The 251,043-nt window shown below is 45.4% G+C and overlaps 6 protein-coding genes, 1 long non-coding RNA gene and 1 pseudogene across 13 annotated transcripts; 5 read left to right on the forward strand and 3 right to left on the reverse strand.

The window, feature by feature from the left end:
• Positions 1-25,869: 25,869 nt before the first annotated feature.
• LOC139036454 (methionine aminopeptidase 2 pseudogene) lies at positions 25,870-27,477 on the forward strand (annotated as a pseudogene).
• Positions 27,478-36,308: 8,831 nt separating this feature from the next.
• On the forward strand, positions 36,309-45,135 carry BPIFA3 (BPI fold containing family A member 3). 4 transcript variants are annotated; one of them, XM_020902515.2, is made up of 7 exons: positions 36,309-36,613; positions 40,299-40,488; positions 41,499-41,606; positions 42,480-42,629; positions 43,831-43,915; positions 44,327-44,390; positions 44,910-45,135. In XM_020902515.2, the coding sequence occupies exons 1-7, from the start codon at positions 36,490-36,492 to the stop codon at positions 44,942-44,944; spliced, it is 756 nt and encodes a 251-aa protein (XP_020758174.2). In that variant the 5' UTR covers positions 36,309-36,489; the 3' UTR covers positions 44,945-45,135. The 4 variants fall into 4 exon arrangements, with proteins under 4 accessions (XP_020758174.2, XP_020758175.2, XP_070328643.1 ...); XM_020902516.2 differs by having other exon boundaries at positions 40,338-40,488; XM_070472542.1 differs by lacking the exon at positions 44,910-45,135 and adding an exon at positions 44,616-44,692.
• A 9,556-nt stretch (positions 45,136-54,691) lies between these two features.
• Positions 54,692-59,586, forward strand: BPIFA1 (BPI fold containing family A member 1). Its single transcript, XM_020902503.2, has 7 exons — positions 54,692-54,854; positions 55,004-55,163; positions 56,634-56,741; positions 57,071-57,220; positions 58,064-58,148; positions 58,756-58,819; positions 59,511-59,586. The coding sequence occupies exons 1-7, from the start codon at positions 54,695-54,697 to the stop codon at positions 59,549-59,551; spliced, it is 768 nt and encodes a 255-aa protein (XP_020758162.2). The 5' UTR covers positions 54,692-54,694; the 3' UTR covers positions 59,552-59,586.
• Positions 59,587-88,284: 28,698 nt separating this feature from the next.
• BPIFB1 (BPI fold containing family B member 1) lies at positions 88,285-110,126 on the forward strand. The gene is made up of 15 exons (XM_020902504.2): positions 88,285-88,432; positions 90,881-91,016; positions 91,702-91,809; positions 92,819-92,968; positions 93,730-93,811; positions 98,526-98,589; positions 100,426-100,511; positions 101,504-101,683; positions 102,628-102,681; positions 103,142-103,300; positions 105,876-105,943; positions 106,411-106,456; positions 107,339-107,402; positions 108,356-108,432; positions 109,959-110,126. Exons 1-15 carry the CDS (start codon positions 88,318-88,320, stop codon positions 109,989-109,991), a joined length of 1,422 nt encoding a protein of 473 aa, XP_020758163.2. The 5' UTR covers positions 88,285-88,317; the 3' UTR covers positions 109,992-110,126.
• A 5,795-nt stretch (positions 110,127-115,921) lies between these two features.
• LOC110143012 (BPI fold-containing family B member 3-like) lies at positions 115,922-134,912 on the forward strand. Its single transcript, XM_020902505.2, is given in 16 exon segments — positions 115,922-116,030; positions 117,058-117,274; positions 119,574-119,678; positions 120,920-121,051; positions 122,040-122,124; positions 122,232-122,295; positions 122,755-122,840; positions 123,623-123,645; positions 123,647-123,803; positions 126,231-126,284; positions 128,222-128,374; positions 129,444-129,511; positions 129,743-129,788; positions 130,279-130,342; positions 132,212-132,291; positions 134,755-134,912. Coding segments are annotated over 16 exon segments (1,476 nt in total). The 3' UTR covers positions 134,788-134,912.
• A 14,519-nt stretch (positions 134,913-149,431) lies between these two features.
• Positions 149,432-153,038, reverse strand: LOC139036751 (uncharacterized). The gene is made up of 2 exons (XR_011489605.1): positions 152,478-153,038; positions 149,432-152,084 (listed from the first exon to the last, which is right to left on the reverse strand). It is a non-coding gene; the product is annotated as an uncharacterized lncRNA (long non-coding RNA).
• Positions 153,039-153,945: 907 nt separating this feature from the next.
• On the reverse strand, positions 153,946-217,479 carry CDK5RAP1 (CDK5 regulatory subunit associated protein 1). 4 transcript variants are annotated; one of them, XR_011489604.1, is made up of 17 exons: positions 212,430-217,479; positions 212,088-212,208; positions 209,722-209,857; positions 208,961-209,291; positions 207,099-207,202; positions 206,554-206,588; positions 205,419-205,519; positions 203,063-203,273; positions 201,375-201,495; positions 199,616-199,846; positions 198,458-198,555; positions 197,746-197,801; positions 191,136-191,266; positions 188,134-188,283; positions 183,916-184,056; positions 159,091-159,199; positions 153,946-154,161 (listed from the first exon to the last, which is right to left on the reverse strand). XR_011489604.1 is itself a non-coding variant. In XM_020902518.2 (16 exons), the coding sequence occupies exons 4-16, from the start codon at positions 209,268-209,270 to the stop codon at positions 178,139-178,141; spliced, it is 1,770 nt and encodes a 589-aa protein (XP_020758177.2). In that variant the 5' UTR covers positions 209,271-209,291; positions 209,722-209,857; positions 212,088-212,208; positions 212,430-215,788; the 3' UTR covers positions 177,937-178,138. The 4 variants fall into 4 exon arrangements, 3 of the variants coding, with proteins under 3 accessions (XP_020758177.2, XP_020758180.2, XP_020758178.2); XM_020902518.2 differs by lacking the exons at positions 153,946-154,161; positions 159,091-159,199 and adding an exon at positions 177,937-178,219 and having other exon boundaries at positions 212,430-215,788; XM_020902521.2 differs by lacking the exons at positions 153,946-154,161; positions 159,091-159,199; positions 212,088-212,208 and adding an exon at positions 177,937-178,219 and having other exon boundaries at positions 212,430-215,788.
• Positions 217,480-217,580: 101 nt separating this feature from the next.
• SNTA1 (syntrophin alpha 1) lies at positions 217,581-243,586 on the reverse strand. The gene is made up of 8 exons (XM_020902524.2): positions 243,135-243,586; positions 240,078-240,263; positions 225,359-225,563; positions 221,729-221,936; positions 221,456-221,586; positions 219,147-219,343; positions 218,246-218,433; positions 217,581-218,161 (listed from the first exon to the last, which is right to left on the reverse strand). Exons 1-8 carry the CDS (start codon positions 243,442-243,444, stop codon positions 218,069-218,071), a joined length of 1,518 nt encoding a protein of 505 aa, XP_020758183.2. The 5' UTR covers positions 243,445-243,586; the 3' UTR covers positions 217,581-218,068.
• Between the last annotated feature and the right edge of the window lie 7,457 nt (positions 243,587-251,043).

The following is a 251,043-nucleotide window of genomic DNA, read 5'->3' on the forward strand; positions in this document are numbered from 1 at the left end:
TCAAATTTAGGTTTTAATTTATCATGCCTTCAAAAACTTGCATAAGAAAAAAAAAAGAAGCTTGCATAAGGTAATTCAACAAGGCTCTCTTTCTGAGTGCACAAGTTAAACCCAAAGCAAAATCACTAATTTTGTTTTATTAGCCCCTGAATATTAGTTGCCAGTTTTTACTTTATATTGTATGCCTCAGGTAATGCTATTGGTTTCCTTTAGTATATTTAATTAATATTTCCTGTGTGCCCTGTCTTATGCAGATGAAATATTTCCCAGTGAATCATGTCTATCCCACATAATTAAGCAAGAGAGATGTAACCATTTTATATAAAGTTCAGTTAAATACACCACTTTTTACAACATTTATCTCAATTCTATCAACCTTTATACCTTCAACTTTAGTTTTCATTAGGATCCAATCAACAAGTCTTGGGTTTACAAGTTCTAGGAGCTTTCCTTTCTTTTATTTCTTAACTGTTTTATCTATTTTGTATAAAAGGCTCTGGTGTCCTCCGAGAGGGGTTGAGCCAAGGGACTCAGGCACTTTTGTCAATCTTTTAATTTGATTAATTGGCCTAATCATTACCCCAAGTAATCATTGGTCAGATATCTCAGTGTAAATTTTTCTAGCCCTTTAAATATGTATGTGTATATATATATATATATATGCGTGTGTGTATATATATATACGTATATGTGCTATGCTTAGTCACTCAGTGGTGTCCAACTCTTTGCAACACCATAGACTGTAGCCCTCCAAGTTCCTCTGTCCATGGGCATTGGAATGGGTTGCCGTGCCCTCCTCCAGGGGATCTTCCCAACCCAGGGATCAAACCCAGGTCTCCTGCATTGCAGGTGGATTCCTTTCCATCTGAGCTATCAGGGAAGCCCATAGGGGTTCTTTAATGTTGGGGGACAGTAGGGGATCCCTTTGGCCAGTTCAACCTTAGGTAGTATAGTATCAAATAATTTTTTTTTAAAAAACCTTCTGTTTTAATCTCATAAATGTCCTTTAAATTTAACCCATTTAAAAATAACCATCCAAAGATTTCTTTATCCATTTAGATAAGTCCCCTTAAAATTCCTACCTTCTTGGGAAAAACTCTCTAGGCTTTCCCTTCATTTTTTTCTTATTTCCCTATTAACCAATTAATATTTTTATTATCATCTGTAAGACCACCAAGGGGAAGAGGAAACACAAGTCTTCCTAAACTGATTTTTGTTGTTTGTTTTAAACTGAGGAAGTTCTTCTTTTTTAATTTTTTTTATTTTTTTTTATTAGTTGGAGGCTAATTACCTTACAACATTGCAGTGGTTTTTGTCATACATTGAAATGAATTAGCCATGGATTTACATGTATTCCCCATCCCGGTCCCCTCTCCCACCTCCCTCTACACCCGATCCCTCTGGGTCTTCCCAGTGCACCAGGCCCGAGCACTTGTCTCATGCGTCCAACCTGGGCTGGTGATCTGTTTCACCCTAGATAATATACATGTTTTGATGCTGTTCTCTTGAAACATCCCACCCTCGCCTTCTCCCATAGAGTCCACAAGTCTGTTCTATACATCTGAGTCTCTTTTTCTGTTTTGCATATAGGGTTATCGTTTCCATCTTTCTAAATTTGAGGAAGTTCTTCAGTTAACAATTAGGTATATATTTTTTTTTCCTCTTAATTTGATAATTTCCTCATAGGTACCAATAAAGGAGTTGCTTATAATGAGAGCTGTCTAGAAATGTATCAATTTAGAGTTTTTCTAGTTTAAAGGATCCATCGTCTGGCCATTAGTGAGATATATTTTAATAGTGTAGAGATGGAATAGCTTTCCCCACAAGAAAGTGTGAATGAGGCTGCCTATACAAGATCTAGAAAATTTACTCCCCAAAATAGTCTAAGGAAGTAAAGACCATCATTGTACAGGCTGATGCAATGAAATTTAAGATGTCCAAAAGCCCCTGAGAGTTGGTACTGTCAGAAAAATCACTGTTCATAATCCCAGTGTATATGATTGACTGCCAAATGCACACTGTAAGTGTATCTTTTGGATGGCAAAGACCAAGTTTTCAACTCATACACTTTAGCTGAAGAAAATCAGAACATTTACATTTCAAAGGCACAGGCAGAGAAATGCAGGTTCCCGCAGAGGGCTTTTGTTTTTTGGGGTTTTTTTGAGATCAGATATTTGAAAGGGGGTTTATATCAAGATAGCTTTTCTAACAACTGCCTATGCAACAAGAGCCCCCTTATTCATGTTCAGGGCAAGATTTACTTTAATTTTCAATTAAGTGGGTACTTGCAAGTATGAAACTGATACGTATGATACCTCAATCTGGCTAGTGTGTTAGTTATAGGCTGGCTTTCTGATGCCACTCATTTTTCTCTTTGAAAGAATCTGTCTCCCATTTTAAACTTGGATTGGTCAGGGATAAAATTTTCTAGTGAAATTGTGTGGTGGGCCAGTATGCTGCTTGTGAGCTTAACTCCTCTAGGTTTTTACCCTGGAGTCATTTTAGCTCCTTCTATGTGTCTCAGGGTAGTATTTATGTCTCCCTTTGGTAGTATTCAATATAAGACCATGGCGGATGCTTGGATCACAGAGAAGCCAGTTCTTATTTGTGTCTCCAGCAGAAGTGAAAGTGAAAGTTGCTCAGTAGTGTCCAACTCTTTGCAACCCCATGGACTGTATAGTCCATGGAATTCTCCAGGTCAGAATAATGGAGTGGGTAGCCAGTCCCTTCTCCAGGGGATCTTTCCAACCCAGGGATCAAACCCAGGTCTCCTGCACTGCAGGCAGATTCGTTAACAGCTGAGGCACTAGGGAAGCCCAAATCTCCTGCAGAGCAAGTTGTTAATTAAAATGAGTGGGTTTCCCTATAGGGACAGCTGCACTTGCCTCTAGCACTCTTGCAAGTTTCTCAGTCACCTAAGAAAGCCCTTGCTGGCCAGGAGGAGAGTCCCTTTCTTCGGAGCTGACAACTCTTGTGTAATATCTTCACTTCTAGCTCTACAAATTCTTGTTAAGGTAGCCAATCTGAAGAAAGAAAACAGGTCAGTCTCCTCCCTAACCTCTCAGCTCTGACAGCTCAGTATCTTTGTAACTGAGCAAATCCCAGTATTTTCAACCAGACTTGACTAATAACTTTCAACTGTGGGAGTTTACCCTTTCCATAGTGTCTTTTGACTGGGTACCCTCAGCATCTTTTAACTAGGGGTGGTCCCTCCCAATATCTTTCCACTAGGGAACCAGGTTCCTGTCAGATATCACCAATTAAAAATCAGGATCATCAACCAACAAATGGGAGATCCAAGAACCAGGAGAAAGTTTCACTCAAATTCATCTGGACTCTTCAAGGAAGGCAAATAAGAGCAAAAAGGCTCTGCTGGTACCAAGCTCCAGTTCCTCATAGAGTTCAGGTGAAGGAGAGAAATCTGGTCTTAGTCCATTCGTAATTGGTCACCAAAACTTTCAACTGAAAAGAATGCACAACCTAAAAGTTAAGAATTATGTTTTATTTGGCTGACTTCCTGAGGACTTCAAGCACCGGGGGCAGTCTCTCAGATAGGTATGAGGGACTGCTCTGAAGACGTAAGGGAAGAGCCAGAATCTACAAGAGCTTTGCAAAAAAAGTCAGGTAGTTGAAACATCAACTTGAAATAATTGAAAGATTAAAAAAAAAAAAAAGATTACTGCCACCTAAAAAGAACCAGATATCTCAAGCTAAAGAAGTTAGTGCTTTTCTATATATGGGAAGATGCGGGGGTCTGGGCTCATTGATATGATTCCTTTGGTATGCACCTTAGGTATCCATGGCCAGTATCCTGTTCTTTCCTATGCTGAGTCCCCTCAGGAACGAGGGGCACCACTTGGGATGCTGTGGGCTTGGCTGTGGGCAGCCTGCTTGTCTCCATCCTGAGTTCCCTCAAGGCTCACCTTTGGTGGTGGCTGTAGTGGCTTGATTGTTGCAACATCCTGTTTACTGATAAGGCAGGCAACATTTTTCATTCACAGTATTAAACTCTCTCATTAGCCCTCCCTGGTCCTGACTGTGCCTTTGGAAGTTTCACAAATTAACAAAGTGTGAAGAGGGGGACCTTGAATGCTCGAAGTCTGCACTAAGTCCTTATAACAGCTCAGTCCTAAGAGAAGATATTGACATTAATGAGCAAGAAATGGGAACTTGGAGAGCAGAGAGCACTTAACTGTTTTTCTCTATTTCTTTACAGAATATTTTTCAAAAAATTGAAGTATAGTTTATTTGTGATGTTTCAAGTGTACAGCAAAGTGATTGAGTTTTACACACACACACACACACACACACACACACATAGTTGTTGCTATTGTTGTTTCATTGCTAAGTTATTTCCAACTCTTTGTGACCCCATGGACTGTAGCCCACCAGGCCCCTCTGTCCATGGAACTTCCAAGCAAGAATACTGGAGTGGATAGCCATTCCCTTCTCCAGGGAATCATCCTGACCCAGGGATTGAACCCAGGTCTTCTGCACTGCAGGCTGATTCTTTACCATCTGAGCCACCAAGGGAGCCCACAAAGGAGGGAAGAGTGTTAATCCCTGCCAAATGTAATTCACACCAAGTCAGGGAGTGTTAGAGGTTAGCTTCTGAAAAGCCCGTCTAGTTACAGATACTACAGATTAGTAACAGTTAAAACTCAGATAGATCAACTTTTTCAGGCCTGTTTATGTTGTTTCTCTGGACCAGTTTGCTGTTTCTCTAGAGCATTTTCCTTGTTATCAGGAGAGGAAAAGCCTCATTTCTGATTTTGTTGCTACATTCTCATAACTACAGCTTTATACAGCCTCTCACAGGGGCAGTCAGAGCTCCACTGGGGGAGGCTGTGTCCCTGCAGGAAGAGTTGTATGTCTAGATCTCTTGGGCATAAAATATGGGTTGTGAGGCCTTGGGCTGGACCTTCCATTTCTTGCTCGGTACTATGAGGAAAAGCATGTCTCCTCTCCGAGCCTCAGTGGCCCCAACTGTTAAATGGGGCCACTGAGTTCTGTGGTCATCCTGGACCCAAGCTCTGGGGAGATTCTCTCAGAGAACCCTCTCTGCCCTGCTTACCCACAGGTGCCCATTCCAAGATGCAGAAGGTCTCCAGCCTCTTCATTCTCCTCTGTGGGCTGCTTGCTATATCCTCTGCTCAAGAAGTCCTGTCTGAAGTTTCTTCCCAGATCAACGATGGTGAGACTGTCCAGCCTTGGGTCACGCCTGGTTGCATCAGGCCCACAGCCCTCTTCTAGAGATCCAGGTCATTAACTAATGTCAGTTAAGTTCTGATTAGCCTAGTGCTTGGGACATAGTTAACTCCAATGATTATTAACAGTCATTAACAGCTTTGATCATCACTGCATTACTCTATTTAACCCTCTTCCCCCAAGGTTTCTCCCTTTCCTATCTCCTTGCTTCATCTATTAAAACCTCTGTCCACCTCTCCTACTACCGCTTGCTCACTCCCTCCCTTCTGCCACAGTAGCCTCCTCAGCACATTAAGCACACCGCAGGACCTTTGCACATGCTATTCCTTCTGACTGGAACACTCCTCCCCTAACTATCAGCACAGTTCCCTCCCTTTCTTCAGGTCTCTGCTAAAATTTTGAATTTGCAGGAAGACCTTCCTCCATCTCTCTGCATATATTAGCATCCTCACCCAGGACTCTCAATTCCTCACTCTACCTTTTATTTTCCCTCATAGACAGAAATAGCATTCAGTGGAATTCAGTATATTGAAAAAATTTTCTATTCTCCCGGGGAAATAAATCCCTGTTCAGAAACTCCCAGCATCTTACTCATCACCCAAAACATCCCAGGTTCACCTGCCCAGAACTCCAGGCTCCTCACCAACCAAAAATCTGAAAAGTTAAGCACAGGCGCCCCAGGACCAGGCCTCAGCTACAGCTGATGTTCTTTCTGACCAGCCAGTGCCATGCCAAACTGGTTGCTAAATATTTTAAAATCAACCCCTTTACAGCATTTATTTGCCCCCGCCTCCTACGTGTCTCTTCATTCATGGCTCTGCCGTCTCTCCCTTCACTCTCACTGAAACTCCAGCTCCACCAGGGCAGAGAGTTCTGCCTGATCTCCCTGTGGCAGCCCCGTCCCTGACAGCTGTGGCTCCTATAAATGTTTACTGAGTGACGGTGTCTGGAACTTGGTCCAGCACTGAATGACCAGAAAGACTAGGTGAATGAAGAGGAAGCTCCTCATATGGGACTTACTCAGAGGTCAAGGTTGCATCTGAGACACTTTGACCTCTAAATGTCTAATTGGGTTGGGGGTGGGGTGGGGGGTATGTTTTTCAGTATTGACTCAAGAACTCCTCAGCATGGGCTTCCTCCCAAGCCTGCAGAAAATCAGCCTTCAAGAGTCACTGCAGAATGTCTTCCACCTTCCAGCAGACGTGCTGGGCATCAACAGTGACATCTATGTTGTGTGAGTGTGCTCCAGTTACCGCCCCCAGGCCCAGGCTCTCCTGGTTTGTCAGTTTGTTAGAGCTCACCCCACGTTCCCTGACTTCACAGAGGCCTTCCCTTCAGTTAGCAGCCCTTCCAGCACCTACGGCCTTAGATCCACTACGGTAAGTCCCCTAGATAAAAGGAGCTCCTTTCCAAGAGCATGTTCGTAAATCCAATGTGTCTGTAAGTCCAACAAATTTAGCCTTGGTAACTAACACCATTGGCTATATAGTACGGTACTAGAATAGGTTTATCATATTTTCACACAAATAATGCATTAAAAATACAGAAAAAATTAAGAAAACATTTTAAGTCTTATAGCTCAGTACCTTGAAAAGTACAGTCGTACAGTACAAGTGACACAATGGAGCTGGCACTGAGTGAACAGGGCAAGAAGAGCTGCTGACTGGATGAGGTGGGAGATGGCAGAGCTGAAGGATGGTCAGAGGAGACAGAGGGCAAGCTGCAGTTTCACTCACACCTTCTGTGACTGGACACGCAAACGCATGTTGCATCTTTGAAAGTTCACAACTTAAAGATTTGTACAATGGGGATGTACTATAGTTGGAAGAAATCCCCACAGTGGGGGTTGTCAAGGGGGCTTCAGGAGTTGAGGAGGTGCTGCGGACAGATTTCAATCTCCCCATCTGCCAGGAAGGCAACAGTTCTCTTCCCTTCTCTCTTCCTCTTCCCTTCCCTTCTCAAATCTTGTTCCCTGTTAAATAGGGGATAATAGCATTTATCCCCGGAGAACTGCTGTGAATATTACATGGACTAATACATGTAAAATGCTTGCACAGTTCCCCATCCTTAGTAAGACCCCAATTGGCAGTAACAATAACAACCTCTACAATAATGGATTTCCCTTGTTGCTCAGATAGTAAAGAATCTGCCTGCAACACAGGAGACCTCCGTTCAATCCCTGGGTCGGGAAGATACCCTGGAGAAAAGAAATGGCAACCCACTCCAGTATTCCTACCTGGAAAATCCCATAGACAAAGGAAACTGGCAGGCTACAGTGCATGGGGTCTCAAAGAGTCGCATACGACTGAGCGACTAACACCTTCTCTTTCACTTTTTCTACAATAATAATGTGGCAGCATGATAATCAATATTATCTGACCACCAGAGTGAAAAAGACCCAGCTCCTGTTCCTAATACATCCAACATAACTGCTGATTCCCACCCACCCTCATCCCACCCCACCTGGTCCTTCCCCGACCTAGCTCATCTTAGTTAATGACAACTCTACTCATGAAGTTTGCTCTGACCAAAGCTCCTAATGTAGTCCTAGCCTCCTCTCTTTCCCTCAGAGCCGCTTCCTGTCAGCAAATATGGGCCGCCCTACCTTCAAAACACATCCAGGCATATGCCCATTTTGCCCACCTCCTCTTATCTGAGAGACCCTCTTCTTCCACTTTCAGCCCCTCCCCTCCATTCTGTTCCACCGGTAACCAGAAAAATCTAAGGAGTAAGACAGACTCTGTAACTCCCTTACTGAGACCCTCCAACGCCTTCTCTTTGCTCTCAAAACCAAACCCAAAGTCCTTCTCACTGGCCCACAAGCCTCTATGATGCCTGGCCCTGACTCTCTCACTTCTCCTATAATTCTCCCCTCACCCACTGCCCACCAGCCACACTGAGTCTGTTGCTGTTCCTCAGATATGCCAGCCAAGTTTCAGCCTCAGGACCTTTGCACTTACTCTGTCTTCAGCCTAACTGTTTCTTCCCCTGGTTATCCTTGTGACTTGTTTATTCCCAGGCAAGAATACTGGAGGGGGTTGCCATGCCCTCCTCCAGGGGCTCTTCCCAACCCAGAGATCGAACCCATGTCTCTTTATGTCTCCTGCATTGGCAGGTGGGTTCTTTACCACTAGTGCCATCTGGGAAGCCCTCCAAACTGCTTAATGCTGACCAAAGGACTGGACTGGATCATCCTGAGATGCATTAGGACAAGAGTTTCTTCCTGCTCAGGGCTATATCCATGCAATGCTCATACCATGCAGTAGTTATGAAATTCCATGATTAATGAGTGAGCAACCATATTTGCATACCTCCAGCTTCTGCTCTGCAGGGGACCTGCCTTCACACAAAGTGAGGCCCACCCACAGCTGAAGTCTGCAACCTTCCCCTGTTGTGCTATTTCTTCACCCAGGGTAGAACTAGAAGACCCCCGCCTCCTTCAGGTCTTCCTCCAGGACTCCGTCAACAACAAGGAAGCAGAATTACTGGTAGCGTTGGCATTTTCTGGACATACAAAGTAAGTAACGGCTGCGTCTCAAGTGCAGCTCCATTCACTTTTGCGCACTGCGCAGCAGAGGGCAGGGGGAGGACGTCCAGCACAGTCTCAGAAAGGCTCGTTGTGTGGTTGGGATAAAACAGCCCCTCCCCGCCAGGCCTGGGTCACCCTATGTGTAGAATCAGGAGTCTGCAGAATACTTGAATGCTTCCATCCTGGGGCCCCTCTAAGGAAAGGAGGAAGGTTGAGTGAGTTTCTTTTTCCCTGCTTCATTCAAAGGCCCCCCCCCATTCATTGATTTGGACTTCATGAGCCAACTCAGTTCTGACTGAATAGGATTTAAGGTGAGAACTCAGGAATCTGCTCTAGACTCCTACACTCCTTGGCACTAACACGTACAGATGCCTAGGGATATGTTTTTTAGTCTGCATGGTATATTTTTAGAGAGGATGGGCATTCTTCAGCTCATCACAGCCTTCACTCATCTCCCTACAAAGACAAGCCCTGGTCTATTTCATTCATTTCCATTTCAAACCTGACCCCCGACACAGTAGATTTTGAGACCTCTTAAAGAGTATTTTCCAAGGTCACGGTTTCTTGGTTTGATAGGATGCCATACTCAGAATCAATTTTTTCCTTTCTAACTGTCCCCTGAGCCATAGTAGTATCATAGTAGTATCTGGATGCTGCTGGCTGGATATATGACTTCAAGAAAGCCATTCGTGTTCTCCAGTCCTGAGTCACATCTTTTGAAAAATGAAGAAAGGGTTGTAGTAGGGTGATTTTTAGGATCTTGTGCAAACATGGGGACCCTCATTCTAGAAATAAATGGAAATGTAGAAAGCTCTGAAATTCTCTCCCACCATCCTTAACTCTTCCTTCCCACAGGCTTCCAGGTCTTAATCCCCTCATATTTCAAGTGAGGACAAATATGAAAGTCCAGCTTCGTTTGGAGAAGGACGTAAATGGCATATACCGGCTCACCTTCGGGCATTGCAGGCTCATTCCTGAGAGTGTTCGGATCCAAGCTGGAAGTCTGTGAGTTTTTCATCTTTTTCCAGCCAGGTGTGATGAAGCCCACATGAGGCTTCAACTGAAAGATGTCACCAGCAACTGTACCCTCCAAAATCAGCCTTTTGTGTAAATCAGTTCAGTTCAGTCACTCAGTCGTGTCCGACTCTTTGTGACCCCATGGACTACATTTTATAAATAGAACTTCACAGTAATTTAGAATTGTGTAGTTTGTAAAATTAGTAATTTCATTTTCATGAAAATGGTTCCCTGAATAGTACTGAGGACAAAGAAAACAGAATCACTTGATCATTGGTTGGCATTTAGGTTATTTCTGAATTTTTTTACTGTCATAAATAATCCTGAGACTTTGGGGAAATTTTTTCCAAAAATAGAATATCAAATGGGATCATTTCCTTATTGTAGATAGCTAAAAATATTGAAAAAGTATAAACATTTTTATGACTTTAAAATCTGAAGGCATATAATAGTTTAAAGACATTCCAAATAACTTACCAAATACTTCACCATTAGAACTAAATTAAGTGATTTGTTTCTAGCCAGTGTTGGTCAGTTTCACTTCATATTCAAACAGCACCAATTATTCTATTTTCAGAACTTTTTTCTTCAGAAGCTAGAAAATATCACGGATGCAATTCTCTTCTTTTCTTTCTTTTTTTTTTCTTTCCTTTTTTTTTTTTTTTTTTTTGGAGACAGAGGGGGCCAGGCTACCAGTAGAGCCAGGATTTCATCAGTCTCTTATTAGTCTGTGACATTTCTTCTTCTGAGTAACCATCTTCAGAGGTTTGCTCTTTTATTAACTAGAGTTTTAGTGTTTTCCTATACATTTATAATCTCTTTTTTACAATCTTCTTTAGTAAGATTTTTTAAAACTTAGGCTGACATCCACAATTAACTGAATCCAATGATCATCCCCGATCTGTTTTATACCCTGTCTTTTTTCACTCCTGCGTTCTTTATTTTGATTCATCTCCCAGTTTTCTCACTGTTTCCAGAGAGAACTGAGTGTGGAATCCTTTCTGAGCCCATACAGATATGGTAATGTTCTCCGGTCGTGTTCAAACATAAGTGAGACCCAAGCTAAACACAGCCTCACTGGCTCTCAGTCACCTCCTCTTCACTTCAGTTCAGTTCAATCCCTCAGTTGTGTCCAGCTCTTTGCAATCTCATGGACTGCAGCATGCCAGGCCTCCCTGTCCATCACCAACTCCCAGAGCTTACTCAGACTCATGTCCATTGAGTTGGTGATGCCATCCGGCCATCTCATCTTCTGTCATCCCCTTTTCCTCCCACCTTCAATCTTTCCCAGCATCAGGATCTTTTCAAATGAGTCAGTTCTTCACATCAGGTGGCCAAAGTATTGGAGTTTCAGCTTCAAAATGAGTCCTTCCAAAGAATATTCAGGACTGATTTCCTTTAGAATGGACTGGTTGGATCTCCTTACAGTCCAAGGGACTCTAAAGAATCTTCTCCAACATCACAGTTCCAAAGCATCAATTCTTCAGTGCTCAGCTTTCTTTATAGTCCAACTCTCACATGCATACATGACTATTGGAAAAACCATAGCTTTGACTAGACAGACCTTTGTTGGCAAAGTAATGTCTCTGCTTTTCTCTGAAGATGACTCCCATGTCTTTTGATGTGTTGAAGAAAACAAGTCCCTTCTCTGTGGGAAATCTAAGATGTCAGGCTGGCAGGGGTAGATCAATTGATTTATATGCAAGGTTTTTATAGAATAAAGACACATGGAATTTATATTTACATGTAATTATATATGGGCTTCCCAGGTGGTTCAGTGGTAAAGAATCTGCCTGACAATGCAGGAGACACAGGAGACTTGGGTTCAATCCCTGGATCGGGAAGTTCCCCTGGAAAAGGAAATGGCAATCCACTCCAGTATACTTGCCTAGAAAAATCCCTGGGAGAGAGCAGCCTGGTGGGTTGCAGGCAATGGAGTTGAAAAGTCAGACTTGATTGAGCACGCAGGCATGCCATCTCCCCGTGATTATATATATTTACATATATATAAATTTGTATATAATCTATAAAATACAGGCACAAACCTGTTGCCTGAGAGTTAGGCAGATTTTCCCTCACCTGTAAGGATTAAAGACTGAGTCAGAAACACAAAGATACCTTGTCACTGTTATTTCCTGTTTCTTTCTCATCTCTCCCAACTGAAGACTATTAAAATATTCCTTTGGTGAATGCACAACTTTCTGGCCAAGGGCACATGTTCTACTGGGGTGTTAGATAATCAGAGAAACAGGAGTTTGCCAGAGCAAACTCAGAGTTGGCTGGAAAACTTCGGAAGGGCTTTCTGGAGGAAATTGTTGGACCTAAAAGGGTGACAGGAGTTGAAGAAAGCATCTCAGGAGAGAAAAATAGAATAGTCACAGATAGGGGGATGAAGGGCAGCAATGATGAGGTCAGGGTGATTAAATGGGAAGATTCATTTTGAGGATCCCTAAGAAGTAGGTCAAGGCAGAAGGACAAGGCTGAGTCATGAAATGCTCTGTGTGTGTGTGTTAGCCATTCAGTCATGTCCAACTATTTGTAACTCCATGGACTGTAGCCCGCCAGGCTCCTCTGTCCATGGAATTTTCCAGGCAAGGATACTGAAGTGGGTTGCCATTTCCTTCTCCAGGGGATCTTTCTGACCCAGGGATCAAACCCAGGTCTCCTGCCTTGCAGGCAGATGCTTTACCACCTGAGCTACTAGGGAAGCCCCATAAAGTGCTCTGGAAACAAGCAATAGACTTTAAGCAATTTGGGGTCCATTGAGCAAAGAAGTGTAGTGAAAAAGGGAGAGTTTGGGAGAAATTAATCCATTTTACCCACTTTTTTCATTCTTCATTTAGAACCAGTCGGATACCAAATTTTGTTTGGGAATATGTGGAGATAACTATAAAAAACCTGATCATCAATAATTTGGGAGCAAAAGTAAGTCTACAAAATCCAACTGCTTCAGTACAGCATGTAGGATCTTAGTTCTCTGACCAGAAATTAAACTTTGCCTGTATTGGAACTGCTTTCCAGGTGACGATAGTGACAAAGAACCTGCCTGCCAATGCAGGAGACATAAAAGACATAGGTTGGATCCCTGGGTTGGGAAGATCCCCTGAAGAAGAGCACAGTGACCCACTCCAGTATTCTTGCCTGGAGAATCCCATGGACAGAAGAGACTGGCAGGCTGCAGTCCATAGGGTCGCAAAGAGTCGGACACGACTGAAGCGACTTAGCATGCACACACATATTGGAAGTGCAGTCTTAACACTAGATCACCAGGGAAGTCCAGGATTAGCTATTCTTAAACTGGAAGGAAATCTCCCAGGAAGGAAAGTTAGAGAAAGAGGAAATGGGAGGAAAAAAGCTTCCATTCTGTATCCAGGCATGGAGAAAGTGCTTTACAGACATTTAATTCTTCAGATCAAAACTAGCATCTGTGTGATAGGAGGTGAATTGATAAGCCTCTCCAAGACTTAATTTCCTTATCAGTAAAATCAGTAGGAGGTAATTATAAAATTGAGAGCTAATGTTCATTAAACTCACAGAAACTGTTCTAAGTATCTTACGTGAATCCCATCCTTCAAACCATCTCATACTTTAGGCTACAATATTATTTCCATTTTCCAGATTAAAAAAAAAGTCCCAGAGAAGAATGACTCACCCAAGTCATAGAGCAGCCAAATGGCTCAGCTGACATATGATGATGCCAGGGCAGTCTCTCCCCCAAAGCCCTTAATCTGATTTTCCCCTCAGATGGGTTGGCTTAGAAGAACTTACCTTGATTACTCCCATTCAGGCTCCAGTCTGTAGCACCTTGCTCCTGACTCTTGCATATTTCCTTATCTTTCAGGTATGCCCCTTCATCAATTCATGGCTCTATAACCTGAACCCACAGGTGGCTAATGAGCTGATGAGTAAGTGATGGCATGGGAAGGGACAGGAATACTCCAGGAGAAAGCTCCAACCCTCCTTCACACTTCATCTCTGCCCTTACCTCACCTTACGCTTCTCTCAGATTGAAACTCCCTTCATCTTTTGAACCAGAATGGCCCCTAAAAATAACAATTCTAATGACCTCAACTGCCATTAATTGAGGGAGTCCTGTGCACACCAAGCCCAGGGATAATCACCCTGCGTGCCCTAGCCGTTAAGCCTCCACCACTAGCTAAGTCCTGCTGATTTCAATTCTATTCTGGTCCCAAAAGCCTAGAGAAGCTGAAGTATGAATGGAGGTTTCTGTGGGAGACAAAAGCTGTCCAATTCCTCCTAAATTTAGATGTTGCTTTATAAGCAGAAAATAGTTTCAGCCCAGGCAAAACCTGCCTCCTTCCAACAGTCACTATCTCTAACCCGCCGAAGTTCCCACATCTGCAAGAACTCAAAGCAACAAATCCAAGATTGAATCTCAGCCGCTGAGGCCCCAGTGGGAATCTGAAAACCAATGGACTTGCTGGGTTGAAAAGACTCTTCCTACCTTCACTGAATATTCACTAGTTCTACCAAGTACTAGATGCTGCAGTTTCTCTCCCAGTAAGCACTTTTCTGGCCTCTGCTCACATCCCTCCATTGACAGGGTACACCCAGATTATGCAATAGGAAGCTTAAGGCAGTTAAATCTGGTTGAGTTTTAAGGCAGAGGTCCCCAACCTCTATCAGTCCATAGCCTGTTAGGAATTGGCCCGCAAAGCAGTTTCATCTGCCACTCCCCATAGCTCCCCATCACTCCCATTACTGCCTGAACCATCTTCTCCCAATCCCCATGTATGGAAAAATTGTCTTCCACGAAACCAGTCCCTAGTGCCAAGAAAGTTGGGGACCACTGCTTTAAAGTTCCCAAAGTTTAGTCCCCAGCTTCCCAAAGTAAATGTGAGTGGAGGAGTTCAATCTCACCCTGATGATTCTGGGCCACCACAATGGGGAGATGGCCAGGCAAATGGAGACTCTGGCTGCTATAATGCCAGCTTCCTCTACTGTCTCACTCTTCAGTGATTTACTTGGGAAGGATAGTTGTTCCCAATATATAGATGAGGAAAAGAAGGCCCAGAACTGTCAGTGAAGTGGTCAAAGACAGCTAGTGACCGCTAGTGACAGCTCCAGCTTCCTGTCTTCAAGCCTTTGGCTCACTCCCCCACCCTGCCCACCCCCAGTTAAAGCAGAGGGAATTCCCTTTGGTCTCTCTGATCTGCCTTCACTCCCACTGTTCTGAGCCATCTGTTTTGCATTCTAGATTGGCTGCTGCAGCAGAATGGGTACCAAGCCACCATTGAAATAGCTTCAAAGTGAAGAAGCCATGTTTGTACCAGTCTGGTAAGACATCGGAGCATATTCCACTCCTTAGTGATGATGCTTGGCGTCTAGAGGCATTATGTCATTCATTCATGAAATTTCAAGTTAAGGATCTACTATGTGCTGGATGGGGCTTTCCTGGTAGCTCACATGGTAAAGCATCAATCCCTGGGTCAGGAAGATCCTCTGGAGAAGGAAATGGCAACCCACTCCAGTATTCTTGCCTGGAGAATTTCATAGACAGAGGAGCCTGGTGGGCTGCAGTTCATGGAGCTGCAGAGTTGGACACGACTGAGCGACTAACACACACACACATGTGCTGGATATGAGGGATACAGCCATGAACAACACAAGACTCTTCTCTCCTGACCTTGTATCCTAGTTGAGCGCACTAACAATGAACTAGGAAATAAATACACAGTCAACTAAATTCCAGAGAATGGTGAGTACGGTAAAAAAAACCAAATAGGAGGAAAGTGACTGGGATGGATGCAGGGAGGAACACATCAAATTAAGAGAACATAAGCAGGCAGAAGTCCCTTTGAGGGGATCTTTCAGCTGAGCCCTGAATTATAAAGCAGGAGCTGTACCAAACCCTGGGAAAGAACATCACTGGCAGGAGGATGAACATGAGCAAAAGTCCTGAAGCAGAAAGATTTCCTTTTTGAAGCAAAGAAAGAAGAGCAATGTGACTGCAGTCACATTGGAAAGGGCTCAGCTATTGGAAGCATCTTTACAAGGGTGATGTTTGATGGAGAAAAGAAGGAGGTTTCTGTAAAAGGAGATGCCATTATTCATGTGTCATATACTTTTTGCAATTATTCTGTGCTGATACACTCTGCTCAGTGTCACAATCTCAGGTCTCTCGAAAAGAGACATATTTCCCACTCTCTTCCTTACTTTACTTTCCATCATAACATTCTTTACTATCTGATTTCCTACCATACTACCTGTTTATTTTCTGTCTTCTCCACTAGAATGTAGACTTCATGAAGACAAAGAATTTATTTTTTTCCCTGTTTTATCCCAGGTGCCAGATTACAAAGACTCACACAGGGCTTATAACCTCAAGAGCCCCCAGCCTATTGAAGGATAAGACAAATAAATAGAAAATTTTATGTGCAGTAAAGTGTTCTGTGGAAGTATAGAAGCAAGATCAAGGGGGACTTCACAGAGGAGGCAGGATTTAAACTGGGTGATGAGGGATGATTAAGAGTTTTCTTGTGGTAAAAGACATTAAAAGCAAAGGATAGGGACTTACTTAGTAGTCCAGTGGTTAAGAATCCACCTGCCAGTGCAGGGGACACAGATTCAATCCCCGGTTTGGGAAGATCCCACATGCCATGGGGCAACTAAACCTGTGTGCCCCAACTACTAAAGCCTGAGCACTCTACAGCCCATGCTCTGCAACAAGAGAAGCCACCCCAATGAGAAGCCTGTGCACCACAGCTAGAGAGCAGCCCCCACTTGCTGCAACTAGAGCAAGCCCTTGCACAGCAATGAAGAGCCTGTGTGCTGAAGACCCAGCACAGCCAAAAATAAATAAATAAACAAATTAATAATAATAAAGCAAAGGATACACAGCATGTGCAAACACACAGGGATGGGAAAGCATCTGATGCTCTCTCCAATGGGGAGAACTTTAGGGTGCCTGGACATAGGACTCATGGGGGATGGAGGCATCCTCCTCCGAGGGGTAGTGATGTTTGTAATGAACTATACACATGCTTTCTGGAGACAAGGTGTATGTGATAAATTGAGCCACCAAGTAGTAGATGCCATCCATGACAGGAGACTTAAGAAACTGAATAGTCAACATCACAATTGGATCTATGTCCCTGGGTTGATTACCTTAGTTACAGAATAGTCTATTAATAAACCAGTGTGGTTCAACAGAAATGTAACACACAAAACACATGCATAATTTTAAGTGCCCCAGTAATGCCATTTTCTAAGGAAAAAGAAAGAGATTATATTTAGTAATAAATTTTATTTAGCCAATATATCTAAAATATTACCATGTCAACATATAATCAATATAAAATATTAATGGAATGTTTTACATTCTATATTTTGTACCAAATCCTTGATAACTATTGTGTATTTTATACTTACAGCACATTTCAATATTAAGTGCTTAATATGCACGTGTGGCTAGTGGCTGCCATATTAGACATGCAGCCCTAACTAAGCTAGTTTGCTGCCATTTGCAAACTTTTGAAAGGCCTATAGCATCTCATTTTATCCCCATCAATATATTTAGGCATCCCATTCTGTTTGGGATAGAAGTCCCAAACTTTGTCCCCTATATTTTATTTAGCCCACTGACATAGAAAGCATTAGGTTAGCCAAAAAGTTCATTCAGGCTTCTCTATAACACTTCAGAAAAACCCAAACCAATTTTTTAGCCAACCCATTGTTTTACAAATGTGAATGAGTTGCCAATATTAAACGTAAGAAATATGTCTTTTGATCAACCAAAGCATCTGGCAATACTTTACATCTTTCTGTCATGAAGTAGGCCAAAGTGAGGAGCAAGATTCACCTTAGTTGAAGAGAGTCCAGAAAACAGCAAGAATTTGTTATTCAGTGATAGGCAGAGCATGCGCGTCAGGATAGGAATATAGTTCAGCACCATGGATAGCGGACAGCTGTACCAATGTGAAGGAAGGTGGGGGAAGGGGAAAGACTCAGCACTGTCTTACAACCTCCTTAGAAAGGGTATGAAGTTAACTAATATCTTGATTATTTCATACAGAGTCAGGTTCTGGCTGGTCTCCCTGGAATGTCCTCCAAGCTCCAGGCCATCACCTATGTAGATGTTCATGTTGATTATTCAGCTGCTGCCTGGAATTTCATTACCTGCCCTGGACCCAAAGACTCACTACTCCTCTTGGTATAGAGACTATTTCCCTATAAATCTCACCAGAATCCATATATTGATTCACTATAATTTTCCCGCAATAAATTTTTTGCAGCTCTGACCTGTGGACTGTCCAGCTTCCATAGCACCGTGTGAGCAGGGACAACAATAACCAGAGATGGCAGTGGGTCTGGTTATGTCAACAAAAGTTCACAAGATGGAAGAAGATGCCTGGGTTGATTTAGCCTTTATCTCAGAAATGCCAGAACACATCGATACAGAGTTTCCCAAAAGCTAAGAACCAAGTCTTCCTGTCTGATCTGAATTGTTTTCTAAACTGATTCTGTGACCTTGGGTAGCTCGCTGCTCTGGGCCACGGTCTCCTCCCAGAGACCTCCCAGAGGATGAGAGTGTCGATCTCATCCTCTAAGTGCTCTCAAACTAGAACAGTCTACAAGTTTTGTGCTTTATGAAAGAAAAATTGTCTGTTTTAGTATCCCCACTTTTATTCCACCCATCACCAGACTCAAAAGACATACAGCTATTCACTACTTCTACTTCTTCACCTTCTTCCACTGTTCAGTTCTGGATAATCTGGTTTCCTCCCCTAACTCCTCAAAATATCTTGCCCTAGGCCATCTATGAACCTCTTTGTGTCCAGCACCAAAGAACCCTTATCCAGTGTTCATGTTTCTCAATCCATTAGCAGTTAGCACTTTGGATGACAACCTAACCTACCCCCTTCCTGCTCTGCCCCCTTTTTTTCTTCCTCATCACTACCTTGATTCATACCTGGCACTCTTCTGTGCATTTTACAATATTACATCACTTACTCTTCTAAATAAACCATGTCGGTTATTAAGATTTTGCCTCTTGCTTCCAAATCTATCATTATGTACTCTGCTTTGCCATGCTGCTCTGGGACACTGCAAGCCGCGTGTCTTCTTCGCTGGTTTGCTCCTTGTTAGGGTCTGCCAACAGAAGCTACTAGAGGGAGATTACAAAGCTGGAGGAGGAGAAAAGAAAATTCCTATCTCCTGTTTATTTCTATTCTTCTGAGCATCACCTGGCAAGGGTTCTTCACTCAGCTAGGGGAAGTCAGATTGAGTTTACAGGTTTTTATTTAATGTTCTTAAAACCAGCCTTATCAAAACCCTTTTCTGAATACTGCACCAGCCAATAGGAGTCCCTTCCTCAGAGCTTTGCTTCCAAGTTCATAGGGTTACTCCTCAACTCATCCTACCACTTCTACTGCCACTAGACCCACTACTAGGTTCAGATCTCAGCATGCTCTGGGGGGACAAAAATAAAAGATAAAACAACTTTTACACTTAATTTCAATTTTTGACAATTTATTTAAGCAGATATGGAGAATATTGTAGCAAGTGACTCTAAATACATTAGACCAAGGAAGATAGAATATAGCAATGGGTAGTACTCAATTAATTGATGGGTACATTTATGAAAAGTTCTGAATTTAGTGCTAGTTCCAGACAATTGAAAATGGCTTTAATAGTTTATTATGTTGGTTACTGGAAATTGAACTCAACAATGGCCTTCATCCAATGTGGTTGAGATGCTAGAACTTTCCAGGCTTTAAAGGTTTACTTAACGAAGTCTTAAAGTAAGTCTCCCAAAGGTTTGGGAGATAGGACTATTGGAGTGGATTTATCTTTTGCAAATACATGCACCTCCCCCAACACCATTATCTCCTGAGGGGGCCCAAAGAACATCTTTTCACTAGAAAATTGAGAAATAGTTTACATTAGAAGAAGAGCATCAGTATCCTTGAAGAGCTCTATGATGGCTTTCTGTTTCCTGGGAAATGTGACCATTGAGAAGGCCTCCCTAAAAAAATGGTTAATGGGACTTCCCTGGTGGTCCAGTGGTTAAGACTCCATGCTTCCACTGCAGGGGGCACAGACTTGATCCCTGGTTGGAGAATTAAAATCCCATATGCCATGTGGTGCTGCAAAAAGAGAGAGAGAGAAGGATTTCTTTATTTCAATTGGGATGATGAGATATAAGAAAAACAGAAAGCAAGAGCAGAGCTTAATTGGCAGAAACAAGATGGCAAGCTCATTTTAATGAATAGCAAGGATAAATTGGTCATTGGACTACTTGGCAGTTGCTAACTGATCAGTCTCCCAAAAAGGAACTAGTCCATCTACTAAATGTTAATTGATCAGGGGACTCTGCAAGTTTGGTATCCAGAAACCTGACTTGGGTTGCCAAAAGGGAGAATCAGAGCCTCTCATCCAGTTTCCAGTTATAAGTTAGTTCAGAATCAGGAAGACGCTGATGGAAAGGAAGGCAAAGGATCCTGCAATGTGGCCACAGTGTATACCGTAAATCTTCCTTCAAGTCTCTCCCAGATTGGCCCATTGACATTTATCACAATCATGGTGTACTATGGAAAAAAATATCCCAAACTTTTGGGAATGTGAGATACTGGCTGCAAATTTATGTAATTTTCTGGGAACCCAACTTTCCAGGTCCACTAGTTAAAATGGGCTTCTGTTTTTCAAGTGATAAATAGGATTTTGGTACAAGTTTGATTCAGAGTGGACCCGATAATTATGGGGACCCATTCTGTGATTATTTCCCCAGTTCATTCATGTATAATTGGAAGAGATATAATTAGCAACTGACAGAATCCCCAGATGGCTCTCTGATCTATAGAGTGAGAATTGTTTTAGGAGACAATGGCAAGCAGAAACTCCTGGAGTTTTCTCTTGTCACAGGATAATAAACCAAAAGCAGTTGGAGGAGTTGAAGAGACAAAGGTTATAATTTAGATTTGAGAGACAAAAGGATGCTGATACTTGTAACATGCAGGATCAATTTACAGAAGAGGGAGGAGAGAGAGAGTGCAAGCTCAAGCTCTTGAGAAATTGGCTTATGTAATTATGGAGGTTGGTTAAGCAAGACCAAAACCAGTAGGTAAAGCTGCCAGGAAGGGAAAAGCCAGAACTGAAGCTGCATCCCACAAGAAATCTTTCTTCTCTTTTTCCTTCTGTTCCTCCTTCTTGTTCTTCTTATTCTCTGTCTCCTTCTATCTCTCTCTCTCTCCCTCCCCCTCAGCATTGCTTTAAAGGTCTTCCAACTGATTGAATTTGTCCTACCTAAATCATCCAAGATAACCTCATTTACATAAAATCATCTCATTATGGACTTTAATTACATCTGGAAACTCCCTTCAAAGAAACAGTTAGATTTGTACCTGATTAAATAACTGGGGACTGTAGCCTAGCCAAACTGACACATTGAAAAAGAAAATCATATTATTATCTCATCCCCACCTAACACGACTGCTCACTGTCCACAGCCCCTGGCACCTGGGATCCACTATTGCCCTGGGAAACATTTTTTGACCCTATACCAAGCTGTAGGAACAATCAGAATCAGCTTGCTTTTACTTGTCAATGCTCTCAACACACCTTCACAGTTTTGCTTTGGGTCAGTGAGCATCTTGCTCTCTACCATAATATAGTTTGCTGGACTTCCCTGGTGGTCCAGTGGTTAAGAATCTGCCTGTCAATGGAGGGGACATGTGTTCAATCCCTGGTCCAGGAAGATTTCACACGCTGCAGGGCAACTAATCCCATGCACCACAAGTACTGAAGGCCACTCGCCCTAGAGCGTTTGCTTTGCAACAAGAGCAGCCAACACAATGAGAAGGTCATGCACCACAACTAAAGAGCAGCCCCCGACCAATGCAATTAGAGAAAGGCCACACACAGCAACAAAGACCCAGCACAGCCAAAAATAAGTAAATAATAGAAGTGTACAATTTTAAGATAATAATAATATGGCTTGCAAAAATATTGATTATCTTGACATCAAAGAACTTTACATACATCCAATACACTGTTAACATTACGCTTGTTAGATGTGGTGAGCAGAAATTAGCAAGAAATTTAAATGCATTATCAAACTACTCAAGAGCAAAAAGATGAGACAAAATTTCATGAAAACCCAGGACCCCACCACTGTGATGAAACTTGAAAGGACAATGGTTTGGAGCATGTCAGGGTGTCCCTCCAAGATAAATAAAAATTGTTGTGCCCTTGCAATGCCTATTCTTACAAAAAGACACAAAGCTTCATGATCTATTTTGATTTTTAAGACAATATATAATACAACTAAGGCTTCGCAGGTGGTGCCAGCGGTAAAGAACCTGCCAATGCAGGGGACACAAGAGACTAAGGTTCAATCCCTAGGTTGGGACGATCCTCTGGAGAATGAAATGGCAACCCACTTCAGTATTCCTGCCTGGAAAATCCTGTTGACAGAGGAGCCTCGTGGACTACTATCCATGGGTCACAAAGAATTGGACATGACTGAGCACCCACACACACACATACATATCACAGTTAAAAGTGCTTTTCTGATTGCATGTACTAACTCGTAAGGTACCAGATTTGAGTAGGAATCAGAGCAAGAAAAGTCTCTCCACCAAGCAGTTCAAGCTTCTCTACTACTTTGCCCTTATGACCAAGACAGAGCCAATTATCCTTTTACAGTATCTTTAGCAAACAAGGGTGTTGTATTGATGTTCTGGCAAACTGTAATAAGAGAAACACAGCACAGAATTTTGGAGAAAGCTCCAGCGTTTTGGAGGAAAGTACTATCCTATTGTGCAGATAACTGTTTTGATTTTGAAAAACAGCTCCTGTCTTGAAACTGAGTCCTGGTAGAGATGACCATCTAACTATGAGATATCAAATGACTGTGCAACCTGAGATGCCCTTCCTAGAGTACGTGTAGTCTGATCTATCAGGTTTTAATACTGGGCATGCACAGCAATAATCCTTGTCCAGCTGGAAATAGTCTATAAGAGACTGAGCCTGAGCAGGCCCTAAAGTCACAAGTAATTTATACATTTGACTGCTTGCAAAGAAAAAAACATGCTATTATTTTCATTTACATTATGCCCAATACTCTCTGAATATTAAACATTAATTCTGATAAACCCTTAATATACCACCATTCCAGGGGGAAGGAAGAACACCATCCAGCCAGGTTATGGCAGGTTGAGAAGAATCAGTCATTTCTACTCACTGTAATAAGCACATCTTCTTGATACAGGTTTGCCTTTCTGTCCCTAGTGATTCAGCCATCATCACTATCTGTGGTCTGACAGAATGCCTATTTACCCTTATGGTATCCCAAAACAAAGTTGGTTCTTTTTTTTTTTTTTTTTAATGTTACAGAAAAAGCTTTCCACATTGGTTAGGACTGAGAATTGAAAGACCGCTGTTTCAACAATAAAACAACAGTTACGTGAAATCCACACTTTTTCTTTAAGTCATTGAAATGAACTAAATTCAAAATGAACAAACCCTGCATAGATGATCAAAGAATAGTGGCCTCTATAATACCTGGGGTCAATTTGTCTAGTTTAGATAAATATTCGGGTGGAGTGAAACCCAAGTGTGCCCTAGGTGGAGATACGTTGCTAAGAAGAGAGACCAGCACTCAGTGGCTGAGGACAGAGGCTGTCTGGCATCTACCCTCTGAGTCATCTCAGCCAGTTGGTTGGTTTTGACTCTTCCGCAATGAATGCTGTCTGGTGGGCACTGGTGCAACACAAAGATTCACACCTTTTAGTAACCCTCCTACATTGTTGGTGGAACTATAAATTAGTGCAGCCACTATAGAAAATAGCATGGAGCTTCCTTTAAAAAAGAACTGCCATATGATCCAGCAATCCCACTCTTGGGCCTATATCCAGAGAAAACTCTAAATCAGAAAGATACAAGCACAGCAATGTTCATAGCAGCCCTATAAACAATAGCCAAGACATGGAAGCAATCTGTGTCCATCAACAGATGAACATCTAAAGAAGATGTGGTATATATATATACAATGGAATAGCAATCAGCCATATAAAGAAAAATGAAATAATGCCATTTGCAGTAACACGGGCAGAAGTGGAGATTATCATACTAAGTGAAGTAAGTCAAACAAAGACAAATATCATATGACATCACTTATATGTGGAATCTAAAATATACAAATGAATTTGTTTACAAAACAGAAACAGACTCACAACACAGAAAACAAATTTTTGTTTACCAAAGGGGAAAGGTGGTGGGGAGAAATAAATTAAGAGTTTGGGATTAGCATATACAAACTACTATATATAAAATAGACAAACAACACAGTCCTGCTATAGAGCACAGGGAACTATATTCAACATCCTGTAATAAACAATAATGGGAGAAATTTGAAGAGGAATATAAGACTTCCTCAGCAGTCAAGTGGTTAAGAGTCAGCCTGCAAATGCAGGGGACACAGGTTATATCTCTGGTCCTGGAAGGTTATGCATGCCACGGAGCAGCCAAGCCCGTGCTCCACAACGAGAGAAACCCATGCACAGCAACAAAGATCCAGCACAGCCAAAAATCATAAACAAATGTGTATTCAAAAGAAAAGATACGTGTGTAACAATCTGTATATATATATATATAACTGAATCATTTTGCTACATACCAGAAACTAGCACAACATTGTAAATCAACTCTACTTCAATGTTTAAAAATAATAAATAAGAAAATAATAATAATAATAAATAAAAGGGGAACTGATCACACACACAGACATACACACACATATTCACATTCTTTGTATTGTCTCAGTCTATTCAGGCTACTATAATAAGACACCTTAGCCTGAATGGCTTATAAATAACAGAAATTTATTTCTATACTTCTGCAGGCTGGGAAGTCAAAGATTAAAGAAATGACAGATTCTGTGTCTGGTGAGCCTTCACTTGCTGGTTCATAGATGGCCATTTTTTTGCTGTGCCTTTACATGTCAGAAGGGGCAAGGGAGCTCTTTGGCGCCTCTTTACAAGGACAGTAATCCTGAAAACTTCATTTTCTAATCATCTGCCAAAGGCCCCACCTCCAAATACCATCACATTGGGTGTTAGGTTTCAACATATGAATTTCAGGGGGACAAAAACTTCCATTTATAGTGATATTCACTCCCATTGTCCATTCATGCACCTCTTCCCCAGACCCATCCAATATCCTCGATCATCCAATATTGTTCCTTCCAGTCTTTTGACCAATGAGCTCTTCATCACAGCCTGCAAGTCCATGTCTAACCTTAGCTCAGGCCACTCTCTCTGCACAGAGCAGGTGACAGGTACACGGCCTAAAGCTCTGTCTGGAGAGATGGTCTGGGCTCCTTGTGAGAGGAGCTGTAGTGCTGAACAGATCTTTTTCATGTCATATCAGCATACCAGGATGATCCACTCATGAATCAAATTTCAAAAATTTTTCTCCTCTCTGAGTTGGTTGTAGAAAACTTCTATCAGGCCATAGATGTCGAGGAGAAGATGCCAATGCAAAAATGAGAGGTGACATTGGATCTGGGTCACCTGCTTATGTACCTTATTTGTACCCTCTGAACTGCTCAGGACTAATCCTGGATAGGACACTTCCAGTGTATGATGTATGATCCTGGGCCAACCTGACTTTTTGGCTTATTTGCTGGTTCGGGCTGTACCAAGGTCATGAGGAGTAGTTCTGGCCACACGGTTATTTGAGAGCCCACAGTCAGACACAGTTGTCTACCAGGGGCTGGTATCAAGCTAGGTGCTATTTTCTAAATGATATATAGTTCTGTGCAGCAGATGGTGTGGCCTTGTTCTAGAACTCCAAGGGGTATGCATTATGATTTTCTGTTGGCACTTAGCAAAGGCTCCACCTGGTATTATTTCCTATCACGAAAACTTCTTATACCTAACTTGCTCTTGCTTTGTTTCACAGTTATTTTAACTACTCTAACTCCTTAACATCTCCAAGTGAATTTTAAGAATAAATTTATCAATTTTACACAATCTTGCAAGGATTTTTAATGGAACTTCATTGAGTCTGAAATCAAACCGGAGAAGAAAACTTATTAACAATATTGAGTCTTCCAACAGAACACATCTCTCCATTTATTTAGATCTTTTAAAATGTCTCTCAGCAATGATGACGATGAAGATGCAGATGGTGATGGAGATGGAGCAGCTGGAAAGAAGAAGAAAAAGAAGAAGAAGAAGAGAGGACCAAAAGTTCAAACAGACCCTCCCTCAGTTCCAATATGTGACCTGTATCCTAATGGTGTATTTCCCAAAGGACAAGAATGCGAATACCCACCCACTCAAGATGGGCGAACAGCTGCTTGGAGAGCTACAAGTGAAGAAAAGAAAGCATTAGATCAAGCTAGTGAAGAGATTTGGAATGATTTTCGAGAAGCTGCAGAAGCACATCGACAAGTTAGAAAATATGTTATGAGCTGGATCAAGCCTGGGATGACAATGATAGAAATCTGTGAGAAGTTGGAAGACTGTTCACGAAAATTAATAAAAGAGAATGGATTAAATGCAGGCTTGGCATTTCCTACTGGGTGTTCTCTGAATAACTGTGCTGCCCATTATACTCCCAATGCTGGTGACACAACAGTATTACAGTATGATGACATCTGTAAGATAGACTTTGGAACACATGTAAGTGGTAGGATTATCGATTGTGCTTTTACTGTCACTTTTAATCCCAAATATGATACATTATTAAAAGCTGTAAAAGATGCCACTAACACTGGAATAAAGTGTGCCAGAATTGATGTTCGTCTCTGTGAAGTTGGTGAGGCTATCCAAGAAGTTATGGAATCCTATGAAGTTGAAATAGATGGGAAGACATATCAAGTGAAACCAATCCGTAATCTAAATGGACATTCAATCGGGCCATATAGAATACATGCTGGGAAAACAGTGCCCATTGTGAAAGGAGGAGAGGCAACAAGAATTGAGGAAGGAGAAGTATATGCCATCGAAACCTTTGGTAGCACAGGAAAAGGTGTGGTTCATGATGATATGGAATGTTCACATTACATGAAAAATTTTGATGTTGGACATGTGCCAATAAGGCTTCCAAGAACAAAACACTTGCTAAACGTCATCAATGAAAACTTTGGCACTCTTGCCTTCTGCCGCAGATGGCTGGATCGTTTGGGAGAAAGTAAATACTTGATGGCTCTGAAGAATCTGTGTGACTTGGGCATTGTAGACCCATATCCACCATTATGTGACATTAAAGGATCATACACAGCACAGTTTGAACATACCATACTTTTGCATCCAACATGTAAAGAAGTTGTCAGCCGAGGAGACGACTATTAAACTTAGTCCAAAGCCACCACAACACCTTTTATTTTCTAAGCTTTGTTGGAATACATTATACCAGATTTAATTTGCAACATGTCGTCTTAACAGTGGACCTATGTAATACTTTTATCCATGTTTAAAAAGAAAGGAATTTGATCAAAGGCAAACCATTTAATGTTATTAACCAAGGAAAAAGCTTCCAGGACTTTGAAATGTTAACCATTTTCTGTCTGTAAAGCTCCAAATAGTTAGAAATGACTTATACATTTTGTTTCAAACACCTAAGAGATGCTTTTCAGGTATTTATATTGCCATATTCTTAATTGAATGCTTTGAATGACTACATCCAGTTCTGCACCTCTATACCCTCTGGTATTGCTTTTTAACCTTCCTGGAATCCATTTTCTAAAAAATAAAGACATTTTCAGAAAAAAAAATAAAATAAAAAAATAAAAATAAAATAAAATAAAATGTCTCTCAGCGATATTTTATAGTTTTCAGTGTACAGATCTTACACACATTTTGCCATATTATTCCAAAGTATTTAACATTCTTAATGTTATCAGAATAGTACTGCTTTAATGTCAGTTTCCAATCGTTCATGGCTAGTATGTAGACATGTAATTGATTCTGTTTCTTGATCTTGTATTCTGTAACTCTGCTAAGCTCACGCATTAGTTCTAGTGACTTTTCTGTAGAGTCCATCAAACTTTGTGTTGATGCTCATATCATTTATGAATAAAGCTAGTTGATGTCTCTCTTTCTGATCCAGATGTTTAATTTCCTTTCCTGTCTAGGTAGAACATCCAGAACAACGTTGAACAGAAGTGGTGAGAGCAGACATCCTTGTCTGGTTCCTGAAATTACTGGGGAAGCATTTAATCTTTCACCATTAACTATAACGTTAGTTATAGGTTTTGTGTACAATATTAGTTGTAGGTTTTGTGTAGATGCTCTTTATCAGACTGAGGAAGTTCCCTTCAATTCTTAGCAAGATGAAAGTTTTTATCAAATCTAGATGTTGGAGATCTATGAAATGCTTTTTCAGTATCTACTGAGTTGTGTAATTTTTCTTTAGTTTGTTAATGTGGTGATTTTCAAATGCCAAACCAATATTTCATTCTTGAGATAAGCCCCTACATAGTCAAGATATGTTACCCTTTTTGTACACTGCCATATTCAAATCACTAAAATTTGGCAGGGGGGGGGTTGTCTCTGTGTTCACAATGGACATTGGTCTGTATTAGTCTGGTTTTGGTATTAGGGTAAGGCTGGCCTCATAGAAGAACTTGATAAGTCTTCCTTCCTCTTCAGTTTTCTGGAGTAGCTTGATAATAATGTCGTGTTTGGTGATGACATGATCTTAGCCTAGTGTTTCTGTGTGCTAAGACTTTTTCTACAAATTCAATGTCTGTAATAGATACAGAGCTTTTCAGGTCATCTATTTCTTCTAGAGAAGCTTTGGTAATTTGTGTCTTTCAAGGACTTTATTTTTGTCTAAGTTGTAGAATTCTTCATAATATTTCTTTAACCTTTTAATATCTGTGAAGTCTGTAATACTGCCACCCCTTTCATTTCCAATATTGGTCACTTGTGTCCTCTCTCTTTCCTAATCTCTCTGCCAAGATTTTTTTCAATTTTATTAATCTTCTAAGAGAAACAGCTTTTGATTTTATTGATTTTCTCTATTATTTTTCTGCATTTATTTCATTCGTTTCTACTTTGATTTTTATTACTTCCTTGCTTCTGCTCCCTTTGGGTTTAGCTGACTCTTTTTCTAACTTCTTACAATGGATGCTGGGGTCTGATGTGTGTAGTAAGGGCTCAGGCACATTCTCTCCTTCCCACTGGCCCAACATTGTGGCCCTGAATGGCTGGTGCTCCTGGATGACCCGCCTTCCACCGTCCTCCTGAGAACACCTCCTCTGTGCAGGCCCCTGGGCTGGATGGAGTCAGCTTCTGCCCCCTTGTGGTCCAGAGCGTGCACGGTTGTGGGAAGACCTGCAGTCTTCACTCCCCTGGTGCACCAGCAACTCCGACTCATTGAAAATCTTTGATATTCACCATGCAGGTCCCACGGACTCTTTAGGGTCTCTGTAGAATACGAGAGGAAATGCCACTGGACAAGGCAGGCTCACAGAGCCCAGAACGAAGGGTGAGGACTGTAAGTCAATTTATCCAGAGACAAACTAGCACCTACCATAATCAGACAGCTTCACACTTATGGGTGTGTGTCTGTGGGCAAGTGCCCCCATCTCTCTGTGTTTCAGGCTTTGCATCTGTGAAATGGGGCAACAACAAAGCAGGCCTCAAGGGTTATTGGGAGGAGTCATCAAATTAATCTGCAAAGAATGCTTAGAACAGAGCCTGGCACTGATTCGGAGTTCAATGCGTCTGCTCTTGTTACTCTTCCTGCCTCTCCTTGTGCTGCCTGTGGGGGCTATGGATGGTGTTGGGGGGCATAGAGGAGTGTAGGCTGGGGAGCTTGGTGGGAAATGAGTGACAGCTCCTCTGATCTCCCTCCTGTGGGTCTGGCTGCCTGGTTCCTGCCCCAGCCCCACCTCCCATAGCTGGGTGACTTTGGGAATCTTTCTTAACCTCTCTGTGCCTCTGCAAAGGGGGGCCAATAACAACAGTACCTACCTCAGAAGGTGGTGTGGGGGACTAACTAAGCAATTACAAGTAAAGCACTTAGATGGCCCCCCCATGCACAGTCAGCACTCAACAAATGTTGACTGATATCTTCACTCTTATTTCAGCTAAACGGGCCTCCTGCTCCCTGTAGAGCAGGATGGCCCAGAAGCTCGTTCCCAGGTCCCACCTGCAGAGAGACTCTGACTCCATAGCTCAGGGGTGGCCTAGAAATCTGCACTTTCACAAGGACCACCCATCCCTCCAAAAGTACTGCCATGCCCTGGAAACCCCAGCTCTTCTATCTTCTCTTCCCCTTCTCCAGGCCACGGTAGAACCCACTGTCACCATTTTTTGTTAAATTCCAATATTCCATTCAGAAAGGCCCCCACCTCCACTTTTAGGGAAATTTGTATGTGGGTTAAATTTCTAATCTTGTGTGATAAATAACATATCAATGAATAATGGATCCCATTCCTTGGACGAGTGATTCTCAATGAGTGGACCAAGCAGGCCTGTCCCAAACCCTGCTGACTGAGGCGCAGGAGGCTGCCTGTTACCCACTCTGCTGCTCCCTGAAGTTTGAAGACCTCTGCCCTGGGACCTTAAGCTGTCTTAGAGTGCAAGGAGATGGGGGAAGCCACTCCCAATGGCCACAGGAGGGCACTCGTACACAGCACTTGCGCAGCCATCATTCTGCCAGGGCCGCCTGTCCCCTTTCTCGGCTGGATGCCCCTCCCTGGAGCCATGGATGTGAGCCGGGGCCTCTTCTGGACACATGGCCGCTAACTGATGGTCCCAGCCACACCCAGTTCTTTTGTTCCTCTGACCTAGTGAGCCTCTTCCCACTGCAGGGCCTTTAGCCTTCCGTTCCACCTGCTGGCACCTCTTACATAAGTACCCAAGGCAAGTTCCATCTCCTTCTCCTGGATCCAGTTAAGAGGCTACTTTCTCCAGAGAACCTCCCTAACCCTGTCTAAAGTGACCTCCCTGCAATTCCCAGTCTCACCTCACTTTACCCCCTCAATACAATTTGTAATTATTTCATGTATTATTCATCTTTTGTCCTGATTCTCTCACCAGACTATAAGCTGCAAGAGAAGCAGAGATCCTGTTATTGCCCAAGCCAAGTACAGTATCTGGCACATAGTGGGCCCACAAGAAATAGTGGTTGAGTGAACAAATCAATGTTCCTCCAAGTCAAGCTCTTGGAAAGCCAACTGTTGTTGTTCAGTTGCTCAGTTGTGTCCGACTCTTTGCAACCCCATGGGCTGCAGCATGACAGTCTTCCCTGTCCATCACCATTTCCCTGAATTTGCTCAAACTCATGTCCATTGAGTCAGTGATGCCATCCAACCATCTCATTCTCTGTCGCCCCTTCTCCTCTTGCCCTCAATCTTTCCCAGCAACAGGGTCTTTTCCAATGAGTCAGCTCTTCACATCGGGTGGCCAAAGGATTGGAGTTTCAGCTTCAGCAGCAGTCCTTCCAATAAATATTCAGGATTGATTTCCTTTAGGATTGACTGGTTTGATCTCCCAGAATCAAAAGCCCACCATCTGATTGGACATCTGCAATCCAAGGGACTCTCAAGAGTCTTCTCCAACACCACAATTTGAAAGCCAATTACCTACATGCCTTAGGGGGACCACAGAAATTCTGCTACTGTGAGCAACATTTTTAAACCAAGTACATATATGTTTATCATCACAAACCCAAGATTTCATCACATTTCCAAATGTCTCCCCAAAACGTAAAGAAGCCTGTTCTAAGGAAAGTTATTTGAAATAGTATTGGGATTGCTAATGGGTGAAGTCTGGGGTGTCCAGCAGCTCCATCTTCCAAAGGGAAACAGCACCTCACTGCTCTGGGAAGGCAGGCTGCTGGGTTTCTCCGGGTCCCCGTTCCCTCATGTATGGCAGGCTTAGCACGGTGAATGAGGCCATCAGATAAATATCATCACCATCCTCGTAGGTAGCTGCTTACAGGGGAGCTGAGCATCCCTCCAGCACCTCCTTCTCTAGGAGCACCAGCAGGGCCAGAGGTGGGACAGCACTCAGCTAGCTGTAGTCTTTCCCTTAAATGTCAACTCTACCTTCTTGGGCAGGTCTTTTCTCTGATTACCCCCTCCCCACCAGCCAGGTCTCCCCTCACTGTGCCCTGGCTTAGCTCCTCCCACCGCCACTCCACAGCAGAGCCAAGCTTCATAAGCACGTGCTCACTGAAGACTGTCTGTCTCCCCGTGGGTATGTGAGCACCATGAGGATGAGGAACCTGCCTGGATGCTCAGAGCCATGGTGCCTGACACAGCATTCAACACTTCAGTGCTTTGCTTGTTGAATGAATGAGCACGAAGCCTACCATCTGATTGGACATCTGCAAACTCCCTCCAGGCACCGGAGGCACACAGCCCTGCCTTGTAATTCCTGGTAGAATTGCCCAAACAGCCATGCGCTCATTTGCAGATGCACCCAGGAGAGATGGCTCCCTAACATGCTGTGCATTTTCAGTGTCCTGGGCACCATCTCCAGGCTAATCGTACGTGGTGTCATTCACTCCGCCAGCTTCTCCAGTTTACAGGTGAGGAAGCTGAGACTCAGAGAGGCGAGGGTGAGAGTAACCGCAATCATAGCTACAAGGATTTTGAGCATCGCCCTGAGCATGATTCCCCTTAATCCTCACTATAGCCCTGAACGATGCTCCTCCTCCTTTTACAGATCTGGAAACCACGTCTGCCAGGAGGGAAAGCCACGATTTGCATCCTGGTCCGTGTGACTGAGAAGCCCATGCTCTTAACCACGTGTGATTATGCATTAAGCTGACTCCAAATCCAGGGCTCACCCCTGAGCAGTGCTTCCTGTTCCCAAATCACGCCCCAGACCTGGAAAGTCTACACCTTCCATGTCATCATTTATTTACACTCAGTGGCCCTGAGAACCACAGCCCGTGATGAGGTGGGACTGACAGCCCCTACCCTCACCCCCGGTTCACACCTCCAAAGAGCCAAGGACAACAGTGCCTTCTCTTCTCCAATTTTCTTAACAAAATAATAACAAAATCCCAGCTGGTTACACAAGACCAGGAAGACTAGAAAAGTACATTTAAAAGTAATTGATATTCCACAAACATCCTCAAGGGGATCATGAACCCTGAGAGAGAACCTCAAATCAGGAAAGCTATCACCCTGAACTGATGCTTTTGATTTACGAAACCAGAAATGAAGTGTCCAAGAATGGCCCAGGGATTCAGAGAAATTCACATAGGACCTGCATTTCCGCGTTGTTGGGGGAGCATGGGAAGGGGAAAGTGCCTTTGTCTCAGGGCTCATGGCAGCTGACTTGTGGGGCCCAGACCCCCAAGGTCTTTGCAGCTGCAGGGGAGTAGAGGAGAGGCAGAGTGGTAGGGGTTGCAATCAGAGAGGCCACAGGGACCCTGCAGGCTCTGGGAGGCTTTGCATAGAGTTTGGCTTTTTCTTTGGGAAACTTTGGAGGGTTTTAAAGCAGAGGAGTGCATGGTCTAATTTAGGTCTCAAAACGATTGCAGCTGTATGCAAAAGAGATTGTAAATGGGCCATGAAGGAAGCTGAGACACCAGGTAGGACACACCTGCAATAACTCAGGCCAAGATGATGGTGACTGAGGAAGAGCTGTTAAATGCAGTCAGATTTCGGGAGTGTTGACAGGACTTCTGGACAGATGGGTTGTGAGAGATGAGGAAAGAGAACTCAGGGGGGACTCCAAGGGCTGCAGCTGGAGCCACTGGATGGATTGGGATACCATTTCTTAAGAAGGGGAGGACAGGGGGTTTGAGCTGAATTCTCTACGACCCTCAAACCCAGAGCAACAAGGTAAACTTACACTTTGCAGTGCTTTGATTTCAAGGCTCTCTCTCCTCTCCCTGTAAATCTTAACCACAATCTGCCCTTCCAATGATTCAGTCATTCATTTGTGTCAATTAACAAACATTGCTAGTAACTGCCACATGGTAAACACGGGAAGCACTAGACACATGAGGATGGATTAAACTCACACCCTGTCCTCAGAAACATTTACTTTAGTGCGGGATTTAGAGACCAACCAAAAATGCAGCCAAAGATGGAGAAGCTCTATACAGTCAGGGAAAACAAGACTGGGAGCTGACTGTGGCTCAGATCATAAACTCCTTATTGCCAAATTCAGACTTAAATTAAAGAAAGTAGGGAAAACCACTAGACCATTCAGATATGATCTAAATCAAATCCCTTATGATTATACAACAGAAGTGACAAATAGATTCACAGGATTAGATGTGATAGACAGAGTGCCTGAAGAACTATGGATGGAGGTTCCTGACTTTGTACAGGAGGCAGTGATAAAGACCATCCCCAAGAAAAAGAAATGCAAAAAGGCAAAATGGTTGTCTTACAAATAACTGAGAAAAGAAGAGAAGCTAAAGGTAAAGGAGAAAAGGAAAGATACACCCATTTGAAAGCAGAGTTCCAAACACTAGCAAAGAGAGATAAGAAAGCCTTTCTCAGTGATCAATGCAAAGAAATAGAGGAAAACAACAGAATGGGAAAGACTAATAGAGATCTCTTCAAGAAAGTTAGAGATACCAAGGGAAAATTTCATGCAAAGATGGACTCAATAAAGGACAGAAATGGTATGGGCCATACAGAAGCAGAAGATATTAAGAAGTGGTGGCAAGAATACACAGAAAAACTGTACAAAAAAGATCATTATGACCCAGATAATCACGATGGTGTGATCACTCACATAGAGCCAGACATCCTGGAGTGTGAAGTCAAGTGGAACTTAGGAAGCATCACTACGAACAAAGCTAGTGGAGGTGATGGAATTCCAGTTGAGCTATTTCAAATTCTGAAAGATGATGCTGTGACAGTGCTGCACGCAATATGTCAACAAATTTGGAAAACTCAGCAAAGGCCACGGCACTGGAAAAGGTCAGTTTTCATTCCAATCCCAAAGAAAGGCAATGCCAAAGAATGTTCAAACTACCACAAAATTGCATTCATCTCACATGCTAGCAAAGTAATGCTCAAAATTCTCCAAGCCAGGCTTTAACAGTACATGAACTGTGAACTTCCAGATGTTCAAGCTGGATTTAGAAAAGGCAAAAGGACCAGAGATCAAATTGACATCTGTTGGATCATTGAAAAAGCAAGAGAGTTCCAGAAAAACATCTACTTCTTTATTGATTATGTCAAAGCCTTTGGCTGCATGGATCACAACAAACTCTGGAAAATTCTTCAAGAAATGGGAATACCAGACCATCTCACCTGCCTCCTGAGAAATCTGTATGCAGGTCAAGAAGCAACAGTTAGAACCAGACATGGAACAACAGACTGGTTCTAAACTGGGAAAGGAGTACATCAAGGCTACATATTGTCACCCTTCTTATTTAACTTATATGCAGAGTACATTATGCAAAATGCTGGACTGGATGAAGCACAAGCTGGAATCAAGATTGCTGGGAGAATTATCAATAACCTGAGATATGCAGATGACACCACCCTTATGGCAGAAAGTGAAGAAGAACTAAAGAGCCTCTTGATGAAAGTGAAAGAGGAGAGTGAAAAAGTTGGCTTAAAACTCAACATTCAGAAAACTAAGATCATGGCATCTGGTCCCATCACTTCATTGCAAATAAATGGGGAAACAATGGAAACAGTGAGAGACTTTATTTTGGGGGGCTCCAAAATCACTGCAGATGATGACTGCAGCCATGAAATTAAAAGACACTTACTCCTTGGAAGAAAAGCTATGACCAACCTAGACAGCATATTAAAAAGCAGAGACATTACTTTACCAACAAAGGTCCATCTAGTCAAAGCTGTGGTCTTTAGTCATGTATGGATGTGAGAGTTGGACTATAAAGAAAGCTGAGCACTGAAGAAGTGATGCTTTTGAACTGTGGTGTTGGAAAAGACTTTTGAGAGTCCCTTGGACTGCAAGGAGATCCAACCAGTCCATCCTAAAGGAAACCAGTCCTGAATACTCTTTGGGAGGATTGATGCTGAAGCTGAAATTCCAATACTTTGGCCACCTGATGCGAAGAACTGACTCATTGAAAAAGGCCCTGATGCTGGAAAAGATTGAAGGCAGAAGGAGAAGGGGACAACAGAGGATGAGATGGTTGGATGGCATCACCCTCTCAATGGACATGAGTTTGAGTAAGCTCCGGGAGTTGGTGATGAACAGGGAAGCTTGGGGTGCTGCAGTCCCTGGAGTCGCAAAGAGTTGTACACGACTGAGTGACTGGACTGAATTGAACTGAACAGAGACCACCATTCTCACTATTTCATGTATTCAGTCATTCAGTCATCAATAAACAATCACCAGCACTTAATTTCTAGCAAGCAAGCATGGTGGTAGACATTATAGAAGATCCTGCCCTTAGGAAAAATCCTAGTCCAATTGGGAAGCCTGAGATTAGCCATCCTCACCCATTCATTTATTCACTGAAGAGTCACCAACACCCAGCCCGTGCAGAGTCTGGGAGAGGACTCCTGCTGGATGACCCAACAGTGGGCTCTACTGGGTGTCTCCAAGCAACCAAGCTTCCCTCTGGATCCCTGGCCTCACCCCAGTGTTCCACCTGCTGCCCTCACCATGTGAGCAAGCCCCAGTGGCAGCTGCCAGAGCCCATCACAACACCTCCCCACAGCATGCCGGAGGCTAACTCTGGTGTCATCTTCCTACCAAAAACCATGAGTCCATTCATCCTGGTGGCCACCCTTGCAGCCACCCACCTGTGTATCAACTGATCTTTCTTGATACCCACAGGTCCCAGAACCCAGGATGCATTCTGTCTGGAGGCTCCTGGTCCTCCTCGGCTTGCTGGCCTTGCCCTCAGCCCTACACAAGCCACAGCAGCCTGGCCTGGCCAAGACCTACACAGACAGCAAGTCGGCTCTGGCAAGAAGTAAGCTAACCTCGTGCTCTGCCTGCTATCACAGGGAGGGTGGGAAAGCATTACCCAGCTAGATGAGCTGGGATCAGTCACTTACCCGCTTTTCTTCCTCTTTTTCATAGACCCGAAGTACAAAAAAATTGAGGTTGAGTTGATCATATGCCTATTCATAACACATCGTCATTATCAGGCACCATGGCAAGGCCCCTCTTGTGTTTTATTTTGTTATTTTCCCCTCAACCTCTTCTTATTCCCCTCTTCCTTGGCAGGCAATGTAGCATGTTTAATATATGTATTTTTAAATGCCCATATCCTTGTAAAACATAGGTTAGCCATAATGGTTTTTCTGGTTCTTCCATGACATCTTAATGATGTCAATAAATAAGTTGGTGCCAACCCAATAAATAAGATTTCATATACAAGACTTAATTTTTTTTTTACTGTTTTTTCTGGACATTGTGCTGTTGACATCTGTTGCTTCATATTAGTGCAGAAAAGTCCATGAAATTCATCCACTTCACCGCCACTTGTCCATTTCCCTAGGGATGATCACTTGAGTTGTCTCTAACTCCCCACTATTATAAACTGCACAGTAATGAACATTCTCACATGTGCTCCTTTTAGAAGCTGTGGGAGAATTTCTCTGGGATATATTCCTAAAGGGAGATGTCTGGGCTCTAAGGAAGATGCAAACTGAATTTAACTAAAGACTGCTAGGTTGCTCTCTAGAATGATTACACCCATTCCAGTAACAAACAAGCATACCTCTGTCCCCATGTTTCCCAACACTGGAGAGAACCCACCTGTATCAGTCTCCTTGGGCTGCCATAGCAAGATACTACAGACCGGGGTGCTTGAACAACAGACATTTATTGTCTCACATCTCTGGAGGCTGGAAGTTCAAGTTGCCAGGGTTGGTTTCTGGTGAAAATTCTCTTCCTGGCTTGCAGAGAGCCACCTTCTCATTGTGTCCTCACCAAGCCTTTCCTCTGAGTGCACACAGAGACTGAGTGAGTGAGTGAGTGTACTTTGGTGTCTCTTCTTCTTAAAAGGACACCAATCCCAGTGGATTAAGGCCCCACCCTTATGACCTGATTTAAGCTTAACTCCTCCCTCAAGGCTTAATCTCCAAATACAGTCAAATTGGAGTCTGAGGCTTCAATATGTTCATTCAGGGAGGGGTAGCGCAATTCAGCACATAATGTCATCTTTCTAAATGTCTGCTAGTCTGTTTTGTTGTGTTGTGTTGTGAGCAATATCTAATTTGTTTTAGCTTGACTATTTTATTAGTAGGAACTTTGAGCACCATATCTTTTCTTTTTAAATTTTATTTATTTATTTATGACTGCACTGGGTCTTCATTGCTGTGTGTGGGCTTTCTCTAGTTTCCACAAGTAGGGGCTACTCTTCACTGCAGTGCATGGGCTTCTCATTGCCTTGGCTTCTCTTGTTGCAGAGCACAGGCTCTAGGCATGCAGGCTTCAGTAGTTGCAGCATGTCAGCTCAATAGTTTCAGCTCATGGGCTCTAGAGCATGGACTTGGTAGTCGTGGTGCATGGGCTTAGTTGCCCTGCAGTATATGGGTCCTTAGCCAGTGAATTCTTTTTTCGTTTGTTTGTTTTGTTTTGTTTGTTTGTTTTTCTTAACCACTGGACCACCAGGGAGGTCCTGAGCATCACATCTTAATTTTTCTAGCCATTTTGACTTCTTTGAATTCTTACCTTTTGCCCATTTTTCTATTTGCTTTCCATTCTTTAAATTCTCTTTGATTTGAGGAGACATTAATTTATTTGACGTTAGTCCCTTGTCAGTCTAAGCACTGTTAACATTTCTCCAAACTGTCATCTGTTAACATTGTTGGTAGATGCTTCATTGAACAGGAATATTTTCAAACTTACATGTAAGATTTTAATCCATTTGGAGGCCATCTTTATGTATATTTATATACATAAGTTAGAGATTCACCTTCACTTCTCTCCATATGAGTCCATTTTCTCAACTCATCTACTAAATGATTAAGTTTCCAAACACGTGGATTCCCTTTTAAGTTCTGTGTTCTGTTTCTGTGTAACTGTTTCTGTACCAAGAACATAGTATTTTAAATACTATGCCATTTCATCTGATAGAACTTTCTTCTTCCAAATGAATTTTAGACTGGGTTTAGTTCATTGAAAAATAAAAAGTAATCTTCTGGAAATTTGATTAGGATTTCATTGATTTGTTAATGAATTTAATGATATTTTTGCAATATTACATTATCCAATTACAAATTTAGTATACCTTTTCATTTATTCAGATTTTATTTTATAACCCTTAATAGAATTTTAAAGTTCAGTAAATGTCTTGAGCATGCTTTGTAAAATTGATTCCTAGAGATTTTGTGAGTTTTGTTGCCTCAGGAAACATTGCCTGATTTTCTTTTATATTTTCTAGTTGGTATTGCTGGTACAGATGAGAGGAAAGTTGTTGATTTTTGAAAATTAGTCTGCTACCCCAAAGTCTTATGGTTTATTAGTTCTAGTAATTTTTCTTATTTATTTTGTTCAATTTTCTGCCTAGAGTATGACATCATCTGCAAATAGTGGCAGTCTTTTCTATTTTCTTCTAAACCTTATAGTTCTTGTGCCTTTTTCTTATTTTGCAGTATAGTCAAGGTCTCCTATAGGGATGGGAATATATCTAGAATTCTTCACTAAGTATATTTTCTGTAGGTTTTTGGAATATAGTTTTTATTTTGTTAAAGAATTCCCCTTATACTCCTAGTTTCCTAAATTTTTCTTAATCATAAATCCATATTAGCCTTTAACAAGTGCTTTTCTGCATCTAAAAATTACCATTTTTACATCTATTATGTTAATATGATAAATTATATTAACAGATTTTCTTATGTTAAACCCATCTTAGCATTTCTGAAATAAATATTATATTTTATAATGTACGATAATTATATCTTTACAAGCTACTATTTTATAATGTATTTTTGTAGTATACTATAATGTATCTATAATGTATCAAACTAAAATTTATATTTTGTAATGTCATGTGATATTTTTATAATGTACTATTAGATTTGTTAGCTAGTCATTTATTTAGGATCTTAGCAAGTTTTTTATATATAAAATTGATATATAACTTCCCTTGTACTTTTTTCTAATTTTTTATTTTTAATTGGAGGATAATTGCTTTGCAGTGTTGTGTTGGTTTCTTCTGTAAGACAACGTGAATCAGCTATGAGTATACGTGTGTTCCTTCCCTATCGAGCCCCCCTCACACCACTCCATCCCACCCCTCTAGGTCATCAGTCTTGTACTGTTCTTGAAGCAAGTTGTACTAGCCTCATAAAATGAATTTTGCATCTTCTTTTTCCATTTACTTTCATAATTACCTTTTTATAAAGTTGGGTAAGAGTCTTCCATGAAACCAGGGACTCTCTGCAACCCATGGACAGTAGCCCCCCAGACTCCTCTGTCCATGGAATTCTCCAGGCACGAGTACTGGATACTGGAATGGGTTGCATTTCCTACTCCAGAGGATCTTCCTCCAGGGATCAAACCTGGGTCTCCTGCATTGCAGGCAGATTTCTTTACCATCTGAGCCACCAGGGAAGCCCCCCAGTAGATCACTCGGCAAGAAGTGGGTGCTGCAGCCTGCAACCTGGGCCTCCTGGCTCCAACATCTGCCCCTCCACCTTTGCCAGGACATCATGCAATGTCACTGGTGCCATGTCCATTTCCAGTTATTGCCCAGGGCCTCATGAAGCACGATACAGAGGGCCGAATCCAGAACATTCACCTCCTGGACAGTCTGAATGCCTCTGGGCAGATGGCCCCGGGGATGGTGGGCTGGCTAATCGGCAGCACGAGCCTTCATCACCATCAAGAAGGCAGGTGAGATCCTGAACACCATCCCTGGCCTTGGGATTCCTTAAAAGGCTCTGGGTCAGAGGGCAGTGTTGAGGGCATGGAGGTACAAGCCCTGTGAAGAAGGAAAGAGGGAAGATGAGTTGGGGGGTCACTGGGGAAGGCAGCACAGCATAGTCATTAAAGGCACAGGTTTCGGGAGCAAAAGTGTCCTCATTTACATCCTGGCACTCCCACCAACTTTGGGGAAATTGCTGGACCACTCTGACCTCATCTATGACATAAGTACCCAGAGCATAGTCCAGATAACATCTGGGGTGCCATAGGAACCCAGGGCTAGAGTCAGACATTTGAACCCCACTTTATTGCTTAAAAGCCGTGTGACCCTGGGCAAGGCATTTGAGCTCCCCGAGCTTCAGTCTTGAGTCCCATCAGTGAAATGGGCATAATGACCCCTGCCTCCTGGGGTTGTTAGGGGCTTTCCCCACAGCACTCATAGCCACCACATAGCCACTAATTAAACAACGGCATAGCCTTTGGTATAATTAGTCTCACAGAACTGGGCCTGTCCTTCACTTCCACTTGCCCTCCTTCCTCTCAATGGATGCAGGTCTCAATGCTACTCAACTGTAACAGCTGCTGTGCCCTTGACCTGCCTTGTCTGTGATCTGAATCCCTCATTCTCTCCATTTTAATGAATGCCAGTGCTCATCACCTTGATGTATGAGGCCACAATCACTTCCCCTCATTCAGTCCTGTAAGAGTCATCCTCTGAGAGTATTAGGCTGGCTCTGAGAACAAGCCCAGTGGCTGGATCTGTGGTTGGCTGTGGATTTCACGAGACAACTGTATGGAGCTATTAGGGGCGCTTGGGGTCAGCTTGCAGCCCAGGACTCCTACTGGGAGCTCTTGCCTGCAGAACATCTGTAAAAGGATCTGACTCCAAACCCAACTGCCAGCCTTGTCTGTCAACCCAAGGTCTTGAGGTCTGAGGTCCTTCAGCACTGGTGGGGGCCTTTTTCTCCTTCCTTGTGCAGTGCCAACATTACCAACGTTCAGCTGGACTATGGTGGGATCTGGATGTCTTTCCATAAGGAGCGGTTCACAGCAAACATCTCACTTGGATTTGATATTGACTTGAGACTGTGAGTCATACAGAAGCAGGGTCTAAACGGCACTGCACCTCTTCATTGGGAACCCGGGAGTGGAGGCAGGCAGATTTTGGCCATTTGGGGAACCCAGGTCTTTCTGCCCCAACCTGGTTTCAAATCCTGGTTTCCAAACTCACTTGCTATGTAACCTCAGGCAAGTCACTTCACCTCTCTGAGCCTTGGTTTCTTCAGCTGAAATGTAGATGGCGATCACTGATAAGTGGAGACAGGTCGTTTGCTCATTTAAACTTATGTGAGTTCCCTACAACGATCTTTAAAAAGAGAAAACACTTCAATGATCTCAACACCCTTCCCTCTGCCTGTTTAAACTTTTGCTCCCATTTAACATTTGCTGCTCCCAAGGAAATGGAGGGCTCCACTAAATGGTAAAGATTTTTAGAATAAAATTAAATCTCTATTTTTTAATCTCCAGAGGCCCCCTCCCAGAAAGTGTTAGTCACTCAGTCATGTCTGACTCTTTGCCACCTCACAGGCTGTAACCTGTCAGGTTCCTCTGTCGATGGGATTTCCCAGGCAAGAATACTGGGTTGCCATTCCTTTCTCCAAGGGATCTTCCCAGCTCAGGAATTGAACCCGGGGCTCTTGGCTTGCGGGCAGATTATTTTACCATCTGAGCAACCAGGGAAGCCCAAAGGCCCCCGAATCTAGTCTATTTAAAGGATTTTTGGAAGCCACTCAGGCTAATAACATTTTTCTCCTTAATCACTGACAACAGAATTTAGCATCCAGGCACCATGGAGCCCCACTGGGCTGGTTTGGCAAAAAAGCCACTCTCCATGTTGGCTGCTTTCTCCTCCTCTGTCTCTGTCTCCTGCCCTTCCCCCTCCTCCTCTCTCTCATCCCCAGGCCCTTCAATAACCATATCATAAAGACACACGAACGCATGAACCTCTCTGTGGAGTTCTGGCTGGAGAAAGATGAGTTTGGCCGGAGGGATTTGGTGATAGGCAAATGCCACGTGGAGCCCAAGAGTGTCCACACGACCTTCCTCACTGAGTAAGTTCCCAGCCATCCCTTCCCAGGGCTGGGCGCCTTCCCAGCCGGCACTGGCTTTGGTCTCATGTCTCCACCACCTCCTGGAAAGCCCCTAGACTGATCTCACCCTTTCCCCCAGATCTCTTCCTCCTCTTGCATCCCCATCCCTGGGATGGCCCTGCCACCCTCCCAGAAGCCAGACTCTTCCTCCCCCTCCCCACAGGCCATCTTCACCAGGTCCCATCAGTGACCTCCTGGCATCCTTTAGCTGCCCCCTGTCTCTCCATCCCCACACCCACTGGCCGGGCTCATAGTCCACTTTCTGAACCTCCTCCGGCTTTCCCTGACTCAGACCTCACTGCCTTTACTTCATTCTTCCCCTGTAGCAGGGGGATTTTCTGGTCTTCATTCTTCCCCAGCCCAGAAATACAGTCTTGTTCTTCACCCCCACCTCTGCTTCAAACCCTCCAGTGGTTCTCCAACACCCTCTGGACAGAGAGCAAACTCCTGGATGTCCCCCAAGGCCCTCCTTGTCCCATCCCAGGCGGCACTCTGCAGCCCTTCGCCCTCGAGCCTCTCTGAGAACTCCCTCCAGCAGTATGATATATTTTCATGCCACTGTGCCTTTGTACATGCTGGTCCTTAGGCCTCCGCACCCCTCCCTTCTCCTTTAAAGCTCCTCCTCATCACTCAGCCAGTCGACAGATACTTGATGAGAACCTACTATGTGCTAGGTATGGTGCGCTTAATGCTAGGGATACAGCAGTGAACAACATAGAAAAAAACAGATCTAAATGAAGATCTGCAGGCTGGCTGACCAAGTGAGTGAATCCCAACAGACTAGTGAGTCCTTCAAGGGCAAGATCTGTGTCTGATTTCTCTCCATAATTCCAGATGGCTGAAAGCAACTAGGTCCTCAGAGTATATCTGTTCATTTATTCATCAGATATTCACTGAATGCCTAGATCATGCCAGACATCCATGAAGAGGACTGTGGGGTGTGGCTACTGACCTGGTTCTAATCTAATCAGCGCTGAACTAGCTGTGTGACCTTGGGCAAGGCACATCACTTCGCCCTTTAATCATTGCTTACAGTGACACCTCTCATGTAGAGCTGGCTGAGGAGTCAATGGTTGTGTGAGATGTTCTCCACACACAGCCCCTGACATTAGTGTTTCCTGTATTTATCTGTTCTGTGTGATACACCCACCTCTCTTTCTAGAGCTATCCCACCAAAGGTGAATCCTTTTCTCCGCAACTTCAGAGACAACCTGGAAAAAGTTATCCCACATCTGATAGAAAGTCAGGTAAGTTTGAGAAAAAGGGTTTTCACCTTGGGCATCCTTGAGTCTGTGGGTCAGGGCATATTTTTGGTATTTCATCGAAGAAATGGGTCTTTAGAACCTGGGAAATCTCCATTAAAATGTTGTTTTGCCATCTACTGGCTGTGTCCTTAGGCAAGTGACTTAGCCTCCCTGAACCTCAGTTTCCCCATGTGTAACATGAGAACCATCACACTTTCTATTTCACGGAAAGTCACAGAGATTCAGGGGGACAAAGCAGAGTAATGTGGTGCATGGCTCCTGGCAAATAGTTGGCACTCAGTACAGGGGAGCCACTCTTACCATGATTCAAATCCCATGGCTCCCAGCCACAGGCCCTCCAGTTTTCTTCTTCCAGTCCCTGGTCTGACCCTTCTTTCTGTCCTGGTGGCCCAGGTGTGTCCTCTGATTGATGAGATACTCAGGCAGCTGGATGTGAAACTGTTGAAAAGCCTCATGGGTAAGTGAGCACCTGTGTCCGTTTGGTGGGGAGGACTGAAGATGGGCAAATGGACAAGAGAGCTGCCCCTGCTTCAGCTCCCATGGAGGCCTTCTGCTGGGTGTCTGAATGTGCTCTGAGGACACTTGGAGGTGAATGTGTGACCATGACCATCACTGTCCCCAAGTGAGGTGGGACCGTGGAGGGCACCCTCACCTATCAGGCTGTACCCCATCAAACCTCCAGGTCACCAGAGCTGGCCCAAGATCTCCACTCAATCTTTAGGGAGCACTGACCCCCCTACCTGAGCCCACCTGAGCCCCAGTTGCAAATAAACAGATAAAATCCCTGCCTTCAGGGAACTTACTGTGAATGGAAGACACAAGAAGTGAATAATTAGATATCATTTGAAGAGCTTCAATGCAAATGTTCCCAGCACTGGGCCTTAGTCAGCATGGAAGGATGAGAGACCCCTTCAGTGTGGACCTGGGGAGTGGGGGGCAGACACTCGATGACTGATTCTGCCTCTTCTCCTTACAGAACAGGACATTGCTTATGAACTCAACCAACTTTGAGTCCAGCCAACCTTCCATGAACTAGACTTGAGTGCCCTCCAGCAGCCACTGATGATTAGAGGGAAATAACACACTTGGAGACCTTAAGTCTCCCTTACAGTGGGGCTTCTGATGCCCCAAAAACTTGTACCACAGGTTCTATGGATATCCTGTCCTCTTCCATAATAAATTCTAACTCTGAAGAGTGCAAAGGACCTCCTGCCTAGGTCCTGAGGTTTGGGTTCCAGAAGTCAGACCTGATGAAGATCCATCCCGAGACTGGATATACCTGGGTTTGCTCATCAGCCCAGAAATGACACAGAAAACATCATTTCTCATCCTGTAATTGGCAGCCACTAGCCCCCATCCATGAATCTGCTCATCAGTGCAGGGGGAGTCCTGCTGAGACTTCCCATCCTCTCATCCATTCAACCCATGTTTATTGAGCACCTGGCTTCCCTGGTGGCTCAGATGGTAAAGATTCTGCCTGCAATGCAGGAGACCTGGATTTGATCCCTGGGTTGGGAAGATCCCCTGGAGAAGGAAACATCAACCCACTCCAGTATTCTTGCCTGGAGAATTCCACTGACAGAGGAGCCTGGAGGGCTACAGTCCAGGGGGTTGCAGAGAGTTGGGACATGACACTTCCACTTTATTGAGCATCTAATATGTGCCAACCACTGTGCTGGATTCCAAGGGAGTGAAGAATGGTGACAGAGTGGTAAAGTAGAAACACTTGCACCAAACAGATCTGAGTTCAAGTTCTATTCAACCCAATAAGAAGTTCCATGATGAGCATATGGACATGTGCATCAGGGTAGCCAGTGACCACACACCCCCCCACACACACCCGCCCCCAGCATAGACCTGGCACATTTACTCATGATTAGATGATTGGTGAGTCCTGGTCTTAGGACTCCCTGGCTGTGTCAGGGACAAGGCACTTAACCTTTTGGTCTTCCTCCCCTGCAGAAAGGGGATAGAGATAGGACATGGAGCAACAGGAGCCAGCACACTGCTGGAGGGAGGTGAGTCATAACTCCACTTTATAAAACTAGGTGGCAGCATCTCCAGAAGGGCAACATATTCCTCCCTCTGACCCAAAATCCCGCCCCTAAGTACAGAAATATGTGTCTGTGGACACCACAAGACCTGTCCAAGATTGCTCGTGGCAGCCATAGTCCTAAGAGCCCCAAAGCGAAAACTCCTTAAGTGCACATCAAAAAAAAAGGATAAATACAGTGGATAGATAAATAGCTTGTGGGACGGTCAGCAGCAGAATGCTCTACAGTAAAGAGCATGATCTGCACTCACTCTACTGCATGGATGGATCTCACACACCTAATAAAGCCAGGCTCCAAAACACAGATCTCCCATCTATGTGAAGCTCAAATACAGCAAACCTAATCCATGCGGCCAGCAGTCAAGAAGGTGTTATGCTCGGGGAGATGCCTAGTGACTGGAACTAGAGGGAGGGGCTCTGCAGGGCTGACGCCATTCTGTTTCTTGATCTGGGTGCTGATTACAGGGAAGGTGTTCAGTTTGTAAAAGTTCATTGAGCTCTTCACTTAGGTGCGTTTTTCCCATTGGTGTTATACTTTAACCAAAAATTTTTATTTTGAAAATAAAAACTATTTACCCTGCAGGATATTTGCAGGAATGCACAAAAGCAGTTGCAGTATGATTAGCATGTGCTAGGTCCATGGGAAGTGCTTATTAAAAGTCCTTTAATTCGTTGTTAATAAGTTAATTAATGACTATTCTTTTTTTTTTTTAAGTTGCAGTGTGAGAACTCTTAGTTGCAGCATGTGGGACCTAGTTCCTTAATCAGGGCTCGAACATGGGTCCCCTGCATTGGGAGCTCAGAGTCTTAGCCACTGGGACCACCAGGGAAGTCCCTCAGTTCTTAAATATAGATTCCTGTCCTCCTCCACCCAAGCCAAGGAAGAGCATACTGAGAAATAAAGAGGAAATAACACACACACAATTAATAGCAGTAACACACACATTTAAAGACTCAGCATATGCCAAGCCTGGTGCTCAGAGCTTGCATCCAGCATCTCATTAAATCCTCAAAGAAACCGCATGAAGTTCAAAACTGCTATCCTATTCAAAACTGCTATCCTCACACAGCCAGGAAATGACCAAGCCAACTGCACTCAAGCAGCCAGACTCCAGAGCCCACAACTTTGACCACTGTGGACCCCCCACTTCAGTCTTCCCTCCCAACATCCCTGCACCCATCTACACACCCCCTACACTTAGGGGAAAATGATGAAATATTCATTCAGCTTGACTGACAAGCTCAAACAAGGAGGTGTCAACAGCTCAGAGATGAGAATGGGGCAAGCGATACTCATGTCTCCATCTTTCAACTCAGACTCCGTAATCCAAAATGCTTCACCGGGGATTTGCAACCCTAAACGCCCACATTCATACAAAAGATTCCCCTTGACAGCCTTGAGTTTACGGGATTTTCCTGCTCATGATCCAAAGAGCAAACACGGGAGGGCTGGACCTCAACCTCCGGCAAGGTCGCCTGGTCCCTCGGTGAAAGCAGCTTTTGTCCGCCCTTCTTCTGACCCCTGAGCCCTCCTCGGGTTTCTTGAATTCTGGTGGGTTTTTTTGTTTTGTTTTGTTTTGTTTTTTTCATTTTAAGGTTCACAGAGCTGTGGACTCATCATGTTTTCTCCTGGAGGAACTTGGTGCACAATGGATCTCTAATATGATATTGGGGCCTGGGGTAGTGGGTAATTGAAGCAGAAATTCAGCCCCAAATACACAGATGCTTGCTCCAGACCCTGCCCCTCTATACTTGTAACAACTTCCTCTCACTTCCATATAGAGTTCTGGCTCCCAGGGGACAAAGCTAGCATCCCACACCCAAGTTCTGGAGAGCAGACCTTGCACAATTGAAAAATAAAATGAACTCTGCCCTTTAAAAAGGAATCTCTTGATTCACAAAACAATGCCAGTAAAGACTCCCCAACACAATCACAATCTGATATGTAGGATGAAAAGGGCAAAACCTCCAGTTTGTGAGAAACACAATGAGGAGGCAGTGGCATCACCAACACGGAAAACACTGTCTTGAAATGTTAGCTGGGTGTCCGTCCACACTTCTTGATGCCTCATGACCCTTGTCCTGCTCGGGGCAGGGAAACCAGCCACACCGGTGCAGCCAGGAAGGACAACTTCAGCAGAAGCTGAGAGAAGGCTCTTGAGTCTCGGAAGCCTGGGTCTCTGACAAAGCATCAGTGACAAAGAACAGACGAGTGGTTGCCAGTTGCAGGGGTGGGAGGGAGTCAGGAGGAGGGGAGGAGTGACTCTGAAAGGGCGTCGTGAGTGTATTTGTGGGGTGATGGTAATGTTCTGTAGTAACCTGATTATTATTGTGGCTACATAAGACTATTCGTGTGTTAAAACTCATTGAATTAAACACCCCCCCAAAGTCAATTTTACTGTAGGTTGATTCTTTTTTAAGCCTGAGTTTTTCAATTTCAAAATGTGGGACATAGGAGAATAGCATGTATATGACTGTATTATAATATAGTCTATGCTATACATTAAGAATAGCATGTATATGGCTAATCGAAGGAAGATTTCCTGCCCCCCAGACTAGAAAATCTCCTCTGTTGGTGGAGTGTGTGAGTCCAAGAGAAACTGAAGAGAACATAGTTGTAGTGGGTTCGGAGAAGTATCTCCCACTTCTCCCCAGGCAAACCTTGGCGTGAGAGGAGGGCCAGCAGAAACCCCAGGTCGATGTGGGGGATTCCAGAATGGGTGGGGTCTGTGTCCATGTTCCCTTCCAGAGCCAGGAAAGATGGCAGGACCCCAAGGAAAGAAGGTCAACTGGAAGGTCATAGTCCAGACAGATGGGCTAAGGTAGCCCCCCCACGGTCCTGCCTAAGGCCCAAGGAATTGCGACACAGAACACTTTCGGGTGTCCAGGAAGAGAGTAAAAGGTAAAGGTTAAATTTGAAGGGATGGAACTTCCCTGATGTTCCAGTGGTTAAGAACCCACCTGCTAATGCAGGGAATGCAGGTTTAACCCCTAGTCAGGAAACTAAGATCCCACATACCATGGAACGACTAAGCCTGCCTGCAGCAGCGACTGAACCCATACCTGGCAATGAAAGAGCCCACAGGCTTCAACCAAGACCCAGTGCAGACAAATAAGAGGGAAGGAATAGGGTAGGGGTGGGAGGGAGGTTCAAGAGGGAGGGGACGTAAGTTTACAGTGGTTGATTCATGTTGTTTTATGGCAGAAACTAGCACAACACTATAAAGCGATTATCCTCTGATTAAAAATAACAGAGAAAATATAATTTAAAAAGTTAATTCGAAGGGGCTTTTAGGATGGAAGGGAAACACAGCATCTAAGCATCGAGGAACCAAATGGCATGTGGCTGTCTCTACATTTTCAGTCAAAACAAGGACAGGGCATCCTCCTTCAGATGCCCTGGCACAAATAAAGCCCCTGGAACAGAAATAAAATGCCAGGGGGGAGTGGGGACAGTTCTGTTATTCAGCAAAATGATACTTGAAATATTAAAATCTACATACATTAGGGGGAAAAAAACATGTAGCGAAGTTCCCTGGTTGCCTAGTGGTTAGGATTCAATGCTGCTATTATGGAGGCCTGAGTTCAATCCCTGGTCAGGGAACCATCCCACATCCCCAGTGGCAAGATGCAGTCAAAATACAATAAATAAATAAATAAAGGGATTATGTATTTAAAAAGAAAACCATGTAGGGACTTAATAATCCACCTTCCAATGCAGGAGACATGGGTTTGACCCCTGGTCTAGGAACCAAGATCCCACATGCCAAAGAGCAGCTAAGCTCGAGAGCCGCAACTACCGAGCCTGCACACTCTGGAGCCTGTGCGCGACAACTGGCGTCCATACACTGCAACCAAAGATCCCACCTGATGCAGCTAAGACTCGGCAAAGCCAAATAAATAAGTAAAACATTTTTTAATGTTTAATTAAAAAAAAAAAAAGAAAACCATGTAGACACATGAGCTTATGAACTGAACATAAACCCCCTCCTTAGACATTATCCCCCACAGCCCTGGGAGGTAGATACTTACTTCCCATTTTACAGATGAGGAAACTGAGGTTCAAAGGATTGGAGGGACTTTCCCAGGGTCACAGGATTTGAACCAGGGCGATATGTGTCCAAAGTCATCCCCTTTCTGCCATAACACAAATATAACTTCCCAGCTTGGCTGTTAGCTGTCCAATAACAAACTTGAATCATTTCTTGACTTATCTGCCTCTGTTTCCCCAAAAGATAGTAACAATGTGACCCAATCCAGAAAAGCTGTACCAAAATAACAAAAAAGGGGACCCCACTGAGGGTGACTGTCAACACACAGGCTGTGGGAACAGTCTAGTGTGTGCTTGAATGGATAACTGAGTCCAAAGCCACAGCCTCCTAGAGGCATCAGCCAGACTCACAGGAAGCAGAAGTAGCTCCTGTGACGGTCTGAAATGAGGGGAGGGCAGCGTGGCTCACTGATTACTGGGGCATCAGACATGGTGGGGGGGAATTCTGATTCCACCACTCACTCGCTGTGTGTTCCTTGGCAATAATCACCCTCTCTGAACCTTAGTCTCCTCTGACATTTGAGGTTCAACAATATCAACCAATCATGTCAAAGATGAAGTTCATGTACGGAAAGCATCTGGCACACAGTAGGTACTCAATAAATGTGCATTTCCTCCTTCACTCTCTGCATTTGCTTTTAAGATGTTTGGTTCCACAAGGCAAGAGCTGCTCTCACTGGTCTAAGAGCTGGAACTCCCTGAGCCTCATTTTTTTCATCTGTACAACAGACTCCAAAGACCCAAGGGGTGGGAACAAATTCCTCATGCCTTCATTTGGGGAAGGGGAAGGGTAGAGATCAGGATGCCACACGATCCCTCAGGCCTGGGAGACCAGGTAGCCTTTTTCAGGTTATACAAGTGGGAACATGATATTCACAGATGGAGGGATGCAAAATGGTCAGAGCACACCCAAGGCATCCTCGTCTCAGCCCAGTGATCAAGAGAAAGGACTGGAGCATGGATGCGTGGGCTCCATGCCCACAGTGAGACTCTGGACTTGTCGCCTCACACTCCAAGCCTCAGTTTTCCCCTTCATAAAATGGACGTATTCATTCCCACCCCACACAGGGCTGTGAGGATTCCTGAAGGGCTGGATGTGAAAAATAGCAATGCTGGGCCTGACATTTAGGCAGAGCTTGGCAAGCCTTAGCTGTTGACACTGTTTTTATTGTGATTATTAGCCAGTAGCTTGAGTCCTAATGACACTGACCAGGGTTCTTGGCCTCCCTTAGTCAATAGAAATTGACTAGAGGCCAGACAATAAATTCAGGCAAGGCTTTACTGGGGCACCTGCTAACAGCAGGGGCAAGTGAAAATAAGTAACAGGCTCCCTTGCTCCCTCCCCGAGGCGGGGCATGCTGGTTCCTTCTATGGGGTGAGGGTAGGGGGTGTGTCCAGGGGTTGGGCTGGAGGGGGGCTTAGGTGAGCTGCCCACCCTTTTGGTGGTGTGGGGTGCAGAGGGTATGTGCACTACCCTGCTTTTGCTTCAAACCCCAGGTTTTGGTTCTCAGCCTTTCAGAAGAAGCAGCTGGGTTTTTGGTCTTTTTGTATCTTGTTGTCCATAATTTGCCCCAACTGCAAATGCACACAGTTATTTTTAGTCCCTTATAGTTTCTTTGTATTTTGTTACTCAAAGAGACATTTGTCCAGGAGTAAGCACTGCAGCAGCTAACCCTGCCCTCATCTTCTCTGTGTCCTTGGGCACCTGTCCCCACTGGGCCTCAGTTTCCACCTCTGCAAAGAAGGAGCAGCAACCCCTCCCTCCGGCGTTCTGTGAAGATGTCTAGGTCCCAGCATGTGACTGTCATGCAATTGAGATTCAGAAGACCCCCACCCTGGAACCGAGGGGTGCCCCAGATGTAGGGAAATCAGAGACAACTTGATTCTTTTTCTACATTGGATATGAGACTTTGGCCACCTGATGCGAAGAGCCAACTCATTGGATAAGACCCTGAAGCTGGGAAAGACTGAAAGCAGGAGGAGGGGACAAGAGAGGATGAGATGGTCAGATGGCATCACCAACTCTATGGACATGAGTTTGAGCAAACTATGAGAGATGGTGAAGGACAGGGAAGCCGGGTGTGCTGCAGACCATGGAGTTGCAAAGAGTTGGACACGACTGAGCAACTGAAAAACAATGACAGTGAGACTGGTGGCACTAGTGGTTAAGAACCCACCTGCAAAAGAAGGAGAGGTAAGAAAGGTGGGTTCGATACCTGGGTCAGGAAGATTCCCCTGGAGAAGGAAATGGCAACCCACTCCAGTATTCTTGCCTGGAGAATCCCAGGGACAGAGGAGCCTGGCGGGCTACAGTCCATGGGGTCGCACAGAGTCAAACATGACTTAGCGAGTAAACAACAGCGAGACTGAGGTCCCTCCCAGAGTTCCAACAGCTGCCTCTCCCGGTGTTCCAAACATAATCTTCAGGCCACCTTGGAGCCAGGGTTCCCAGCCTCAGCCCCACTCACAAAACCATGAAATCTTGAGTAACATCCCCATCTCATTTTTCTGTTTAATTTGTCAATCAAACAGCTTAACAGCCCCACCTACTAATGTGACTGGCAATTATTTACTTTGGAGAGCCCTGAAAGACACCAACAGATTGCCGAATTCTGAATTATCTATAAATGAATCTCTCAATCACTCATTTCCTGATTTCCACACTATAAAAAAGGCTACCTGCTCAGCAAAGCAAGGAGACGACCACAGCTGCCAGGACCTCTGAGAAGCCAGGTGAGACTTGTGCATTCGACCCTCCCCCCCCACCACCACTACTGCCTCGGAGGGCAGAGGTGCTAGCCTCCACACTGTGGCATCACTGGCTGACTGCACTTCAGATCACTCTTTAGGGGTCTTCCAAGAGAACCAAGGCTTGCCATCTGGGGGGCAAGGTGATAAGCATCCACTCTGCCTCCCTAAGAGACCATTGGCATCAATGTAGAGACTTTGGGCAGCAGGCTATTTGATGGTGATAGGGAGCACGTGGCTGTAGGTGCGCTGCTCAAATTCCACGTGAGCTAGGGATCTCTCATGGGCGTACGCCTCCTGCCCTAAATCCCAGTCTCTACAGAGTTTTATCTTGAGTTTACCACTGTGCATTGCTCAGTGTCCACCTCACTCCATTGTGCATCCAGACCATCGTCCAGCAACCTCCTACAATCCACCCAATTTTGTACATTTTGGTGCATTTTCCTGGGACCAAGGGTCCTTAGCTTCCATTGGAGTCATAAAAGATCTGTTGCTGAAAAGAGATTCAGAGGCCCAAGCCAAGTTTACCTCCCAAGGAAGCCACAACTGGCTCTTTGGACCAAAAAGCCCTTTAGATTCCTGTGGCAGCAACAATGATGGCTCTTTGGCCAAATTGGCCAGTTGATGGGATTTTGCCTGAAGCAGCCAAGTGTCTCCAGAGTGTGGGAGCCAGCTCCAGCTCTCAACACCTTTACTGACTTCCAGAAAGGCCCTGGAGAAGGATGGTGGCATCTGGGAAGAGGACTGGTGCAAAAGGGAGGCAGGTGTCAAAGGTTGCCCAGGAAGTTCGTCCAGGTCATCTTGAGGGAAAAGAGAAAGACATGGACGAGATAGTTTGTTTATTGGTAGGGGTGGAGAGTTGGGGTGGGAGGGACACCTTCCTCCAACTGCAGTTCTGCCATTAGTTTGCTATTTGACCTTGGGAAAATCACTACCCCTCTCTGGTCCTCTTGTCCTTGTTGAATGAGGACTTTGGATGGTCCCCAGGATTTACCAGCACTGGTATGAATGAGATGGTAACTACAGCCCTGCCACCTTTGATAGTCTTGTGACTTGCAAGGGCTTCCACAAAGCATCACGGGCTACACGCAGAGCAGAGGACTTGAGGATGGTGACAAAGCAGAGGAGCTCCTCAGCCACTAGCACGTTTAAGCCTTTTAATTTGCTTTGTCTCATTCAATACATTGTAAGCAAGTGCAACTGGAAAGTAAATCTGATGGTCATTTAATTTAAACAGAGGCCCATCAGATTTACTTTCCAGTTGCACTTGCTTACAATGTATTGAATGAGACAAAGCAAATTAAAAGGCTTAAACGTGCTAGTGGCTGAGGAGCTCCTCTGCTTTGTCACCATCCTCAAGTCCTCTGGTCTGCGTGTAAATCTGATGGTCATTTAATTTAAACAGAGGCCCTGGTGCACTGGGAAGACCCAGAGGGATCGGGTGGAGAGGGAGGTGGGAGGGGGGACTGGGATGGGGAATACATGTAAATCCATGGCTAATTCATTTCAATGTATGACAAAAACTACTGTAATGATGTAAAGTAATTAGCCTCCAACTAATAAAAATAAATGGAAAAAATAAATAAATAAACAGAGGCCCCCAGGGCAGAGAGAGCTATCTTTAAATCCTATCCCCAGTATGTACTTGTGACCTTGGGGAAAGTTACCTAAACTCACTAGACCCCTGTTGCCTCACTGGTGCAATGCAGGTGCTGAGTATCCACATCTTAAGGGTAAAGATGAAATCAGACACCGAATGTGGAGCACTCAGCCTGACACCTGGCTCAGAGCAAATGCCTTAGCTGTCGCTATTCACTCCCTGGTGTGCTGGGGCGGGGGCAGGCAGTGGATGGGTTCCTCTCTAGTATCTGTGCCACAGTGGTCCTTTCCACAGATACTGAGTGAGAGGATGTTTCAAATCGGGAGCCTCGTTGTCCTCTGCGGGCTGCTGGCCCAGACCACGGCCCTGCTGGAAGCCCTGCCCGTGCCCTTGGACCAGACTCTGCCCTTGGCTTTGACTCCAGCCCTAGCCCCGAAACCCACAGATCTTGCTGGAAGCTTGACAGGTGGTAAGTGAGAGTCTGTGACAACTTCTTCCAGGTGTGTGTGTGCATGTGTGCACAATCATCTCATGGTTGGGAAGGGGGCTAAAAGGGGGCAAGGACTGAGGAGCCATAATTGTCAGATCTGACCCCAAGGACCCCACACCCCTTTCCAGCTCTCAGCAATGGCCTGCTCTCTGGGGGTCTGTTGGGCACTCTCGAAAACCTTCCGCTCTTGGACATCCTGAAGACTGGAGGGAACCCTTCCAGTGGCCTGCTGGGGGGCCTGCTTGGGAAAGTGACTTCACTCACGCCTCTCCTGAACGACATCATTGAGTGAGTAGCCCTGAAGCAGGGCCTTGGGCCCCACCAGAGATCTCCCGCTGGAGATCAGCCAGCCCCAGGTAGTGGCCCCGGAGGAGGGAGCGGGGTCATCAGAACATGAGGCCAGGACTCAGGCTGAGAACCCCTCACAGTCTGGCAGGGAGCAGCAGCCCTCCTGAACCAGCAATTGCTCCCAGTCCTGAAGCGCAGCTTGGATCTCCATCATCGTCTATCACCCTCACTGTAGTCCTCTGAGGTCAGTTTAATAATCCCTAGATTTACAGAAAAGTGGAGGCACAGAAAGGGGTGTGTGCCCACACCACCAGAGTGATGCAGAGTGCGGGTTCTAATTCTAACTGACTGAGGTCCAAAGCCAAGGCTTTTTTCCACTCTACCATGATAATTTTGTTCTCTTTATCGGTGAAATCCCTTCTTATGTTGCTCTCCTCACTAGTGAACACGGTGGCTTTTGATGTAAGCAAGAAAGTGTAAGCTATTCTCCTCAGTGACATCGTCATGTGATGTCGGTGGAACAATCCAATTAACAAAGAACAAGAGTGGAAAGTGAGCTGACAAGACTGGGTCCTTTACAGAACTGGATCAAATCCATTCCCAGGATTCCTACCCTCCCCACCGCCCCACCCTCCTGCCACCCAGATGCTTGCCTCTGACTTGAAGACAGACAGATAGCCTTGAGTCTGATTTCTGTATCCATCATGTACTTGCTGGGTGACCCAGGGCAAGGCACTCAGTCTCTCTGGGCTTGGTTTCTCCATCTGTAAAATGAAGATTATGGTACCCACAGAGAACTGTCAGGAGGACTGGAGAAGATGTAAATCATCTGACACAGAGGCTAGCTCAGAGAAAAGAAAAGGCCTCAGAGAAGAGGCTTACTTCTACCCTCTCTCAGATCTCCCCAGCTTCCTGCTCCTCTATCTTCATGGTAAACTTTATTGATTGACCTGCCATTGAAGGACTCAGCAAGATTCATGATCCCTGCTCTTAAATGTGAAGGACTTATTTCAGTTGCCCCGACATCATCCTCTCATCCACCTACCCACCCATACATCCACTTGACCATCTGCCCTTCGTCTAACCACTTTCTCTTCCATGCATCTACCCACATATTCATCCACCCACCTGCTCATCAGTCCACAAACTCAGCCAGCATAAAGTAACCCCTTTCTTTGTAAGTCTCTGAGCTGGCATACAGGATGCAAATATAACCCAGACACAGTTTCTTATCTTGGAAAACTTCATAGACCTGAGGTGAGCAGAGGGATCTGACCCAGTGCAGAGGATGGGAAAAACTGATGTGAGACTCAAAACTCATATGGCTATTGTTGCAAGACTCCCCTCATATCTCCTCCATCCCACCTCATGGGTCCACCTCTGAGATGTTCACGGTGGGATTAGATGTGGTTTCTAAGTTTAGGACTAGAGGAGTTAATGTTTCTCACTCCAGTGTTTCTCCCTGGGCAGTTTGAAGATCACTAACCCTCAGCTGCTGGAACTGGGCCTCGTGCAGAGCCCCGATGGCCATCGTCTCTATGTCACCATCCCTCTGGGCATGATCCTCAATGTGAAAACGTGAGTGGACTCCAAAGGGGGATGGGAGGATGGCTCACCAAAGGAGACCCTGATGATTTTGAGTGGTAAGAAAGAAAAAAGCTGTTGGAGTCTATCCAAAAGACCTGAGCCTCCAGCTTCAGCTCATTTGCTGCTATGCGGAGTGACCTTGAGTCACTTGGGAGACTCACTTGGCAGACTCACTTGGCCTCTTTGAGCCTACTGGGAATTGAGAGGAGTATATTTGTGGGCAAGATGGAATGAGGCAAGACTGGCATTTCTGTCCAGAAGAAAACCTCCTCTGCCTTTGGACATGGGAGGTCAGCTACAGCCGACTGTCTCCTGTGCAGGCCCTTGGTGGGGAGTCTGTTGAAGCTGGCTGTGAAGCTAAACATCACCGTGGAACTCTTAGCTGTGACAGATGAGCAGAAGCATGTCCACCTGGTTGTTGGCGACTGCACTCACTCCCCTGGCAGCCTGCAAATCTCCCTGCTTGATGGGTGAGGCCAGAGGGGTGGCTGCTCCTATTGAGACAATAGGATGGAATGATGGGTGAATGCTTGGAAAGATGGAACAATGGGAGAACGGGTGAGTGGGAGGGTGGAAGAGTGAGATGATGGATCGATAGATGGACAGATGGACGGATGAATAAGTAAATGGTCACTACCCCTTCTTAGGCCAGGTTGACCAATTTTATGCTGTATTAGGCAACAAGAAATCTGAGTTCAAGTCCCATCTAGCTGAGGGGTATGGCAGGAGATGGAGGGCTCCCTGTGTGAACTTGAATAGTTCTTCCCCTACTTGAGTCTCAGCTTGCTCAGATAATTGTAATATGGAGCTATATTGGCATTATTGAGAGAATCCTCAAAAATAATAAATGTGAACATGCTTTGTCCCAGTAAAGAGTAAAATAGCTATGGAGCCCACAAGGGTAATTATTTCAGTTACTCTTGAAAGGGAGAGGGAGACAAGTATAAAATACAGGAGCCACCCCCATCATGACTAACATTTATTGAACACACATATGTGTGTCCCATGTATCGTCTCACTGAATCCTCATGACAACTGCATACTAAGCACTCTTCATTCCTATATGGATTCTACAAAGCCTGATTGAATACCTACTGTGTGCTGGCACTATGTGTTTGTTCTACATGTACCTAGTGTGTGCACTGCTGTGCGGGGTGTCACTCCCTTTGGATGGGCACATTGTTATGGATGCACATGGGTGTGGAGGCACAAGGCCAGGTTCCCTTATCAGTACTGAGACTGCAGTGGGCACAAACCCAAGCTTCTCCATGCCAGCCCCAGGCCCCTGCACTCTCTGTGATTTTCTCTTTCAGATTGGGCCCCCTCCCCATTCAAAGCTTTGTTGACAACCTCACTGGCATCTTGAATAATGTCCTTCCTGGGCTGGTGCAGGAAAAGGTAAGTGGAGACAGAGTGCGGCCTCCTAGTCTTTGGATCTTAGAGCTTCTCAAGCTAAAAGAAGCCCTTGGGGGAGCTCTTCTGAGTCACTCAGTTTGATAAGTAAATTCCATCCATCAGTCTACCTGTCCATGGGTCCATCTGTCCATGTTTCTTCTTCCCATCCTTCAAAATGTACTGATTGGTTTCTGCTCTGGGCCAGGCACTCTATGTGTCCACACTACAGCTGAAACAGATCGGTTCCTGCCCCAAGAAGCTCCCAGTCCACCCCCACTATGGCTGCAGACAAGGTTCACCCAGCCTATGCTCAGGATCTCCTATGACCAGAAACCCACCCCTCCCAGAGCAGTCTGCCCTATTCAGAAACAGACGCCAGATCACAGAGTGAACAACCACTCGCTCTGTAATTGGACACCTCATCCCCGCCTTCAACATCTCTGTCTTCCCAGTGTGGACGTGGCAGGGTTCATCTGTGGGATTGCTTAGAATCAGATACTCTCAGACACAGACAAATAATAGAAGATCTCCCCAGAGAACCCATACTCGGGATGCGGTTGCTGCCAGTGTCTCCCAAGGTGCCTAATGCTCCTCTCTGCCCCTGGCTCAGGTGTGCCCCCTGGTCAATGCAGTTCTCAGCCGCTTGGACGTCACTCTGGTACATTCCATTGTCGGTAAGTACCCGCCCTGGGTCGGGAGAATCCCCTGGAGAAGGAAATGGCTACCCACTCTGGTATTCTTGTCTGGGAAATCCCATGGACAGAGGAGCCCAGTGGGCTACGATCCATGGGGTCACAAAAGAGTCAGACGTGACCTGCTTCCAAGTCCTCTCTCCCCTCTGCAGGAGCAGGGCTTTTCCCCAGGGAGCTCTGTCCCCACACACATGGGACAGCTAGGGCCCTCCAGTCTCATCTCTCCCCATTTTAGAGTTCTTTTTTGCCTTGAATTATCAGAATCATCTTAAGACATAGACCCTTCTCCCCACATCAGCCATAACTTAAGAATAGCTGGGTGGCATCACAGCTGTGGATTGAGCAGAACTTTTTATAAGGGCTGCCTTGAAGACGACAACTTTGGAGGAACTATGGTGACTGGCAGCAGAAAGAATCAGGACGTGTGAAAATCCTTAAAAATTTATTGACTTAAATAACTTTGCCTATGTTATGAATAAAAAGAAGACTTTGTGCAGAAAAAAAAAAAGAATAGCTGGGCTGGTGGGTGAAGGAGGCACAGTCCCCTTCAAGCCCTGCCTGAGCATGGTTGAATCTCAGAGTTCCCATTTCCCAGGCCGCTAAGGACCATGAAGATCCCTGGGCTCCTTCCTTCTGGTCTGTGGTTATTGGCTTTTTCCCCCCCATTTTCCAGACGCACTGATCCATGGGCTAGAATTTGTCATTAAGGTCTAAGACTTCCGGGAACGGACCTGGCCTCTGCCGAGCCGGTGAGTATTGTTCCGTACTCCACAGCATCTGGGGGGTAGTCAGCTGTTCTCCTCCTGGTGAGGGCAGCAGGGGGCTTGGGACAGTGCCATCCAAAGGGAAAGACAAACAGCCATATAGACATACACCAAGCTGCAGAGAGAAGTCCGCAGAAAGGCTGACAGTGGTGGAAAGACACAAGTGGCACCACAATACAGATACAAAGGGAAGCACACACAGTCATGGATACACACACACACACACACACACACACACACACACAAAGTGCCCAGACACACAACGGTTACTCAGGCAGACGTACAGATGCACACAATCTCACATAAGCACACATACACCTTTACACTCACATATGCAAACATGCCACACACAAATACACATAGACACACAGACACACACTCACTCAAGCGCATGCACAAGGAGCCCCCTAACTCTGGGTCTGGGCTCCCCTGGTGGCTGGAGACAAGACCCCAGCTCCAGGGTCTCAGCCTCCTCCCCACCCTCTGGAGGGCAGGTTTGATCGTGGGCCAATACCATCTAGACTGAGGGACCTTGAGTCTCCATTTTGTCTGGGGTCTTCTCCCAACAGAACCATTTCCTGAGGCAGGATTCACTGCCTGCCCGAGGACTCACAGAAGGCTGACCCATGTCCTGGACAATACAGAGCCTGGAGACCAGAGCAGCCTTCTAGCCAAGGAAACTTCCCCCTTTGCTTTCCCACCAAGCATGTGTCATTCCTTGTTCATCACCAAATAAAGCTGCCCTTTCTCTGCACAAGATATTGTCATTCTTCACCATCGCTGGAGGGCTCACAGGTGGGAAAGGGTCCTGGCCTGAGTGACTGGAGCTGTAGAACAGAGTTTGAACCTTACATTGAAGATCTTAATGGTCTTAGGACAGAAGGATGTTCAGATGAGCATGGATTTCAGGACGACTGCTCTGGGGTTCTTAGGATGTGCCACGGGAGCTGGATAAATGTAACTCTCCAGGCAAAAGTGATGATACACAAGACAACATTTCACAAGAAATGAAAATGACAGATTAGAGAGATGTTCAGAAAGTGGACCTAGAAGGGTGGAGGTGAGGGAGCAGGTGAGATTCCCGTCTGGGTCTCAGGTGGGGGATCCCAAAGGTAACCAGAAATATGGGGGGATGATTTGATTCCAGCAGGAAGATCACACCTTTAGCTGTGGCCACGCTGCATGAAAGTGCCTGGGAGACCCCAAGGAAGCCATCCAGGAAGCTGATGGATACAAGTCGTCTAGCACTGCTCTTTTGCCTATTTGCCTCCAGTCAATACTAGCCACTTCTCTGCTTTTTCAGCAAAAGGATGATAAAGATGATGGGAAAGAAGTGTAGGAGGAAGGACAAACTAGACAAAAATGTTCATTGCTGAAAGGCTTGGGAAAGTCAAGCACAAAGAAGGGTCAGAGGATGTTGCATATGAAAAGATTATTGATGCCCTGAGTGATAATCATATTTTAGAAGAATAAACCTGATTTTAAGGAACTGAGAAGAGAATGGGATATAAGGAAGTTGAGACTGTGAATCCAGGTAAGGTTTATGAAAAACTGGAAGCAAGAAGGAAGAAGAAGAGCTACCTAGGCTGAAGAACATTGTCCCCTCAAAACAAAAAATAAACATGTTCTCATTATTTGAGGTCTTTAGAGGACCAGCTCCACCTTTTCACTCCATAGAAGAGACCTTGGGTTGTTGTATATGAATGACTTGTACAAGGTCACAGAATGACAAAAAGGCAAATCAAGGACGGAAACATCACAGATATTGGGAGACCCCACAAACTTTGTAAGAATTAGAAGATGCAGGCTGGTGTTTCTCAACCCCTGCCAAACATCTGCCATCATGTCTGGACCCACCACTATCTCCACTCTCTGTTGCCACCAACCAATATGGCTCAGGGGAAGACAGTCCAACTGTTCAGAACTTTAAGAAGGTTTATTATAAGAAACCAATATATGTCTTCTGATGAGGATTTAAGAGGGGAAGCATTTTCCACACTCACAGAAGTATAAGATCTTTGAGCTCAGGATGGATAGTTAAATTCTGTGAGAAGCTGAATTGATTTTTATGACTATGAATGACTTGAAATACAGAAAGGACCTTCCGGATTGGAAACCATCAATCAGGGCCTGACTTGGAGAGAACCCAGGCATGTCTTTCCTGGTCAGAACTGAGAGTCCCCAGGGCTGAAGCCCCAAGAATAAAGGTGAATAAAGATGAGCGCATGCACACACACACAAACACACACACACACACCTGTGGGGGGCCATCAGCACTGGTCCAGCTGCCCTCTGACCTGGCACCAAACTGTATTCCTGCCTGGACACACATCCACTGCCCATCTCTGATTACTATTTTCTTCTCACTGCTCCCTGGACTTCTTCCTATAGCTCATTAGTGGGTATTTTCCCTCCCCTAACAATTTCAATTCCTAGTTAACCAGTCTGACATTCCCCAGGGTACAAGATAGTCTGCCAAATGACCTGGTTAACCAGAGTACATTTATGACTTTTAACAGTGACATTTCCACATTTTTAAAAGCTCTCCACAAAGATGTCAGTAGCAATGGCAATGGCAAGTTAAAGACTTCCAAAAATTCTCTCCTACCTAAAAGCAATTGGCAAACTGGCAAAAATTGTCAGAACCAACTTTTTCAGAATTCTTACAGCAATCTGGGTGGGGAGGAGGTGTTATATTCAATAAAGATTGCTGAATCTTTGTGACATTTTATCAAGCTTTGTGACATTTTATCTTACCCATCTCCCACTTTTCAGTTCCATAATAGACTTGAAAACTAAAATCCCATAATCTTGGTGAAAACCAGCAGCCTGGCAACCACTGGAGGTCAGCAGAAGGGGATGGATCGAACAATTTCAAAGCCTCATTCCCAGAGAACTGTCATTATTCAACCGGTCCATTAGTTCCCTGGTTGAGCCCATTCCCAAGGCTGTCTTGACATGACCTGACTCAGAGTTCAGCCAGTCATTGTGAACTGTCTTTTCCTTAAAGACATTTGTCAAAACAGTACACAGGCCTTAAGACTGGATCCCCAGGAGTCTTGTGGACTCTCAAGCTAGTCCACATTCAAGTTTTCAGGAAATGTCATAATTACCTTTTAAATGGTCCTACAAGTTACCAGCTCCAGCAGCCTCTGCTTCAGGTAAGCTGTTCTTGACTATAATTCTATGTATTCATCTGTCTCTCCAGATTTCGAGATGGCAGTTTGTCCTATGACCTCTGCCTGCCAATATAGGAGACATGAGTTCAATCCCTGGTCCAGGAAGAGTCTACATGCCACAGAACAACTAGTCCCACACACCACAACTATTGAGCCTTTGCTCTAGAGCCCAAGAGCCCAACTACTGAGCCTGTGCACCTCAACTACTGAAGCCCACACGCCCTAGAACCATGTTCTGCAACAAAGAGAAGCCACCACGGTGAGAAGCCCACCCACCCCAACTAGAGAGTAGACCCCATCTGCCACAACTAGAGGAAGGCCCTCGCAGCCCCAAAGACCCAACACAGCCAAAAATAAATGGATGAATATTCTTTCAAAAGATGCAAGGGTGCAGGGAGGGTTCCTACTCCTCTTAGGAACACAGTTGAGAGTCCAGGCAGTTGATAAGGCAGGGGAGCAAGAGCCAGAGACGGAATGCTGGTTGCATGTGACCCTGAATGTCACATGCATGGTCATGCGTGGTCACATGGTCACCCCTACTTGCTTGTGACCCTGAATGCAAAGTAGCCAAGACCAGTCACAATCCCACAGCCCTCTTGAGCTTTAGTTGCAATGCAGTGGAGCAGAACTCACTGCATGCATCCTCCTCTTTGGGAATCGGTCTTCTAAGCTATGAAATGGGAGACTTTCAGCATTTGAGTCCTGGTTTCAGAAGAAAACTCTCTCCTCAGGAAGGGTGCTGTTTTATTTATGCTACAGCTGAATACCTGGCTCCCTTAGTTTCCCTTTGTATTAGTTATCTATTGCTGCATAACAAATTATCCCAAAACATTTTGGCTTAAAACCATATACATTTATTCTATCACAGTTTCTGTGGGTCAGGAATATTAAACAGTTAGGTGGTTCTGGCTCAGAGTCTCCCATGAAGTTTCAATTAAAATGTTTTCCAAGAGTGCATCTTCCAAAGGCTTAACCAGGGCTGGAGAATCTACCCTCAGTACTTTGCCTCTCCGATCCCTCCATTGGTCTGCTTGAGTGTCCTCTCAACATGCCAGTTGGCTTCCCCCAGAGCAAGTGGTCTGAGAAAAACAAAGAGGGAAACTCCAGAATCTTTTATGACCTCATTCTTAAAGTCACACTTCATCACTATCTGCTATCTTCTCTTCATTAGAAGTATGTCACTAAATCCATTCCACTCCGAAAGGGAGAATTAGCCCCCTTTTTGAAGGGCACATCAAAGAATTTGTGGGCATGTTTTAAAACCACTGTCCCCCTCTACATTCCAGATGTTTCCCTGGGCATTGCATTCAATAGCCTAAGGCTCAGAAGCATGTTTTCCTAAGCAAATGAACCTTTTCTCCTTAGATAAAACCTTGAGCCTCCCAATAAGGTAGAAGTGACTGCAATCCAGTTTGGATTTAGAGTTATTGTTATTTTGACTGTTTGTCTAAAAGCAGTTTTTCCTTCCCACCACATTCAAATCAGATAAAAGTAGAAATACACTGACCAAAGTGGAGATAAAGGACACAGTTTCAACATTTCTGCCCTCGGTCAGTGTCTCCTCCAGCGCTGATGGTATTCTCTCTCTGTTTGTGAGATAACTTCAGACAGAGCATGAAATCCCAACGGGGAAACATTTTTGTTCTCTGTTTCTTCTTTTTCCCTTCTTGTGACCACAGCATGAAGAAAGTCTCACTTGGAAGCTAGTCTGTCTTTACTACTTTGGGTGAATTGGCTACAACCGAGAGAGAGAGAAAGCGAGATCTTCCAATTCTCAACACATTTTTCCATAAAATTTCACATTTTTCTGTTTCACTTATATCTACTTTGTGGTTACATTCTATTTCTGAAAGTTGATGACGCTGGGACTTTTAACTGAAAATTGTGAAGTTTCCTATTACAATAGATTTTCTTTAAAAATAGACAATTGAAAGGAGGAATACTGAGTAATAAGGTAATGGTGGCTGGTTTGGGGCAGAAATCCAGGAGGTAACATGTGAGTGATTGGAATCTGGGGATCAGATCCTCAGATCCTCTAATGGGAGACCAGTCTCTTGATGCCTGGAAAGCCTGGCTTCTGGATAGCCAGAAGCCAAGCAGACCTCCAGGGCCCTAGCCAGCACGTTCGTATTGCCCTGTGACCACTAGAGAGAGCTGTTGCATGGCAACCCAGCAGTCATCTTGAAAATGAACATTTATTTGGCAGCAATGGTGAGCCTGGCACCTTGCTAAACCCTTTAAAGGCAGAATCTTATTTAATCCTCACCCAGAGATGAGGACTCTATGTCCTAAGTCATCCAGACTGTGAGCAGAGGATTTCGGTTTCAGATTCCGGAAGTCAAACTCAAGAGCCCAAGCTCTTTGCCACTATCCTCCAGCCAAATCAGCACATTTTCGTTTTTACTGGTTATTCTATTGGGTACTGATTGCAAATGCATTCACTATCCCTCCACCTCCAGCATACCAAATTGTTTTATGCTATTAGATGTTTGACCCTAAAAGTGGGGTGCCTGATCTACCAATGAAAATACAGGATACATAGTAGAGCTTGAATTTCAGATAAACAATGAATATTTTGTGGGTATGCCCCCAATATTGCATAAAACATACTTAAACTACGAATTATTCAGCTGTGAGCTGAAGTCCAAATTTAACTGGGCTTTCTGTATTTTTTCCTGGAAAACTACCCTAGTGGCATTTGCATTTGTATCTCCTGCCCTGTACTCCATTCACCCAGAGAGGGGAATATTTACTGAGCATCTACTCTGTGCTAGTTTTGAGTTGAGCCCAGAGCAATCGAGGGCCTGCAGCAGCTTCAGGCTGCAGTTCAAGCAGCACTTGTTTCAGCCATGTGATGAGACAGAACCCATGGCACTAGAAGTATCTGTGATAGATAAAGATGCCATGTGGAGTGTTTGAAAAACCCCATGCCATCTTCAGCAGAGAACTATACATCATTAGAAAAAACAGCTCCTCACTGGGTCATCAGGTGACCGTGAGGCCAGAGCTTCCCGTCATGCACTAGGCACAGTTATCCAGCAAGTCGTAAGTTCAGGCAGGACCTATAGCCATCCAACATCAGGTAGAAGTAGTTCATCTAGCTTGAGCTTAAGGTCCAGGGGGCAGAAGTAAGCTGCAAGAATAAGTTGAGCATGAGGCCAGACATCCATCCCCCATGTCACATACGTCACCTACTAGAGTTGTTGCCCTTCTACTTCTCTCTTGGTTCACACGTATGGCTACATGACCAGTTGATGGAGGAGAAAAAAACCTGAGCATGGTCCTTTACGAGGTTGGTGTAAACTGAAAACAGATGCTGTTTCACTGTAGCTGTGCTCACTCAGGAGTGGCCCTGAAAGGTGAGAATGAGAAGGAATCCTGAAGTAGGCAAACTTCAGGTTGCACACGTGGTCATCCAATTGGGCAAAGAGAGAAATGGCCAGATAGTCACTGTTTTGTGGGCTGAGGAAAATGGCTTAATAATTTAATCATGGACCTGGAAGAATGAGATTTAGAGATTGGGGATGCCAAAGCAGCTTTAGTGACTGCCACCGAAGGTATGTATGACGTGCCACCAGCAAAGACCAGCACTGCGTGCCTGATGTGGAACCATCCATTCAGGCCACCAACCAGCCTCTTGGCCCAGCAGAAGGGCTGAGGATTAGGACAACTGAGAACAGACAGCATTGTGCGTATCGGCTGAGGCCTCACAATCCGCTGCAATACCATGGACTCCAGTTACTAACAGTTTGGAAACTTCCCATGAGTTATGACTGCATCAGTTTCGTAGGGCAGCCGTAACAAAATACTACAGAAATGTATTTTCTTACAGTTTGGAGGCTGGACATCCAAGATCAAGGTCCCGGCAGGGCTGGTTTCCTCTGAGGCTCTCTCCTTGGCTCGCAGGTGTCCTCCCTCCTGTTGCTTCTTCACGTGGTGGCCCTTCCATGCAACCTCGCCTCTGGTGTGATCTCCTCTTCTTATTAGGATACCAACCAACTGGAGTAGGGCCCATCCTAATGACTTCATTTTCACTTGATCACCTAGGTGAAGGCCCTGTCTCCAAATGTAATCACAGTTTGAAGCATTGAGGGGCTAGGGTTACAACATATGAATTTAGGGGGACACAGTTCAGTCCATATCACCTAGAATTCTGGAGTGGCTGAGCCTGCAGAGAGCAAACTTAATATGAATAGCAAGTCAGACCCAAGCAGTGAAACGAGTGGACTACAGATGCTGGCACTCTCCCCCGACCCCTCCTCAACTGGGCAGAGCCTCACAGCTCCCCCTTCTCTAGAGAACAGCTTTCAGCCAACAGGATGGGTCTCACCCCCTTGGGGGACAACCCACCACAGATGATGGACGAATACGAGGTTGGGGAAGGCCAGTCCCTGTGTCTGAGAGTGGAACAACTCTGTGCTGGGCTTTTCACTTCCTCTCATAGCAGATGGTCAGAGCTGTGGGAGGACGGGCTCAAGGTACCATCTGGCACTGAAAAGGGTGTGAATTCATGTGTGTGAGATGCTCACTACTGGAGACCAGGGGGAAAGTTTATGGTACGATACAGCCTGTGAAATGAAAGACTCAAACCATATGTGCTGGTGTGGGGAAAACCTCCAAGACACATTAATGATGGGTGAGGGAGGGAACCAGGTACAAAGCACTGCATAGGTTGATCCTTCTGTGATGGCTGCAAAAGGATAAGTCCTTTCTGGAAGGACAAACCAGGAAGTATCTACAATGAATAAAACTCCAAGGGAGTAGAGTAGTTGGAATGAGGAAATTGTGCACCTGGGCTTCACTCAACCTCCTTCTGTATTGGTGAAGTTTTTACCTTATACATGTATGACTTTCCCCCAACATTGTACTATAAACATATTTATACATACAGGAAACTGAAAATAATTACAGTAAACCCCCATATATCCACACCTAGATTCTATAATGAACAATCTTCCATGCCTGCCCTATCACATAAAGGTTTATCCATCCTTCCATCTTATTTTTTATGCATTTCAAAGTAAATTGCAGATAGCAGTTCACTATGTCTTTAAACACTCCAGGAGACATTTCACTGACTAGAGTTCAGTAGTTGTGCATGTTTTTTAACTTTAAGGTAAAGTGTATATCAAATGAAACGCACAAATCTTTGTGTATGTATGTATCATTTTAAAATTATTTTGTTAAACCTTTACCCTAGCATATACCTCTTTTTTCCTTTTTTATAAAGCCATTTTAAATTTAATTTTATTTTATTTAGTGAGTTGGTTTTAGTTTTTGTTTTTGTTTTTGGCCACACTGTGCAGCATGCAGGATCTTAGTTCCCCAGCCAGGGACTGAAACCACACACCCTGCATTGGAAACATGGAGTCAACCATTGCATCATCAGGGAAGTCCCCTCTGTGTATCATTTTTATACATGATTTTCTTAAAGACTTTTTAAAAAAAAAAAAAAAAGAGTGCAGGCACTGGCAACCACTGCTGCACTTTCAACCAGCATGTATTGAGACCCTACTCTGTGCCACATAGGGTGGCAACGTGCTGGGGGCGATTCAGTGGACAGGACCAAGTTGCAGTTCTCATAAGCTCCTCGTCCAGTGACGGGGGAGGAGAGCAAACAATAAGCACATAAAAGAATAAGTAAATAAGATCATTGTATATTGAGTGAAAGAAGCCAGGTGCAGCCGGGTACGTACAGCGCGTTCTGTTTATATGAAAACCAAGTACAGACAAAATCAATTTACCGTAGGAAAAAATGAGAACCCACTCCCCCTACAGGGACAGAGGGTGTGAAATTGACTGGAAAGAGGCATAAGGGAACTTTCTACGGGGATGGCGAAATTCTGTATTTTGATACGGGTTTGGGTTACACAGGTGTACATATTTGTCAAATCTCCACAAATGAACAGTTAAGATCTATACTTCTCATTGTGTACTGAAAGTTTTTCCACTGCAGCCCACTGACTGGACAGCCTCCAGGATCACTTCAATGGTTCCAGAGTTCTCTAGCTAAAGACCAGTGCGCATCTATCAGGCAATATTGACAGCCTTATCAAAAGTGATATTCCCAAGGTGCTTAATGTTTTTCTGCTCTTCTCTGTCCCTGCATGGTTCCTTGAGGGCTGTGATGTTTGAGCCTGTGTGTCCTGAACAGTCAGTTCCACTGTAAGCCTCAGACGCTTTCGGTCCCCAGTTGCCTTGGCAATGTCATCACCGAACTTTTTTGGAGAGAGACCCAGGGAGCCAATCTGGGAGGCCAGGGAAGACATGGCCCTCACTTTCTCATGGGCACACAACTTTGATCTCACTGGGGTGAACTTGAACATCATGGAGGAGGCAGCCTATGTTGGATTCCAGGTGCCAGACGACCAGAGACAGGTACACCTTGGCCTCCTTCAAGCCGAGAGCCCAGCTGCAAGCAAGGTTGAATTGCAAGTCACCACACATGTGCTGAGGACTTGGTGGGAAGGGTACTCACATCTGCAACTTAGTCTGAAATGCATCAAACAAATATGGATGGGCAGAATTTAGGCAGTAACATGTAGTGCTATCTGTAAAACTAACTGCTCTGTGTTTGAAACTTTCTTAAAAAAATACAGGTCTCTGGCTATGCTGCAGAGAAGAGATACGAGGGGGCCAGACCAGACTGACTGCAGTTGCCCCAGGGAAGAAATGATGAGGCCTGAGTTGAGGCCTGGCAGTGGCACGGAAAGGAAGGAGGCCAGAGACACCATTCAGGGGAGACTCCAGAGGCGACCAGGGAGGTGAGAAATGACTGAAAACCGGCCAGAAGTCAGAGCCCCATGAAAGCCCAGAATGACCTCTCCCAGGAGCCGCAGATGCTGAAAGTGCAGAGATGACAGGCAGGAGGGCATCCTGAATGACCCTTCCCAACACAAAGGGGAATATTGAAAAGAGGCCCTGTAATGCCCCCCCTCCCAGGTGAGTCTCCTGGGTCACCCACTAATTCCCTCTTTCTCCTCTCCTGGAGCACCGGGTGACTGAGTAAACACAGGAGCCTCCATGGAGTGACTTCGAGGGAGGTGCCAGATGGGTCCCTGTGCTCTCCTTCCAGCCTCCAGGAAGTCGAGATAAGCCCAGAGCAAGACAGTCACAGGCCAAGGAGGTACCAAGTTCAGAAAAGGTGCAAAGAGATTTGAGAACTCACTTGGTCTGGGTTTCAGAACCTCCGCTGGTGCCAGGGGATACAGCCGCCCACACGGTAAGAGATTTGTCCTCCAGGTCAATCACACTCAGATAGAGCTCCTCGCCTTTCTTGGTGCATGACAGAGAGCTTGGTGCAGGTTTTCCAGAAGCCGGGCTGCCTCCCACACCATTGCTGGGAGTGAGAAAGGGATTCCCCTTCTGCTCTTTCTCAGTCCTCCGCAGAATTTGGGTACATCTTGAACGCCTCTCCAACCACTGCCTGTTCTCCCCGCCAGGTGCCTTGAGCAGGCGACATTCCCAGCTACAGCTCCACAACTCATGTTGCGGATCACCGTGGCTTTAGAAAAAGTATGTCACCTCTCTAAAGAGGGATCATGCACAAAATGAGGATAAAATAGTGCCCAACTCCAGGCATTGGAGTGGGCTTAAATGGGTTAACTCAAACAAGGGTGCATAAGTGCTCACTAAGCTTAATTATAGACTTTATCTTATCTTAATAATAGCCATTATCTCATCACTATAATCCTGCTGTCATTTTTTTTTTCTGAGAAGGGATATTGTTCTTTTACTTTTGGTAATGTTATACAATTTTCTCTTAGAAGTGGAAAATCAAATGTATTTAAGTTTGAAACTGATTCCATTTACCAAAATGCGTGCTGAGTAAATAGTAATCTCAGGGGCGGGCAGATATTGCAAAATGTAAATGCAGTTGTGGCAGGCAAGGGAAGGTGGTACACAGAACACAGGAGATGATGGCTGAAAGGTTGAGAGCACAAGTTTCAGAGCCAGATGAACCGGAGTTCAAATCCTGCCATCTTGCCCCCGAAGATGTGTGAAGTTGAGCCAGTCTTCCCACGTTCGTGTACCTCCATTTCCTTATGTACAATGGGGAGAGCTTCCCTGGTGGCTCCATGGGAAAGACCCCACCTGCCAATGCGTAAGACTAGGGTTTGATCCCTGGGTTGGCAAGATCCCCTGGAAAAGGAAATGGCAACCCACTCCAGTATTCTTGCCTGGGAAACCCCATGAACAGAGGAGTCCAAGGGCTATGGTCCATGGGGTCACAAAGAGTCAGACACGATTTAGCTACTAAACAACAACAATGGGGGGAATAGCAATGAACTTGCAGGTGGAGGCCGTATCTGGCAGGTAGAAAGCCCTCAGAGATGGTAGGGCTGTTCCTAGACTATAAAAGTCAAACAAGGGGAGATTTATACAAGGAGTGTGTGTGTGGTGTGTGGATGGAGGGCATCCAGTTCCCAGGCTGGCTGAAACCATTAAAGCCTCGTGATGCTCTGATGGTACACTTCCAGCATCCCAAGTTTGTCTTTATTTTTGGTCTCTGTTCTCCAGAGACCCACAGAGTCCTGCTCAGTTTCAATTCAGGGAATTGGGTGACGACATCTCTGGCCACTTCTGCCAAAATGGGCATAGTCCTGCCTCAATTTCGAGAATAGGCACTGAATTGGACATATTTCTGAGTTCCAGGCCCTGGCTCTGAGTCTCATAGGATTAAAATTTCAATCCCTTGGTCCTCTGTTTTGGTGTAACAAACTCAGTTAGAAGTAGTTAGAGGAGAGGTGACAACTAGAACTTTTATCTAAGTAGATTTTAACTTCCAACGTGGTATTAATATATACATAATTTCAGCCATTGGCCACTATACGTCTCCTTTTTCTACTAATATCTGATCTAAAGCAATTTAATTTTCTAAAAATTTAATAGTTATAAGGGGATACCTTGAAACCATAATTACAGCTACCAACTGCCAGCAGACATTGTTTTGAGAGTGACTGGTGGCATCCCAAGTCTGACACAGCTCAGAAAACTCAAGTTCTTCCCAACTCAAGGACTTGTCTAAAGTTGGGTCTATAATGCCACCTAGTATTACCTTGGACGTCTGAACCACAGCTACTCCATTTTTACTTTCAACTGCATTTCTCTCCTTAATGGCCAAGCAGATGCCACACACAATTAATGATTTTGGTGCTTTTCTATATATGAGAAAATACAAGAGTTTGAGCTCTTAAAAATCTTTTTCTGAAAGTGCCTAACTATCTAGAGGCCTGTTCTGCCAGTTTTTCCCAGAGCACAAATTGCTTCATCCCTGATCTCCACCCTGAACTCCTTTCAAGGTATGTTGAAGGTCAGTGGCCATTGACCTAATTTCGTGCAGAGACTGACAGCAAGAGCCAGTTTTCAGTTGGCAGGCCCTTCAAGGTCATGAATTCAACCATGGTTTGAGGGGCAGTTCATGACCATTTCATCCCATGATGCTAGGAATGTTCATTCCCAGGTCTGGCAAAAGTTTCAGTAACAGGCCACTCAACGTGCTAGTGGAGAAGGAAATGGCAACCCACTCCAGTGTTCTTGCCTAGAGAATCCTGTGGACAGAGGAGCCTGGTGGGCTGCTGTCCATTGGGTCGCATAGAGTCAGACACGACTGAAGCGACTTAGCATGCATGCATGTACTGGAGAAGAAAATGGCAAGCCACTCCAGTATTCTTGCCTGGAGAGTCCCAGGGATGGAGGAGCCTGGTGGACTGCCATCTATGGGGTCACAAAGAGTCGGACACGACTGAAGCAACTTAGCAGCAGTAGCAGCAATGTGCTAGGTCTTATTCACAGTGGCCAAAAATCTGGACTAGGTCTTATTAACAGTAGCCAAAGGTCTCTGGACCATCTGTCTTACTAGTCTCTATGTCCAGGAAAATATTCCCCCAGTTGCCTCTTATTATATCTAGAGTTACACTATTACAATCATTGACCTCATACAGAACTATATCATCATTTTATCAGAGGTTTAGTCATACATTTGGTAATGAAAGAAACAATTTCATAAAACAGGCAATATAAAAAATAATATAGCAAGCAGTATTAGTAAGATCATAAGTAAGACTATAAGTCAAGAACTTCCATTAGGTGCAACCCAGTATATCACAGTTCTCTGACTTAGTCTGTTCTGTACCAGTCCTTACCTTTAAGGGAAATTATATATTGGCACTGTCCATAAGGCATCCAGCCCAGTTTTCTAGTTTACTAGACTGATTATCCTTAGTATGATTTAATTGTTCCCAATATAGAGAAGTCTTTAAACTTAAATTACCATACTGTACATAAACCCATCCCATAATTATGGGAGGTCTTATTCCTTTTATTCCAAGCTCAATTTTGCCTGTTGCTCTGATTGAGCTTGAGTACTAGAGGAAAATTCATGTTTATGGCCGGGATCAGAGCAGGCATTATTAATTTGCCAGGTGAGGGAATTCTACCTAGTAATATAAATAGTGGCTTGAACAGGACTATAACTTTTTCTTTTAAAATATATTTCCTAAAAGCCAACCAATTAGGGCCTTGGAGTGGAGAAATCCACCAAAGTAACCCAGAAGTGCTGTAATTGGCCACAAACTTAAAACTGGACTGATTTTTAAACATAGCATTGGATCGTGCCCATGGTAGAAAAACATTTGATTCATATGCAAAGTTCAAGAAGTCAAGAAAACATTATAAATAATGATATGAGTCAGGTCAAGGATCTTGAGCTAGCTATTTCTGATGTTGTCTTCTTCTTATGCTAGTAGGAGTGTAGTTTCTCCTCTGTTTGTGCATTGTTTTAAGGTGAGTCTTAGTAAACACAGACCTCCCTTAACAGAACTGGAATTTAATATCCACTGAAACATAATCTTTTTTATCTCTAAAATTAACCTCATTTTAACCAAAGTACCAGGCTTTCCTGGTGGCTCAGACGGTAAAGAATCTGCCTGCAATGCAGGAGACCCGGGTTCGATCCCTGGGTCAGGAAGACCCCCCGGAGAAGGAGCTGGTAGCCCACTCCAGTATTCTTGCCCGGGAAATCCCATGGACAGAGGAGCCTGGCAGGCTACAGCCCATGGGGTCACAAAGAGTCAGACAGGACTGAGCAACTAACAGTTTCAGTTTTCAATTTTTACCAAATATAGCCAAGTTAAGACTAATCTGTTTGCAAAATAAGCCTGGTCTCAATAAACTTGGCCTGATGATTTATATAAACTATAATTGATGATATAGGCCTTTTTTGCTTTGCTAAAACTTTTATAGAGTCTCAGACTGAACTTTTACAAGACTTCTCAGGGCTAGGAAAGTCATGCCAACAGCTTGTCACAGATATCACCTGACAGATCAAGGTGAATTTCTCCCTTTTCAAGGTCGCCAACATACCTTGAGATTTCTGTACCTGTTAGTGAGTTAACCTTCCTAATTTATCCTATAAAACTACTGGGAAGCTAAGAGTTTCCAATCTCTTTAGGGATCAGACAGAGAGAAAAGGTAAGTGTTTCAATTCTGTTTTCAAAGGTATAATTTGCCAAGTGACTTTAAGTCATAATGAGTTTGAAGGGAAGGTTTTCCTTACACCTGGAAAACACAGATCAAACTAATAATTTTTCAGATGGAAACCATAAAAATTATAACTATATTCACCAGTTCACTCAGTCCTGTGTAACTAGTCCTTTTTGTTAACAGTTTTATAGAGCCATCAGGTTTCCCATCAGGGCTTCCTAGGTGGCGCTAGCAGTAAAGAACCCATCTGCCAATGTAGGAGACATAAAAGACGCAGGTTCGATCCATGGGTCAGGAAGATCACCTGGAGGAGGGCATGGCAACCCACTCCAGTATTCTTGCCTGGAGAATCCCACGGGCAGAGGAGCCTGGCAGGCTGCAGTCCACACGGTTACAAAGAGTCAGACGTGATAGAATCAACTTAGCATGCATGCATACAAGTTTCCCATTAGAATTCTTCAATTTCTTACTCAGTTCAGCTTTATGGTGGGCTTCCCTTGTGGTTCAGCTGGTAAACAATCCACCTGCAATGCAGGAGACCCCAGTTCAATCCCTGGGTTGGGAATCCCCTGGAGAAGGGAAAAGCTACTCACTCCAGTATTCTGGCCTGAAGAGTTATATGGACTATAGTCCAGGGGTTGCAAAGAGCGGGACATAACTAAGCAACTTTCACTTTCTTTCTTTTTCTCAGCATTATGGTATGATAGTCAGAAACTTGTATTTATCCAAAAGTTCTTTCTACAAATCTTCTTGAGGAGGAAGCATTTTTGCAAAAGGTTTAGAGTGAAACTGTAAGTGTCTATGAATGACAAAAAGACTTAAAACCGACAGTAAAAAAGAAAAAAAAGATTACAATGCAATTGACAAATAAACTTGGTTACTGCTGTAACATACAACACTTGCAGATAATAATTAGAATCATAACTGATAATATTTTACCAGGACATATCAGAATTTTAGAAACTCAATATAATTTCTAGAATATCTATATTAATAACACTTACCGAACAATAAAACTTAAGATTTACTACTCATCAGACAATACTTTCCATGTAATTTAACACACCACATGAACCTAATCGTTTAATATCTCTCCTCGGGATGTTTCAGGAGCCCTTTGAAGAATCCCAAAGTTAGCTAGAGGTCAAAAGGACTTCATTAGAATTTTCTTTAGGAAGCTTTGTCAAGAAAATATAAAAATGAAACCCTTTAGATATTTTCCTTGACAAAACTCAGTCAGACAGGATCAAAAGTCACTGTGAAACAATAGTTATTCACTTAGCCAAAGAAACAATAAAAGATGTGAAAGACATACATACAGACCAGATGACTTAAACAGTCACAACACTGGAATTTCAAGTTACCAAAATCTAGAGAGACTATTTTTAGATAGGTATTCTTAAAACATAATTATTCCTATAGAGTTTACCTAAAATCTCTTAGCTTATTTGCATTTAATTCACTTATAAAAGTTCATCATACCAAATTATTTTTCTTGCTGACAAATTTGCAACAGATATAATAAAACCTTATTTAATTTTTATTAAACCTAGGTGCAATAATGGAGAAGGCAATGGCACCCCACTCCAGTCCTCTTGCCTAGAAAATCCTATGGACGGAGGAGCCTGATGGGCTGCAGTCCATGGGGTCGCTAAGAGTCAGACACGACTGAGCAACTTCACTTTCACTTTCATGCATTGGAGAAGGAAATGGCAACCAACTCCAGTGTTCTTGCCTGGAGAATGCTAGGGACCGGGGAGCTTGGTGGGCTGCCGTCTATGGGGTCGCACAGAGTTGGACACAACTGAAGCGACTTAGCAGCAGCAGCAGCAGGCACAATAAAGGTATCACACTTAATGCTGATGACTGTAAAAGCATGTCTATTTTCATAGATCAACAAGTTTATACATTAATTCCAGATATTAATTTAATACTAAATATTTCCCAGTTTACATGAATCTGAAGCAAATTCTGGCCAGTTACCTTCTGTACTTTGCAGAACTTATATAAGCACTTAATTTCTTTAAGCCAATTAAATAGAGCTCATTGACAAATTAGCTTTGATAATACCATCCAAAAGTAAAGTCAAAGATAATGCACCTATAAACATAAAGACAGACACAATGTGAGATCTCATAGCTTCATTTTCTAAACTTACTCAAGAATCAGAAATTATAAAACTCACTAGTTTATAAGTAACAGTTGGAATACATAAACTGATTAAAGGCTTCTTCCTTGTTACATTTTTTTCCCTCAGACTTAGGAATTAGAGATGGTCTAGATAAGATAAGTGTTCCTGAGAGCCCTGGTTTCAAGACCTCAGTCATGTCCGTCTCTGCAGCCCCATGGACTGTAGCCCACCAGGCTCCTCTGTCCATGGAATCTTCCAGGCAAGAATACTGCTGTGGGTTGCCATTTCCATCTCCAGGTCTCAAGGCACAGGGAGAGAAAATCAAGTTCTCCTAGTAGGACTTGTTCCAAGGTCAGAATTCTGAAAAGACATTTTTGTCAAGCTTGCCTTTTATAGGCAAAAAGAACTAGCTTTGGAATTTTCAAGAGTTTACCTAAATCAATTTTCTCTGGAATCTAAACAATATCATGGCCACATAATGTTGAATAAAATATCATCTCTTTCTTAGTCATAGGCTCATGGCTAAAATATTTCCAGTCAGACAGAATTCACTGAAGATGGCTTTGCTGTGGAACAGAACCAGAACTTCCCATTTCACAAGGCAAAATAGACATCACAAATCACAACACACAACACAAAGTATTAATATGAGACACAAATAGGCAAGACCATCCTCACCAGACACTCCCTTAAATACAAAATTAGAATTTCTCAGAAAACCTCCTAACAGAGATATAGAACTTCAGATCTGAGCACTGAGAGTAAATGGAAACAGCTCAGATCTTCAAAGATTTCAAAGAGAGGGAAGAAAGGTAGGTTGAAAGAAGTGTATAAGGAGAAGGGACAAGAGAGACGACCTTATAGAAGTCTCCTGCCACCTGCAGTCCTCAGATATTACAGGACTTTCCCTTGGGTTTCCAGGAAGGAAGTTCAGGAACTTGACCCTAGCAGAAATCAGAAACCAGATATGAGATCAGAATTTGAGTTCTCTGCCCACCAGAAGTGATCAGGCTCTGACCCTCAGATAAGGCTGAGACCCCTCAACCAGACTCCTGCACTCAGGATAAAGGCAGAAGAAAAAAAAGGTAGGATAGGAGGAGTTGAAAAGACGAAAGGGAAAGAGGTCAACAGAGTCTCTTGTTTCTTACCGGGTCAGGGTCAGGGCACTCTGACCAACCATCTGCATCAGGAGGAGACCAGGGACAAGGGATCCCAGGTAGTGACCACTGGGTCTGGTCCGTCGGCAGGCAAGCTTGTCCCCAAGTACCCCAAGTGATCGGGATGTCAGTCGTGGCAAAGAAGAGATCCTACCAGAGTCACCATTTATTGCAGGAAGAGGGACTCCTTTAGGGCCTGAGAGTGGGCTCTTATCTCATACTGAACAATGAACTGTCCAAGGAGATGCACATGCTGACAAAGCATGAGATTTTATTGGGAAGGGGTGCCTGAGCAGAGGGCAGGAGGGTAAGGGAACTCAGGACAACTGCTCTACCACATGGCTCACAGTCTCAGGCTTTATGGTAATGAGACAATTGAAGCCTTGTCTCTGGCCAGTCATTCTGATTCAGGGTCTTTCCTGGCCATGTGCATCATTCAGCTGAGATGGATTCCAGTGAGAAGGATGCTGAAATGTTGGTAGGACATATGGGCTGGCATCTCCTTTCTCCTTTTGACATTTCCCAAGTTCTTCTGGTTGGTGGTTGTTCATTCCATATTCCTTACCAGGACCTCCCGTTGTGTGATATGTGGTTAGTAATAGTAAAGTTATTACTATCGTGCCTGGCCAGGAGGTGGCGGGGGTGGGTAGCGGTTTTCGTCAGTGGTTCTCCCGACATTTTGAGAGTTAAGTGAGTTAATAGGGGCTTAGAACAGGCCTGGGAAGGGCTTGTATGTCTCCGAGGTTCCATTCCCACATCCACAGCTGAGCCAAAGTCAGCCGCTGCTGAGCGACCTGAGTGACGAGGGCAGGGCCCAAGCCCTTTCTGACAGCAGAGAGTCATCTGTGCTCCCCACAGGGTTCCCCTAGCTCCCTCTGGGGCCTCTAATGCGGCCCCCAAGAGATGGAAAGAGAGAGGCAGAAGGAGACAGGAAGAAAGAGGCAAAGATGGAGAGAAACCAGTCTGTTTATATAGAGAGGCCCTGGGAGAACTGAGGTCACAGTGTTCAGACAATCAGCATTCCACAGGCCTGGTTGAGGAGGTCAGACCACACTCTCCTTCTGCCTGAGGGAAGCTCCATTGCAGCCTGCAGCTTTCTGGGGTGAGCCAAGGGGCTACTAGGACTCCAGCCCTGCTAGTGTCAGCTCTCATCGTCTACCTCCAACCCTGGGTCTTGTTTCCAATGGAAATGGCCCAAGCCCACTCCCCTGCCATCCATTCTGTTCCATCGCAGAGTTCAGATATTACCCAAAATCTAGTTGCAACTCTTGGTGGGTGTTGAGCCAAAAGACACAACCTAGCCAAAGATGTGACGTAAGGACTTGTTACTTGCAGCCAGTAAGAACACTGGGCCTCTTTCCCAAAGCAGTGTCTCCCTGAACAGCAAAATTGGGGAAGTCTAAAGCTAAGGGTGCGTGTATATTCATGAAGGGCTTGAGTAAAGGAGAATTCAGCACTGACTTGGGGCCAAGGTCTTCAGAGTCCAAGCTTTAGTTGATTGAAGTCAGGAGGGCCAACATCATCATTCCATCCACGCCTGAGTGGGGGCCTGAGTTCCTGTAGAACTCAAAGACTGTATCAGATTATTAGGTATATCCCACAGGGAGGAAATTGGACTCTGTTTTGTCACTGAGCTATTGTTTCTTGACAGCTTTTCCTTTGTTCCTGCATTCCCTCACTTCCCTTGAAATCATTGATTACTGAGACCTGTTCAAGGGCAAGCACTGTGGTCAAGTTTAGATCATAAAATGGCTTAAGCCAAAGTGGCTCCTCTTATGTCAAGAAAGCCTTCCTTGTCCTCTTTCTCCAGAGGAAGAGACAGAAAAGCCCCCTTTAAAACCCACCTCCTTTCTTTGTCCTTCCACCTGGAAGGTGCTCTTCTCTTAACTCTCCATGTCAGCTCCTTATCACCAGCCCAGATGAAAAGCCACCTCTTCCACGAAGCCTTCTCAACTATTACTCTCCCCAGACAAGCAGGGCACCCTCTCCAGGCTGTTGGCTGTCTCCATACTCAAGACAGGTGTGGAACAAGCTACATGCTCTATCATCTGACACCGTTTGCCTGAGTCCCTCACTCTGGCCTTTGTATTGCTTGTCTGGCCCTGCTAACACCATCACAGCACTTCCAGGAGAGCAGGGGTTTATTGCAGTTTCAGCCCCGTAGCTCTGCCTGGATTTCCCTTTCTTAGAGCACTTGCTTACCAAGGCCAAGCTGACCACCACCTAATCACATGCTACCTCATTAATGACAAATCACAGTCTTTAGCTCTCCCCCGCTTTGACCCTCATGTGACCTGTCCTTTCTGTCCCTGTAAGACCCACACACACACACACCCTTGACTGTGAATCCTACAAGGGCAAGGCATATCTGACCTTCCTGAAATGTCCCTCTTAGATCTAGGAGTCTGGTTTAGCCAAGCTTTGTTTGCATTGAATCTTTATCTATTCCTGCCCCACAAAAGAGGGATTGTACCCATGATGTTCCAATACAGATTTCTTTTTTTCCTTTCTTGGTGGTTCCGGGACTAGAGAGAAGGGACTTTTGTTCCAGCTATCAACCTTGTCCCTGACAGTGCTTCCCAGGAATCCTGAGTTGGTGGGGGCTGTGGGCCAGCTCTGGGGAAAGAATGAGCTTTCCTCCACTTCCTTGTCCTCTACCCAATCTTTATTTACTCATTTTCAAGCCATTTCATGGGATTGTTTGTTGATCCAACATATGAATTCAGCGTAACCTTTGTTTAATTCTGAAAACAGAAAGACAATAGTAAAGGTCACTGATGATGACACAACCAAGAAATAAGTATTGTTACTGTTTGGGTGTATTTCCTTCCAGTATTTTCTTTAGATAGAAAAAAAATTTTTTTATACAAAACAGAAGAAACTATTTCCTTTTTCACCTGCTAAGAGTCTTTAATTAGTTTTTCCGTATTGCTTTGTGACTGCTGCCTGGTGGCCCGCAATTTATTTGACAAATCCCCTGTCGATAGACATTTAAACTGGTGCCACTCAATACATAATGTCGCAGTGTGGTTCTTCCACAAACTTCCACCAAAATGGAAAATAAACTGTTTCTAAAAATAATAATAATAATAATGTTGCAGTGTGCATCCAAACAGTTTATTTGTCAACATCATCAACCTCCTGGTTCCAACTGGTCCAGGGTCTACATGCTCGTGGGCAGCATATAGTTAACTTCCTCCACCTGGTAGGGGTTTCAGTATCTGTGACATAGGATCAAATGACATGGCTCAGGATATTATCTATGGCTCTAGAGGAGGAACTAAAGGAACTTGACTATATAATGGCTGCTGCTGCTGCTGCTAAGTCACTTCAGTCGTGTCCAACTCTGTGCGACCCCATAGACAGCAGCCCACCAGGCTCCGCCGTCCCTGGGATTCTCCAGGCAAGAACACTGGAGTTGGTTGCCATTTCCTTCTCCAATGCATGAAAGTGAAAAATGAAAGTGAAGTCGCTCCATCATGTCTGACTCTTACCGACTCATGGACTGCAGTCCACCAGGCTCCTCCGTCCATGGGATTTTCCAGGCAAGAGTACTGGAGTGGGGTGCCATTGCCTGCTCTGATATAATGGCTAAATTAATCTTATTTGGTCTTGCTTCACCATTTTCCTTTATTTCTGCATTTTCTTGCTATTGTGATTAATTTTTTTCTTAGGAACACAAAGAAGGAGGCTGAAATTTTTCTACAGAGAGGAGGCAGAGGTGGGAGAGGGGGAAGTTTGTCCCAGGAAGCCCCATAGGATGCTGCTCAGTTACAATAACGGTTCATTTTGCCCATATCACTGGGCAATTCCCTTGGACAGAACTTACGCACACCCTGGGTCATGAATATGAGCCTTCCTAAGAACAAATTTGCTCTGGAGAAAAGGTCATTCCACACTGCATATTTACCAAGCTCCCGCTGCTATAAGCAAAGGTTATCAGAGCCAGCCTGACCCACAGCATCAAAGAGTCCAACATCCTTATCTAACAGTTGGGAAACCTAAGGCCCAGAGATAAGAACTGATTTATCTGAAGGCCTTAGCAAACTCTATCTTTTCTAGAGATTTTCTCCCCACTCAGTTATCTCTCTGACATTTTGCAAGGGAGTGCAAAATCTTCAACAAGGATGCAGGTGGGATGGAGAAAGGATATAGCATCTATATTGCTCACGGCAGACAGTGCTAATCAATCATCATAATTTCTTCTAACACTTGAGGACATCTCCAACAGTCATTACTGTGCAACAGGACTTGGCACAAGAGGTGAAATGTTTCTGGGGGCATTTTTGGTGCCAACAAAGAGCCTTTTCAAATTGCAGACTCGAGCCCATTCAAGTGAGCTTCTCATGTGGCTTCCTTCTTGCCCTCTGAGACAGAAAAAGTCCACAAGTTCTCCTGATTTCCATCTGTCTAACCCTGCCATGTCCTCAGAGACCCTTCCTGGTTATCCACAGATTTCCAAGAAAAGGGTTCCCCTCATCCCACTTGGGGTGATGGGGTGGGCTGGGACAGAGAGGCAGAAAGGGCTGCCTGAGTCAGACAGAACTGAGTCCAGATCCTGGCTCCACAGTTACAGCTGTGAGACCATGAGCAAGTCACTGTCCTTCTCCAAGAACCTTCATCATCTGGGAAATAGGGGTGTTACTACTGCTATTCTCTCCCTCTGGCCCTTACTTTTGGTGATGTATAAAATAGAGATGGTCTTAAAAAAAAAAAAAATAGAGATGGTCTTTTCCACTCTGCCACTTTGCTGTGTTGGAGTGAACAGCTCTGGTTCAATAGCAAACCCTCTCCCATGCTTAACGCAGGTTTCTGTGTATTGGCTTGGCAGGGGAAAGGAGCTCTCTCTCTCTCTCTCTCTCTCTCTCTCTCTGTCTCTCTCTCTCTCTCTCACACACACACACAGACAGGAACACACACTCACCTTTTCTTCCTCTCTGGCTCCATCTGGATGGATCACAGGCAGGGAGAAGAGGGAAGGAAGCAGGAGAGAGTTACCTGCCTTGGTACTGTTGCAAGCTGGCTTCCTGGAGAGGCAGAGACTGTTTTGAGTTGAGTCTCATGGGCACTTTCATGGGGGTGTTTCACACCTTCGTGCTAGGCCTCTCAAGCTGCAGCGCCAGAGGAGGGCAGAGCTTCTCCAATCGCTGACCCCCCCCCACATGCCACCCCAGCTTCTGGTTCTCTGGCACCCCCTCCTCACTGCCCAGGGGATGATAATAATGGGAAGGACTGAAATCAGCCCCAAACCAGATCACTCTCCTGCGGGATCCACACCAGGCCTTTGGAAAAGCACACACGTGTGTGCGCGTGCGCACACACACACACACACACACACTTGGACCACATCCATAGCGAGCAGAGAACAGTAATTTTTCCCTCTCAAATGCCACTCTGCCCACCTGAGCTGATGGACGTCAGCTCCTCAGCCTGTTTCTCTCAGGAAAGAGAGAGGATCCTGCCCATCGCACGCCCCAGATCCAGGGTTGCACCCCTCTAGGCCTGGACCCGGGCACACACCCCTGCTTGCCTCACTGAGCCAGTGGGAGACGGAACCTCAGCTGTCTGCTGAGAAGCATCTTCACAGATCTGCCTCCTTTGCCCTCTTGACTCCTTTCACACCTCAGTCTGGGTCAGGAGCCCCCATAGGAGGAAGCCAAGAGCAGTGCCACGGCCTCCAGGCTGCCTGCTCGCGCTGCGGTCTGGCTCCTCCTCTTGCTTTATAGCTTCTGTGGAAGTGTGGCGCCTCCAGCGATACTTGATCTTGGGGACTTGAGGAAGCGCTGGGGAGGACACTCATCCATGGGCAGCAGTCAGGCAGCTTGAAGCAGATACTGCCTCTGAACTGGGCCTTGAAGGTCAGAGATGTTAATATTTCAATAATAATCATCACCTTTCCCCGGTGGCTCAGACAGCAAAGAATCTGCCTGCAATGCAGGAGATCTGGTTTGATCCCTGAGTCAGGAAGATCCCCTGGAGAAGGGAATAGCTACCCACTCTGGTATTCTTGCCTAGAGAATCCCATGGACAGAAGAGCCTGGCGGGATACAGGCCATGGGGTCGCAAAGTCGGACAAGACTGAGCGACTAACACTCACTTTCACTGATGTTCTAAGCACTTTACACTTTACACTTTACACTTTGTTATGTGACCCTCAAAACAGACCCATTTTATAGCTGAGGAAGTGGCAGTCCCCAGAGAGGAGCCCTTTTCCCCCAGCCACACAGCTGATGAGCCATCTAGGCCTCAACCAGTCATCTGGACGACTCCCCTGCCTGCAGCCCAGACAGGGCTAGATGGAGCTCTCAGGGGCTGGGCAAGGTGAAGGAAGGGATACAGCAGAAAGGCCTGAGAGAGGGAAAGAGGAAAGGCTGGGACAAAGAGCCCCAGAGCAGTCGGGGCTGGGGGGGGAGCTGAGTGGCATTGAGGGCAGGGCCGTGCTGCACTGTGGCTTCCAAGATGTGCCAGGACTTAGAGGCACCGTCACACCTGCTGACCCCAGCAAGTGTGTTTGGACCGAGAGGCAGGAAGCAGGAGCTGATTGAGGCCTAGGCCCTGTCACTGGGCTCAGGCCTCCCACAGAGGTGCATTGTCCATGGGCTGCAGCAGGGCCAGCAGGAGAGCCCAGAAGGAGGCCTCTACCCTCTGGAGATGTGCCCGGGGGAATGGCAGGCTCCCTCCAGGAAGTCTCTCTGGTTCCAGAAGCTTCTCACCGTTAGGTGTCTGGAGCCATGAGCCCATTTCAGACATGGCAGGAGGGCGAACACTCTTGCCTTCTTCTTCTCGACATCTCCAGGGAGTGCAGCCCCACCAGGGCCTGGCCATGTACTGTGCATCCCCACAGCCCTCACCGCCCCCCTCTTGTCCCCCTGCACAAGGACTCAGGATTCAGTACCAGTGCTCCCAACTCTGAACCACATCCCTGGCCTCTAGACTGAAGCCGGGCAGCAAGGATTCCCCAGGCCCTGTTTGAGTCCTACCTCCCGACACTAACCTGTACTCACCGGGGACGGATGGCATAGTGGTGAAGAGCGTGTGGTCTGCACAAAACAATACACTCAAGTCCCAGCTCTGGAAGCCCTGGGCATGGACCTGGAGCAAGTCACTCACTTCTCAGGGCCTCAGACTCCCTGGGTACACTCAGGGCAGCTGACACCCACCTCTAGGTGTCTGTGAAGGTCAAGCAAGCCAATCCCAGGTGGTGGGCGAGAGGGGTCCTACGGAGCAGTTCATTTGTCCCCTTGGTTCAAGACCAAGCCTCATTCATTCAGTCCACGAATATTCACTGAAATTCCTGAAGCCACAGGCAAGGCAAAGACAGTGCTCATTGCTGCAGAATACCTCAACCTGGGCTGAGTGCTGGGTGAGTGTGCACCTCAGTTCACACTCTCAGCAGCCTGGGCTACCATTATCCCCATTTTACAGATGAGGACACTGAGGCCCAGAGAGATGAAGTACCTTGCCCACAGTTATACAACAAAGTGGCAAAAATGAGATTCAAACCTGTTCTCGTGGGTGAATTAATTCATGGATACATGTATTCCTAGTCCTAAAATGTGTTTAGGAATAAGGGATGGGCAAGGCTCTTCCCTCCATCCTCCCAGTTAATATGATTGTAACCTCTCTGCAAAGGCTTATTCTACTGTAAGCAATAATATTAATACAAAAGCAAAAAGTACTCACATTTATTGAGCACTTGCTCTGTGCCAGGACGTATGACCCATGTGCTGCCATTATTCCCATTTCACAGATGAGAAACAGAGACTCAGAGAGGTTAGGGAATGTGCTCTGCATCACACAGCATGGAAATAGTGGAATCAGAGCCCTTACTCAGTCTCCCCCAGGGTCCCGTCTCCACCAGGACATCCCTAGATAGCTTTTGAAGTCAGAGTTCTGGTTTGAATGTGGCTCTGCCATTTATTGGCTGGTGAAGCTGGTGCCTTTGTGGCAAAGTCAGGATAGCCATGCTGACCCTGGTGGGAATGAGACTCCATTGATAGGGCTGATGTGAAGCCTGGGGTGGAAACTTCTGTGTTGCCGGTGCTTAATACATCATCCCTGCCCCTGGTCTCATCCCTGCCCCTGTTCCCATCCCTGCATCTGTTCTCATCACTGCTCCTGTTCACCAAAGTGGCTGCCCAGGAGGCAGGGAACCCTTTAACAGGCCACACTCTGTCTGGTCCAGCTCCCCTGACATATGCCCCAGTGCCCCACCCACATCCCTCACGTCAGCCGGATCCTTGTTTCTCCAAACCATGTCTGTGGTTTACCAGATGCCACAAATATTTACTTTGGAGACCTCAATCCAAATACAGAGGGTGTGCAGGATATAAGGCTGGGCTTCCAGACCCAGTGCCCAGGCAAGAAGAGCAGCAGGCCGAGGCATCCGTGTGTCCAGGTAAATCTGCAGGGAAGGGGTGAGGGGCCTACGTCACCAGGAAGGGTCTGATCTAGAGACACCTGTTGGGGTCAGGTCAGGAGCAGGAGAGAGGCCTGACCCCAGGGTAAGGCCCCTCTCAATCCACTAGGACCCTGTTAGTGTCAGGGCTGGGGGTAGAGAGGAGTCCAGCTTTATCACCCAGGAGACAAAACAGCAATGAGGAGGGAACTGAATGGGCCCCATCTCTCCCTGACCTCATCCCAGTGACATTAACTCACTCCATGCACACCAGCTGCTCTATGGCCAGCCCTGGGCTGGGGTGAATCTGAAGACAAAAGCTATCAGACTATCCTGGACTCCAAGATACTCCCAGGATGGACCAACATGCCATGCTCAAGGAGAACCCAGGAACATGGTGGTAGAGGACAGTCAGGGAAAGCTTCCTGAAAGAGGTGATATATTGCTGGAGAAGCTGAGTAGAAATTGGCGGGACAAAGGAAGAGAGAAGGTTATCTCATGCAAATGGGACAGCACAGTCAGACAGACAAAGCCAGGAGGTGAGATGCAATGTGGTGGGTGGGCATACGGTGCTTGGATTTGTAGAGAAGACAGTTTTCCACATGAGGGGAGGCTACCATCCACTTGCCCCCCTGAGAGCCTCTGATCAGAGAACAGAGCACTGTGAGTTAATAATGAAGGGAAAACAGGGTCAAGATACTTGAAACCAAAAGACTATGGAGTGGGGATGGGGGGCTTCCTGGGCAAAAGAGCAGGTGCAGGGAGGGCGTCCCCTCTGTCTTCTGGCTTTGACTGCAAGGTGGCTCCTTCTGACCCCAGTATTAGCGACAATAACTGTCATTATCAGAATAACAGCTAACCCTCATTGGGCACTTGTGGCATATGAGGCTACAAAGGGATGGTCCCATTGAATCCTCCCAACAACCCTGCGAGGTAAGTATCATTATTATTACCCCTTATTTTATAGATGTGGAAACAGACAGAGAGGACAAGCCACTTGCTTGAGAACACACAGCAAGTTGTAGAGGCAGCCTGCCCACTCGGGTCTGTCTGACTCCCAGGCCCACAACACTTCTCTTCCTCCTTCAGGCATCCAAGACTCAGGAACGAGGGTCCTGTGAATCGACAGCAGTTCCCATGGCCCAGACCTTCTCAGTTTCAGAAACTCATACTCCCCCATTCTTCCAGGGCTCCCAGGGCCAGTCATTCATTCAGCAGCCACTTATTAAAGCACTGTGTGCTATGCTGGGTCCTGAGGACTCAGAGGGGAGCAGGTAGACCCAATCTGTCCTCCTGGAGCTCACAGTCTGCTCAGGGGGACCCTGTGAATTAAGCAAACAGCTTTCCTACCACTTTGCCTCCTACCTGAATGCTCATCTTCCAACCTGCACTTCCTATCCTGGGAACACACTAGTCCCCAAGGCGACCTTTCTCCAAGTGTGGTCCAGGCTCTCAGGTTACAGGAGAAGGAAGTCTCTACAGAGAAAGGGACACATGAGGGGAGTTTTCAAGAATGAACAGTTCAGCAGGCAGAGAAGGAAGGGGGACAGCATTGCAGGAAGCAGGAAGAGCAGGGCGAAGACCAGATGGGAGAGAACAGGGTTTGTTCTGGGAACTTCAAGCAGCTTGGAATGACTGGAACTTGGTAGAGCAAGAGGGGAAACCCAGGGAGGGAAGTTGGCTGAGGTTGAGCGCTTTAAGTGCCACAGTGATGGGTGGGGAAAAAAACAGAAGCAGAAATGTTTTGTCCTGAGTACTGAATGTGGATGTCCTGTAAGAAAATAATTAATATTTACCAAGTGCTCACCTTGCAAAAGCATGCTTGCATGCTAAGTTTCTTCTGTCGTGTTCAGGTCTTTGTGACACTATGGACTGTAGCCCACCAGGCTCCTCTGTCCATGGGATTCTCCAGACAAGAATACTGCAACGGGTTGCCCTACTCTCCTCCAGGGTTTCTTTCCAACCCAGAGATCAAACCCAAATCTCTTACATCTCCTGCCCTGGCAGGCAGGTTCTTTACAACTAGCACCACCTGGGAATCCTGCCATGCAAAAGGCATGGTGCTAAATGCTTTCTAGATATTATCTCATTTAATCTTGACTCCATGAAGTAGCAGTCATGAGGCCTATTTTCCAGATGAGAAAACTGAGACACAGAGAGGTTAATTTGATTGCCAAAGGATACAGAGACCCAGTCAGGCTCCAGAGCCTACTCTCTTAACCATCTCACTAAACAGCCTCTCCTGGACTGTATGACCCCAAGTCACCAGGTGTGGCAGGCCTGGCCTGGGCCTTCTCTGCTCAGCTAACGGAGCCTTCTGTGCTCATCCCAGGTTCTGTCACGTGCCACCTGCCAACCCCAAAGAAGATGGCCTACCCATGGACCCTCACCTTCCTCTGTGGTTTGCTGGCAGCCAAGCTGGTAGGAGCCACCCTAAGCCCTCCTGTGGTTCTCAGTCTCAGCACAGAAGTCATCAAGCAGAGTAAGTCTTGGCCGCCCAGCCCTTATCACCGTAAGGCAAGGGGGCAGGTGGAGCAACCCTCCAAGGCTGGGGAGATGAGTTCCCCATCGCTAGGGGTATACAAGGCATAGTTGGATCCCAAGTCTTGAGTGAGATTTGACGGGGTGAGTTACAAAGGTTGGGAGGGTCTATGATCTCAAGTATTTATGATTCCAAGATCCCTTTGTTAAGTGCCATGATTCTAAAACCTACTACTCTGAGGTCCACAGCCCTCAAAGGAATATGCAGCCACCACATGCGATGATGCAAATGCCTCTCTGGCTGCTCTTGCCTACACCCCATTGCCAGAGCCCCTCCTCTGGGTTAGGCCTAGTACGAAACTAGTCTCCAAAGCAAGCACCTTCAGCTGGGAATCTGGCCGCCTGCACCCCAGGCTCAGCTTTATCAAGCTCCGGCTCTGTGGCCCTGGCAGCGCCCTAAGCTTTGGCTTCCTCCTCTGCAAGAGGGCCTCCCCGCTCCCCGGGTTGTCAGGATCATCCAATAAGACAGAAAGTGACAACCACTTAATGGTCTCTACAGCTGAACTCCTCAGCCTCAGCACTGCTGCCTTCGGGGACTGAATACCTCTTTGTTATAGGGGGAATGCTGTCCTGGGCCTTCTAGCTGTTTAGTAGCATCCTCGGCCCATCTGTGACACCAAAAACAGTCCAGCTGGCACACACAGAGACCAACCTTCTGTGTACAGTGGACCTGGGCTGTGGCCTGTGCGTGGGCCAGGTCCTGCACAGCTGAAAGGCACTATAGCCTGTGGATATAGGATAGATATATATCCACTAGAGAGGATGGATCCCCTAGGATGGAAGGGGAGCTGAAAACTCCAGGCACTCCTGGGGGAGGCACATATGCTCTGGGCCCACACTGAGTTGCAAGCACATAATTTCAGCCAGAAGGAGCTTGGAGAGGGGCAACCATTTAGGTTCCCCAGCAGCAGAGTCTGAGTCGAGGAGCTGTGTGCAAGGGGGTGGTTTTGGAGGTGATCCCAGGCGGCAGCTGCAGGAGAGCGGGAAGCAAGTCAGGCAAAGGCAAGCCAGTTATCACTGGGAACTGGGGCTCAGTCCCACTGGGCAACTGCGTTAGTCAGGGCCAGTCAGAAGGCAGAAACCACACAGTAAGCCCAACAGATGGGTTTGTATCAGATATTATTGGCAAGAACTGAAACACTGGGAAACCAGCTAAGAAGGAAAAAAGAGAGAATGCCAAAGAATCCCCTAGGGGTTGGGATGTAGCAGGGACCTCAAATCCAAGTACAGAAAAAACCTGGTGGGGAGAATCCTCCCCAAGAACTCATGGGGGGAGAAGGTTGAAGCCCCCCAGAATGGTGGGGAAATTCCCCGAACTGTCCCAGGTCAGAGTCGGTCCTTGGTTGACAGGCTGAGGCCAGATGGCAGAGAACTGCCTGCCAGGGAGCCAATGGAATTCTTTGCAGGAGGGACTACCACTGATTCACTGGGAAGCTGTCTCTGGCAACTACCTAGGAGGGAGCCGGGGGTCACTGGCTGCCCGAGGAAATCCACTCAACTCCCAGCCCGAAGTCCTGGGAGGTGACACGACTGGAGCCAGGCAGAGGAGCATGCCAGGGCCAAGCTTCTTATCCCTCCTCCATGTCCCTCCAGAACCTCGACAGCCAGTACTGAACAGTGCGCTGGCTGGCAAAGGAGGCTTATTTATGGGGGCCAGCTCCATCATCACAGTGCAGGCAAAAAGGCTGGCTTGGTCTCTGCAAGGCACTAATGCACAGGGATTCTGGGACACAGTGGGGGACACACACCCGTCATCCTGCCCTGGGATGGAGGGAGGGAGGCAGGGTCTTTATACACCAATTCCCACCAGTCATTCATTGGCTGAGGGCTGTTCTCCAATGCTGCTCTCAGCATCAGCTCTCCCACACTCTGACCTGCTCGTCACACAAGACAAATGGGCTCCAGTCGTCAGGGGAGACTTCCAGCAGGGACCAGAACCCAGGGCTCCTGGCTCTTCCTTTCTCTACATGGTACCTGGGGCTCTTCGGGCAACAGGCCCATGGGATTCCCCATGCCAGGGAATCATTAGCAAGTTTGTTTCAGCAGCAAAACAGCCCCAAACAAGGCCTTAGGAGCTCCCTGCCTCTTGGAGTGTTTGCCAGTGGATAGTGAGAGACATGTAGGTCTCTGTTCCAGGTGTCCTGACCAACACTCCTGACGGAGGCTGGCAATGTTCAAGGGTGGGAATGGTCCCACCCATGCCCACTCACAGTCTCCATGTGAAAATAATCCATCTGGACCATCATCCTCAGAATGAAGCCATCCCTACCCTCACCTTATGTCCCAGTCCAAGTAGCCCTGAGTGATGTCCCCTCCCAGCCTGGAGCCTCCACCAAGCCATTCTCCTTGCCCCTCCTGCTGGACCCTAATCCCCGGGATCTGTCTCCAGTGCTGACACAGAAACTGAAGAATCACGATGTTACCGACACCCTGCGGAAGCTGCCGCTTCTCAGTGCCCTGGAGAAGGAGTCGTCCGGGGGCATTTCCGGCAACCTGGTGAAATCCATCCTGAAGCAAATCCTCTGGTAAGTGGAGCAGAACCAAGCTGAGAGCTGGCTCTTTGCCCACTCCTCTGCCCAGGACACGCTTTGCATGCTCAAGGGATCAGTCAACAAGCATCAGCTGGTGTCAACTCTGTGCCTGACCGTGAAGGATGGATTAAAAAAAGCCTCTCCTTCAGAGGCTCCTAGAGGAGTTAACAAGAACCATAAGAGGGACCCAGGAACCCTAAGAGGGAAGACCCCAGAGGAAGATCGCCTGGGGTGGGAGGATGAAGAGAAAAGGCGATGCTTCTCAGTGGTGGGGAGAGGTTAGTCAATGACTCCATGCTCACCAGGAGACAAGAAGAAATGGCATTTGGTCAGAGAGGCTGGCCTGGGCAGAGGCAAAGGGTGGGGGAGAGTCAGAATGGCTGGTGCTCAGACCCCAAGGCCAAAGGGGAGAGGTTAAAGGGGCCAGGGCACAGAGGGTCTTACAGGTCAGACCCAGAAGCTCAGGTTCATCTCCTGAGTTAGGAGGGGAGCCATGGAAATGTTACATACTGTGGGGAGGGGGAGGGGAGCAAGACCGTGCCGAGGGGAGTCAGCGGACAGGGCTTGGGTCCAGCTGCCACCTGGACACTTTGGGAGACAGCTAAGATGGGGACCAGTCTGGGGATGATGCTCATTTGAATACGAAGAATAAAACTCAACCTTCCCGTGTCCTGTCCAGGCTGAAAGTCACCTCAGCCAGCATCCATCCGCTGCAGGTGCAGCCCCTGGCCGACAGCCAGCAGCTGATGATAAAGGCCCCCCTGGACATAGTGGCTGGATTCAACACGTGAGTGTCCCCTGGGTCGGGCACCGCGAGCCGGACAGTTTCTTCCACTCATTCTCCCCACCCCCATCCTCCATGCAGGAAGAGAGTTCCAAGCAGAGGGGAGAGTTAAGGGCAAAGGCCCTCAGGCAAGAGTGCATGACTGGTTCACAGAGTGGCCTAAGGAGGGAGGGGAGGAGACAGCAGGAGGAGACAGCCTCCTAAGGTGGGAGGTCAGGCCGGCAGGCCGCTGGGGCCAGATCGTAAAGGGCCTGTGGGCCAAGGCGAGGACTTGGTTCTACCAAGGAAGACAGGAGCCGTGCAGGGCTCTGAGCAGAGGAGGGACGTGACGTGATCCCACATTCTTCAAGAAGCCTCCTGGCTGCTGTGTGTGGGGGCAGGGCTGGAGGCAGGGAGGTTATCCAGAAGCCACTGTAATAATTCAGGAGGAGACAACAAGAGTGTGGACCAGGGTTTAGGAGCAGGAAGGTAGTGAGAAGAAGCTGGATTCCAAATATGTCTCGGAGGACACAAGAGGATTTGCTGACAGATACAATTAGGGCTCAGGGTAGGGCTAGGGTGGTGGGGAGGTTGAAGGATCAAGACAGTATGGAGTGGACAACAAACAAGGCAGGAAAGATCAAGAGAGGAGAAGAAGGATTGGGGAAGGATCCGTAGTTCAGTTTGTGTGTATTAGTTGCTCAGCTGTGTCCAACTCTTTGCGAGCCTATGGACTGTAGCCCGCCAGGCGCCTCTGTTCACATACATGTTAAATCTGAGATGCCGGTAAGACATTTGAGAAAGAAGAGGTTTGTTCAGAAGCTGGCATATGTAGAGGATTTAAACCAGAAAAGGAATCCAAACACTGAGCCTGGGACACAGTGAGGTATACACATGAGGGGATGAGGAGGACCCAGCATGGAGCCTGAGAAGGGAAGAACAAGCGGCAGGAGACAGAGGTGGACAGCAACTGCGGCTTGATCCAACCTCAGGCTGGGCTGGAGCTCACAGCATGGGGCTCCTCCACTCCCAGGCCCCTTTTCAAGACCATGGTGGAGCTGCACATGGAGGTGGAGGCCCAAGCCATCATCCATGTGGAGACTAGCGAGAAGGACCACGCCCACCTGGCCCTCAGCGAGTGCTCCAACACCAGCGGGGGCCTGCGCATCAGCCTGGTGCACAAGTGAGTGCCGCCACCTCTCACCGGGCCCCTTGCACACCTGGGAGGGAAGCCAGGTGGTGCCCTGGACCCATTTTACAGATGGAGAACACTGAGGCCCTCAGAAAGAAAGGGACTTTTCCCTCCTGATTCCTGGTCTGGGGCTCCTTTCAGGAAATCTGTGACACCAAAGAGAGCTCAAGGGTGAAGCAATAATGATGGGATTTCAGTCATCGTGCCAGAAATTGGAACAAACATTTGAGAGTGGAGAGGAGGCTCTTTTCTGGGCCCCAAACCACCACTGGCAGGCTTGGGTGCAGCCATGGGTCTCAACTATGGAGTCAGGCGAGCATAATGCAACTCTCGCATTTACTGTCCAGGCAACATTCTGGACAAGTCACCTCCCCGTGCCTCACCTCCATAGTGAGAGGATGAGATCGGGCAGTGTCCTCAAGTACCCAACTGAGTGCAGGGCACACAACAGCTGCTCAAAGACAAGATGCTTCCCTCCATCCCTCCTTAGCAGTAGATCGGGGGATATGCCCACTGCCTTCATTCCAGTGTCCAGATAATGTTCCTAAAGACAACGCCCAGCCCGTGTCCCTGAGAACAACCTGCCACCACCTTCACCAGGCTCAGGGGCCACATCCAGCCCTGTCTCTAACACGCCCTGTGCCTTGGGCAAGTTCCTTCCTTCGCTGGACTTGGTCTCGCCTTCTGTAACACAGGGGAGAGGTGATCATCCCTGACCCACCTCATCTCTCTCCTCTTCTCCTCCCACAAAGGCTCTCCTTCCTGCTCAACTGCTTAGCCGAGAAGGTCATAAGCCTTCTGACGCCAGCCCTCCCCAAACTGGTGAAAAGCGAGGTAAGCAGTCAGGGTCTCTCTGGTCTGTGAAGCCTGCCCCCCCACCCTGTGGGTAAGAGGTGGAACTGCAGGCTGGTGCTAAGGGATCTGTGTCTCCTTTGAGTGGGAAGTTTCTGGGCTTGGGTCATTCTTTCAGCAGTGGATCCTTGTGGTCAAGGTAATGAAACTGCCAAAAGGCAGCCAGGGGACCTTGAACAGTGATGTGCTGATAAACTGTTAACAATCGACTCAGGAGGGGTTGGCGGAAGGGAGCCCTGATTTGTAGCATTCCCTGACTTCCCTGATGTGAACATCCCTTCTGTTGCCAATTTCAAGCTACTAGTGTGAATTCACTGAGCAGAAATCGGGGCAAACATTTGAGCAGGGTCAGGAAGAGATGCTTAGTTGCACATTATTGGATGGTGTTTCCACCATGCCGATATAATAGACATAAATAACCTCAAGAGCAATGGATAATGGTAAAATAGAACAGAATAATTAGGAAGTAATGAGTTTTGAGTTGACTTTGCTCTTAGCATAACTTACTTAATTGTAAGTGTATACAACTTGATTTTTATAATGTCAGGTTTAGCACCAAGCTCAGAAATTCCTGAAAATTTAGCACTTGATTCTCAAAAATTGATCCAAGCTGGCTCTAGCACACCAGGGTCCCACACTACCCTGGCTGTGTCGTCACGAGGTTGTTACCCAGCAGGTCTTGTTGGATTTAATTTTCTGAGTCAGTGAACACAAGTCCATCTCCCTTTTTATGTCCCTTATATGTCACAGATTAGCTAAAACTCAATAAGTTGGATTTATCTGCCATTATGACCATTGATTTTCACTGTGAATTCCAAGATGTGTTCACAACAGTGGTTCTCCTGGGTTTAAAAATACCTTGTCAGATAATTAATATATTTTTATAATAAAACTTTTTTGACTGAAAAACACAATATAATAACTAAACCTTTGGGAGAAAAATACCCATAATCCTCCTACCTTAACTTAGCATCTATTTTCTCTTTTGTATATTGTTTTCCAAATCTCCCTCCATCTGCACTCATATTTTTATGTGGCTGCACTCAGCATCAGTATTATTTGATATCCTCTAAGTGATATCTATTTCCCATACCACTGTATGATAGTCATAACTATTTTAATAGCTGCACCATATTTAATCCTTTCTTTAAATTTTTATTTGTTTGTTTGTTTTATTCTTTGGCTGCTCTGGGTCTTCATTGCCGTGTGAAGGCTTTCTCTAGTTGCAATGAGCCGGGGCCACTAGTTGCAGCTCATGGACTCCTTGTGGAGGCTTCTCTTATTGCAGAGCACAGGCTCTAGGCACATGGGCTCTAGTAGTTGCAGCTCACAGGCTCTAGAGTGCAGGCTCAATAGGTGTGGTGCACAAGCTAATATGCTCCCAGCATGTGGAATTTTCCCAGACCAGGGATCAAACCTGTGTCTCCTGCATTGACAAGGAGTCTTATCCGCTGTATCACCAGGGAAGTCCTATTCAATGCTTTCTAAAACCTTTCCAGAGAGCCTTCTGAAAGGAATGATTTTGTAAAACTTAGCTTTACTTACGTGAGTTTTTTTTTTTAAAGAAATTTTTCTTCTACTTAAAGGTGACAGTTTCTTAAAGTAGGGCTCAGCTGGAAATTTTTTTTCCCAGCCTCTGGCAAAATCACATTTTAACTGGCATTATACTTTACTAGCTAAAAATATATCTTCCACTAGAAAAGATAGCAAGAACCTGGGATTATAAAATGTTCTTTGCATAATAGCCTGTTATTAAGAGTGAAAAGCCGAATACAGCGAGCAATGAAAAACTGAGAAACAATTTGGGAAAATATCTGCTTTTAAGGCTGAAAAGCCAAATCCAGTGAACAATTTGAGAAAACTGGCCTTCCATCAATCATCATGATTTCCCACCATGAATCACTGGATTTGAAGCTACCCCCTATGAATATTTCAAGTGGCATGAAAGGAAAGGGGGCAGCATGTTTAAATCTGGCAGGAGCCCACCAAGAAAATGCTAAAGCCCCTTTATTTATTTTTTTACTTTGAAAATCAGGGTGTACTGCATGTGGTTATACACTGCAGTCTTTGGTTGATTCTTTTTTTTTTTTTCCATTTATTTTTAATAGTTGGAGGCTAATTACTTTACAACATTGCAGTGGTTTTTGTCATACATTGAAATGAATTAGCCATGGGTTTACATGTATTCCCCATCCCAGTCCCCCCTCCCACCTCCCTCTCCACACCATCCCTCTGGGTCTTCCCAGTGCACCAGGCCTGAGCACTTGTCTCATGCATCCAACCTAGGCTAGTGATCTGTTTCACCCTAGATATACATGTTTCGATGCTGTTCTCTTGAAACATCCCACCCTCGCCTTCTCCCACAGAGTCCACAAGTCTGTTCTATACATCTGAGTCTCTTTTTCTGTTTTGCATATAGGGTTATTGTTACCATCTTTCTAAATTCCATATATATGTGTTAGTATACTGTAATGGTCTTGATCTTTCTGGCTTACTTCACTCTGTATAATGGGCTCCAGTTTCATCCATCTCATTAGAACTGATTCAAATGAATTCTTTTTAATGGCTGAGTAATATTCCATGGTGTATATGTACCACAGCTTCCTCATCCATTCGTCTGCTGATGGGCATCTAGGTTGCTTCCATGTCCTGGCTATTATAAACAGTGCTGTGATGAACATTGGGGTGCACGTGTCTCTTTCAGATCTGGTTTCCTTGGTGTGTATGCCCAGAAGTGGGATTGCTGGGTCATATGGCAGTTCTATTTCCAGCTTTTTAAGGAATCTCCACACTGTTTTCCAAAGTGGCTGTACTAATTTGCATTCCCACCAACAGTGTAAGAGGGTTCCCTTTTCTCCACACCCTCTCCAGCATTTATTGCTTGTAGACTTTTGGATAGCAGCCATCCTGACTGGCGTGTAATGGTACCTCATTGTGGTTTTGATTTGCATTTCTCTGATAATGAGTGATGTTGAGCATCTTTTCATGTGTTTTTTTGCCATCCGTATGTCTTCCTTGGAGAAATGTCTGTTCAGTTCTTGGCCCATTTTTTGATTGGGTCATTTATTTTTCTGGAATTGAGCTTCAGGAGTTGCTTGTATATTTTTGAGATTAATCCTTTGTCTGTTGCTTCGTTTGCTATTATTTTCTCCCAGTCTGAGGGCTGTCTTTTCACCTTGCTTATAGTTTCCTTTGTTGTACAAAAGCTTTTAAGTTTCATTAGGTCCCATTTGTTTATGTTTGCTTTTGTTTCTAAAATTCTGGGATGTGGGTCAAAGAGGATCCTGCTGTGATTTATGTCGGAGAGTGTTTTGCCTATGTTCTCCTCTAGGAGTTTTATAGTTTCTGGTCTTACATTTAGATCTTTAATCCATTTTGAGTTTATTTTTGTGTATGGTGTTAGAAAGTGTTCTAGTTTCATTCTTTTACAGGTGGTTGACCAGTTTTCCCAGCACCACTTGTTAAAGAGGTTGTCTTTTTTCCATTGTATATCCTTGCCTCCTTTGTCGAAGATAAGGTGACCATAGGTTCGTGGATTTATCTCTGGGCTGCTAAAGCCCCTTTAATTGTGGGTCCCAATGCCAGCTGCCCATCAGAACTTCCTGGGAGGGCTTTTTAAAAACCCAGATATCAGGGCTCGACCTCAGAGATTTAATTGGTCTGGTGGGGCCCTGGTATCTCAGAGGATTCTAGCTCCCCCAGAGGAGGATTTTAGCATGTCACCATGGTTGAGACCCAGGGGTGGAGCTAAAGGGAGGGGATTTGTGGGAGGGGGTGCAGAGGGGGCCAGGGGCACCTTTCCCATGTGGAACAGGCAGAAAATGTTGGGAGTCCCTGAACCCAACTCCTCCATCCTCCCTGGGTTCAGGGTTGGCAAAGCAGCTGGAGAAGGGAACTGGCTTTTCATAGGAAAAATTGACATTTATCAAAGTGAGGAGTCACTTCTCAAAAGTAGCAATAGGTGGTCAACCAGAAGGTTCTTCACTGCGGAATTTTAACCTAAGTCAAAATAACAGAGTCTCAGAGCACTGCCCTGGAAAACAGGCTGCTTAGGACAAGGGAGCAAGGCCTTTGGGCCCCAAGATCAAGTGAGCTAAATGTTTTAACTTTCTTCCCAAACAGAACAGCTGAGGCTGGGGTTGTCACTGTGACATTTGGTCCCCATAATTCTTCGTTGCGGGGGTTGTCCCATGTACTGCAGGATGTTTGGTATCATCCTTGGCCTCCACCCACCAGATTCTAGTAACACTACCCAGTAAACTGCGACAACTGAAAATGTCTTCAGAAATTTCCAAATGTCTCTTAGGAGACAAAATCACCTCTACTGAGAACTGCTGGAATTTGACTGAAGAAGTGAATGAAGGAACGCATTCTGCATTTCCCTCTTATGGAAACGTGGGCTCTTGTGAATACAATGAGTCTCATAGGGAGGACAGCTGGCAGGTCAGACACACGTGGACACAGGGCAAGCGACAAATCATTGCAAAGATCCCAGGTGACACCAGAAGCTGTGGTGATCTCTGAGCAGCGGTGATGTTTGAGGGAGTAGACGCACCACTGAGCCCTCAAGCACATGGGTGAAAACTTGGCTGGCCGTGGGCACAGGGGCGGGACTCAGCGCAGGCGAGCTGGGCACGGGTCACTGGGGCTGTGTGCTGACCCTGGCTGATGGAGGCCCTCATGTGTGCTGTTGCAGCTGTGTCCTGTGCTCAAGGCGGCCTTTGAGAACATGCGTGGGGAACTCCTGAACCTGACGAAGGGTAGGTGCACCACTTTCCCTCTCCTTTTTCCTTGACTGCTGAGATGACCTCCAAGCACTGTCTCTGCCCAAGGCAAGCCTCCCCTGGCCAGGTCTGAGCAGCAACTCAGCCCGGTAGCAAGAGGGACAAGCATCATCTGATCTCTGTCCAGGATGAACAGACAGGAAATCACCACAGCTGTGATTTCCTGAGTACATAGTCCATGCAAGTTTCTATGTGAGCCAGTGGGTGCCCCAGATAAACCCAAGATCAAATTCCAGTTCTGCCACTGATTTGTTCCATGGCTTTGAAAAAGCAGGCTTATACATCCCTACCTCCAGGATTGTTAGTGAGGATTCAAATTTTATGGGAAAGTGCCTGGTACATGGCATGTGCTCTGCCTGGCACAGAGAGGTGCAACAGATGTGTGCTGGATGGATGGATAGATGGATGGTTGGATGGCTGGATGGGATGGATAGTTGAATGGATGGATGGAAGGATGATACAGAGACTACTGTGGGCTATCAGAGAAGAGGGATCAAGGGAAGAAACAAATTGTATCCTCAGACCCTTCACAGTGAAAGTCTGAATTCTTGGGCCCCTCAGAGAGGGGATTGGTGGGGAGAAGAAAACTCTACCATCTACTCTTTGGGGATCTGAAGAGGCTCATTCAAAGAGCCACCAGAGAGGACTGGGAAGAGGAGAATGGAATCAATAGGTTTTCATCAAGTATAGAGCACCTACTTTGGGCCAAGTCCTTGGACTGAGTATTTTATTTACACTGCTTCTCTGACCCTTCAGACAACTCCATGAGGTAGCAATCATTATCCTACTTAACAGATAAGGAAACTGAGGTTCAGAAATGAAATCATTTGTCCCAGTTCACAGGAGGAATTAGTGATAACTCAATTCTGTAAGTTTCAAGTCTGGTTTATTCAGATCTGAGCTAACTTTACTAGGTATCAGCCCTGTACAATCTACAGGGCAAGTATACTACTGCCTCCCCATTTTTGGCCTGGAGAATTCCAGGGACTATATAGTCCATGGGGTTGCAAAGAGTCAGGCAGGACTGAGCAACTTTCACCTTCCCCATTTTAAGATGAGGAAACTGAGGTTCAAAGGCGGGAAGAGGCTAGCCGAAGCTACTAGGGCAAGAACCCCAAGTCTATCCATCTCCTCTGTTCCCCAAGGGCAGAGTGGGAGGGTTCCCCAGGCTCGCCGGGCTCCACAGGCTCTCCCAGAAGCAGGCAGACCAAGGAACGAACTTCCCACATCCCTCCCTGGTCTCTGTTCTCCACCCAACAGCCAGGGCAGATGAGACGCCATTGCCACCTGGTGGCCAAGTGGGGAATCCCGAGGAGGACGCAAGGGACAAGACAGATCCAGACCCTGCGGAGCGGGGGGGCGGGGGGGGGGGGGGGGTGGAGAACACAAATCAGACTGGTAGGGAAGGTGGAGAGATATAAACAATAGGTCAGTTTTGTTTCAAACCAAAATGTTGACATAGGCCCAGCTGAGTTCAGATCCTTTTACAGTATACCCTTGAGCAAGTCATGCCACTTTTCTGAGCCTTGGTTTCTCTATCTGTGAAATGAGGGTAAGAGCAGGACCTAAGGTTTTGTGGGATTCCATGAGCTAACATGTATACAGTTTAACGCATTACCGGGTGCTTGATAAATGTCAGCCAGTATCTCATCATTTTTATCATTGTCCTTATCAACATCATCATGACTCCTGCTCCTACCCCTACACTCCCCCCTTCCCTGTGCAAAAATGGTGCTTCAGCCAAAAGCAACTTCCCACCAAGCCATCCAGTACTGCCCTCCACCCTCACAGAATTTTCTTCTCCCTGAGCAGTGCCCATGTCTCTCAACTCTGAGCACCTGAAGCTTGATTATATTTCTCCTGTCATCGACCACAGTGTTGTCCATCTCATCCTGGGGGTGAGTGTCATGGGACCTTCAGGGGAAAGTGGGGACATTCCTTCCCTTCTCTGACCACCAGGAGTCAGAGACCATTGGTCTGCTTCAGGTGAGAAAACATGGGTCACAGTACATACAGGCAGACTTAGAAAAGTTTCAACAGGCTGACCACCCCATAAACCATTCTGGCAAAGAATAGTCAGCAACTGGAATGTACGGGCCACACACAGAATATCAACCTCAATGACCCAGTCTCTGCCAACCTTGATTTCCACCGTCAGGGGCCAGATTGTGAGGGACTCTTGGTCTTTCTCTCAGGCAAACCCCTAACAATCCTCAAATATCTGGTGATTCTGAACAGGAGCCCAGACACATCATGGAGGATCACACAGATCTAAATTTCTCTTCCAGCTCCAAAACTCTCTGGCTGTGTGATTTGGGATAAGTTTCTTCACCTCTCTGATCCTCAAATTCCTCATTTGTAAAATGTAAGAACACAGTCATTAAAGAGAGGAGGAAACGATACCACATGGGGCCTGGCAGGCAGGAGGCACCCAGTAACCATCAGTTCTTTCTAAAACATGGAGCCACCCACCACACAGGGTCTGGACACCCTCTGGGACCAGGCCAAGCAAGGCAGCGTGAAACTCAGACCCGTTTTCATGGACCCCTGGAAATCTGCAGCATCAAACATTCCCACCCATTCTTCTGCAGTCTTGGATTTTCTCTTCATCTAAAGGGTTTCTGGGGTGTTTGAGAAGTTGAAACCTAAGTACCAAACAAGACATCTAGATTTTTTAAAAACTGGAGATTACTTGAGGGGTGCAGATGGGGTAGGTGTTGCTAAGTAGCTAAGACAGCTCTTCATCTACAACAGCAAGGCCCTGACTGCCAGGCTAAGCTTCCTGGAGGCAACTGCTAAAAGAAAAACAGGCTGGAGGGTGTCATTTCCTTCTAGGTTATTACTCGATACACTGTGGAGCTTAAATTCTCTCTGCTCTGTGTCTCTGCAGGCCAGGTTGTTCAACTCGGAAGGAAAGGTGACTAAGCTGTTCAGTGTTGCTGGGGATTCCCTGAATCTGCCCACCCTGAACCAGACCCCTTTCATGCTCACCGTGAGGAGGGACGTGGTGGTCACTATCATAGCTGCCTTGCTCCATTCAGGAAAACTCACAGTCCAGTTGGACTATGTGGTAAGTCTCAGCATGGAACAGAGCCTGAAGCCAACCCTGCTGCATCATGGGGATTTCCTGAATCAAAGAGGGTGTAAGGACCGCCCCCGCCCCCCCACAAGCAGGAACCTCCTTTCAGGATTGATTTACATACTACCAGCAATGGAGAGCTCACTCCTTCCTTGAACAGAGCCTGCCTCTGACATATATATAACTAGAAAGCTGAAAACCTCCTGTAACATCCAGCGCCAGTCCTAGTTCCGCCTTCCTGGAACCTGAAACACCTGCTTCCTCTGTCAGATAACAGTCCTGTCCAAAGGGCATCTTAGATATTGACTGGCCCGGGGACGGCGATGCACTGCTGCCGTCCACTGCAGGGCCCACGGCAGACATCGCTCATCTCCCAGGGCCCTCCTGCCTGTTGAGCCTGGATTCTGTCACAGCCTCGGAATCCTTTATTAACCCAGCACAACAGAAAACCACCACCAGTCCACTGGGGTGTGCCATCTCCTCCAGGTGACTGATGGGGCCCAGAAGGGGACAGGGTTGGCCCAAAGATATGGGAGCAGGGCAGGACTTTAAGTCAGCTGACAGATCACCAAGCTCTTGGGGATTAGAAGTCAGGGGGAGGAGCTGGAATGACAGGGAAAGGGGCATGGTCACCAGCAACCACATTTACAACTCTGGTAAGAATTGGGTCACTTTTCTGTGTCCTCTGAGAACAGGAAGCTGCCCGCAGACCCACAGGCACCAACAATCCACAGTAAACGTCCAGGCTGGCTGGGACTTCATTCCCCACAGCCACTGACATAGAGGCTGTTTCCCACCAGGAGCAGACACATGCACTGGGCCACCAGACTCTCCCAGCTTCTCTGGGGTTTGGGGGATCCCGGCAGCAGGACTGCTGGAGGTGTGTCTCCCCTCTCCCCACCAGCTGACCAGCTCTGACCTCCTCTCTTCCTCAGCTTCCTGAGGTAGCCCGCCAGCTGAGGTCAAGCATCAAGGGGATCGACGAAACGGTTGGTCCATTTGCCATCTGCAGCTTGGAGGGTGTTTGCTGTGGTCTGTCCGCTGGCCTCTGGGGAGGGAGGGAGGTGTGGGACCACTCTGTCCCCCCAGCGCTGGTGACTGTAACACACTGCTCCCTGTCCTCGTGGAGATTTCAATCTAACGGGACAGTTAGTGATGACAAAGGACAGATAGATTCTAGGGGTTACAGGAGAACTGCCAGGGTATCTGAACCAGCCTGGGAGATAAGGGAGGGCTTCCCTGAAGGAAAACGTTTTCCAGACGGAGGGAGAAGCCAAACCAAAGACTGTGAGATGGGCAGAACAATTTATGCTAGGATCTGAGGAAGCTCAGAGAGGAATGGGGGAGGCCAGGAAGGTGGGCAGCGGCCAGGTCTCATGGGACCACATGGGGCTCGTGGCCTATGGGCAGGCACTTGGGGGGCCTCATATGGGTCTGATGTCCTTCCAGGCAGCAGAGAAGCTGGGGCCCACACAGATCGTGAAGATCCTGAGTCAGACGGCCCCAGTGCTCATTCTGGACCAGGGCAGTGCCAAGGTGGCCCAACTGATCGTGCTGGAAATATTCGCCAACGATAAAGACAGCCGCCCCCTCTTCACCCTGGGCATCGTGAGTTCAGTTGTCTGAGACCTTGGCAGCAACCTAGGGAAGCCCCCTGTTCGCTGTTCTTGTTCACCACCTCTTGCTTTGCTAAACATTTCCACCACTCTTGCTACCTCACGGAGATAGGGGAAGGGAATTTTGAACCAAGAATCAGGGGCTTTGGGGGCACAACTCTTAATTAGTCAGAATCTTTGGGCAGACATTTAATTCACATGCACAAAAGGAATTGCAGTAGCTCATATACCTGTAAAGTCCAGGTCAGTGTTGGTTTCCAGAATAGCTGCATCAGGTGTTCAAACAATGTCATCTTCATTCTTCTCTCTTCTCATCTGGCAGCCTTGTTTTCCTCTGTGCTGCCTTCATCCTCAGGCAGTTTGTCCCTTCTTGGAAGCACCCCTAAGCCACATCAGGCTTATAACCCATCAGCTTGGCAACCTCAATGGAAAAACTTCTCTTTCCCAGTAGTTCCAGCAAAAGTTCCAAAGCTGACTCTCATTGGATGAGTTAGGGTCAAATGCTCACTCACGAACCAATCAGTGTGACCAGAAAAATGAAATACGTAAATTTTCTGAGCTGGGACACACATACACACACCCCATACTGGGAGATTGGGGTTGGCTGTATCCAAACCACAGGCCTAGAGGGAAAGGGGATAATTCCTCTTCCTCTTCCAAAGGATGAACAGAAGTAAATCATCTCCAAGTAAGTTCTGAATTGCTTTTCCCAGTAACCAAGGCAGGTCAGATCTCAGAGCTTCCATTTAGAAGGACCCTGTGGATAAAGATCTGGGGGTGAGCTCATCAAAGGACAGGCCCAGAAAAAGATCTCTTAGGTAGGGTCCCTAGAAACAGGCCCAAGACAAAGACCCTTAGAAAAGTGCTGTACTGGGGGGGAGCTCCCAGGAGAAGGACCAAGCAAGGATGTAGCCTCAGCTGGAAGCTGGCTTCTGCTTCATCCCACAGTGAGCTTTGGAGCATGGTGGCACCACAGGGTTGAGCCCAGGCTGAAACAAGAAGGCCGGCCTCTTGTACGCCCTTATCTGTCAGTTACTGGTCACTAAATGCCCCCAAGGTAGGAAGAACACAACCTCCCAGCAAGGTCGATCCAGCAAAGGCAGGTCCTCAGACCAGGGAATGGCGGGGAACGGTTGGCAGCAGTGACACTCAGCGGCTGAGGAATGGGCGCCCCACCCAAAAAAGGGGGATCTGAGTGGGGCACCAACCGCATCCTACAGAGGACAAGGAGAAGGAAGAGACAAGGCAAGATCCAAGGTTGGGCCCTGGATAAGCGAGGCCTTCCATGCCAAGCCAAGGAGTCTGGACAGCACCTGGCTGTCAGAGGACAGTTACCCTCTCCTTCCAGGAGGGTAGCTGCAGGCCCTGGGCAAGCTGTCCACGCACCTCGTCAGTGGGCACCACTCACACAACTACAGGGTGCATGGAGCCCTGGCTTCCCGTGGGGGTGCGGGGATCCCCTGATCCCCCGACAAGCAGGGAGAAGGGACCGACCCCAGCCAGCCTCACTCCCTGGGGACGTGCCCTCTGTGGCCAATAGCAGGCACTTGTCAAAGGCCACCATCCTTGGTCAGGGAACTAAGACCCACATGTTGTTCAGTCGCTCAGTCGTGTCCGACTCTTTGCCACCCCATGGACTACAGCATGCCAGGCTTCCCTATCCTTCACTACCTCCTGGAGTTTGTTCAAACTCGTGTCCATTGAGTCAAAGGTGCCATCCAACCATCTCATCCTCTGCCACTCCCTTCTCCTCCTGCCCTCAATCTTTCCCAGTGTCAGGGCCTTTTCCAATGAGCCGGCTCTTCACATCAAGTGGCCAAAGTGTTGGAACTTCAGCTTCAGAATCAGTCCTTCCAATGAATATTCAGGGTTGATTTTCTTTAGGATTGACTAGCTTGATCTCCTTGCTGTTCAAGGGACTCCCAAGATCTTCTCAAGCACCACAGTTCAAAAGCATTCCACCTGGCATAGCCTAAAAAGAATTAAAAATTAAGAAAAGGCCTCCAAGTCCAGGCCTGCCAGAGAAGTCTGTTCTCTGGGTGCAGCTGCCCTGGAGCCTAGTACTCAGCTCACCTGAGTCTAAGGGTCAAGATGCTGGATATATCTACCTGTGTTTGAGGCTGGCTTAGCTTCTGACTTTTGCAATAATAATAACTGGTTAACAGTCACCACCCTGCCTGTCTCTCAGTTTACACACCTCTACAATGGGATAATAATAGGACTTATTTCACAGAGTGATGAGGATCAAAGGAGATAATCAGATAAAGCTCATAAAACACCATCTGACACACAAGGAGGGCTCTCGTGGATATTGGCTACTGTCATCACTGTCATCATCAGCAATCCTATGTGCAAGCTTTTCATTGGGGCATGGTACAGGTACCAGCCCTATACCCACAGAGAAGGAATCTGAGGCCCACAGAGGTCAGACCCTTTCCCAAGGTCACAGCCAACAGCTGAGATTCAGACCATGTCAGCTTGACCCCAGAGCTTCCGTGCAGAGCCCCACACCCAACCCCTGACAAAAATCCTCTAAATAAATGGGTCCTGGGTTTCTCTTGTTGCAGGAAGCCTCCTCAGACCTTCAGTTTTACACTGAAAATAATCTACTTGTGCTCAGCTTTAATGAAATCAGGTAAATATAAAAATCACTGAGAAGGTTCTGGAGATGGAGATGAGTGTGCCAGGTGACCACTGCTTTCTTTAAACACCCAGTATCTTAAACCACTGGGGTGTTAGTGTCGAGTGAAGGCTGCTTGGGGATGGGCAGAAAGTGAAAGGCCGCCTTGCTTGGATGGTTTCCTCCATTCACCATGGTCTTCACTCCTGGGGGTGATCTTTCTGCCCACTTTTTTGGCAACTATATGTTTGCTATCTCCCCCGCTTCCCCCACACATTACAATGTAAGCTCATTCCAGTGTATGAGGGCATTACAATGTAAGCTCATGAAGCAAGGGTTTTATGTGGGTCCCTGCTGTATCCAGAGCCTGCACCGTGTCGGGTGTATAGTAACTGCTCAGTAAATAGTTGTTGAATGAATGGATGGATGGATGGATGGATGCGACTCCAAGGGACCAGCCTCATGGGCATCTTCTCTTGCAGAGCTGATCGGATCCACCTGATGAACTCAGACATTGGTGTGTTCAAAGTGAGTATGAACAGATTTTCCCTGGGGATGCAAGAGATTGCCCAGGATGATCCATCTCAAAAGGAGACATTGCATAGGAATGGCTTTGAACAAGGTCCCCATGGGCAGCTCCATGGTGAGCAGGCCAGCCTCCCCAATCTTAGCCACAAAGTCCAACTTCCTGGCTCAGGTGTTTACTGAGCACCTACTGTATGCCAGATAGAGCTGAGAGTCTACACATTTGCAAACACACAGATACACACAGACTTACCTTCTGTAAAGTTTTGACCATAAATTAGAAAACAAATCTATTTTATAACACATTTTGCTCATATAGACTCATCTCAGTGAACCTGGGCAGCCCCTTTCCCTGAATCCACAGTTTTCCTCAAAAGTCAAAATGAATCTGAGATCTCAAATTGGCTGAATCCTCTCTTCTGCCATGGAGGGATATTTGTTTCTTTGTTCGGGTGGGGGAGGCATATTTTTCCACCCTTTTGTTTTGCCTCTTAATTCTTTTTAAAATATTTTTAATGGGGTGGTTTCCACATGAAAATCGGGACTTCTGGCTTCCTTTGAGAAGTCAAAAACTCAGGAAACAGGATGAAAGTCCTTTGGAGAATTCTGCTGGAACAGAGCAGTGGAGCCCTAGAGACTGGGGGCCCAGTATGCATCCCAGAATGTACCCCAGTCTCCCCACCTGCCTGATCTAGGGCCAGTTGGTTTGTTCCCCCCACAGCATGTCTGACCCTTGAGCCCTTGCAGCTCTGACCAGCAGGGAACCTGAGATTCAGCATCTTCACTTGCTGCCCTCACCACAGGGCAGGGCCGTGCCCATCTGAGGAATGGCTGAGAGGACTTCAGATTCTCAGCCAGGGTGATGAGGCCATTTCTCTTTCACAGCCTAAACTTCTGAACAACATCACCACCGAGATCCTCACCTCCATCCTGCTGCCAAACGAGAATGGTGCGTCCCTTTGCTGTCTGATTCCCTGCTCCCCGGGACATTGAGGGCAGGCACTTTACCTCTCCTGCCTGTGTCTCCATGTGGGGCCCCTTTCACTTATTTTCTACCTATCCTCAGAGCCTTGTTTGAATTCTGCCTCCTCCAGGAAGCCTTCCAGGTCATCCAGCTGGAAAAGAGCTTTCCCATCTCCAACATCCCAGCCCAGTTTGCTCACTCATGCCAGAAATTAGGCATCCACAGAGGGTGCAGGCAATGCCCCAGGCTCATGGGCTAACAGCAGGAGAGAGACAGAAGTGGAAACAGACAACCAGAGCATGCTCAATGGACCTCTGATACACCTGGGCTCTGGTGCTGATTCTTCTTTTGCTGGCTGCCTGGCCTTGAACAAACTACCTTATCATCCTCAGCCTCAGTTTCTCCATCTATAAAATGGGGAAATAGTAACACCTTCCTCAGAGGCATAAAAAAGATGTTTTTACAGAGAAGAGAGGGGGCACCTGACACAGCCAGTGCCCAACAGTTCTTGCTGTTGTTGGCTGTACCTAGCATTGCTATTTGTGTCACTAGTGAAGGAAGCCAAGAGAAAAGGGGGAATTATTCTTATTGAACCTCAGGTCATGGGGGTGGGTGAACTGGTAACCTATGTCCACCCTGCTTTTTTCATGTTTTTGTTTTATTAGAGTGAGAAATCTCAAAGTATAAGCCCCTCTGCTGTGGATGATGGGAGCCCCTGATGGTTCTTGAGCAGGAGAGTGAAAGGATGTGAGGGTGCCCTTTGGAGCAGCCAGAAGCTGGGGCTGGAGGCAAAGAATGGGGAGATGAGGGAGGGTGGATGCCAGGGCCAGAGGCAGAAGTCGGAATCAGGCATACCAGGTGCAGGAACTGTGAGCCCACCGACAGCTGCCCAGCCCCACCACCAGCTCACAAGTCTCTGACCACGTTTGTGATTTCAGGCAAATTAAGATCTGGGATCCCAGTGTCAATGGTGAAAGACTTGGGATTTAAGTCGGTTTCGTTGTCTCTGACCAAGGTGAGTGGAGTTAAACACCCTCCCTCAGGGAGGGCACAGTCAGAGGGAGAGCCCTGGGATGGGAGATAGGGGCTGCATTCAATCCTAGCTCCTCTGGTCACTTATGGGGGACATTGGGCAAGTCCCGTCTCCTCTCAGGGCCTTGTGTCCTAGTCTGTAAGTGGAAGACGGTGACTGTCCTAGTCTGGGGTCATGTGCCTCCAGCCTTTTCCATCTTACCTGTCATTCAGACAGGGGAAAGGGAAAGAGGCTTGGTTAACTGGCTCCAAAGACATGTTGACATTTGACTCATTTTCAGCTGCCCACCCTCAAAATCTGTCCATACTTCAGCTGGCTTTGATGGAGAATTATGATCACATGCTGTGCATGATAACAAAAGAGGCTAAGTCTAGATTCAGGGACCAAAGAACTGGTTCAAATCCAGCTCTGCCTATTTCTAGCCAGGGATGTCTGAATACACAGGTCATGCACTAGTGAACTATTACATAAAGTGATTCAGTTATCACATAGGCAGTTTATCTAAGACACATGCTGCACTTAATTCATGTTGGATGGACAACCGGTGTCCATATAACTGGGTGACTAGAGCTTAGTGTATTTCATGTATCTCTTATTAGGGGGCACTTAGCAACTTTCTCTTCTTTTTTTTTTAAATCAAGTTGCAAACCATAATTCATCATTGGCAGTTTGGGTTGGAAAGGTATCATTTCACTCTTTTTTTTTTTTATGTTTTCTCCAAATTTCCTGTTTTGCTTTGTTCCTTTGTTTTGGACTAGCAGCACACTGATACCCGGTTTATAGTCCTATGTTTTAAAATCTAGTCAAAGGAATGAATAAATGGGTAGATCTGAGATAAAACAAGTACGGTTTGAAAAAAGTTAATGGTAGAACCTAGGTGATGAGTATACAAATATTCATCATAAAATTTTTTCAACTTTGCTACATATTTGAAAATTATCATAATAGAAATTTGGGGGAGAATCTAATAGGTTCCATTCCTCGTATCACACTTAGTTTCCCCCCAAAAATCAGAGTGTTGTTAAAAATGTTAGCTGCCTAGGATCCAATGGACGCAGTCAGAATCTACACTTGATGAAACTTCTTGAGAGATTTGGTGATCTGCTGGGGTGGAGACACTTGCCCTATATAATCCCAGGCTGTGCACCCGGATACTTCATCCATGTCCCAGACCCCTGCATAGTGTCACTGGTCACACACAGACCCTCCTACTCTGACATTTCCAAGAAGCCTTTATGAGTTCAGGGTCCTGACCCCCAATGTTAGCAGTCACCTCGTGGAGGACAAACCACCATAAGCCTCAACAGGGCAGAATATTAAAAAATGTTTGAGGGGACTTCCCTGGCTATTCAGTGGCTAGGACTCCGTGCTCCCAATGCAAGGGGCACAGGTTCAATCCCTGGTCAGGGAACTAGATCCCACAGGCCACAACTAAGACCCACTGCAGTCAAATAAATAAAATAAATAATTTTTTAAAAACTTTTTTGACTTTTCTCCTCCAATTCCAGGAAGCCCTTGTGGTCACCCCAGCCTCCTCTTAGAACCTCAGCCCACTTTCCTCTCTCCCAGTGAAGACTTGCACTGTGGCCTCCAGGGAAGACTGTGTCTCAGTGCGAGAGTGGGAGCCAGCGCTGTAGTCTGCCTCTCCCTAAAATCAATAAACTGTGAATCCTGCAGTCCAGAGTGTGTCTTTGTCCCAAATCAGGGTCATTTCACCCCTGGTAAGCTCAGAGACTAGACATCTGAGCCACATCTAGGTCACGTTCGAGCACATATGAGTCAATCTGGGCCACGTCCAAGCGATGTCTAGGTGACATCAAAATACATGTGGACAAGGCCCAAGATTTTGACCACCTCCCTGAGCTTCAGGAATGAGAAAGCCAGTTGCTGCCTCCGCCTTCCATGTCGGTTTCTAGACCACCAATGGTAGGACAACCTCTCTGGTGGGGACACACGTTGAGTTGACCTTGGCGATGTGGCAGGTCGAGGGCTCACTGAACAGCGTGACTCTTGGAGGCAGGCTTTGAGCTCTGATCTGGACCCCTCGATGGTTGTTTGACCCTGGGATGTGGCTCCCCTTCTCTGGGCCTCAGTTTCCTTCTCTGTAAAATGAGGAGAATTGTAGTCCCTACCTTGGAAAGCTGTGGTGAGAATGAAGTGAGAGAAAATGGTTCCTGGCACATGGGAAGTGCTCAAACAATGTCATCCATGGGTGATGTTATTGTCATTCTTGTCACCTGAGCTCCAGGATGTTGGGTCTTATCACTGAAGTCCCTTCCAGCTGAGACGGTGCGTGACTGCCATTTTCTCCCTGACTTCCCTGATGTCAGTAGGTTGGGGACGGACAATAAGTCCTCTGTTCTCCAGTCTTTGGGCCCATCCCAGCACACAGAGCTCATGGCCCATGGGGGCCTGGCAGGAAGGGGCGGGTGGGTGTTTTGGGAAAAGACACTACCCAACTTCACAGTAAAAACAGCTGTAAGGATACCTCGAAACATGGAAAGGCAGCCAGAAAGGAGTTTCTCCGACAGGACATGGGTAGGCCCACACAGGGTGCTAACACCGGGGTCAGCGAATACTCACTGGGCAATTCTGAGTGCCAGGCCCTGTGCAGCAGTTCCCCACGCACCCTTGACCCCCAGCCACACTTTGTGGTCCACATCCTACACACCACATTCCATTATTTTTCTAAGTCATGTTAAATCCTGGGATTTTGAGCCCCCATTCACAAGGGAGACGAGACAGTCCATCTCCATCATGTCTGGGGTGGGGCTCCTCTGGTTCCCTAAGGTCCTACAAGGTTCAGTTGTGAGGTTTCCGTGGAGCCTGGAGGATGGGGCTGACCTCTGGTCTTTGGTAACATATGGTCCTGATGAACAGATGGCCACCCTGCCCTCAAGATCCTGGGTCAGAGGTGAGCGGCGTGGACCTCTGGCCACGCAGGGGCACTTGTCCAAAACAGCCATGGCCATGGCTCCCAGGTTCTGCACCCACGATCTCTTGGCTTCCCGGAGTTTGGTGGATAAGTAACCCTGCTATCTTAAGGAACCTCTCCACACTGGCTCCCACGGCACCCCAGAGGGACTGAGCCCCAGGTGTCCATGGGTCACTTGCTTGATACACACTTTTATGGGCTGTCTCCCTCCCTGCCTCACTTTCCCCCTCTCCTACCAATGTCTCCCGGCACCACCTCCCAGATCGGCTAGCCGCACTCAATCCTGGCCTCAAGCTCTGCTTCTGGGGAACCCAAACCAAGATGAGCATTTGCTCTGCAGGAGCAAGGATCTTACAGACCTTCACTCCCACGGCCTTCTCTACAGCCTATGGTGCTCCCACCTGACAAGTGAGGACACTGAGGCTCTGACGGCTCAGCCTGACTACCAAGCAGCCCCTAACCATTACACCATACTGCCTCCCTCTACTCTCTGCTCCCTCATCACTCTGCAGGGTCTCTGGCCCCCATGAAGAAGAAGAGAGGTGGTCTTCTGTGCCAATCCCCTTCCAATTTGCACCCTGAAGCACAAGCAGCATCTGTACACCTCCAAGGCAGGAGCCCCAGATCCAAAGCTCCAAGATTTCAGCCCCTTCTTGGACTGGGGGAGGGAAAAGTCCTTGGCTTCCTGCTGAGCCTTAGCAGCAAGCAACAAACACCAAGTGATGTCACAGTAACTCCTCCTGCCTCGAAGGAATCATTGTATTTGTCTTACAGATGAGAATTCAAGTGACCACAGAGTTGTTGAAATGGTGGGCACCCAAACCTCACCCACTTGCCCTAGCCTCCCACCTGAATCCCACAATGACCCAGTTTTCTTGTTCCTCAAAATAACAGGACAACTAATAGCCTCTGTTCCCTTAGAGTTACTCAGTTCCCAGCACAGGGCTAAACACATCCTGTGGATTAACGTTCCCATTTTACAGATGAATAGGCTGAGGCTCAGAAACAAGAGTAGAGATATCTTTTACCTCTCTGTGTACAAGCTTTTCCCAGAGCTCCCCTTTCATGGAGGAGACACTCAGGAAATCACCCATCTCTTAGCAGAGATTAGTCAATAAGGTAAACAGAATCCATGGCCCTTTCAGCCAAAATAGTCCCTCCTATTCTATTTAGAGAAGCCAGATACTGGAAGGGAAGGAAGACCTTGTGCAATCTCTATATTTCTACCAACATCCTGCACCAGCCCTCGGTGGCTCAGATGAAGAAGTTTGCCCTAGAGCCTTTTTCTGCCAGAGGCAGGAGGATAGCAATTGACAGTAATGTTGAGGCCCAATCAACAGAAATAAGGAGGACCTCCCAACTTTTAAAGCATCTTCCAACCGAAAAGTCCGTGATTTTATGAGATCCTAGAAAAAGTACATCCCATCTGAAATATTGTCCCCAGTTATGACATCAACTAACAACATTATCCTAGCATTTCCTGTGCAGCTGCTGCCTTCTAGAACCAGCCCTTCCACCCCAGCCCCACTGCCCCATCCAGCTCAAGAATGGAGTTTAACACCTGCCCTGATTGCATCCCTGATGGTGAAAGGGAAAGGAATTATCCACAAGGAGAACCCTATGGAAAAATCTAAAACCCTCCTAGAGGTGAGTCCTGCCCACCATTGGGATGGCTGTACTGGCTGGGGGATACTGACGAGCTGGTTACACGTATTTACCATGTGGTACCAGTGCCCACGAGAGAGGACCTTCACAGAGCAGTTTGCTTGGCAGTGAGGACTCGAGATCTTGGCGCTGCATACATAGTAATATTGAATTTCCCTTTCACCAGTTTCCTCTCTGAGCCTTGATTTCAAACCCCAGTTTTGTCACATACATGCTGTGTGACCTTAAGCAGATCACTTAGCCTCTCTGGGTCTCCATTTTCTCATCTGCAAAATCAAAATTAAAATAAGCAACTTTGGGAACTTCCCTGGTGGTAGAGTGATTAAGAATCCGCCTTCCAATTCAGGGGAAGTGGGTTCAATCCCTGGTTGAGAAACTAAGATCCCACATGCCACAAGGCAACTAAGTCCGTTCACCACATCATCTGAGCCCACGCACTCTAGAGCCTCTGCTCTAGAACAAGAGAAGCCCACGAGTCTCAACAAAGACTCAGCACAGCCAAAAATTAATTGATTGATTATTAATTAAGCAACTTTTGGGGAACTCTTCCTATGTGCCAGGCTCTGACATCCACATGAATTGCCCCACTGAATCTTCACAATACCCAAAAGACATAGCTAGATTTATTATTCCCATTTTGCAGACATGAAAAGTGAGGCTCAGGTGGGAAAGTAACTGGCCCACACTTACACAGCTACCGAGTGACAGCGGGGATTTGAACCCAGACCTGTCAGGCTGCAGAGGCATGGCATGGGTGACATATATGGAAAGGGCATGGGGAGCAGCCACAGAAGGTCACCCTTCCCGGGCCTGCCTCCACCCCTCACCTGCTCTCCTCCACACATACCCCAACATCCTGTCCTTGCTCCCTTGGGTTCTGTGACCGCTGCATCCTGCAATAGCAGTCTCCTTGGGCCCCTCCTGAGAGCTGGAGGCTCTGCCCCAGGCTCCACAGCTCTGAAGTGGCTCCTAAGGGAAAGGACCCGCCCCCCAAATCACAGGGCCCCCACACACTTCCTCCCTGGGGTCTGCTGCCCCAGGACTAGAGTCTGCTGCTGGGACCCCAGTGACTGGCCCTGCCAATTTTAGTCGAGGCCCCTAACAGTCTGGTGCCAAGAGGACCCCTCCCTCCACTGAAGGGATCCGCTGAGCACAAACCCCGCCAGGAGGCTGGACTTCCTGCCATGCTCCTTTCCACCCGAATTTCAGAGCTCAGGTTATAAAAGTCTTGTCTTTCTGAGAAGCTGGTGACCGAGACCAGGCAGAGATTCTGGACTGCCCTACTCTTGGAGAGGTAAGGACAGGGAGGCTAACTTGGGCATTTGTCAAATATTTCTTGAGCACCTACAATAATGTGGCGATGTGGTACAGAGATCCGTTTCCCAGTTTCTCAGCCAAACTGGGTTTGAATCCAGGGTCCACAGCTACCAACTCTGTGACTTGGGTGAGCCACCTCTCCTCTGTTTTGCCGATTTCTATAAAATGTGCCTGCTTCAGTGATCCCAGACCATCATAGTAAGAATTCAACAATGCAACGAAGCTCATAAAGCTCTCAGCATAGAGCCTGCTACACAGAAGGGACTCAAGTAGAAGTCTCAGCAAGTATGATTCAAGACCGCTGTGATGTGCAGAGGGCTGGTGAGAAGTACTAAGGGACGCGACGTGGGTGAACTGATTGGGAAAACTGCCTGACATGAGCACTGGCTTAACACTGGCTGGATGAGGAGTGGATGAGTTTCAAATCACCCCAGTAGCTGAATATAAATAGTTTATGCCATGAATACAAATTTCCCAGTCCAGACTTCACAGCTGCAAGCAAACAAGAAAATCTCTTTCTCTAGGACCCAATTTAATCACTGGTTTGAGTTCCTGCCATCAAACAACAAAAATCTGGATGTTGCTGATTCAAGGCAGTGCCAGGATGCTCTCAGGCGCTCCAGAGCAGGTTCAGCCACTTTGGGGGCATCCTGTCCTTGCTCAGGGCCAGCATCTACCCTCTGGGTGGCTTCTTCTTGGGCACTGGGGTGGAGGTGTGATGGCTCTTTAACTGGTCCTGCTTACCCTGGCATGTGCCCTGGAGGGGTCTGCACCCAGCTGGTCTCTGCCTTGGAGTTCCAAAGGCTGCATCTCCAGGCAGCACAGACTTGCCCACCTGGACAGCCCCTGTCACAGGCTCTTGGGTCCCAACTATACCCCATTGGCTGCCTGGGCAGGGCTGAGGTTCAGCAGGCAGGAACCAGTAGGAATGTACTGTTTGAAATATTGACGTATCTCCCTACTAGTTGGTAAAAAGCCCTAACTTCAAGCCCCCCAAGTGCCTACCCTGGCTGCGGTGGTGCTTCTCCCAGGACCCTTACCCCATGTCCTCTCCTCAAAATTCAGAAACCTCCATGGTTAAACGGGAGTACTATCTCTCTTAATGTCTCACAATATCACATAGCCACATTAACAGCTATTGGGCACACTACTTGCTAAGTGCTTTGCACATATTACTGAGTGCATTCCCCACAACAATCTATGATTGTCTCCCATTTTATAGATGAGAAAACTGAGGCACAGAGAGGCCAAATAATCTGCTCAGGGTCACACAGTCAGGAAGTGGCAAAGTCCAGACTGGAAGCCAGCCCAGTTGGGGGAAAGGACATTTCAGGCAGAAGGAATGGAAAGTACTGACGTGAGATGGTGGGATATACAGATTGTGTTCAAGGACTGGTAGCTCTAGAGCGAGGGGGAGAAGTGAGGGAAGGGAAACTGGAGAGATGGCTCTAGAACAGGCAGAGCTGGGAGAAGCTGGGCAGTGGGTCCCCACTGAGGACATGGAGATGGCCAGTGGGATTCCCGGCCCTGTGTCCCCAGGTCCTGGGCAGGAGGATGCTGCTGTTCTGGGGGTCACTGCTCTGCTGGGGGCTGCTGCCCCAGGCCCAAGGTGAAGCCCAGCATTTAGTCTTCATGCGCATCAGCAAGGATCAGCTGGAAACAGGTAAATTTTAAGGGGTGGGTGGTGGGAGGCAGGAATTCTGGGAAGAGCAGAGGGGAAAAGTGGCACCACCTCCCTGCTCAAGGCTTTTCCTCTGCGGCCTCCCCACCAACCAGCAGCAGAATTTGCCTTCCTTCGCCCAGAGCTGACCCCCGCATCCTCTGCTCTAACACTGCTGTGGCTCCCCAATCCCTTCATAAGATCCTCCACGCTCCTCATCCTGGTTTCCAAGGCCCTGCCTCTCCAGCCTCTTCCACCACTTGCCCTGACTGGCCCTAGAGACTTCCCAGCTTGTGCTGTTCTTCACCCTATTCTCAATCCCCCAATACAACAGATTCTGATTCATCCCTTAAGGCCAAGGTCTAACAGTCCCAATGTCCCCAGCAGAAGCAGGTTCCTGCCACTGGGTTCACACAGCCCTTTGATGAAGCCTCGTCTATGGCCTTATCCAAGCATATTATACTTGTAATCCTGTCTGTCTCTCTCCCTAATTCTGCTGTGAGGTCCTTCTTACCCATTCACCTCCTACCCCATTCAGCATGATCCAAACTCACTGAACTTTCTGTTTCATACACCCACTAGGTTCATCACCACCTCAGGGACTTTGCATGCACTGTTGCCTCTGTCTACATTGCTCTCTCTTAATATCTTGCAATAGTGGATTTCTCCACTTCATTCAGGTCTCAGCTCAAATTCCTCCCCCTCAAAGAGGCTCTCCCTGATCATCGTATCTAAAACAAACTTCCCCCCATCATGCCCCAACTCAACTCCATTCTATTTTCAAAACTTGCTTTGCCTGCTTATCTAAGGGCTCAGCTGTCGTCTTTCGCTGCCCCCACCCATAGAATGTAATCACCATGGGGGCACGAGCCACAGGGCTCCTGGTCCCCTGAGCCCAGAAGAGAGTAAGTGCTTCATAAGTACTTGTTGCTAAATGACTAAATCGCTGGCCCGGGGCAGATGCTGGTGGGCATCTGTTGAATGACTGAATGAAGGGTGAGTCCTGCCCTGAGAAGGGCCTTGTCCTCAGACATTTCAGACCTGCTATTTAAACACCGCATCCTGGACCGTGTGACCAGGATCCCTGTGAGGGGGGCCGCAGGTGAAGGCCTTGCCATCTTGGACCACATGCCCTTCGTAAGAAAAGGCCTCTCCAAGAAGAGCAGTGGGCTTGACCTGCCGCTGGTCAGGGGTCTGTTCTCGGGACAGAGCCTCTTGCCGCTGGGGGAGCTGCTCCAGCTCGGGGGGTGAGTTCCTTCTGGCTTTTCTCGCTGCTCAGACTCAGTTCTCCTCTGTCAAGTGGAACACAGGGTGGGCAGTGGGAGCCCCAGTGTCTTTGGAACTTTTCTCCAACCTGGAAAGCCCTCAGCAAGGGCATTTTTGTTGTCCCTAAATCTCTCAAAAGGAAGCTTCCCTGGTGACTCAGAAGGGAAAGAATCCACCTGCAATGCAGGAGATCTGGCTTCAATTGCTGGGTTGGGAAGATTCCCTGGAGGAGGTCACGGCAACCCACTCGTATTCTTGCCTGGAGAAGCCCCATGGACAGAGGAGCCTGGTGGCCTACAGTCCATGGGGTTGCAAAGAGTCAGACACAACTGAGTGATTAAGCACACAAACCTCTCAAAGCCACTTGAAATCCTCCAGGGAACAAGGCAGAATCTCAGCCAGGGATCTTAGCTGGGCAGCCCGCCAACCCTCCACATTCAGCCTACACCTGGGTATTGCACACTTGCACAGTGGTTTTTTTTTTTTTAATAAATCTGGAGGGTTTTAATAAAAGTCCAGGTTTTCTGATTGTATTAGTTTGCTAGGGCTGCTGTGACAAAGTCCAACAAACTGAGTCATTTAAACAACAGAAATTCAGGAGACTGGAAGTCTGAAATCAGGCATTTTCCATATCTCTCCCCTAGCTTCTGGAGGCTTGCTGGCAATCTTTCATTTTCCTTGGCTTGTAGAATCATCACCCGATCTCTGCCTTCATCTTCACTTGGCAATCTCCCCGGGTGTGTGTCTATGTCTGTGTCCAAATTCCCCCTTTGGACAAGGACCCCAGTCACATTAGACAAGAGCCCCACCCTACTCCAGGATGACCTCATCTTAACTCTATCTGCAACAACCCTATTTCTAAATCAGTTCACATTATAAGGTATTGGGGGTTAGGAACTCAATAATATATGAACTGGGCGGTGGGGGGGGGAAACAGACACAGTTCAACCCATAATAGCAATTCTATTACCAAGATCTGGCCCAGCTGGCCTGATCTCCCCCATGACAGTTATGCATGTGGGGTCCTTAGTTCCTAAGTCAGTGCCGAGTCACAACTTCTGGTAAAATAAGTACCAGCATAAGTGAATACTGCTTATGTAGGTTGGGGCATGGGTTCCTCCAAGGTCAACCTCAGTAGTCACAGGTATGCCTCCAAATCCATCTCTCAGCGTGAGCAGGGAGAGCCAGAGAAGCCCTACAATGAGAGTCCAGAAGTTTTCTGATGAGGGTGAAATGGAATGAAAAGTCAGAGCACTGGGGAGGGTGGGGGTGCTTCCCAGAGAGGCCTGGAGGGGGAGCTGGGCACACACCCGCCCCAGTGAGCGGTAGGACTGGCCACCACTCACCCCTGCCCATGCATTGGCCCCACCTCTGCCCACCCAGCCTGGCACAGGCTTGGAAAGCCCATAGGAAAAAACACACAAGGTCCAAGTCATAATTCAAAGCTCTTTGGAAGTTTCCACGCTGGAGGCAGGCATACAACCCTTGAGGAGTCTGACCCACCCAGGTCTTCCTCCAGCACTGGAATTTTCTGCTGCCCACTCCAGTAGGCATCAGATGAGTTACCAGCTTGTATCCAATATTTAAAAAGAACTCTGAGTTCCTCTTAGCTCAGAGAGATGCAGGGACCTGAGGCCATCGCGGGGAGCAGGAGGCTCATGTCCTCCCTCCTGGATGCTCAGCTGGGCAGGTGGTCCCTGGGCAGCAGTGGGATCACCAGCCATCTTGCTTTCTCTGACTCCTGCTTGCTCTCATATTCTTTTGCAGAATTTGTTTATCTGAATTCAGACCTGTTAGATGGGCACAGATAGCTCCTCTACTGTATTCTCATTTTGTGCAGGGTGACACTGACACCCCGAGAAAGGAAGAGACTTGCCCAAGTTTCCAAGGCTTAGAGGCTGCAGCGAGAGCCCAGTGTTCTGTAGTTGGGCATGGTAGTGAAAAGTGAAAGTATTAGTTGTTCAGTCATGTCCGACTCCTTGTTCATGTCCTCTGTGCATGGGATTCTCTGGGCAAGAATACTAGAGTGGGTTGCCATTCCCTTCTTCAGGGTATCTTCCCGACCCAGGGATGGATCCCAGGTTTCTTGAATTTCAGGCACTTCTTTACTATCTGAGCCACCAAGGAAGCCCTGAGGGTCATGGTAGGGGTTGTCCCAAAGCTGCCCCTGCCTTTCCTGGTATCTGCCCGAATTCTAACTGATACAGATACACACAGTCCACAGAGTCACAAGGGGCTTACCAGGCAACACAAAAACACCCCCACGCACACTGCTCACAGGTTGGTCATAGAAGATTCCGAAGGACCCGAGGTCACCTTGCAAGTCCTGAGTGACAGCCTGCTGCAGGTCACGTTGCGAAGCAAACTGTACCTCTCACTCCAGGGGTAGGTGTGCATGGGTGGGTGGGTGCTTTCTCCCCACCTCTCTAAGTTCCAGGCAGCCGTGCAAGGCTAGCAAAAGCCTGCTGCCTGTGTCACTGTAAGGGTCACAGTAATCCTTGAAACTTGGGCATGTTTCAAAGTCAATTTTTCTCTTTTTTAAAATATTTACTTATTTGGCTGCATTGGGTCTTAGTTCCTGCATGCAGGATCTTCATCATGATGCCCAGGCTTCTCTAGTTGTGGCACAAGGACTCAGTAGTTGCAGCAGTCTTAGCTGCCCCATGGCATGTGGGATCTTAGTTCGCTCACCAGGGATTGAACCCACGTCCCCTGCACTGGAAGGCAGATTCTTAACCACTGGACCACCAGGGTATTCCCCAAAGTCATTTTTTCTGATGGAAAAACTGTAGGAGAGGGACCCGCCTACACAGTGACTCACCCAGTGAATCTGCAGCAGAGGCTGAGATAAACCCTCTGACGTCCCTGTCAAGGGACATGTGTCATCTGGAGTAAAAGGTGGATGCTTTCACGGGATGATCCGAGGAGGGTCTGGTTCAAGCTCACCCTGAGGCCCAGCACACTGGAACTCGGCTTGAGCAAGGCCATCCGTCCTCTGGGCTCATCCACAAAGAGTTATGATCAAGTCCTCTGTGGCCCTTGCCTGTTGTGAGAGTTCACTGCCAGTCTGAGAGCTCAGACCATGCACTAAGCGGTGGATGATATGCCATCCTGGGGTTGTAAACACAACAGACAACAGAGGGAGCGATACGGGCAGCCTTGGCACATCAAATAGGAAATCTCCTTATGGTGCCCTTGGGAACATCCAATCTCACCAATAAACAAAATTATTTTTGTAAAATATGGCATTTTTTGTTTAGCTTCCCTTTCTAATTGAAAAGCGAGCACCAAGAAATATTTCTTTGATAGGGATGTGGCCACAGAGAAATATATCTCTGTTATACAAGAAACACTGTCGCCCTTATAATGACACAGTAAAAATGCACGTGACCCTTGGCCTGGTGGGGACTGTAGTAAACTGGAGCACACATGGCCCATGTCCAGCTCACATCAGCCACCCTGTGAGGACACTGGCCCAGAGCTGCCAGATCTTTTAGGTTTTTCCAAAGTTGGAACTCCATGTTTTTAATGAGCCCTCCAGACAATGGCAGGGCCCCACCTGCCAGTGAGTTCTGGACTCTGTCTTGGGCTGTGACGGAGCCTGCCCAGACACGCTGTGCCTACAGGATCCTGCGGCTCAGAGTCATCAAGAACATCCGTATTGGGGCTCGGCTGGAGCAGACGGGGAACAAGACCCACGTGGCCTTTGAGGAGTGCCACACCCCACCAGGGTACCTGAGCATCCAGGTTCTGGAGCAGTGAGTACCCACCCCCTTCCTGTGCTCAGCCCTCCACTGAGACTCCAGGCGGGGGCTGCCTCTTCCCAGCCTAGGTTGTCAGGGACAGGGTCATCTCCAAGGCCACCAGCTGCACACACCATCCATCAGCATATCCTGCCCCTGTGTTGAGTGTTATGGTCAAAGTGTGCATCCATGCACGCTGAATCTTGGCTCAGCTGTTTCCTAACACTGGGAGCCCTGGCCAAGCTATCTGACTTCCAGGAGCCTCAGTTTTCTAGCCAATAAACAGTATCACTCAGAGAACCCTGGCCGCCCAGGGTGGTTGTCAGGGAGAGATGAGCTAACCTATGTGAGCTGCTGAGCACAGAACGGGCCACATAAAGTGGCCACTGCCTGCGACTCTTTTTTAAAAAACATTTATGTATGTATTTTTGGCTGTGTCCAGTCTTCGTTGCAGTACGCAGGCTCTAGAGAGCATGGGCTTAGTTGTCCAGCGGCATGTGGGATCCTAGTTCCCTAATCAGGAATCAAACCCAGGCCCCCTGCCTTGGAAAGTGGATTCTCAACCACTGGGCCTCCGAGGAAGTCCCCTACCTATGATTCTTAGTATACCTAACACAAAAGCCACCTCCTCCAGGAAGCCTTCCATTGACTTCCACTGCCAGCTGTGATCTCGACCTCTTTGAAAATCCCAGAGAACTTTATCAGAGAGAGAAATAAAGTGACAGAGGCAGAGAGGGAGGCTCACGAAGAAATAAAGTTGAGGAGGACAAAGTCTGGGAGAGAGAAAGCAAGAAGGCAAAAAGGGGAGAAAACAGAAAAGGAAAGGGGAGAAAGAGGGGAGCGGTGAGAAGAGGGACACCAAGCTGGAAAGGAAGCAGCCATCCTGAGCCTCCTTGTTACACAGACTCGCTGGGATCACCTCCGCTCTGTCTGGACTACCCCCTCTGGCCTCAGTCTCCCCTTCCATGGTGTCTGAGACCCCATCTGCTCTCCATGCCCCTAGGATGAACCCCCTCCTGGTGAACGAAGCTTTGAGGTTGGTGACAGATGTCCTGGACGAGGCATTGCCCTTCCTCCTGCAGAAGATAGTGAGTTGCTCATTGTCCCTGTCCCCTGAAAGAGGGGTATGACTCCTAGGTTGGCCCCTTGACCTCACCCCAACCTCAACGATGACCCCCTCATGCCTTTGCTCCAGGTGTGCCCCACTGCCACAACACTGCTCAACTCGCTGCTGGAAGACCTGTTACATATCACTCTGCGTTCGTACCTCCTTGCCAAGGGGAAGTGGGGCTTATCTGCTGCCCCTCAACTGCATGCCAGGAACTCATCTAGGCTCTGAGAATATGGTGGGAAATAAAACAGACAAAGCTTTCACATGGGTAACCTACTTCCTAGTGGATAGGGGAAAGGGGAATTATTATGCCTTATGACCTTGGTAACTCATTTCCCACTCTGAGCCTCAGTTTCCCAATCTGTAAAATGGGATTAACCACAAGCTCACAAAACGGACCATTGTGATAACATGTATAACCTGGCGCAGAGTTATGGCTCAGTAAATGTTCATCGTTACAAGTTGCTCAGGCCATCCCACAATGAACATAAAGCTAAGCAGAGAAGGAAAAGGAATTTCTACTGCTTCGCAGCCTCCCCTTCCATCCTTCCCCCTTCCATCCATCCCCCAGGGTGGCTGGAGCCCAGCTTCCATTTCTTTGTTGCAGCCCCAGCCAGCTCGGGCCCAGAAGACTTCCAGTACTATGTCACCACCACAGAATTCACAGAAGAGGCCATCCTGATGAAAGTCCAGGTGAGCCAGCTCCTGGCCAGGGCAGACCCTCTAGGGACATCCACAGGTCTGGGGGAGGATGGGCATGGAGGAGAATGAGGTGAGGCCTCTCTGGATAGGAAGAAGACAAAGAGCAAGCAAAGAAAGTGGTGGGCAAAAGAGGAGGAAAGAGGGGAAGAGAGAAGAAAGGGCAGAAACGGCAGGCCCTGCCCTCCAGGGCTCACAGTGAGCTTGGGGAGACCTGCTCAACCCTGGAGAGCAAGTGAGGCCACAGGGTTGTGTGTCCCATGAGCGAGAATTAGGATCCAACATAAGGGCAGGTGGGGCAGCCCGGGAGCAACGAGACAGTGTATAGTGCCCAGGTGGAAGGGACCCTCAGATGAGGAATCTGAGGCCAGGAGAAGGGACGAGGCTGGCTGCCCCCTCCTCCGTGGGATGGTAGCAGGTGGGTCAGGAGGACAGGAGAATTTGAGTGGATAGGAAAGAGGCGCTGTTAACAAAGTCACAGAGAAAGGAATGGAGTTACCTGAGCGATAAGCAAGGAAGCAAAGCTCATGGTTTCAAAACCAAGCTCCACCTCTTACCATGTACAGGATCTTGAGAAAGTCACTTCAGACCCCCCTGGGCCTCGTTTCCTTACCAATCAAATGGTTTCCATCTCCCGGTGCTACTGTGAGCTTGAAATGTGCCTGTAAGTGTTCAGCACTGTGTCTGGCACATAGTGAATCCTCTACGTATTAACTGTAACCAGTTTTTGGCCAGGGAGGTTGTTCTCACTGAATTTCTCCTTCATTTTTCTGAAGCTTGTGACCCCATGCGGCCCAGGCGAGAGTCCCAAGGCCTGACTATCTGACCCCCAAGCCCCTCCCAAAATTAGCCCAGGGCAGCCTGGCAGACCTGGTCTTTTCACTGGAAACCTACAATGACATCCTGTCCTGCCTGTACACCAGCAAGGAGATCCTTGTGAACTCCCAGGACCCCATGGTGAGTGCTTGAAGAAGCAGAGTACATTACTTTATTGCTCTATTTTTCACATGAAGAAACTGAGGCCCAAATGACAGAAGTACCTTTTTTTTTTTTTTTAGAAGTGCCTTTCTGGTGGGCCCAGGTAAGTCACTTTCTCTCTCTGGATCTTACCTGGAGAACTCCTATTCATCCTTCAGAACCCAGTATAGAAGTTCCCTCCTCTAGAAAGACTTCTTTGAACACCCAGGCCCCTTTGTTTTTCCTTTCTTCATAACATTTATTCTGCAAATATGTATTGTAGGCCTACTGTGTGCCATGCCCTGTACACACAGGGTCTCTGCCCTTGAAGAGGTCAAAGTCTATTGAGGGAATAGAAACTAAACAAGAAAACAGTCAGATAAATAAAATAATGTATCTATTTATAATGAGCAGAGCAGTGGATTAGCAAGTGACCGCTGGAGGTAAGAGGGCTGCCCTGGACACTGAGGTCAGTAAAGACGTCTCTGAGGAAGTGGCCTGAATGGTAGCAAAGAGGCATACACACACACACACACACACACACACACACACACACAAGTCTACAAGAAGAGCAAGTTCCCAGGGTCTACAAGGGGGTCAAATGGAAAAATCCAGATGGATTACTGCTCAACAGCCCACAGCATCTCCCCATCACACTCTGAATAAAATCCAGCCTCCTCTCCACAGCCCTGGAGCCTTGTGTGGTCTGGCCCCGCCCACCTCCCTAGCTCTGTCTTCTCACCCACTAGACTCCAGTCACACAGGCTGGACTGGTGCTCACCTCAGGGCCTTTGCACACACTCTCTCCCTACCTGGAACAATCTTCCCTCCACTGTTGTCCTCAGTGCAAATGTCATCACCTCAGAGAGCCACTCCCCGGCAACCACATCTAAATAGCTAGAGTAAGTTTTTTCTCTCTCCACCCTGCCTCTCTCTTTCTATTCTCTTCTCTTCAAAATATAGATCAAACTGTGTATATGCGTATGAGTAAAGTTATATGTGCAGAGTCATATATATATGTATACATATGTAATACATACACATAAACACACATATGCATATTTGTGTGTTCATTTCCTTAGCTTTGCCTGTTCACTGTCTCCCTCATTCTGAGGTTGGGGACTGTGAACAGTATACTCTGTGAATACTCTGTATACTCTGTATACAGTGAGTGCTCAGTAAATATTGAAATACAGAATCCCAAGATCCATATCTGGAAGAAATCTAGTGTTATTGCTCCATTTTTTACATGAGGAAACCAAGGATCAGACAGGGAAAGTGACCTTCCCAAGTCACCCAGCAGGTAGGAGCAGGGCTAGAGCCAAGACTCCTGCTTCTCCACACTGTTCCCTCCTTTCCACGCAGGTGACATCTCTAAGTCTAGATATGAACCCTGTGAACCCACGTCCACAGAAATTTTTACACCACTGGGTGAGGGTACATATGCAAGGGTGATCTTTGCAGCCTCACTTGTTACAGGGTGAAAAATAAAGTTAAACTAGGAGTTCATCAATAAGGAATTGGCAAAAAATAAGTCATGTTACGGTCATGTATGGTGGAATACTAGGCAGCTGTTTAAAAGAATGAGGTTGTTCTATAGGTACTGATGTTGAGAGGAATAAACAAGGTGCAGAACCATGTGGTTAGAATGTTCCCATCTATTCATTCTTCTGTGTGTGTAGAAAACAGTCAGTATATACTCCAAAATGTCAATAGTGGTTACACTTGAGAATAGGATTTAGGGGAAAAGGGGGAAAAGTGTTCAGATGGACTTTTAATTTTTACTGTATACATTTTATAGTGTTTGCTCTGGTGATTTATGATTTTCAAAAATCAACAGAGCACAGATAGTTAAATACAAACATGATAAAGCAAGTGCAGGAAAATGTTAATAGAAGAATCTAGATACTAAGCATACAAATGTTCTCTATAAAATTCTTTCAACTTTGCTGCATGTGTGAAAATTTTCACATGGTGCTTCCCTGGTGATCCAGTGGCTGGGAGTCCAAGCTCCCAATGCAGGGGGCGCAGGTTTGATACCTTGTCAGGGAACTAAATCTTTTATGCTGCAACTATGAGTTTGCATACTGTAACTAAAGATCCTATGTGCCACAACTAAAACCTGGTAGAGCCAAATAAATAATTATTATTATTTTTTAAAAGAAAGAAAATTTTCACAATAAAACATTGGCCAGGGGCTGGGAGGAATCATTGACACAATAATGTCAACCTTTCCAGGTAAATCATGGTGAGAAGCCAAATGAATGGCTCCTTCTATGCTGAGACTGAGTGGTGTGCCAGTGGTACCTTCAGCTGGGGACAATTACATCTCACTGAACCCCGCTGACACCCCTCCCACCCCATGAACCTGCTCAGAAAGGATCTGCAGGGTTCTAATGGCCAATGCACATCTTGCCCTTTTTCTAGGCTGCCAACCTCATCCAGCTATTGTCACTGAGTGCACTGGAGCCTGAGCCCAAGGTGGGTGTGTTGCCTGCTTCTCCCCCAGCACCTCGGGCAGGATCTCAGGAAAGATTCTAGAACAGAGGACAGGATTGGGCCACACAGGCACATTGCATTTGGCCAGACTTTCCTCCTGTGGACTCTGGAAATCACTGTACCTTCTTCACAAGTGATTAAAAGGGACAGTTCACTTAGCTCATTGTCCCACCCAGGTGACATGGCCATGAGGCTGTCATTATTCAGTACTGAATAAAACCCCAAGCCTGCTAAGGCATACCCAAGCACATGGCAGATAGCAGTGAGCAGAGACTGTGTGCCAGACCGCTCCACCTACATCAACATAATCCTCGAAAAACCTGCGCTCTCACCCACCTTTTGACACTTGTACAAACTGAGGCTGAACTGTTTATAATAGCCAGGACATGGAAGCAACCCAGATGCCCATCAGCAGACGAATGGATGAGGAAGCTGTGGTACATATACACCATGGAATACTACTCAGCCATTAAAAAGAATTCATTTGAATCAGTTCTAATGAGATGGATGAAACTGGAGCCCATTATACAGAGCGAAGTAAGCCAGAAAGATAAAGACCATTACAGTATACTAACACATATATATGGGCTTTAGAAAGATGGTAACAATAACCCTATATGCAAAACAGAAGAAGAGACTCAGATGTATGGAACAGACTTGTGGACTCTGGGAGAAGGAGAGGGTGGGATGTTTCAGGAGAACAGCATTGAAACATGTATATTATCTAGGGTGAAACGGATAACCAGCTCAGGTTGGGTACATGAGACAAGTGTTCAGGCCTGGTGCACTGGGAAGACCCAGAGGGATCGGGTGGAGAGGGAGGTGGGAGGGGGGACTGGGATGGGGAATACATGTAAATCCATGGCTAATTCATATCAATGTATAACAAAAACTACTGTAATGATGTAAAGTAATTAGCCTCCAACTAATAAAAATTTAAAAAAAAAAAATAAATAAATAAATAAATAAAAAAAGAAGTTGTGGTGAAAAAAAAAAAAAAAACTGAGGCTGAGCAGAGTGACTTCACTTGCCCACGCTCACATTGCTCAGTAAGAGGCAGAACCAGGATTTGTTCTGGTCCCAGACTCCAAGATCCATGCTCAGCATGCGCTCTCCAAAGGCTCTGAGAACAGGGAACCTGATGAACACAGAATAATGACAATAACCACAATAGACAGGGCTTCCTTGGTGGCTCGCTCAGATGGTCAAGCATCTTCCTGCCATGCAGGAGACCTGGGTTTGATCCCTGGGTCAGGAAGATATCCTGGAGAAGGGAATGGCAACCCACTCCAGTATTCTTGCCTGGAGAATCCCATGGACAGAGAAGTTCATGGGACCACAAACAGTCGGACACTACTGAGCAACTAACACACACACACAGACACACACACACACACAATAGATAACAATAGTGCTACTAGGAGCAAAGTTCCTTTCTAGGCACTTTACATTAATTTACTCATTTAATCACCACAACAACCTGCTGAGGTAGGTATGATTATTATCCCCATTTTATTGGGTTGGCCAAAAAGTTTGTTCATTCCAAAAACTGTTATGGAAAAACCCAAAGGAGATTTTTGGCCAACTCAATGTAAGCATGAAAGTTGAGGCACAGAGAAATTAAAAGAGTTGTCTCAGGCCACACAGTTTAGAAGCAGCAGAACTAGACTCTGGCTCCAAAATCTATACTCTTATTTGCTTTGCATGCCCACAAAAAGGGGGATGTCATTTCACGTCAGAGGAGCTCAGGGAGGGTAAGTGACCTTCCTAAGGTCACACAGCAAGTTGCTAGAGAACGAGAGTGAAAACACAGATACCCTGACTCCTAAGATGGCCTTGTTCCCATCCTTCCCAGCTGGGGGCTAAGGAACACCGTCTTCTGTCCCGGCCGGCACCTTCTCTGCTTTCCCCTTATTTAGACTTCTGATCAGTCCAGAGAGAACGTGGGACTGACCATCAGCATCCCTGAGCCTCCCACTGTCCGCCTTGATGGCCACACAGCCTCCGTCATCCAGCCGGGCTCCCTGCTCTTGCTGGGGTCCAGCAACACCTCCCCCGTCTCAGTTTCTTGGGTGAGTAAGCCTCTAAGTCCTTTGTTCCTCAAGGAGCCTGGGGCCACTTGAGGGCCCCTCCAGGCCCAGCTGACTGAGGCAGTGTGACAGAGGGCAGTGGCAAACCTCGCCGCCATGACATCTGCTAACATTCCATAGCCATGCCTGTTGTGAAAAAACTAAAATACTTTCACACCTGCTCCCCTAAGTCCAGCCCCCGTGCTCCCAAGAGATTTCTTCAGCAGCTAAAAGGTTTTGCCTCTGATACCCTCTTGACTGTCTCTTCTGGACATGGCTGCATTGAAACCCTTGTCCACAAAACCAGGAGAAAACTCAGAGAAACAGAGTTCATGAAAGGCTAAATGTGATTGTATTCTCTGCTCCCCGAGAGAGAGAGAGGTGACCCAAGCTAGAGAAGGCTGGACCCTGGCAGGAATTCTGGGGAAAGACAGCTTCATTGAAGTTTCAACCCCTCTATCCTGAGCCCCGCTGGGGTTCCTACTTCCCACTCCGCAGACCTTGAAATTGGGAAGACGCTGTGTGACACATCTTAGCAACTAAACAACTATGGGGCAGAAAGGTTGCTCCATTACAGGCGAGTTTAGGAGCATCTGGTGTGTGTAACTGGATCCTGGGAACTTAGCTGGCATGATTCTCTGGACCAGAGATCAGTCATATCTGGCTGGCAGTAAAAATTCTAGTTTCTAGTTTAGGAGGTAACTGAATAAATTATGGAGACCCAGGGACAACCCCCTCAAGACCAAGGGGTTCACTGGCTTCCAGCAAGTGATTGCACCACCAAATGACTCACTGCAAAAAGCTTTCCCTCCACTGAGCTGAGCTTCCGCCTCCCCTTGTATCCAGCCCTGGCCTCCAGGAGCACCCAGCACCCACCCCCGCCCCAGTGCTCTCTCCCGTGGCAACACCCACACATTCATGGTCTGAACTCACAGGAGCCAGCAGCTGGGGCTGGGGAGAGGATGGGGTGAGGGGGGCTGGCCCTGGACAATGTAGGGTGGGGGTGCAGGAAATCCCTCCGTCTGGAATGTGAATTCCTCTCCGGTTCTGACCTAATCTCCACTCTTCATAGAAACTCCTTTCAAAGGCTGTATTTTCCTCAAAAAACCAGGAGTTAAAACTTCAGTTCACTCCAAACAGGTAAATATTTTTGGTTTGGGATGTTCAGGAAAAAAATGAGAGGGTTGACAGAGAGTGTGGTTTCGGGGTGCAAGTCTCCCAGCTCACTGTCAGCTGAATGGAGCCACTGAGAGGAGGAGGGAAGGAAGGGGCAGGGGGAGGTGTGTTGAGACTTGAAGTCACTGAACATTGCACCCTTCTCCCACCCCAAGCAACTGCCATGACCTAAAAGGGTGATCTCTTTTCCAATAGCATTACAGTCATTCTGGGCCCTTACCCCGCTGGCCTTGCAGAGCAGGTGAGTCTCTTTCCTTACCCTTGGCTTCTCATGGTTCTGAAGGACCCATGCACAGGCCTGAAAGAAGGCCCTGAGCCTCTGATGTTGGGGTGGGAAGCCTCACTCGCTTTCTGGGTGATCTTATCCTATCCACAGGGGTGGGGAGAACCCTCAGAATGTCAGCTTGTCTGTTTCATTCTTTGATCCATTTAAGTTGGTCCCCATGAAGCTCTGGCCCTGGGGTTTTCTCTGGCCCAACCGGTTTGCTGGACTGCCCCGCAGAGAAACAAAGAATCTTGCTGTGACCTGGGGTGAGGTGACCCTTTTTCAGGGCCCCCAATGTTTCCCAGTCCCTTCACGAATCTGGTCGTCTGGCTCCAATGCCCTTTAATAGTGGAGTTCCCAGAACTACTCCTGGTCTCCTGTGGGCACCTGGACACTGGAGGCCCTCCATTCCCATGGTGGGAATCCGGAAGAAGTGACCTTCCTGTTCCTCTTTCATTTCTTGTAGAAAGAACGTCTTGAGGCCTTTCTCTTCGGGTTTCTGAACTGGAGGGTCCTGCCCCATCAAAACAGTGAGCACCACTGAGTTTCTACTCAGGCCCGCATACCAGGCGGCTGGGAGCCACATCAGCCGTGCCTGCAGCCCCACGCAGACAGCTGGCTTCTGCCTTGTCCCCTGGGCTCACTTGAGAATTGCAGAGACCCTGAAGTCTGGGGGTGGCAGATGAGGGGTGGAAGAGGGGCCACCTGTGCCCTCCTGTTTTTTGCTCAGGCCACTAGTGGTAACAAGAGCTCAGAGTGGGGCGAGGAAGGGCTTCATAGGGAGGTGGGGGTAACATGACGGAAAGTAAGAAAAAGAGAGGCCCTCAGAGGTGGTGGAGCCCACAGCTCAGAGTTCCTACACCTGCAGGGGCCAGGTAGGTAACACACCCACAGGAAGCAGCCCAGATCGGGCCTGTGGAGAACACGCCTCACCTTTAGTGGGCAGCTAGCACTCAGGTGGGGCTTCCCAGGTGGCTCAGTGGTAAAAGAACCCACCTGCCGAGGCAGGAGACAGAAGAGACTTGGGTTCAATCCCTGGATCAGGAAGATCTTCTGGAGGAGGACACGGCAACCCACTCCAATATTCTTGCCTGCAGAATTCCATGGACAGAGGAGCCTGACGGGCTATAGTTCAAGGGGTCCCAGAGTCAGACACGACTAAGCAATTGAGCACGCATGAGCACTCAGCTCAAATGAGAGCAGGGAAGATATTTTTTACCTTTGCGAGACACAAGAAAGCTGAACTTTTTGAGACATCGCCTCCATCTTAGATAATAGCAACAAAATCAAACTTTCCCCAAACACCCTTGTCTTAGTTTGGGTTTCCTGGGAAGCAGACCCTGAGGTAACAGAGTGCAGGCAGCAGGAAGTGGTCCCAGGAAGATGGAGGGGTGAGGGAAGTGAGTCTTCCAGAAATGCAGAGCGCAATCAGGCTCTTCTGCCCCGTGGCACTCACAGCTTCCCTCTCCTTCCATCTTCCCTGATGCAGTCTGTCTACCCATCACTGTCTACCCAACACCTGCTGCCCATCACCCATCTACCCACGTGATTATTTAGCCATTGCCTATGACCCAGCCAGTGTGAGCTACCGGAGGGCAGGGACGCCTGGTTTTGTTGTTTGTGTTCCTACACCTTGTCCAGTGCCTCCCACCCAGGAGACCCTCAGGAAAGACTAATACATGTAGGATAAATGGTTCAGACCACACTCACCTCTGAGAAATCACCTGGCCAAGCCTCCTCCTCTTTCAGAGAGACCCAGAGATGTCCCCCATGGAATTACCCAAGGTCACTCTGCAAGTCTGGCAGATCTGAGCCCAGAACCCCGGCTCCTTGTTTCCCTGACATGAGCTTTCCTCTGTGCTCCAGCTCCAGGACTCGAGTTAGGACTGCAGAGTGAAGGCAGAGGAGCAGAGAGGGGCTCAAATGCCAAGCAGGCTGAAGGATTTACCATCTGTTCTGTGGCCCACGGTAGCCAGGAAAGGTTCTGGGCATGAAGTGAGCCAATTCATTTTCAAGAAGGGGAACCAGCTGGAGGTTGGAGGATGGTAGTTACAGACAGTCCAACAAGGCAGCCAGAGTCCAAGTGGGCAAGTGTTCGTCATGTCCAACTCTTTGCGACCCCATGGACTGTAGCCTGCCAGACTCCTCTGTCCATGGAATTCTCCAGGCAAGAATACTGGAGTGGGTTGCCATGCCCTTCTCCAGGGGGTCTTCCTGACCCAGGGATCGAACCCAGGTCTCCCGCATTACAGGCAGTTTCCTTACCATCTGAGCCACCAGGGAAGCCCCCAGGTGGGCAAGGATGCAACTTTATCTGGGAGAGCAGACAGGAGGACACACCCAGCCCCACAGACACCTGCCCACAGCACACTGAGCTTCCCCGCCCTCCCCTCCTGCAGACCTGCTCAGAGAACAAGGCCTCCTGCTGCCCAACATCAAGGGCATCTCCTTTGACCAGGCGCGAATGGAGCCCTCCGAGGTAAATGCTGGGAAAAGGAGCTTCCCGGGGCCCACGTGGGAGGTCAGAGCTACAGGGGCAGGGGCCGTGGGGTCCCATAGGGGCTTCTCCCCATTCCACAGATGGGGACGCTGAGGCTCTGGCAGAGGAGGTGCTCCCTTGACCTTGCTCATCTCACTGTCTTATCACAGCCATACTGGGTGGGCTGCCCCATTTACAGATGAGGAAGCTGAGGCTTTGGGAGTGGGAGGCTTCATGAATCCCTCCAGGAGCCATACCCCTGGCTCTCAGAGAGCTTCTAGGCCTTACACAGGTGATCTTCACAATTAGCTCCATGAAGCTGATGCTATTACTTTTCCCATTTTACAAAAGAAAGGTAGAGAAACTTGCCCAGGGCAGCAGAACCAAGATTCCAACTGGGGTTCATCTGACTTCAAAGCCTGTACCCTTAGCCTGGAACACCCACCATGCTAGAATTGGGTATCCTGACCCCCCAAAACAGGGCTGCTGCCTCTTGCACCTACTATCTGAATGCCAGGAAGGGAAGATGGAGGTGATTCCATCAGCATTTGCCAGCTCTGAATCTTCCCCCAGAGTCACCTCGCCCCTTCGGCCCTCTGATCTTCCCTCTGTGCATGAACCTGAGAAGAGGCTGATAGGAAAGGACAGAGCTTAGAAATGACCTTCATTTCTTTGTTCCTGTCTTTAAAAGACCCCCACTCTTATACAGCAGCACAGGAAGGGATGTTTGGTGCAGGGTAGAGAGAGAATCACAGAACCTCCTGGTTCTGAGGCTGTACAACCTCAGGTAAGCCACTAGCAATCTCTCAGCCTGTTGTCTCTGTTTGCGTAATGGAGAGAAAGATAATTCTCCCCCTGGGCCAGAAGTGAGGGTTCCCCTCAAAAACACAAACAACCGATAAGGCCAACATTTGACAGAATGTGACCCACCATCCCAGACATACAGTTTGAGCTTCAGGACCTCCAGTTATGCCAAATCCTGGACACAGCACTCCCAGTTCCCAGTCCTGACATTCAGGAAACACTAGAAATCCACTTTCAAGGACCAGAAGTTACTGAGCAGAAGGAAGCAGTGGGGACAGCAGCAGTTCCTATCACAAAACCTCAGCTCCTCGCCTGGGCTGCTCCCCACCCCCAACCTCAGACTCTGCCCTAGATTCAACCCAGGATGGCCCTAGTTGGGAAGGGTCGGCTCCAGGTGACTCTACCAGGTCAGGGCTGGAAGGGCTACTAGAGGTAACATAGGGGCCCACCTGCTCAGAAATGATGCCACAAATCCTGGCTGTTGGGGCCAGTACCCGGAAGAATAATCACGGCATAGCCCCTGCAGCTACTATATAACCCAGACCTATAGAGGCAGGGGGAGAAGGAAATGGCAACCCACTCCAGTACTCTTGCTTGGAGAATTCCGTGGACAGAGGAGCCTGGTGGGCTGCTGTCCATGGGGTTGCACAGAGTCGGACACGACTGAAGTGACTTAGCAGCAGCAGCAGCAGCAGCATAGAGGCAGGAAGACTTCCTAGTGGCTTAGTGGTGAAGAATCTGCCTGCCAGTGCAGGAGATGCGGGTTTGATCCCGGGGTCAGGCAGATCTCTTGGAGAAGGAAATAGCAGCCCACTCTAGGATTTTTGCCTGGAAAATCCCATAGACAGAGGAGCTTGGAGGGGCTATATTCCATGGAGTTGCAAACAGTTGGACATGACTTAGCAACTAAACAACCATAACAACAACCAAGAGGCAAGGGGAGAAAGTGTGGGTGGGCTCAGTGGCTTACTCGTTAATTCACTTATAGACTGTCCCACACTGTCAAGTTGATGACATATTGTTCAGCTCTAGAATGCACCACCTATACTATAGTGTACAAGAATGACACCACCTAGAGTTGGACAGTGCACAACCTCTACATCCTTCCATGGCTGCCCTCATCACTCACTCATTAATTCAGTCAATAAATGTGACTGGCTGCTCTGTGCCTGGCCCTGTGCTGAGTGATGCTGAGATACAAATGAGTTAGACCCAGGGCCTAAACCTTCCAGGAGCTCCCATTCTTGTGGGAAACGGGTGCAGGAAAAATGGATGGATTCCAGCAACATGGTCGGGTCTGGCAGAGGTTTAAGCATTGTGGCTGCAAACAAGTGAAAGGCTCCAACCCACCTCAGGGTGACCCAAGCAAGACAAACCCCATTGCTACAAAAATATGAGAGTCACCTTGATACACAGGCTCTCAGGACAAACCCCAAAGACTGGTCTGCCCCTTCACTCACAAACATTCCCAAGAACCTCCTCCCCCTCCACTCTATCCCCCTGTCCAGTGGGTTCCTGACTGTGCCCTCTGGCCACCAGGGGAAGGGATGTCCTCAGGGGACACAGTCCCTCTCAGGAGTGGCAGGAGCAGCCTCGGGGAGAGCTGGCTTTGAGCATGGTGTGGACCAAAGGGACGCATCTCCCTCCTTCTATCCACAGGACTACCTGCTGCTGACTGTTTCGAAGGAATAACCAGTTCTTACTGAGAGCCAGTCCCTCCCCTCAGCCACAAGTGCTCCAGGCCCTTGAGAGTCCAAGAATGGCTACAGTCACAATGGAAAATCACAGTTGCAGTAAAGATGATTCTTGCTTGAGGACTCTAGTTCTGAATTTGTTAAGGGATTCTGGGAAGTGGTCAGGCAGTTCTGAAATGTTTCAATGAAGCGGTTTTCTCCCTGGCCATTCCTGTTTTCCCTTAGCCCCTCAGAGGGGTATTCTGAATTCTGTATTCAGTGTCTTAGATGGTGGAAGTGCCTCAGAAAATGGAAAAGGGACTTGAACACTCCGAAAGCCTAGCCCCTGAGAGGATGGGGTGTGGACAGGATGGGAGGAACATGTGCACACAGGAACGCTCACCTGCTCAAGAGGGAGGAAGAGAAAGGAAGCAGGAACAAGAGTCCCTAAGAAGAGAGGGACCATAGGAGACAGATGTTTGGGAGGCCCTGAGCAGAGAGGGAAGCAGGCAGACCCTCAAGCAGGTGAGTGCCTGTGAGACGGCCACACCTCAGAGCTCCCCTGGCCCCAAAGGCATGGTGAGCAGCAGAGTGACTTTCATGTGCCCAAGAGCAGGGCCTTCGAGGGGAGAGAGCCAGAAGCGTCCTACCCACCAACCTGCCAGCCCCATGTGGCCCAGGCAGCACAAAGCAGTGAGCAGAGAAAAGCCAGGCACAAGAGGGCTTTGCAGTCTGAACTGTAAACAACACCATGGTTGCCAAGGATGGAGGGATGGCCAAGCAGAGGGATGCCCCTTCCCATACCTGGGCACTTGTCAAAGCCCACAGCAGGTCAGGCCCCGCCCCTGAAAAAGGCAGATGGGGGGAAACTTCAGACTCTTATAGAGACTCATAGCAGGCTCTGTCTTGAGAATGAATAGGTAGTCAGACACTCTGGAACCCCAGATGGCCCGTGAAACTGGAGAAATTGCTGGGGAGGCCGTCCTGGGGGCTGATTCTCTACCATGCAGTCCAAATAATGGGGGAACTCACAGGTCTGCTGCAGGGTCCCTGATGGTAGGGGGAGGTGGGAGCCCAGAGCAGACCACTTGTGAGTTCTTAACCTGACTCCTCAACCTGTTTTACAAGCCTCACCTTGAAGGAAAAAAGTCCCCCACAGGAGCCCCCAGTGCAGGAGCCATCAGGAGGACTTCAGGCAGGAGGGCAGGACTGTCCTGATCTTGGACCTCACCCTTGATGTGTGTATGACACACCCAAGATAAGGTGGAGGCTCGAACATGCTTTCCCAGAGGAGACGCGAATCTTAACCCCCAGCCCAGAATTTTCCCACCTGTGTGTGACCACATCATCTGGCACAAGGTAGATACTAAGTGCAAAATGATTGAATGAAGACTTCCTCAGGACCCCGGCTTGCTCGTCATCAGGAATGACCTGCCCAAGCAGGACAGAGCCTCTCCCTCAAGCCTTAGAAGATCCTCATTCCTCTCCTATGGCTTTACCAGATGCATGTCACTCTGCAGTTTGCAGACACTGCTATCCCACTAAACGTCATGATAACATTGGGTGCTCCCTGATAGGGTGTGAGATCACTCCCTTCTGCCAGCCAAGCAACACCACTTCCAATGCTAGAAGTCAAGACAGGGGCTCCAAAGACCACCCTCCTGCTCTCTCCACCCCATATGGTCCCTCCCTGCTGCCACCCCCATCCCAGGCCTCGAAGCTCAGCTAAGGAGCAAACAGCCCAAAACACCTCCCCTGCTCACCTGCTCTGGCGATCTAAGGTCTTCCCCAAAATGATCCCCCCTGAAGGTCTTCTTAAGAAATACATCTTTTTGACATGATTCTCTACATAGAAAACCCTAAAGACTCTACCAGAAAATTACTAGAGCTAATCAATGAATATAGTAAAATTGCAGGATATGAAATTAACACACAGAAATCCCTTGCATTCCTATACACTAACAATGAGAAAACAGAGAAATTAAGGAAACAATACCATTCACCACTGCAACAAAAAGAATAAAATACTTAGGAGTATATCTACCTAAAGAAACAAAAGACCTATACATAGAAAACTATAAAACACTGATGAAAGAAATCAAAGAGGACACAAATAGATGGAGAAATATACCGTGTTCATGGATTGGAAGAATCAACATTGTGAAAATGAGTATACTACCCAAAGTGATCTATAGATTCACTGCAATCCCTATCAAGCTACCAACAGTATTCTTCACAGAACTAGAACAAATAATTTCACAATTTGTATGGAAATACAAAAAAACCTCAAATAGCCAAAGCAATCTTGAGAAAGAAGAATGGAACTGGAGGGATCAACCTGCCTGAATTTAGGCTTTACTACAAAGCCACAGTCATCAAGACAGTATGGTACTGGCACAAAGACAGAAATATATATCAATGGAACAAAATAGAAAGCCCAGAGATAAATCCACATACCTACGGACACCTTATCTTCGACAAAGGAGGCAAGAATATACAATGGAAGAAAGACAACCTCTTTAACAAGAGGCGCTGGGAAAACTGGTCAACCACTTATAAAAGAAGGAAACTAGAACACTTCCTAACACCATACACAAAAATAAACTCAAAATAGTTTAAAGACCTAAATGCAAGACCAGAAACTATAAAACTCCTAGAGGAGAGCATAGGCAAAACACTCTCAGACATAAATCACAGCAGGATCCTCTATGACCCAGAATATTGGAAATAAAAGCAAAAATAAACAAATGGGACCTAATGAAACTTAAAAGCTTTTGCACAACAAAGGAAACCATAAGCAAGGTGAAAAGACAGCCTTCAGAATGGGAGAAAATAATAGCAAACGAAGCAACAGACAAAGGATTAATCTCCAAAATATACAAGCAACTGCTGCAGCTCAATTCCAGAAAAATAAATGACCCAATCAAAAAATGGGCCAAAGAACTAAACAGACATTTCTCCAAAGAAGATATACAGATGGCTAACAAACACATGAAAAGATGCTCAACATCACTCATTATCAGAGAAATGCAAATCAAAACCTCAATGAGGTACCATTACACGCCAGTCAGAATGGCTGCCATCCAAAATTCTACAAGCAATAAATGCTGGAGAGGGTGTGGAGGAAAGGGAACCCTCTTACACTGCTGGTGAGAATGCAAACTAGTACAGCCACTATGGAGAACAGTGTGGAGATTCCTTAAAAAACTGGAAATAGAACTGCCATATGACCCAGCAATCCCACTCCTGGGCATATACACCAAGGAAACCAGAACTGAAAGAGACACATGTACCCCAATGTTCATCGCAGCACTGTTTATAATACGCCAGGACATGGAAGCAACCTAGATGTCCATCAGCAGACAAATGGATAAGGAAGCTGTGGTACATATACACCATGGAATATTACTCAGCCATTAAAAAGAATTCATTTGAATCAGGTCTAATGAGATGGATGAAACTGGAGCCCATTATACAGAGTGAAGTAAGCCAGAAAGATAAAGACCAATACAGTATACTAACACATATATATGGAATTTAGAAAGATGGTAATGATAACCCTATATGCAAGACAGAAAAAGAGACACAGATGTACTGAACAGACTTTTAGACTCTGTGGGAGAAAGTAAGGGTGGGATGTTCAGAGAGAACAGCATTGAAACTAGTATACTATCAAGGGTGAAACAGATCACCAGCCCAGGTTGGATGCATGAGATGGGTGCTCAGAGCTGGTGCACTGGGAAGACCCAGAGGGATCGGTGGAGAGGGAGGCAGGAGGGGGGATGGAGAGGAAGGCAGGAAGGGGGATTGGAATGGGGAACACATGTAAATGCATGGCTGATTCATGTCTATGTATGGCAAATACCACTACAATATTGTAAAGTAATTAGCCACCAACGAATAAAAATAAATAGGAAAAAAAAAATAAAGGTCATAGAGTTTAACTTAAATAAATAAAGAAATACATCTTTTTAAGAAGTGATTTTCAATTTTTCAAGGCATGACCCATGTCTTCAAATAAAAGCTTACAAAGAAATCTGATACATAAAATAGATGACAAGGGAGCTCCTCTGACAGAATGAGACAGGGGGCTGGATCTCTACCCTCTCTCGTTCCACTTTCTAATCCCCAAAGTGGGCACCTCTGAGAAGCTTCTATGCTCCATGGAGTGAAGTCATTGAGTCACCCAGGAGGGAGGCCATCAAGAACCCAGAGTGTTGAGTGACATGACATAGGATGGACATGTTTTTACCAACTGGGATAATAGCCTAAAGAATGGGGAGAGATGTAGTGGAAGAAAGAAAGGGGCCCAGAACGAAGAACATGGAAGGCACTCACTCTTTCCCACCTGGACCACAACTCCCCAGTTAAGGGCTCTGATTCCTCCACACCCAGTCCAACGCCTGGTCCAATCCTGTTGTCCTACTTTCTAAATGGTTCTCAGATCCACCAGCAGTACCACACTGAACTAGGCTTCCACCATCTCTCACCTGGATTATTCCAGCTCCCTTCCCCCTGGACTCCAAGTAGCAGCCAGAATAGACTTTTCATAACATAAACCGAATCATGTCACTTGCTGGTTAAAACCCTCTTCCAACTCAGAAGAAAATCCATGGTCTTCATCACGGCCCACAAGGCTCTTCCTGACTGGCCCCAGATCAGCCCTCCATCCTCCTCAGTTTCACTGGCCTATGAGTAGCTCAAACACACCAGATCTTCCCTACATCAGGCTGACCCAAGCTGTTCCCTCTCCCTCATCTGCTCACCCTGTCTTGGGTAGTTTCTTCTTATCCTTTAAGTCAACTAAGGAACCATCTCCTCTGAGAGGCCCTCAACTACTGTCATCTCAGGCTTCATTTCTTTCAAAACTCTTAACACAACTTGTCCTTTATTTCATTGAATTTTATTGGTCTGTTTACTTGGTCTATGTCTGTCTCTCTGACTATAAATCATGAGGGGAGACACCATGGCTCATTAATGCATTCATGGTGCCTGGTACATAGCTGGTGCTTAATAAATGTCTGAGGAATACATAAATAGATGAACTGATGGATGGATGGATGGATGGATGGATGGCTGGCTGGCTGAACTCTCCTTGCCTCACATATGGCTGTCACTTTACACACTCAGAGCCACTGTGTTATCTGACTCCCATAACCCCCATAAGAGAAACAGGCAAGGAACTGGTAGCCAATTTGACAGTCAGGGAGAGAAAGTGAGGCTCTGAGAAGTTGATCCATTCATTCATGCAACCATTCCTTCATTTGTTCCATGTTTACTGCACACTGAGGGAGACAGGGGTGTACAAGATGAGTGAGACATGCCCCAGCCCTCAGGAATCTCACAGACCAGTGGCACGAGAAGACAAGTGGCATGTCCTAGGTCAAGGCTTTGGTTTCAGGCACATCTGTGCTTGAATCTCAGCCCTGCCACTTTTGTAGAGAAATAACAGCTTCTCTGAGCCCCAGTTTCTTCATCTCTAAATGGGGATGTGGGTGAGGGTAATGTGCTGCTGCTGCTGAATGCAGGTTGTTGTAAGGATAAGAAAGCATTTTCTGAGTGCTTATGAACAGGGGTTTTGTGGTTGTGGTCACGGTCTTGTATCTTTTCAGTGTGATTTCCATGACGTAACCCTCTCTCCATCTCAGGCAAAGCTAGATCCATCCACTCCTCCACCCCTACCCCCATAAAACCCAAGCTGGCTGATATGTAAAATGCCATCAGAGCAACACCTATAGCTATATATGGAGCCAACTTGTTGCACTTCCAAGCAGCGAAATGTAGCCCACGGATGGTAAAGTCACTCAGAGTGAAAGCAGCAAAAAGCAATGTGTAGCCCCTCAGAGACTGAATGAAAAGCTCCTCTAGGCACAGACATATTCAGCTTTGACCTACAAACAAAGCAGAGACCACAGGCCTAACACATTGACATCTGTGGGGCAACTGGTGGAAAAGAAACAGAGTCAAAACAGAGACGTCTGCAAATGTCTTAAATACTTAACCTTTTGAAACCACTCATGTATCTGTGACAAGATATATTCACATGTATCATTGTAGTAGAATGTGTCAACAAAACTCTGTCCTCCCATTGAAAGTAAAAACTTTAGTGACATTTAAAATGTCTCTATGCCTGCCTTAATTCTGGTAAAAGCATTATAAAGAATCCAATATTTCAGTTTAAAAAAAAAAACCCAAATCCAAATTTTCTTATAGAAAATAAAGTATAAATAGTTGCCAAAGTCTAGGAAAATGGTATAAAATCTGAGAGAAAGGTAGACCAAAAAAAAAAAAAATTATGAAAAAACTGATGCAAAATTACATGATGATGACTATAGTAAATTATGGAATACTCATATATGCCAAGGGGCTTCCCTGGTAGCTCAGATGGTAAAGAATCCACCTGCAATGCAGGAGACTCAGGTTCGATCCCTGGGTTGGGAAGATCCCCTGGAGAAAGGCATGGCAACCCACTTCAGTATTCTTGCCTGGGAAATCCCATGGACAGAGGAGCCTGGTGGGCTATGGTCCATAGGGTCGCAGAGTCAGACATGACTGAAGCAATTTAGCACACACCCACGCATATATGCCAAGTATGGTGCTAACTGTTTGATATATTCACCTCATTTGATCCACAAGGCAACCCTATGATAGGTACAATATTATCCTTACTTTATGGATGAGGAAATTAATGCACAAAAAAAGGTTGGATGACAGCCCAAGGCCACACAAGAGCAAGTAGCTGAACCAGGATTCACAGACAGGTCTATCTGGCCCCAAAGCCTGTGCACAGAAATTTTGCCTCTTCCTAAAACACTAACCTTTCACCTTTGATAATGCACAAAGCTCACTGAAAATCTCATGAAAGATATGTACCCTAAAAATGAAAATTAACCCAAATTTTACAAGCAACTGAAGAGTTCAGGGATGTAAGTTCCCTACAGGAGGCCTCTGTGAATTCCCATTGCTGGCAAAGATCTGAGAGCAAGTACACAAGAGAAGGAAACTGAGGGAGGAAAGCTACATGTGACTGACAAGGTCCAGGGGACTAGATGACATAGACAAGCATATATGCAGACAAACTTAAGTATGCACACGGCTGTATTCATGTCAGTAAAAACACACCTATGGGACATCCCTGGTGGTCCCGTGGTTAAGAATCTGCCTGCCAACTCAGGGGACACGGATTCAATCCCTGGTCTGGGAAAATAACACAGGCTGCAAGGTAATTAAGCCAGTGCACCACAACTACTAAGCCCACACGCCCTAGAGCCACTGCTGTGCATGAGAGAAACATTGCAATGAGATGCCCACACACTTCAACCAGAGAGCAGCCCCGCTTGCCACTAGAGAAAGACCACGCACAGCAACGAAGTCAGCACAGCCATAAATAAGTGAATAAATAAGTTTTTTAAAAATACCTATGAAAGGTCAAAAGCCTGATGCCAACCAAGATACCCATGGCTCAGCCAGGCCTATTAAGACACCTTCACACAAAGGTCATTAAGAATTGGTCTCTGCCTTATCTTCTGGAACTGTGATCCAGCCAAGACTTGGCTGGACTTGAAAGGGCCCTACCCTTTGAGAATCAGCAGGCCAAATCACTTAGAGCTTGGGAACAAACATGTCCTTGTGTCTAGCCTGGTAAACCATACCTGCATGAAATACCTTCCCATGAATCCTGGATTAACAGAATTCAAAGGCTGCCCCACCTCCAAAAGTTCAAGGAGGGAGACAGACAAAGACCTGGGAGGCCCCCAGGGCCTTCAGAGACTGCACTCCGGATATGCCCCTTCCAGACCATGGAGTTGGGTTCATTCCTTGGCACCAAAGAATCAATGGAAGCACCGATATCAAAGTTCACACCCACCAACAGGCATGACAAATTTCACCTAAAAGATGATTCTGTTTCCCTCAAAGTTCCAAGAAAAATAAAAGCCAGGACAATCGGTTTTGTCTCCTGCTATCATCAGGTACATGTTCTGCCCTCTGAGAAAAGGTCAGCTGTCATTTGTTCTAGGCATTCGACATTTCAGCAAAGACAAAAATGGGACCTTTGGCAACCGAAACTGGAGCCCAGGTTCACAGTGTGAGAACAGTGAAGTCGGAAGGGCCCTGCAGCAAAATGCTGCGCCTGCCTGAAGGCAGGGACCCAGCCCAATCCCCACCCCAGCCCCCCCAATCCCCGCTTAAGACATTAACCATCCCTTGAGTCCAAATCACCCCCTCTCCCCTTCTCTTACCTTGTAAAGCTGCGGGAATACCACGGCATGATCATGTCAGGATACACCCCATCACAGAACATGGAGTGCTAGGAACCTAACAGATGACTGGGGCTTCTCTAAAATACAGAAAAAGCCCGAGGCCCAGGGCATAGGCTCTAGAATTGAGGGAGCCATTAAATGAGATTAATAAGTGAGAAGAAGTCTGGGCTAGAGACTGGAAAATCCTGAATAGAGATGAGCACTACAGCAGGCTCCTGACACCCTTCAAGCCTCATTCCTGCATGCTAAGTCACTCAGTTGTGTCTGACTCTTTGCCAACCTATGGACTGTAGGTTCCTCCAGGGTCCTCTGTCCATGGTATTCTCCAGACAAGAATACTGGAGTGGGTTTCCATGCCCTCCTCCAGGGTATCTTCCCAACCCACGGATCAAACCCACATCTCTTAGGTCTCTTGCATTGGCAGGTGGATTTTTTACCACTAGCACCACCTGGGAAGCCCTCAAGCCTCATTCCAGGGCAATTAGGGAAACGAAAGGGGGCTGAGCAAACCATGTAACAAGCATGTTTAAAGTCCCCCAGGCCTGCATTCATGCTCTCGCCCACTTAAGACACAGTGTACTTTCATCCTGCGCCCATTACTTCTCTCCCAAATCTCTGCATGTTTGGATCCTTCATGTCATACATTTCTGATACAATAATGTCACTTGACTTGGAGGCCATCCCTGAACACCTTGTCCAAAGGGACCCCACACCCTCTCCCTCAGATCCCCCACTGTAGTGAAGGTCACTCAATGCTGAGTGCCAACTATGACCAAGGCATGGCACTGGCACCATGGGGTGAATCTCCCAGTCTTCAACCATAACACCTAAAAGCCTGCCAGGGGTCGATGACGTATTCGTTTCCATTAAGTGTAATGTACAATCCCTGTGAGGCATTCGGACAATGATAACCATGTCCTGACAAGTAGGACATGCCCAGCACAGGTCCAGACACTCAACAGACAATATAAAAGAAAACAGAAAGTGTCGACTCACCCACCCACCCATCTCAACCACCCAGGTAATGCAAACCTAGACCATGAGGAGTACTGAAGAGAGGCAAGGTTTTGGGCCCACTTCTGTGAATCCATCTGTCCTAATCATACTAAGAATAGATATATTAAAGAACAATGAAATACAGATACCTCTGAAGGGGAAAGAAAAAAAAAACTAGAAAATAATAAAAAGGAAATATTAGAGCCAAGTATGAGATCATTAGGTGTTTCCCCAGTGGCTCAGTGGTAAAGAATCTGCCTGCAATACAGGAGACTCAGATTTGATCCCTGATTCGGGAAGATCCTCTGGAGGAGGGCATGGCAACCCACTCCAGTATTCTTGCCTGAAGAATCCCATGGACAGAGGAGCCTGGTGGGCTACAGTCCAAGCAGTCACAACAAATCAGACATGATTGAAGCAACTTAGCACACACACGCATGAGATCACTACAAAGTTTTCAAAAATTGTAATGGTATACAAAAAATGCTTTTGATGGTACTGCTAATTTTTCAAAAGCAAAATAAAAATTATATTCAGTATGCAAAAAAAAAAAGAAGAAATACAAATGCTGTCACTCAGAATCTCTTTTCCCTTTTCCATATTTCTCTGAACTTGAACTTTACAAATTTCCTGCCATGTGCTATTTGCATCTTATAAATAGAGAACACAATGCATATGACAGGAGGAGGTGTTATTCAATGGAGGCCAGAATTCCATAGATAAGTTGAGCCTTGAGCTTGTCTGACAAGAAGGTCTTTCTAAGGTTTGGAGAACTGTTAGTTAGGTACAAACATGCATACACACACACGTTACTTGAAGCGATACTTAAAGTAGGGAGGAATTCACCTGAAAAATGAAAATGTTTAAATGAAAATGTCTCTTGGAAAATCAGAGGTTGGAGGACCAAGCTGTGCTGTTCCCGAGCTAATCAGCTGGAGACAGCAGTGTTTCCTCCTGTATAAGGGGCTCCTCTCTCCCACTACTCCTCCAGTCCCACAGCAAGGGGGCTGGGCGGTCAACTGCCTTGTCTTCTTGCTCATCGACTGCTATGCTCACACAAGGCCACCTCCATCCTCAGAAACAGTGAGATATGACTACACTCATGACGATATATCTACTAGAATGGGTGAAATACAGAGCACTGACAACACCAAATGCTGGCAACAGGAACTCGCATCCATGATAGTGGGAAGACAAAATGGTACAGACACTTCGGAAGACAGCTTACAGTTTCTAACAAAGCTGTGATACATATACAGCATAATACATGTACATATGTGTAATACATACACAGCATACAGAATTTAGTCCGTAATATTGTTATACTTTTGTAGGGTGACAGCTGGTAACTAGATCTGTCACAGTGAACATTTCATAATATATAAAAAAGTCAAACCACTATGTTGCATATCTGAATCTAATATTGTAAGTCAATTACACTTTAATAAAAAAAAAACTGAACATACTCATACCATATAACCCAGCAATTATGCCCTTTGGTATTTATTCAAATGAGTTGAAAGCCTAGGTCCACAAAGAAACCTGCACATGGACATTTAGAACTGCCATGTATGTAACTTCCAGAACTTGTAAGCCCCCAAAATGTCCTTCAGTGGCTGAAGAAACCATGGTATGTTCAGACAATGGAATGTATTTAGCATTCAAAAGAAATGAGCTGTTAAACCACGAAAAGATATGGAGGAAACTTAAAGATGTATCTCTAAGTGAAAGAAGCCAGTGTGAAAAGGCATATATAGTATGATTCTGACTATGTGGAATTCTGGAAAAGGCAAAACAATGGAGACAAAAAAAAAAAAAAACAGTGGTTGCCAGAGCAAGGTGTGGATGTGGGATAAATAGTTGGAACAGAGCCAGTTTTTAGGGCAATGAAATTATGCCACAGATCGTGAATCTTAGTGTCAACTAAGGACTTTAGCTAATAATAATTTTTCAATACTAATTCATCAGATGTAACAAATGTACCACATTAATGTGTGTGTGTGAGTGCTCCGTCATGTTCAGTCCTTTGCAACCTCATGGACTGTAGCCCACCAGGCCCCTGTGTCCATAGAATTTTCCAGGCAAGAATACTTGAGTGGGTTGGGAGATGTTAAAAATGGGGCAAACTGTTTCAACAGAGAAGGAATATATGAAAACTATGCACTTTCTGCTCATCTATCCCCTATAACCAAAACTTTAAAAAAAAATAGTAATATTCCTCCCTTTTTCCCTCCCTTCCACCCTCCATCCCTTTCTTCTTCCCTTTTCTTCTTTCATTTTTTCATTAACTTATTCCTCCTAGAGTGAGTTTATTTAGAATTATACAGTATGTAGCCTTTTCAGATTGATTTCTTTCACTTACTAATATGCATTTAAGTTTCATCACGTCTTTTTTTTAAGGTTTATTTATTTATTTTTGGAAGCACAAGATGGAATCAAGATTTCCGGGAGAAATATCAATAATCTCAGATATGCAGATGACACCACCCTATGGCAGAAAGTGAAGACGAACTAAAGAGCCTCTTGATGAAAGTGAAAGAGGAGAGTGAAAAAGTTGGCTTAAAGTTCAACATTCAGAAAACTAAGATCATGGCACCCGGTCCCATCACTTCACAGCAAATAGATGGAAACAGTGGCTGACTTTATTTTTCGGGCCTCCAAAGTCACTGCAGATGATGACTGCAGCCATGAAATTAAAAGACGCTTACTCCTTGGAAGGAACATTATGACCAACCTAGACAGCATATTAAAAAGCAGAGACATTACTTTGTCAACAAAGATCCATCTAGTCAAGGCTATGGTTTTTCCAGTGGTCATGTATGGATGTGAGAGTTGGACTATAAAGAAAACTGAGCACCGAAGAATTGATGCTCTTGAACTGTGGTGTTGGAGAAGACTCTTGAGAGTCCCTTGGACTGCAAGGAGATCCAACCAGTCCATCCTAAAGGAGATCAGTCCTAGGTGTTCACTGGAAGGACTGATATTGAAGCTGAAACTCCAATACTTTGGCCACCTGATCTGAAGAGCTGACTCATTTGAAAAGACCCTGATGCTGGGAAAGATTGAGGGCAGGAGGAGGATGGCATCACCAACTCAATGGACATGGGTTTGGGGGGACTCCAGGAGTTGGTGATGGACAGGGAGGCCTGGCGTGCTGGGGTTCATGAGGTCGCAAAGAGTTGGACACGACTGAGCGACTGAACTGAACTATCCATTTTTGGCTGCACTGGGTCTTTGTTGTTGTGAGCAGGGACTGCTCTTCATTGTGTTTCACGTGCTTCTCACTGCAGTGGCTTCTCCTGTTGCCAAGCACAGGCTCTAGGTGTGCAAACTTCAGTAGTTGCGGCACCAGGGGTTAACTGCCCCAAAGCATGTGGAATCTTCCAGGGATCAAACCCGTGTCCCCTGCATTGGCAAGCAAATTCTTAACTACTAGACCACCAGGGAACAACCCCCCACCCCAAGTCTTTCTATGGCTTGATAGTTCTTTTTTAGTGTTAAATAATATTCTACTGTCCCTATTGAAGGAAGGGCATCTTGGTTAGTTCCAAGTTTGGTAATTATGAATAAAGCTGCTATAGACATTTATGTGCAGTTTTTTTGTGTGGACATAAGTTTTCAGCTTCTTGGATAAGTACCAAGGAGCACAATTGTTAGACCATATGGTAAGAGTATGTTTAATTTTCTAAGAAACTGCTGAATTGTTTTTCCAAGTGGCTGCACCATTTTGCATTTCCACCAGCAGCGAGTTCCTGTCACTCAATATCCTTGCCAGTATTTCATGCTGTTGGTATTTCACAGTTTGGCCATTCTGGTAGATGTGTAGTGGTGCAAGATTTCTTTAGGAGGAGTTTTAAGTTATGAGCTCAATTTCCTTAATACTTATAGTGGTACTCAAATTATCTATGGCATATCAAGCGACATGTGGTACTTTTTATTTTTCAAGGAATTTGTCTAACAAAACATGTACAGAACTGCTATGCTAAAAACTGGAAAGTACTGTTTAAAAACATCAGAGAAGATCTAAATAACTAAGGGACATACCACAATCATGGATTGAAAGGCTCAACATAGTAAAAATGTCAATTATGCCCAAATTGATAAAGGATTAACACAATTCAAACTCTTATCAAATTCCCAGCAAGATTTTATTTTACCAAATAAATATCAATATTTATTTTACCAAAATCCCAGCAAGGTATAATTTAAACAAGAGTATTCTAAAATTCATAATGGAAAGGCAAAGGAACTAGGATGTCAAAAGTAATTTTGAAAAGCAAGAATAGGGACTTCCCTGGTGGTCCAGTGGTTAAGACTCTCTTCTCCCACTGTAGGGGCCACAAGTTTGATCCCTGGTCAGGGAACTAGGATCCCACATGCCACATGGGGCAGTAGAAAATTTTTTAAAAATAAAAAAGCAAGAATAACATGGGAAGAATCAGTCTACCAATATCAAGACTTACATAGCTATAATAATCAAGATTGTGTGGTACTAGCCGAGGGATAGATATATAGATCCATAGGTACTTCATTTTTATACAAAGGTGGAGGGTGGGGTGAACTGGGAAATTAGGAGTGGCATATAGACACTACCATGTGTGAAATAGCTAGCTAGTGGGAAGCTGCCATATAGCACAGGGAGCTCAGCCCTATGCTCTGCGTTGACCTAGAGGAGTGGGATGGAGGGTGGGAGGGAGGCCGGCTTAAGAGGGAGAGGATATGTTAATATAGATAGATAGCTATGACTGATTCGCGATGTTACACTGTTAACATAACAGTGTAAAGCAATTATCCTCCAATTAAACATAAATTAAAAAAAATTTTTTTTTAATTTTAATGGTGAGATCCTGGAGAGAACATCACAGGGTTGTTTTTTGCCTGCTGAATTTTGAGAGTTCTTTACATGTCCTGGACACAAGCCCAACTTCAGATTCTCTCCCAATCTGTGGCCCCCCTGTTTTTCATTCTTTTGACAAACAAAACTTTGCTGTTCTTTTTAGAATTGTTCTGGTTATTCTAGTGCTTTGGGTTTTCAATATTAATGATAGAATCAGATGGTCAGCTTCTAAGAAAAAGTCTGCTGGAAATTTTCTTGGGATTGCAATTTGTAAGGAATGCACTTCTTAACAACATTACACCTTCCAACCCATAAACACTGTGTCTCTCCATTTTTTTTAGGTCTGCTTTGATTTATTTCATCAGCTCTGTAGTTTTTGACACAAAGACTGTTTAGGAACAGGTTTTGAGGGATTTATATCTGAATAGTTTATTTTTTGAGCTACTGTAAAATGTAGTCATCATTTTAGTATGCACCTCTTAATTGTTAATATACAAATGCAATTGATGTTTGTATCTTGACCTTCTATCCTGTTATCGACTTAAAAAAAAAATGCACAACATGAGAGCTGCAAGTTAAGTTTTATCTTGGGGAATATGAGAACTACAGCCCAGAGACAGCACCTCACATAACTCTGAGAGACTGTTCCAAAGAGGGTAGGGGGGAAGGACACTATATACGTAATTTTGACAAAGGAGGACTACATGCAATCAAGCACGTCTATTTCTTAGAAAGTTTCTTGTGGCCGCCTGATGTGAAGGGCCGACATTGAAGAAGACCCTGATGCTGGGAAAGACTGAGGGCAGGAGAAGGGGGTGACAGAGGATGAGCTGATTGGGTGGCATCACCTACTTAATGGACATGCGTTTGAGCAAACTCTGGTAGACAGTGAAAGACAATGCAGCCTGGCAAGCTGGAGTCCATGGGGCCGCAAAGAGTCGGACATGACTTAGCAACTGAACAACAACAGTAATCAAAGAATATACTTTGATTTTTTTAAGTTTGTTTTACGGACCAGCATACAGTCTGTTGGTGAATGCTTCATACAACCTTGAAAAGACTGCATTCTTCTGTTGCTGGGTAGATTGTTCTATACATACCAGTTAAATCAAATTAGTTGGAAGTGTTGTTCAGCTTCTTCATGTGTTTGATTTTCTGTGTACTTTTTCTATCAACTGAAAGAAGAATGTTGGTTAATCATTGGTTAATCTGTTGGTTAATCAAAGAAATCTCCAAATGTAATTGTGGGTTTGTCTATTTCTCTTTTCATTTCTGTCAGATTTTCCTTCATGTATTTTGAAGATCTGTTGTTAGATGTAGACATGTTTAGGATTACTATGGCTTCTCAGTGAACTGACTCTTCTATTATTATATAACGTCTCTCTTGATCCCTGATACAATATCTTGTTCTAAAATTTAGACCAATATTGGTCTGATATTAAGATAGCCCCTACAATCATACATATATATTTGCTAATTTTTTAAATTTTTCTTTTTAATCACACTACACATGCCCACAGTTTAATGTCCTTCAGACACTGGTTGCATCCCCAAGCTGTTACCTGTGCTTCTGACCAACCAGCTACAAACTGAAGGTTCCCATGGCCCTCTTCCTTGGGTTTGATTAACCTGCTAGCACTGCTCACAGAATTCAAAGAAACTCAGTTTATAAACTCAGTTTACAAAAGGATATGATAAAGGATACAGATGAACAGCCAGATGAAGAGATGCAGGGCAAAGTCTGGGATGGTCCCAAGCACAGGAGCTTCTGTTCCTGTGGATCCAGGGTGCATCACCATCCTGATGTAAATCTGTTCACCAACCTAGAAGCCCTCCAAATCCTGTACTTCTGGGATTGTATAGGAGGTTCCTCAATTTGGCATGATCAATCATTAACTCCATTTCCAGTCCATCTCCCTTCTCTAGAGGATGGGAGATGAGGCTGAAATTTCCAACCTTCTAATCATGGCTTAGTCTTTCTGGTGGCCAGCTCCTATCCAGAAACCATCCAGGAGCCACCATCCGGTGTCACTTCATTAGAACAAAAGATGCACTTAGTGCACTTATCACTTAGGAGTTTACAAGGATTTTAGGAGCTCTGTGCCAGGAACTGGAGGCAGAGACCAATATACCTATTTTCTATTATCTCATGAGCTCAAATGAAGCCCATTTATCCGGTCCTCTAGCCAGAATAATGGAGAAGGGAATGACCACCCACTTCAGTATTCTTGCCTGGAGAATCCCATGGATTGAGGAGCCTGTAGGGCTACAATCCATGAGGTCACAAAGAGCTGGACCCGACTGAGTGACTAACCCTTTCACTTTCATATGACTTGGCTTCCGTGGTGGCTCAGACAGTAAAGAATCTGCCTACAATGTGGGAGACCAGGTTCAATCCCTGGGTTGGGAAGATCCTCTAGAGAAGGAAATGGCAACCCACTCTAGTATTCTTGCCTGGAGAATTCCATGGACAGTACAGTCCATGGGGTCACAAAGAGTCAGACACAACTGAGCAACTAACACTTTCACTTTCAGCCAGAAAACAGAGGAAATCTTATGGAGATTTTGTAGTCCAATGTGCTGCACACTTCCAGCACAGGGGCCCCCCATGAATCAAAGAAGGAAAACGAAGGGAAAAAGGAAGTTTATGCCTGAAAATTTTTACCTCCTCCCCTTACCTATTATTATTTACTCTCAAAGCTTTGGGGCATTTTCCTTTTATATTCTGTTCAGAGTTTTAAATTGTGATTAGTGGGCAACATAGCAGGTGGCTGGCTTACATCATCTTGGCTCACACATAGCCAAAGAGCTCATGAGTTCTTCATTAAGATAGACCACATGCTGTGACATAAAACAATACTCAAAGAATGCAAAAAGTTTAAATACATAACCACAATATCATTAATTAAAAATCAATAACAGATCAATACATTAGGAGACATGAAGATGATTCTAAATTAGACTACAAACCTCTAAGTAACTCAAGGGACAACAATGAAAGCAAAAGGAAAATTGGAAATGTTTAGTTTTTTAAATTGTTTTACTAATTAATTAATTTTTGGCTGCACTGGGTCTTCATCGTGGCATCCACGGGCTTCTCTTGTTGCAATGCACAGGCTCAGTAGTTGCAGCACACAGGCTTAGTTGTCCCGAGGCATGTGGGATCTCAGTTTTCTGACCATTGGAATGTGGATTCTTAACACTGGACCACCAGGGAAACCCCTGGAAATGTTTATAACAGAGTAGTAAGGAAAAGACAACATACCAAGAATCAAAGGTAACATTTGCCAATATAGTCCTGCCTTACAGTCATTCTTCCCCTCTTCTCTCCTCTTGTACCTGACTCCTAGGATCCAGTAGAGAAAACAGAGGGAGGTTACAGCATTAGCATCAGAACTGGGGTCTAAAAAACACTAAATCCAGTGTCATAAATGAAAACCCCAGAAAAAAATAACTCATACCAAAATGAATTTAGAGAGAGAGAGACAATGGGAAACAGGATGCCCCCAACTTGACCTGGTTCATTGTGACATCTTCACATAGAAGCCATCAAGGGCTGGCACTTAACCAGCCTCCTGTGGGGCTAAGTCTCAGCCAGACTTGAAAGGGCCCTACCCTTCAAGAATCAGCAGGTCAAATCACTGAGAGCTTGAGAACAACTACATCCTTGTGTCCAGCCTGATAAACCACATCTGCGTGAAACACCTCCCATGGATCCTGGATTAGCAGAATTCAAAGGCTGCCACATCTCCTAAAGTTCAAGGAGAGAGAGACAAAGACCAGGAGGCCCCATCAGAGGTTGCATTCTAGATATGCCCCTTCCAGACCATGGAGTTGGGTTCATTCTTTGGCTCCAAAGAATCACTGGAAACACTGAAATCAAAGTTCATACCCACCAACAGGTGTCACAGATTTTCACTTAAAAGATGGTTCCATTTTCCCTCAAAGGTCCAAGAAAAATGAGAGCCAGGACAGTTGGTTTTGTCTTCTGCTATCATCAGGTACATGTTCTGCCCTCTGAGAAAAGGTCAGCTGTCATTTGTAGGCATCCGACATTCCAGCAAAGACGAAAACGGGACCTTTGGCAACCGAAACTGGAGCTGAGGTTCACAGTATGAGACCAGTGAGGTCGGAAGGGCCCTGCAGCAAAATGCTGAGCCTGCCTGAAGGCAGGGACCCAGCCCAATCCCCACCCCAGCCCCCACTCCCGGCTTAAGACATTAACCATCCCCTGAGTCCAAATCACCCCCTCTCCCCTTCTCTTACATTGTAAAGCTGCGGGAATACCACGGCATGATCATGTCAGGATACACCCCATCACAGAACATGGAGTGCTAGGAACCTAACAGATGACTGGGGCTTCTCTAAAATACAGAAAAAGCCCGAGGCCCAGGGCATAGGCTCTAGAATTGAGGGAGCCATTAAATGAGATAATAAGTGAGAAGAAGTCTGGGCTAGAGACTGAAATCCTGAATACAGATGAGCACTACAGCAGGCTCCTGACACCGTTCAAGCCTCATTCCTGGGGTAATTAGGGAAAGGAAAGGGAGCTGAGCAAATCATGTAATGACCCTGCTTGAAGTCCCCCTGAAAAAGAAGCTCCTAGCTCAGGGTAGCACTGAGGATGCCTCTGGGCCTAGGCTCATATTTGTTTCCCTTCACTGGTGTCCAGAGCAGGAGTAAAACCTATACTTGTCTCCCAGGGAAGTTTTCCCTACCTTCAGCCAAGCATCTTTCCTCCCACCTCTTGAACTAGTCAAGTTCTTGCCCGTGTCAGGTTCTTTGTACTTTTCCAAGCCCCAGACCTCTGCATGCCCGGATCCCTCATATTTCCCCCATCAGGGATAAAATATCATTCATCACCTGACACCCTGTCCAGAAAGAACCCACTCCATCGTTTTTCATATCACTATCAGAAGTCAACCTATTAACAGTGTCCCCCACTAAGGTGTGAGCTCCATGAAGGAGAACCTTGCGTGTCTGGCCCACTACCTAGTCCCCACAGCCTACCGCAGTACATGGCAAAGAGAAAGTACTCAGTGATATCCACTGAGTGAACACATGCATGTACACATGCCAAGGGTCACTGAGAGCTTCACACTTTACTTCAGGGATAGGAAAGAACTCACTGACGATCCCATCTCCCTGGCTCACAGCAGAAAGTAACAGTGGGTTTGAGGGGAGCTGATTTGATATCTATTAATAGCAAGAAGATTTGCATTCAGATCCTAAATCAGCTGGACTTCTTGGTGTCCTGAGGCACATACACAACCTCCTCTCTAAAACTCAGTGTTCTCATCTGCAAAAAAAAAAAAAAGCAAGGGCATGGAATGCGTTAGACCAGTGGTTCTCAAACCTGGCTACTCGCCTGGACGATTTGTGGAGGCTTTTTAAACAAATTTCTTTACCTCAACCCTAACTTATTAAAGTATTTAAGAGTTAGGGAAGGGAGGATCCAAGAATTAAAACTTTTAACAATGACCCACCCCCACCACCCCCCTGCCAGGTGATGCTGATGCCTCAAGGACATCCGGTTTTCTCCACTAGGAAAAGAGGGCAGGGCCAGCCCTGCACCTGACCTGAGGACTCCCAGAGAACCTTCCAGATGCTCTGCCCAATGTAATCCCAACTAGTGAAGCTTCCAGAACCAGCTTTATTTGCCTCAGACCCTGATCCATGATCATCCACTCATCTGTGGGTAGGTTGGCAAGTATCAGTCTCTCTCACTTGGACCATCAGCTGCATCAGGGCTGGGACCCTGTCTGAGTTGTACACCCTTCTACCACCTCCAGGAACAGTGTGTGTGTGTTAGTTGCTCAGTCGTGTTTGATTCTTTGCGACCCCATGGACTGTAGCAGCCTTCCAGGCTCCTCTGTCCATGGAATTCTCCAGGCAAGAATACTGGAGTGGGTAGCCATTCCCTTCTCCAGGGGATCTTCCTGACCCAGGGATCAAACCCAGGTCTCCCGCACTGCAGGCAGACTCTTTACCCTCTGAGGCACCAGGGAAGCCCCCAGGAACAGTGCCTGGTACAATATATATTTGCGGCAATACAGGAATGAATGAGCACACAGGTCCTTTACGGTGGACAGCAAAGAGGCCTAGAGAGGCAAATATACTCTGAGAATCTCCAGGAGAGGGCTCACCATGATGTTACTACCCAGCTCAGTTGGGCTCAGAGCCCTTTATCATGAAGCGGCAGATAATAAGCATGTTACAGGGGACAAAGACTGCCCAGTGCGGGGCACATAAGAGGCAGTCAGTACTAGATGAGTGCAGGGGAATTTCATGTGGCTGGAGAGCTGCTTAAACCCATGAGAGAGGGACTGTCTAATCCCTTTGAACTGAATGCTTAACCCAGACTCTTTTTTTTTTAATTAAAAACTTTAAATTATTTATTTATTTATTGGCTGTGCTGGGTCTTCACTGCTGCACGTGGGCTTTCTCTAGTCGTGGTGAGCAGGGGCTACTCTACAGTTGCGGGGCACAGCCTTCTCATTGCGGGGGCTTCTCCTGTTGAGGAACACAGGCTTTAGAGCGGAGGCTCGGTCACTGTGGCCCACGGGCGGGGTTGCGCCGAGGCAGGTGATACCTTCCGGGACCAGAGATCAAACCCAAGCACCCCAGAGCCCCTGCTCTGCAGCAAGAGACGCCACAGCAAGGAGAAGCCCGTGCACTGCAGCTAGAGAGTAGCTCCTACTTGCTGCAACTAGAGAAAAGCCCAGACCAAAAAAGATAACTAAATGTAAAAAAATTTTTAAAGATAACAGGCCTGTGAAGATTAAAAAGAAGGGAACAGTTACTTGACCTGCCAGCTCTCTCCAAAAGAATTCCAAGAACCCTGAACATCTCAGAAAGACACTGACAGACATCAAAGCCATTAGTAGGTGCTGATCTTGGAAGTCAGCCTGTATCACATCACCCTTATCAGCAGGCTTGGATGGTGTCCCTACATGTCCAACAACTTTTCCGAGAGACACTGGTCTATAAAAATGGGATGGAGCTTTTCCTCTGACAGACTGGAGGCAGAAGCAGGAGTAAGGCACCTCCTGAAAATTTTTGCCCACCAACACTGACCGATCGGCACCAGACAAGGTAAGAACTCTCAACAAACAATATGCAAGAGAAAAGGTCGAAACTCCTTCGAAATGGAAACAAGCATAGGACAGCTTGTCAAAGGATAGATAACTTGGGTTCTACGTTTTGAATCTCCTTAGCCATACCACTCCCCTGCTAAAACGTACAGCACTCTGCCTAGCACAGTAGGGTTAACAGGGGCCTATTAGGCAACTGCTTTTAAAAAATGAGAGATTTATTACTAGAATTATCGATGGGCTCCTCTCAAGACAATGTCTAACAATACTGCCATCGACTCAAGTCACAGGCACAGAATTTTATTATTTCTCCCTCACAGGACACTTACATGTTTCCTGAGACACTAATTCTAATTCCTCACTGATGAGGATAAAATGAAAAAATAGTGAAGAGGTGAGTTTTTTCAAAAACCAAACTTATTCAATGTGAAGGATTGTTAGTGGAGTCCCATATGTCCTTCCCAACATTTCTGCAATAGCAGTTCTTCCTCTGGTGTCATAAATAGCAGGCAGCTTGACTTGGGCAATGCCGGCACATGGCCAAAGTCGACAAGCCCAAATTTACAAAATTTGACTGATTAGGAAATCCAAACAGAGAGGAGCTCAGAGTCTACTTGCTTCACTGAGGGGAAATGCCCCAAGACACAAACCTCCATGTTACCCAAAACATGAGCAAAGAGAAAGACAGAGAATCATGAGAACAGAGGAATCTGACCAGCAGGGGAGGGAAGTGATCTCCACTGGGTCACACAGCTGAGCTCAGAGTCAAACACAGCTCTCCTGCCTGGGTCTAGACCCTGCCTTCTCATTAGCACTGAGGCTCCTCCACTGCAGAGGATGATAATAATATTGTCTAGTGCCAGATTCACTGGGAGAATTGTTGCAGATGAAGGGCTTAACACAACTGACTAGTATGAACATGAACCAATACTCATTAAGGAAATACCTATGGACACATCCCAAGAAGTAGAGTGGAGATTTACACAGCTTATACATTCACCGTCACTAAGGCTGCTCAACCCCAGCCAAGAGGAAGATGCCCCACACTCAATGGTCAGCAGGAGCATCCAGTGCCCTGCCCACAGGAGGGCCCCAAGAAGTGGATGAATAGGTTAACTCATTCAATATACACACAGGTGAGCTTCCTCCATTATGGCTGCCACCAATATCATAGTGTGGACTGACCAGTGCCACCATCAGAACAAGCCAGTGGCTCTCCCAGAACAAGGGACTGGGCTTTAAAAAGACAGAGAAGCCCTGAGATGGTCTCACTCATAGAGAGATGACTCTGGCCTCGATGCACTGAGCTAACATGCTAGGATAGCCCAATGACCAAATGAGTAGAGGGTGCCAAGCCTAGGGCTGATTCCTTGGGTGGTTTAGTTCTGACCAGGCAAAACTACCAGCTGGGGGTAGACAGTGGGTAAAGGTGAGCATGCTGTAAACACAAGTTTACACCAAGTGAAAAATGAAAACATAGGCCTTCCATCTCAGCACTGTGCAAAGTTTAGAGCAACTGATGTCCATTCACACTCCACAAAGGGACTGGCACATGATAAGCTCACATCAACAAGGACACTGCTATACATTAGCTGCCTGAAAACAAGGAGAGACCTTGACTACCACAGGAGTGATAACTCTCACAGCTCGATCATTCAAAACACTTGAGTTCCCCAGTTGGTGACTCAGATCACTGCAAGCTATTTGAATCTGGAAGACGGGCAGGAGAATGTGGGACTATATAGTTAAGATCTGGGCAGGGCATGGCCTGTACTCAAAGGGTGCCACCAGCCCATAGACACCTCTGCACAAAGTTAAAGAAGCTGCAGAAAAAGGGGCCCTTTCTCAAGATATTGACTGTCATGGGCTGAAACGCTGTCCCTCGAATACGGTATACGGATCAGAATATTGATAATGTGAGCGGCACCTTCCTACAAGAGCTAGGATCCTGGCATGTGGACAACCAATACAAATATACTGGCAGCCCTGTGGTCCACTGGGAATGTGGTATCTGACGAAGCCCTCCTTTGCAGATATCGGCCACAAGATGCTGACCCTGTGGGCCTTGGCCATCATGCTAGCTGTCCAGGCAGGAGCGCTTGACCTATCGACCTCACCTTTACCGCTGGGAGCCCTTCCTGACAAAATAACCTCTGGGCTCCCCATTCATTTCCCGATCAGTGTGCCTGACCTACAAGTTCCCAGAATTTCCTCAATCAGAAAAGGCTCTCCACCTCCCAGACGTGCAGCTAGGACCTCAGGAGGCAGATGTTCACCCGTGGCCAAATACCTTGTGTCTAGCAGCAAACTCAATGACTGTAAGTAAGACTCGTTTTACCTGCACAGGTTTGAATTTCTACCCCTTCACACATGCTTTTCATCTCCAAGCCCAAAGGCTAATTACACCTTCTGGACAGGTGGTTCTGAAATAAGAGGTGATAGCAGTATCACCTCTGGAGCTTGTTACCAAAACAGCTGCCTGGACCCCACTCACAGACATTCTGGTGCAGCAGTACCCCCGAAGGCAAGAGGGAAGTTCAGACAGTGGTACACGTGATAGTTCTAACCGATCAGTAACTTGGCGGTAGAGGCTGTTAATTTCACTGTCAGACATTTAAAAAAAAAAAAAAAAAGCCTTAAAAGATATGAATATAGAATTAACACCCTTGTGGGGGCTTCCCTGGTAGCTCAGTGGTAAAGAATCCGCCAGCCAATGCAGGAGATGTGGGTTTGATCCCTGGGTCAGGAAGATACCCTGGAGAAGGAAACAGCAACCCACTCCAGTATTCTTGAGTTGGAAATCCCATGGACAGAGAAGCCTGCCAGGGTTACATTCCATGGGGCCTCAAAAGAGTCGGACAAGACTTCATGACTAAACAATAGCAACAGCCTTGTACCCACCACTGAGTTGAGGAATAAATGGGCCACAGGACTGAAGACCCCCAGGCTCCTACTGGGGGTGCGCTGTTCCACCCTCCCTCTCCTCTCTTGAGGAGGCTTCTGGCCTAATTATTTTCCTCCTGCCATTTTTTATGTTTTATGACATGTAGATATTCCTTCTCAAGATAAATATTTGCACTAAATGCTACAAGGTTTTCTAAAGGTGACCTGCTTGCACTGTCTCTCAAACTTACCTTTCTGAGGTAGTTCATCTGTGCTGTAATGAGAAATTCTGGTCCATTCATTTTCGCTGCAGTATTGTACCAAATGAATCTTCCATGATTGATGCAGCTAATCGATTTCCTTTTTAAAAAAAATTGCAGTACAGTTGATACAATGTTTCAGGTGTACAGAAAAATGATTGTTTCTTTTTTCATATTCTTTTCTATTATGGTTTATCATAAGATTTATGATAAGATATTGGCTTCCCTGGTGACTCAGATGGTAAAGAATCTGCCAGCAATGCAGGAGACCTGGGTTCAATCCCTGGGTTGGAAAGATCCCCCGGAGAAGGAAGCAGCTACCCACTCCAGTATTCCATTGTGTGTGTGTGTGTGTGTGTGTGTGTGTGTGTGTGTGTATACACCACATCTTCTTTATCTATTCATATGTCAATGGACATTAGGGTTACTTCCATGTCTTAGCTATTATAAATATTGCTGCTATGAACATTGGGGTGCATGTGTCTTTTTGGTTTTTCGTTTGCTTGCTTAATTTCTATTTCTTATTTATTTGGTTGTGCCAGGTCTTAGTTGTGGCACACAGGATCTTCAGTCTTCATTGCACCAAGCAGAATCTTTACCTGCAGCATGTGACCTCTTAGATGTAGCATGTGACCTCTTAGATGTAGCATGTGGGATTTAGTTCCCCAACCAAGGATCAAACCTGGGCCCCCTGCATTGGGAGTGGGGAGTCTTATTAGCCTCTGGACCATGAGGGAAGTCCCAGCATGTATGTTTTTTAATTAGTGTTTCTGTCTTTTCTGGATATATGCCCAGGAGTAGAACTGATGGGTGAAATGGTAACTCCATTTTTAGATTCTTAAAGAAACTCCATACTGCTCTCCACAGTAGCTGCATCAATTTACATTCCCACCAACAGTGGAGTATGATTCCCTTTTCTCTACACCCTCTCCAGCATTATTAAATGTAAAAGTATACATTTATAAATGTAGACTTTTTGATGATGGCCATTCTGATTGGTGTGAGGTGCAGAACCACACAGATGGAGAACAGGAGATCTAAATCAGTCAGTTCCATCACCTCCCTAGCCACCTCCTGCCCCACACAGCACTTAAAAATCAGTGATCACTCACTTGGCCTGCCCCCAGTGACTCATGCTGCATGTCCATCATATACCGCTGGACAAGACACCCCTGAGGCAAAACCAGGCCTCAGAAAAGAGAAGAGCCTGCCCTAGGCCACTTGGCCTTCAAGGGTCAGAACCTAGACTATATGTATATACTCTGGGCTACTAGGCTCAAAAGCAAAACTAGGTCCTTTCATGCCATGCTCAAATTGCTTTAGAGTAATATACTCAACACCAGGTTGGTCTCAGGTAGGTGCTAATAGAGGCTAACTCCTAAGAGGGAACAGGTATGTTTCTGGAACACCAGGCTGTCCTTGTGGGGGGCAGTGGCAGGGATTGATATTTCAGGGAGGCATGATATTCAGTGCCTATGGGTCCCACAACTCAATGGTGCTGGCTCTCCAGCTGGAAAGCTTGCTCTGGCTGAACCAGCTGGGCAGCTAGCGGCAGGATCATGTCTCTCAACCCTTTTCAGATCTGAACGCCACCCTGGTCCCAAAGATAGAGAACATGCTGAGGTGCGAGGAGATAAACCTGGCTGGTGTGTTGGGAGAAGTGATATCCACAGTGTCCAACTCTGACCTGCTCTCTGTGTTAGATCTTACTTCATCCCTCGATATCCTTGGAGGTGGTGGCCTCGGTGGTATCCTGGGCAAGGGGACGGCACCCCTCAATATCCTTGGAGGTGGTGGCCTCGGTGGTATTCTGGGAAAGGGGGGCAGCAACAAGTCCCCAAAGCACCAGCAGTCACTGCTCTCAGAAGCCACTGGTGCTGTCAGTGACCTCGGCCGGGATGCTCTGGGCAGCCTACCACTCCTTGGTGGAGGGAATGCTGTCAAAGAACTCGTCAGCAGCACTGGTCTCTTGACTGGCGACAAACTCGAAGAAACCACCGAGGGCATCCTGAACAGTGTGGTGCCAAAAGACGTCAACAGTGCTCTCACAGGCCTGCTGGAAAATATCGACTTGGCAGACCTCCTGTTAGGGTAAGTACTTCCTTGACCCTAATGTCTGGCACAAGACGAAAGCTACTGTTTGGAGATACTGATGTTCGGCTCCCAATGATCCCATGGAAAAGGGCAACCATGTTTTCATGAAGCAATATTTTAACTCGGTGCTGAAAGGCTATCCTTTCGGGGGGAAATATGATCAAGATTTCTTGACCTTAAAGAACTGGGCCACCTTTTTTTTTTTTTTGAGAGCGGCACTGGTGTCTGTGGAACTGCCCCTAAGAGTCAGAGCTATTGTATTGTTTAAAAAACAAAAAAAAAAAAAAAAAAGGAAGGAGGAAAGAAAAAACCAAGTGGGTAAGGTGGCTGGGGAGTCCCAGAGATAGATGGGTGGGTAGGTTGTTAACTGCCTGTTTCAACGGTGTTTCTCTTGTTACCCAGACTGATTCCTTGAGCCAGGACTGACACTTATACTTGATACTGTCACTTTACAGATTAGAGGTTGAAAAAGTGACTGTGGAGAACATGACGTCAACCATGACAGGCAATGGGATCCTTGTCCACACCGTGACTACTGCCTTCATAGGTGGAAACGGGTGAGCCTATTTCCAAATCAGTCAACGGAAACAGCCTGGACTAGTGACTTAAGATCTAGTGTCCAAGAGCCAAACAGAGACAACAAAGAGTAAGGCAGGATGGTTGAGGGTGGAGTGAAAGGGGCACCAGGCCCAGCTGCCTCGCTCCTCCAGCCCCAAGGAGCAAGGTGGCAACATAACACCACGGAGCCCCACTCTCAAAGAGTACAAAAAAAAAAGCCAAAATCCAGATCTCCATATGAAATCTGCATAATTTGATAGATGAGCAATGAAGACAGAAACCATGGAGAACTCATTTCATATCAACATGTACACTGGTCTTAGGGGAAATATGCCTTCCAAATAATCTTGACTCTCCAAGAAGAGTCAGCTCACTCTACAAACACTGCGCTAGGAAGTTCAGGTGAAACAGACATGATTTAAATGCCCTCAGGAAACTAGAGATTTTAAACACGCATGCATACACACATTCACTCATCCACCTAACGGGTAGTTAATAACTGCTGCTCTGTACCAGATGCTGTGTTTGACAGAGGAAGACTAAAGGCAGGCGGTCCCTGTCTTCAGTGGGTGTCAACTCACGTGGGGGAGGGACAGGTTAACAGAGGAGCCCCAGGGCATACAGGAAGATGTGAGGGGGCAAGGGAATCCACACTGGAGAGAAGATTTCTTGGACTAATACATTCACATCCCTGATACCTATCACTGATTGAGCTCCAGCCAGGCCCTTAACTGAGACACTCTTAACTCAGGAAGCCTCTTGACAACCTCACCAGGAAAGCAGTCCTGTTTCTAGACTAGAAAACCAGTTTAAACTAGCAAAACCAGTTATAAACCTTCCTCAAAGTCCCTCAACCAAACGATGGCAGTGACCAGATGTGAGCCCAGGTGTTCTGCTTCCAGAGTCCACATCTGGGACCACTGCAGTTAACAGTGTCAGGGAGAACCATCTATCTTCTCCAAAATATCTGACTCAAAGAAGACCAGGCTCTGGTAAATCGTGGGTTCTTACTATGTTGTCACCTGGACAGCTGGGAGTGCGGGGCACAAAAGTGACCTTGTTACAAGTCAGCCTGGTGCCACCCAACAAGACCCTTGAAGACTGGTTAGGAGGGTGATTTTTGACAATGTTTATTGAATACCTCCTTTGAGCCAAGCTCTGAATTCTATGTATAGGAGACTGGCCAACCACGGGGCATACTTATTGGAAAGCACCAAACTTACCCTCACTCAAATAACCTGGTGATTCCCAAAATGCCTATTGCTTTGGCTAAGTGACATCTTGCAATGGGACCTGGGTTCACCTGCATCTTGTTCTCCACAGCCTAGCAGGACCTGTAGTCAGCATACTGGGATTTCAAGTGCATGCAGATGTAACTCTGCAAATTGGAATTTCCACCAACACCACGCAATGTGTCAACCTCCTAGTCCAGGGGAAGAACATACAAGTCAAGAAAGTCAACATGCAGATAGTGGAGGAGTACGTGAGACCATTTTTTCTCATTTTCTGGATCAAGCGGCCTATATGTCCAAATAGCCTTGCTGGTATCACACTTAAGAGACCAGCTCAGCCAACCCAGAGGTTTGAACCATCAATAGAGGAGGCCCAGAGAAGGGCCTCTGCTTGTAAATGGCCCACTGGGTCTGAACACAGCCTTCTCTCACTCTGCCTGTGTCCTCTTTGCTACTTTTTTGTACACAGTTCTATTTTCTTGCATAAGTAATCCATTCACCTAGATCAAAATTCAAATGATTCAAAAAGCCATACAGTGCAATTCTCCCTCCCACCCATATACACCGGCTAATTATCCTTCCTGGAAGCAACCAAAGGACCCAATTTTTCCATTGGCTTTCAGAGATATTATTTGCATATGCAACAAACGTGTGTATGTATACATACAGAGAAATGGGCTGGTTTATTATATACACTTTTCTGGCCTCTGTTGATATTTTTTAAAACTGCTTTGGTCACATCAGAATCTAAATCACTTCTTCTTATTTTATGGCTGCCTAGTACTCCATTATGAAGATACACTATCACCTACTTAACAGATCCTATCAAGGAATAGTTGCTTTTTTCCCAGCTACTAACTTTTGTACTGAACAGGTGAATAAGGTCCCAGACAAGTCTGTTTACCACTGTCATGGTATCTGAATGATAAATCCCTCCCTGTGAGACTGCTGGGTCAGCTCTCTGGCTTTGGTAGTTTTCTCAGGTATCCTTCCATCTTTCTTAGTGACTAAAACTGAAGGTGAAAGGGCTTAGGGCACAAATTAAATAGGACATCACTGCCATTGGTTCATCAATGGATGTTTGAGCAAAACCAGAAACGTTAAGGGTCACACAGGTATACATGTGTGATACATGTTCTCCACATGTATCTTCCCCAGGGTCACAGGTATTTTGCCCCTGCTTCTGCCTCTGCCCTTGGAAGATATCATTTCTCAATTGTTGACAGTAACTATGAACGACAAGGTAAGTCGTGGGACAGGGGAGGGCACTGCCTCGGAGGTCTATGTTGCTGGGGGACACAGGAAGAGGCCCTTAGCTCAGATACAGTCTGGTGCTAGAAGGACATCAGGCCTCAAGAGTTCCGTTTCTACAGAAGGCATCCCCTCCCCCACCCCCAGCCCAAAATACCCCAGAAGCAGGATAGGATAATGTTCCAGGTTGGGGCAGGGGTGGGGGAGGATGAGTTCTGGCAAAAAGGAAACCAGGAAATAGGACAGGGAGAAGAGGAGGACCAAGGGAAGAGGACAGGCGGACAGTACTGCTGCACTCCCTTGATAAAGCTAACAGCTGAGCCCTTTAACAGATTGAAGAATCAAAATCGTGTGGCATTGAGCTCAGTGAGGTCTATGAATGCAAGAACTGTAAGTACAACCACCAGACCCCCACCCTCCCCACCAGGGCTGCCCCGGTCAATGGAGGCAGGTGGCCCAGGCTTCTTCGGGATCCTATAGGTGATAGGCAGGAGAGGATGGAGCTGTAAGCTGCCTCCCCAAGCACCCAGGCTGAAAATATGGCAACTTAGCAGCTTCGCTGAACCACGGTGACTCATTCTCCAAGACACAACAGGACACAGAGCCCCTCTGGAGTCTCTGGTAGCGCCCCAGTCCCAGTGGGGTGCAAAGTACCCAGTGTGGAGTTTGAGCAAGGAGCACCCTCACACCAAGGAGGCTGGGAAGCAGAAAATCCCTCTCAGGTCTCCTAACATCCAGGAGACCAAGATAACAGGACATAGTAGGATGGCAGTTGCCAAGACAGTCCAAGCAGGAACCTGTTGACATGTCCCATGACCCAGAGCAGACGAAATATGGGGCCTGGGCAGCAAGACTCTTAGTGGTGTTGTCACATCACCTTCCTCTCCATAGTCTCCTCCTAGACACACGTGGAAAAGCTAGTGAGGCAGCAGGTTTCTGCCTGGGACCAAGGGAAAGGGAGGCGTCCAGAGCACAACCTCCAGGGGACTGCAAGTGTCTCCACATGCTCTCTTGTCCTCTCACCTGCAGCTACTGGCTTGTTCAACTACCAAGTTAAAGGTTCCAGGATTTCTGAAGAAGGTCTTTCGATCCTCTACTGTGTAAGTGTTCTTTGTGCTTATGATGGGTTCTGTAAGAGGTATGGAGATATCCCTGAACTCACCAAATAAACTCCAAATCATGACAAACCAGCCTTCCTCCCTCCTCGGATCCCCAGACCTTCACCCTGTGGCGATCTCCAGGCTTCTACTGTAACAGCTAAGTGCCTGCTACAGGGGCCAGCCATGTTTTCCCTTCCATTTATTTCTAATGCACAGTGCCTGAGATGCATACCCAATGACGACAACTTTTTCTTGACGAGCAGGATGTACCCAGCACCGGTTAGACATTCAACAGACTATATTTAAGGAAAGAAAAAGTGTAGACTCTCCCACCCCCCCCTCAACCACCCAGGGAATGGAAAACTAGGCTATGAGGAGTACTCAAGGTTTTGGGCCCACTTAACTCTACTCGTGGGAATCCATCTGTATAGACATCCCAGGTACAGATATATTTAAGCACAAAGAAATACAAGTATTAATGACAAGGGGGAAAAAAACTGGAAATGAACTGGAAGGAAATAACTAAGTATGAGATTATTAGAAATGCTTACAAAGTATGAAGGTATGGTTAATTTTTTAAAGCATAATACAAGTGATATTATATATAGGCAAAGAAAGAAAATAAGGTGAAATATTAGTGATATCCACTCAAAATCTCTTTTCCCTTCTGGACTTCTCAAATTTCCTGCCATGTGCAGTTTGCATTTTATAAACAGAGAACACAACGTATACCGAAGGAAGAGCAATCATTCAAAGGAGGCCAGAATTCCATAGATAAGATGAGCCTTGAGTGTGCTTGACAAGACAGTCATCCTAAGGTTGGGAGAACTGTGAGTTAGGTACAAACAAGCTTTCACACACACATATTACTTGAGGCAACATTTACATGGAGGAATTCACTGGAAAATGAAGCCACATAACTTCTCTTGGAAAATTGGAGGTCTGGGGGACTGAGGAGCACTGTTTCAGGGCTAATTGGCTGGAGACGGCAGTGCTTCCTCCTCCCTCAGGGGCTCCTCTCTCCCACGACTCCCCTACAGTCCTGCAACAAGGGGGCTGGGAGGTCAACTGCGCTTTGTCTTCATGCTCGTCCACTGTGGGGCTCGCTTGGGGCCACCTCACTCCTCAGCATCAAGGACGGGCCTTCGAAGACCCTGAAATTGACGGCAGTCTCACATAATAACACGGATGTTTCTCTTGTTCTCTCTCTAGGCCTACTTTAACCAAAATAAATCCCCTGTGCCTGGAAGGCACCTTCCTCCAGATCCTAAAAACTTCAACACTGCCGTGATTTTGTCCCAAATGATGCTCAGGGAGATCATCACTAAAAGTGCCAAGGAGAGCTCTGTCAAGGTGAGCCTCATCCACATGGCCCCTCCACCCTCCTCTTTGCTCAAGTCTAGCCCATCAACCTCTAAGTGAGAGAAGGTAGGAATGCCAAGAGGGTTCTGGAACGTTCTTCCAGAGATGAAGACGAGGAAATGTTTGGGATACAGATTTTCCCTGAATGGCCGTCTACTTGGGTCTTGTATATAATGCACCAGGGGAAGGGAGAGAGCAGGGGCACAGGGTGGGCAGGAGTTCTGGGGGGCAGAGCTGCTCCTCCCCATTTTACAAGTGACCAAAGTGAGGGAAGCGACTTAACCAACACTCTCAGCATGTGCGAGGGAGTGGGTTTATCTACGTAGGAGGTATTTCCTGCCCAGAAAGTGGTAGAAGGTAGGCAGTTACAACAAAATCATGATCTTCAGTACTCTCCATGTGCGAGGTCCTATTTCAATGCTTCCTTAACAGAGTCTCCCAAAATCATCAGGTGCAGAGCTATCTGCTACAAGAGCACAGAAAGAAATGGGCTCTAAACTGGATGAGGAGTAATAGAAACGTGTTTCTGTGCCACGGGCCCCACTGTCTTTTCGAGAGAGGAAATGAGATAAAGGGAGATGTCTGGAATGAGATGGTGTCTGTGTGGTCACATGAGCTGTGGCAGCACCCAGCAAGGTGACCAGCGCATACCACAGGATCCATAAATATCTGAATAACGGAATCGAGCAATGCATGAATATCTCACCATGCAACATCCTGCAGCCCTTCTCCCTCTCTACACTCTAAACGATGATTTCTTTACCACAGATAAACAACCTGGACGCAGCGATCACCAAAGTCGTTTACAACCACCTGCCGAACAACAAAATCAACGCCACCTACTGGGTCACTGTGGCAAGGAATGGTGAGAAGATAGCCACTGGGCAGACGGTGAGTGCCGAGTAACAAACTGGGAATGAGCTGTGAGAAAGAATGAATAGGAGCAGAGGTCCCATGGAAAGAAGAGTGCTCTGTAGGGGGAACTAGTACCAAAACTCTGGGGGTCAGAGTGTCCCTAGGAGGAGGAGACCAATCGGGCTGGTAGGCTGTCTCCTAAGACCTGGTCATCTCCACTCCAGGCCTCACCTGTCACTTTGCTGGTCATATCACAACATGACATGTTTGCTGAGTAGCCTGGTGAAAGTATTTTTCAACTTATGTTTGTTATATATTCATGCAGAATGTCATCATCTCCCATGCAAGTGAGATTTCAAACAACAAAATCAAAACAATCATCAAGATTGAGAGGTACAGTCTATAACTACAAACTCCTCTTGACATTCATCAGCATAGGATGCAATATCAAGAAACCAATTCAAAAACTACTGTAGAGGCACAGGGAGCTCAACCCGGTGCTCTGTGACAACCCAGAGGGGTGGGAGGGGGCGAGGGTGGGGATGGCTCAAGAGGGCGGGGACATATGTATACTTATGAGTGATTCATGTTGTTGTATGGCAGAAGCCAACACAATCTTGTAAAGCAATTATCCCCCAATTAAGAAAAAAAAAGAACCCAATTCAAATCACATGCAAAGAATAATAGACAAGGCCTTTGAAAAATACTTGGATCATTACAGGGAAATCAGAAAGAAGTTTTACTCACATGCTGTTATGCCCCTTAAATCTGCTCTTTCTCCTCTGTATTTATTATAACATTTTATAAGTGACTTCAAGAAGCAACTGAGCTAATATCTACACTATACTTTAGTACTGGTTAATAATTGTTATTTGAAAATAATTTTTCCTTATATTTCCTGACAGGGCTGTATACAGCATGACACCCCCTGAGGCTGTAAGTCAATTTGATTTTTCAAAATATTTATCTATGATACGTGAGAAATTATTTTAAAGCCAGGCACTCAGTAAAACAGGACTCTGCAAAAAAAAAAAAAAAAAAAGTCATGCAGACTGGATCACAGACACAACATGGAACAGGACTGCAGGTTCCAAACCTAGGTTCTCTCTGGGAAGCTCTTAAAACCCAGTTCCCCAACCTCATTCAATGACCTCAGTTAATGACCTAAAGGAAGGCTTAGAATCTGTGCTCTTTTAGTGTTGGGTGATTCTGATATACCAGGAAGTCTTGGGAATCCACAGAAAGGAAGAAAAGAGGATGTGGATACTAATTATGCCTTGGCTCACCAGAGCATCTCACTACCCCCATCTTTATGACATTTGATCTTCCACATGCACATAATTATACTTTCATTCAACAAACATTCAAACATCTAGTGAGCATCACTACATGTCTGACCCTAAAATCTGTAACATGAAACAATGGTGAGGCCCCAGGTTCCAAGAGTGACTCTCCAGTTTAAGCAGGAGGACAAGGACAGATTAAAATCATATATAAATTAAGCCCCATCATTAAGAGTCTGGTAACCACACACTGGCTGAAGGCACACAATAGGCACCCAGAGGCAAATAACCTTCTATCTATGTCCCAGGTGTCAGCCCTGAGACAGGGGCATGTCAGCTGAGAGGTAGACTCTGGGAGTTAGTGTAAGCCCAGGTTGCTTCATCTTAACCTGTACTGGGCAGCTGTGTGTTAGGGCAAGCTCTGTGCAGGGGAAGGATCACAGAAGGTGTGAACCCTGACCACATGTAACAGGGAACAGGGAACAGACACTGGTGCAACAGCTATCAACTGACCATGAAAAAGACAAAGGGCAGGAAGCATGAACTGGTAGGCAGACTGTGGGTTCACTGAGAAAATGATGCCTGAACTCAGCCCTGAAGAAGGAGCAGTTTACCAGAGAGCAAAGGTGTATACCAGGTAGAGGAAATAGGATGTGCAAAGGGCAGGCAGCGTGGAGTCACAAGCCTGTTAAAGTGAATGCGAAAGAAGGAAGGTAAACAAAGCACCAGATCTAGGAGGGACCCGGAATGGATCCAAAAGAGTACAGTCCATCCTCCCAAAATACTGAAACTGCATCTGGCCTAAGGGCATACAGCTGCATCTCGGTGCCGACAACAATGTCTGGAACATGACAGGAGCCCAATAAACACTGGCCAAGGAGCCATCCAAGGCATCAAAAACCTACTTGAAGGGTCTTTGAAAATCCCCAAAGAATTAGAGGCCTGAGGGACAGATTGAGATCCACCTCCCCACATAGCCTTGTCGAGTACAAGAAAAAAAAAAAGCCCACATGTCCAGAGGAACCCAAGACCACTTTCCACCATGTGAGGACTAGCTGGGAGGCGAGCAGAGGTACTAACAAAAACACTCTACCCAACTTTTTCAGGAGGATGAAGGAAGAGATGTGCTACCTGGAGTTCTGAAGAGATTTCTACCTGCTGTTATCGGTATGTGGAACTAGTAACATGAACACCATGAAAGTTAGTGTCACTGAAAGGGAGAGACAGGGCAGCACACTGCAGCCTGTGCTGCAGCAACAAGCAGACTGCCGTCTGGCCACTGTGGGGCTGAAGGGCACGTTTCTGTTATCAGATACGGACCACAGCACTTTGAGATGGCAAAACATGAAAACCAAATCAAAATGTCTCTTCTCCCGGTCCAAATGAAATCCAGCCCACCAGGTGTCTTCAGAACAGCATTATGCCACTTAGAGGAAAGAAACATGGACCACGTCACCTAGTCATATAGATAATAGAGTTTGAGAAATTTAGGAGTATTGAGTTCATAACCCTGATGATCATCAAGAGATAGGACACAAAATGCCATCTATGCTTATTAATGATGAACTCTATAGAGGGATTGATGTATTGCAAATGAAATCAAAAGAGCAAGGCTTAAATCTTCTGGTTTCTTAAGAGAAAGAGGGCAGACATGCCAGCATATCTCTTGGTATCGATTATACCCATCAGATTTCCAGTTAGCTCTAGGGTCCTTGAGAACTCAGCCTCACACACACAGAAGACTGGGGGAAACTGTGTCTTAACTCAGATCTCTCTGTTGAAGGAGCAGGGAAGAGATTTCTCCTAGAGCCACACTCTGCCCAGAGACATTCTCCAGCTGACTGTGGCTAAAACAACCCAGTCTAGCCATTGTTTCTTTCAACTCAGATCATAAGATGTGCCTTCTTTTTTTCAGGAAATGTAAATCAATGGAATATTCCACTAGGAGTAATCCCAAATTCTCTAAACAGTGCCAAGCTTCAAGTGCTTAACTCGGTAAGAGAAAGAAATATAAACATTTTCCTTTCACATTAAAGTCCACTCTGCGCATCAGTCTTCAGAGTAATGAATAAGGCCAGTGGGCCCTGGCATCAAAGTCTGTCTGGCTGTCTCACCAGCTCCATCCCTAGTCTTTCCTAAGCAGATTCACTGACTACTGTCCCTTTAGTTACCATGTAAGTTCTAACCCTGAGAGTGGAAACACGTGCATGCATGCCCAGATATGTCCACCTCTTTGTGACCCCATGGACTGTAGCCCACCAAGCTCCTCCGTCCATGGGATTTTCCAGGCAAGAATACTGGAATGTGTTGCCATTTCCTCCTCCAACTGATCTTTCCAAGCCAGGGATCGAACCCATGTCTTCTGCATTGGCAGGCAGATTCTTTACCACTGGGCCACCGGGGAAGCCCTGCATCCCCACTACGTACGCCTGATTCATCCACACTGTCACCTTGTGACTGTGAAGCCTCTAGTTCTTTACCACCCTGACTCAGATTTCCCCTTCTTCCCCTCTATCTAACCTCACACTTAGAGAAACCTGAAAAAAGAACTTGCTTTCTGAAAAACAGTTAAAAGGATGGAACTTTTATGTAAATTTGCCACCAGGAAAACAGTGAAAGAGGGGAGGAACTAGAGAAGATATACAAGACAGTAAAGAAGTTTAGAATCTCCATCACCCTTACAATGTTCCATTCTTGATAAACATGTTTAATGAGTATGCCATCTGACTGGGAAAACATTAATTTCTTTCATGTTGGTTCAAATTTCAGAAGTCTTACATTCCAATTTTTACTTAATCCCCCAAAGTCCATGAATCTGTGACCAAATCAATTACTAGAGTGCAGAGGCTGGTAAAATCAGCACTTGCCTCAATGTTAGCTTTCTACCTCTTACTCTTGTGCTCCGTAACTATGAGGGGCCTGGACATATCACTTAGCCTCCCCCATTCCACCCTAGTTAAGGGACTGGATGAGATGAATGCCAATTGTGTTTCAGCTGCAAGTGACAGGAAGCTCAACCAAAATTGGTTCAAGCAACAACACAGAATTATTGGTCCTGAACATCCAGGGGTGGTGCTAACTTCAGTAGTGGCCCAAATGTGACCCCAGAATCCATCTCTTGACTCTAAATCCTTTGGGGTGGGCTCTATTTTGGCTCTGCATTGGGGGTCTCCCACTACCAGGAACTTCACCCTGTTTCTGGAATAACAAATGACAGTCATCCAGAAGTAACATCTGGGGCTCCCATTGGCCTGAATTGTTCCACATCCCCATCCTTAACGCCAGTGCTGTGGTCAGGCAGATGGAGTACACTGGCTGGATCAGCCTGTGCCTGCACCAGCTTACGTAATTAAGAGTATAACTGGCTGTCTTTTGTCTCCCCACAGAATGATTTTCAAGCCGCAAACTAAACCCAGCACCAGAAGCCAGGAAATGTTTCAGAATCAAAGCAAAGACACTCTGTAATCTCTCTCTATGCAACACTGTGGACAAGACATCCTTTTAACTAAGGAATTAAGTACAGTTAGTGTTCTCAACATGTCCAACTATGCTTTGGAATTTCACCAACAACACCCTGAATTAACAAGTGTAAGAAAGGCAGGAATCCAGGGACAGGAGGGACTTTTCTAATTATCTCACCAATAAATAACCTGTTTTCATGCAGAATTTTAAAAAAGTGATATGTCTTTAATTCTTACAAATAAGAATTCCATTGTATGTTTATGACTAGTAAAAGCACTTCTTACTGGGGACATAAAATTAGTAATGTGAGTGATGAGGCCACAAACTCAGGATTACTTTATTGAGTGCTCTAGGGAACAATCCTGACAATGACTTTTCTTCCCATAGCTCAGGCCTCCCCTCCCAAACACCAAACATTCTCTTCTGTTCATTGGCCCAACATGAAAATCACAGAGGGGCTAGGATCCAACTTCCCCATCATCACACATTAAAAACTGAAGGGCACAGTCCAAATGCTAAAAGCTGGATGGAACAGAGCAGATAAGTGTCCGATAATACCATAAACAGGGCAGCAAAGGATCTAGATCCCAGCGCAGGGACTACAGGCCAGGCCAAGTGGCTGTGAGAGGAAAGCCAATCAAAGTTAGGTCAGTAAATGCAGAGGAACCCAGAAAAATACACAACACGGATAATGAGAAACACAACTATGAACTCTATACCAGGCAGAGACTCTCGGCCCTATGCCAGTGTCTTGCACAACTATGTGCTCCGGAACCAAAACAGCTCAGGTTGTAGACACAAAAGATCAGAAAGGGAAGCAAGGCCAGAGACTAGGTGTGCCTTATAGCAAGGGACAAGATCGCACAAGACAAAGACCCAATCACACTCTTAATGGGTATGGTGTTCTATTCTGGAGCGATGGTTTGGAACTAGACAGAGGTTGTAACTGAACAATTTAATTTTATGTTATGTGAATTCCACTTCCATTTAAAAAACAAAAAACGGGACTTCCCTTGTGATCCAGTGGTTAAGACTTCACCTCCCAATGCAGAAGGTGAGGGTTTGATCCCTGGTCAGAGAGCTAAGCTCCCACATGCCTCACAGCCAAAAAACCAAAACATAAAACAGAAGCAATATTGTAACTAATTCAATAAAGACTTTTAAAAAAGGTATGCATAAAAAAATTTTAATAAATAAAAAACAAGAAACCTTCCAAATCACATTAGCAATGAGTATATCTAGTACCCAAATGTTGATTTCTACACCATTCTTTATCAAAGGAACCTAACCAGTCCCCTTGGAGAAATGGCTAATTCTAGGACTAGAAAAGAAACAGAAAAGATGACCCAGAACAGCTCAGATGCAAGGACGAAGGCACTCATATAAAAGTGGAAGTGTGTCAAAGGGATAGAGGGCCAAGAAAAAGAGCTTCCAGAGCTGAAAAAATTTGGCCAATGAAATATATAAAGGAGTACTGGATTATCAATCCTGAATATTCATTAGAAGGGGTGCTGAAGCTGAAGCTCTGATACTTTGGCCACCTGATGTGAAGAGCCAACTCACTGGAAAAGACCCTGATGCTAGTAAAGACTGAAGGCAAAAGGAGAAGGGGGAAGCAGAGGATGAGATGGTTAGAGAGCATCACCAACTCAATGGACATGAATCTGAGCAAACTCTGGGAGATGGTGGAGGACAGAGGAGCCTGACATGCTGCAGTCCATGGGGTCGCAGAAAGTCAGACGTGACTTAGTGACTCAACAACTGGACTATAACCCATAAAGTAAAATAAATACCTAGCAGCCTATACTAATATAAATAAATGACTCAGTAAATATACAGGTGAGAACAGGCAAATCTCCTGTGCAGAAGCCAAAATGATTTACACAGCTACTGCACCCTTGAGGAGGTAGGGCGTAACTTCCATTCAGTAAGCTTCAGCTGCACATGGTGACTTTTCTCCAAAGAGCACAGTATGGAAAGGAGAAAAAAAGAGCAATTGTACAATGAAAAAATCTGACAAACACTACCTGAAGCCAAGTGATCAAGGTTAGTATAAACAGTGATAAATCATATTAATAGCATGTACCCTTATGATGGAATGAGAATGGTATTTTACCTTCGTGGTCTTCCTTCCCAAAACACGTAATTCCAATCTAAACATGAGAAAAACATAACAAATCCCAACAGAGGGACACTGCAAAATATCTGACCAGTTCTCCTCAAAACTATCAATGTCATCAAAATTACAAGTCTAAGTCAAGAGGAGCCTAAAGAGACATGACTGTAATGTGGCCTCCCAGATGGGATTCTGAAAAAATAGAGATCAGGGAAAAATTGAAGCTATCTGAATAAAGTATGGCTTTCAGTAAATAATGTATCACTATTGGTTTATTAATTGTAACAAATGAACCATAATAAAATATTAGAATAGGGAAAACTGGGTACAGTGTATAGAGAAACTCTCTGCACCAGTTTTGCAATAATTCTGTAAAACTATTTTAAAATTTAAAGTTTAAAAACATGAAACAAAACATTAACAAAAACTAAGAAAAACAAAAGAGCACAAGAGTCAACCTGAAAGAGCTCCCAATGCCCAAACTGGGATCAATTTGAGCAAAATTAAATAAATATCAGAGTATAAACCATAATATAAACACCCATGAGTCCATTCTGACATAAATGATGGAAATACATAAATAGGGGGAAAGAGGCATTTTTCCTATAGAATTCCAAATAATACATGTAAATAACCCCCCGCTTTGGAGTTTGGGCTTAATCCCCACCAACTAGTAGGTGATAAAAGATTAACTTCCACAATGATGTTTATATCATGTACACTCTGGTATGATTTGATAATAAAGGTACTAATCATAAGAATATAGCAGAAAAATCCAAACTGAGAATTTGTGACTAGTACTCTTCAGAAGCATCAGTCACGAAAAACGAGGGAAGACTGAGTAACTCTCATAAATCACAAGAGACCTAGGAGACACGACAACTAAATGCAATGTGGTACCTTGGACTGGATACTGGGATAGAAAGGTACATTCATTAGAGGAAAAGCTGGTGAAATCTGAATGAAGTTTTGCATTTACTGAATAGCAAAGTGCCAATATCAATTTCCTAGCTCTGACAAATGAACACTATGCTGTGTGATAACTTAGGAGAATGCTCTATGAACTCACTTTGCAACTTCTCTGAAAGTCAAAAAATATTTAAAAATTTAATAAATTAAAAACCATCCAATGCCTCCCCACTGTATTTAAATAAAACCCATCAGGCCTCAAAGGTTCTGGACAATGTACCTAAAGTCAACCTTTCCCATCTCATCCCATATTAGACCAGTCTCTCCCTCCCTGACAATATTTCATCTACACTAAGCTCCCAGTTTTTTTCAACTCTCCCAACTCATCACCAAACTCTTTCTCTTGCCATGAGATCTGTGGCAGACTATAATCCAAAGACGGCAGCAAGACCTGCCATCCCACATACTCTTCAGGAACCCAGCCACTTCCCATTAAGAGGAGAAACCTTAGTTTCCTTTATTTAAATCTGAGTGCAAATGTGAGTTCCTGAAAATCAACAGTAACTCCTTTTTCTTTACCCTGTATGATTCAGAAGTGAATTAATTAAAACAAGAATTACAAATCTATGTTAAGGGGTACACAGTGCATTAAGTTGTATTTTAGAACAATAACAACAAAAAGGGATGGAATGGTACCCTTCAATATTTTTGAATCCTATTCGAAACTAAATTAATATCAATTGGGCTGTTAATAAATTAAGATATTATAACTCTCAAAGCAACCATTAAGGGCTTCCCAGGTGACATAGTGGTAAAGAATTCGCCTGCAATTCAGGATATGCAAGAGATGCAGGTTCAATCCTTGGGTAAGTAAGATACCCTGGAGCAGGAAATGGCAACCCACTCCAGTATTCCTGCCACAAAACTGCACGGACAAAGGAGCCTGGTGGGCTACAGTCCATGGAGTCGCAAGGAGTCGGACACGACTGAGTAACTAACACTTTCACTTCTCACTTTCACCTACTATACAGTAGGCACCATTCTTTTTTTAATGATTATTTATTATTTATTTTGGCTATACTGGGTCTTAGTTGTGCCACGTGAGACTTCTTAGTTACAGCATGCACGCAGGACCTGGTTCCCCAACCAGAGATCAAATCCAGGCCCTCTGCATTGTGACTGCAGAGTCTTACCCACTGGACCAGAGAAGTCCCAAATGCTGGCCTTTTCTGATCCAGGAAAACAGTAAAAGGCAGGAAACTGACCAATTACAGACACCTGTTGTATCGTTTGAATTATTTACCACATGTATGATTTACTTTTTCATAAAAAGTAAAATTTCCAAAAGTTTTTCATGTCTTCTGAATAAAGAACTGAGGTGAAGAGTGATAACAAATATTTCTTGAATAGAAGATTTTTTTTTTCTTAACATTTACTTTTATTTGGCTGCAACAAGTCTTAGTTGCAGCATGCAGGATCTCCAACTTTCATTGTGGCATGTGGGATCTAGTTCCCTGACCAGGGATCAAACCTGGACCCCCTGCAATGGGAACTCGGGAGTCTTAGCCACTGGACCACCAGGGAAGTCCCAGAATATGGATTAACCCCCTCAAGCCATGCCAACTGGTATGGAAGAGGTTCCTAACCTGGGATTCTCAAAGGTTTCTATGCAGGTCAGTGGGAAGGGGTAAAAAGGAGATCATAGCCATATACACAATAAAAGCCTCAGCATATCCTAATATACACAGTGTGTTTTAGAAGCAAAATTTTTCAATGATCACTCTTCATCTGTTAAGATTTTACTGTGTTCCACATACAGTGCTAAGTTCCTCACAAGTACAATCTCACTGAACTCCAGATGAGATAAGCATTGTATTATTATCCCATGTCACATGAGAAAATCAAGGCACAGATAAATAATAAAATAACTACTCAAGTTCACACAACTCTGAAAAAATGGAGCAGGAACTTAGACCAGAGTCCTTCTGACTCCAAATATTCTATACCACCATTTTTTGGATTTTTTCACATGATCCCCACAGAATGACATAATCTTGGCAGATTAAGGAGCCAAGAGTGACTCCTCAGAGCCTACCAGAAGGTAATGACGTTTTCTAAACTCCAAATGCTGTCAGTGAAAGTGAAGTCGTGTCCAACTCTTTGTAGCCTACCAGATTCCTCCGTCCATGGAATTCTCCAGGCAAGAATACTGGAGTGGGTTGCCATTTCCTTCTCCAGGGGATCTTCCCGACCCAGGGATCAAACCCAGGTCTCCCACATTGCAGGCAGACACTTTAACCTCTTGAGCCACCAGGGAAGCCCCTGAAGGCAAAAAATAATCTGACAAGCTTGAAAAAAAAAATGGGGGTCCATGAGGGAATTTCTCAGGTAAAACAAAGTGAGAAGATAGGTAGCTGAGTCAGTGTCATCAAACCAAAATGTTAGACAGATCTAGAGCAGTTTTTCCTAAGCAAATGGTTCTTTCCACCTTCCCTAACCCTTTAGTCTATAATTCCTAGGGTACATGAGAGAGAACCAGAGAAGTATTACAGTCCACAACAGAAACTGGGCTGGGAAATTAGGGAAAATCTCAGAGACACTCACCAAGGCAAAAATGAGGTAAAAGTAGATAAAAATGAACTACTTTAGGTAAATTTAATGACTGTAAAAGCTGTTCACAAAGCAGCAAATAAATGCATTTTCCATTTCATAGAAAGTTGCTTCACCACTTGAGGCTTGGCTCCAAAGCTTCATCTTTCATTAGTGACCAGTCATATTTCTCTTGCTGCCAGAAAGGACTGACGCCAACCACTAAGGTCAGCAATATGCTGTGGAGTCCTTTAGAGTGGTCTTGCGGAGAACATGTCCTTTAAGTGTCTGAGAACTGGCTGAGGTGATCTGAAAGAAAACCAATCAGAAGAAGGCAAGGTAACTGAGACTGAACTACAGGGACTTAACGTGAATGGTCCAAAGGAGAGGCCACCAAATGGAATCTAATGGGAGATGACAGGCCAGCATCTCGAGGCTGCACGGTTTCCTCTACACCCTCAGAGACGTCTGATACAATACTGATGTATATAATTTAAGAAGTCCAAAACAGGTCAGTCCCAGACAGCCACTACTCCCTTTTCTCTTGGGAGATGGTCTTCCACAGAGCCAACCACAAGGTTTATGTACGAGCTGCCTAACACAGACATGTGTGCGTGGTAAGTCACTTCAGTCGTGTCTGACTCTGCAACCCTATGGACTGCCAGGGTCCTCTGTCCATGGGATTCTCCAGGCAAGAATACTGGGAGTGGATTGTCATGTCCTCCTCCAGGGGATCTTCCAGACCCAGGGATCAAACCCAAGTCTCTTGAATCTCCTGCACTGGCAGGCGGGTTCTTTACCACTAGTGCCACCTGGGAAGCCTACCACAGACGCTGCCCTCCCAACCCCAAAGGCAGCTGTGATCCAGGCTGTACCAGTCAAACACCTTCCTAAGACATTTATTGTGCCAAGATGCATTACTACAAACAAAGCTAGTGTATGTGATGGAATTCCAGTTAAAAAGTGCTGCACTCAATATGTCGGCAAATTTGGAAAACTCATTAATGGCCACAGAACTGGAAAAGGTCAGTTTTCACTCCAATCCCAAAGACATGCAATGCCAAAGAATGTTCAAACTACTGTAAAATTGCACTCATTTCACATGCTAGCAAGGTAATGCTCAAAATCTTTCAAACTAGGCTTCAGCAGTATATGAACCATGAACTTCCAGATGTTCAAGCTGGATTTAGAAAAGGCAGAGGAACCTGAGATCAAATTGCCAATGTCTGCTGGATCACTGAAGAAGCAAGGGAGTTCCAGAAAAACATCTATTTCTGCTTTATTGACTATGCCAAAGCCTTTATGACTGTGTGGATCACAATAAACTGTGGAAAATTCTGAAAGAGATTGGAATACCAGACCACCTGACCTGCTTAAGAAATCTGTATGCAGGTCAGGCAGCAACAGTTAAAACTGGATATGGACCAACAGACTGGTTCCAAATAGGAAAAGGAGCACGTCAAGGCTGTATATTGTCACCCTGCTTATTTAGATTATATGCAGAGTACATCACGAGAAACGCTGGGCTGGAGAGAGCACAAGCTGGAATCAAGATTGCCGGGAGAAATATCAATAACCTCAGATATGCAGATGACACCACCTATATGGCAGAAAGTGAAGAACTAAAAGAGCCTCTTGATGAAAGTGAAAGAGGAGAGTGAAAAAGTTGGCTTAACGCTCAACATTCAGAAAGCAAAGATCATGGCTTATGGTCCCATCACTTCATGGCAAACAGATGAAGAAACAGTGGAAAGAGAGGAAGACTTTTATTTTGGGGGGCTCCAAAATCACTGCAGATGGTGACTGCAGCCATGAAATTAAAAGACACTTACTCCTTGGGAGAAAAGTTATGACCAACCTAGATAGCATATTAAAAAGCAGAGACATTACTTTGCCAACAAAGGTCCATCTAGTCAAGGCTACGGTTTTTCCAGTAGTCATGTATGGATGTGAGAGTTGGACTATAAAGAAAGCTGAGTGCCAAAGAATTGATGCTTTTGAACTGTGATATTGGAGAAGACTCTTGAGAGTCTTGGACTTCAAGGAGATCCAACCAGTCCATCCTAAAGGAAATCAGTCCTGAATATTCATTGGAAGGACTGATGTTGAAACTGAACTCTAATACTCTGGCCACCTGATGCGAAGAGCTGACTCATTTGAAAAGACCCTGATACTGGGAAAGACTGAAGGAGGGAGGAAAAGGGGAAGAGAGGATGCGATGGCTGGATGCCGTCACTGACTCAATGGACATGAGTTTGCGTAAACTCCGGGAGTTGGTGATGGACAGGGAGGCCTCGCGTGCTACAATCCATGGGGTTGCAAAAAGTCGGACACAACTTGAGTGACTGAGCTGAACTGATGAAGATAAAATGGGCTAATGTAAACAGTGACAAGAGCAAAGCAGAGAGAAGATGCTTTCAGCACTAGTGAGTTTTTCAAGGAGGTGACATTTGAGAGAAGTTGTAAGGTTTAAAAGAAGGCAGCCAGGCAAAAATCAAGACCCTCCTAAGTGACACAGCATTTTCAAAGTCCCTAACACTAGAACAAAGTCTGAGAGGCAAAAAAAGAGGCCACTAAGACTAGAGGAAAGAGAATAAAACGAGGTCAGAGGACATGAGGTTGGAAAGGTAGCTGGGAAAGACCATAAAAGGCCTTGGACACCCTGCGACTCCAATGAGAAACCACTGGAGGGCTTAGGCAAATGAATGAGTGATCTGATTTAGAAGATCAAACTGACTGCTATGGGGCAGGAAGACTAGAGGAGGGCAAGAATGAAAGCAGGAATACAAAGCCTCTGAAGTACTCAGGTACTGTGGGTGGGAGTGCAAAACAGTATAATCATTTTGGCTCTTTCTACTATATATACCCAGTAAACCATATACCCCATAGAAATGCACTGTAACACATACATAGCAGCTCTATTTGTAATAGCTCCAAACTGGAAACAACCAAAATGGCCATCAAAAGTACAACATATAAATTGTGGTATATTCACATACTATGGATAAATATTATCATAGATGAACTGTACAACATCCATGTTATCAAAAATCTACACTGTATGATTCAATTTTATATCAAAAACAAGAAAAACTGAACTATGGTATTAAAAATTAGGATGGCAGGAAGAAGAGATGGTAGGAACATGAGGGGGGGTTTGGAGGTTCTGAAAATACTGTTTTTTGATTCAGGAGGCAGTCACACAGGTAGGGTCTCTTTGTGATGATTCATCAAGTAGTAAGTACACTTTTGAGCAATTTTCTACATTTATGATATGCTTCAATAAAATAATTCACTTTCAAAATACAGAAACAGAAAACCTGTGAAAAGGTTGCACTAATCTAAGCTAACCAAGATGACAGCTTAGAGAAAGAAAGAGATCCAAGATACATTTCACAGGTGGAGCTGAAACAGATGAACTACTGATGGGGAGTACAAGAAAATAAATATCTAGGATGATGCCTATATTTTTGGTTTTAGCAACTGAGTGGTGCTATTTGCTAAGATGGAAGAGACTTCAAAAGAAGAAAATTGCAGGAAAGTGGGAAGAATTCGTTCTATTTTGGCCACATTAAGTTTAGGACACAAGAAAGAAAGAAGAAAAATGCAAATCTGGAGAGGATATGAAGGGATGGAAGCAAAAAGCACAAGCAGCAGTGTGACAGAAGATGCAGACACTTCCTACACAGCCCACGTGAGCAGACAGCAGGGACAGGCAGAGATGCGTGTGAGTGGGTGCTAACAACGATGAGACGGTGAGATGTCACATGACAGCATCTATTTTCTCTACACAAGATGAGACAGACATCAGCTAAGACTAGGATTTAAAGACATGAGTGAAGATTTAGGGAGAACGAAGAGGGGAAAAGCCAATTTATTGGGAAAATACTGTAAAATTAGGATTTCAGAGCCATGCCGAGTGTTCAATTTGAACTTTATGGCATAAAGGTGAACTGAGTGCAGTTGGTTTCTGTGAAGAGACTGTCTCTTGTCCCCCCATAGTTCTCATCCTCCTCAGTAACAGAATTCCCAATTTTTAACTGGGCACATGGTCATTCGGAATGAAGACTGTACTTCTCAATTTCTTTGCAGCCTTTGTGTGAAACTTCTGCAAAGTGTCTTGAAAGGAATAAGGCATGAGCTTCACCTCTCTTCCTGCTTCCTACAAGCGAGGATATGGACATGGTTGCTGCAACAGCCATCCTGAATCATAAGATGACCTTGAGAATGGAGGCCACACAGAGAAGAGCAAAAGACAGAAGCAGTCAAGACCCTTGGTGATCATGGAGCCATCATAGTCACCAGCCCTGGATCTTCCATATATCTAGATTTTTATGAGAAAGAGAACGTCTGCTTATTTAAGCCAGTGTATTCTGAGTTTTCAGTCACCATCATCGGACCTAACCTATGTCATACAGATTAACTGGGTGCTCTTCCCCAACAATATTTAGCTGTTTTCACGCAGATACAAAGTAAGCAGATAATCATTTTCACCAAGGTTGGAGTCTAGATAAATAAGCACCACAAAAGAAAGGGCAAGAAGAAAACGGAATTTATGAGGAAATGGTTCTAGTACAGCCCAGAGACTCTAAGTGAAAGATGAGAATAGCAGATACAAGTGACAGAAACAGCCAACAGACCCCTGGTTTCACAGTTTCTCCTTTATTTTGCTCCCTCCACTAAATCTTACTTGTCGGGTTTATTATGTCACTTTGGAACAACTTGAGTCCCAAGTATCACCTTTCTTTCTTGACAAATGGAACTTTTTCCATTTTACAGAAGAATATCATACTAACATTATAACCCAACCCACTAACCTCATCCCTTTTATCTATAGTAGAAAAGGAATAGGAAGAGGTATGAAAAAGCAATGGAAAATCAAAGAAGCAAAAATTCAGAAAACAAAGAAGAAAACAAGACAGTGTCAGAAAAAAAGAAAGAACAAGTGGAAAAGCCTGAGAGACTGTTTCCACATCAGTCAGGTTGCTACCTAGTAGGAATTTCTCCCCTGAGGAAACCTCTAGGCAACGCTGAAAGTAAGACAATCCCCTGTCCGAACAGGCCAGAAAGGAATGAGACCATGGAAGTCCCCAGCTTGCAAAATCACTGTTTTTTGTCCAATGGACAGAACAGAAAAGTTCTGAGCGCTGGTAAAATTTCCAGGCGAATCTACAGAAGTTACACACCAAGGAAATGAGACTCCTTCTACTGCATACCATGAACCATGGCTCCTACGATTCAAGAGGAAAGTGAAGTAACAAGGACGGAAGAGTGGAGGGTGACGCACTAAGGAACAGCACAGAGGAGATAACTCCGAACAACATCAGCAGAAGAATCACCCTCTGGCCACCTCTCTCTTTTGCAGATGCTTCAGAGATCAGTGTTGGAAAAATACTTGTGCTCCTGCCCACCTCATCAGCACATGTCCTGCCAGCCCCTGGCACTGGGGCAAAGTAGAAATGAGGGGAAAAAGGGATGATGGCAGTGGCAGACCTGTGGTAGCATGAGAAGGAAAAGAAGAAAGAAGAAACTCAGGAAGGGGGAATATCTTCAGTGAAATGAGAGGAAAAAAGGAAAAAATCACACAGCCATTCAACTAGACCTATAGTCCAGGGACGGAATGCAGAAAAGTTGTAAGCTAGGAACATCTGGGGCATCAGAGACCTCGAAGGGAATGCTTATCTCTGCCAGAGAGAACTATCAACTCACATAAGAACTTACTCTTCCTGGCCTCTCTCCAACAGAAAACTACCTGTTACTGTTATTCCAACCTCACTAAATTCCCAGAAATAATCTTTTCAGGGCAGGAGAGAAGAGAATAAAAACAGAAGGCCTAGTTAAGAGTAGTTTAAAATTTAATTCAAGTACCCTTACATTGGTGGAGTTGAGAAGAGATTTTTATCTTACTAAAGAATTTCTCCAGGAAAAAAACTTCATTCCCTCAAATTATCCAATCCGACTCCCATTTCACAGCACAAGTCAAAAGCACAAAAAGAACTCCTTACCTTCACCAGCACATAGTCCCCAGGCTGAGCTCGAACCCTGAGCCCAGAGTCGGTGACATCCTCCACCTCTACATCAGGAAATATCACCTTAAGGTTTCCATCATTCCGGCCACACAGGTCAGTAGCAGAGCGTTTACTGGGCTGCAAAAGAATAGATGAGAGGTTACAAATTTGTCAGTCATCAGTTCTTGGTGTGTCTCAGATCCCCAAGGGTCTGAGCCATAGACCACTTTTTAACCAAAGAATCACCTAAGACTAAGTGCTTCACTGCTGCTTTACACAAGGTCAGTAAATGGCACATGACAGAAACTCAATAAAGTTTTGCTGACAATATGTCAATGTAATAAATGTCTCAATCAATGAGTCTTTGATTACAGAATTACCTTTCACAGGACTGAACCTCCAACAGGCTTGATGCCAATGGCATATGGGTGATATATTTTGTAAAATGACTCTCACTTCAGAGTCTCATAGCAATCACCCGGGAATGTTCTCGGATTGTTTGTCCTAGGTTACGTGTCTCAGTGAATAGGAGACTGGAAGGCAGAGCCTCCAATGTAACATGTAAACGACTGGGCCAGGAGAATAATAAAATCAGTATGCAGTACGCAGTTCTGGGTATTAATTCCCAGAACATACACAAGCCTTTCTCTTCCAGTCATGAGGAAGTGACAAGAACAAAATTCATCCTCAGGCCTTAAATAACCAGGAAATCAGACAAAATATATGAAAAACCTATTTTCTGATATCGGACAACAGACTGTGCAAAACTATGATCCCCAAGAGAAGAAAACAAATGGAGAGAATCACCCCTGCATTCTACCAGAGGACACGTGCCAGAGCAGAGAACACAAAGCCGGGAGGGAGACCGCAAGGCAGAACATGGCGGTTCCCTCTGAACTGAGGAAAGATGGATCAAAGTCCAGGGAACCTGCAATAGCTAGAAACTGTAGAGCAAGTTCTAGAGAAGAGGGGGTGAAAATCCATGAAGTCACTCAAAGAACTGATTAGCTGAGAACTGTTTAGCTCCCAGATCTCACACTGGGCTGGGAATCATTTGATCTAGCAACAAATAGTCCTCATTCATTCCTTGGGACACGCAGCAGCGATTCTAGAAATCTACAGCCATACCTAGCACTAAGGCCAAATTTTTCCTAGAATAAAAAAAACTTTTCTAGCAAAGATTAAAAACAAACCTAAAAGGATCAAACAAAACCACGAGTAATGAGACTGCTTATTAAAACAAAGCCCAACACAAATCCCAGACATTCAAAAATAATGTCCAACAATACAATGTCCAACACCCAATCAAAAATCACTAGATATGCCCAGAAGCAGAAAAATGACTCATAATCAAGAAAAAAATTAATGAAGCAGACCTAGAAATGATGGCAATGATGGGATTATCACAAAGATATTAAATCAGCTATTTTAATAAAGTTCAAATACTAAGTTTCAAAAGAAAACAAGATCACAGGAGAGAAATACTAGAAGATGTTTTAAAAAAAAAAAACAAATGTAACTTATACAGATGAAATATACAACATATGAATGTTTTAATTCAATACATAATAGCAAATGAGACACTGTCAAAGAATAACAAAACTGAAGACAGAATAATAGAAACTGAATTATTCAAAGTGAAGCACAGATATTTAAAAAAAAAAGACAGGAAAAAAAAAAATGAACAGCCTCAGTGACCTATGACACAGTATCAGGTGGTTGGACATACAGATGATTAGGAGAGAGAACAAAGGGGAGGGGGTGGCAGAAAGCAGGAGGGATACAGAAAAATATCTGAAGAGTAGTAAATGAAAATTTTCCAAATCTGATGAAAAGTATAAACCCACAAATTATGTAGCCTCAATATATCCCAAACAAAACCATGCCAAACACATTAAATTTCTAAAAAGTGATAAAATGACAACACAACATGTGATACTGAACTGAATCGTTTTCTTATAAATGACAGTTCTTAGGTAAGTGGAGAAACTTAAGTGGGGTCTAAGGACTGGATGGTAATAATCTAACAAGCTTAATTTCTGACTCTGCTGGTTGTACTATAGTTATTTGGAAGAATGCTCCTGTTCGCACAAAATAAACACGTTAATGTTTGGGGAATTGGAGCATCAGAGCAACTTATTCTCAAATGCTTCAAAGAAAAAAGTTCTTTGTACTATACTGCTACTTTTCTGCAAGGTTTATGATGGCTTTACAATAAATTTTTTTAAAAGAGACCGCATTCATGTTCCATGATTTGAACCAACCAACCACAAACATTTATAAGACAAACAGGGAAACTGGAACATTGACTAGATATATGAAAATAATAAGAAACTACTGCTAGGACTTCCCTGGTGGTCCAGTAGCTAAGACTGCACTTCCAATGCAGGGGGTCCAGCTTCAATCCCTGGTCAGGGAACTAGATCCCACACACTGCAACTAAGAGTTCACATGTCACAATTAAGATCAAAGATTCCTTGTGCTGCAACTAAAAATCCGCATGCCACAAAAAAAAGAACCTGCATGCCAGAACAAAGGCTGAAGATCCCAACTGAGTCCCCACACAGCCAAATTAATTAAATAAAATTAAATTTCATTTAGTTATTATAAATAAAATAAAGACCAAAAAAAATTGTTTTGGTCCAAATAATTATCATGTGCTCTCTGTGGGGTCAATGAAGTCATGGATTAGTAACCTCTGAGTACTTATTCATTCAGTCAAAAGGCAAGTACACTATTCTGTACCAGATCTTGTGTGAGGAGAGCTGGGGATACAGTAAGAACTAATTCCTACTGGACAAAATAAGGATTGCTAATAGACATGTTCATGTATGGAGATCTTCAGAATCATAGCTGAGACCCTAAATAGCAAAGGACTTATCAAGGCAAACACTTTGGGGATATTTCACCAGCTCAGTTTCATCAACCAACAGCAACTGCTGGACCAGACCATAAGAAGATCCCTAACCCAAGCTGAGCAGATCAGACTCCCTCGCCAAGAAATTTTAATTGGAGCTGAAAAACACAACGTTGGTCTGTGAATAGCTGAACTATATACCATAAGACACAGGAACTACATGGCTGTTGTACTCTGCCACACAGATGAAGAATCAGGAAAAGCTGACCTGAGGAGGAGAGAAGTAAGTCTGAGCCTCAAGGGCTTCCCAGATTGGGTACAGTCCCCTCCAGACACCTGGCAGTATTCTTAACCTTGGGCTCCACAATATACTCCTGAAGTCTTACACAAAGCAGAATTACTTTTGGCTTGAACAAATTTCCCACAGTTACTCATTACTGGAGAGTCCTAACAAACACCAAGCAATTGGTGCTTCTGAAGCTGCCATATCCTAAGGCATAGAGCAGGACTCTCCTTTCTCAACTCAGGACTTGGGAAGAGTCACAGAAAGGGTGCTGCCTCTCTCCTTCCCCTTCTCTTCAAGAGCTGAAACATGAAGCTTCACAGAAGGTCAGGTTCCCTAACACCCCTTATCCTAACTGTTTAGTGCTCGAAATGACTAGGCTCCCAAGCTTGACCATGGAAGACTACAGAAGCCCAAACTTTCTGAAATGCAGTATATTTCTAAGACAGTGTGATTTTTTAAAGGACTGAAAACAGACCATAAAATTGGTACTCAAAATACACACATGATACTGCTTCCAGAAAGATGCAGCAGAAAAACTTTTCCCTAATCCTTCCACTAAATACAAAAACATCCTTTGGGAATGAAGAAATCAACATTCTAAGATGAAGGAAAACAAAGAGAATCTACTACCAGAATGTCTGTTAAAGGAAGTTCTCTAAGCAAAAAGGAAACAATAAAAGAAGGAACCTGGAACAACAAGAAGAAACAAAAAACCAATAATATGATAACTTCTAAGAAAATCCCAAGGAACCTACCCAAAAAACTCCTAGGACTACTGAGTCCAGCAAGATTAAGGGCTACAATATAAAAATCAATTATTTTTTTAAAAAATCAATTATTTCCACATACTAACAGTGAACACATGTACACCCAAAATGAAAAATACAATAGCAACTACAATAGCTAAAAAAAAAAAAAGGTATAAATCTAACAAAACATGTACAAGACCTATATGCTGAAAACTTTAAAAGCTGCTAAAATAAATCAAAGATTTAAATAAAGGGAGATATACTGAGCTCTAAAACACAAAAAGACAAACAAACAAAAAATATACATATACACATAGCCTCACCCCCTCCACCAGCACCAGTTGGGTACAACCCACAAAGGATTTGTTGACTTTTGTTGCTTCTTCTCGGAAGACAGTAATAAGTTCCTCCAAACGCCTTAATTTTACCTCTTCGGGAATATCATCCTTCAGCCTGTGATATGCTCGTGTCTTCTGTTTGAAAAAAGAGAGACAGAGGTCACCAAGGACTTGTAGAATCCATTTTTAAGGCAGACATGCTCATCCAATTTGCAATTTACAGACACATGTACAGGAACTCAAGCCACACCACAATGGTTCTTTAGTTCAGAGGCCTTCTAAGAGAAAAAGGTGCAACAGAGTCACATTTTTACAAGGGTTAAACTCTAAATTTAGCACATGAAAATCATAGACTCAAAATTATTCTTGATATTTTTATAGCACATATATATTAAATAATTCATATACCAGGTTTCTGAGCAGCATTATAAAGACACAAGATGCAAAGTAAATGTTTATCAATAAGTAACCTGTGAAATAAATTGTGGTTTATCTACACAATGGAACATTACACAGCTGTGAAAAAGAATGAGATAGCTCTGTATATACAGATGTGATTGCTCTCCAAAATATACTCTGAGCAAAAATAAGCAAAGTACAGATCATCATGTATAGTAAGTTTGATATAGAAAGGACACATATAAATATACTTATAAATACATGAAATATCTCTGGAAGGTTACAGAATAAGTTGCTAAGAGCAGTTGCCTTCAGGGAAGGAACTGAAAAACCAGGCAATCTAGGAAGAAAAAACAACTACTTTGCACTGCACACTATTTTGATCTTTTGAATTCTATACCATGCACATGTATTACCTAGTCAAAAAATAAAATAATATTTATCCTTGAAAAGCTTTTAAATCATCCCAAATCATAGTGTACATACATCTTTATATATAAATATATTCACACACACACATTTATACATATCTTTATTAACACAAGCTCATAATACAGCTGGAGAACCACGGAACTAAACAAAAGAGGAAAGTCTATACACCAAAGTCTAGACATTCAAACCAATCTGCCTAACTCTAATCCTCTAAAAGAGGATTACCAAAGAGAACTACCAAATGGATTACTAAGAGAACTACCAAATCCAGAGGAAAATGAAGAATGGGTAGAGAATTCTAAAACAGAATTCTTTTACAGGGCTTACTCTAATTCTGTCTTATTATTACCAATAATAATTTACCTCTATTGTGCACTCAACTACTATATAGCACTATTTTAAGTGCTTTATACATATTTAATTTAGCCAATATATTACTTCAAAACAACTGATACGGTTGGTATTAATGTTATTCCCTTTCACAGATGAAGAAAAGACTTTTCCCAAGGTCACAAAGCTATTAAATGGGAGAGGCACAATCTGACTGTTCTTACCCACTATGCTACCTGATGAAGTCTCTATAACTTTCACTCTAATCTAGGAATTATTAAATAGACTCCTAAATCAACATTCAAGCAATGCCTGTAGGACATGCTTCCACCACACACTGAAACTCATTTCCGACTCTAGAGTTAAAGAGAAATTTCTCTTGCATATTTGTGACACCCACAGAAATGAAGCAAACTGGAAGCCAACAGCTCCTCCGATGCTTTATCCCTGAAACAATTCTGTAAGAGACATCAATACACACACTGGCCCACTTATACTGTCTATAGAACACTTGGCAGTGGGCTTTTAAGAGACATGAATTAGCTTGGTTGATGAGAGACAGCTAAGTGACATTTATGGCTCAGTCATTCATCAGACAGCTCTTCCCTGCCCATGGAAGCCCCTCAGTCTCCAGCCCAAACACAAAGCAAGTGACCCCTGAGGTGACTGGGAAGATGATAAGTGACCCAAGCAATTTATTACTGCTATCAAGAAAACAGCAGGCAACCAAGACCATTCCTCTCTGCAAGAAATATGCATTACTCGCCCTTTTCTTTCTCATCTCCTGCTGCTTTGTTTTCCTGGGAATTGTGCTATAGGAGAAACTCTAAAGCAGAAATCATCAGTGGGTTCACTTGGCCTAGAAAAATGGAAATTAAAAATGACCGAGGATGAGACTTCCCTGGTGGTCCAGTGGTTAAGAATCCTCCCTGCAAGGCAGGGGACATGGGTTCAATCCCTGGTCAGAGAACTAAGATCCCACATGCCGCAGAGCAACTAAGCCTGAGTGCCACAACTACTGAGCATGTGAGCCACAACTAGAAGAGTTCATGTTCCACAACAAAGATCCCGTGTGCCACAACCAAGACCGAACGCAACCAAATATATAAATATGAGGATGGCTGGGAGGGCAACAAGGAGCTTCCATAAAACAAATCATATCTGTAGGCCAAAAAAGAAGTTATGCATGTTAGTAAAGGATTTGCAGTTTCTTTTAAAGAGAACAGTGTCCCTCCTTGTACTTTCAAATTCTAAACAATAACTTTAAATATTCTAATAAAGGGTGGACTCGGTGATAAAGAATCTGCCTGCCAATACAAGAGACACAGGTTCAATCCCCGATCCAAAAGATCCCACATGACATGAGACACCTAAGCCCACGGGTCACAACTACTGAGCCTGTGCTCTGGAACCCGGGAGCTGCAACTACTGAAGCCCAAACACTCTATAGAGTGCATGCTATACAGTGAGAAGCCTGTGCACAGCAACTAGAGGGTAGATCCTGCTCACCACAACTACAGAAAAGGCCGTGCAGCAACAAAGACCCAGCACAGCCAAAAATTAATTAACCGATTAATTTTTTTAAATATTCTAATAAAGAGGAATAGTAGCAGAAGCAGTTGTTTTCCATCTCAAGTTGCTGAACTGCATAAAAGAGTAAATAGGTTTATTAGAAAAAAATAATGAATGGTTAAGATCCCTGTGGTTTCTCAAAAAAAGCCTTGCTGTCTCTTTCTATTCTTCCAGCAGTTCACAGTCAATCAGAAACTGGTCAGGAATGATGTCTCAGAATTAGAAAGAGCTGTTCCCCCCAGTCCAGGACTCACCTGTCTCATGCTATAGGCAAAGAGGAAGCCTATGTTGTACTGAACTTCCCGAAGCAAAGACACTGTCTGAAGGTGATCTTCCTCCGTCTCACCACAAAAGCCAGCAATGAAATCACTGCTGAGGCTCACACCTGTGAAATACGACAAATGACAGCATGTTACTGCCGCTTACCTTCAAGAGAGGCCGTTGGCACTTGGAGATTTCAGAGGGAGAGACAGTAACTGTACAGCCTTTTCAGGAGCTATTTAACCCATGTGCAAGTGAAACAAAACAATCAATCCAGAGCAAGGAGGGACATGAATGCTCACTGACAAGATTCCCAAGCCAAAGCCCGGCTTCTCAGTCTACATTCCCCTCAGCTTCATACTAGAAAAGGTATTTTTCACTTCAAACATTGGATTGAGGGACAGGGACACAGTAAGAGTTCATATTTTCAAATCTGTCCTGCTTTTACTTTTTTTACTTTTATTTTATATTGGGGTATAGATGACTTACAATGTTGTCACTTTTAGGTGTACAGCAAGGTGATTCAGTTATACACATACATATATCTACTCTTGTTCAGACTGTTTTCCAATATAGGTTATTACACAATATTGAGATCACTGTGCTGTAGAGTGGGTCCTTGTTGGTATCTGTTTTATATATAGTACATATGTTATAGTGTATATGTTAATCCCAAACTCCTAGTTTAACCCTCCCACCACTTTTTCTATTTGGTAAACATGTTTTCAAAGTCTGTTGAGTCTGTTTCTGTTTCATGAGTTCATCTGTGTCATCTTTTTAGATTCCACATATAAGTGATATCGTATATTTGTCTTGGTCTCTCTGACTTACTTCCCTTTAGTATGGTAATCTCTCAGACTATCCATGTTGCTGCAAATGGCATTATTTCATCTTTTTATGGCTAATATTCTGTAGTGTGTGTGCATATATATATACATATATATATATACACACACATATCACATCTTCAGCCAATCCTCTATTGAGGAATGAGACATTTAGGGTGCTTCCATGTCTTCACTATTGTACACAGTGCTGCAATGAACACTGGGATGCACTTATCTTTTTGGATTATGTTTTTTTTCCCAGATATATGCCCACAAGTGGGATTGCTGGATCATATGACAGCTCTATACCTAGTTTTTTAAGGAACCTCCATACTGTTCTCCATAGCAGTTACACCAATTTCCATTCCCATCAACAGTTTAGGAGGGTTCCCTCTTCTCCACACTCTCTCCAAGATTTACTGTTTGAAAACTTTTTGATGATGGCCATTCTGACTGGTGTAAGGTGATACCTCACTGTAGTTTCCCTCTGCATTTCTCTAATAATCAGTGATGTTTGAGCATCTTTTTCTGTGCTTTCTGGCCATTTGTATGTCTTCTTTGGAGAAATGTCTATTTATGTGTTCTGTCCATTTTCTGACTAGACTTGTTTTTTGATACTGAGCTGCACAAGCTGTTTGTTCATTTTGGAGATTAATCCCCTCTTGGCTGCTTCATTTGCAAATATTTTCTTCCATCCTGTGGGTGCCTTTTTGCTTTATTTATGGTTTCCTTTGCTGTGCAAAGGTTTTTAAGTTTAACTATGTCTCGTTTGTTTATTTTTATTTTCATTACTCTGGGAAGTAGATCCAAAAAGTAATGCTGTGGGTCTTCCCTGGCAGTCCAGTGGTTAGAACCTGATGCTTTCACTGCCACAGCCCAGGTTCAAGCCCTGACTGGGAAACTAAGATCCCTCAAGCCAAGCAGTATGCAAAAAAAAGAAAAGATATTGTTGTGATTTATATCACAGAGTGTTCTGCCTATGTTTTCCTCTAAGACTTTTATAGTAACTGGTCTTACATTTAGATCCTTAATCCATTTTTAGTTTATTTTTGTGTATGGTGTTAGAGAATGTTCTAATTTCTTTTATATTTCTTTTATATTAGGTTGGTGCAAAAGTAACTGCAGTTTTTAAATTTGCCGTTTGACATCCATTCTATATAAATGTAGATGTTATATATAATACTAATATGCATTTCTAGCTTTATTTTTTGGGGCTAATGACTTATTACTTGTTGTTTATTTTATATTTATTTTAGACTATGGGAATGATGTTAAACAAAAAAAAAATTGGAGCAATTTTCTTATTTGAGTTCAAAATGGCTCATAAAGCAGAAGAGAAAACTCACAATGTCAACAACGCATTTGGACCAGGAACTGATAACAAATTTACAAAGGAGTGGTGGTTCACGAAGTTTTGTAGAGGAGAAGAGCGCCTTGAACATGAGGAGCATAGTGGCTGGCTAGCAGAAGTTGACAACAACAACTGAGAGTAATCATCGAAACTGATCCTCTTACAACTTCATGAGAAGTTGCCGAGGAACTCAACACTGACCAATCTACGGTTATTTGGCATTTGCAGCAAATTGGAAAGGTGAAAAAGTTCGATAGTGGGTGCTTCATGAGTGGACCTGAAATTAAAAAAACATTGTTCTGAAGTATTGTCTTCTCTTATTCTACACAACAATGATGAACCGTTTCTGGATCAGACTGTGATATGTGACAAAACGTGGATCGTATAAAACAAGAGATGACCAGCTCAGTGGCTGGATCAAAAGGAAGCTCCAAAGCACTTCCCAAAGCCAAACTTGCACCAAAAAAAAAAAGGCATGGTCACTGTTTGGTGGTCTGCTGCCAGTATGATTCACTACAGCTTTTGAACCCCAGCAAAATCATTATATCTGAGAAGTATGCTCAGCAAATCAATGAGATGCACCAAAAACTGCAATGCCTATAGCCAGTACTAGTCAACAGAATGGGCCCGATTCTTCTCCACAAGAAAACCTAACTGCATATGAGACAACACTTCAAAAGTTGTGCTACAAAGTTTTGCCTAATCTGCCATATTCACATGACCTCTCGCCAACCAACTACCACTTCTTCAAGCATCTTGACAACTTTTTGCAGAGAAAATATTTCCAAAATCAACAGGAGGCAGAAAATGCTTTCCAAGTGTTTGTCTAATCCTAAAGCCTGGATTTTTATGCTATAGGAATAAAGAAACATCTTGTTGGCAAGAATGTGTTGACTGTAATGGTTCCTAATAAAGATGTGTCTGAGCCTAATTATCATTTCAAGTTCACGTTTATACTAACCTAACATACAGTTGTCTGTCTAGTCAAGGCTATAGTTTTTCCAGTGGTCATGTATGGATGTGAGAGTTGGACTGGGAAGAAAGCTCAGCACTGAAGAATTGATGCTTTTGAACTGTGGTGTTGGAGAAGACTCTTTAGAGTCCCTTGGACTGCAGGGAGATCCAACCAGTCCATCCTAAGAGAGACCAGTCCTGGGTGTTCATTGGAAGGACTGATGCTGAAGCTGAAACTCCAATACTTTGGCCACCTCATACGAAGAGCTGACTCACTGGAAAAGTCCCTGATGCTGGGAGGAATTGGGGGCAGGAGGAAAAGGGGACGACAGAGGATGAGATGGCTAGATGGCATCACTGACTCAATGGACATGAGTTTGAGTAAACTCCAGGAGTTGGTGATGGACATGGAGACCTGGCGTGCTGCAATTCATGGGGTTACAAAGAGTCAGACACGACTGAGTGACTGACTAAACTGAACTGAACATTCAGTTGTCCAGTGTTCCCAGAACCATTTATTGAAGAAGTTGTATTTTCTCCACTGTATATTCTTGCCTCCTTTGTCATACATTAACTGACAAAAGGTGTGTGGGTCTATTTTGGAGTTTTCTGTTCTGTTCCATTGATCTATTACTTGTTTTCGTGCCAGTACCATACTGTTTTGATGACTGTAGCTTTGTAGTATGGTCTAAAGCCAGGGAGCCTGATTCCTCCAGCTCTGTTTTTCTTTCTCAGGATTGCTTTGGCTATTCCAGATAAATTTTAAAACTATCTGTTCTATTTCTGTGAAAAATGTCATTGGTAATTTGATAGAGATTGCACTTTTGATAGGGACTACACTAAATCTGCAGATCACCTTGGGTAGTACAGTCATTTTGACAATACTATTCTTCTAATCTAAAAACATGGTATATCTTTCCAACTGTTAGTATCACTTCAATTTCTTTCATCAATGTTTTATAGTTTTCAGAGCACGGGTCTTTTGCCTCCTTACATAGGTTTATTCCTAGCTATTTTCCTCTTTTTGATACAGTGGTAAATGAAATTGTTTAATTTCTCTTTCTGATCTTTTTGTTCTTAATGGACAGAAATGCAAGAGATTTCTGTATATTAACTCTGTATCATGTAACTTCACCGAATTCACTGATGAGCTCTAGTAGTTTTCTGGTAGCATCTTTAGGATTTTTATATATAGTATCATATCATCTGCAAACAGTGACAGTTTTACTTCTTCTTTTCCAATTTGGATTTCTTTTTTTTCCATCTCTCATTGCCATGGCTAGGACTTTCAAAACTATGTCAAATAAAAGTGTTTTGTTCCTGATCTTAGAGGAAATGCTTTCAGCTTTTCACTCTTGAGTATGATGTTAGCTCTGGGTGTGACATATATGGCCTTTGTTACATTGAGGTAGGTTCTCTCTATGCTCACTTTCTGGAAAGTTTTTACCATAATAGTTGTTTCAGTTTTGTCAAAAGCTTTTTTTCACAGCTACTGACATAATGTGGTTTTTACTCTTCAATTTGTGTGGTGTTTCACAGTGATTTGCAGATATTGAAAAATCCTTGCAATCCTGGGATAAATCCCATTTGATCATGGTATATGATCCTTTGAATGTATTACTGATTCAGATTGGTCTTATTTTACTGATGACTTCTGCATCTATGTCAGTGATATTGGCCTATAATCTTCTTTTCTGGTGGTGTCTTTTCTTCTCTGGTTTTGGTATCACGGTGATGGTGGCCTCATAGAATAAGTTTGGGCACATTCCTTCCTCTGCAATTTCTGCACTAGTTTCAGAAGGATAGGTGTTAATTCTTCTCTTAAATGTGTGATAAAATTCATCTGTGAAGCCATCTGGTCCTGGACTTTAGTTGGAAGTTTTTTAATTTCAGTTCAATTTCACTACTTATGACTGGTCTGTTCATATTTTCTTTCTGGTTCAGTCTTGGAAGATTTTACCTTTCTAAGAATGTGTCCATTTCTTCTAGGCTGTCCATTCTATTGGTATACAGTTGCTTAAAGAAATCTCTTATGATTCTATCACTGTGGTGTCAGCTTCTCCTTTTCATTTCTAATTTTTTGTAATGAGCTCTTTCCCTTTTTTCCTTGATAAGTCTGGTTAAAAATCGCTTCTCGGCCTTTTGGCTAAGATCAAGTGAAGTCTTGGTTAAAGGTTTATCAAGTTTGTTTATCTTTTCAAAGAACCAGTTTTTAGTTTCATTGGTCCTTTCTATTGTTTTCTTTATCTCTATTTCATTTATTTCTGCTCTGATCTTTATGATTTCTTTCCTTCTAACTTTGGGTTTTGTTTGTTCTTCTTTCTCTAGCTGCTTCTGGTATACAGTTAGGTTATTTCATTGAGATTTTTCTTAAGATTGTATTGCTACAAACTTCCCTCTTAGAACTGCTTTTGCTACATCCCACAGATTTTGGATCATGTTTTTATTTTCATTTGTCTCTAGGAATTTTCTGATTTCCTCTTTGATTTCTTTGGTGATCCACTGGTTGTTCAGTAACATATTGTTAAGCCTCCACATGTTTGGGTTTTTTACCATTTTTTTCTTGTAGCTGATTTCTAATTTCATAGAGTTGTGGCTGAAAAAGATGCTTGATATGATTTCAATTTTCTTAAATTTCCTGAGGTTTGCTTTGTGGCCCAGCACGTGATCTATCATGCAAAATGTTTGAGTACCTCATACAAACATATACCTTTTGAAATTAAACACAACATTCCAACACACTTTAATTATCCCAACAATCCAATAATGTGAGTACTATTAGTTCCACATTATAGAAGAGGAAACTGCAGCCCAAAGAACCTCCATACTATCCTGCCCCATCCAAATGGAAGTTTTGGTGCAGAACACATTACGGTAATTAGAAATTTGTAAAACAATGTAGACACTGTCAACAAATCTAAAAACTACAGAGTAAAATGGATATCCAAGAAGGATCTACTGTATAGCACATAGAACTCTTTTCAATGTTACTGGCAGCCTGGATGGGATGGGTTCAAGGGAGAATGGAGATATATATACATACAGCTGAATCCTTCGCTGTTCACCAGAAACTACCACAATACTGTTAACTGGCTATACCCCAATATAAAACAGAAGGTTAAAAAAAAAAAAAAAAAGATATCAACTGCTCCCAAGTCAGAACTAATTTAGACCATAACTTTGCTGCTAACGAGCAGAAACAAGGTCTCTCTCATGTTCAGAAACATAAAGAGTCTAGAGAAGGAATCTCTTTAGTTTGAGGCCACAAGCTAATCCACATCTCTGAGTATTTCTAGCAAGACCAAGATATTTGGTCAGAAAGAAGTAAGAGAAAGAGAGAAATGAAGAACAGTAAAAGAAGTGTTGAAGGTGACACCATGTACTACCACAAGTGTTGCCTGTATCTAACCAAAAAGACTGGGGATCACTGGTAAAGTAACATGCCCAGCAAAATATGTTTCTTAAATGTACCTGGAATAGACTCTCTGATATGCTGAATTAATTCCACATAAGCTTCTCTTGAATACCTGCAATAAAAAAACAAAAAGAAAAAGCTCAAATTAACCAATCTTCTTTAAATGAATGCTATAAGAAGATAACTCTATGAATTACCTCACATAATCACTTTACATTCACACAGGACAGTGCAAGAGTAAGTTAAATTATCCTTAAGAGCCCTTCAGATCCAAATCCTGTACTGTACCCTAATCCAGAGCCTATAAAATTTTAATTCAAGAACGTAATTTCAAATAGCCATTTTTATTTAACTAAGAAATGAAGACAAATTAATACTTAACATTTCTAAGATTCTTTGCCAATGTGTAATGTAAGGTAAATCACTAGTTCTATACATTGTGTCATCTGACACTTTCTCCTTTCAGTCTTCTCCTTGCTATACTCTTTCCAAAGTAAGTAAACACAGAAAAGCTATAAATAGGTTAAAAATCTCAGTGTGCCACACAATAGGTGCTTAATAAGACACAAGCTAAACAAATGAGTGACCCAATCCTCAGTCTATACTTAATAGAATGAACAAAGCAAGTTACAAAGTCCATCAGTTTACTCATGTAATAAATCTCTATTGAGCAGCTACCATGTGCCACACACTATCCTAGGTTCTTAGACACTGCTTGGTCCTTAAACATGGATTGGTATGGAACACCCGTCCCCAAGCAAGTCTGACCCCCTCCGCATGGCCTCCAATACACGGCTGCTTCCACTCTGGGCTGGTAGGTGGATCTGTTTACAGATGTTGTCCCTCTCATGGATCAGTTGCAGAACCTGGTCAAATAGAACACATGAAAGCCCATCAAAGTCTCACAAAAGAATCTTGCAGAAAGGAATACCACTCCCACTGTTTCTCCACCAAGATTAATTTTTAAGAACTAAGAGGCTGACAAAACCAAACATATAAACCACCCAAATTCTTTACTTTTGCTCAAGCCACATTCTGTCTGTCCCAGACATTTCACCTGATGGTACCTCTCTACTTTTGAAGAGTGAAGAAACCAAGCAGAGGTCAGATTCCGGTCATGAGGCTATACAGGGACAGTGCCAACACAGACCAGAAAGGAAAAACAGCATTTGTCTCACCTAGCTTATAAACTAATTAGCCACTTTAAAAGATACCATCAAGAAACTAAAACTAGGAGAAAATACTTGAAAAAATTTACTGACAAATGATTTGTACCAAGAGTACATAAACAAGGTTCACAACTCAGTAAGACAAATATTTCAGAGGGGAAAAAGTAGGGGTGGGGCCAAAAGACAGACATTTCACCAAAACAAAAAACCTTCCCAACAACCCAAAGCAGTGATTATTAACCATTTTACAAATGAAGATGACAAGTTGAAAAGGTCACCTCTACTGGTAAAGAGTTAGTGACAGACAGGTAAGCCTGGCGTGCTGCCGTCCATGGGGCTGCAAAGAGTCGGACAAGTCTGAGCAACTGAACTGAACTGGTAAAGCAGTGGAAGAGCCAGGGCTAAACTCAGCTCTGTCTGAGGCCAAAGTCTAAACTGTTTTCTGCTGCATCACATTGCCTCCCTACCTGTTCTTCCCACACCATCTTGCAACAAAACCTCTCTCTGCACAGCCCTCATGGTCCACTGATGGTCTGAGTATCAATCCTATACCTTAGTGGACTAAGGTATAGTCCTCCACCTTAGTGGACTTCAAATCTTTCCATAAGCGGGTAGTTTCAGAGGGCAATACAGTAACACACCTCAGGATCCCCTGACCTCTGAGGACAGATGCCTCTGCCACACCCTACTGGCTCCAGCCTTTGGCATGCTTAGGGATACTGATGTGAATCTGGCACAGTAAACTCTCAATACTCACCTCATCAGGAAAGTCCTTAGGGTGCGGAGAGGTGAAACGAATCCTCATTTCAGGATCTATTCTGGACACCTGATCCAGAAGGTGAGCAAAACGAAGGCCTCCTTGCTTGGCTTTATAGTTGGTGGAAAAGCCACGACTGAGGTTGGTGGACACTGCATTGTTGAACTGGACCTCTGAATTGTCCCGAAAACTATTAACATTCTGACCAAGGAGTGTCACTTCTTTCAGCCCCTGAAAAAGGAAAAATAAACATTGGAAGCAATTTTAAAACTTGTTTGGCAGCGTTATGCCAAATCTCCAACTAAAATTAGCTAAACCTGCCAAGAGTCATCCATAAATATACTCCCTCTTTAACTCAATAATTTCATCTTGGGCATCATGTCCAAAGAACTGAACTTCAGGATAAAACCATATGTAATAATCTTCAAAACATTTTTTAAAATAGCAAAAAAGCTGGATGAAAACCCAATATTCAAAAATAACAGCTAATTTATAAAACCAAAAATCAAATTATGGTACCACTCTGTCCTTTGAAGGTTATATAATCATTATCTATGCAGTATTCTTGCCAAAAATATTTAGTCTAAATCCAATCAAGCTTTTACACCTAACTTTCAGTTTACCACAATTCAGGGGAATATTTTAAATAATATGAGGAAGCAATCAAACAAATGCAGATATGTCTAATGCATCATTTAAGAAAAAACAAAAAAGTGAAAGGACTGTTTTAGGTTTGAGAGAGACTGAAGAAGTATTACATACAATCAAATGAAACTATACAAATCTTAATGGGATCTTGGCTTAAAAACAGAACAGTAATAAGACATTTTTGGATAATTAAGATATTCTGAACATGGGCTACATGTTAGAAAATATTAGTTAATCGTTTCCTACTTATGATAACAGTATTATGGTTATGAAGGGAAAAATTCTTCTTTCTGAGAAGATGCATAGTGACAGATACAGGGCAAAATGGCCTGATGACTACCACTTACTCTCAAACGGTTCGGAAAAAAATATATTTATATATATACAGAGATAGGCAGATAAAAAACATATGACAAAATGTCAATAATCATGTTTATTAATCTTTCAACTTGTGTTTGAAAATCTGCACTGTTGGGACTTCCCTGGTGGTCCAGTTACTGGGACTCTGAGCTCCCAGTGCAGGGGGCCCAGGTTGGATCCCTGGTCAGGGAGCTAGATCCCACATACTACAACTAAGATCCAGGGCAGCCAAATAAATAAATAAAATTTAAAAAAAAAAAAGAAAGAAAATCTGCACTGTAAAATTTCAGAAAGTAAAAGAAAAATGGTAGCTATAAAGACTATTTTTTATTATTTTATTTTGACATAATTTCAAACTTACAGAAAAACTGAGAGGGTATAAAAAACTCCCATAAACTATTTGCCCAGATTCAGTAATTGTTAACATTGTGCCTCATTTCATCATTCATTCACACGTTTGTTCTCTCTACACACACATCAAGCCAGAGAATGGTGGAGCCCAAATTCACAATCACCTCATTCATGCTCTTTCTATTCTACTGTGCTCCCTCCTAAGTAAACCTCTCTATGGATCTGCCTATACTGTGTGGGCAGCAACCCAAGACATGTACACCCAGAAATTTCTTTCTGGTCAGGTATGGTTCTAAACATGTACAGCTGAGAGACGGCACAGGCTGTAAAACTACAGAAAAGTTGTCCTCATCCTCCAACAAACACACTCACAGTCAGAAGAGATGCGAGAACTTCTCACCTGCTCAGAAAGCTTCCTCACTTCCTCCAGAATGGAGGCAATAGGCCGACTCCTCTCCCGGCCACGTGTGAAAGGAACAATGCAGTAGCTGCACATGTTGTCACAGCCTCGCATGATAGACCTGGGGAGGAAAGCACCAGGACTCAGTAAAGGAGCAGGACGATCTGGTCCAACCCAAGGAGAAGGTCACCAGCTCCTTTGGCATTTATCCCTTAGCTCTGAATTCTCTTGGCAATATACTCACAAAGGACCAATCTGAGATCTAAGAAGCAATAAAGCAGACATTTTTATCTTTAAAAACTATTAGCTGGGAGTTCCTTGGTAGCCTAGTGGTTAGGATTACAGGCTTTCACTGCCATGGCCTGGGTTCAATTCCTGCTCAGGAAACTGAGATTCCACAAGTCACGTGACATGGCCAAAAAAAAAAAATTATTATCTGATAATCACAAGATGTAAACCAAACTGTAACTGGTGGTTACCCCAAGGAACTACAATAGTGAAGGAATGGGGTACAGATCTTGCACATCTGGACTTTCTACTGTTCATATTTACATATTTTTGAATTCTTTAAATCCAGAACAGAAAAAAAACAAATATCATCAAAGAGTACATAACAAGTAGAGACACCGGATTTAAAATGTAAGGTTCTGCATCTCTCACTCATTCCTGATCCAAATGCTAAGTATCTAAGCTACGTCACTCTCTTTCATTTGCATCCTATATATGAAAGCCTCAATTTATCTTAGGGAAACAATTATGAATAGATATGTATTAAAGATGTTCACTGAAGAACTCAAATAAATATTAGCTATTAATTTTTTTATTAAGCATTCCAACAACAAAGTATTGGATAGCCATTAAAATGAGAGGTTGACAAACTTTTTCTGTAAAAAATCCAGATAGTAAATATTTTAGGTTTTATAAACCATACTAATACTGTAGTGGCAAAAGCAGTCACAGACAATATGTAAACAAAGCAGCATGACTATGTTACAATAAAACTTTATTTACAAGAACAGGCTACAGGCCTATTTGCCAATCTGTCACAGAAAATGTCATGATACAACAAATGTTCATCATTTTAAATAAGGGTATAAAACCAAGTATATCAAGAGCCAATTTATATGAATAAATACAAACAAAGCATACCCATGCAAACACAGAGGAAAGAATAGCATGATATACACCAAAATGATAACAGTGTTTATCAATAAGTGGTAAAACGTGTAAGTAATTCTTACTCACTTCTCTATGGAATATCTTTCCACATATTCTTCAACAAATATGAACTATTTTGTCATCAGATCTTTTTAAGTTAAAAGGTCAAAGGAGAGAAAAAAAGACGATAAGCCTAAGACATTTTCTTAAGTGAAAAAAGTAAGAGAAGGGAGGGTAGAAAAGAGTCCATATTATATATATGAATGTATGTGCAAAGAATACTTCTGAAAGGATTATATAAGGAACTACAAATATGGCTGCCTCAGAGTTAGTCTAGGAGACTGAGGATGAGTTCTGAGGGAATCTTACTATACCTTTTTTTGTCTTCAGGTTTTTCTACTATGTGCATTTTTTTAATGTAATAAAAGCAAGATGTTACTTTAAAAGCAAGGAAAGAGGTTGGGGGGCAGAGGGAAAAAAAGAAGTAAGGAAAGAGAAGCTGACTCCCCATCTCTTGGTCAGTGACTCACACGAAGGCAGAGGTAGCACTGGGGCTCGTCTGGACTGGCATGACGTCAGCATAGGTCTCATCCAGAGATAGCAGGACATTGGCAGCTTGCTGGCCTGACTCAGCAACAGCCAGCAATCGAGGAAGGTCCCTATAGGCATCTGGGCCAGCCAAAATATCCACCATTTTCTCCCTGTTGAGGATCTCCTCCTTCAGTCTCTCAGCCATGCAGCCTGGGAGGAAAAAGAAATAAGCTGAGATCCGTTCCCAAATTCATCTGGTCTCACGACTTCTTTACAGTACACATTTTCTCCAGTGGATCAAAGACGAAAGCACAGAAACTTCTCTAAGAATTTAGCATCATCCCTTAAATAGGCCCAACACTCTATACCTCTGGAACTTGCATATTTCTATATAAGAAAATCAGGAAAAGGGCTCTGCAGCAATTCAATTACATGCCTGACAAAAATTAAACCACCATCCAAAAACATTTCTAGACATGAACCATCTCTTTTTTCAATTTAAAATTACTTGGTACTACACATAAAAACTATTTTGTGTCAAAAACTTATTTTTTAATAAAATTTATCTATATACAACTGCCCTTACACTCTTTTTCTTTCATGTTGCCCATGTGCATGTGTGTGCTCAGTCATGTTCAACTCTGTGACCCCATGGACTGTAGCCCACCAAGCTCCTCTGTCCATGGGATTCTCCAGGCAAGAATACTAGAATGGGTTGTGAGGCCCTCCTCCAGGGAATCTTCCCAACCCAGGGATCGAACCCACACCCCTTGCATCTCCTACATTGGTAGGTGAGTGCTTTACCCACTTGGGAAGCCCTATCACCCATAATATGTATCAAAACCTGTAAAAAATGAGTTATCCATCTATGCTGGTGTCTTCCATAACCAAGAACCATCCCATAACCAAGAACCATAAACCATTGCTGTTAGTAAAACTATAGAATTTGAAAGTCCCTTTTCTTAAAAACACCCTTTAAAAACATTTAAGAACAATTCTTGATTGTACAAACATGTTTTTTTTTTTGATTGTACAATCCATGTTTATAGCAGCATCATTCACAATAGCCAAAGAGTGAAAGCAACCCATGTCCATAAACAGATGTCATACGTACATACAATGGAATATTCAGCCTTAAAAAGGAAGGAAATTTTGATACACACTACCACGTGGATGAACCTTGAGGACATTGTGCTAAGCCAGTTACAAAAATACCGTATGATTCCGTTTATATGAAGTACCCAGAGCAGTAAAATTCATCAAGGCAGAGAGTAGAATGGCAGTTGCCAGCGACTGAACTGAGGGAGGAATGGGGCAGTCATTACCTAACTGGTATGGAGTTTCAGTTTGGGAAGAAGAAAAAGTTCTGGAAATGGATGGTGGCAATGTTTGTGCAACCACCTGAATATACTGTATACCACTGAACTAACTGTGCCTCTGGAAGAGGTTCAAAAGGTAAACTTTATGTTACATATACTTTACTGCAATTTAAAAAACAAAACTATTTGGGAGATTTCTAACACTACACACACACACACACACACACACACACACACACACACACACACACACTCCTTCTATAATGAAGGAACTGAAATGGAACAAAACATCCTAGCTAATCCACATTCATCTGTGTAAAAGAATAAGCTCCAACCTTTGTTTCAATCCATCATCAAGACGACCAACTATTCCACGATGGACACAATCTATTTTTAAGGTTAAATACATTGACTAAATTCTGGGACCATGAAGGTACAGGATATTTATTTTTGAAATATGCCTCCCAGCTCTCTAGATCAGAGCTGCCCAATAGAACTTTCTAAGATGAAGGAAATGTGCTTTATCTATGCTGTTCAAACTGGCAGCTACTAGTCAAGTGTGGCGAATAAGCAGTCAATATGTGGCTAATGGAACTGAAGAAGTGCATTTTTATTATTATTTAAGTGTAATTAAATTTAAATGACCACATGTGACTAGTGGCTATCATACTGGTCGGTGGATAGCTGGATCTTCACTTGGGCATGTTTTAGGAATCAAAATGAAAGATACCTACCTAATAAATTCAAACTGTCCCTTAAGACTCCAAACTCTCTCCTATCCATTACTCTGTGCTACCACAAGCCACATTAGACTAGGAAGGACAAATCACTTTCTGAGTACCTGTTACTTTCAAGGCACTAAGAAAAGTCCTTTTATGAGCTTCATCTCTTAATTCTACAGCTTCTGACATTAAGTACAAGGGCTGAATGGGATGTAAAAGACTGAGAATCCAGCATCTAAGGGAAACCCTAGCATATAAAGCTACATGGTGCCCAAGTCTCAAAAAACTTACAAAACCTGCAAATTACCAGATACCTAGAATCCCAATCCTCAGAGGTACTCGGGAGCGGAGCCGTTTGGACTTCAGGGATTTGAGCTGATGTAAACGATTCCAGATGGTCTGTTCAGCCTTCTCCCTACAGAGATCAAAAAAGGTAGACCTGAACCTGAAAATAAACTACAGAGCAACCTAAAAGAGCACGACAATGGGAAAAATGGGAATTCCCTGGTGGTCCAGGGGTTAAGACTCCCAAGTTTTCACTGCCAAGGGCACAGGTTTGATCCCTGGTCAGAAACTAACATTTCACAAACAGTGCAGCCAAAACCATTCCTAAAACGAGACCTCTCTACACATCTACAAATCCTGACGAGCCTTTAAGCCAAACTCAAAAACAACCTGTTTCACAAAGACTTCCCAAACTCTCCTCAGTTAGAGAGTTTGTTCTCCTATCACTTTAACTATTCTTTTCCCTGTACTCAGCAATTTCTCCTTTTTACTGTTTGATTTTTTTACCTAGTGCTTTCTGCCAGATGTTAGAGCTATTTGTGTACCTGTCTTAGTTCCCACATCAGACTAAGCTCTGTAAAGTCGGGCTCCATGGAGGAAAGGTTCATTTCTGAATCTCCCAAAGCACCTAATTCAAAGTCCTGCAACAAAGACCCTCAGAACTAAAATGCTGGATTGACTGATAATACAGCCAGCTGAGGAAACAACACTAACATGCCATGTACACAGAAACAAAGTAATAAACAGAGTATGTTCACTTGTGATGGATGCCACCCATCTCTGTCAGAAGAACTCTGTCCCTAGCCACTAACTGGACCTACCCCTTATGACGTGAGGTACAGCATAAACATGTGCAAGAAAAACCCCAGGAAATGTTGGGCAATTCAGCACACTCTCGGTTTCCTCATCGATAAAATGAGTTTGATAATAGCACCTACCTCATAGGGTTGTTATGAGAATCAGTCAGTGCACATCTAGTGCTCAGCACAGGACCTGACACAAGGTATACGCTCCGCAAATGCTGACCATTCTACCAGCACTATATTCACTTGGAAAACTGCAAACCTGCTGACTCAACGCCATGGGTTGGGTCACCCTGGCACTGCTGGCTCTGGCATTTTACAGAAGATTTATTCACTCTCTAGGTAAAGAATAAATTCCCACCTGATAGAACATGTGACAAGGAGAATCACATCAGCCTGGGTAGAAAGCAAGGAAAAAGAGGAAAATTATGATCTTTGAAATCAGCCTTGTAGAATCATTACCCACAGTCCCTTCCAGCCCATACCCCCGCCGCCAGATTGTGGTGAAACACATAACATAAAATTTACCATTTTAACCATTTTTAAGTATATAGTTCAGTAGCATTACGGACACTCACACTGTTGTTCAACCACTACCACCATCAACCTCCGGAACTATTTCACCTTCCCCAACTAAAACCAGTAGGCATTAAACACTAACTCCCCATTTGCCTTCTCCTCGCAGCCCATTTTCAACCTAGTTCTTTGCCTGAAGGTGAGCACCACCATAAAAGTTTCAAAAATAACTGCAACAAAAGTACACCTCGGTCCCATACTCCTCACTTCCCTCAAGGGAACTCACTCTCACAAGGCCACAGCCTGTTCCTGAAACTCCACCTAAGAACTAGCACAAATGCAGAATCTCACCCAGGCCCAGGAAACGGGGAAAGAGGGAAATGTGTATACCTCCTGAAGGCTATTGGTCCGCAGGTAGCCACTCTTCTCTAAGATGGACCAGGCTATCTCTGTGTCATTCACGTTCATCTGGCAGCCATAAGTCTCAAGGTAGACTGCAACGAGAGGGCAATTCCACAGATAAGAAGACAAAAACGGATCACATGTCTCAAAAGGTTGCCTCCCCAAATGTCCCAGAAACACCTGAGGCACCTGGTTAGTCACTTAAGTACCCTGATGCCTCAATTCAGAGACACTATTAATTGCCAGATGTACCCCCAAATTATTAATAATGAAGCCTTTTGGAACAAAAGAAATATTCATTATATACACACACCAACTATAAGTCAGACCATTTAAAAGTGGGGAAAATGTGCTCCTAGGACTCAAGAAATATAGTTACACAGAATGAGGTTCTCCAGCCTCTAGAGATAACAGCGGTGGCTAGAGGGTCAATAAAGCCACAAAATAAAAATGAGGCAACGTCCTACAGTAATTCCAAACATCTTAAATGAAAGTAAGCATGGCTAACATGACATAAAACACATCTACACAAAGTTTTAAGAACATCAATTTCACACCTGAACAAACCCCTTCAAACTAAATCCCTCTATCAACCCCTATCCCACCAACACACTTTAATCCACAAGCCCAAATAAATCCTAAATGGAGTTAAGAACTGAAGGACAATCACATGAAAACCAATAGAAAATAGCAGTAATTTAAAAAAAAAAAATCAAGAATTTTTCTAAACGTTCCTTGGCTCCCTTTCTTTGTCTAAAAAGAGAAAATACCAAACTTATATCAGGGAGAGACAGAAGGGAATAACAAATTTTAAAGGACTACAAAAATCTGAGAAGTCATGAGGTACACAGGCTCCTCGATTTACCAATTCAACGCCTAGACATTTACTCTAGAAAAAAAGATTCTGAAGAAGCAAAACTATCTCTATACGTGTGAATATGTGTATCTGTGTGTGTGTACATACTAATGCACTTTTAATAGTGTTATGTAGAATATAAAAATTTGTGAAACAACCTAATGTCCCAACAATCGGAAAACATCATGGTACAGCATGTGATATTTCGCAACAATTTTTTAATTTAATTATGAAGACTGGTATTTGGAAGAATATTAAATGAAAATAGCACATTACAAATAATCTAAACCATATGAATGTGACCAAATCATTAAGAGTTATAAATGGAAGCTTTTTTTTGAAACAGTGCAAAAGTCTGTTAGTCTCTTAACGTCTTTTCAAATTTTAACACATTTTAACTGAGTGCATTATGTTTCTAAGAAAACCTCTGTCGAAAAGGAAATGGCAACCCACTCCAGTATTCTTGCCTGGAAAAGTCCATGGACAGAGGAGCCTGGCAGGCTGCAGTCCATGGGGTTACATGACTGAGCATGTGTGCACGAGGGTGGAGGGAGATGGGTTGGTAGCAATAAAGTGGTAAAACTGAAAAAAAAAAAAGAAAACCTCTGCCTAAGCATAATGATTTTCTATAGCACCAATTGTGAAACCTGCCTTGTAACTTAGGATGATCTAAAACTCAGAACAGAGATTGCAGGGTTTCCAAAGGTAACAGAAGAGAAGACTCCCCAGGACTTCCACCCACAAGTTGCACGTATCAGAACTGTTAAGTTTCTTTATATTATTGCTACTTGGTAGAGGCTGATGATTCCATGATTCCAGCAGCCTTTCTACCCTGTTAACCCTCTACTGAGGGTTAACCTTCAACTGAGTTAACCTACTGAGTTAACCCTGTTAACTCCAAAGCCAGGTATATAAAAGATCTCTTAAGAATCAAGCCATGAGCACTGAAAGGAAGTAAAGCAGGAAGTCCAAAGAGAAGTAAAGTTAAACCAACCTCTTCTCTGCCTTCCTAAAAGTTCATCTGCCGTGAGATACGGGGGTGGGTCCTCCATTTCTGAAGAAGACGGTTTCTCTGGAGGAACTAAAGCACTCCTTAAAAAATCCTGAAAAGTCGGTCCAGTGGCCAGCCTGGAGCTGAAATCCTTCCCAACTCCATCCTCCTGCGGCCTCTCTGGACTGGGACATGCAGAGCTGGGGATACTGCTGTGTGCCCTGCAGGTCCTGAAGAGCAGCCAGGACACAGAGGCCAAGGGCCCCCGCCGCAGACACCTCTGGACTCGGAGAACACACTGTAAAGGATGCATGGCACTAAAGGAGCCCACAGCCTGCAGGAGAATGACAGACAGCACCAAAATTTACTGAGCACTATACACAGGGCACCACCCTAAGCATCTGAGATATATTAATACATTTAATCTTCATAAAAACCCAAGAACATACTCTTAATAATACTGTCCCCTTAATAACATTTTAAAGATGGAAAAACTGAAGCAACTTGCCAAATATCACAAAAAGTGCTAGAGATGAGATGCAAATCCAGGCAGTCTATTTTCAAAACAGAGGAGTGACAGAGATGAAATGAGAAGTCCTGACAAAATAACAAAGTAGCACCTTGTACCAGGAACAGTTCCAAGGGCTTTAAGTGGATTAATTATTTAAATCTTTACAGCAATCTTGAGTAACATAGGCAACAGACACTATTATTATCCCCATTCAGAGAGGAGGAAATAGACACAGAGAAGGTGAAGGACTTACCTAAGCTCCCACAGCCAGTAAGCAGCAGGGTGGGGATCCAAATAAAGGTCTGAATTAACATAAAGCTGAAGATGAAGCTCCAGTATTTTGGTCATCTGATGTGAACAGACAACTCATTAGAAAAAAGTCTCTGATGCTGGGAAAGACCAAGGGAAGAAGGAGAAAAGGGTGTCAGAGAATGAGACGGCTGGATGGCATCACCAATCCAATGAACATGAACTTGGGCAAACTCCAGGAGATGGTGAGGGACAGGGAGGCCTCGCATGCTGTAGTCCACATGGTCGCAATGAGTCAGACACGAATGGGTCACTGAACAATGACAACAATTAACACAAAGGCTGTGCCTCTAACCACCTTGATACACTACCTCCCCACACTGTGAAAACCACTTACTGAGGGCATCTTCCTCTGTCTTCCTTCAAAATAAAGTATCTAACGTGGGGGCACCATAGGCCTGATCAGTGACTCCTTCTACCCTCCAAGAGTTTCACATTACTACCTTCAAACTTCCTGCCCAGACCCTCTCACACATGGCTGAGGGGCATAGAAAATGGCACAATCTTTACAGTGACCATTTTGCCACCTTCCATCAAAATCACAAACACACAAATCCTAGATAATTAATAAGGACCTACTGTATAGCACAGGGAACTCCACTCAATACTCTGTAATGATCTATACAGGAAAAGAATTCAAAAAAGAGTGGATATATGTACATGTATTAATGATTCACTTTGCTCTATACCCAAAACTAACACAACATTGTAAATCAACCATATTCCAATAAAATTAAGAAAACACACACACAAACCTTTTGACCCAGCAGTTCCATTCCTAGGTACTTATCCTACAGACAGACCCTTGCGTGTACAAAATAACCTGTGCCTAAGGATACTTGATGCCTAACAGCACCCGATGCCTAACACTGCCTAAGCAGTGCTTCTAACAGCAAAGAAATGGAAAAGATCTAAACATCATCAATAGGGGACTAGTTAAACAAGTCATAGCACATCCATACAACGGAATAAGATGCAACTGTTAGAAAGTGAGGTTGAATAACCAAAGCAGGGAAGCAAAATGCTACACTAGATATAGAAGGCCATCCACAGATCTGTGTAGGAAAAAAAGCATGAAAATTCAGGTACATATTTGTAAATATACACAGTATCTTGAGAATGCCTAAGAAATAGTGGGTGCCTCCCAGGAAGGAATCTAGGTGACTCAAAGTATTAATACAAAAGACGGAGACTTGCTTTCCACCACATAGTTTTAATGGACCCCACATCTCCAGCCTGACTACCTCACTCCACTCATACATTTTTGTACCAATCTTCATTAGCTTCTAGGCTTTTACACGTGCTGTCTTCTCTGGATGGCACATCTTACCTCAACTGACTTAACCAACTCCTACACTACTTTTAGTTTACTTTACTTCCTCTTGGAAGCCTTTTCAGGCCACCACCGCCAAAGTCTAGGGGTCCTCCTCTGGGTTCTCAAAGTCTTCTTCTAACTATCACAAGACTCATCACACCTTGCTGTTATCCCTTATAAGCCAGAGGTCCCTAAAAGCAGGAAACAAATTTCATTCATTTCTACATCCTTAGTATCTCCCATTCTAATAACATGGCAGGTGATATACATGTAAAATGAGACCGACGTGGCTTGTTACTTCTCCAACCTGGTCACCTGTTGTACATGCTACCAGCACTTAGAAGCAATGTCAACCTACTTTCAAGTGACGCAGAACAGCAGACTTTCAGTGTGAGTTTTAAACTCACCCGTTTCTGCCCCTTACTTGCGTGACCTTGGGCAAGTCAAATACCTATCTGAGTCACCAATTCCACCTCTGTTAAATAAGGAAAAAGTAATGCCTACTCTCAAAGAGGTAAGAATTAATGATACTAAAACCTAATTTGACATACGGTAAGTCTTCAGTAACTACACTTTTGCAGCCCACACCTCCTTTGTTGGTGGATATTGCTGTTGTTGTTCAGTGTCCGACTCTTTGCGATCCCATGGACTGCAGCAAGGCAACCTCCCTGATGGTGGATATGGAGCATTGAGATTAAGACCTTAAGAGTCAGAATCTGATCCAACTGCTGCTTCTCCAGGTAACTTCAGGCACCTGGAATCAAAGTTCTGGGACCTTCCATTTCCTCATGTGTAAATGGGAATAACAGTACCTATTACAGCACCTATCTCCATCTCTGTTGTAAGGATGATATATGATAATACAAATAAAATGCTTACATAGCACAATGTAGGCGCCTCTGTGCGGCCCTACATTAACTGGTAGTTGACAATAACGATGTCAACGATTTCAGTAGCCTCTAGTCAACATAAATAAACAATAAAGCATCCCAAACCTTTTACTGGGTGATTACAACGTGGTAGGCGGTGCTAGGCGCTTTTCACGGATCACCGTATTTGATCCTCAGAGCAACTGTGAGGCAGGTTCTATCATCCACTTTTTCACAGGTGACAAAGCTAAGGTTCAAGGGGAAGAGAGGTGACTCGTCCAAGGTCACAAACGAATAAGCAGCGGAGCTGAGGTGAGAATACCGAGAGTCTGACTGCAGGCTCCGCGCCAAACCCACAGCCCCATTCTCCCCTTGGACACTGCGCATTCCCGGGTCACCGTGGTCCCTCTAGCCCCAGACATGAGCCACAGGCGAGGGCGCAGGCCACCTTAACCGCGCGCCGCTCACCTTCCGCAGCCCGACAATCCAGCGTCCAGCCTAGTAGTCCTCTCGACTAGCAACCTCCCGGCTCGTCCGTCTGCGGCTGCGCGCGCATACACGCAACTTCCGTTCCGCCGCAATTTCGGTCCGGGGTGTTCCGTCCGGCAGAAGTGCGTCGTCTATAGTGTCCGGGGTGGGCCTGAGCTTCTGCTCCACTGCTGCCCTGAACCAAGTGGTAAACCCTAACCGGCATGTGGCAACGGAGCGCTTGAAACGTAGCGAGTGCTAGTTAACTATGTTCTAAGTGTAAAACACACACTGAATGTCGTAGAAAGAAGGCCAGTTGTCTCATCAAAAATTTTTATATTGATTAGGTGCTGAGATAATATTTAGGACTTACTGGGCTAAGTAAGTGTATTATTTAAGTTAGTTTCAACTGTTAACTTTTTTTTTCTTTTTTTTTACTGTGGCTACTGAGAAATTTTTAATTATTTACGTGGCTCACTTTCTGTTTCGGTTGGACAGCAATGCGCTTTAAAAAGACTTCACAATTCACGTTTCCAGCATAGACCACCCCCTCTTACCGCCCCTGCTGGATTCACAGACCCACAGTTCCACTGTCTATGGGGCACCTCCCCTTTAGATACCCATCGACCCGCCTCTAACTTAATACCGAATTCGTCATTTCTACACACATCCTCACCCAAAACCTGTTTCTGCCTAGTCTTGCCCACCTCAGACCCAAGCATCCTCCCAGTTGCACTAGGAGAAACTCATTTTTGTTTCTTCCTCCACAGTCAGAAAGTTCTGTCCAAAATGTCTCAAATCTGTCACTTCCTATTCTCCCGTTCTACCCCTGCTGCAACTCAAGCTCAGGCAACCATTGTCTCATCAGAAACGACTGCAATAGCCTAACTGGTCTCCTTGCTTCTGGCTTTAACCTAGTCTCCTTCCCTGGTGGCTCAGAGGTTAAAGCATCTGCCCGCAATGCGGGAGACTGGGTTCGATCCCTGGATCAGGAAGATCCCCTGGAGAAGAAAATGGCAACCCACTCCAGTATTCTTGCCTGGAGAATCCTATGGACGGAGGAGCCTGATGGGTTACAGTCCACGGGGTCACAAAGAGTCGGACACGACTGAACGACTTCACCTACAGATGTATCTCCCACACAGAGCCTAAGGGAATATACTTGTTTTTTTCCTGAGGTCACAGGAATTCACCAGAGGTCCAGTGATTAGGACTCTGCCCTTTCACTGTGATGGGCTAGAGTTGGATCTGGATCCCTGGTAGGGAACTAAGATCCCAAAGGCTGTCCAGCCCCTCAGGAAAAAAAAGAAAAGTCAGATCACATCACTCCTCTGCTGAAAATTCCTGGTGGCTTGTCATTGCCTTTGCAATAAAATCCAAATTTCTTACTGTGTCCTAGGACCTGCATGATCTAGCTACTGCTTTCTTTTACTTCTCCAACCCACTTATTTCTTTCTTTTCCTAGCATGATCTCTCTAGTTGAATATACTTCAACTTCATAATTTTATTTTGCTTCTTCAATACCCCAAGCACCTATTTATCTCAGAGCCTTTGTATTTAGCCTTTTTCTGGAATGTTCCCCCAGATTGTTTCAAGGCTGGTGCCTTCTCATCCTTCATGTCTCAGCTTAAATATCAGCTCTCCAGAGAGGCCCTTTCTGACCATCCCATTTAAAATGCTCCCATTACTATCACCTCATTTTCTTTTTTTTAAATTACATCATTTTCTTCACAATACTTGTCACTATCCATAATGATAACATTATTTGCTTACTTACCATTGCCTAGTTCCTAGACGTTCAGCTCCCTGAGAGCAGGGACACAATCTGTCTTGTTCACTGCAATATCCCCAGGATCTAGCAGAGTCTGACTCATTGTATGGCTTAATAAATATTTGTTGGATGAATAAATGACTGCTTTATGTATTAGTTTAAGTTCCCCAGAAGCAGACCTGGAAAAAAGGACTTGAGTGCATGCAGGTGATCTCAGGAGACACTGATAAGATAGTCAGAAAATGAGACAGAGAAGGGGAGACATCCAATAAAGAGTGCGTTACCAAGCCAGTTACTGAGGTGGGCATCTGGGTCTTAATTCTGTTGCAGAGATCTAGGAAACAGTAAAACACAGATCTCAGAATTATTTCACCCAAAGGGGTAGTTATATACTAGCAACCACGGTGGAAATCTACTCCTACACATGTTAATGGGGAGGCTGTGGTTTGGGGGAAAGCCCTCTGACTATAAGATGCAGACAATGGCTCCAACACTCTGAATTACTGAGACTGTGGGGGCCCTGACAACCTCTGTTACAAGTAATCTCTTCAATATCTGATTGGAAGTCTATGAGGCTCTTATTGGTCTATTTTTCAGGTGAGAAAACTGAAAATACAAATAGGTAGTCATGTGCTTAAGCTCACACAACTAGTTATGGCAAAACTGGGATCCACCCACAGGCCAGTCTGATCCAAAAGCCCTTTTATCACTGACTGACTAATTCAAAGTCAGACTGGCTGAGTTCATAATAAGGCTCCGATGCTTATGATAGCCATGGCCAAGTTAGTCATCCTTGCTGACTTTCACTTTCTTTGCATATAAAGTGGCTGCTGTGTGGAAAATATGCTGCACTGAGGGTAGGAGGGTGGGGAGACAAATAAGTAGATCATTTAGGAGCTGTGGCCTTTGTCCAGGGATTGTGGAGTCCTGGGCCAGTGTGGTGTCTGGAGGCAGTGAGGAAAAAATAAACCCAGACTTTAGAAGTTTGAGATATACCATAATAAATTTCAGGGGCTTCCCAGGTGGTGTTAGTGGTAAAGAACCTGCCTGCCAATCCAGGAGACATAAGAGATGCAGGTTCGATCCCTGGGTTGGGAAGATCCGCAGGAGGAGGGCACAACAACCCACTCCAGTATTTTTGCCTGGAGAATCCCATGGACAGAGGAGCCTAGCAGGCTACAGTCCATAGGACTGCAAAGAGCTGGACACAACTGAAGCAACTACACACACATGCACACATACCTAACAAATTTCCTTCTGTCTCAAACTGCCCTGGGAGTGGATGCCCATTCATCCTGGGGTCCGGAAGGAAAAACATAAGAGTAGACCTGAGCCCAACCCACAGCCTAGACCAAAGCCACCCAGCCAAGCACAGCTTCTAATAGTCAAACTGCAGTCAACATGCAGCCCCAGAAGCGTGAAAATAAATGCCTGTTTCTGGGGCAACAGAGATTGGGGTTGTCTGATCTTTAGCATGCTCCTTCGGATGCACATCAGCTTCAGGTCCTTAGAGAAACCTGCACTCACCCTCAGAGAAGGCCAGGCCCCCGCTGACCTCTCTGATGTTTCCGTGTGTCTACCCAATCAGTCACACATTTGATTGGGAGAGCTTCTGCTGAACTTCTTTCCCCTGCACATGGGCACCTGTCAGTCTTGCTCCCAGCAAAGCAGCTCCTGGCCACAAGGATTAGCACAGACTAGGTGTACACTCTATATTTCTTGAATAAACAGTGGATTGACAGCAGGCAGATTGAGGTGGGCAAAGCTGGAATACCTCTGCTTACCTGCATTTCCCCAGGTTTATAGGACCAGTTCTGGTTCTGGCTTGTTACATGAATTCATGTGGGCCTCAATTTCCTCATGTGGGTGCTCGGTTAGAACTACTTAGTCTAATACAGTAGCTACTAACCACATATGGCTACTGAGCATGTGATATGCAGGTAGTGTGAGTGAAAAACTGAACTTAATTCCATTCTGATTAATTTTAAACACCAATACTTGATTCAGTTATTGGAAAACTTTAGTATATTTGGAAATAACTTGATTATGTGAATCTAATTTTTCACCTGTAAATTTTATGAAAATACCAATCAAAGGTTTCTAATGAAAATTTGACCTCTGAATAGAGATGTAGGTATAAAATACACAAATTTCAAAGGCTCACTGTGAGAAAAAGAATGTAAAACATTTCATTAATGAATTTGTACATTATGTACTGAAGTTCTAACAGTTTGGCTCTATTAGGTTAAATAAAACATTATTAAAATTATTTTCATCTATTTTTTCCTTACTTTTTAAAAGGCGGCTACTGGAAAATTAGAAATTACATATGTGGCTTGCATTATATTTCTAGTGGATAGTGCACGACCAGAAAGTCTCTAAGGTGAACAAGAGGTCAGAAGTCAGAAAGACATCATTTGAATCCAAGCTCAGAATTTCATAACTATGTGACTTTGGGCAAGTGTCTCTCCCCCTCTGAGCCTGTTTTCTTACCTGTGAAACGGAGATTGTTGTGCTTACCACACAGGTATGTGGTGAGGACCCCATAAGGAAATGCATGCACAGTGCTGAGCAGATAGCAAGCACTCTCTGAATGTACGCTATAATTACTATTATCATGGTGGTTTTCTGGACAATGCAAGCAAGTAAAGCCTGGTACAGCTTCCAAAGAAACACTCCAAGAAGCACTGGCCAAGCGTCCTCTCTTCCACAGGAAAGAGGCCAGAGGCTCTCAATGATGGTTTTTAAATAGGACCACAAATTCTTTGACATTCCTTTTATCAAGAGGTAGAGTCTAATTCCTCTCCCCTTGAGAGTGGGCTGGGATTAGTGACTCACTTCTAATGAATAGAATAGAGCAAAAATGACAGTATGTGACATCCAAGACTAGGTGATAAAAGGCACAGTGGATTCCTCTTGGTTCTCTCTTCTGTATCACTCACTTTGGGGGAAGCCAGCCACATTGTCATAATGAGGTGACTATGGTGAGGAATGAGGGCTTCCTGCCAACAGCCATGAGTTAGAAATATTGAAAACAAATCCTCTGATCCCAGTCAAGCCTTCAGATGAGTACAACTGACACCTTGATGATAACCTCATAAAAGATCCCGAGACAGAAACAATCCAGCTTAGCCCCTCTCAAATTTCTCACTCACCGGACTCAAACGATAATAAATGTTCATTGTTTCAAGCTGCTCAGTTTGGGGGTAATTTGTTCCACAACAGTAGATAACCAGTAGACTCTTTTTTCACCCTATGGTTAAAGGTCTGCTCTTCTGTAAGGAAACGGACTCCAGTCTTCGGTCTGGCCCATCTTGGGGCTACAAGGGCCACCACAGGACCCACAGGCCAAGGCACAAACCACAGACACTGGGCCGGGCTGCCTATGTGCTCACAGGCTGTTTATTTATCCAAGAGTAAGGAGGAGAGAGAGGCTGAAGAGAACAACCTGATGCCCCAAGGTGGTGGAGCTGAGGGGAGAAATGAATGAAAGGCTTCTCTGTGTCTTGCCGTGGGCCCCAGGTAGCTCCAGCTTCAGGTGGAGCCTCTGGGGACAGTTTAGGGGCCTCTAGGAGGGCCAGGGGTTGTTAGCTGGGGTCGGGATCCCCACAGGGGCACATACTGGGCTCGGAATGGCTTCTGTGTACACAAAATATCTCTCCACAAAAGGCACTGGTCGGGGTGGGGGGAGCTGCAGGGACGCTCCCCTATCACTGGTGAGATCCGCTGTGTCCTGAGCTGGGTCTCTGCCTTCTTGCTCTTCTCCTCTCCCTTCCCTTAGCCCAGCAGCAAGCAGGCAATCAGCGGAGGGCCAGGTCAGGCCATGCGGTGGACACTCCCCCTTCAGGGCTAATGCATCTGACCACCTCTAGGCTAAGAGTCCCAGACGGGTGACCTTGGCCGAGAGGAAGGAGTGGATGATGAACACAATGGTTTTGGGGCACGAATGCAGGTCCAGCTGCTACAGGGTGAACAGAGAGAAGGGTCAGGAGCCCACCCAGCCTGGCCTCCAGGAGAGCATCACCCCTCGACCCCCTCCACTCACAATCTCGCCTTCAGCACCCCCGAAGTCCAGGAATAGGAGACTGGCACCGTCATCCGAGGACATCTGCAGCTTCTCAAAGGGCTGACGCAGCAGCACGGCTCGGGCCGCACCTGGCTCCGCCGCCCACAGTGTGAAGCCGTGGTCGATGTGCACGGAGAGACTGCAGGCACGGCCATTCCACGTGCAGGCTGCGGGGAGGGCGTGGGCACGGGAACAGCGGCATCTCAGAGACTGCAAGCCCTCCCTCCAGTCCCCACTGGCAGCTCCAAAAGTGGGGCTTGAATGCCACCAGGGGTGGGAAGCTCACTGTCTGTCATGCCATTTGTACACCCACCCTGTAGAGAGTCACCCACACTCTAAAACACAGAAGGATGTGTGGGCAGAAAACCTACACCCCACTTCCAGACCCACAGCCAGCAGCACCAAAGGAGGAAAGGGGGATCTTCAACCCTGCCTTGGACAGGAGGCCCACTCCCTGTGAAGGCAGACCCACCAAGCCTGGCCTTTGGAGACCTTAGATGCCTACAGACTTCTTGCCCAGTTAAATGTGAATTTCAGATAGGCAATGGGTAATTTGGACCTCCTTTAACTAAAAAATTATTTGCTGTTTACCTGAAATTCAAATCCAAGTGAGTGTCCTGTACTTTTTCTGGCATCCCTACCCCAAGTGCCACCTCTCATATCCTCACCAGCAGAGTCACAAAACCAGGACAAGAAAACCCCTGGGAAACAAGTCTCACTACCTTCCAGGACACCTGCACATCCAAAAGAGAGGGCCCTCGGAGACCCCAAATCCCACTCTTGATGCCCCTCCTGAAGCATCCTAAAGAAGGACACTTGAATGCCCCTGGGGACAAGCGGCTCGTTACCAGAAAGGCACTCCCAGATCCACCCAGCCCACCTGTCGACACCTCCTGCACAGCCTCAGCGGCCCGGTGACAGCCATCCACCAGCTGGCGGGTCCAGGCAGCCAGCTCCTGCGGTGACTCCACGCTGAACAGGTGAGTGTCCACACCGTGGCGCGTGCCCGTGCGCAGGGCAAAAGAGAGCTCTGCATCGTAGGGCGCCAAGCCCTTGGAGGGGCCTGAGTGCACCAGCCTGGGGGCAGGGGGCAGAGGGCTGAGCATGAGGCCTTGGGCAGCGGGGAAGTAGTTCCGGGCCAAGGGGACGGTGACCTGGGAAGGGACCCTGCGACTCCTTTTCCAGCCAGTGGGGGGAAAGGACGTCCGGACGGTCACTGATGGAGTCACAGGAAACTATCTCCTGCCACCCTCCTCCTGGCCCCCTCAGCTCCAGCCACTCTAGCGTCTTCAAACACGCCAAGCACACTCCTGCCTCAGCCCCTCTGCTGTTCCCTCTGCCCAGCACACTTTTCCCTGATTATCTGCAGTGCTCTCTCCCTTACCTCCTTCAGACCTTCGCTCAAATGCCAACTCCTCTGAGAAGCCTTCCCTGACTTTTCTGCCTAAAATGACACCCCAGGACTTCCCTGGCAGTCCAGTGGTTAAGACTCTGTGCTTCCACCTCAGGGGGCCCAGGTTTGATCCCTGGTTAGGGAACTAAGATCCCACATGCCACACAGTCAAAAAATAAAAATAGCACTCTCCCCTATCACTCACTAGCCACATTTTTCTTTATGGTACCAGAAATTATACTTACTTTTTACTGTTTCAGTTGGCCTTTGATTGCCTTTTTCTCTAGAATACCATCTAGGGTACAAATGTTTGTCTAGCTTGTTCACTGCTATAGTCCCAGCAACTAAAACAATGCCTGGCACAAAGTAGGTGCTTAATAAACATTTGTGACCTGAATTAATGAATCACTTGACTAGGTAGAACCTTCATGACCTGCTCATCCCTAGTAGGCAGCAGGCTCCTGACACATGTGCCGGAACGCAGCCTGGAGTGAGGAGACACGAGCAACAAGGGCCCACGCCTCTCAGCTTGACTCCCACTTGCTGCATAATCTTGGGCAGTTCACTGCCCCTTTCTGGGCAGCAGACCCAAGGGTTCTATACCTTCGCCCTCTTTGGTCCTCACTCCACATGCTTTCTCTTGTAGCTTCAGTTCCCCCTCAGAGCTGTTTCTGATGCCCAGTCTCCTACTTGGCAGTCCTAAGCAACAGACTCACAGGTTCCCAAGTTTCCCACCCAAGCTCCCTACCTACCCTCCCCCCCACCGACACTTTGGACTCAACATCTTGATCCAACCTCCTCTCTTTGCACTCCCACCCCCACTCCTACTGCCCACCCAGACACCAGCTCCAAAACTCCCGTTCATCCATTCATCAGGACACCTCCCTCACCCTCCCCATCTGGCAAGTATGAAGCCTGGTTAATTTTACCACCATGTGTTTTCCAATGCAAATGCGGCCTTTCTTCTCCATCTGCTGCCTCTACCCACCTCCACTGTCTCTCCAGCATAACTGCTCCCATCCCCCTCCTCCAGTATATTTTCCGCATGGCAGCCACACAGATCCTTTTTAAAACAGGACCCGATGAGACACTTTATTCTCAGGTTAAAACTCTTCTCACTCTGTCTGCCACAGCTCTTAAGATAAAGCTAACAGTCCTTATCCAGGCAACAGAAGCTCTGCAAGATCAGGGCCTGCCAACTCCCTGCCTTATTTCTCTCCACTTCCCAGACAGAGTCTACACCCTGGTTACAGCACACTCAGAGAGCTCCATGAACCTGTGAGAGCTCTTCATGCTTCTGTCCCCTGACTATACTGTTCCCTCTGTGTAAGATGCTTTTCCACCCTTCCTTAAATAGCAAATTTCTACCCATCTGCCAAAGTCCAGCTCAAATGTCATCTTCTACCTGAAGCTTTTCCCCGCCCCCACCTGCAGGCCAGGTAGAGTTAAGTGGTTCCTACACTCTGCATTTTAAAGGCTGTTCGCAGGCCAGTCTCCTCACCAGGCTGGGTACTCCCTGAGGACAGAGACCTCTGGGGACTGTCTTTCATCTGAACCAGGCAGTACCAGGTTGGACAGAGCAGGTGTCAATGAGTGAGTGACTGATAGGACCTCATATCCTTCTGTTGATGAGGAAACAAGGCCCAGAGTGGGCAGAGACTCACTTCAGGCCACCTGGGGAATAACTCAGGGTAGAATGGGGCTGGAGTCCCCAGCTTCTGAGGCCCATCTAGAGCATCACCCCCTCCCCAACAAGCTCTGGGTGGGACACACAGTCCTGCCCTACCCGCAGATACCTGGTGGTGATAAGGGGGGCAGTACGCGCCGGCCGGCTCAAGGCCTCACGGGTCTGGGGGAGACAGCTGTAGAGGAGCAGCTCCTTTTCGGTCAGCAGGGCCAAAGTGGGTGCCGTGCCCCCGCTGGGCAGCTGCAGGAGGCAAGGCAGCAGTGAGGGGGGATGCGGAGGGGTGAAGAGAGGTGAGAGGGCCAGGGCGGGGTGAGGCAGTGAGGGGAAACGGGATTGGGAGAGAGGAAGAGAGGGGAGGAGGGGCCCCGGGCCCAGCAGGCACCTGCTCAGTCAGCCAGCCGATCCGCTTGATGTCCTGAATCCCGGCTGTGCTGGTGGCTGACAGCAGCGCCTGCAGCTCATCCTTGACCCGGGGCGTTAGAGTGTTGACCTGGGCTTGGATGGCAGCTGCCCAGGACTTGGCGCTAGCCTCATCCTTGGCCCTCAGGAAGAGGGTGTCCCGGCCATCAGCCGAGCAGATCTCCAGATACCTGCAGGCACAAGTGAGGTAGAGGGGAGGCCCGTCCACTGGACAGGTGCCCAGCCCTGAAACCTGAGCCAAGGGACCCCCATCTGCCACAAACCAGAGGAAAGCACAGGGGATGTCCATGAGAGAATCAGGAGGGATGCTCACTGCAAGGCTCCGGCCACAGTTGGGCCTCATGGGGTTTATCTATCTTATTCATCTTTTCTTGGGATAAGAGACTATCTCTCTCTTTCCAACACACATATACATACAGGCATATACACACAAATACACACACTCAAACATGTAGTAGTAGTAGTGTTAGTCGCTCCGTGCTGTCTGACTCTGAGACCCTATGGACTGTAGCCAGCCAGGCTCCTCTGTCCATGGAATTTTCCAGGCAAAGAATACTGGAGCGGGTTGCCATTTCCTACTCCAGGGGATCTTCCCAACCCAGAGACAGAAACTGTGTCTCCTGCGTCGGTAGGTGGATTCTTTGCCACTGAGCCACCAGGGGAGCCCCGCTACAAAGCACACTATATGGTTAAAAAAGAAAAGAAAAAGGCCAGGGAATGGCAAAGGGGAAGGGTGGAGAGACAAAAAGCCACACAGACAAGTGTAAGGGGAAGGTCTCAAGGAGGTCCAAGAGGAGACAGTGGCCGGGAGAGGACCTCCAAATGTCCTGTGGGGCTTGAAAGATCCACTCCCCTTTGGCATTTCCGTAACCAGTGCAGTGGGGCCGAAACTGGAGAATGGCTCACATATATCCATTCCAATGCCTTCACCTCTGCCTTCCTCCACTACAGATCTCCCCTGCAGCTAGCACTGGCCTTCAACTCAATTCTGACTGATGAGATAGAAAGGGAAGTCTTTGGGGAGGGTGTCCCTTCCCATCTGAAGCATCCATAACTGTGGCAGTTAGTTTCCAAAGACAGCTACTACCAAATTCATCTCTCCCTATATGCACAGTGTACCTCCCTTACCAAGAGGTGAAGCTTATTTCTCCTCTCCTTGACCTTCTGACTTGGTTTGACAAACAAAATGTGGCAGAAGTGCCATTTTGGAATTCCTAAGCCATCACGAAATCCAACTACCCCAAGGTCACCTACGCTGAGAGGGAAAACAAGCTAGCCACATGGAAAGGCCCTACAAAAAGAGGAATGCTTAGCCAGCCGCCAGCTGTTCCAACCACCCCTGCTGAGGAAGCAGGCACAGAGATGAAGCAGCTATCTTGGATTTGTAGCCCCTGCAGATGGCACAAGGAACAGAAGAACTACCTGGCTAAGCCAGCCCAGATTACAGAATTGTGAAAAATATCAAACTGCTATCTTCTAAGGCACTAAATTTTAGGCTGGCTGTTTATGCAGCAACAGAACAAAATACCAGGGGAACAATTCCTTTGTCTTTTGCCTTCTTCCTGTCTAGAATATGGACACATGCTTAGAGGTGCAACCACCAAGCTATTTCCAAGAAGAAAAAAATCCATACTAAAAACATCAGGAGGGGAATTCCCTGCCAGACCAGCCATCAGGACTCCATGCTTTCACTGCCAAGAGCCTGGGTTCAATGCCTGGTCTGGGAACTAGGATACCATAAGCTTCATGGTGCGGCCAAGAAAAATTTTTTAATACAAATTGTAAAAGATGGCAGGAGAAGAAGCTGGAAGCCTGATGCCTTGAGGGTATTCTTGGCCATCAGTAGCAGCCTAAATAGCTGACTGCTGGGTTTCTTTTTTATGTATGTATGTATGTATTTTTGGCTGTACTGGGTCTTCATGACTTTGCACTGGTTTTCTCTCTTAATTGTGACAGGCAGGTGCGACTCTTCGTTGTGGTGCTCAGGTTTCTCATGGCGGTGCTTCTTGTTGTGGAGCACAGGCTCAAGGCACAGGGACTTCAGTGGTTGCAGCACCTGGACGCACTAGTTGCAGTACACAGGCTTAGTTGCTCCACAGCATGTGGAATTCTCCTGGACCAGGGATGGAACCCAGGTCCCCACATCTCCGGCTTTGGCAGACGTATTCTTATCCATGGTGCCACCAGGGAAGTCTTGGACTTCTTTTTAAACATGTGGAAAATTAACTCCTCATTTATTAAGCCATTGCTTGTTGGGGTTTCTGATGCTTGCAGACCAATGTAATCTTAACACTAAGTAAAAGTTCAAAATATTTTTCATTATGCTTTGGTTACCGAATGGTGTTCCTTTGACTAGGATATTATGCTGATATGGAACCCCAGTTATATTCAAGTTACACATGTGTGCACAGGTCAAGCACATGTACATAAATGCATATACACATATGGATATTAACACAAGTACACACAAACACACATGCACAAATCTACATCCCTGCCCGTGCAAATGCTCACAGATACACACAAACACTTGCATTTACATGCCATCCTCACGTACACATACATAGAAATACAGGTACATGCTTCAGGTGATGTCTGGGATTAGGCTGGGAACCACAACTAACCTAAAGTTCTATGAGTCACAGGAAGGGCCGATACCACCTCACCTTCACCCAACACAAAAGGCCCCTTAGTGGAGCACCTGTAAGTAACCTGTGAATCACTAGTTCTTGCTTCATGGAGGAGGCTGGGGCTAGGGCATCAAGCAAGGACAGGAGGTCTGAATGCCGAACATTAATCAGACACCCTTGGCCAATGTGGGCATTGACTGGGCATTAAACCTCAGCTTTAATTAGTACCCAGAGCACAGGCCTTTCCCCCACCCCATACTGCACACCTTATTCGATCAACATGGACTGCATTCACCACTGTCATCACTCAGGGAGCTTCTAAAGCTGAGAGGGCTACCTGGAATAAGGCAAGCTCCATTCCCTTCCTGGCTGTGTGATCTTGGGCAGGTTACTTCCTCCCTCTGTCCTCATCTATAATAGCGGGGTGAAAGAATAGGACTTTGCTCATAGGGCTGCTGTGAGCATTAAATTCAATTGTGCATGATAAGCACTCAGTAATGTCGGCTAGTATCTATCTTATCGTCAATGTTAAGGGCTGCTCAGAAGTGAGGGATGGTAACCTTCCATGGCCCTGAGTGAAAGTTACCAGGTATCTTGGAACCTCAGCAGAGTTGGAAGAGACTTGAGGGGATCACTGAGTCTGATACCCTTATTTCATAAGGGAGAATCTAAAGGTTAGTGAGGAAAAGGGCCTAGTTCAAGGAGAACCAAGACTGGAATCCAGGGCTCCTCAGCAGACCAAGTTCCTCCTCAGATGTGAATTACCCAGAGGAAGAAGAGAGAAGAAAAGTACACCATCACCCCCATAACGTCACTCTTGTGTCCATTCAACAAACATTTCTTAAGCACCTACTACGTTCGGGCATTGTGCTTGTCACTTGCAACGCAAGGGATCTTTCCTTTGGCCCCACCACCTAACATGAGGGCATGTCTGTCTGAGTCGCCCCCTATGCTAGGCTTACCTGGTCTCTGGGTCTGTAGGGGTGCACCTCCTTGAGACATATGCCATCTTCAAGGACATGTGTTTGGCATCACGGAGGTCCCGGGGTAGGGGGCCAGGGGAGGAAGGCTGCCGCTGAAGGGGTGAGGCAGGAGGCGAGTCCCAGCCAACCGAGGTCCCGCTGGCAGAGTTCTTGAAATATGGTGAGACCTCTTTCATGTACTTGACTGGTTAGGGGAGAGGTCAGCAGTTACCACCATGACGTGGGCTCCCATGTAGCACATGTAACAACTGTCACTAATTCATTAAATTTTAGTTTATGTCCACTTCCCTTCCCTGGTGGCTCAGATGATAAAGAATCTGCCTGCAATGCAGGAGACCCAGGTTAGATCCCTGGGACAGGAAGATCCTCTGGAGAAGGGAATGACTATCAACTCCAGTATTCTTTGTTTGTTTGTTTTCAACGCCAGTATTCTTGCCTGGAGAATTCCATGGACAGAGGAATCTGATGGGCTACACTCCATGGGGTCACAAAGAGTCGGATACAACTAAGCAACTAACACACACACTTTCACATCACTATCCTCCTCTAAGCTAAAGTTTCTGACAGGGCTGCATGGTAGAAAAGTCTGGATGCAGGGCAACATTCATTCTTTCACCTTTCTTATTCATAGACCCATGACCACCTGGTGGACTACATTTCACAGCCTCCTTTGCAGCTAGGTATGGCCACATGACTAAGTTCTAACCCCATAAGTTTAAGTGTTTAGAGTTTCAAAACGGCTGCTTGAAGAGAATGGGCAACAACTGCAACAAGGCAGTGAGCAAGCATCAGGACAGGAGTCAGGAGATAGAATTTCTCTGCCACTGTTTTTTCTGGTTTTTGGGGTTTTTTTTTTTTTTTTTTTGGCTTCTCTGGGTCTTAGTTGTAGCATGTGGGATCTAGCTCCCTGACCAGGGATCGAACCTGGGCCCCCTGCACTGGGAGCTCAGAGTCTTAGCCACTGGACCACCAGGGAAGTCCCTCTGCCACTGTTTGCCTCTCTCTCTTCAGTCTTCTCATCTGCTAAAAGGAGGGGCTGCATGAGATAGTCCTGTGGTGGAAGCTGCCAATTTTCCTCCAAAATAGTGATAACCCTCCAACTTAAGACTTCAGTTTCCAGGTTCCCTTGCAGTTACAAAGGCCCACGTGACCAAGTCTGGCCAATAGGATGAGAACAAAAGAGATGTGTTCGGCTACCAAGTTCTGCCAATTAAAAAAGGGGAATACCCTTCCTTTCCCTGCCTTTTCCCCTGACATGGTTGAGCTGGCTGAAACACAGACTGGTGGAGCATCATCTTGACCAGGAGAACATGAGCCATACTCCCAAAGGCTGACCAATAAAACAGAAGTAAATGGATGCTGAGACTTTGGAGATGCCACATCAGACTTGAACTGCTACCTAAGAAAGCAAAGAGCTTCTATTATATTTGTGCCTGTACTTAATCCTTCAGTCTGACTCTTTGCAACCCCATGGACTGTAGCCCACCAGGCTCCTCTGTCCATGGTATTTCCCAGGCAAGAATCCTGGAGTGGGTTGCCACTTCTCCAGGGAATCCTTCCAACTCAGGAACCCAACCTACATCTCCTGCACCAGCAGGTGGGTTCCTTACCTCTGAGCCACCTGGTAAGTCCATGCTAGCCATTATCAAGCCATTAAAGCTGATTGATAATAAAATACTTTGGTCCCTCTTACTCTATCAAATAGTTGGGTTTGGCTACAAATAATAGAATATATGATACTAGTGCCTTAAGCAAGAAAAATATTTATGATTTCATGTGACAAGAAGTCTAGAGGAAAGCAATTTCAGGGTTGGTTCAGTGACTCAGTGACATTGGATCCCGGACAGGCATCCCTACCATTCTCCTGGCCTTCCCCTCATGACCACAGGATGGCTGCAACAGAGCCAAGCCATGATTCCTTACATGACAAAACCAGGAAGGAAGGAGAGAGGCAGCAAAAGGACTGTCAACTCATACCTCCCTCTTAACAGAGAGGTAAATACTTCCATGAAACCTTATATTTCATTGGCCCAACTGGACTGGCCCAACTGCATGCCAACTTCTAGCACAATCATTAGTAAGAGAGAGTAGTCATGATTGATTTAGACCAATCACAAGTCAGCCTCTGGGGCTGACTGAACATTAAAGTGAAAGTCACTCAATCGTGTTCGACTCTTTGCAGCCCCATGGACTGTAGCCTGCCAGGCTCCTCTGTCCACAGAATTCTCCAGGCCAGAATACTGGAGTGGGTAGCGGTTCCCTTCTCCAGGGGATCTTCGCAAGCCAGGGATCGAACCCACGTCTCCCACACTGCAGACAGATTCTTCACTGTCTTGAGTCACCAGGGAATCCCTGGGGCTGAGCATATTCCCACCCAATTAAATCAGGCTCTGGTAGCATGGAAGAAGGGGAAATGGTCGAAAGGCAGGCAACCAAGGTGTCCACCACATCCGACCCAGCATCTGGACTGTCTCCAATTCTGATGAGCAGCAGTCTCCTTGTCTCTGAAATGAGCTACTAGGAGGACAGTGTATATGTCAAGGTGGTTGAAAGTCTTGCCCAAGGGACTTCCCTAGTGGTCCAGTGGCTAAGACTCAGCACTTACAATGCAGGGGGCCTGGGTTTGATCCTGGTCAGGGTACTAGCTCCCACATGCTGCAAGTAAGACCTGGTGCAGCCAAATAAATAAAAAAAAATTTTTTTAATGTCTTGCCCAAGCACTGGTCTCTCTTCTCCCAGTCAGGCTGGCCCCTCAGCTGCCCTACTGAAGAGAGCCTATGCCCGCTAGCCGTGGGACAGCCTCTCTTCATCTTCTCAGCCACCTCTACCTCCACGGCCATCTAGTCTGTTGGCCATCTGATGCCTGCATTCAAAGCCCAGTCAGTATGCTCTGGCTGGGAGTGGACAGACCAGGAAGTAGGGAGAAGTTCTTGGCCCAGCTCCCTGGAAGAACCAGATAAGAAGTTATTTCTGTCACAAGAGACTGCTCAGATAGGATCCAAGGTAAACAAGGGTGAAAGTGAGAGGGACAGTGTTGGAGAAGAAGTTATGTTGAAAACAACAGCAGAGTTTTTTTTGAAAGAACTAAGCCCAGGTCTAAAGACTGGGAACTAAGGCTAAAAATGACTCATCCTCGCCATTACAGCAATGACTTACCCCAAGACTATGTCTCAAGGGGCAACAGAGGTGGGACACATCATAGCCTCTCTGTCAGTTAAACCATTTTTTTTTTTTAATCTACCTTTATTTTTCTCCTTGCTAACAGAACCCTGAGCCCTAAAGGCTGGGCTTCTCCCCAGCCCAGAGGGAAAATCTTAATTGGTTAAAGCTAATCATGATCATTCCATCCTTCTTACTTGTGATTGGCCTAGAAAGGGGCAGATAATACAATTCTGTCCAATGAGATGTGACAGAAAATATACTGCCTTCCCTTCCTCTCCTCTAGCCTTTAGAAGTTGCTGGAAAGCAGGGAGTTTGTTCTAAAGCAATGATAGTCACTTTGCCCACAGGATTGGGGTCCACACATTGAGGAATGTGAGGCCTTAAATTAAGTTAATCTACCCTGGAGCCATGCTGACTTTAGGTATTCTGGAAGAAAACCTATTTTCTTCAACGTTTAAACCTCTTTGAATGGGGTTCCTGTTACTTGCAGACAAAAGCATCCTAACTAATACAGCACACACCCATCCCCCACCGCCACTCAGGGTGCAACTGATATATCTCCCTACTATATTTAGCTCTGCTCCTCCCCTGCTTAAAGCCAAGCTCTGGCTCCCTGCACTCTTCATCCAACTTCAAGGTTTTCCAGGACCTGGGGCCCTGACTACCTCGCTGGCTTCACCTGCAGGCACATCTAGCCCTCTAATTCAATCATCCTGACCTGCTCAGAGCTCTCAGATGGTGTAGGAGCTTCCAAACACCTTTGAAAATGCAGCGTCCCCTGCACAGAATGACCTTAGTACATGGTTAGGGGACAGGTACTCTCAGACTTGAATTCCAGCTCTGTCTAGCTGTGTGGCCATTGTTGTTGCTGTTGTTTAGTCACTAAGTCGAGTCCGATTCTTCTGCGACCCCATGGACTGTAGCCCACCAGGCTCCTCTGTCCATGGGATTTCCAGGCAAGAATACTGGAGTGGATTGCCATTTCCTTCTCCAGGGGATCTTCCCAACCCAGGGAGTGAACCCACATCTCCTGCATTAGCAGGTGGATTCTTTACCACTGAGCCACCAGGGAAGCCCTTGAACAAGGTAATTCACCTCCCTGGCCCTCAATCTGAATAACAATGTATGCTCATTAATTTAATTAAATTAAATGAGATGATGTAAAACACTTGACACAGATTCTGCCCACACTCCTTAGAACTCTGCTATGCTTCTGTGTGTTGGGGTTTTCTCTCTCACCAAACTGAGAGCTCCTAGAGAACAGAAGGGGTTTCCCTGCTGGCTCAGATGCTAAACAATCTGCCTGTAGGAGACCTGGGTCCAATCCCTGGGTTGGGAGGATTCCCTAGAGGAGGGAATGGCAACCCACTCCAGTATTCTTGTCTGGAGAATTCCATGGACTGAGGAGTCTGGCAGGCTACAGTCCATGAGGTCACAAAGAATCAGACCCAACCGAGCAACACACACACACACACACACACACACACACACACACACAAAGAAGACACAAATGGGGTTTGATTGGAATTCAAGAGTCAGTGTTCTGTGAATGGAGAGGTGAATGCCAGGACAGAAAAGGTTCATTCAACAAGGAGAAGTTGCCACAGCCCAGGAGGTCCCAGCTCAGCCCAGACATTGCCCCTCAAGAAAACCTTCCCAGATGCCCACTAGATCCTGCACACCCACCACCTCTGCAGGTCCCTAGACCCCACTTCCCTATATGTCCATGTGGGAATGTGTCCTTCTCCAGGCTGAGAGCACTGGGAGGGCAGGGACCTTGACTGACTGGTCTCTGTATCCCTAGAATTCAGCAGGGATCTCTGACGCTATGTGCTCAGCAAATGGACGTTTGTCAGTTTTGAAACCAGAGAAACTGCTAGAGGCCTTGCTTGCTCAGGCCATCCTGGAAGTGGGTCCTCCTTCTCCTTGCCCACAGGAACACACTATAAATGGACAGCACACCAGCTGATGTCTGAAACAGGGCTGGCATTTCACAAACCAACCAGCCTGTCCCAGGGTGGGGGTGGGGTCCCGAAGGCCCCAGAGTGTGGCCGTAAATAGCCCAGCTCTGAGGTCTCCTCCCTGCCTCTGATTTCTGTCTGAGTCACCCTCCCAAGCAGGGCGGGGCTGCCCAAAGGCAGTAGCCTAGAGAGCTGAGAGCAAGAATGTGGCCCTGTGGCAAGGATTCTTTGAGCCTCCAAGTATAGACCCAGTTGGTGTCCACACCCTCTCCAGCCAAACCTCTGGCCCAGGAACCTGGTAAACAGTGATACTTGGGCCCATCCTCCTCAGGGAAGCAGAAACAGTCACATACAGGACACCCTGCCCTTTCCAGAGGCCCCAATTCCCAACTCTGCCAAGGAGAGAAGCCAGCACTAACCCCAAGGAGCCAGGAATAGATTACACAAGAAACACAAGGAACTGGGAGTTCCCTGGTAGCCTAGTAGATAGGATTCTGGGCTTTCACTTCTGTGGCCCGGGTTCAATCCCTGGTCGGGGAACTGAGATCCCACAAGACACACGACATGCCAAAAAAAAAAAAAAAAAAAGAAACAAAAGGAAGAGAGACAAGGCAGGACCCTTTGCCTGGCCCAGGACAATTGGAAGGGAACCTATGTGTTGCAGAGAGAAGCGGATAAATCCATCTGGCTCAACACAGCACACCCAGTACGTATCCTGGTGCTCAATAAAGGTGTGTATGACTGAATGTCTTGGTTGTGAGTCTTGGCTCAAGCCTGTCCTCTAAGCTCAGATTGTTCCTTGTCTGCTCAGTGGATGATCACTGATTTGCCCCTGCCTGAAATTACATGATCTATCCACTTGCTTACTGTCAATGCCGCTCTCCCCCATACAAAATGTAGGTTCCACGAGGGCAGGGGCCTGTTTTCTTTATTTATTAGGATATCCTCAGCATCTAGAATAGTACCTGACATATCCAGGTAATCAATAAATAAGAAATACATTAAAAAACAAATACTGACAATCCTGAGGCTTCCCAGGCTAGAGACATTGAATTGGGCTCTCAAGTGATGCAGGCTTGTGTTTAACTTCCCTGTTCTGTGACTTTGAATAAGTGACTTGACTTCTATAAGCCTCCATTTCTGCATCTTTAAAATGAGAATAAAATATATCTACCTCCTAGCATACTGAGATCCAACACTTGTAAAGCACTTTGCCGTGCCTGGCCTAGAACAGGTCTTCAACAAATCGTAATGTGGTCAGTTATTATTTCTGCTGCTGTTAGTATGACAGTATAAGGAGATGAACACAGGTGACAGACAAAGATTTCTTTTATTTTTTTTTCCAGACAAAGATTTCAATCCAAGTCCTGTCACTTGCATTCTGGCCTTGGCAAGTCCTGAGGTCTCTGTGAGCCTCAGTTTGCCTGCCTATATAAGTGGCACTGATATGCCAGCTCTCTTAATAGGGCATTGTGAGGATTCAAGTCCAGGCTGCCCACCTGTCCACTCAGGATGTTGTGACATCCCTTGGGAAGAAATGAGCTTTGAGGTCCTGTTAGTCCAGCAAGGCTGGACTATAAATAGTTCCCAGTCATTGGCAGGCCCTGCAGCAGAGCTGCCTGGATTGCCTGGGGCAACACTCTGGGGCATAAAATCTCACCTTCCACACCCTTGTACAGTCTGTCCAACTCTTTGCGACCCTATAGGCTGTAGCCTGCTAGTCTCCTCTATCCATGGGATTCTCCAGGCAAGAATACTGGAGTGGGTTGCCATGCCCTCCTCCAGGGGATCTTCCCAACCCAGGGATCGAACCCCCATCTCTTATGTCTCCTGCATTGGCAGGCGAATTCTTTACCACTAGTGCCACTTGGGAAGCCCTATATTTGCAGTATAAGAGGCACCATCTATCACACACAAACATGGTGAACTTGCAGAAACTTTTCCTCTTCAGATAAAGGAATCCTCTTCAGATAAATGTTCACAGGTGCACAAAGGGGTCATGACACTATTGTCTATAGTGCAAGAAGCTAGAAACAACACGAATTCCTTGAATATGGTCTTGCTAAATACAAGAAGTGAGTTCCTTGGCAGATCACTCAGTCCTGTTCACAACTCTATCCCCAGTGCCTACACTGAGTCTTGGCACAGAACAGGGGCTCAGTATATATTGGGTAAATGAACGTCTGAATCCCAATAATGGGATATTGCGCAACCATTAAAGAGAATGAAACAGAGCTACATGAGCTGAGTTGGAAAGAGGTCCTCAACTTGCTCAATGATAAAAACTAATATGGAAACTTCTCTCTGGAAGTGTGTGAAAATATTAGCCATGGGTAACATTAATCTATGAGAAGATAATTGCTCTGCACTTTCCTGGATTTTTTTAATTTGTGTTTAGTCACTCAGTCGTGTCCGACTCTTTGCGACCCCATGAACTGTACCCTGCCAGGCTCTTCTGTCCATAGAATTCACCAGGCAAGAATACTGGAGTGGGTTGCCATTTCCTTCTCCATTTTTTAATTTAAGTGTATATTGTTTTTGACATTTTTTAAATTCTATTTTTCAAAAATATACCACATTCCAAACTATCTTAGCCAGGATTCAAAGACAAGGGCCTCATCAACTCAGGAAGCCTACTAGGATCTTAGTAGTGGGAGAAAGAAGCACTTATTGAGCATCTACTATATACCAAGCATGAGAGCTCAAATCTCACTAACACATCATCACTTAATCACACCAATTCAATGAGACTGATGCATTGTTAAACTGTTCTATTTAACAGTTGAATAAGTTGAATAAACTGAGTCTCATGGATGACATGGCTTGCAGTGCAGGATAAACATTTAAGAACATGGGCTTTGACATCTGACAGATGTAACTTCAAATTCCATCTCTGCCTCTGTATGACTTTGGGCAAGTAGCTTCACCTCTATAAGTTTCAATGTTCTTATCTGTACAATGAGATGAATGATGTACCTTGAATCATAGCAGTGGTTTTGAGGCTCCAATGAGATAACATACAGAAGGCATTTAGCACAGTATCCAGGACATTGTAGGTGCTCAATAAACAGCAGACATACCATCACTATTATTAACATTCTTATCATTACTGTTATAATTCCCTCCACTACCATCAGCAACCAGCCCATATTGTTAATGGAGGCCAAAACCTGCCTCCAGAGTCCCACAAGCATTTTAATCAAAGATGCAAGGAACAGGCCAGAGCTGGATTAAGCCAAGTTTTGTCTGTGGGGAATCATATGGCCCTAAGCCATGTATGTGCTCAGCCAAATTAATGTTTTCCTGAGAACAATGATTAGAACAACAGGTCTTTGCAGTCACGGGGGGGACCAGACAAGGGCTCCATTCACACCTCTGTTCCCAAGACAAGAGTCCCTCAGACACCTCTCAGGCACAGCTACACTCACCTGAACTGAACAGGGTGACCTCAGAATAGCTGCATCAGTTAACAACATCCCACTTTTGACAGTAGTGATATATGGAGCCAAATTTCAGGCAGGATATCTGGCAGTACCCATCTGCCGGAGGACAGGCTGGCAGGGACCTGGTTGTGGAGTTCTGAGGACTCATAATGGAAACTCTCAGGAGTCAGTCAAACCCAGAATGAGCCTGGAACCCCCTTTTAAACATTTAGGAAAGTCAACTGCAATTGAGGAGGTTAAAGGCAAAGTAGAAAGATTCAGAGATGTCCCCTCCTAGGGATCACTTCCCCCAAACTCACCAGCATCTAGGCTTGGTGCCAGGCCTGGGGATCTGAGACAAACTACACATGATTCCTGCCCTCAGAGACTTTCAAGTTTACTGGAGAAAACAAAAAATTGCTGCTGCTGATACGATTATGATGAAGGTTGACATTGATCAAATGCTTACCATGTGGAAGACACTGTGCCATAAACTTCAAGTGCACTGTCTCATCCTTTTAAATAGCAAACAAAATAAACATAAATGAGTGCCTACTTATGCACACTGGCCTCAGCACATAACACGCATTATTTCTTAATCTTGCAACTACCATGAGAAGTGGGTATTATCCAAGGCAGGGTCAACAGTGGCCTCTGCAATCAGAGAAAACTAGGTTTGAATTCTTTGTTGTTGTTGTTATTGTTGTACTGCATAGCATGCAGGATTTTAGTTCCTTGATCAGGGACTAAACCCCTTCCCTTTGCAATGAAAGCACAGAGTCTTAACTACCAGAATGCCAGGGAAGTCCTTAGGTCTGAATTCCAATTTAGTCCTAATTGAGTCTGCCAATTTATTGGTTGTATGACTTGAAGGAAGTTACTTATTTTTTAACAAATCTTGGTGATTTTATCTGTAAAATGGGGATTATAGCAATTCCTACTATTCTTTGTATTTTTATGTACATACCATTCTCTGCCGTATCTTTTAAAAGCCTGATATTTATGTGAGGTGAACCTTCTCTTCTTTGTACAAAGTACTAAAATTGACTTTATTCATTTTTGCCCTTTAGAATTATCTTTTAATGCATCAAAGGCTCCCAGTTGCCAGCCTTGCTGGGGAGCTGTGTAGGGAGTGGAGGCATTTGGCAGGTCCCTCCCTTTTCCCCCAGGCACAGTCTCCAAGGGCCTGGCTCCAGATACTTGGACACAATGGCCCTCTCTAAGAAGCAGACAGACAAGTACTGGCTGCCAGTTTGGGCCCAGACTCTGTTCACAAACACATCCCTGTAGCTGAGAATAGGCTCAAGACACTTGTGCAAAATCCTGACCTCACAGAAGAAAAGATCCAGAAGGCAGGCTGAGGTTGCTGAGCCCGTTAGGCTGGGAATATAGGGTTCTGGCTGGCAACAACAGTTTGCCAGTGACATCTTTCCTTCTAGGAGGTTCTCAGGGAGCTCTGTACCCACCAAGCCCTAGATCTCAGGGAAGATGCCCTGCTACCATGCCAAGTTCACATCCAAAGGATAGGCCATGGCTCCTTGGAAAGTGAAAGTGGAAATCACTCAATCGTGTCCGACTCTTTGCGACCCCATGGGGTATGCAGTTCCTAGAATTCTCCAGACCCGAATTCTGGAGTGGGTAGCCTTTCCTTTCTCCAGGGGATCTTTCCAACCCAGGGATCGAACCCAGGTCTCCCTCATTGCAGGCAGATTCTTTACCAGCTGAGCCACAAGGGAAGCCCAAGAATGCTGGAGTGGGTAGCCTATCCCTTCTCCAGCGGATCTTTCCAACCCAGGAATCGAGCCAGGGTCTCCTACATTGCAGGCGGATTCTTTACCAATCGAGCTATCAGGGAAGCCCCTGGCTCCTTGGAGGTGGCCTTAAGAAGTGGGATGAGGGCAGGGAAGTTCTGAACAATGTGATCACTGATTGGGTGCTGGGGAGGAACCTAGGCCCAGAGAGGCTTCTAGGAGCTCTGGCTGTAGACTGGGGCAGCTGCCTGTTCTCCACAAACTCTCCCAAGTCTCAAGGACCAGCCTCAACCCAGCATCTTAGCTTCCTCACATCTTCCAGGCTCTTCAGATCACCCGTGCAATTCAAAGATTCTTGACCCCAGTTCTCACCCCCAGCCCTTTGCTGCCTTGTGTGGAATTATCTCCTTCTACAAGGCTACTGGAGAGCAGCTGAGACAGATTTCAGGTAAGAAAAACCTGGGGGTGAGGGGGAACAAACTAACAAGAAGGCTACAACATCAATTGCATGCATGCATGCTCAGTCATGTCCATCTCTTTGCGACGCTATGGACTGCAGCCTGCCAGGCTCCTCTGTCCATGGGATTCTCCAGGCAAGAATACTGGAGTGGGTCGCCATGCCCTCATCCAAGGGGACCTTCCTGACCCAGGGATCAAAGCCTCAGCCTCCTGAGGCTTCTGCATTCATAGGTGGTTTCTTTAATGCTGAGCCAGTTGGGAAGACCCATAACCTCGAGACTCTTCTTTTATCCAAGCCTCCTTAGGTCAAACCACCATGGCCCCAACCTCCTTGCTGCCATTCTTTTTCTCTTTTAATATTTATTTATTTATTTGGCTGCCTCGGATCTTAGTTGGGGCCCACTGAATCTTCACCGCATCATGAGGGATCTTTCATTGCGGTGCAGACTCTGTTGTTGCAGCACGCAGGCTCAGTAGTTGCCGCACACAGGTTAGTTGCTCCGGGCATGTGGGATCTTAATTCCCCGACCAGGGATTGAACCCGCATCCCCTGCATTGGAAGGTGGATTTTTAACCACTGGACTGCCAGGGAAGTCCCTCCTTGCTGCCATTCTGCATCTATTGTTGCCTCCGTCCAAACCAAGTTGATGCTGTAAAGCCCAAAGCTGACCATGTGAGCCCCTGATGAAAAACCCTTGAAACAGCTCTGTTTTCCTCCAAATTCCTTTAGTCTGGCACTCAAGGCCCTGCAGGATCTGTCAATCTGAATAGCCTCCTCTTTATCCACCCGCTTCCTCATACCTAAACTCGGATAAAGCTGAATTACTTCCCAGGCAGTTCCCCAAGTAAGTCAAGTCATTTCACCCTTCCCTTTGGCTCAGACAACTTCCATTCCTGGAATGCCCTTTCTCTACACCATTCCCACCTCTGCTTATTGTTCATAAAGTGCCAGCATCCCTCCTCCAGGAAGTCTTTCCTGACCACTTAGAGAAAAGAGACCACTGCTTCCTCCGACCTGTGGGCAGACTCCATCTCAGCACCCATGCCAAGATGGTGATCTGGTAGGTTTGCTTAGCTATCTGCTCCATGAGACAGAGTCCCCTTGAAATCGCTGAGTAGGGCAGTATAAAGGGAAGAGGAGAGAAAGAGAAAGCAGCAGACTGCTTTCATCCAAAAGGGAGGAAAAATACGCGAAGATTATAAACAACTTTATGCCAAGAAATTTGGCAGCTTAAATGAAATGGACAAATTCTTTGTAAGACATAAACTACCAAAACACATTCAAGGAAAACACAGAACATCTAAAATTGTCTTATTAAAGACATTAAAATCGTGACTTCCCTGGTGATCCAGTGGTTAGGACTCTGCACTTCCACTGCAGGGGACCAGGCTTTGATCCCTGGTCAGGGAACTAAGCTCTCATATGTTGCAAAGTGTGGCAAAAAAAATAATAATAATAAACTTTTCTGTAAAGGTAGTTTCCCTGGAGACTGCTACCAAACATTTAAGCAGGAAATAATACCAATTCTATGTAAATGTGATGGGACAGGAGAGGAGTTACTAACAGAAAAAAGTGAAAATGTTAGTCTGACTCTTTGCAACCCCATGGACTGTAGCCTGCCAGGCTCCTCTGTCCACGGAATTCTCCAGGCAAGAAAACAGGAGTGGGTAGCCATCCCCTTCTCCAGCCTACTATGTGCCAAATGCTATGCTGGACAAGAGGCAGGCCAGGCTCCACCCAGCAGCCTGCAGCAGGGCTTGCCAAGGAAAGATCTTGCCCAGTGAAAACTTTTAGAGAACACAAGTGCTGGAGACCCTCAGTCCTGGGATGGTACGTATACTGTATCTCTTCCCTACTCTGTCGGCACTAAACATTGCAAATCAATTCCAACTCCTTTCCGCTGCTGAGTTCAGATAAGATTTCCCAATCTTTCCAAATATGGAACTCCCAGGAGCCACCAAGGAAACTGACACTCAGAATGAAAGCTGTTGGACATCTCTGATCTAGCTTAACCCCAGCAGATACGAGAACTGAGGCCCAGAGAAGATGAGGGTCTTGCCCAAGGCCAGATTAATTACAGGGCAGAGAGGATTGTAGATGCTGATTTTTTAATGGCTTGTGTGGAGTCAGTTCCATCACTCAGTCATGTCCAACTCTTTGAAACCCCATGGACTGCAGCACACCAAGCTTTCCTGTCCATTACCAACTCCCGGAGCTTGCTCAAACTCATGTCCATTGAGTCAGTGATGCCATCCAACCACCTCATCCTCTGTCATCCCTATTTTAGACGGTGTTCATATTTTGTCCCCCCATTCAATAGTGGGCTCTTTTAGGCAGGCCCTGGGTCCGGTTTAACTTCTACTCCAATGCTCTGCACATCAGGTACATAGTAGGTCTCTGGAAAGGCATCTTGGCTTTAATAAGGAAGGAATGGAGTGAATGAGGTAGACAGAGGCTTGGGTATTAGCCCCGATACCAGGAAATGCTTCAAATGTCTAACACTCAAAGATACTACCGTTTCAGAATGATCCACACTAAGAACCCAGAAAGAGACATTCTCTACCTAAGATGAGGAGGGGAGGGGGACTTCAGTGTGGATTAGAGACGTCTCTACAGTAGAAATTTTACCATCTATGAACTAAATTTTCAAACAGCAGAGACTAAAAGAGCTTTTCAAGTCAACCGAAATATGACATTTTGATGAATTTCAACTATTTCAAACTGCATTACTGGCTATAAATATCAAAGTGATGAGGCATGTGGAAAGAAAGTCTCCTATATCCATCTCCTTTATGTGTGATCTCGTTATTTAACTTTGCTGTTAAAATGTGATTGATGTCCTTAAGCTTTCAGGGATCAATCCTGCAGAGTCAGCTTTAAGTGTATATTTAAAAATGCAACAGCAGCATTTGAATAGACACACAGTACATTTAAATAACTAATAAAATGTAAAAATAAAATAAAACGAAATGAGAGAGAATCGAGGTCAGGGCCATAGAATGGCAAAGATCACCCAGGGATCCAGAGCCTGTTGGTTTCTGTGGCCTCTTGGAGACCTCTTTGGCAACCTGTCAGGACCTAGGCCTGGGGCTCAGTGAAGCAGCTTCGCTGGCCATAGCATTCTCCATCAGCCCCCGCCACCTCCCTGTGTCTGTTCTGGGCCAGGAGCCAAAGACACATTCCTCGGGCCCCCATGGCTTCCGGAACTGACAGAGTAGAATTTGACGAAAGGGCTGAGCAAAGCAGAAACCTCCTGACAGAGATGGCAAAAGGCAGAAGCAGGACCACCCCAGCAAGAGACTATAACAAGTGAAGGGAAACTGAGGCTGGGAGAAAGCAAAGGTCTCATCTAAGACCACACAGTGAGGGGAGAGTGGCAGGGAGCCACCAAGTTTCCCTCCCCTCCAAAACATATTCCTCTTGGATCCTAGCTGGAAGAAGCCAGTGTCCTGCTACATAAAGGCCAAGTACCCTCCCAAGGCAGAATGGGTCGCAGGGTTCTAGGGCCCCTGGGTGATAGGAGGATTCAGAGTTGAGAGCTCCCCTGGTTTCTCAGGCAAGATTCTAAGTCTCCCCTTCCCCAGTCCCCACCCGTTTCCTCCCTTGTGTCACTCATCAAGTGGCAGTTCCGACCATGAACCTTTCATCCTAGTCCCACAACCCAGCAAGGCAGAAGTTATATCCCTGCCCTACAGATGAGAAAACTAAGGCTCAGGGAAATGAAGTGACTTACCCAAGGTCAAACAGCTAGGGAGTGGGAAAGAGGAAATGAAGCCCAGATCTGTCTGGCTCTGAAGCAGCTCTATCCCCACCACACCAATTTCTCAAGGCAGGTTTCCAAGCTGTTTCTGTTTTCAACTCTGCCCATCTCCCAGACCCCACTGCTTGAGGCCTGGGGTGGGTAGGGAAGAACTGAACACCCCTGGGGTCCCCAATGCTTACCTTCCAGCACCACCTCTTTGCCTGTCTTCTTCAGGACTTGCACCGCTTCATCATGGGTGGCAGAGGAAAGGTCCTCCCCATTCACGGACAGGATGGCATCCCCCACAAAGAGGGCCTCCGTCTGATCGGCTGCCAGCCCCTTGAAGATCTTGGAGATGAGAATAGGCATCTTGTTCTCTCGGCCCCCTGGATAAGCACAGAAAGAGGAAGAAACTGAGGCAGACACTCCAACACTTGCGAGTCACAACTAGGCAAAATTATTTCTGAAGGTCTCCCACTGTGTCCAGCCCAGTACTGGGAAAGCGGCAGTGCAGTGCAAAGAGAATCTCAGAAAAGACCCTTAGAAGTTTGGGGCACTAGTGATACCTAAAAGGAATTTTCTAAATTTATAATGTTATAATGGATCTTTTGGTTAAGTGCTTTGGGTGGTCACAAATGTTTGAAGAACTTACAAGATGCTTCAATAACTTTTTCTTATTTTGGATTTTAAGTGAGTTTCCCATAATGGGGGAACCCACTGATAACTTCTAATTGAAAATAAAGATAGAAGTCAGTTACTGCTATGGCCACAAAGCTGAAAGCTTCACAACCTAGGTCTCAGACTAGAAACCAGGGCTTTAAAGTCTAGAGATTTCAAAAGCCTATCTTGCATCTCTGATGCAAAAATACCAAAAAAAATCAAATATTAATACATTTTACCATATTGCTTTATTTCTAAGCTCTTGAAATGTCCTTTTAAAATAATAAACAGTAATAACAGTTTGTATTAGTTCCACATACCAAGTGCCAAGCACCATGCTAAATGCTTTCAATCTTGTTTCATTGCATCTTCACAACACCCAATCACACAGGCATGCTCAGATTCCTATTGGGAAGGTTGAAGTGTGGAGAGAAACCCCTTGTCCAAGGTCACCCAGCTAATCAGTGGCAAAGCAAATATCTGAACCTAGGTCTCCTGGCTCCTGAACCAACACTCTTAGCCCTCTGGTAGGCTGCAAGTCAGGCCCTCAGATACCACACTATCGCTCCATCCTCAAAGATGAGGAACAAGTGGCCCAGGGAGAGGAGGTCATAATTTCAAGGTGACTCAACAAACTGGTGGCAGAAGTAGGACTGGAATGCCTCTCTGGACCCCCACATAGGCCCAGCAGTTTGCTCACTGCAGTGCAGAGAGCTTGAAGCCTAGGAAAGGAAGGAGTTTCTATTTATATTGAGTTGGCCAAATGTTCATTCACGTTTTTCTAAAAGATGATATGGAAAACCCCAAATGAACTTTTTGGCCAACCCAGTATCTATCTGCCCTCTTCCACCTGAAACTAGGGACTTCAGGTAAATTTGAATCCATGGCCATTCCTCGATGCCTTGGGCTGGGCTGGACCCTAAAGGAAAGGTCAACATAGCAACAGGAGTTTAGTCTCCACTCATGGAGAATTGAACGGAGCTGGTATTCCTCCTGACACCTCCTAAAAGTCCCTTTACCCCCACCTGGGAGTATGAAGCTAGGGAGTAACTTTCTGTGACCCTGAAAAATCCTCTTCCTCTCCAAGACTCAGTTTGTCTATCTGCAAAATGGGATGTTACATGAACATTAAGTTCCTTCCTGCTTTAACACAGAGTGTACAATTTCTGCATTGATCTGTTGCCCTATCCCATGCTGGTGTTTGACAGCAAAATAGGTGTCCACTCCCTGGCTTTCTCATTAACCACTTTTCAGATCCCTTTGGTCGGTTGCATGTAAGTTTGCCCTTCCCTGGGGAAAAATTGACTTCTCTGATCACTCTTTAGTGGCTTGATAATTGAGGTTCAAATCCCAGCTCTGTCACTCACTGACTGTGTGATCCTAGGAAAGTCATTTTACTTTTCCAAGTTTCAATCTCCTCACCTGCTAAGTGAAGATTATACGTCCTATCTTTTAGTACTTGTTGCCAGGATGAAATGGATCCTGAGCCTAGAGTACTGGGCATAGCACTCGAAACACAATGGTAGCCAAGTCACCAGCATCCCCACCCCCTCAGGAAGGAATGGTGAACGCACTTTGGGAGTCTTCCCTGACCTTCATTTCTCCTCTCATCTAACAGCAGTAACTATCTAGGCACCTATTATGTGTTGGCAGAGCGAGTATTTTGGACACCTATTTTCATAGAAACAACCCAATTCTATTATTACTCTCATTATATAGTTGAGAAAACTCAGGGCCAGAGATGGGAAAGGGCTTCCCAGGTGGCACTAGCGGTAAAGAACCTGCTTGCCAATGCAGCAGACATGAGAGACGTGGGTTTGATCCCTGGGTCGGGAAGATCCCCTGCAGGAGGAAATGGCAACCCACTATCTTTGCCTGGAGAATCCCATGGACAGAGGAACCTACCAAGCTACAGTCCGTGGGATCTTACCACACAAGTTCACAAAGGTGATTCTGGACTTCAGTCTGGGTTGCACCTTAAAGAAAGCTGTCAGTACTGGGGGCTGAAAGCCCATCTCAATCCTGTGATGGTGGATAATTAGGACTCTTCACCTACATACACAGGCTTCCTAGGTCCTCAGATTTCCAGATCCTTTCCGGTCCCCTGTCTGTGAGCTCAGCCCAGTTGGCACCTCCACCTAGTCGCCATCCCAGCCATGCTTCCTACGCCAGGCCTTACCCCTCCTTCCCTTCTACTTTGACTGTATCTTGAAGACTTCCTCCTCCTTTCCCTAGCAGCACCCCAGGCCTCAGTCTCCCTTCTCTACCCTTTGCTCTCCTGGGGTCCCTCTTGTCCTTGATGCCCATGCAACTCCTGAGAGGCAGTCTTTGCCTCTTTGCCTCGGCACACGACTCCCCACCGACCTGTCCTTGGTGTGCGCCCAAAGCCGTCCACACCTGTGCCTTCTGACTGAGACCTCAAAGCTCTCTTCGACCTTGGTGCTCTGGTGCCCTCGGTTCTGTCCTCCCAGACGCCGTTACCCCGGACAGAAGTCCACCAACTCCACGTCCTCAATACGCTTCCAGCCCCCGCGATCCCTGCGCCTCAGCGGTCCCACAGACAACAAGACCCGTGCCCTCGGCGCCCCCGCGCCCACCTTTGATGCTGATACCCAGCCCGCCGGCGTCGGCCTTGCGCACCGTCACGCGGCGCGGCTGGAGCAGCAGCGCCTCCGGCAGCGGCGGGGACGCGGCGCCCGATTCGGCGGCGCCGTTGAGCTGCGCGGGCTCCGGCTCCCGCTGGGCACCGGGCTCTGGTCCGGGCTCGCCGTCGGCGGGGCTCACGGTCAGCGCGTCCTCCTCTAGACTGAGCAGCACCCGCTGCCACCGCTCGCCGCCAGCCCCCGAGCCTGCCCCGGCGTGCAGTTCCAGCAGCCCGGTGCGCGGGGCGCGCCTGCCTGACGCCATCTTCGCCTCCGAGCCCCCGGGCCGCCGCGCTTGCCCTGCCCCCGCAGTGCCCGGCCCGCTCCGACCCAGCGCCCAGAGCTGAGGGCAGCGGGGGCCCAGCTGGGCCAGCTGCCACCCTATCCCAGGCCGCTGGGGGTGGAGCCTCGGTGGGCGGGGCTGTGTTGGGGTGTGGCTAGCAGCGAGGGGCGTGGTCACCGGCAAGCTGGAATAGGCTGTGGCGGGCTCCGGGAGCCAGAGGGAATACTGTGAGACTACATTACTTTGCCCACAAAAGTCCATATAGTCAAAGCTATGGTTTTTCCAGTAGTCACGTACAGATGTGAGAGTTGGACCACAAAGAAGGCTGAGCGCTGAAGAATTGATGCTTTCGAACTGTGGTGCTGGAGAAGACAATCTTGACAGTCCCTTGGACAGCAAGGAGATCAAACTAGTCAGTCCTAAAGGAAATCAACCCTGAATAGTCATTGAAGTATGGATGCTGAAGCTGAAGCTCCAATACTTTGGCCACCCGATGCGAAGAGACAGCTCATTAGAAAATACCCTGATGCTGTGAAAGATGAAGGGCAGGATGAGAAGGGGACGACAGATGATGACCTGGAGGGATGGTATCACCAACTCGATGGACACGAGTTTGAGCAAAATCTAGGAGATGGTGATAGACAGGGAAGCCTGGCATGCTGTAGTCCATGGGGTCACAAAGAGTCGGACAAGACTGAGCCACTGAACAATAACAACATGGGCGTGGGGACGTAAGGGTGTCCAGGCGGGACCCAAAATTAAGGCAATGAGAGAGTGAAATTGGGTGGGCGGAGCCCTGGGGCGCGGCTTCGTGGTCCAGCCCGGGACCAGCAGGAGACAGCCGGGCGAAGCCGTCGAGGGCCGAGGCCGTAGCTCGCAGCCGTTGGATCACAAGAAAAAGAGACATGGGTCGTGGTGCGAGGGTTTGGGCTTTGGGGTGGTGCTGCATATGGCGGAGCGCCGGACTCCAGGGACAAGGCTTGAGTTTAAGAGGTAGACATCGAGCTGCAAGGGACTTCGCAGGCGGGTGGCTAATGGAGGAAGCCGCGGGTTTCCCATTGTGGGGCCGGAGCTTTGGTCTGTGGGCAAGGCTTAGTGTGGGGTGTGGTAGCTAACTCTGACAGGCCCCGCCCTCTGGGATAAGCGAGATGCTGGCTGTTGAGGGGTTGGGGAAGGGGTAACACTCCCCACGTCGAAATTAGAAAGAAGTTGAAGAGATTAACCCCCTCTTCTTCACAGTCGATTACAGAAAAGCCTAAATTCCACACCGGCCAGAGAAGAACCCAGAACTCCTGGTGCGAGGGAAGAAGGCTGGAAGGTGGGGCTATGGGTCTCGACCTCTGGAGACCTGGTTTTGAGCCCTGTCCAGAACCTGTGAGCTCCGTATCAACCTTGGTCCTGGCACTACAGTTCTCTAGGCCTCAATTACCTCATCTATGAAATGGGGGTCCTAATAACCCCTACCTCACAGGGACTGTGTCAGGATTTAATCAGTGGGGAAATATATTTTACTCTGTGAATCTTATGCAATCAATATAGTCACTTTCATTCATTGAATCCTTACTTTTATTGAATCCACTTTTATTTATTTATTGAATTGGCCAGGCCTAGATCTGAGCATTTTCACGTGTTTTCTTAACTTTACAGTAGCCTCGTGAAGCAGCTATAGTTAAGAACACTACCACTATACAGAAAGGAAAATTTTGATTTAGAAGATCTAATTGGCCCAGTTCACACATTTGTGAGGAGGACAGAGTTGAGATTCAAACCTAGTCTTATCTGACACCAGTGCCTGGACCCTGACCCTGGGCACTAGACAGATGAGATGTGATCATTACCGGAAAAAACACACTACCTCACATACCTCAACCAGCCGTCATACCTGATCCTTGTCTCCATCTTCCACTCCTACCTGGGATGCTGTTGGACAATAAATAGGGCCACATCAGTATACAGATTCCCTGGCAAGTAGAATCTTCCACATAAGATACCATCAAGGGGGGGAAAAAAAGCTCACAAGAGAACAGGTCCAGTGACACAGAGGAGCCTGTTTGCAGGGCAGGAATAGAGACCCAGACATGTGGACGCGAGGTGGGAGGGCGAGGGGGTGAGATGAATTGGGAGAGTAGCATTGACATATATACACCATCATGTATAAAACAGATAGCTAGTGGGAGGCAGCTGGATAGCGTAGGGAGCTCAGCTCAGTGCTCTGTAATGACCTACAGAGGTGGGATGGGGAGGGGGAGGGAGGCTCAAGAGGAAGAGGAGATATAGATAGATCGATATAGATATACACATATCACTGGTTCACTTTATTGTACAGCAGAAACACAACATTGTAAAGCAATTATATGATTACTCCAATAAAGAAAGAAAGAAAACAGATATGTGTACAAGTTGTCCTCATCAAACATCTGTTTGCAAATAACTAGGGATGAACTCAAGTATCCAACAATAGGGGAGTGGCTCTATACCACTGAAAACCTACTAAGGCTACGTACATAATGCAGATGCATTGTATGTGCATGTACATATAAAAATAGATGTCATTTGCTCAGTTTGCTGTAAATAGGCACATGAGCTGGCTGATTAATATGCATTGTCACTTAAATGTCACATGAATTCTACTCAGTCTGTATATTATCCCCATTTTATAGATGAGAAAACTGAGGCACAGCGCTAGTAAGAACAGTTCTCTGTTCAAACCTTGGTCTTCCTGGCTTCCAAGCTCATATCCCCCTTATGCCTTTCTGCAACCCACATAGCAGCAAAGGATGATTCCACAGTTCATTCGTTCAATCAATAGTGCTTTTTGACTATCTACTCTATGCCAGACACAGTGGTCAGTGTATAAATAAGTAGTTGTAAACAAGATAGCCTGTGTCTTACTTCACAGGACATATAGTCCACTGTGTGTGGGGGAGAGGATCTCATGGTGCTTAAGAGCAGGAGCTTTGGATTCTGATTTTCTGTGTTCAAATCCCTACTGTGCCTTTTCTTCCTATCTTTATTGAGATGTAATTGACATATAACACTGTGCCACTTTCCAGCTCTGTGGCCCTGGATGACTTTTTTAACATATAAACTTCCATTTCATAATCTATGATATAGGAATATGAAAATTACTCTACCTGGGATTATTATGAGGAATACATAAAATAATATTCATAAACCACTTAATATAGTTCCTGTACTATACAATTAACATTCAAAAATATGAGTTATCAGACTTCCCTGGTGGTCTGGTAGTAAAGACTCCACGCTCCCACAGAAGGGAGCACAGGTTCAATCCTTGATCATGGAACTAAGATCCCACATTCCTCAAGGGGCAGCCAAAAAACAAAACAAAAAACAAACAAACAAAAAGGTGAGTCATAATAATCTTGGAAAACAGGCATCAATCAAATAACTTTAATTTAGAGTTATAAGTATCAAAACACCATAGACACAAGTAAAGAAAATCTAGGGTCTGACATATACCTGATACTCAATAAATATTGGGTAAAACCCAAATGAACTTTTGGGTCAACCCAATATATAGAAGAAAGAGACAAAGTGAGAAAGAAAGAAAGGAATAATGGAAGATAGAAAGAAATTTAACACTATATATATTACACTATATATATATATATACACACACACATAAATATATGTATATATATATGCATGATGTATGTGTGTATATATATATATATATATATATATGCATTGTTATTTTTAAAATATGGTTGTGCTTCAAGATTGTAGAGGAACCTGAAAAAATTGAGGCTAAACAATGATAAAAGAGAACAGCATTTTATTTGGCTTTTGAAAGCTTCATTCTGAAGCAGGGGTGGGAGGGGGGGAGGGAAGTGAAATCAGGCAGGAGGCAAGAGACCAGAAGCGAGATGAGATTCCTTTCCCAGGACCAAATCCTAAAGCCAGATCCTTAAAAGTCACCCCACGTACTGCCCTGCTTAAAAAAGACTTAATGAGCCCCAGACAAACTTGGTGAGAAAGAGTTCCTCCCCTGGGGGACTGTTTTCTATGGTTATAAAGAGAAAGGAGGAAGGAGAGGGGTGATGTGTGTAGAATAAAAGGAGGCTAGCAGAGAAGGAAGAAGGATGTAAAGACAGAGAAAACAGTGGTGTGTGTGTGCATGTATATGCATGTGTGTGTAGGTGTGTACGTGTATTTTTCTGTGTATCTGTGAGAGAGAGAGAGAATGTGTGTGTGTGTGTCTCCATGATCACGCAGTGTGGGCGATGCCAATCAGCTGTGCCCCCGTCAGTCCACTCGCAGCGGCGCTATAGCTGGAGGAATACACTACCCCTCCACTATGTCAGCTGGTGCCACTCTGCTTGGTTCAGAAACTGACCTTCCAGACACATACAGGCAGGACTGGCTCCTCACCAAACCCCAGGGCAGAGCTCCCAAGGGAAATCAGTTCACTCCCAAGAGATAAGAGAGGGGGACGGGGAAAGGAAGGAGAGAGGAGCAGATCAGTTCACCAGTCTCAAATTCCCATAGAAGGTCCTGCAGGCTCAGGCTTTTGGACCAAGAACCTCAGGGCCTCATTCAGACAGGGAGGCCTCTGTGCTTGGGCTTCTAGGCAAATAGCAGAGATTCCTACACTCCTGGCCTCCCAGACCCCAGTGAAGGCTGTAATAACGAGAGTTTACGTGACCAGCATGCTTTCTGTGGATCATCTTATTTAACCTTCAAGATAATCATTACTCAGTCAGTCAGTCAGTTCAGTCGCTCAGTCATGTCTGACTCTTTGCAACCCCATGAATCGCAGCACACCAGGCCTCCCTGTCCATCACCAACTCCTGGAGTTTACTCAAACACATGTCCATCGAGTCGGTGATGCCATCCAGCCATCTCATCCTAGGTTCTGTTATTATCCCCATTAGGCAGATGAGGAAACTGAGGCTCAGCAACAGGAAGTACTAAGCCCAGCATGTCTGGCACCAGAGCTCACTGTGACACCATACTGCACCCAGGGAGGCATTTGGATCTCAGCAGAGGGTAGGAGGTTTCCAAAATCTAAAACTGTGGTATCTTGTGGGATAGAAATCAAAGCAAGTGCTGCCCTTACATACCATGTCTTAATCTTCATGCACCTTGTGAGGCAGGCACTATCATCTCCAATCTACAGGCCAAGGCTCAGAGACAGAAATCAATTTGCCCAAGATCGTACAGCTAATAAATGAGAGAGCCTGGATATAAACCAAGTTATTTCTGATTCCAAAGCTTTGGCCATTTGTGGGCTACCCTAAGATCCAAGTTAAAATCAGACTCTCAGAATGTTTAGGGAATTCAAATTGTAGGCTTGTGGAATTTAGAATAAAGGAATGTTAGCATCCAAAAATCTTGATGTGGGGCTTCCCTGGTAGTCCATTGGCTAAGATTCTGGCTCCTAATCAGTTCATTTATTCACTCATTCAAAAATATTATTAAGTCTCTACTCTGCACCAGGCACTGGCTTTTGAATTTATTCACTCAAAAAAATATTTATTAAATCTCTATTCTGAGCCAGTGAGGTGCTGGTCATAGACCATGAACAAGATGTATGTAGTCCCTGCCATAATGGAATCTACAGTCTAGTGGGGGAATCTTTATTAACCAAACATGCGTGCTTGCTAAGTCACACCAAGCTTCTCTGTCCATGGGGATCCTCCAAGCAAGAATACTGGAGTGGATTGCCATGCCCTCCTCCAGGGGATCTTCCAGACCCAGCAATCAAACCTGGGTTTCTCCTGCTTTGGCAGGCAGGTTCTTTACCACTAGTGCCACCTGGGAAGCCCTTATTAAGCAAGAGAACAAGTCAAATAACTCCCAAAACTGATGCCTGCCAGAAAACAACTAACAGGGCACAATGATGGAAAACAGCAAGGAGGACCTATTGGAGAGTAGTCAAGGGAAGAGGTATATTCAAACTAAGACGTAAAGTTAACAAGGAGCCAATAGTGCTGAGAGGAAACAGCATGTGCAAAGGCCCTGAGGTATGAAAGACCTTGGCTTCTTTGGGTGGTTGTAGCTTAATGGCCAAGGGAGAAAGTGCAGAGAGGTCACAGAAGCCAGATAATGCAGACCGCATGAGGCAAGGAAGGCATCCAGAGTTATTCCAAGCTGTCAGGCCCTGGAGGGTTTTAGTAGACAACTAACATGGTTTGCTTTTGGAGTTACCCTTTATTTTTGTTAAGTATTTAAAATATTTAAGGGGGGATTTCCCTAGTGGTCGAGTAGTTAAGAATCTGCCTTCTAATGCAGGGAACCCAGGTTTGATCCCTGGTAGGGGAACTAAGACCTCACATGCTGCAGGGCAACTAAGCCTGCATGCCACAACTACTGAGCCCCTGCACTCTAGAGCCTGGACTCCGCAATAAGAGAAATCCCCGAGTGCAGCAACAAAGAGCCCATCAGCCAAACTAAAATATATACATACACATTTATAAAAAATTAAAATATTTAGGGGAATTCCTTGGTGGTTCAGTGGTGAGGACTCTGCTCTCTCACTGCCAAAGGCCTGGGTTCAATCCCTGGTCAGGGAATTAAAATCCCCCAAATGAGACAGTGTGGCCAAAAACTAAAAATAAATAAACTAATAATTAATTAAATATTTAAAATAATGGAGACATCTAGCAAATGTGTAAAGAATAAGAAAATAAGGACTTCCCTGGTGGCTCTGTGGTAAAGAATCCACCTGCCAATGCAGGAAGATGCAAAAAACTCAGGTTTGATCCCCGGTCCAGGAAGATCCCACATTCTGCAGAGCAACTAAGCCCCTGCATCACAATTATTGAGCCTGTGCTCTTGAGCCCAGGAGCCGCAACTGCTAAGCTCACATGCTGCAACTATTGACATGCTCGCACCCTAGAGCCTGTGCTCTGCAAACAGAAGCTGCCGCAACAATTAGAGAGAGTAGCCTAGGCTCATTACAACTAGAGAAAAAAAGCACAGCAATGAAAAAAAAATTCAAAAGATTTTTAAAAAGAATAAGAAAATAATCATGTAAATAGCACCCAGTTTAAAGGCTAGAACATGATCAAACCACCTGTGAAAATCCCCCCCTCCCTTATCACATTCCCACATCCAGAGATGATTTGCTATAATCATGCCCTTTTATATTGTTACAGTGTTAATGTATATGTATGAATCATAAAAAATCTATTGTTTTACTTTTTTTCTTTTTTTTGCCTGTCCTCCTAGCTTGTCGGATCTTGGTTACCTGACCAGGGATTGAACCCAGGCCCTGGCAATGAAAGCGCCAAGTCCTAACCAATGAATCACCAGGGAATTCCCTATTTTTTCAAACATCTTACAAATGGACATTTCTCCTTCTATTATTTAGAAGTTATATCCTCTAATTGTATTCACTGCAATCTCTGATCTTCAGTTACTCTCTTTCAAATTATTTGCTGTGTTGTCTGGTATTGTAACTCTCGTTCTTTCTTAATCCCACAACTTACATACCATGGTCACTTTATACAGTCAGTGTCTGTTCAGCAGTACCTACATGTTCACCATTTTCTTTGCTCTTCACTCTTTCTTGCATCAGAATTTACTTTGGGGACTATTTTCCATTTTCCTGAA

Source organism: Odocoileus virginianus, chromosome 9, assembly GCF_023699985.2.
Source record: "Odocoileus virginianus isolate 20LAN1187 ecotype Illinois chromosome 9, Ovbor_1.2, whole genome shotgun sequence".
In the NCBI taxonomy this organism is placed as follows: domain Eukaryota; kingdom Metazoa; phylum Chordata; class Mammalia; order Artiodactyla; family Cervidae; genus Odocoileus; species Odocoileus virginianus.

Coding starts and splice junctions, on each gene's coding strand:
- BPIFA3 (XM_070472542.1), top strand. CDS start 36,490: ATGCATTCTGTCTGGAGGCTCCTGGTCCTCCTCGGCTTGCTGGCCTTG. Junction 36,614..40,298: donor CAAGTCGGCTCTGGCAAGAA/GTAAGCTAACCT, acceptor CACCTTTGCCAG/GACATCATGCAATGTCACTG. Junction 44,391..44,615: donor ACTGTTGAAAAGCCTCATGG/GTAAGTGAGCAC, acceptor TCAAACCTCCAG/GTCACCAGAGCTGGCCCAAG.
- BPIFA1 (XM_020902503.2), top strand. CDS start 54,695: ATGTTTCAAATCGGGAGCCTCGTTGTCCTCTGCGGGCTGCTGGCCCAG. Junction 58,149..58,755: donor CTGGGCTGGTGCAGGAAAAG/GTAAGTGGAGAC, acceptor CCCCTGGCTCAG/GTGTGCCCCCTGGTCAATGC. Junction 58,820..59,510: donor TCTGGTACATTCCATTGTCG/GTAAGTACCCGC, acceptor CCCATTTTCCAG/ACGCACTGATCCATGGGCTA.
- BPIFB1 (XM_020902504.2), top strand. CDS start 88,318: ATGGCCTACCCATGGACCCTCACCTTCCTCTGTGGTTTGCTGGCAGCC. Junction 101,684..102,627: donor CAGTCCAGTTGGACTATGTG/GTAAGTCTCAGC, acceptor TCTCTTCCTCAG/CTTCCTGAGGTAGCCCGCCA. Junction 106,457..107,338: donor CAGACATTGGTGTGTTCAAA/GTGAGTATGAAC, acceptor TCTCTTTCACAG/CCTAAACTTCTGAACAACAT.
- CDK5RAP1 (XM_020902521.2), bottom strand. CDS start 209,270: ATGCATCCTTTACAGTGTGTTCTCCGAGTCCAGAGGTGTCTGCGGCGG. Junction 205,520..206,553: donor CTTGTCACATGTTCTATCAG/GTGGGAATTTAT, acceptor TGATCTCTGTAG/GGAGAAGGCTGAACAGACCA. Junction 191,267..197,745: donor TATCAGAGAGTCTATTCCAG/GTACATTTAAGA, acceptor CGTATTTCACAG/GTGTGAGCCTCAGCAGTGAT.
- SNTA1 (XM_020902524.2), bottom strand. CDS start 243,444: ATGGCGTCAGGCAGGCGCGCCCCGCGCACCGGGCTGCTGGAACTGCAC. Junction 218,434..219,146: donor TGTGCAGGAGGTGTCGACAG/GTGGGCTGGGTG, acceptor CCCTCCCCGCAG/CCTGCACGTGGAATGGCCGT. Junction 218,162..218,245: donor GGGGTGCTGAAGGCGAGATT/GTGAGTGGAGGG, acceptor TTCACCCTGTAG/CAGCTGGACCTGCATTCGTG.